Here is a 244,172-nt window from a genome sequence, read left to right as displayed (position 1 = left end):
TTTAGTATAAATATGTCCTATGCGTTGCATGGGACATACTTATACTTAAAAAGTTATTTTTTTGTTTATCCAAAATCCAGATTTAAGCAGGTGCTCTATACCCTCCCTCATCTCCATCTCAAATGGCTGAAGAGCCTATAGGCTCAGTTCTGGAGATCATCTAGTCCCAGACTCTCATGACCAAGAAAAGGAAGTAGAAAATCTCCCAAATCCCCTCAGCTGAGCTCCCTGGGTTCTTTGTGATACTCTTGGAGTTAACTGTCCACTGGGTGCAGTGGGTTTCTATGCATTTGCAAGGGACAGGCAAAGTTTTCCCCTTGAACGTGGAATGCAACCTACTTAGAAGCTAATTGAAACCCGGGCTGATTCTACTTCACATCACAATCTACCCTGGGAGGCAAACAGTGGATAGCCTAGCAGCGTCTCAGTGGGACATAACAGTCACCCTTGCTCAACGGCTCTCCATAACCACTGTGGGCAAACAAAACAAAGCAAAAATCCCACGAGAATGAGGAAATATGAGCATCCTCATCAGCTGAGGACTTAGATTAAATGACCGCTAAGGTCCCCTTCCCCACTGAGGGCCCCTTCCTTTCAGATCCCATGACTTTACAGTTTCCACTGTGGGCTGTGGACAAGGGCTGTCCTGTGTGAGGGCAGTGACAACCCCCCGGGTACTGGACAGTCATCACTGGAAATGGTAAAGGAGAGAGAAAACAGAGAAAGGAGGGTTGGTCCTTTTTAGGTGAGACAGGGAATAAAAGCCTATCTGAAAAGGAGGGAAAATTTAAATATCTAAATGGCAAGAAGGAGTCAGCCATGAAAAGATGAAGCAAGAGCATTCCAGAAAGAGGGGACAGCTCGTGCAAAGGCCTTTGGCAGAACAATAGAACATGCTCACTCTGGGAACCCTGGGATCTCTGGCTCAGGAGATTTCGTACAAAAATTGGGATGGATACAAGTCCCTGGTGTCAACAGATTTGGAGAGAGCAACTTCAACCTGAACTTCAGGGTTATGCCCGGTAACTCCCAGAGAGTCCCAGTGGGGAGAGCTAGTGTACCAAGAAGGATGCAGCTCCGGGCTGAGAAGTGCAGGGTTTGCACTAAGCTGGACGTGACGAGTAGCCTGGGCCCCTGGTGATCGGCAGCAAGGCCACAGGGGAGGGACGCGCCCACCTGCGTCTCAGGGCGAAGTGAAGCTCCCAGGTCTCCCTCTGGTCCTCTGGTGATGTGAGCTGACCCGGGGTCTCGAGTGAGCTCTGGCATCCCTCCAGGATGGAGACCGCATGCAGCTGGCATCTCCACCTCCCCCAGGGGAGGGTACAGGACCAGACCCCACACTCTGGGGACACTACGACCTGCCTGGAGGCATACTCTCTAGCGTGCTAGCTTTGTGACGATCTGGAGTCTTGATCTTTCGTGGGCATCTCTTTGAGTCTTTGAGTTGTTTGCAGCTTCTGAGGTGCCCTGTCCTTCCAGAGTTACATGCCCAGGGTGTGGCTTCTTCAAACAAGGGTTCCCTGGGAACCTCGCCTGAAAATCCTACCACATCCTTCTTCCTGGAAGCCCCCCAGATGTTCCTTCTGGCTGGGCTCCTAGTCTCCATCCTTGGACTGGCTGTGGGCCTCAGGGTCCACCCCAGAGCCAGCCCAAGCCAGGCCCGCCCCCACCTTTACACTTCCTAGTGACTTCCTTTTCTTCCCTGCCGGTGGAGCCCTAAGCTAACAGCAGGAACTCTAGAATCCAAACTGCCTGCACTCCATCTCTGTGTGTGACCTGCACACCACAAACCTCTGAAAGCCCCAGTGCACGCATCTAAAAACAAACAAACAAAAAAAGTGCTGATAGTTCACTGTGAGAGTTAGAGGAGATAATGCGTACAAAATGCTTGGTACAGTGTCAGGCACAGAACATGCTCGGCCACAGCAGGGTGAACTGTTCTGCAAGGCTGCCCAGCTGCTACCCTTTGCCCAGCTCAGATGGCACTGCCCTTGCCTGTCACTGCCCCCGCCCAGTCACTGCCCCCAGCCCAACCCAGCCTGGGGGTTAGAAATTGCACTTTGATGGCCCCTGAGGTTCTCCGCTGCCACCTAGTGGGCCTCGGCCCCCTTGCACCCCAGGCCCACCTCACCAGGGGGCCAGAGATGCCTGTGTGGTCCTTCTGAAACCCTCCTGTTTGCAGGGCGCAGGGCGCAGAATCCTCCTTACTCATCCTCCTTGGGACTTGGGACCTTCTTCAGTGCTCCCCGCAAGGCCGGGCTTTCGCTCGCTCTCACTCACGCCCCAAAGGCATATGGGGGTTTGGCGCTGCCGGCAGCCCTTTTGTAGGAGAAGCTGAACAAACAGAACCGGCCCTGCAGAAGGCAGAGAAGGCAAGGAGACGCCTCCGTAGTGACTGCGGCAGGCTGCGGACAGCACTCCGTTCCTACGCCTCTCGGGAGCCTTCCAGCCTGCTCTTATCGTTACGTGTGGCCTTGGGCGAGTTACTGAACCTCTCTGAGCTTCAGTGTCCTCGTCTGCAAAATGGGAATAAGGAATAATGACAAAGTTGCTGTGAGAGTTAAATGAGATAATATATGTAAAATCGGCTAGTGCAGTGCCTGGCAGGCCACCCAAGCTGGACAAAGGCTGGTGCCCCTGGGAATTTCCTGGGAACGGACAAACAGCCGGTGAGGGATGGCAGGGGACGCCTGTGAACTGACACCTCTGCGAAGTGTTCATCAGCTAACACGGTGCCCGCTGCGGAGGACAGCGAGGGACAGCCGTGAGCTAAGAAGGGAACGGAACGAAGGAGTGGCCGGGCGGGGGCTGCCAGGAGGCCTCCCTCCGCCCTCGGACACCCCGGAGTGAGCTGCTGCTCTCATGCTGGACTCGAGTTTGGCGGGAGGACCCCAGCAGTCCCCCACTCCATGAGGAGAGTTGCTCCAGGTGAACCAGCGTCGGCTCAACATGCGCACAGAATTGGCTCAAGCTGTGAGAACGTGGCCCAGTGATTCCCAAGGCGACTCAGGTGAGCAGAGAGGAGGCCAGTACGTGGGAAACGTGTTGATCCCACAGCAGCTCGGGCCTAGTCACTGCCAAGGAGGATGGGGTTGCAGGACTGGATCGCAATGACCTGTGGGTGGAAAAAGTACCGAGGGGTCAACCACAACATTCACTACGATATCACCCCAGGTTCTTGTCCGGGCTACAGCGGGATATTGGTTCTACTTGGGAGTGGAAGGTACTGGAAAGGTTCGGGAGGAAGATGGGCTGCGTTTGGGTCTGCAAAGGTAAGGAGGGGTTCACAGTCACAGCGTGGGGTGAGGGTGCGCAGGCGACTTCCAGGTGGAGGGAGGACTCGGGGGCCTGGAACGGCCTGGTGGGTTTGGGGAACCGTGAGTAGTTCCTCATGGCTGGAACTCCAAGTACAAGAAAGGGGGTGGCAGGCCTGAGGCCCAGGTCCCAAGCCTCAGAGGGTCTAGAGCCCAGGGGTCCTCAAACTTTTTAAACAGGGGGCCAGTTCACTGTCCCTCAGACCGTTGGAGAGTGCGCACTGTGGGCCCGGGAAGAGTTGGCTGCTAAGCAGGACAGGCAGCGGTGGCAGGCCGGATAAATGTCCTAGGCTGGCGGCATGTGGCCTGCGGGCTGTAGTTTGAGGACGCCTGGCTCTAGACCACCTCGCTGAGGCTTTCAGAATGGCCTGGCAGGCTGTGTTGAGTCACAGAAAGTTTTTTTTTTTTTAATTTCAGCATATTATGGGGGTACAAATGTTAAGGTTACGTATATTGCTCATGCCTCCCCTTCCCCCTCAAGTCAGAGCTTCAAGTGTGACCATCCCCCAGACGTTGCACATCTCACTCATTGTGTTTGTATGTACCCGTCCCCTCCTCCCCCCTCCCACCTGCCCGACACCCAAAGGTTTTGAGCAGGGAAAAAAGTGGGCTGACCAGACTGACGGGCAATCTACTTTCTTATGCTGTGAAGATATCTACCTCCCAGGCGGCCTTGAGGAGAGCCTGTGTTGCTGTTTGTGAAAACATTTTGTAAGCTGTAAGTCATGGTGATGTGAGAGCTGGAAGCTTGTCCTTGAACGGCAGGGCATTGGGCTGGTGACATGAAGGGATGAGTAGGAGAGAGCTGTGGGTTCTCATTCTGATTCAAACGCTTGCTCCAGCCTTGACTGGTGGTGTGTCCTTGGTGTATAAGACTGTCAGCATCCGTCTCTCCATCTGCAAGATGGGAACTTAATCTCTCTTGGGAAGGTTGGAAGGTGAGCCCTAGTGTGCCTAGCAGGGAGTACACTCTTGTATCAGTCCAGGGTGTTGATCGGGAGCAACAGAAACTCGACTCTGGCTACCTACAGAAATGAGGACATTAATGGGAGGTTAAGAAGGTGTCCCATAGAACTAGAGAAAAGTCTGAGCAAACCAGGCCTTAAGAAGAAATAGGATGAAGTTGTTCTGTGAATACAGGTAGCAAGAATGAATGGTTGCCACCACTGGAATGAAATCAGCTGCAGCTACGTTCATCTTTGTGTACAAGATTCAGGTCCTTTGGAGAATGTTGTGTCAAACTAAATAACAAACAGAGGGAGGCTCTCTAAAAGAAAAGATGGGCTAGGCATGGTGTCTCACATCTGTAATACCAGCACTTTGGGAGGCTGAGGTGGGAGGATTGCTTGAGGTCAGGAGTTTGAGACCAATCTGTGCAACACAGTGAGATCCAATCTCTACAAAAAAAAAAAAAAAAAAAAAAGAGGTGGGCGTGGTGGTGCACACCTCTAGTCCTAGCTACTGGGGAGGTTCACTTGAGTCCAAGAGTTCAAAGGTTGTAGTGAGCTATGATCAGTCCATTGCACTCCAGCCTGGGAAACAGTGAGACCCTGCCTCTAAAAAAAATAATAAATAAAGATAAGAGAAAAGATGTTTATTTGGGAATAGAGCATTGCAATGGGAATACACATGTCATAATAAACTATGTGCATATTCGGGGAGGTAAAGGAAGACAAAAGTTTTTAAAGGAAAAGTGAGGAGGATTACACAATTGTTTTGAAATAATTGTTCTGGGCTACAAAGATCAATAACAAGGGTGACTCCAGTACCAGGTTGGACAGGCAGTTGTTGGGCAGGCAGTTGTCCTTGTAGAAATATTTTATGTGTAAGGTTGTGATGGCCTTTGTGCAAGATTATGGTTTTTGCAGTCTTTTTTGGATAGGTATTGTTATCAGGCGCATAAGCATGAGAACCTTATCTTCGTGGTCTTCCCTGGCTGTATTTGTCAGGGTTTTCTTAACATCAGTGACTCCATTTGATTCTGACAACTTTCACACTTGTCCGGCTAGCTTGGGTCTTATGCCCAATCCTTGCCCAGGCATGAACTGGCTTCCAGTAGGGGAGGGGGTTTGTCTGATGTCTCATCAAGGCTGAAGCAACAGGGAAGGAGAAATTCTTCAGAAGGAACCTAGGTTGCTGTTAAGAAACTATGAAGGAAAGGATGCAAGAGAGACAAAAGCAGAGCTGCCCTCTACAGCACTGGACAAATGGTGACCGTTACAGTTAAACACAGTTGGGTTCACTGAGCTCTGATTTGTCCCTGAGAAGTCTTCCATTCTTTACTGTTTCCTAGTAAGCACTGTGAGACGAACGGGGTTGTATATCCAGAAATCCTGCAGGAAACTATGGAAGGCTTCCGGGAGCTCTCGGTTCATACTCTTATCTCACCACTTACTGCATGACCTTGATGTTGTCTGTTCGTGTCTCATGCACCCCCCAGTTCCCGGGTTCCAGGAGGGCAGGAGTTACATCTCTCTGTGCCTCTGTTGCCCAGCACAGAGCCTGGCACGTGGTGGAACCTCGGTGAACTACACTGCGGCTCAGATCTCATCTCCAGTGACTTTGTAAGAAGTAGCACTATCAGAGAAAACAGGATGATGTTGCAGTCCTAAGGACAACAATTGTCTGCATCAGTATATTTTTCTGTGTTTTATTTTGAAAGAAATCCCCCTTTCCCTACCCAACCACCCTCACCCAAAGTGTGATACCTTCCTTGGCAGGTATTGCCAAGACTTGGTGGAGGTCGAATGATGGGAAAGGGCTCCATGGCTGCTCACGGCCTGTGCTATCTCCCACCCAGCACAGCATTCAGAGGGCAGAAGGGCTCCTGAGTGCAGCCCTGATGGTTACTTGGGTTCTGACACCACCGGGGGCACAGCCATGGCCTCCAAGCCTCCCTCTTTCCCCTTCAGCATCAAAGAACTAAAGGGCTTAGGAAACATTTTGCGTGTCAGGATGCTGACCTCCCCTGTATCTCTGGAGGCAGTTTTCCCAGCCTTCCCTCCATAGCAACCCAATCTACAGTCCCATGAGGCCTGGTTTCTTAGAGCTGACAGTTTGGGATTCTTGCAGTTTGTATTTAGGGAAAGTGGCCATGTATAACTAGGCCGTGGACTCTGTTTCAGTAAGAGAAGAGCATTTGGCTTTCCCATAAATCCCGCTCGGTTCTGCCTTCCTGCTGGTACCCAAAAATACCTTGAAACAGCTTCCAGACCTTAAATAGATGAAAACATTAACTATCTCTAGGATTAAAAAAAAAAAAAGTTTCTACGTGTGTGTGTGTGTGTGTGTGTGTGTGTGTGTGTGTAAGGAACAAACAGACCCTTCCACAGAACTCCTTGTCCCTGCCATGGGGAGCCAGGCGATGGCCTCCATCATGGGTGAGATCTTGTGATTTCAAGAGTAATGCTGGGGGAAAGACAAAGAGGTAGAAATTGGAACTGCCCAGTGTATGAGTCATGTTTTATAATTTCTTCCTGAACATGCCTGTGTGGGGTGGGGGGAATATGTTGGTTAAGTCAGACTTTTTAAGAGTTAAAGAATGCAACTCCAGTGTTTTTTGTTTTTTTTTAAAAGAAACTTCCAGATAGCATTTTTATTTTTATTATGTTAAAAAATACCCAGTCAACTTGACTTATTATCTGATGGGAAGATCCCAGTTATGGGCTTTTTTAGAATTATAGTCATGGGTTGGATAAATCCATCATCTCTAACATTCTGCGAGTAAACAAGCTGAAAGAGAGGCTGACCATGTGAGTCAGATTATCTGGTTGCCTTATCTCTGTATTTCCTTCCTGTGAGTTATCCCTGAGCTTATTTAACTGGTCCAGCCCAGCATCTGCTTGTCAGTTAATTAAGAGAAGCTTGATGGGCCCAGCTTGATGTCCCGTCTTGCAGAGCCAGTGGAGGCCCCCCAAGACCAGTGTGGAAGATCAAAGGGAAGGTTCCTTTGGAAGACCAGCTTCAGAGCTGCTGGCTTTGAAAATTAGGGTTGGGTTTGACCAAGAAAACTAGCAGATTTTCTTTTACCAGTCACTGTTTCTATAGATTTGTGCCAGCCCTTCGGGGATAAGAAGGAGGCAGCCAGCCAGCGTCTCGAGTGGACAATGCACAAGAGCAGCTGCCTATGGTGGGAACGGAATCACATCAGGCTGTTGTGTTTCCTGATGTATGTAGCCTTGTATTTTTCTGGAATTCCCTCTGGTGTTTCATAGTCTTTGTAATATTTCAGCTAGTATCAGATCTATGAGGAAGCAAAGAGTTTTGTTTTTTTCTTTTTTTTATTATTATTTTTTCATTTCATCATATTATGGGGGCACAAATATTGTTAAGGTTATATTTATGCCCTTGCCACCCCTCCCCTCCCAAAGAAAAGAGGTTTTGTTTTTTTTTTTTGTTTTTTTTTTGAGACAGAGTCTCGCTTAATTGCCCAGGCTAGAGTGAGTGCCCTGGCGTCAGCCTCACTCACAGCAACCCCAAACTCCTGGGCCCAAGCAATCCTCCTGCCTCAGCCTCCCCAGCAGCCGGGACTACAGGCATGTGCCACCACGCCCAGCTAATTTTTTCTATATATATCAGATGGCCAATTAATTTCTTTCTATTTATAGTAGAGACAGGGTCTCACTCTTGCTCAGGGTGGTTCCGAACAGCAAAGAGTTTTAATGAGACGTCAGAACAACCCTAGAAGTCGATAGATGGCAACAGCAGAAAGTAACGTGCAAGAACTCTAAGGCAGTGGTCCCCAAACCTTTTTGGCACCAGGGATTGGTTTCATGGAAGACAATTTTTCCATGGACTGGAGTTGAGGCCTGTGGGGCAGAGTTAAGGCAGCCTGGTTCCTAACAAACCAAGGACTGGTAGGGGTTCGTGGCCTGGGGATTGGAGATTGCGCACAGCTCTAAGGGGAAGGAGGAACCCACAGGAGAGACGGGAACTCTGGAATTAACCATCTCTTTCTGCCCAGTCTCCTTCAAAGTCTAACTTTCAGGAGTTTGGGGTTTTCACGAGTATATTATTGATCCAATAAGACTAGAAAACACTGAACTAAGTAAAGTTAAACAGATTTCTTCAACAACTCTTCTAACATCTTTAATATACTAATGTAAATTATGAATCTTCAAGAGAAGGAAATTGCCAGCAGAGTTTCTCAAAACTATTTTATTATGAGGAAAGATCTTGCTGGCCTTGATGTTCCAAGGGACACTCTCTGGGCCACACCACTACAAAGCGTCATTAGATGTCCTACTTCTTGTGTTTGGCCTGTTCCTTCAAGTATTTAACAAAGAGCCTAAAATGCAATCCCTTTCCATAAGGAATTCAGTCCATAAATATGTAATAAATGTATATGTTCTTACTGAGTGCCAGAAACTGAACAAAGTGATTATTAAAATGAATTACTGTATTTCCTTCTTGAAGCCGTGCAGCAGCACTGTCAGGCGAGTGTAATTGTTACCCCCACTTTACAGAGGAGGAGACCGAGGCTCATGAATGTTAGATAACTCACTCAAGATCACATAGGTAGTAACTGGCAAAGAGCCAAACTCCCATTCTTAAACATGGTGCCTCCTCCCAGCAATTAAACACAGACCAGCATAAGACATCTTTTAAATCTGGTTATTCTTCCCCAAGCTCAATTATTTATTTAGCAACACTTGTTCCAGGGACACTTCGTTTCGATTATTCCTTGATTTTCTCATGGGCAGGGGCTATGTCCCATTTACCTTTCCATTCTCAGTTGTGGGCCCATAGTAAGGACTTAGCTGTTTCTTGAATGAATAATAACAAATGAATGAAGAGAGGGATTTATAACTGGTCTTGGTCATAAATAATTCCTAACAGAAGCACTGCCCAAATGCTTCCAACTTCTTTATAGTCCATAAACATTTGTTGGGCACCTAGGATATCCCGAGGACTGAATTCAGTAGTCACCAAAGCGTGTGGAGTTGCTTTTGCCCTTTCTGAACCTCTAATGTTCTATGTCACATGAGAACATGTTTTCTAAAGTATGCCCTCCTCAGACTACACAAACTGGCCAAACTTCAGCATAAATCCCTTTCCTGCATGAATTCCTCTAGAGTAAAAGTCATATTGGCTGCTTAGGGAAGGGGGACCTGCGTTAGTGGTTAAGGGTTGGAAAGATAACTCCTCAAATTAAAGAACTGCATGAACCCATTAACACTCAAAGGCTGGGAAACAGAAGGTACTTAATAAATGTTTATTGGATGAATGCATGCAGACAGGCTTGAGGCACATATGTGGCAAATTCCAGCCCCCAAAGACAGAGAGGGAACAGTTGCCTTCTTGGCAGTTTGTCAAGGTCACTAACTGCTGGGTGTCCTGCCTGGGCCTGTGGTGTGGCCATTTTGCACTCTGCAGGGGACACAGACTGAAATGTGGGATGCTGACAACAGAACCCACCTCACCCCAAGATTCTCTGCTCGGGTTTTCCCCGTGAGAGATACTATGAATACAGCGGTAAAATAGAAGCCAGGGGTTTGGGACCTATCTCTGCATTTATTAGCTACGTGACCCTCCTGGGTAAGTTCCCTAACCTTTCTGAGCCTCAGTTTGCTCAACGGAGAAATGAGGATAGCAATTTCTTATTTAGGATTGCTCTTGTTTGTTTAAATCCTTCCAGGCTGCAAAGAAGAGAGGAGCTCAAGTGGTCTCAGTTGAGGCGGAGAAGTGAATCTTTAGGAAGAATAGGACATTTCCAGAGCTGCTTCCTGGGTTGAGCCACATCTGCATTAAGGAGACACTGCAGCTGTAGTGACATTTCAGGAAAGGGTGCCCACCGCTCCTCTGAGACTTCTTGTCACCTCCTATCACTCTTACATAGGTGAAGGATTCCAGAACAGAATACCCCCCTCGGGCAGTGGTTCTGCACCGGGTCACCTCCTGTCCATAGCTCTCTGTGGTTCAGGAAGGGCTCCCTGGGCCTTCCAGCTGGAGTCAAGTCACTTGAGGAATAAATAGCAAAGTCATCTGGAGAGAACAGCCCAAGGCCAGTCTGGCTTTGAAGGTGTACTTGTTTCCTGGGGTTCCTATTCATATGACAAAGTAACATAAACTGGGTAGCTTAAAACAACAGAAATGTATTGTCTCACAGCTCTGGAGGCCGGAAGTCCAAATCAAGGTGTCAGCAGGGCCATGCTCCGTCTGAAACCTGTAGGGGAGAATCCTTCCTCCTCTCTTCTAGCTTCTGGGGTTCGCTGGCTGTCCTGGGTATCGCCTGGCTTGTAGATGCGTCGCTCCAACTTCTGCCTCCATAGTCGCATGGCTGTTTCCTCCCTGGGTGTCTCTGTCTTCACACGGTGTTCTTCCTCTCTGCGTGTCTGTGTCGTCTTATGAGGATACCAGTCATGTCAGATTAAGGGCCTACCTGACCCTAACAGGACCTCATCTTAGGCAATTACACCTACAGCTACCCTGTTTCCAAATAAGGTCACATTCTGAAGTACTGGGGATTCGGGCATCAACTTATTTGGGGAGGGACACAATTCAACCCATAACAGAGAGTTTCGCAGACCGCCCAGCGTCTACCCAGCAGCATTGTGAGTGTTCCCTAAGATGACGTACATACACCGCCTTCCATGGTGTCACATAAAATAAAACCGATCTTCCTGTAGCTCAGTGGTTCTCAAAGCGTCGTTCTTGACGAGCAGCAGAAACAGCCCCTGGGGACTGGTTAGAGAAACACCCTCTCAGGCCCCACCCCAGACCTCCTGAACCGGACACGCTGCGGATGGGGCCCAGCCATCCGCATCTCCACAAGCCCTCCAGGTAACTCCAACACAGGCTGAAGTGTGAGAACCATCAGCTTTATTCCGTCTCTGGCCTGGACAGAGGTGCAAGGTGATGGGGAAAAGCCCCTAAAAAGCCGGATGGGGAGCCCACCCACAGCTTCCCAGCAAAGCCACCCGAAAGATCCCACGCCCGGGCCTTGTGATCCCTGTTAGGTCTGGAGCCGAGAGAGAGACACACACACGAAGCCTCATCAAGGCCTAAATCTCCCTAAGGTTATAACGAAAAACTGTAAAAAGGGCTATGGGAGTTAGGAATCAGAAACATGGATGAAAAATCACACTTATCTATATCATTTTCCTTCTTTCTGAACAACTTCCTTAACATTTTTTATAAGGCAGGTCTGCTGGTGAAAAATTCCCTCAATTTTTGTTTATTTGAGAAAGTCCTTATTTCTCCTTCACTTTTGAGGGATATTTTCACAGGTTACAGAATTCTAGGTTGGCAGGTTTTTTTCCTGTCAACACTTGAAATATTTCACTCCATTCTCTTCTTAATTGCATGGTTTCTGAAGAGATGTCAGATGCAATTCTTATCTTTGCTCCTCTATGTGGTAAGGTGGTTTTTTCAGTGGGTTTTTGGGTTTTGGTTTGTTTTGTTTTTTTAACCTCTGGCTTCTTTCAAGATTTTGATTTTCTAAAGTTTAGGTGTGGAGTTTTTTGGCATTTATCTTGCTTGATGTTCTCTGAGCTTCCTGGATCTGTGGTTTAGTGTCTGATATTAATTTGAGGAAATTCTCAGTCATTATTGTTTTAAATATTTCTTCTGTTCCTTTCTCTCTTTCCTTTCCTTCTGGTATTCCCTATAAATGTATGCTACACTTTTTGTACTTGTCCCACAGTTCCTCAATATTCTGTTCTTCTTCTTTTTTTTTTGTTTTCAGTCCTTTTTCTCCTTGCTTTTCAGGTTTTAGAGTTTATATGGCCACATTCTCAAGCCCAGAGGAAAGATCCTCAGCCATCTCTAGTTCATCAAAACCATTCTTCACTTCTGTTTTGATCTCTAGCATTTCTTTTTGAGTCTGTCTTAGGATTTTTTTCATAGCACCCTTCTGTTCCTGCATGTTGTCTACTTTTTCCATTAGAGTTCTTAGCATATTAATCATAGTTGTTTTAAATTCTTGGTCTGATAATTCCAACATTTTTGCCATATCTGAATTTGGTTCTGATGTTTGCTCTTTGTCTTCAAACTGTGTTTTTGTCTTTTATTATGCCTTGTAATTTCTTTTGAAAAGCAGACATGATGTACTAGCTAAAAGGAACTGCTGTGAACAGGCCTTTAGTGATGTGGTGGTAAGGTGTTGTGGGGCGGGAAATGATCTATAGCATTCTAGAGTCCTGTGATTGGGTGTCCGTGTTTTAGTGAGTCTGTGCCCCTGGGCTGTGAACACTAGGGCTTCTCAATTTCCCCTCCGCCCTTATGTGGGACAGGATGGTAAAATGGGCTGGAGCTGGATATTCCCCTTCCCCCACCCCCACCCCCGTGTCAGTTAAGCTTGGGTAAAACCCCAACAGGTGAGACTCTGGTGAAATAGTTTCTCTTGGAGGCAGGCCTTGTTATGACCAGAATGCTCTGGCATATCTCAAAATGGTTCCTTTTCACTCCAGAAACATAAAGCGCTTTCCCTCAGTCTTCACTGTGAGAACCCAGAGAACTCCTGAAGGTAAAACTCACAAAAGTGTGTAGACACCCCTATCCCTGGGCCCCTAGGAGTTGTCAACTCTCAGACTTGTCAGTACTGAGCCTCCAGCAATTCATCAGTTAGAGCACAAGGTTTTCCTATTCTGGCACTGCTTCCCGCAAAGGTTTCTCCTCATGAGTTTCTGCTCCAGTAAATTGTGATTCTCTGTATCCACTTGTCTCTCTGATTTGGGGGGGCAGCAGTTTTCCTGTGACCCGACATCTCTGAGAGATCTAGGAAGAGTTGCTACTTTTCCACTTTGTTTAGTTTTTTTACTTATTGTTAGGATGAAGCAATGACTTCAAGTTCCTTACATGCCAGACTGAAAAATGGAAGTCTCTCCTTTACTTTTGAAAGATAATTTCATTAGGTACAAGATTTTAGGTTTTTATTTTGTTTTGTTATGTTTTGAGATAGATTGTCAGTCACCCAAACTAAAATGCAGTGTTGTCATCATAGCTCATGCAATCCTAGCCATTTCTTACCTAAAAAGCAAGGACTATTTTTAAAAATGGTATAAGAACTTTGTATAGAAGGAAGTAATATGATATTTTGTCAAGCAGCATGGTATGATTGTCATATTTGATTGACTGATTCTAAGGAGAACTCTACCCCATACAGAACATTGGCAGGTTATTTGGAGCTGATTGAGATGGTGCTAGTCTGTGGTTACTGGTGTGAGCCTGTCACATTCCCTCACAGTGTACTGCCACGCACACCATGCTGTTGCTCAGGAAGGTCATGGTAGGAGCACTGCAATGACGTATCCATCCACATTTGACAGTCTTCAGAAAATGGATCCCAACCCTGAAAAAGTGGAAAGCCTACAACCTGAATGCTCATACCTGTGCTCAAGAAGGCAACTTCAATGGGAACAAAAAGCACAGCACAGCAAAGTTTTCCAAAGAATCCCTTCTGAATTCTACACCACCTGAAAATATTCCATTCCCCTAGCAATTTCTTAAAAAAAAAAAAAAAGCAAGAACTATTTTTAACACATTGACTGCCACACTAGAAAAAAATATTTTTTCCCCTGGAACCATTGTGTTTTATTGAAACAAAATGATCCTTTCTAATTTGTTATTTTTTATTGTTTTCAGTGTGTGAGTTATATGCAATGCAATCCATGTTTTTAGAATTAAATTGTCAATATCAGTTGTAACAATAAGAGAATATACAAGTAAGATTTTCATGAACCAACTGCACGGTTTTGCTTCATGAAGCCCCGGGATTAAAAGTAGCCTGAGTTAAATACAACTCACATGGCAGTCAATGTGTTAAAAATGGCATGAGAACTTTGCATAGAAGGAAGTAATATGATATTTTGTCAAGCAGCATGGTATGATTGTTATTTGGAGCTGATTGAGATGGTGCTTTGTCCAGGATTGGCAAGAGCCCAAGAACCCCCTGGTTTGTACTCTCTTGCTACCAGAATGTTAACTGGTCCTGTTTTTTTGTTTTTTGTTTTTTGTTTTTTTTGTAGATAGGACCTCCCTCTGTCATCCAGGCTAGCATGCAGTGGCATGATCATAGCTTACTGTAGCCTGGAACTCCCAGGTCCAAGTGATCCTCCTGCCTCAGCTTCCCAAGTAGTTGGGCTAACAGGCGATTGCCACTGCAGCTAATTTTTTTATTTTTTGTAGAGACAGGATTTCACTATGTTGCCCAGGCTGGTCTGGAACTCCTGAGCTCAAGCAGTCCTTCCACCTCGGCCTTGCAAATCCAAAGTGCTGGGTTACAGGCATGAACCACCATGCCTGGTCCAATTTTTAAGGGAGCAATTTGACAATGTGTCTCGAAAACCCTAAAAATGTGCTTCCATATTGGTTAGTGATAAAGAGATGGACAGATATTTGGCCAGGGCTCCTAGTCCTCACATCCTCAGCCTTCTCCCACAGGTATAGGAGGGAGATATGCACTGGGGACACTCTTGGCAAAAGCATTTGCTATTGATGAGTTTCTCGCCTCATATCCCCCTTCTGTGAAGGCTCCAGACCTGTCGAGCTGGGCTGCACCACATGCGATCCCAGAGTGCTAATTTTACACCTTTGAGTGGAGGCTTAGACCCTCTGCTGGCTGCCTTCACTCCTATCCCCCCGAGGCCCACACCCTGTCCTTGTCCTAGAGGACCCATCACCCTGAAAGCAGGAAGAAACAGGAAAAGATAATCCAAAAGCAAAGAAAATGTTCCTCCCTAGGGCCTCAAGCAAAATTGGAACTACGCCTTCTACTTCTAGAGTTTTCCAGGGCATGAGCAGGTAGCACCCAAAGTGGGAGGCAGCTCCAGATCCATCTTGCTGCCTCAGCTTCTTAGAAGATGAGACCCCAAACCCATTACTCTTCTCTTTCTCCAGGAAATAGCATTCCTTTTATCTGAGAACCCCCTTCTCAACTCCTTGAAGTCAGTGGAGTTTTTACATTCTTATAGAACCTGCTCTCCTCCTGGGTTGGTTGGTTGGTTGGTTAGTTGGTTGGTTAGTTGGTTGGTTGGTTGGTTAGTTCAGGGCTTCCCCTAAGGCCCAGCTATATCCCTGCCCTCCTCATGGTTTTATTACACGCCCTTCTTTTGATAAATGAAGATACTTCAGCATTCTTGCAATTGGCTCCCTCTTTTGCATAACATCATTGTAGATGGGGTTCTGATATGGAAGATCAGGAGCTTGGAGAACAGAATCTCCAAAAGTACTGTAGGAGCCTAGAGAGAGAGGCCCCCACGTGGACACCACAGTTTTCAAGCTATGGTCACTGAGAGCCTTACCTACTTGCACTGTGTCCTCATAATGATTTTTCCTAGATCTGTTCTGTTGTCCCTCCTCCTACCCCTCCTCATAACCAAGGGGCCTTTGAGTTTTCCCTGATGGCAGGAGAAGCAGAACCTCAGTAGCTGGTCCATGTCAGGATTGCAGCCCCAGCACATAAGCAGCAGTGTGCACACATATTGAACTACAAAAGATCTAGGGCTGCGTTGCTATAGCTATGAAACGATGGGAAATTACCTAAATGTCTAATAATAGTTCAAAGAATTATGGTCTAGCCATCCAATAGGATGTTTTGCAACTATTAAAAATGATATTTTAAAGAATACTTAATGACATGGGAAAATACTCATGATATATGTGAAAAATCAGGATATACAATTTCATGTACTTTACAACCTAAATTATATCAAGTTATGTAAAATTATATATATATATACATAATCAAATGGCCAAAAAGAACCACACAGAAATGATCATTTTATTTTCTTCATTATGTTTTCTATCTTTTCTAAATTGTTTATGATGAGTGTGTTTTACTTTTTCATTTTGGTATTATGTTTTGGCACACAATTTTATATTAAATAATGATATTTAAAAGATCATCGGGGCCAGATGCAGTGGTTCATGCCTATAATCCTAGCACTCTGGGAGGCTGAGGCAGGATGATCCCTTAAAGTCAGGAGTTCGAGACCAGCCTGAGCAAGAGCGAGACCCTGTTTCTATTAAAAATATAGAAAGAAATTAGCTGGATGACTAAAAATATATATAGAAAAAACTAGCCAGGCATGGTGGTGCATGCCTGTAGTTCCAGCTACTTGAGAGGCTGAGGCAGAAGGATCCCTTGAGCCCAGAAGTTTGAGGTTGCTGTGAGCTATGATGATACCACTGCACTCTAGCCTGGGTGACAGAGTGAGACTCTGTCTCAAAAAAAAAAAAAAAAAAATCATCGGGAGGCTAAGACAGGAGAATCGCTTGAGCCCAGGAGTTGGAGGTTGCAGTGAGCTATGATGATGCCACTGCACTCTAGCCCAGGTGACAGAGTGAGACCGTGTTATAAAAAAAGTAAAAAATTAAAAAAGAAAAAAAGATCAGGACTGTATTAGAACATTTTTTTCCTATAGAAAAATCAGATTTCTGTCTCTGCTATTTGCTCCCAGCCTTTTCCAGACAGTTGCATGACCAGCAGTGACTGTGAGGCCCTGTTTTCTGCTATGATTGTCCCTCCAGAGCACGTGCTCTCAGGCTGCCTGCATCCCTGGAATGCCGGGCCTGGCTGGCTCAGGCTGGCGGGGTGGGGGGCTGCTGCCATTCCAACCCCCAGGGCAGGGTTGTTTCTCTAGCTGGCTGATGGCTTTTGGCACCAAACTTATAACCGGCCTTTCACATGGAGCTTATTTTCAGGCCCAAAACTACCTGAGGTAACTCTGCTGCTCCTAATATCTGCTTTCTTGCAGGCTTTTCTCCAGCCAAGTTAGGGAGCCTGCAGATTCCTGGGGTCCCACAGATGCGACATAGCAATTAGGGAGCTGGTGCCCGATACCCAGGACATACTTTTACCTGAATTCACGAGCATGACTACGCAGGGAGCACAGAGGACCAAGGGTCGAGGGGCCAGGGCTCTCGGCCTCCCTGCTGCTGTCTGACTACGTGGGCTTGGATGAGCCTCTCTTGGAAGCGCTCTGCCATCTGTCCACAAGCGTGAACCGTGATTCAGGCGAAACGTGCAACCTCAGATACCGTTTCTGACCGAAACTGTTCTGTTCATTCCACAGAATGTGCCTAACAGTAAGAGCAAACCCTGGCCTGTGCCTGACACAGTTTTTATCACACATTTGAGTGGCGACAAGAGGGTCAGGCCTGAGGAAACTGAGGCATGGGGAGACTAAGTAACAAGTGCACACAGCTGGGCTGCGGTGGGCCAGGGATTCAAACCCAGCTGAACTGGCTCGTGAATCTAGGCCCTTAACCAGTCTGCTCTCCTGCCTCTCTGGGATGTGAACTTCGGCTCACTCTATCTTTATTTCAAACTGGCCACAGGAGGTCAGTTGACCGCAGTGACTCACTGGAAAAATGCCAAGGGGGTGAAGCCCACCTCTCCTGTACTCCAGCTGCCCAGAGTCAGCCTCTGGGGCCACATGTCTACAACTCTCCCCCTTCCCAACGAGGCAAGGACCACATAGTCTCCCCAAGAGAAGTCAAAGGGCAGTGGGCTTCCCCATCCTCTTGGCCCCATATTCTGAAGTGAGAAAGCACTATTTTCCTGGTTTTTGAGAAAATAAAAAAAAAAATGCAATACTCATCACTGAATGAACACACAATGTACATATACACATATGTAAATTAACTCATTTGGTTTTCAAACCACTCATGTCTAGTCCCATTTTACAGGTGAGGCCAATAACGCTTAGGGAGATTCTGGGACTTGCCTAAGGGCCCCCAGCTGGAAAAGGAACAGGAGACACAGCACAAATGTGCACAACTTGCTCTCCCGCCATCTCCACCTTCTCTCCCACGTCTGGTCATCTCAGAGCCTGACCCTCTTGTCCTCATTCAAATTTGTGAAAAAACTTTAAGAACACTATTAATTCAAATCAAGGCTTCTTTTCAAATTTGATTGCAGGTTTCCTTGATTTTCCATGCCTCCAGTTCTGTGAAATTACAAGTTCAACCGTCCCTGACCTAAATCAGTCTTTTAGAGTGGTTGAGAGAGGTGAGATAATCTGTATACAAGTGATTTCAGATGCATCAGATGAGCTACCCATTCCGGGCTGTTACTCTGTCGTCCTCTTTATTATTAATAATAGTGTTCTCACACAGCCTCCGGGCCGTGTGGAGGAGAAGCTCTGTGAAGCACAGGAACAGAACCCAAATCATCCAAACCTAATATGTTCTATTCAATCCAGAAATCAAAAAGGGACTGGGCGCAGTGGCTCATACTTGTAGTCCCAGCTACTCGGGAGGCTGAGGCAGGAGGATCGCTTGAGCCCAAGAGTGGGAGGATGCAGTGAGCTGTGATGATGACACTGTACTCTAGACTGGGCAACAGAGCAAGAGCCTGTCTCAAAAAAACAAAAAAGGGAAAACTCAAGGTAACTGAGAAGAGTTCTACAAACAATATAATCCCAACACTAATGCAAACTGATGTAAAAGAAAGGCTCACTCACCCCAAAACTGAAGAGTTTTCATTTCCATGAGCTCCTTTAGAGTCTTTGCCATATGTGATGAATATCCATATGTGTAGTACCTGGCTACGTGTTTGAAATCTGCTTTTATTCATTTATACTCTATAATATAATCACATAATTATAAAACTGTTCATAATTTCTTTGATTAAAAGTTATTCTAAAAGTAATACATACTTATTGCCCAAAACTTGGAAAATGCAAAAAAATAAAGAAAATTTAAATCACTATTAATTTCAGAACCCAGACATAATCCCTGCTAACTATCTGTTGTATTTGCTTCTAAACTCACTTGCGTATGCATTTTAAAGTATAATTTGGCATCATTTTACGTATATACATATATATGTATATTATTTTACTTAATTATATAAAGGAATATTTTCCTATGTCCAGGTGACCCTTTTTAATGACTGCATAATTTTTAATCTAGTAGATGTACTGTAATTGACTACCCCATTTCTGGATGTTTGGCCAGTTGTGTTGCAACAAACATCTCGTAAACACAGGGGTTTTTTCTCATAGTAATTTTTTTCCTTTAAAACAACTCTCAGAAGAAATATTGAGTCAAAGGTTAGTATCTCCTGTTATATCTGAAGCAGGCTGATATCTTGCAGAAATTATTCATTTTAGCGCTTACTCATTTCAATATCACATTACTTACTACACTGGACTTCACTGTCCATTCACACATTAGGGACTGTAGTTACAGGGAACTCTGAAGGACACCTTCTACCTGAAGTTCAGAACCAAGCCTCAGGGGGCAGAGAGGTTAATACTGAAGGACAAGTCTCCTGTCCAATGATCACCTTCTTCTAGCAGGCCAGCCTACCTCCTGGTAAGGAGGGTGCTAGAATTCTTATAAAATCTGGAAAGGCCAGCTTCTTCCACCCCAAACATCTCTGCTATCCCTTGGCGAAGGCCTTTCGTTTTGACAGCTTTGTTCCTAAAGCTTAAGACTTTAGAAGTGGTAAATACACCTGGGAAAGTAGTTCAGCAAAACTGCTATCAATCACTCCTACTCTAGCATAAAGGAGCTTTCAGTTCTTTCTTGACAGTAGATTTTGCTGGGTGAGAGAGGGGGTGCTGGTGTCTGATGTGGGAGAATGGGATTCTAGTGAGGAATTCTGTTTGCTTTATAGTGTTTCTTTAGGTTGGCCCCTTCCTGGACTGAGTAAACAGCACACAGGCTATTAGTGAGTAAGTGTTAGTGAAGGCAAGAGGAACAGAACAGTTCTCACGCGGAGACACGGTTCCTTCTGAAAAAGGCCTCAGGCGACAAGTCTATGAGTAAACTGTTCGACCTCATTGGTCAGTGAAATATAAATTAAAACAATAGTCAGTCACCAATTGCCAACAATAAAATTGGCATACCACTTCACTCCAAGTGAAAATACACAATCCTGAAGGTCAATTTGACGAACTATCTATCAAAAACTTTTTTTTAATGGTCATAGACAACAGAACTATATTTTACAAGGCTGTCTACTGCAGTGTTGCTTATAGAAGTGAAAAATTAAAAATGATCTAAATACCTAATAAAAGATTTCAAATAAAATACATTACTACTGGGCCATTACTCAGTCACTAAATATGATGTAGGTAAATATTTGTTGACACCAAAATATGCCCATACTGTATTAATTGAAAGAAGCAACTTACAAAATAGGATGATCCTATTTTTATTAATAATAATGATAATAATAAGGCATTTATATATCTGGAAAGATATAACTAGTGCTAAGTTTGGGTGATGAAAATGTATGGCTTCTGTGATAAGCAAATTATATTTTGCAATTATTTTTTGAAGGCTCCAGGGAGCTCTGCCTGGCTTCACAAGGGCAGGCATGCTTTTGACCTTCCCTCCCTCTGGTCCTTAGAGCATGTGTCAACAATGAAACTTGTTGATATGCAGCTGCACCCAGCCAGGGAAGGACCTGTGCCAGCTGCAAAGAAGGTCATCTGGGCACTCTGCCCTCGCCCCAGCCGGACACAACCTCATTATTATCACCACTCATAGAGCAGGCTTTGCCCTGTGGTTCTCATCACTTTCACTTTCTTACCTCAGTAAACACAACAGTAGTCTGAATGCAAGGAGTGTAAATGGGAAACCGGCCTTTCTATGGTCTGCTCATAAAAATGTTGTGGTGATGGAAAGGCAATCCTTGGAATTTGCCAGCTCCTGGGTTACAGTGTAGTATATTTTAAAGTCATTGGCAACATTTGCAGAGAGGCCTGCTTTAAAGTATTACCTTTAAAGTCCACTGCACCTGCAGTAAAGTGCAAATGCACCAAAGCTACCCAGCTTCAGGGATGTGATATTTCTGACATTACTCATCTAATGAAGCCTTTAAACCGGCATTAGATTAAGACAGCAGGGTCTTGGTCCTCTGCCCAAGGAGACTGGCTTTCTCGCCGCCATAGTTATGGGATACCGGGGTTGTTTCCATTGCCCCAGGACCTTGGTTTCCAAACTCAAAGCAGAAATTGGCTTAAAAGAGCCCTCCTCTGAATCTTTGTGCTACCAGAAACGGATGTTTTCCTCTCTTCCTCTTGTACACAAACCTCTGCTCCATTAACTGCCACGTTTAAGGGAGACAATCAGATTCTGGCTTTCCTATTGCATTTCACTGGATTGTCACACACTGTTTTGGTTGGGGTGCCTGGGACAAGTCCCTTTATGAGGCCTGAGAACCAACCCATGGCCTCAATAAGTAAACGCCCCTTTGTAATGAGAACTTGCTTTGGTGACCACCCTGTGACCCTAAAGCTGAGGGCCTTAGGGATTAAGCTGGATAATCGAGGATAACCCTTGAGTATAATACAAGAGTTTCGGTTTAGGCAACAATGTTACATGCGAAATGAAAAATGTGATTATTTTTTAACCCTACATTTTTAAAGGATTGCTGGTTGGATTGTGTCTAGGTGGGCAGCCCCTGAACACCTGGCCACTGGTGATAACAGGAATAACTACGCATACTGGTCCCACAAAAAGAAGAGCCAGGAGCCATCTCCCCAGGGTGGCCCGGAAAACAGAATGAGCAGGTCCCACACCTGGAGCTGCTGTTGCACCTGCTGAGGTCCTTTGACCTTGGACTGCTGCTCCTCTGGGCAGACCAGAAGGGACCTTTCCCCCTTCTCCAGGGTCAACACTCAAGCTCTGCCTACACTGGGGAGAGAGAGTAACCCCTGGGTCCCTTACTGGCTCAGAACCTCCTACCTCCTCCTCCCACTAGGGTCTCCAGACGCCCTGCCTTGTGGGTCTGGGTCTCCGGTTAACTGTGGGAAAGGAATCTGCTTTTAGTGCCATCTCTGGAACTAGACAAAGAGGTCTTTAATCCAGACTGATGCACATGGCTCCCACGTCCTCCTCATTGAAGGTGGTGCTGAATGACTTAATAAAAAAGTTAAAAATCAGCAAGTATGATTTTGAAAACTCAACCATGTACCTTGAGTAGAAAGAAGCTAGAATATGTTTCCCTAAATCTTACCTTTTTTAACTCAAATTCAGCACAGCCTAAGCCTAATGTTGATATCCTGGGATGATACTTTGTGTTATTAACTAATATATTTTTCCTTCTTGGTGCTTTACTTTTTATTGGCTTTTACACACACGCGTGTGTACACATGTGCACACACACACACATTGCAGGCCATTGTGTGTTCGTTGCCTCTCCAAAATGCAGAATCATCTTGACAGAGAGCATAGCTTCTTCCCTAAGCCCCTGTCTTGGTCTACTTTGCGCTGCTATAACAAAATACCACAGACTGAGTGATTTATAATGAGCAGAAATGTATTGGCTCACAGTTCTGGAGGCTGGGAAGACTAATATCGAAGTGCTGGCATCTGGTTAGGGCCTTCTTGCTGCATAATCACATGGCAAAAGGAGAAAGGGCAAGAAAGAGAGGGAGAGAGTGAGAGAGAGAGGAACTCACCCTTTAATTAATATAATAAAACCACTCCCCTGAAAACAGTATTGATTCATTCATGAGGGAAGATCCTGCATGGCCTAATCACCTCTTACTACTGTCACAATGGCAATTAAAGTTCAACATGCATTTGGGAGAGGACAAACTTTCAAAACATAGCAGCCCCTGCTGTCCCCCAAACTGGAAAAGATTCCCTGACCTAAAATGGGGGAAGATGACAGAAGGGAAGTTGGTTGTTTCCAGACAGGGCCCTGGGCTCTGCTTCCCTGGCGAGACCTCAGAGAGGTGACCATTGTGGAGCTAGTTCAGGCAGCCAGCACCTTCCGTGACTTCCCAGAGACACCAGAAAGCAGGACTCCTGTACCTCCAGCTTGGCCGACTGGGAGCAGAAATATCCCCAGTTGAAGCTGCCAGGAAGGTGAGAACCCAAACATCTCAGCAGTGGTTGGCAAAGACACACAACAGCAGGACCCTGACTGATCCCCCCATTTACTGAGGTTTATTTCTTGTACTCCTGGGAACTGGGCACTTGAAACAAATTGAGTTGAGAAACTGAACAATAAAGCCAGTGACATTTCTTGCTTCCTGAGTCAGTGCCTGACACGCCTCACACCACACTGGCTGTTCCCCCCATGTGAGCCGTTCATCCTAGGGTCACAGGCAGGCCTGGCGGGGGCCTGAAGAAAGAGTGGCACTCGAATGAAGACCAAGTCTGGTGTTATGCAGGCTTCCCATGTGCGCGATTTGGGGATGCTCCTCCTCCTATTGCTCATGCCAAGCAAAACGCATGCTTTGCAATCAGTATCTCAGGCAAGACGGTTCTCTACTCCACCGAGCACCCTGGCCTGCTTTAGAGAGCCCCACGCGCTCTCCCTCCCCTAGAGCAGAGGCACCATAACAAGTGGGGATCTGAACACAAAGAACACCTTGACCTTTGGCCTTGCTTTCGGCTATTTGCGTGCCGGTGTGTGTAACTTGCATGCACCCACACACAGACAGACGGAAAGCCGTCACCATTCATCATCTCCGAAGTCAAGAGTCCACATTGCGAACATGTTTTAAAAAATTGTGTATGGAAGGTGCAAGAATTGTCCTCGAAACCTTCATGGCCACTAGAGGGAGGACATGTAGCATGTAGCTGGTTAAATTATCAACAAATGTCCTCACCCCTATAATCCCAACACTTTGGGAGGCTGAGGCAAGAAGATCACTTGAGAAGTTCGAGACCAGCCTAGGCAATACAGTGAGAGCCTGTCTCTACAAAAAAATTTTAAAAAATTAGCCAGGTGTGGTGGCATGCACCTTGGGAAGTTGAGGCAGGAGGATCGCTTGAACTCAGGAATTCGTGGTTGCAGTGAGCTGTGATCGTGCCACTGTACTCCAGCCTGGGCAATAGAGTGAGACACTGTCTCTGGGAAAAAAAATTATCAGCAAGTGGCTCTCAGTTCTATTCATTCACTCACTCATTCATCCATCTTACATTAATGTACAGTTGGCCAGACATAGGAGACAAAAAGATGAATGGAACAGAGCTCCTACTGCCCTCACCATGCTCACCGGCAGTAAGCTTCATGCCTAAAATAATGACAGTGTATTTATCCCATATATAAATGCTGTCTTTATAAACTTATTTTGAGCTTATTTGGCATCTAAGATTTCTTTATTAGGGTTTTAAAAATTCTGATACTGAGACTTGTGTATAAGATGGGTGTGTTTTTCCGAGGCATATCTAAGGCTGTGTTTAAATGTAGCTAAATCTAAATAGTTATGATCAACTTGAATGGCTTTTCATGTAACTGTGTACTGGCACCATGCCTGATAAGTAGTAGTCACTCTGTAAATTATAGTGCCTCTCTGCACTGAGCATCAACTATGTACCAGGCCTTGCTTATAAAAGAATTAACAAAATTCTTTATTAAGGTAAGAAACAACATAAGGCAGATGTCCTCAAACTACAGCCCACGGGCCACATTGCAGGTGTTTTTGCCCATTTGTTTTTTTACTCCAAAATAAGATATGTGCAGTGTGCATAGGAATTTGTTCATAGTTTTTTTAAACTGTAGTCCAGCACTCCAATGGTCTGAGGGACAGTGAACTGGCCCCCTGTTTAAAAAGTTTGAGGACCCCTGACATAAGGTTTTGAAATAGTTATAGTAAGTTGGGACAGGAAATACCAAGCACATGTGCTTCCCTTTTCCTCTCTTTCCCCACTCACAGCAGACACTGCTAACTGATCACAAGCCTTGCCCTTTGAGCCTGAACTTTGCCTCAGATTCTTTCTCGAAGTAAAAGGTGTAACCCATTTGCCAAGAGATTCTTTTTTTTTTTTTAACATTTTGCCTCAAGAGCAGCCTGCATGACTTTCAGATAAGTCATTCAATTCCTCTAAGCCTGTGTTTGCTCATTTGCGAAATGGGGTCATAACTTCACCTGAGTATCCTACCTGCCGAGGTTTCAATATCATGCAGGCTGGGAAGTGCTTTGAAAGGTTCAAAGAGCAAGGCACGCCCAAGAGGGTAGCAAGAGCTCCCGTAATTCACAAACATGAAAGTATCTTTGCCAAGGAGAGAGTTCTGTGAAGGCCTGTTTAGAGCATGGAAGGTCCTTCAAAAGGACTTCCTTCTTACTAGCAAGGAAAAGGGAAAGAAAAGAGGAAGCAAATGGAAAAGGAACAAAGAAAGGAGGAGGATGTGACATGAGTCAGAGGTGTTAGATCCAAATCTGTTCTGCCTTTCGCTGGTCAAGGAGTTTGGAATGGGTTACTAAGCTCCTCTGGGCCTCACATTCCTCACCCATTAAGTGGAGCAAACAAAGTCACCTCTCAAGGTTACTGGAAGTATGGGCTGGGGCTACGGCAGAGCCAGGCACATAGACAGCAGCAGGGACTCGAGAACTCCCAGCCTCAGTGAGTGAAAGGAGCCAGCGCAGCCCACACAGTGGAGAGGATTAGGTTTTGCTGTGTTCCGTCCATCCGTAGTCCCTCCATCCTTCCAGCCTCTGCTGAGCGTGGCCACTTGGTGCTGAGCAGGGCGAGGGTGTGCATTGCTGTTGAGCACTTCTGCAATCTCGGGGCCACCCTGAGGGCAAAGCGGGCCATTGTGCATGATATGATTTGAGCAGCTTCCCAAAATCCCACTTGCCTCCCACAATTTTACCCCCATTAAGCCTTTGAGTCTCTCTTTAGGGAACTTGTGCTTACAACTCCAACTCTTGAGCTCCAGACGGGAAGGTGGGCCTTCCGGGCAGTTAAAGGCAGCTGTGGGCTAGAAGAATGCAGGCCACTGATGGAGGTGTGGGGGGCACTGCGTGCGTGTGGTGCACTGGGCACAGCACAGCGGCTGGGGAGGGATGACAGGAACCCCAGTGCTTTAGGAAGTTATTGAAGTGAGCCAGGAGCTCTGGAATGTCTTGCGTCACTACTCTCTGAATGCCTGAGTCCTGCTCATCCTTGTAGCACCAGTCCAACGTGATCTTTACCCTCCTTTGAGCTCCTGCAGATCTCTATCTATCCCTCTCTTTAGCACTTCTCACCATTGAGACTTGCAATATAGTTTGCGCACAGACACGCCTTCGTCTCTGGCCATTCTTACTTCCCCAGTCTGGGCTTCAGGCACTGACTCAGAGCCCTTCAGACAGACCACACTCTTTCCTGCCTTTAGAAAGCTCTTGCTGACTAGCTCATGGTCACCCTCCCTGCCCTAATTCTCCCCCAGTGAGCAGGTGCTCCTACAAGAGCATTTACCATCCAGCAGCGAGGTCCTTCACTCCCGTGCCTTTCTTCTGCTCTGGTCTATAAGTTCTGCCAGGGCAAAGGCTTGTCTTGGGCATCTAAAACAGAGTCTGGGCCGGGCGCAGTGGCTCACGCCTGTAATCCTAGCACTCTGGGAAGCCGAGGCGGGCGGATTGCTCGAGGTCAGGAGTTCAAAACCAGCCTGAGCAAGAGTGAGACCCCATCTCTACTAAAAATAGAAAGAAATTAATTGGTCAACTAAAAAATACATAGAAAAAATTAGCTGAGCATAGTGGCACATGCCTGTAGTCCCAGCTACTCTGGAGGCTGAGGCAGAAGGATTGCTCGCTTGAGCCCAGGAGTTTGAGGTTGCTGTGAGCTAGGCTGACGCCATGGCCCTCTAGCCTGGGCAACACAGTGAGACTCTGCCTCAAAAATAAATAAAATAAAACAAAACAGAGTCTGGAATATAGGAGGTGCTCAAATATCTGTCAATTGACTATCAGCTCTCCTTTCTGAACCATTAGCTCCTAAAGAATTGGAGCTGTATCTTCTAACATTTTCAAGCCTCTACTACACATATCCAGTGTATAGCCTAGTGCAGGTGCTCGATAAATGCTTGATGAATGAATGAGTGAATGAGTATCTTTTAAAATAAGCAGATTGCCTAAGGATCTCAGTCAAGGCTACAAATAACAACTAATGATTGCTGAATATTTTCTAGATCCCCCTCCATACCCATTCTCTACCCTTGCTCACTCTGTTCAGCACTCAGGAAGTTACCTTGATAAGGCTGAATCTACAGGGTCTTTTGCCCTCTGGTTGGGATCAGTCAATGGGAGGCACCAGTAGATTAGAGGAAGGGAGAAGAGTGATGTCTAGGTACAGTGGATCCTCATCATTTTTGGATTCTGTATTTATGAAAATTTCCACTTACTAAACTCTATTTATAACCCTAAAATCAATGCTCAGGGCCCTTTCCTGGTCATTCACAGACATGCACAGGGTGGAGAAAAATTCAAGTTACCCAATGTTCACATTCCCAGCTGACGTCAAGCAAGGTGACACTCTGCCTTCTTGTTTCAGCTCTCATACTGAAAAAATTTCACAGTCTGATCAGTGTCACGTTTTTCACATTTTGTGCCTTCACTGGTAATTTCAATGTTTCAAATGTCCCCCAAGAGTAGTACTAAAATTACTGGAATATTCCTAAGCCCCAAAAGTACATGATGTACCTTACAAAGAAAATACGTGTGTGAGAGAACATTTGTTCAGGCATGAGTTGTAGTGCTGTTGTCCGTAAGTCCAAAGTTAATGAATCAACAGTATATATTAAATGAAGTGTCTTAAAAACAGAAACACACATGAAACAAAGTCATGTATTGATTAGTGAAAATGTTGTGACCAGAAACGTGCTGGAACCCAACCCTGTATTTCCTCTAGGAGCAATGGGTTAGTATTTGCTAATTCAGCATTTGCAGTGACTTTATAGAACATAACCACTGTGAATAATGAGAATTGACTGTCCTCATTCCCCAGGCAGGGTTTTACCTAATGGGTTGACATGGAGTTGACTCCATCTATCTACCAAAAGCCACAGCTCCTATCCAGGTGGCTTCTCTGGAGCTACAGCCATTGTCTCGGTATTCTAGTAGCAACTTTCTCTCCTTGTCCCTTTTGGCCTGGGGATAGTAATGGGGTCCCCCTGTTGTTAGCCTGGGTGTTTCACCATCCCCTGTGGGTTACTCTGCATCCTGCCCACACCTTTGTAAACAATCCCTTTATTAAACCCCTTTCTGACCCCATTTAAGTACCTCATCTGTTTCTAGCCAGAATCCTGACTAATACTGACAGTTTACAGAAAGTCTCAGGTATTTTCTTCCTAGCACCTAGGTACAGACACGAGCACGGCCCTCTCTCCTCCCACCAGTCCTCTGTGAGTCTTCCCCCTGGACACAGAAAGCAGCTCCTTTCTCCCCACTGTCAGCCTGACTGAAGGAGGGATGGTCCTAACTCCAGGGCTAATGCTACTCAGGGTGGTCCCCTGACCAGCAAGGGGCAATGTCACACACTGGCAGCTCGTTCGAAATGCAAATTGCTGGATATTCTAGATCTACTAAATCTGAATCTGGGGACAAAGCCCTGGAATCTGTTTTTATAAGCCCTCCAGGTGATCTTTACATACTCTCAAATTTCAGAACCACTTTCTGGGGAGCTGGGTACAGGGGAATAGCGGGATGGACACAGAGCAGTTGTTCAGGACCGTGCCAGGGCCTCTCACTCCCCTCTGCTTTTCTGTGGTTTCCCGGTGCCTTGTTTTTCAAAGCCGAACCACATTTAGGAACACACAGGATCTGGAATGCAGAATCCTTTGGATCCTCTTGAGGTAGCTGTTTCTGAACCAGCACAGCACAATTCCTTACGGAACAAGTACAGCTATTCTGGGAGATCAGGCCCGCAGCCCCTGGTGTCCTGAGCACAGCCACAGGGCATGAGGGAAGACAAGTGACATGGTAAAGGGGATCAGGATATGCTTCCCCAAACTGTGCCACTTTTTTTTTTTTTTTTTTTTTTTTTTGAGACAGAGTCTCACTTTGTTGTCCAGGCTAGAGTGAGTGCCGTGGCGTCAGCCTAGCTCACAGCAACCTCAAACTCCTGGGCTCGAGTGATCCTTCTGCCTCAGCCTCCCGAGCAGCTGGGACTACAGGCATGCGCCACCATGCCCGGCTAATTTTTTACATATATATATCAGTTGGCCAATTAATTTCTTTCTATTTATAGTAGAGACGGGGTCTCGCTCTTGCTCAGGCTGGTTTTGAACTCCTGACCTTGAGCAATCCGCCCGCCTCGGCCTCCCAAGAGCTAGGATTACAGGCGTGTGCCACTTTTGCCTATTGATTATTTTGAGCTGAAAGCAACTGAGAAACAGCAGATGTAAGAAGAGCTCTGTGCCCTCTCCCTCTCTACTTAAAGCAGGACATAAAGTTCTCGCCATGAAGGTGGAATAAGTCCCTACTCTTCTCCTGCGCTAGGATGAAGAAAGTGACACATCACCAGAGATGGGAAGCTGGCACTGAGACGAGTCTGCATAAAGAGACCTTTCTATAATAACTCTTCTCTCCCATTAGTTTCCCCATAAATTTCCTAGTCACTTTTCTACAATTTATCACCCCTAGAAGCCCCAAACCCCTTTCCTTTGTCTAGTCATCTCTCCACAAGTTATCACCCTTGGTTAAAATGATATATAAGCTCCCAAGTCTAACCAACTTCTTTGGGTTTTCACTTTTGTGTGAAGCCCCCCACCCCAAGTATGTAAAAATATTAACATCCACAAAATGGATGCCTCTTCTCTCATTAATGTCTTTTGTCTATTTAATTTTTAGGCCCCAGCCACTGAATCTAACAGGGTAGAGGAAAAGGTGTTTCTTCCCCTCCTCTATAGCGGAAAGAACTGATGTATGGGACGGCCCTGTGGCTTTAAAAGAGAAAAGAATTTTCTTTCCATTTCCAAATGCATGTCTCAATGTGGTGAATGGAACCCTTTATGTTGCTGTTATTAATTTTTCTATGTCTTCCCTTATTTGAAGAAATGTGCGGCAGCTGATTAAGATACATACAAGGTTAAAAAATAAATAGATAGTCCTAGGATTTGCAAGTTGTTCACTTGAAACAGTCTTAAAATGGTTGGCTTCTTTGCTGATTTGGTAGTAACCACAGATTCCACTGTTTGAACACATAAAAGACTCTGCTACTTACCTATACTAGGAATACTATCCACAGTGAAAACTTAAGAAAAACTTAGTGACTACTGGATTGTCTTTAGGATTCTGCATTCTCTAAATTGTTCTTTGTACTTAAAAAAAAAAGCATGTTTGTCACAGAAACTTAACTACCATCTGACAGACAAACATATATGATATTGCTTAGATAAATGTAATTATTGTAAACATCTACATAACCTGGGGTTTCGTTTTTACTTTGAAATGGGAGCTTTTTAAAATAAAGTTATAAAAAACTAAGTGTTTCTGTTAAGAAATGAGAAATTTTTAAACAACACAATAAAACGACTGGCTGATTCATCGTGGAATCAGAATCTCCCCAATTTGTTAATAAACTACTTCAAGCCATTTGCTAAAGAATAGCCCTTTGTAAATAATTTTAGATTTAGTATTATAACCTTTTCTCAATTTTTTTTTGTTTTAAAATAAGTTTTATGGAGACAGAGGGTGTGTGTGTGTAAAGGGGAAAGACAGTCTTTCATTTTTCTTTCTTTAATGACTCACAGTGACAATACCTAGTATAGCAACTGCCAGGCCTTGGTTTGGCAACTCCTGCAGCAGACTTAACAGCTGGACTGATTTTGCATAAGAAAAAAGTGTTTGACTCCAGAAGGAAGTTTCTTTAAAATCCTTGTGAAATGGCTACAAGTGAATTGCCCAATTGCATTGGAAAACATCACCCTGTGTAAGGTTCACATGGTCATGGTCCCTCCCTCGCCTCCCCTCACTTCTAGAGATTATCTGTGGGAGAAGGCAGCTGAGGAATCCAAACATTTAACAAGTTCCTCAGTGACTCTGACATACAGGCAAGTCAAGCAGCCTGCACTGCTTCTCTCAATCTTATTTGTGTGCTTTTTTTCTTTTTCTCCTTGTAAGCCAAGAGAAAGAAAAATGTATTAATGAAAACTCTTCAAATAGTAATTGATTCACTTATAGCATGTCAGAATAAATTAAAAGAGCATTTGTTGGGAAAAAAATAAACAGAACCAAATACAAGAAAAGCTATGGTAGGAAAATAAGATGTGGCTAAGGGGTAGGATCATGGAAAATGTATGCAGTAGGTGCTATCTGTGTAAGTGCTAAAGGCGAGCCTCAGATTTGGCTCTGAGCTTCACAGTGGACACACAGCAAAGAGGAGAACTAGTCAGTTACAAGATGCACTGTGTCCACACACGAGAAACACCCCAAAGGCTTTGCTTGATAGCAGCACAGCAGGAGATGCCTGAGACATGTCCAGAGGGACCTAAAAGAGGGAACATGAAGTGGGACCTTTGGGAATAAGTCGCTGGGGGTACTTCAGGGTTTGGATGGTTCCCTTCTGATTGATTTGTGGACGAGGTTGCTCATACAAAGCTCTGGAGTTCTCAGGGGATGCTACCTCGTTCCTCATTCATTCTCCCCTCTCCTAAGCCCTGCACTACCTCCTCAGGGCCCGCAGGCTGGGACACAGCCAGAAGGAAAGGGTTCACTTACTTGGGGCGGTGGGCGGTGCGCTGATTTGGGGGTATTGTATTCGGTACCACTGTTCACAATGGCCAGGGATTTCCAATCTGACTGCACATTAGAATCAACTGGGCAATTTTCCAAAATTATAAACTTGCCTGGGCACCATGCAGATTAACTGAATATAGGCCACTGGGATTGGGCTAAGGAATTTTTTTTTTTAATGCTCCATCTAATTCTTATGAACAGTGGAGTAGAGAACCACTGACAACCGGGTGTACTCAGCGGGTCCCAAACTTGACTGTACATCAGAGTCACCTGAGGAACTTGTTAAATGTCAGATTCCTTAGCCACATTCTCCCTCCCAGGCCCCCACCTTACCACCCGAGAAGGCCAGAGAATTCTATATTTTTGACAGCAACGCCAGCTGATCTGTTGCAGATTATCCACAGAATCACACTAGTCTACACAGTTTAAAGGGGAGAGACCTGGGCTCCTATCTGCTCTGGCAACAGCAGGCTGTGAGGCCTTTTGAGCCTATTACCGGTTGTGTTTCCTCATTGGTAAAATGGTTAGAGAAATAATCTGATTTGTCTGCATCTCAGGTTGTTGTAAAGATTTCCAATCTACTCCTTGAAGAACTAGAACTAACAGGGGAGCTCCATCAGGTCAGAGCCCAGGTCCTATTATTTTGTGTGTGAGGCCCCAGCACCTAGATCAGTGCCTGGTGCATGGGAGATGCTCAAGTAAATTGCAAATGAGGTCATATTTCGGAAAGCAGATTTAGAAAGGGTTAATTAAGTACATCTGTGGACACAAGGTTTGCATTTTTATGTGGAGTGTGTGCGTGTGCACGCGCATGCATGCATGCACACAGGAACGCACACCGTGGCAGGATTGAAACCCACAATCCCATCATGGATATCCTGGGTTTCTGGGTTCATTAATTTCAAGTCTGCTTGCTGAGAGCAATGATGCGTGGTGAGCTTGGGGCCTGAGTGGCAGGGTGCCCTTTGACCTGGTTTCTACTATCTTGTGGCAGAATGAGGGCAGATTTATACATGATCCAACTAGCAGCTGGTTAAACTTACCACTGCCAGCATAGGTACTTCTAGAAGAACCTAACGTGCCAAAAATGTGCTAAAACAGAATAATTTGTTTTTATAACACGTGCGTCTCTGAAATAAACTTGTTGCACCAGCATGGGTTTTGTTAGCCAAGAATAATAGGACAGTTTATTGAAGCGTGGATATCACCTGGTCATCTGAGAGTCTACAAACTTCACCTTCCAAACAATGACCGAACCATGACCTTGTTTATGTGAAACGTCCAATTAGTGTACACAAAACCACACCAGATGCCGAGATGAGGGAAGTGGGCAGAGCAGGGGACTGGGGCCAGGGTCTGGGTCTGGGCTCTAGTCCTGGCCGAGGACTCACTGTGCACCTTGGCCAAGTCACTTACTCTCCCTGGGACCAGGCTGTTCATCTGTAACATGAGGGGACTGAGTGAGTGTCTCCAGGGTCCCTTCTCCCCCTGGCAGGCTGTGAACATCAGATTGTAAAACTGAAGCATGGAATGGCTTCTCCACACAGTCTCTTCTGCTAGGGCAGAACCTCCATCTGATCATAGTGAGCCACACAGGGCCCTTATGCTCCTCTGACACCTGCCTGCACGCAAACTGACACCCCTGGGAACCTGTCTTTGCCTGCTCACTCTTGTAGCAAGGTGACATTCAACTAGCCTCATTAATTATTTCCAGTACAAATTAACTTTGTAGTCTTTACGTTGCAGTCCCTGTCAAACCAGAATTCTAGCTATAAACAACTACCTTCAAACAACAATTTTTGAGGGTGGAGGTGGACTAAGGCCATTCAGCTCAGTGGTTAAGAGTTCCCTGTAATTAAAAAATAATTACTGTTCCCTAAATCCTCACGGAAAACCAGAAATGCCTAATAACAGCCTATGTATCAGTCGTTGACAAAACCATTGAGACTTTTTTCTTTCTGCTACTTTTATCAGGATGTGTGTTAGTTTCCTATGGCTGCTCTAAGAAATCACCACAAACTTAATGGCCTAAAACAATACAAATGTATTATCAGACAGTTCTGGAGGTCAGAAGTCCAAAATGGCTGGGCAGACCTGCGTTCTTCCTGGAGGTTTTAGGGGAGAATCTATTTCCTTGCCTTTTCTAGGATGCTCTGGATGCTTTCTGCCTTCCCTGGCTTGTGGCCCTGCATCACCTGGACCTCTGCTGCCATCATCTTGTCTCCTCTCACTCTCCTACCTCCTCTTTTCCCTCAAAAGAATCCATATTTTTTGCAGTGGGCCCACTAGGATGATCTGGGCTAGGCACAATCTCCCCCATCTCGGGGCCCTTAAATTAATCACATCTGAAAGTCCTTTTTGCCAAGGAAGGTCACACATTGAGAGGTTCAGCTGTGGACATCTTTAGGGAGCCACTGTCCTGCCTAATTCACACTGACTTATTTTCAAATCCCACTTCAGCCACTTACTGGCTGTGTGACCTTCAGTAGATGATAATCCTTTCTCTGAGACTTAGTTTTTCATTAATAAAACTGGGATAAAAACAAGTCCATTTTATGGGGCTTATTTTTTTCTGCTTTGTTTTGTTTGAGGATTTAATAAGGTAAACACTACCTGCCTGGTACATGGCACTCACTCAGTATACGTTATTCCAAAGAGAAGGAAGAAAATTGCGGTTTTAGTTAAAAACCAATCTGGGGCCTGTCTGTAGTCATCCACATCTCAGCATCACTGTGTAATCCGTGGTGATGTTCAGAATGATAAGTCATGTAATGCAAAATTCTCATCTTTAAAAAACATTAAATAATTGTTCAGGATGTTGTCCTAATGAAGGTGGCACTTGGGAGAGCAATGTTTTAGAGAGATCTTTTAATTCTAAGAATTGGAAAAACAAAACTCGTATTTTCTTGATATAAAAGTGGGTTCGACGGCAAATTTAGTTTTCCAGAATCCCTACCCTCTATCCTCTGGGTGCTCTTGTCAGGTGAGGACTGCCTACGGATCCCTGCGAGCCGGTGCTGAGCAGATGCAGGAGAGATTGTACTGAGTCTGGCGGGAGGAGGGAGGCCATCACACACCTCTGTGGAAAACCTGAAGAAAAATTGGTGCTGTTTTCACATGATTGTACCAGCCAACCAATTTGGAGTTTCCTAAATAAAGGGCCTCTCATTTCATGTCAAACAGGAAAATCAACTATTCTGCCCAAGAGTGTAGGCGAAATGTGATATAGCTCAAAATGGGAAACAGGAGTTTCCATCCACACAAACAAGTCTTTTATCCCTTCAGGGAGAAATAACCATCCTATAAAACAAGTGAAGTGATAATTAATGTTGAACCACAAGGATAACAAAGGGCCTGGGATGTGGAGTCAAGGCTTTGAAGGATGAGGAAATAAATACAAGTTCTTCCTCTCTACACCCACGGAAGTAAGTGCTCACCCAGTCCTCTGGGAGGTGCAGTTAGATGTGGCCATTACTCACATATGGGTGAAATGTCACCAGGTTACCAGGAAGAATCTATTGGATATAATCACAGGTTACATTGGCAAAGTACTTTGGCAGCTATAAAGAACTTCCTCATATTTATTTCATTAAATTTTCAGGATAACCCTGGTAAATGGCCAAGGTAGGTTTCATTATCTCTGTTTTTACAGATGAGGAAACTGAGGCTCAGAGAGATGACAAGACTTCCTTAAGTTTACACAGCCAATAAGAGGCAGAGCCAGAATTTGATCCCAGATCTATCTGCTGTGGGGGGCTCTGGTTCTACTTCTGGCTGCCTCCCTGGAGATTGTACATCTGTTTGTTGTAGCCTCACTGGTGACACGGATGCAGACTGCTTTTGTCTGCTCTCTCCTGCCCTTCGCCTCACCTTGCCTTGAAGCTGTCCCTAGCTCCCAAATACTCCACCGTTTTGCTCCACCATGTGTGGTTAACTAGTGTGGCAAGGTAGCAGCACGGAATCATCAGGGAGTCTGTTAGAAATGGAGTCTCTTTCCCGCCCCAGACCTGCAGACTCAGATCCCTGGACAGCTGTGAGGCACAACCAAGCTCAAGAAGCCCTGACAGACCACATTTGCGGGTCCAGGCCTGCCCGATACTCCAAAATGGCTTCTTCTCTTCCCTTCTCCATGACCAGAGCCCACGAGGGCCTGAACAGCAGAATTGCACTTATTTCCTCTCTTCACCTGGCACTTCCCCCTATGCCTGTCAGTGGTTCTACAGCCTCCAAAGACCTCTCAGGCCTACTCAGTCCTCCTCATTGTCCCTTAGGACCCCGCACCTTGGGGTCCTGCTCACTCTAGCAGGGAGTCCACTCATGGAAGTCTCCTCACAAAAGAGCCCTCGGCAAGGCGTGCTCTCCTAAGAAGTGACCCCCACCGTCTGCTCTGAGAGGGTTCCCTACAACTCCAGCATAATCAAGAGAACCAATTGGAGGGCTTTCCCCCCCTCCACTAAGAGAATCTCTGACAGAAATAACAAAAGACACAGGCAGCAAAGAGAAGGGAAAGATGAGAACTGTCATTAACCCATAGTCTGGAAGAACTTGGATAATCAATGAATCAACCAATCAATTGGGAGTTAGCTTTGTGAGAGAAAAGAGATAACTTGGAAATCACTCTCTCACTCTTGCTTTTTCTCTGTCCTTCTCCCCACTCCTCCAAACTTTAAGAAACTTCCTTTTTAAGAGCTCAGGTAATTGTCAAATCCTCTCAGGGTCACATGTCAGGGGCATAAAAAGTTTAAAAATAGGCCGGGCTTGGTGGCTCACACCTGTAATCCTAGCACTCTGGGAGGCTGAGGAGGGAGGATCGCTCAATGTCAGGAGTTCGAAACCAGCCTGAGCAAGAATAAGACCCCAGACTCTACTAAAAATAGAAAGAAATTAATTGGCTAACTAAAAGTATATACAAAAAATTAGCTGGGCATGGTGGCGCATGCCTGTAGTCCCAGCTACTTGGGAAGCTAAGGCAGAAGGAATGCTTGAGCCCAGGAATTTGAAGTTGCTGTGAGCTAGGCTGATACCACGGCACTCTGGCCCAGGTAATGGTGTGAGACTCTGTCTCAAAAAAAAAAAAAAAAAAAAAGTTTAAAAATAAACAATAATTTTAACAATTTTTTTTAAAAACCATAACAAAAAGGAATACTGGAGCTTGCCTGATAGAAACAGAAACAAGTAAAACTCTGAGATACAGGTTTTATGCTCGACAAGTGTGATTTTAAGTTTCAAAGGTCCTACGCTGTTCTAAGAAAGGGGCTGGCTGGGAGCAAGAGGGACATTTCCCCCCGTTCACGTTAGCAGGAAACTGACCTAAACCACCTGTGGGGCCAGGACACGTCCTGTGCTCTGGAGAAAACCACAAAACTGGCATTCTCAAACTGGCCCTAATTTATGGTAGACCAGTTGAGAAGAACGAGTTATTTGTTGATGTTTGTTTCTGTAGTGGACGGTGTCTCTGGAAGAGCTGGGGTTGACACAACCAGAAACACATGTGTCAACTGGAAATGTATTTACGGTTTCCTGCCAGGCTGATAAAGTTGAAAAATCCAGCCATGTATAAACAAAGAGAGGGCGAAGAGGGGTGCAGGTTAAGTCCAGGCTTCTTTCAGAGGATTTCCTCCTAGTCTGACCAAGTGGCTCCTTAACAGGTCTTGGCACATTTGACAGAAAACTCGGCAGAGCTTTCTCTTTAGCTCTCGCAAAGACTGGATTTAATCTCCCTTGCCGGGCAGTCTGTGGCTACTTGGCCACTTCTATCTGAGCCTGGGCGGAAAGAGCTGGAAGACTGCAGGAAGGAGGCCTCAGGATTTAGCATGTCAGTGTTTTCCCAGGAGAGGGTGTCTAATTTTAAGAAGAAAGCTTTTCCTTTACCGTCGGTAAGGAAATGTATGTTTGTCGGTAGGTTTGATTGACTGCCCCTTAAAATTAAGAGTCTGTGCTATTCTTGTTGGCCAGGGGGTGGAGGAGGACTCATTATTTTCCCTAGCCGTGGGCTTTATTGAAGGACCATGTGCTCTGCTCTGCTCTTCCTTCCTCCCTACAGGACACACAAGAAGAATAAATACAGCTGCGTATCCCCAGGCTCGATCTGAAATCTAGGAGGGTGGGACAGGGCTGTAGCTCTGCGTGGTGGTCAACACTGTCTATGTGACAGGCGGGGTAGGGACCGAGAGAGAAGAATCCATTTCAGAACATTTGTCGAGGCCAGAAATCTTCAGCATCAGCAAAAATTTCAGAAAGGGTTCTCCTTCTTATGCATTGTTCGTGCAACATAAACAGAGCAGTGGCTAGAAGTGGGGAGGGGTGGGGGGTGGGGTGGCATTTGGCAATGTGGCAAAACTAACCTCCCACCTAACAGGGAGAGAAGAAAGAGACCTGGTTAGCTATATCTGATACACTCTAGCTACTGCACACTTTCCCCCAAATCTAGAGATAAGAATTCCCTGTATAACCTGATTTCCACTTGGGGAAATATTTTATCTTTAGCAAGTGTGTCCCTGAGGGCTTAAAGGTGAGGGCACAGAGGTTTCAGGCTGGCAGCCGGTGGGTGGGATCCAGTTTGCAGACCTGTTTTGTTTGGCACGCACAAAGGTCTTCTCTTTTCAAATTCGTTTCCAACACTAACAGAGCAGAAGGTTTCACATAAATATCTGAATTTCTGCCATTTATTGAAAATACAGCAGATCTGGCTAGGCTGAGCCCCAGATTCTGTACAGCACTGGTCGGCCGTTACTGATTTAGGAGTGGCCAGGGTTGCAGTTCAACCCAGAACTCACCACTCCTTGTAACCTTAACCTGACCTATTTTATTCTCTCACTTTATCTGCCCACACCGGGAAATGGTTTGTAAATGCTCTGTTCTGTCCCCTATATAAGTCACAACTACCTTGCTGACATAATAGCACTTGTGAATAACAGAAGTCTATTTGTCACTTGGGTTTTTATTTCTGAATCTCTCAATGTGGGCTCCCAGCCTTGCAGGAGCTCCTTATAGATTAGTCTTACCTCTAGCTAGGCTATCAGAATCATGAAGGAATCTCAAGGAAAACGGTTTTTTAAACTTTAGGCTGTGAATTAATCTATATCCTTTGCCTTTTCCTAAGAATCGGTATCTCTGCTACAGATCTGTTTATTGATTTTTCTTTAAAAAAACAGAGAGCAGAAATCCTAATTTAGAACTTTGAAGTGCTTAGACGTTAGAGGCTACTGAAATCCGAGGCACTTACTATTATCATTGCAATTTATAACAATAGCAACAGAGTAGCAAATTGCTTACTGAAAGCAAACTTGGGCAGGCATTTGTCTCTGGAACTAAGAATTCTTTCTGGTTTTTGTTTTGTTTTGTTTTGTTTTTTTTGAAACAGAGTCTCACTCAGTTGCCCTGAGTAGAGTGCCGTGTGTCAGCCTAGCTCACAGCAACCTCAAACTCCTGGGCTCAAGCAATCCTTCTGCCTCAGCCTCCCAAGTAGCTGGGACTACAGGCGCACACCACCATGCCTGGCTAAATTTTTTCTATTTTTAGTAGAGACAGGGTCTTGCTCTTGCTCAGGCTGGTCTCTAACTCCTGACCTCAAGTGATCCTCCTAATTCGGCCTCCCAGAGTACTGGGATTATAGGCATGAGCCACCTTGCCAGGCCAAGAAACTAAGAATTCTTTTAAAATTCTGCTTGCTACAGTCAGCTATGAACAATATATAATGAATGAGTTCGCATTTTATGGAGGTGAAATTCACATAATATAAAATTATTATAAAAGTGAACAATATAGTGGCATTTAGTGCAATACAATGTTGTGTAAGCCACCACTATCAAAACATTTTCATCACCCCAAAAGGAACCCTATATACCTCTTAAGTAGTTGATTCCATTCTCCTCCATTTTCTCTCTGTCCTTGGTAACCACCAACTTGTGTTCTGTCTCCATGGATTTACTTATTCTGGATATTTCATATGAACAGAATCAGACAATATGTGACCTTTTGTGTCTAGCTTCTTTCACTTCGCATAATGTTTTTGAGGCTCATCCCCATTGTAGTATATATCAGTACTTCATCCCTTTTTATGGCTGAATCATATTGTAAACAAGTTTTCATTATTTAAAAAAAAAATAAAGAACCTATTCGTGGTACTTTTGGCTTTCTGTACATTCATTGCTAATGTACAAAGGGGAACTAAGACTTGAGATGGGAAAATAGGTTTTGTACAAGATCTCTCACCAAGAAGGTAGTAGGAAAGAGACACGTACCTGTAGATAAGAATGCTATATTTCTAGGGGTAGAGAAAGCAAAGAGCAGAGTAGTTACATTTAATTCAACAGTTACCCTTTAAGTGAAGATATAAATCAAGTTTCCCTCAAGCTTATGTCTTAAGTTGCCTTTCAGCAACTTTAAATTAGATTGGTATAAAAGAATTTAGCCAAGTACTCTCCATTTCTTTTCGCTCACCTAGCCAACTACAGAGAAGTGATTGGAGGTTTTGGAAGATGTTATCTCCCCAGCTTCCTAATGCCATGCAGATGAAGGTTCCAACCACAGAATAATAGCAACAGCAGACACATCTTGAGCTCTTACTCTCGCTGGTATAGAGCCTCATGACAGCCCTATTGGTCCCACTTCTCAGATGGGAAAACTGAGGCCTAATGAGAGTAAGTAATTCACTGGCAGTTCCACAGCAGGTGAGTGGTTGAGCAGCACATACTGAGAGGTTTGAGTGCAGCACCATGTGCTGAACCACTGCATTGGACTGCATCTTGCATCCTTGTTTTTCCACACGGTGTGGCAAGGTACTACATAGTTCTTCTGGCCATGGCGGGGGGGTGAGGAGGTTGGGTGGGCATGGGCAGTGAGGAAGAAGATGACAACGCAGAGCTGACATGCATAAAGCGGAAGGAGGGGCAATCTGGCCCAGATTCCATCACAATTGGCCTATATGCCTTCTTGGACGTGTGGACCAGACACAGAAGATCCTCAGCTACGCCATGGTTTACCATTTTAGCTTATGTAGGAATCACAGGTTACAGGATCCTACTTCTAGAGCAGCTGATGCAGTAGGTGGATAGGACACAGAAAGATGATTTTTTTAGCAGGTCCCCAGGTGATTCTGATGTTATGTGGTCCTCAGACCACACTTTGAGAGGTATTTGCCATGTTCATACAAGATTTTTGAGAGAGATTTGTCGTTTTCATACCAGATCCACTGTTGTCTCTTTTCTCCTTTGGGCATCTTGGAAAAGCAGCAGCTGCTGGGGCTATTTTAGGCTAGCAAGGACCCGAAGAAGGTCACACAGCCTGAAGGCCAAGTGGAACGGGTCTAGGACACAGAGCCTGTGTGAGGGGATCATGGGGCTGTAGGAGACAGCTACTTAGAGAGGAGCTTCAGGAAGAGATGGGGTCTCTGGGTGCGCACTCCTAGATGTGCTGGGTTCTGGCAATGCACACACTCATTAATATTTCAGTAGTCTAAAACAACCCAGTTTCAGCATGGAACAAATTCACATGAGTCAGCTTCACCCAGCCCCCAAACTGCTGAGTCATTCCCTCTGTCCTAACTCACCTGCTCCTGCAGCTCAGTGGAGAAATGCAAACAAAGCCTTGGGTGTGCATAAGCCTCCACTAAATCCCTAGAGACTTCCAGGTTCCTGGGTTCTTCCCCTTTAATCAAGGAATGCGCTATGAAGGAGGGAAAAGAAAATTCAAAATCCAAAGCCATTTAAATGTATTTCCACCAATTCGTCTCCCATGCCACAGGCTGAATTTAAAGAACGATAATTAAGTGAAAATTCTCTTGATTGTTTTTTATTGGTTCAGCCATTGCTCAATTACTGAATCTTTACTAAACATTTTAGTCTAGGGACGTGCTTGAGGAGCAGGGGCCAGAGATTAGCTTTTTGACATTGCATTCCCCTGTTGGATCACATCCACGCTGGAATCAATTTATAAACTGCCTTCCTAAGGATTAAATGACGATGCTCCACAGACAAGTGCTTCCCAGGCACGACCTCGGGCTCGTGGCTCTTAAAGGGAATGCTGAACTCGTGGTTAAAAAAGGTCAAAAATAGAGAAATCAATACAGACGGGGGAAGATCACTCTGAGATAATCACCATTATTGCTTCAGTCTTCAGTGTATTTCCTTTCACATATTTACTATCACTAGTATACTCTTGTCTGTCTAATTTTGTATCTTTATTTTTTTCTTCCTCTTAATATTTATAATGTGAGCATTTCCCCCACATTATTAAAGAGACTGTGTTAATAATATATTTAATACCACATGATGTTCCAAACTCTGTACCATAATTTATTTAATTTTTGCTTTATTTTTATATGCTGAATGAAGTCACTTCCACATATTTGATTTTTAGAGATAAGGCATCCTTTTACATTTCTCTCTCTTTTAAATCCCATCTTTGATACATTCCTACATGTGAAATTACTCCATCAAAAATGGTGAATTTTTTTAAGGTTCCTTGTACATCTTGCATAATTGCTTTCCAGAAAGATCTTTCCAATGTGTATCCCACCTACATAATACAAAAGTGCCTATTAATTAAATTTTTGCCAACAGTGCATATTATAAAGTGACAAACTTTTCAATGTGATAAATTAAAAATGGTCTCTATTTTCACATGCATTCCTTTGATATTAAGGGTGAATGGTTTACATATTTTTCTATTGAGGCATTGGTATTTTTTTTACCAATTTTTATATACACATGCATACTCATATACACCCATACATATATAGAGAGAATGAAGTACATTATCCTCTTGTTTTAAATTTGTTGAACATCATGTCCCCAGTTTGTCATTTGACTTTTCATTATTTTTGATGACTATTTTTGTTTGTTTGCTTGCTTGTTTGTTTGAGATAGAGTCTCTCTGTTGCTCAGACTAGAGTACAGTGGCTGGATCATATCTCACTGTAGCCTTGAACTCCTGGGCTTGAGCAGCCCACCTACCTCAGCCTTCTGAGTAGCTGAGACCACAGGCATGCACCACTGCACCCGGCTAATTTTTGTATTTTTTGTAGAGACAGAGTCTTGCTATGTTGCCCAGGCTATTCTCAAACTTCTGGGTTCAGTAGATCCTCCCACCTCAGCCTCCCAAAGTGCTAGGATTATAGGTATGAGTCACCACACCCAGCTCTTTTGATGACTGTTTTTGATGTATAGAAGTTTTTTCAATTTTGTGTAGCCATGTTGTATTTCCCTTTATGATATTTTCTATTTCTTTTTTGATTAGAGTCCTTATCTATTTTGAATCTTAATTATTACAATTATTTAATTATATTCACCTTATTTTTGAAGTAGTCAAAAGTTTTTTATGCTTGATTCTGAATTCTACTTGATTTTGATATTGATTTTTTTTTTGGTGTGTAATATGGTATAAAGTTTCAATTTGGTTATTGAAACAATTGAAAGAACCACCCCACCAATGAACGAATTGGTGGGGTGCAGTGGTGCATGCCTGTAGTCTAAGCTACTCAGGAGGCTGTGGGATGATTGCTTGAGCCCAGGGGTTTAAGTCCAAGTCCAGCCTGGGCAACATAGTGAGACACCCATCTCTAAAAAAAAAAAAAAAAAAAGAAGGAATGAACCAATATTGTCTCAATTCCATTTATTTCCAAAAGTCTTGGAATCTCTTTTCTAATTGGCCACAGTAAAAGGTGATGACCTGGTAGCTTCAGCTAGCAATGCAGCTAGACTTGTTTTCTCACTCTTCTGTGTCCATCTAGTTACAGGGAACTAGATAGCAGGGGGTATCAACTTGGGGTTTGAGGGGGAGGGAAGAGGGGAGCACCATTACCCTCTCCCTAAGCTCTTAGGACACCTCAGCTCATGAGGGCAGAAAAGCTCTGAAAAAAGGCGGGTTTACAGATCTGGGCTATGTGCTTTTTGGGATGCCCTTTCCTGCCAGCACTGCTACCTCCAGGCTGCCTGGCTTGTTGGAGGTGTTCCCTGCAGCTGACCATTGTTATCAGCTCCTGAATGTTCCATTTCAGAGCTTCATAGTTAGAAAGACTGATTGTCCAGCAGCACCCAGAGGCTCCAGCTTCAGCCATAAGGGAGCTAAACAAAAAAAAAACAAAACAAAAAACTAATGGTGTCTCCTGAACCTGGACATGAGTTCCATGCCTAGTCCTTTAAACACAGCTGGCCCACATTCATACTCCTCTGTGAGCACAAAAAACCTGGCTGTCAGCAAAAGTACCTGTCTGCAATATTTATCTGAGATCTCTTTTTGAAATCCCTGTTCTTGGTTTTTTTTTTTTTTTTTTTTTTTTGAGACAGAGTCTCACTTTGTTGCCCAGGCTAGAGTGAGTGCCGTGGCATCAGCCTGGCTCACAGCAACCTCAATCTCCGGGGCTCAGCAATCCTACTGCCTCAGCCTCCCAAGTAGTTGGGACTACAGGCATGCGCCACCATGCCTGGCTAATTTTTTGTATATATATTTTAGTTGGTCAATTAATTTATTTCTATTTTTGGTAGAGACGGGGTCTCGCTCAGGCTGGTTTTGAACTCCTGACCTTGAGCAATCCGCCCGCCTCGGCCTCCCAAAGTGCTAGGATTACAGGCGTGAGCCACCACGCCCGGCCTCTTGTTCTTGGTTTTGCAATCTTTTGACTTCCTCTGCCTGTCAGGTTTTGACATCTTCCTTCTTTTGCAGCTGGTTTGGATTTTCTTCATACCTCTTGACTTGGCACCTCACTTGATTTGAAAGTCACTGTAACATAAGGTAAAAGGCATCCTTCTGCCAATCTCAGTGCCAGAGAACTTTATCAAGTGCCCGAGTAGCCCCTCTTCCATGGAAGGAGCCACACAGAGCATGGTTTTCTTCTAAGGCACATTGGTGATGGAATGATGGGAAACAGAAACTGGCAATTCATGGGAATCCTGACAGCTCACATGCCCTTCTGCTCACCTTGACCTAGTTACTAGGAAATATTGGAGAGACGGCAAGATAAAACGGACATGGGACAGACATCTCTATGCCTGTTGGTCAGTCTACCCCCTCACTTTGCCATAAAGGTACACACAAGAAAAATATAATTGCCTGCCAAGAAAACCGTAATTGACTCAAGTCCGGTGATCAACAGCTCACCAGATGGGGCTGCCAAAGCCTTTGATGTTCATCTCAGCCTCATGAGCAAGTTGATATGTGGGAACTACAGTACCTTTCAGTTCACTATTTTCTACTTTGCACACAAATAAAATTACAGATCAAAGTGGCTTCAAACACTTCAAAGGCCAAACATTACCAAAGTCTTTGATTAGCTTATATGATTTAGATGTGGTCATTGTGCTGCTCTGCTCAGCATTGAGACACTGGGTGACAGATAAGCACATAAGAACTCTGTTAGATTGTAACTCCTATAAAAGATCATGTGGAGCATGACCTTTCACTGTGTAAAACCACCCTAAGTCCTTGCTGTGACCAGGAGGTCCTCCTTGAGCTGACCTCTGCCTACTGTTCTCACCTTGCCTATATGAGGCTCTAGGTGCATGCTTTAGCTGCATGCTTTACTCCAGGTTGCTTCTGAATATCCCAGCTCATTTCCCTCTGCCTGGAGGGAACATTCTCTCCCCAGTCTTATGTGGCCCTGTTGCTCACTTCATTCAGGTCACCTCAGATGTCATCTCCTCAGAGAGATCTTCCCTGATCACTCTAATAAAACAGCAGCCTCTTGTCACTCTCAACTCCCTGCTTTATTTTTCCTCATAGCACCTAACTCTTTTGACATTTTATTCACACGCACATGTGCTTGTCTCCTCATTAGAGTGTAAGCTCTGTGAAGGCAGAAATATTGGACTGTTCTCTCTGTTTCTCCATCTTGATCAGTATCTGACACAGAGTAGATATCTGTGCAACATCTGGTAGCTTTAAAATATTAAAATGTGAATCCCATAGTTTACACAGTCTAGAGAAAAACTGCCTTCTAAGAACTCTATGATAATAAGTTCTACCACCTAGGGCTTTTAATCTAATCTGCAAAGGATTGTTTAAGAAGGAAAATTCTGGAAAATAGTTTTTAATGAGAACTTGTATGAGGAGCTTTGACACATATTAGTTGATTAATCCTCACTGAAGCCCTTTAAGGCAGGCATTATCTCCATTATCACAGATAAGCACACAAGAACTGTGTTAGATTGTAACTTGAATAATGCCATGTATATTGAAGGTACCAGATTCAGGAATTCAGATCTACCTGACCCCAACAGCCAGGCATTTTTTCATTGCAGTACACTGAAGTACACTGCTTCTCATGGGATGTTGTCAGAAATGCTTAATATACATTATCCATTTGGAAAAAGAGAGCTCAAGTGAATTACTTGGTACCATACTCTTGACAGCTGCCATTTGTCCCTAGGTTTTCTGACACCCAACCAGCCCAACAAGTGACAGCACAAAATAAGCCAGGAAAGACCATGAAACCTTTGTGCCCTTCTCCTAGGAACTAGAAACCTCCACATCTTCTCAGACAGTAGTAGACACAGAGTCAATCAGAGTCGATTCAGAGGTCTTCTCAAGGCGATGGAAGGTCAAGGGTTTTGGGTGTAAGAGAATAGTAAAATAGTTGATTCTTTTCAAAGACAATATATATTCATTCTCTCATTCAATAAATAGGTATTGGGTTATGATCATGGTCTGGGCATAGAGCTAAGCAATATGGATACAGTGATGAATAAATAAGATAGACATTGTCTTTGGTCTCATGGAGCTTACAGATTAGAAAAGATCTTATAGAGCTAAAATTATACTGCCGCCACCATAAAGTTGTTATGTCTTCATTTATTCATTCCAGAAATATTTATTGACTACATACTATGTGTTAAGAGCTGGTAATAAAATGGTGAGCAAAACCAGACATGATTCCTGCTTTCACCAAGCTTTATAGTCTAATGAAGGAGATAGTAAATAATCACATGCATACATGTTGCTACCAGAGCCTACAAATAGGAGAAACAGGCTTAATTAGGTTAGGAGACTCTTGCTTGAAGAAGTGCCATTTGCACCGAGATTTGCAGGATGAATAGGAGTTAACTAGGCAATGAGGGGAGGGAAGAACATTCCAGGTAATTCACACATCATGTTAGAGGATCCATTGTAAAAGAAAAGATGGTGTGCAGGAAATCTTTGAAAGAGGCCAGTGTGGCTGGAGAGCCAGAAATGAGCATCCTGGTGTCAGATGAGCCTGAAAGGTAGGCAGGAGCAGACTCACAGGGCATTGTATGAAATCTGACATATGTGCTAAGTGAAAATCCCGCAGTGTGCTTTCCCAGTTGGTCTCTACACTAAATCCTTGCTGGGGACACAGAACCTTAGAGCAGAGAGACTCATTGTACCAGCAAAGGAGGAAGATGACTAATCACAAGGATCTGCACTCAAACCAAGGGTCTGCTTTTTAACCACCCGGATGATGTTGAGGGAAGAATAGCTTTTCTGAACCTTTGGTTCCAGAGAGCCATAGTAGCAGTGGAACAGAATGCTGTTTTTAGGAGCCCATGAAATTATATTTAAATTCTTCATCAGTTACCTCTAGGATCTTCAGCTATTAAATGGGAATATAAACACTTTCTTTTCAGGGTTTGTATGGGAAATAAATGAGACAGTGTATTAAAGCGCTTAGGACAGTGCTTGGCTCATAGCAGGTATTCAATAAATAATAGCTATTATTTTTCTTTATCTGTTAAATGGAGACAGTAATATCGCTAGTTATCTTACAGGGTTACGATCTGATTAGATTATGTATATGAAAGCAATAGGCTGGGCCTCCTCTGCGTAGTCCTATTTCTAATTGTAACTGCCAAGAGCCCACTTTTTAAAAACGCCTGTTCTAATGTTCCTTTCTAAAGTTGGGCCATTGCATTTTTCATCTGTCTGGTGCACCACAAAAGTCACGTGCATTTTTTTACAAAAGTGATCTCTCTCTTTTCTCCTGTTTTGGGCTGCACGTTTCTAGGTTTATGAGTGTCTTCCCAGTTGGAAATCTCTATCCCACACCAGGCTGGGAAAGCCCTGCAGGAGACGGCACACCCACCGCGCCCAGCCTGGGTCCGTCCTGCCGCGGTGCCAGCCCCGCGGTCTGCCTAGAGGCACCGGGTCGCGACGAGACGGGAACGGGCCAATCAGAAGAAGTTTGGCCCTCTGCAGTTTCCGTCCGCTCACTAGGAGGCGCTGCGGCGGCGGCGGCGGCGGCGGCTGCCGGGGCTGTCGCGGGCTGGGGCGGTTGGGCTGGCGGCTGAGGCTGGTGGCCATGGAGTGGGGTTACGAGTCGGCTGCTGTGAGGCGGCACCGCGTCGGAGGGGAGCGTCGGGAGGGACCCGCGGACGCGCCGCCGCCGGAGAGGGAGGCCCCGGAGCAGGAGCCCCTGGTGGATGCGTGCGGCGGCAGGGGCGGCGCGAGGACGCGGAAGAGGAGCCCGGGGGGTAGCGGCGGCGCGAGCCGGGGCGCGGGGACCGGGCTGTCTGAGGCGCGCGCCGCGCTGGGGCTCGCGCTCTACCTGCTCGCTCTGCGGACGCTCGTGCAGCTGTCGCTGCAGCAGCTCGTGCTGCGCGGGGCCACTGGCCGCCACGGGGAGTTCGACGCGCGCCAAGCCAGGTACCCGCCGCTCCCTCCTCGCATGGCCCGCGCGCCCCTTTGCGGCCCCTGCCCAGGTGCCGGGGCACCGCACCTGTGTGCACCCGCCCCTGCGGGACAGCTGGGGCTCGCCGGCCCCTCCCGGGCTGCACGTGGCGGGGGTGGCCTTGCACGTCCTTATCTAGGGTCTGAATTGCTGGGACTCGGCGTTTGCCTGGCCCCTTGTTAAACTCGTGGTGCAGCTTAGGGGTGGCTAGTTGAATTGAGCATGCTTTTTCACCCACTGTGTGGAGATGCTTGGTTAGAAGTCGTCCACTCTTCTTCTGGGGCAACTTCCATTTTTACCTTGGTTTGCGCTCCTGCTTTTCCACATGAAATGGAGAGTGAAATTTGTGTACCTAAATCGTTTTGTAAATTGGTTTGGGGTGGGGGGCGCTGGAAGCGCCTAGTGCAGTATTCTAATTTTCTGAGGGTCACAATTCCCAAATTAGTAAGCTGTGGAGGCTCTCCTTGGAACACCGCTCAATCAAAATTTTGCATGAAGTTTGAAAAGTTCTTAGATCCCTGCAGTTTGTCTTTGGGCCTCCGGATTAGTGACTGTAAGGTTTGACTTTTTTTTTTTTTTTTTAATAAAGACCTTTAAGTATGCTAGGACAGGTGATTGTCAAAGGTATTGTAACCCAAGTGTGTGAAAGCTCATAAAATCATAAGCTAGTAGGAAGTTTTCGACAGCCACTGTATTTAAAAACTTTTTCTTTGACCACAAAGTGCTGAAAGCTTATTTTCTTAAGGACTTTCTGGGACACCCCTATCAGCCCCTTTTCTCCACTTGGAAGGCAGTTAAATGACAAAAAAAGAAATTTGTTTTCATTAGGGGTAGAGTTGGTTTTGGCCTAAATTACTAGGGGGGCTGGGTCCATTCCTAATCATCAGAAATTTTTTCTTTTGCTTATTTAACCCCTTGACTTGATTGACTTTGCATTGATTTCTACTACTAGAAGTAGTGACCCAGAATTAATAACCCCAGGAATATGGGGGGTTAGCACAATGAAGTTATGTTCTGTCTTGCCTAGCCTTTGGCTGTCACACAGTGTTTGAATACAATTCTTAGCCTTTGTATTGATTTAATACAGGGGAAGTTGAGAGTGTGGTGAGTAGAGAAAACAAGGGATCAACTCATGGGAGGCAAAATAAAATGATGGAACTTTGCAAGTGATTTTCACAACATGTCTGAAATAATAAAAGGCAGTCTTTTAAAATGAGACATCAAAGAACTTTTTGCGGGGAGGAAGGGGAGTGTAGTAGGACATTTGCTCTGTGCTAAGTGTTATTTTTAAGCCTATAAACCTTTGTCGTCATCATTCTTTTGGTTGCTTCCAGGGATTATCTTGAACACATAACATCTATTGGCCCCAGGACTACAGGAAGTCCAGAAAATGAAATTCTGACAGTGCACTACCTTTTGGAACAGATTAAACTGATTGAAGTGCAAAGCAACAGCCGTCACAAGATTTCAGTAGATGTACAACGGCCTACAGGTTCTTTTAGCATTGACTTTTTGGGAGGTTTTACAAGCTACTATGACAACATCACCAATGTTGTGGTAAAGCTGGAACCCAGAGAGGGAGCCCAGCATGCTATCCTGGCTAACTGTCATTTTGACTCAGTGGCAAACTCACCAGGTATGTTCCTATTTTTTTTTTTTTTTTTTTTTTTTGTCATTTTGAAGTCACAGTCCAGAAAGTTTATTAACACAACCTCAAGCTGCTTGGACAATTGTGGGGACCATTGTTTTTTGGCAAACCTTTTTTTATTGTGATGAAAGATGGGATAATTAGACTTGTATCATTTAGTTAAGGATCTGATCTTTCAGTAGTCTCTTAAGTGCTTTATTATTATTATTTTAACATTAATACCAGCAGCCCAATGACAGTACTTGGAGTGTTTCTGGTAGACTGAAGCAGCCTTGTCAGTATTACCAGACTGCATGTGTCTCTATGTCTTCGAGTTGAGTTCTGCCACTTCAGGTGTTACTCAGCTGGGTGTTGTACTAGGCTTTAGGGATACTGGATCAAGGACAGTTCCTGTCTTCAGCGATGCATGGTTTGGAGGATATCTTCTCTAATAGTTTCTGTTGACCTGTAAGTGAGAATTTTGGTCCATGGAGGGTGCCATACTGTTAGAGTACCTAAAATAATCCATAAATCTTGCTCTGAAAATACTTTGGCAAAATAGAATACTTGATGTTATGACAGTGCCTGACAAATAAATATTTGTCAAATGAATGAGAATCCCTTAAATTGAACTTCCATTTATTACAATATTCCACAGAAATATTTTTTCAGTAGTTAAAGAGATTATAAGAAGTGAAGAATAGAAAAGCATTTTACAATGGTATCGTAGCATTTTAGTGGTAGATAAGATCTGAGATGGCAGCTGGCTCAACCCCCTCATTTGACACACGGATAAATTTAGCTGATCACTGCTGATCAGAGACAACTGGGATGAGATGCTGAGTTTCCTGGCCAGTCAGTTCTTTCAGCTACATTTGAAAGGAAGGAGAGTATTAGAGTGTAATTAATGCTCCCTTTGGCAACTTGCTTAACCTCTTCTTTTCTCAGTTTCTCCTTTGTGAAATGGAGAAAATAATAATACTTTGCTTGGAGGATTAAATATAAGTCAAACATAAGAACAGCACCTGGCATGGAAATTTTTTTTTGCTATTAACTGTTATTGAGTATTAATACTTCTGGATTGCTTAAACTTATAGCAGACTCAATATGAACATGTAGAGTTACTGCATTTAGAATGTAATTTGCTTTATAAAAAAATCAGTATACACACATTTGTTATGTAAAGGCAGAAATACCTTTGTGTGTGCTGGGGAAACCAGTGGTCTTATGTTCATGTCAAAGCAGTCATAAGTGTCGCCCTATGCCCACAATTATGATGTTTAAATTTTAGGAGTGGGCAAATAAACATCATGGTGCTTAAGAACATTATATAAGAAAGATGTATGTACAAGAATCAGAAACAAATATAGGGAAAGAAAAATAGTTTTCCCTTAACCCTTTGTAGTTTTTAGCTGAGATGGACCCTTGTAACAAAAGACAGGTTAACAAGAGAAAAACAAACAGAAGTTTATTAACATGTATACCTCGTGTATACATGGGAGATACCCAGGGAAAATGAGTAAATCTCAAAGAGTTGGGTTAGAAATCTGGCATCTTTAACAAAGAACAGTATGTTTTTGGTGAAGTGACAAGACAAAGGAAAAGGACCTTGAGTCTTTAGAGGTGGCAAATTGTAGGAAGGCAAATAAATGGTAGATAAAGGTTATTAAAGTTTGTTATGTAGATTCCTCTGGTGCTGTTACCAGGTTGACAAAAATATAAAGTCTTTGGTGATCAACCTTTTTGGTAGAGAGGGGAGGTGGGACACCTTTGTAAATTTATGCCCTGCTTATAGGCAAATGGGGGAGAGCAGAGGGATTTTTTTTTTTGTTCAATATCTACTTCTCAGTTGCTTTCAGCTCAAAATAATCCTTATGCCAAAGTGGGATATTTTGGGGTGGCACATACTGCTACCCTTCACAAACGTAGGTGCCATATATTACAATTTGCATACATGGAGTCTAATACTTAAAGGATGGCATTTTTATGAGCCATTAGAATCCATTTTTAACTAAAATTTTATGATAATATCCATACCAGCAATCTCAAGGAAATTTCTGTCAATAATAAGTTGTTAAAAATAGTGTTTTACACATTCATCAAATATATTAGTGGTTGGACTAATTGAAGCATGGGTTTTTTGTTGTTGTTTTTTTTTAATTCTTAGAGTATCTGGGACTCAGGAACTGATACCAATTAGTGGTAATGTTATCCACATAAAGCCCTTAATTATCTTGAGTCTGATGTGTAGTTCCAGGTCGTTGTTAGAAGAGACATTAAGTTATTTTGAGGGTGGCTTCAATTTCAAGGTTAATTCTAAACGGAAAGGGATGTTGGTTAATCACCCAGCCCTTGCAGATACTGTGTTCTTACTTTCCTTCACTTTCTTAGAGATATTTGACCTGTCTTTATTTCTCTTCTAAGACAACATACCATTTAAAGAACGAGAAGATAAATGGACAGTTTAACTTTTTAAGCAACTCTACATAGATACATACCTTTCAATTTCTTTTTCTCTTACTTTCAATAAAGAAAAATTTTATGGTTTGCTTTTTATTTTAAAGTAACAGTCTCAAAGTAAAAAAGTTTATTTCATTTGATTCCTGAAAGGTAGCACTATATACTATAGTAACATATACTTCCTACTTGATAGTAATTAGATAAATATTACTTGGTTTCACTTTGATTAAAATACAATCCAATAATCACCACTGAGACAAGTATAGTTAATAAGTAGTTTCTTCTTGAGTAGGAATTGGTTCTGAAATTTAACAGAACCCAAACAAGCGTTTTCCCCGGCTACAGAGGCTTCCTAAGTTTGCAAAGAGAAGGAAGAGCTAACGTTTATTGCTTGCCAGGTGTCAGGTGCTGTGCATTATCTTGTGTAATTCTCAAAACAAACCTGTAAGGTATCATTAGCCTGCTCTCTAGACCAGAAAATAGTGGAGTAAAGCCAAGGAGCTAAAATTTACTTCCAGCTCTTTCTTGCTCTAAAATCCACACTAAACTCTTTAGCACCCTGCCTCCCAGTGCATAAAAAACCAGAAATGTTATTGCCTAGGTTATTATAGTGCCTATTTACTTTGATTACTCATTAAATGTTTTATTATGGAAAATTTCAAACATATACAAAACTAGAATTGTTTAGTTAGTGAACCCCAGTGTACCTGTCACCCAGCTTCAACAATGCTATCTTATTTCCTTCCTACTTCTACTGCTCCCCCCAACTCCTTGATTATTTTGAAGTAGATCTTAGCTATATCAGTTCCCCTGAAGTATTTCAGTTTAAATTGCTGAAAGATAAGGACCCTTTTTGATACAGTCATAATACCAAGAATTGCCTCGCCAAAAAAACCTGACTGTAATTCCTTGGTATCATCAAATATCCAGTCAAGTTCATTTACCTGCCTCTTTCAGTGCTTTAAAAAAGCAAGGCACTAAAGTCATCTTTATAGTTACTTTTAATTAACATATAAAGTTTCTGAATCAAGAAGACCATTAAGAGATTTGACTAAGTTTTCTACTTTATCAGTGCTGGGACCAAGGATACTACTCAGGTGCTTAGTGTCCTTTCCTGTGTTTTACTAGATTAGGTGACTTCTTTGTACTTTTCCATCACATCATCTCTTTGGAGAAACCTTAAAAAAATGTTAACACCATCCAAACTGACCCCTCGAATGATCTTTAGTTTTTATGATATTGGCAGGAAAACAAGCAGGAAAGGAGTGGGTGGCAGTGGGAGATGATGGAGTGAGCTGTGAGCACTAGAAGTGAGACCAATACAGAGGATGTGGAATATAGATAAAGAATGGAAAATCTCCTTGGGTTGGTGAGAATGCCAGTTTTCAGTATGATTTTAGGTACCATCTGGTTGATTTAGTCAGTAGATACTAATTGATTGTTGTGGGCCAGGCATGGTTCCAGGGATTGAAAGTCAGTGAGTAAACCAGAGATCCCTTCCCTCATGGAGCTACTGCCAGTGGGTGTCATCAGGCAGAGTTAGGCTTCTGGTAAGGGGAGAAAACACCATTTCTAACCATAATGGTTTATACTGTAAAGGTTTTAAAATCTGAGAAGCAAATCTGTTTTTCTGATTTGAAGGTGCCAGTGATGATGCAGTTAGCTGTTCAGTGATGCTGGAAGTCCTTCGCGTCTTGTCAACATCTTCAGAAGCCTTACATCATGCCATCGTGTTTCTCTTTAATGGTGCTGAGGAAAATGTCTTGCAAGTGAGATTTTACTGTTTTAAATACTAGGCTCGCATAATGATGACGATAGTAATAGCTAAAACTGATGCATTTTTGTTATTCATGTGAGCAGTGTCATAAAATGATACATGAAAGAAATACTGTACTAGGCAGGCCTTTAAAAAATTCACAACCAGGCCGGGCGTGATGGCTCACGCCTGTAATCCTAGCACTCTGGGAGGCCGAGGTGGGCGGATTGCTCGAGGTCAGGAGTTCAAAACCAGCCTCAGCAAGAGCGAGACCCCATCTCTACTAAAAATAGAAAGAAATTAATTGGCCAACTAATATATATAGAAAAAATTAGCTGGGCATGGTGGCACATGCCTGTAGTCCCACCTACTCGGGAGGCTGAGGCAGCAGGATTGCTTAAGCCCAGGAGTTTGAGGTTGCTGTGAGCTAGGCTGATGCCACGGCACTCACTCTAGCCTGGGCAACAAAGCGAGACTTTGTCTCAAAAAAAAAAAAAAATTTCACAACCATTTATGTAGATATGTTCAATATTTGGAAAACTCAACTCAGAGCAGATCATCTTGGCAATGTTTGATTTATAAAAGGGCTCTTTGATGGCATGGTTACTTTCCTCAGGTTTTCTTTGACATTGGAGTTTCAGAGATGTTTTGAGGCAGACACACAGCGTGAATGCCAGCCACATGGATCGTCTCTTCTCTTCTCCCTTTCTCCTTGCCCTTTCTTTTGCACTTACCAAGGACATTGTTTGGCACCACTCATGGTAATCATGCTGCCTTCTGTGAATGGTAACTTTCCATACCCATAATGTGCACACCCATTATGCATAGAAAGAGAAGCAGAAAATGTCTTTAGATACTGCCTTTGAAAGATGATTATTTTGTTTTCATCTTTCTCACCTCATCAAGATAGCCTTTCTGTCCTTAAAATAAGCAAAATAAAGACTTTGATAACTTAAGATTGTTTAACTAATGTTTATTTCCTTTCCTTCTCATTAAGGCCAGTCATGGTTTTATTACTCAGCACCCCTGGGCCAGCTTGATTCGTGCATTTATTAACTTGGAGGCAGCGGGTGTAGGAGGGAAAGAACTTGTATTCCAAACAGGTATGTGAGGCTGTGCATTATATGTTTTAATGCCATTCTAGTTTTGTTTTTTTTTAAAGGTTTCAGATGTACTTTATTTCTTCAGTAATGCCATATTTTAATGGGTACACAGTGATTTTACTTGGCATCAATTATGAGTTGGTTTTTAAACAATTCAGTATTACATCAGCTGGGATGATTACTCCTCTCTCCATTCCTTTGGGGTGACTCTGCCAACAGGGGACAGGTTCCATTGTATTCCAATGTGTGTTGCCACATATGTCCATACAGCAGTACAGAAAGGGGCTCCAGTAGCTAATACAGCGTTACCATATTTGTCATGAAAATCAGGTGTTCGTTTCTGGTGGCTCTGCCTTGCCATTGTTTGCTGCATGTTTCAAACTTGGAGACGGCTTAGTGTGTTTTTGGCCAAGGGAAGCATCGTGAAGCTGAAGATGGAACTGTGACAACTCTAGCTGCTGCTTGGGTGCAAATCCACTCCAAGTACCCTTGCAAAAAACTCTGAAAAACACCATTCTAGTTTTTTATAAATGAGGAAAGTTTTTGAATTTAAGTAATTTCTTTAATGACCCATCTCTTGAATGAGCATTCTTTTTTTTGAGACAGAGTCTCACTCTGTTGCCTGGGCTAGAGTGCCATGGTGTCAGCCTAGCTCACAGCAACTTCAAACTCCTGGGCTCAAGCAATCTTGCTACCTCAGCCTCCCGAGTAGCTGGGGGACTATAGGCATGTGCTACCATGCCCGGCTAATTTTTTCTGTATATTTTTAGTTGGCCAATTAATTTCTTTCTATTTTTAGTAGAGATATGGGGTCTTGCTCTTGCTCAGACTGGTCTCGAACTCCTGAGCTCAAGCAGTCTTCCCTCCTCGGCCTTCCAGAGTGCTAGGATTACAGGCGTGAGCCACTGTGCCCGGCCTGAGCATTCTTTTTAAAGCTTGAGCTAGTGTTAGCTTGTCTTTGTTAAAATTTTTTATTTTATAATAATGTAATAGTAAGATAATATTAATAGCATCTATTATATAGTGCTGATCATATGTCACATGCTCTAAGCATTTTAGCATATTAAGTCATTTACTCTTCAAAACAACATGAGGAATAAATACCATTATTACTTCCATTTTAGAGATAAAACTGAGGCAGAAGAGATTATAACCTGCCCAGGGTTTCATAGTTGGTTAATGGCAGAGTGGGATTTGAACCTAGATGGTCCAGGTTCAGAGCCTTTGTTCTTAACCATTAATCAGATTGTCATATAGCTGGTGAACTTTCTTTTAATATGGATATATAAATAATTTTAAATGTTAATCATTTCATGAATTAAAATGAGAACATTTACCTGTACTTTAGAGGTTTAAATTTATCATTGAATTAATTGAAAGTCAAAAAATTCAGTAATATTTAATCAGCTAGAGAAATGCTTTTAATTTTATGATTAAACTTTTCTAAGGATAGCAAGATAAAGTTGATGAGTATCAATTTATTTGCCATCTTTAATAGAATTCTTTGAATTCTTTAATAGAATTCAAAGCTCACAGATTTGTTCAGTTAGGGTGTACTAAAATTTGATGTTGAGAGTTCTGTGCCATTTTCTTTTCCTGTTGGAAATTTGGGTGATGTATCTTATCTAGAGATGTAGCATTTTCTAGATGTTTTAGTATTGAGTAGGGCATTGGGTGAGATGGGCTAGGGAAAAGTGAGTAAGGTAATATGGAAACTTGTTTTGTAGCACCCTTTTAAGACCTGGTGTTGTTTAAGTTACAAAGCTATGTTAAGTGGTAAATATGTTTTCACAACCTAAATAATACCCTATTTTAATATTCTTCATTGAACTTATTTTAAACTTTTACCCTTCAAAATGGATGTATATTTTACTTCAGTTAAACCTTTGAGAGTCTTACGGTCATGAGGTTAGAAGCAGCAAGGTTCTACTTTCCAACTCTCAAACCTTTCTACTGTACTATTAACACTTCATCTAGCTGATGAGAAGAAGCTGGGGTCTAAAATCTACAGGAGTAAGTAGATGCTACACTATTATCCATTTCCCTCTATTTCTTGAATGTCACTAAGGATAGGAGGAACACATATAACAACCATAGGTCAAGAAGTAGGAATACAAAATTCTGTAAGCAAACAGGACAATGGGTCTTTCTTTCCTATTGTGAAAATCTCAAGAGTTCCACATAGCTAGGAGTGTGTCTGTATATTTTCCCTGTTGAAAGTGTGCTATCTGTTAAGTCCCTTCATACCTATGCTTTTAATTTATTAGCACGGCATTTTGTCCCTATACTCTACTACACAGAGGAAAACCAGTCTTATGATTTAGTCTTTACCTTTCCTGGATTTTTTCTATGAGCATATATATCAATGTATACATATTTTATGCACATATACTGATATATTTTACATATCTGTAGTCCAAGCGGTTAGAACATACTTTCCTAAGGCTATTCAGTTCGTTTACTTATTTACATTTTTTTTTCAATTTTCAGTATTTTACTAGATACAGTGTGACTTTTTTTTCTTTTTCTTTTTTTTAATTTCTTTCAGCATATTATGGGGGTACAAATGTTTAGGTTACGTGTGTTGCCTTCCCTCCTTCCCCTCCGGACTTTACTTATTTACATTTTTTAAGCACTTACTTTTGCTAGGCTGACTAGTCCAAAGTCCTTAGTCTTTTCAGTAAATGTATATAGTTTTAGGTAAAAAATTCTACAGCTGCGTGATGCCGTAGAAGGCTATAAACCATTAATAATGGTCACAGCTAGATGGTGGGTATTCACTGGTAGAACTAGGGTGGGTGTGACTGTAGTGGAGAATAGGCTAAATGTGAAAAAACAGTTTGAGATTTCCATTGCTTCATGAATTTAGACCAGAATTGACTGTTATTACTGCATTACTCATACTCTTTATAGTCTTCTTTATTGTTTAAACTTTTGTAATGCATATGACTAATAATGAAGCAAAAAACATGATTCATTAGCAGTATATGTATAATTTAAATGTTTCACTCATTCTAAAATAAAATCCCTATATTTCAAAGTTAATTTTTTTCTGGAAGGGTATCCTGTAAAAGATGTGGAAAGACTGTCTACCTCCTGCCTCTGAATTTTTACATGATTTTTTCCTCTAGGTTTTGGAGCTTATTGTTGTGTCTAAACTGCATACCCAAAAGCTTTCTGGGTGTTTTCTGACGTTCCAGTGATTTTCCTGGTATCTCTCACTCTGATGCCTCTGCCTACTAAAGATAAGTTATCTTGTGGGCATGGCTTTCAAAAAGCTAGTTAGCCAGCCTGGGCAACATAGTGAGACCCCATCTCTACAAAAAAATATTAGTGAGTGGTGGCACACACTTTGTAGTCTAGCTACTGGGGGAGGCTGAGGCAGGAGTGTTGCTTGAGCCCAGGAGTTGGAGGCTGCAGTGATCTGTGATCCCACCACTTCACTCTAGCCAGGGCAACAGAACCAGACCTTGTCTAATTAATGTTGTTTCCATGTTTGACTAAAAGAGGATAAAGACTTTGGATTTGAAGTTGTGCTTGAGAATGTATACCAGATCATGCTTCCTCAACTTTTTTTTTAACAGACCTGCTTTTTCTTTTTTCTTTATTTATTTTTGTTTTTTAAAAATTTTTAATTATTATGGATATATAATATATATGTTTATAGGGTATGTGTAATGTTTTGATACATGCATACAATGTGAATTAATCAAATCAGGGTAATTGGGATATCCATCACCTGAGGCATTTATTATTTCTTCATGTTAGGAAAATTCCACTTCTACTCTTTTAGTTATTTTGAAGTATACCCTAACTTGTTGATTATACTCACTTTGTTTTGCTATCAAATATTGTTTATTCTGTCTGTCTAACTATTTTTGTACCTATTAACCATCCCCACTTTTTCTCTCCCTCCCTGCTCCCTTCCCAGCTTCTTGTAGCCATCATTCTACTCTCTGTCTCCATGAGATCAATTGTTTTTGAATATTTAGCTCCCACATATGAATGAAAGCATGCAAGATTTGTCTTTCTGTGCTTGGCTTATTTCACTTAACATAGTGTTCTCCAGTTCCATCTATGTTGTTGCAAATGGTAGGATTTCATTCATTTTTTTTTTTTCCTATTTTCTTTTATTCTTTTGAAGCCCAGCTATTTGAAGGATTTCATTCTTTTTTTGCGGCTATATAATGTTCCATTGTGTATATGTACCACAGCTTCTTTATCCATTCATCCATTCATTAGGTTGATTCCAAATCTTGGCTACTATAATAGTGTTGTAATGAACATGGGAGTGCAGATATATTTTTCACATACTAAATTCCCCTCCTTTGGATATATACCCAGCAGTGGGATTGCTGGGTATATGGTAGTTTTATTTTTAGTTTTTTGAGGAACCTCCATACTGTTCTCCATAGTGGTTGCACTAATTTACATTTCCCCAACAGTGTACGGGGAAAAGTTCCCCCTTTTCTACATCCTCATCCGGAATTTGTTATTGCCTGTCTTTTTGATAAAAGCCATTTTAACTGGGGTGAGATTATATCTCATTGTAGTTTTGATTTGCATTTCTCTGATGACTAATGATGAGCATTTTTTCATACGCCTGTCGGCCACTTGTATGTCTTCTTTTGAGAAATGTCTATTCAGATCCTTTGCCCATTTTTAATTGGATTATTTGATTTTCTCCTATCGAGTTGTTGGAACTCCTTATATTTTCTAGTTATTAATCTCTTGTCAGATGTGTAGTTTGCAAATATTTTCTCCCATTCTGTGGCTTGTCTCTTCCCTTTGTTGATTACTTCCTTTGCTGTGCAGAAGATTTTTAGCTTGACATGATTCCATTTGTCCAATTTTGCTTTGGTTGCCATTCTTTGGGGTATTATTCAAGAAGTCCTTCAGGCCCACTTTTTCTGTGCAGTATTACTTATCCTGTCCTGGAAACTTTTTGGTTAAAATAGTTTGTACTCTCTAGAATGCCATTGTTATCTCTTTTTAGAGAGAGACATTCATTTGGGGAGTTTTTAGTGACTATAATAATCATTACTACCTAATTTTTAAGGAGAGCAGAAAGAATTACTTCATTTATCAGACCAGTAATTTCATTTCATGAGTCAGAGAGGCCTTATTTAATCATTTTAAAGGTGTGCTATAAGATCCATCCTTTAAAAATTTAAACAGATTAAGCCAGTAATATGTAGTCTTTGTAAAAATTCAGATAACTGCCTACCTTGAATGCAAGAAAACCCATAAGTAAAAGAGTGACAGAATCTTTTCTCTTGTGAAAATATCCATAATCCTCCTATCCAGAGCAAATCAGTGTTATGGGTTAGTCTGTACACTTCTGCAATTTTTTTCTAAGTGTATATGTTAATATCTATGTTAACATATATCTGTATATATATTAATATGTGTATATATTCCTTACAAAAATGGGATCATATTCTATCATTTTAGAAACTTCTTTAGAATGAATTCTTATTTTTTTGGTTAAGCTTGATTGAGATATAATTCACATATCCTACAATTAATTTAAAATGTAAAATTTAGTGTCTTTTTAGGCATCTTCATAGAGTTGTGCAATCATCATCATAATCAATTTTAGAACATTTTTTATTGCCACGAGAAGAAAACCCTGTACTTATTAGCAGTCACTCCCATTTTGCCCCAACTCCAGGCAACCACCTGTCTACTTTCTGTCTTTATAGATTTGCCTATTCTAGACATTTCATATAAATAAATAGAAGAAATATTTAGAATATGCAAATTCATACAATATGGGGTCTTTTGTGTCTGGCTTATTATTTTCCTTAGCATAATGTATTTGAGGTTGTCTGAGATAGAGAGAGAATGTAGAAGAAAATGGTATTTATTTCAGAATGGGCATTGCAATGGCAATACATGAGCCATAGTAAACTATATATGTATGTAGGGTAGAAAAGAGAGACTAAGGTTTTTAAAGGAAAAATGAAGAGGATTACAGACCTTCGTGGCCTTCCCTGGCTCTTTTTGTCAGGGGTTTTAACACAATTGACTCTATTTTGCTTCTGATAGCTTTCACAAGGTTCACTCATGTTGTAGCATGTAGCCATACTTCATTTTTCATAATGGCTGAATAAACCCATTGTATAGATATACCACATTTTGTTTATCCAAATTGGATAAACAAATCCAAATCCAATTTGGATTATTTCTGCTTTTAAACTTTTATGAGTAATGCTGCTGTGAGCGTTGATGTGTAAGTCTTTGTGTGAACATATATTTTCATTTCTTTTGGGTAGATACCTAGGAATGGAATTCCTGGGACATATGGTAAATTTATGCATAACTTTAAAAGAAACTGCCAAACTAAACAATTAAGTTTTATTCGGGAAGAAATACAAATTCATATAACAGAAAGAACTTTTTATATTAGTTTGGCAAAAGGTAAGTAAAATGATAATGACTGGTGCCGATTGAGTATAGACAAACAGGCGTTTCCATATACTGTTGGTGGAAATGTAGATCGATGCATTTTGGCAGTATGTATTACTTTTAAAATGTGCAGGCCCTTCAGTTTAGCAGGCCTATTTCTGGGAATTTATCCTGTAGAAATAGTTGACATTGATACGTTGATCTAAGTAATGTATAGTCATCTTAGCTTTTTTCATAAGAGTAAATTGAAAATATCTTCAGCATCCATGAGTGGTTATATAAATGGTGACTTAAATCTTTTTTTTTTTTTTTTATCTCTTCCATCATTTGTTTTCCTTCTCTTTGGCATCATTCCATCAGCACACAAATATGCCTTTTCTCCTATCTTAAAGAAAACCACTTTTACCCCCACCCCCAACTAATGCCTTATTTCTGTGACCCTCTACTGAAAAATTTCTCAAAAGAATGGTCTGTACTACAGCAATATCTTGAATGCCTTTGTTTCTATTCTTGAACCTGTTCAGGACAGCTTTAGCCTCTCCACTCCACCTCAACTGCTCTTGTAAACGTCACATTTGCAAATTCATTGGCCAGTCTTCAGGCCTATCTTACTTGGCTTCTATAATAATATTCACCACTCCTCCTCAGTCTTCTTTATTCCTGCTTTTTTGTTTCTTCCGTGTGTTGATGCCACCAACTAAAGATGGAAGGAAGTAGAGCAGCAGGAATGATGCTGTGGGTCTGCTAAGTTGGGTCTGCTTTTCCTGGATGGCTTTTGGCACTGGCATCTGCCTCCCCTCAACATTACACATGCCCGTGTCCTTTGCATTAAGAAAGATGAAGCTTATTCTTTAAGAAGTGAATTGCCTCTGAGGTAGGTTGAGGGAAAGAAAAGAAGAAGAAATGAACATACAAGAAACTGGAAGCATCATAGAATTTAGATGATGGCAGGAGAAAGAATGCAAATTGAAAATGTTTCCAAATCTGTCAGCCACCTCTCTCTATAAGATAAGTAAGATAAAAGCTTTCTGGGGGAGGTAAGATAGGGTGGTGATTAAGATCAAACCTCAAAACCTCAGCTGTAGCAATACACGTGGAGCTTTGGACAAGTCATGTAGCCACTCCAAACATCAGTTCTTCATCTGTAAAATTGTAATTATTATTATTGCCTGCTCGATTAATAATCATGGAGTAAAATTTTTATGTCTGCAGTCTCTCATCTAACGGGCTCCCTTTGCTGTGTTTATATCGTGGAGAGTATCTTACTCAGGAGCTGATCCGTCTCCCCAGCTGCCCTTTATATACCAATAAGACCTTTTCACAACCTGTAGGCTTCTTCTGATGATCTCCCCTGCAGCGGTGCAATCTGTAAGGGTAAAGGCCAGGTAGCAGATATTTAAAGCTATAGATCCCTTTCCCAGTAATGTGTTTTATATTTTTCTCAAGTATTTCTTGTGATATAATGCATAAAAGCAATTTTAAATATTATCTTTAGGTATCTTTATTTAATCTTTTATTGTAATGCAAGTGCACAGCACTTAATGTTCAGCTTAATAGATTTTAATAAATGGAATATAATCATGTAACCACCACCTAGATCAAGGTAGAGGATGTGAGCAGTACCCAGAAGCGTCTTTCGTGGCCCTTCCAGTTATTCTTCCCCTAAAAGGTTAGCACTGTACTAAATTATATCTTGGTAGACTTAATTTTTGCCTGTATTTGAACTTTATATAAATTGAATCATACACATGTTTTCTTTTGTGTATGGCTTTTTTCACTCAGCTTTATGTCTGTGAGACTCATCTGTGTTGTGTTTAGCAGTAGTTCATTCTTTTTCATTGCTGAATAACATTCCATTGTATAATTTATCCTTTCTACTGGTGATGTTAGGTTGCCCCTAGGTTTTTGTTCTATGAATAGTGCTGCTGTGAACATTCTCATAGATGTCTTTTGGTACACATGTATGTGTGTGCAGATTTCTGAGTGGAATTGCTGAGTCATAGCTGTGCATATGTTCAGCTTCAGTAGTTAATTGTCATAGATAATACCAAACTTAGATGGAAAAATCCTAAATAGAGTATTAGGAAACTGAATCCAACACACGCAGACAGAGACACACAGAAGATTAAATACTTTCCAACCAAGTTGAGCAACAAGATGGTTTAATATTTGAAAATCAATCTATGTAATTCACACATCACCAGAATAAAAGAGAAAAATCACATCAATAAATAATCTCAGTATAATCATTTAAGTAGATAAAGAACAGAGATATGCTCCTCTATAACAGTACATTTATCGGCCGAGTGTGCTGGCTCACACCTGTAATCCTAGCACTCTGGGAGGCTGAGGTGGGAGGATCGCTCGAGGTCAGGAGTTTAAGACCAGCCTGAGCAAGAGTAAGACCTCATCTCTACTAAAAATAGAAAGAAATTAGCTGGACAAAAATACATAGAAAAAATTAGCCAGGCATAGTGGCCTATGCCTGTAGTCCCGGCTACTCAGGAGGCTGAGGCAGGAGGATTGCTTGAGCCCAGGAGTTTGAAGTTGCTGTGAGCTAGCCTAATGCTACGGCACTGTAGCCCAGGCAACAGAGCAAGACATTGTCTCAAAAAAAAAAAAAATAAATAAAAGAAATAAACAGTACATTTATCAAACTCAAGAAATATATAACATTGATATAAAACTATGATCTAATAAACAATGTATATTCAGATTTCCCTAATTGTTCCGTTGACATCCTAGATGTTTTCGTTTTGTCTTTTTCATCTGAGTTTCTATCCAGCATCAAACATAGCATTTATCATGTATTATTAAATAATAATGTATCACAATCATTATATAGCATACATATCAAAAAAAGTATAATAAAACTTGTTATTTTAAGGTGAAAACCCTTCTAACCCAATCTCATGAAAGAGGGTAGACTCTTGCCATACCCTCCAGAAGTTTTTCACATGTTTCTTCTCAAATACAACTCTTTCCTTTCTGAGAGGAACTACTGCTGATTTTTAAGATAATCATTGTATTTATAGTTTAGTTTTACCTGTTTTTCAATATGGTTTTAATAATATTTTAAGAGTATAATTTTAATTGTTGATGTCTAATTATATTAATATTCTAATAGCATTTTAATATGACATAGTCTTATCTATATATTTTTCCATCATCAGTTTTGCTTTTTGTATTGTTTCTGTGTCCTTAGTGCATCACATCAGGAGGCATATAATATCTATTTGTCTCATTATTGATACTAACTTTTCATCATTTGAATTAATCCATTAAATAAAAGTTATTTGCCAGATATATATTTTTTTAACTATTTTTCCCTTTGTGCAGTTTACTATTTTCTCCTTTGCACTAGGTACTTTGAGACTATGTAAATATACTCTTTCTTGTCAAACTTTGATCCTAGTTAGGCAATCATTGATGATTCTTACCCTAAATCATTTTTATTGTAATGTTTGACAGATGCTGAATTTCTAGCTCTATCATTCTGTCTATAGTTAATAGTTGGAATTCTGCTAGAAGGAAGGCTTTTCATTTTTCTTTTTTTGTGTATTTCAGTATTTTATATATTTTCATTTTATTCTATGTAGTATATATTCTGTTACTATCATTATTTATTGCATTGTATGAATTGTTTCAGTTTAGATCAGTGGGATGCCCTTCAAACTGGTGCCAGAGTCCTTTTGACATGTCTCTGAGCACTTTCTTACTTTCTGGAACACGATATTTCAACTTACCTTGTATTTTTCTAGTCCCAGACCTGGAATCAGCCATTTCCTTAAAGAGACTTGGTTCCTTTTAGTGAGTAATGGTATTCAAAAGCAAAGATCTTGGTGCTAGTTTTTTCTTTATATTTACCCTGTATGGGGTTTGTAGAGCTTTTTGAGTTCATGGTTTGATGTTGTCTGTGAGCTTTGAAAAATTCTTGGCCATAACATCTTTAAACATTGCTTCTGCTCCATTCTATCTCCTGTTCCTTCTCTAGGACTCCAATTACTCATGTTAGACTTTTCACTATATATCACATGTCTCTTAAACACATTTTTGTATTTTCTGTCCTTTTTTTTTTCAGTGCTTTAATTCTATTGATCTATAATCCTTTTTTTCTGCTGTGTTTAATCTTGTATTAAACCCATTTATTAACATTTTCAATGTAAAGTCTGATGTTTTTCAGTTCTAGGATTTCCATTTGACTTTTTTAAAAAATAGATTGCACTTATCTGGTGAAATTCTTGATATCCTCATTTGTGTTTTTAAAACATAGTAATCATAATTGCTTTAAAATCTGTGTCTGATTAACTCCAGTATCTGGATCTCCTGTGTGTCTTATTTCTCTAGTCCCCGCTGCCTGACCCCTGACATACTATAGAACATTTTTTTAAAATGTTGGATGGTGTTTGATAATCTGTAAGGTTATAAAAGCAATATTCTTAGATTCCCTGAAATAACAATTACTTTTTTTTTTTTTTTTTTGAGACAGAGTCTCGAGTTGTTGCTCAGGCTAGAGTGAGTGCTGTGGCATCAGCCTAGCTCACAGCAACCTCAAACTCCTGGGCTCAAGCAATCCTGCTGCCTCAGCCTCCCGAGTAGCTGGGACTACAGGCATGCGCCACCATGCCCAGCTAATTATTTCTCTATATGTTAGTTGGCCAATTAATTTCTTTCTATTTATAATAGAGACGGGGGTCTCACTCTTGCTCAGGTTGGTTTCGAACTCCTGACCTCGAGCAATCCGCCCACCTCGGCCTCCCAGAATGCTAGGATTACAGGCATGAGTCACCGCGCCCGGCCAGAAATAACAATTACTTGATCTGTTTACATCAATGGATTGCTAAGTTGTGTTGTAACAACCCCTAATTCTCAGGGGTTTACAACAGAACGGGCTCATTTCTTTCTCATGTCACATTTTTGGTTCTGAATGACGTGGTTATTATGTTCCATGTGTCTTATTCATTCTGGGATCCAGGCTGAAGGAGAAGCCCCCATCAGGGATGTATTGACCTCATGGCCAAAGTAAAAGATAAGTGTGAATGATGTAATGGCTTTTAAAAGTCTGCTTGATTGAGGGTCATGTCATTCCTGCTCACCATCTCTTGGCCAGAGCAAGTCATATAACCAAGTCCACAGTTTAGATGGTGCAGAGGAGTATGTACTAATTCTACAGGGAGGCAGTAAAAGTTACATGTCAAGAGTAGGAATGTATAATCCTTTTTCAGGGAGAGAAGAGTGAATACTTTGGAACAATAATAGAATTTATCCCACTATTCTAAAGGAAAAACTCTCAATTTTGAAAAAGCTGTATATGTATGAAGGTGTGAACAGAAAATTATTAATAATGATAAATTATAAACAGTAGTAAGGAACTTTATGGTATATTCAATGAAATGTTAAACAGCTATTAAAATGATCATTGTAATACAGTTTGAGCATCCTTAATCTGCAAGTCCAAAATATTCCAAAATTTGAAACATTTTGAGAACCAACATGATGCTCAAAGGAAATGCTCATTGGAACATTTCAGATTTTGGATTTTTGGATTAGGGATGTTTAGTATAATGCAGACATTCCAAAATCTGAAAAATATCCAAGATCTAAAACATTTCTGGTCCCAAGTATTTCAGAAAAGGTATACTCAAGCTGTATCTAGCAACATAGGAAAATGCATTTAATATAATGTTAAGTGAAAGAGCTATGTACAAAGTATATGTACCTGTTGAGTATAGCTGTATACACACAATCATATATTAGTAAGAAAATTGAAGCTGTAAAGTTGATAATAGTCATTTTAGGATGATAGACTTATGAATGATTTTTCATCTTTTGACTTAAACTTGTAGTGCTGTTATTTTAGAATTTAAAATTATTTTTATAAAAGTTATTTTTTATTCTAAAAGTCATGCACATACATATCAGAGCAATGTTTGAAAATATAGAAAAAAGGATTAAAAGGTAAATTCTGGAAATATGTCCCCAAACCATCACTGTTACTATTTTCAGTGTGTTAAAAAAATTAGTATGTTTAAAAAAATGACCAGATTAACTTTATATTGTCTTGTCACATTTCATTTCAGGTCCTGAAAATCCTTGGTTGGTTCAAGCTTATGTTTCAGCAGCTAAACACCCTTTTGCTTCTGTGGTGGCTCAGGAGGTTTTTCAGAGTGGAATCATTCCTTCAGATACTGACTTCCGTATCTATAGGGATTTTGGGAACATTCCAGGTATTTTGTCCATGGTTATGGGCTCTTGTGCAACATTAATTCATCAAAAGCAAGTTTACTTCTTAAAAGTTTGAGTCAACAACATTTTCTGAGAGTAAATTCTTTATGGGAGAGCTACACATTCTGACTCACTGAAAAAGAGTTCCTAATGCGTTCCTTTTTTAAACTCCATAGTAATTTAAATGCTTGCCTCTTCTAGAATATGTCATCTTGCCCCACAGTGAGACAGAAGAACAGGGAGAACTGTTTAGTACTTCATTCCCAAAAGATGGTACTAGATCCTTCAGGGATCTTTGACTTTCATTGTTTTGCTTTGCCAGCTCCCTTGGTGACTTGTACTTACAGCTTATTTGAAGTTAAAATTTGGCTCTGGCCTGGCAAGGATGTAGATGACAAAGTTTTGATGACCTCCCAAACTCAATATTCCTATCCCTTGCTGTTGTGATTTATAATGCTTCCTTGTGGAGTAGTATACTTCTGCAATCATTATGTATTGAATTATGTACCATAGCTATAGATTCTGTAAGAATTTGGAAGAGAATTTATGTCATTCATTCATAAATGTGACAGAACAATCATACCACTGCTCTGAAATTTTGTCTTAGGAATTTAATACATTAAACAAATAGGCCTAAAGCAAGATTGATATTTAAAGCAAAATGACTTTTTTTTTGTCTGTCTTAGGAATAGACTTAGCTTTTATTGAGAATGGATACATTTATCACACCAAGTATGACACAGCGGACAGAATTCTAACAGATTCCATTCAGAGAGCAGGTTGGTATTCTAATTTAGACTTTTGATATACAGTAGGATGAACTATTAGGGATGACATATAAACCTATAAATAAAATACTCTGTGGCCTCTGCATTAGAGAGGCAGTCTGCAGTGTGAATGAGCTAGGGCTTTGGAGTTGGAGAGGTGAAGTCTTGAATTTTAGTCTTGCAGTCTGTTTTAGCAATTTAGGATAGGGATATTAATTGTGAGGAAATGAAAAGAGAGCTGACCCAGGGTTATGGTAGGATTGCTGAGTGATAAGAATGTAGCCAGAGTGAAAGCTATACCTTGGAGGTGGCACCGAGACACATGTTTGGGCAGGTTGCCTCGGTATAGAAAACAGGAACATTGATCCTACAGTTGGTGGTAAGGGCAGGTGAGAGGTTTATAGGACTGATGTCAGAGCAGGGCATAGGGGCAAGGGAGTTAAAGTGCTTTCTCGGGAGATTTGAAGTAGTCAGAGGCGATGAGTCTGATTGATACTGAGCCTTAAAAAGTTGGTAAGACTTGGCCTGTGGAGAAAAGAGGACATGCCAAGTAAGCACGGCATGAGTAGGCTGTGTTTGTGTGTGGGAGGCTGTTGGGGAGTAGACTGTCATACTAGAATGGAAGTAGTATTTTCAGAATCAGAGAAATAAGGTGGAAGTGTATGGGGTGGAGAAAATTATAGAACGCTTTAAAAATCGGCGAGAAGATGCTGTAGTGATAAGGAATCATTGAAGGCTTCAGTCTATGAATGAACTCATTGAGATGATTTTCTGTGCTTTTGTCTGGTGATGTGGTATGGAGCAGATGGTGAGGGGGAGAGCCAGGAGTCAGGGTTATTTGGACAGTAATTTAAGTATTGGAAAATCAGGACCTGGACTGTGGTATTGACCAAAGATAGAAACAAAAGGGGGAGGGATGGAAAATTAGACACATTTTGAATGTAAATTTTAGAAGACTTGGCAGGTTAGATACAAGGGATGGATCAGATGGGTGGCAGCAAAAATGATAGCAAAGTGTGGAACCTAGCTGGCTGGGGAAAGAGGATGCCATTGACCATGATGGGAAGGAGGGAAGGTGACCCTTATCCAGAGAGACAGTGGAGAGGGGAAGGACACTAGGAGTTCTGCCAGACCCGTAAGGCGGAGGGGTCTGTGAACCAACCTCATGAAAACAGATACAGTGTTAGAGCTCTTGGCAGACCTGGGTATTTGGGTTTGGGAATTAAAGGCATAGAGAAAACAACATGAGTATGAAGAATGGAATTTTTTTGTGAAGAGTGAGGCAGAGGTGGAGGACTAAGATTGAGCTTTGGGGGAAAAAATAAAGTGATGAGATAAGCAGCAAGAAGAATCACAAATCATTCATGGCTTCTTACTGCTCTTGCATTGAAGTTTAAACTCATTCATTCATTCATTGGTGTAACAGATATTTATTATAGACCTTTGATGTGCCAGGTTTTGCCTGATAAGACTGTCTCTGCTTCTCTAGCTTCATTGCTGAATACTCTCCTCGTTCAGGACTTTTTCTATATTTGGAACTTTTCCTTTCAGGGCCTTCATCTCCACAGTTCTCTCAGTCTAGACAATCTCCCCCATTGTATCTATTTATTTTTATTTTTATTTTTGAGACAGAGTCTCACTTTGTTGCCTAGGCTAGAGTGAGTGCCATGGCATCAGCCTAGCTCACAGCAACCTCAATCTCCTGGCCTCAAGTGATCCTTCTGCCTCAGCCTCCCGAGTAGCTGGGACTACAGGCATGCACCACCATGCCCGGCTAATTTTTTGTATATGTAGTTTTAGTTGGTCAGTTGATTTCTTTCTGTTTTTAGTAGAGATGGAGTCTCACTCAGGCTGGTTTCGAACTTCTCACCTCGAGCAATCCTCCCGCCTCGGCCTCCCAGAGTGCTAGGATTACAGGCGTGAGCCACCACGCCTGGCCTTCCCCATTGTATCTAGCTCCTATTCATTCTTTAGCTGTAAATATCACTTCCTCAAGGATGCTTCCCTGACTTCCAGAAACTTCATTAGTTTCCCATAATATGTTCCTCTGAGACTCTACTTCCTGTCCTTATTAATTTTTAACATATTTGTAACAGCTTGTTCAGTATCTATGAGCTTCATGAGAGGCCTTTGTCTCTTGGTTCACTGCTGAGTTTCTGGTATCTAGAAGAGTGTTTGGTGCAGTTAATATGTAGTTAATGAATGGGAGCTAAGAAATAGCTATTGGGTTTGTCAACAGTGAAGGTACAATTAGAACTAATCATAGAGACTAGTTCTGCTAGAAGGGAAAGGACAAAGGCCAGTTGGCTGAGCTTCTAAGTGGAGAGGAAATGAGGCAGTGGGCATGGACCGTATTTGAGAAATTTAGTAAGAAAAGTGAGAGAGGACGGTAGATAGGATGGTGAAAGTTATTTCCATTCACATTCTTTTTTTTTTTTAAGTTAAATCATATGACTTTTATTTTGATTTAGAAACATTACTATAAACTAATACTTTATTTTTCTCTTTCTTAAAAAATATGTATTTTCTAGTTATTTTCACTGAGTAGATATAGAAGAAATGAAAACTTAATAGCAATGAATACTTTTAATGTCTAGATTGTGGTCACTAAATATTATTTACCATGACATAAACTAAGGCTTTTTAGTTAGGAATGGCTAATTTCAGATCTGTGCAGGAAATAATGCAGTAGAAGCTTGAGAATACCATTGTACCTAAAAGCAATGAAGCTGTTACATATGAAAGACATAGGAACTAACTTAAAATCCAAAGGTAAAATATTAATAATTTGAGCATAAAAAAGAGTAATAAGTATAATGGATTGAAACACATCAAATATGTAAAATATCAATGAGTTTATAATGATACTCCCCTTTGTTGATTGTTAAGGCACCAACTCATTATTTTAAAAATTGATGAATTAAGGAAAGAAGCATTTATCATGCTCTTCCATTATAGACCATAATCAATGTATGCAAGTAGTTGGTCTGGGAAATTTCTTTGTTTTGGCAAAATTACTTCCTACATAATATTATGTATTTCTTATTCTATCATGTCAGAAGACTGAATGATGTCTGGCTGTCCCATTTTTTGTGTATGTGATGCTAAAATTAATCAGTGATTTCAAGTGTCATCAGCTTGATTCATCCACTGTAATATCTGCCTTCACAGTGTCACATGATTCCTCTATTATAAGGGTCCACTTCAAACTTTCAACTAATGGTTCTAATAGCCAGCCATGGATGAACAGGGTCTCATTATTTCCTGAGGTGTGGCAAAATGGTAACTCTATTATTTCTTCTGCATTTAATAGTTATGATAAATTATTGATGAAAATTTTCAGACCAACTTCTTGGATATAAAATAAGAAATTTCCATTCACATTCTTTCTAGCTATTTCAACAGCAGATGTTTTATTTCTGTTTTAAATAGTTATATATGTAAATCACAAATAGTTTATTAACTTTTTCTTTTTTTTTATTAATAGGTGATAACATATTAGCAGTTCTTAAATATCTAGCTACGTCTGATATATTGGCTTCTTCTTCTAAGTATCAGCATGGAAACATGGTCTTCTTTGATGTGCTTGGTTTGTTTGTCATTGCCTACCCCTCTCGTATTGGCTCAATAATAAACTACATGGTGGTAATGGCTGTTGTTTTGTACCTGGGCAAAAAATTGTTGCAGCCCAAACATAACAGTAAGTATTTTCCTGTAAAACTGCAAAGCATCTGGCACGTGTGTAGGATTTTCTCAGAGTTTTTTAGTTGGTTTGCTTATATTTTCCCAAGAAGTTAAAAATCTTAAGAAAATAAAATTTGCTTAATATTTTAAGAAATTTCTAAATAAATATTAAATTAATATGTGCTTATTATACTTTTTATCTTGGTGAAGCAGTTTTTATGTATTTAGGCACTCCATAGAAGTAACACATAAAAGATATTGAAAATAGTTCGTAAAGATTGACTTTGAATGAAAGATCCCATTAAAAAGTCTTATCCATACTACAGACCAATAACTGGTGTTCTAAAGTATGAATGAACTGCCTTGATTCCTTCTATTTGAAATGTTTCTACTTGAAGTGTTTCACAGTCTGAGTTGTTATGTGCTATTACAAGATAAAATAGCAGCAATTTAAATAATCCTTATCACCACTTATTTTTCCCATGCTCCTTATTTTCTTATGCTAGTTTCTTTTAAGCAAGATCTTACATGGAACTTTGCCTTCCTTTCTTGCTAATATTTTGATATACAAAGCATCCCAAAGGTGATAAAGATTATGACTACCCTTTTCCCTAGGAAGGAATATATCTGTGTTATTTCTAGAAGACTTATCTTTTTGAGTCTTTGGTATCTGTAGACTCTCAATAAATGCTACTTGAATATTATTCTTTGACACCTCCCCTGTTCTAGTGTTTAGCAAAACTGAACACTAGGACATTTCAGTTCTTTTTAATTATAATGGTGAATTTTTTTGTTTTAACATTTGCCTGTTTAGCTCTACTGACTGGTTATGTAATTGATTTGATCAAGATGGTGATCTCTGCTTTTTTGTTTTCTCTTCATTAGCTGATAACTACAGGAAGGACTTCTTGTGTGGACTTGGCATCACTCTGATTAGCTGGTTCACCAGCCTTGTTACCGTTCTCATTATAGCCGTGTTCATCTCTCTTATTGGACAGTCTCTGTCATGGTATAACCACTTTTATGTCTCCGTTTGTTTGTATGGAAGTGCAGCTGTAGCCAAAATAATATTTATACATACCCTTGCAAAAAGATTTTATTACATGGTAAGTGTTAGGCATATTTATTGATTTATTTCTGCTGCTTTTAAAAATTGAAAACAAACTCAAGTGGATTCATTGTATTTGGCCTGTTGAGCTATCAAAAATTGTTCACCGTGGTTATAGAAAATGCTTCCACACTGTGTTAATTTTCTGGAAGCTTTCTTATTCTGATTGTTACAGAATCCAAATGAGGTTATAAACCTGGGCTGTTGATAGGTGGTGGTGACAGCAAGGTTTGTTAGCACAGCCCTCTGTCTCTACTGAATTTGCTGCAGTTTTTATAAATATGCTCTTGTATTTCCCAACCCTCCCTGGGCTCACTCAGTTATTTATGTGGTTTGAATATCTCTGTTCTCCATTGGAATGTATGCTTCTTGAGGGCAAGGATAATTTTATTCATTGCTATATCCTCTGTGCTTAGGCAGTGTTTGATACACAGCACTAACACACAGTAAATATTTGTTGCCTAAAAGAATGCTGCACTTAAAATTTTCTCTTTAGTTTTTCCCCTCACTTTTTTTTTTCTTTTAACTATATGATGATGCAGATTCTGATAGCGTGCATGTATGGTATCGGGGTTAAAAACACCTTGCTGAGGAAAAAAGAAGGAAAGGAAATAGAATTCCAGATGATTTATAATGATTTTTAGAGAATATTGTCATAATGTTATAGTTTCAGATATATAAATTTGGTAAAAATAAAATTAGAAATTAGGGCTATAAAATAATAGTACTAAAAATTACAGTGAAAGAGAGAGTTATGGTTTCTGAGTGAATTAAAAGGGAACTCTTTCTTAGCTCCATTGTTTTCAAGACAGCCAGTGTAGACCTGCTTTTTAAAATTTGTCCTGAAAGGGATTAGAATGGAGACCTGGAAGACTATAACCCAGCGTCCTTCCACAAGGATGTCTTTGGTATCTGAACTTTGGTCTCAGTTTCAGTTAATATTGGGATGTGGTCTGAGGAACCCTTCCATGTTAGCAGGCCCTATTGAAGAAAGGTTCTTTGAGGTTAGCCATCTGTTTATGGTTGAGCTTATACTTTTATCTCAGTGGCTTCAGTTTCTAAAAGAATTATACCATGGGGTTCAATTTCACATGCTTATTCTTAGTGCAAATGTATGTAACCAGAATGTGGCTGGCTGTTGTTGATTGGGGCAGGGGCAGGGGCAGGATAGAAATGCTTATTAAAATTCCATTTACTTTCACTAATTTCAGTTGTCTAATAATAACACTTTGGGCTGAAAGCACAATGGAAAGAGTAATGTGTTTCATTTTCATTTCTTTAAACACCCAGTGGGCATGGTGCCACGCTAAGGCCTGGTGGTGCAGAGATTCATAAGAATGTGATCTCTTTCTTTGAGGAGCTCACCATTTTGTTTGGAGAAATATGGGAACTACAATAATTTCAGTACACTGTGGGATGAAATGAGAGTGACATATACACAGTGCTACAGGAATACAGGGGAAGAAAAGATGAATTTTGCATGAAGTCAGGAAGGCTTCATGAAGGAGGTGATATTTGAATGAGGTTTTTGGAGCATAAGTCGAAGTTTACCAGGTAGAGAACAGGTTGATGAGCAGTCCAAGGTGGGAATGTACAAAATGCATTTGCATCACAGTTAGTAAAAAGTCCAGTGCAGTGAAGACAAGGTGACAGCACAATTAACTGGGAAAGTAGGCCAGGGTGAAATTAGAGCATGACCCTTAAAATCGATGTGACCACCATTAACATTTTCTGAGCAGGTTAGTGAGTGAGAGAATTTGTGATTTAGTAAGAAAATTGGTAACAGTGTATAGAATGACATGGAATAGGACAGGGGTGGGAGGGATAATAGAGGGAATAGATTTGAGGGATGTTTGTTTTATCTTTGATACAATTTGGGCACTTAATGACATATTTTTCCATTATTTCAGTTTTTATTGCTGAGATCTTTGTTTTTAAATACCAGAGTGGCATTCAGCTCCAAATTGAATCCCAAGAATTACATTGCAAAGACCAAGCCTCTTGATCCACACTATGTTGAACATCTAAATATTTAGCAACTATAGTCTGTCTTTCATTATCCAAGGGGGAGGGTGTGTTGTCAAATGAATTTTGACTTATTTTGAAAACATGTAACAGAAACTCTCGAGCTCTTAAAGTAGGGTCCTTTATAACAAACATCAGGACTACAAAATGGGGGAAAGGTACAGTACAAGACCAGCTGTAGATAGAAAAGACTGAGGAGGATCATGCCAAGCCCCATATGGCATTGCATTAAACACCCTGCAGTTTTCCAGGTGTGCTGTTGGTGGTGCTGCAGCAGTTTGTAATGTTCCTTCACAGGTCATTTTTCTAGTGTGCTTGAAACAGTCTTTGGAAGTTGCGTAAACCAGAAAGCTTACAGAGATGAATGGTTTTAGGGGACTCCTTTCTTTTATTTTGGAACATTTCCAAAAATTATTTATATTCTGGTGGAAGAAAAGCACAGATTAAATACAAGTAATGGTATCACTTTTACTCCATCTTGTTAAATATTGCCCTTTCCTGTGTAGCAATTTGAATTTGTTACTTCATGATAGGATGTAGCTTTGTTAGTGTTTACTTTGTCAGTTTAAAGGGTAGACCTTGTTTTAAACAAAATGTAGCTATCCTGGGGGATAGAAATTGTATTGCAGTAAAAGATATCTATGAATGACCCATGAACGAGACTACTTGTATGTTTTTCTTTCTTTCAGAATGCCAGTGACCAGTATCTGGGAGAAGTATTTTTTGACATCTCGCTATTTGTCCATTGTGGTTTTCTTGTAACTCTCACTTACCAAGGACTTTGCTCAGCGTTTATTAGTGCTGTCTGGGTGGCATTTCCATTGCTCACAAAGCTTTGCGTGCACAAGGACTTTAAGCTGCATGGTAGGGTATTTTTGATTTTGATACAAATGGGAAAATGATTTAAAATATATAAGATAAGGCTTCTAGGGACTGTTTCTTTTTCTTATTTCATTGACTAGGCTTTCTAAATTATTACTGTTTGTTTTTTAAAATTTTCATACCACGCAGGTTATGTTATACTCTATACTCCTTCCCATTCTTATGTTTACGAACACATGCTAATATATTATTTGTGTATTTTGTTTAGTTCTTAGTCATATTTTATCTTCTCTGAGTGAAAGTATCTTATTGCACTAGATAACATGTACCCTAAAAAGGCAAGTTACATCTAACCTAATTTCTGTTAGGTGCTAAGCTACCTCAGTACTATACAAATCTGTATCTCTCTGTAGAATTCCATAGATGTGTGTTTTCTTTCTCTTTTTTCTTAGGTGCCCAAGGAAAATTTATTGCTGTTTACCTTTTGGGGATGTTTATTCCTTATCTTTATGCATTGTACCTCATCTGGGCGGTATTTGAGATGTTTACCCCTATCCTTGGGAGAAGTGGTTCAGAAATCCCACCTGATGTTGTGCTGGCATCCATTTTGGCTGGTTGTACGATGATTCTCTCTTCCTATTTTGTAAGGAAAAACACATTTTTAAAAAATTTTGTTTCTTTTTTCGTCTTTACATGAATGTGTGATGAGTTTAGCCATGCTAGATTCTATGAAATAATCTAATTATTGAGAAAGTCTTAAGCATATGGTGAATGGCTATACATCTTGTGGGTTTGTTATGGTAAGAAAATGTAGAATGGGATTTTTGTTGTTGTTGTGTTTTAAAGTTTTGCCTGCCCATCCTCCCAAATCTGCTCATTATACCTCTTTTCACATAGCCTTTCAAACTACCTGAATGTGAATTTGTAGAGTATATACCAGGTGAGAATTGTGAGAGATTGCCTGGTGTTGAACTTTTAGAGTGATTCCTACTAGTGTGTTTTGAAATTACTAATTAGAGGCAAATGTAAATAATTGCATAGTAGTTTTATTAGTCCTACTAGAGCTAGTGAAGGAAGACTAATTCTAATGAGGCTTTTTCATTATCGTTCCACTGCATTGTTGCTAGCACATCAAAGTTCATTGAGTCTGTCTGCTTGGGGGATACACACTTATGACATCCAAACATGCCTTCATTTACCAAGTAATGAAAGAGAATCACAGCCCATGTCAGCACCCATTTTGCTTTATCAGTGTCCTGCCCTCGTAGGGAGGGTTCTATTTTTGCTGTCTCTCCTTCTCTTCCCTTGGGACTTGCCAGAGGGAAGAAAAGACAGTTATACAGAGTTTAAGACCAGATCCCCCCTTTGGTAGATGAAGAAGCTCCAGGCAGAGTTTTGCTGTTTGGTGTCTACAACTCCAGGACTCAGGTTGGACCCCTCTAGAGAAGGCAGGTCTCTGTTTTGTGGCTCTTTTGATTGAAATTCCTAAGACGTACTTATTGAATACCTGTAGGGACACTTTGGGATTTGAGGCTAGGGGAACAAATAGAAAAAGGAGTTATGACTTTATTATAATTGTTTTTTCCATGGAGATGATAGTGAGCTTTTTCATACTGATACAGGGCATTTCTTTGGAAGTTAGGTTCTAAAAACAGCAGGTAAGAATAATACCACACACCTGGTCAGCATCATCCATGAAAGTCCCTTAAATAGCCAATAAAACTCCGTATAAGTGGCTATATATATATATATATCTGTAGAATGATTCTTGTGCACATTATTGTTTAAAGTTGGCTATACTAGCCTTAAAAGAAATCTGAGCATTCCAGTGATTTTACATTTAAAATAATGTTTAAGTCTTTAATGGTATTTATAAGGATTGATGAAAGTTCTAAAATGTTCTTTGTTGTCTACAGGGTTTCTTTTGGTTTTAATATTAACCCTTATATCCTCTGTACTTGTTAATAGATAGGTTTGCTGTTGTGAGGATTAAAAGACATGGTGGAGTCTTGTAATCTGTAGATTAAGTTCTAATATAAAGTCAGCTCATTTATGAACTGAACCCTACTCCCTAGTGTATTTATTAGATTTCAGTCAATGAATGGAAGCTATTGATACCCATAAAAGATGACCCAAATGTGGGACATTTGAATACTGTTCCATTGATCATATGGAAGGGGGCAAAATGAACCCTAGAAACTTTCACTGTGAATTGAAAATGTCCCCAAAGCATGAAAATCTTGGAAACCAGAAGAAAGAGGATTAAAACATGCTATCTTTAAATTATATTTTATTGAGAAAGCTTTTTTTTTTAAGAGATGAGTTCTTGCTCTGTTGCCCAGACTGGAGTACAGTGGTGTGCTCATAGCTCATTGCAGCCTCGAACTCCTGGGCTCAAGTGATCTTTCCACATCAGCCTCCCGAGTAGCTGGGACTATAGGCATGTACCACCATGCCTAGCTAATTTTTAAATTTTTGTAGAGACGGGGTCTCACTATGTTGCCCAGGCTGGTCTTGAAGGAGTGGCCTTAAGTGACCCTCCTGCTTCGGCCTCCCAAAGTGCAGGGAACACAGGCATGAGCCACAGCACACAGCCTGGAACTGCTTTTGGAGAGAAGATTGCCTCTTGGAATACTTAAAAAAAAAAACCAAAAAAAAACTCATTTAATTTTTGTTACAGTGTGAAATAGTTCTGCTGTACTTCTTGATGCCTTGGGTTATCGTTCTCTTCATTGTTTTCTTGTTTATGTGTAGCAATGATAATAACAGTGGTGTATTAATAGTGTGAGACTATTTTCTTTGGGTAATGGAGGATTGAACCACAGTGCATATTTCAGAGAGCTTTTATTTCTGTCCTTGGGGATTTATTAACTATATCTGCTAGAAAGCAATTAAGTTCTGTAAAGTGATCAGTTAATAGGTGTCCTGGGGTTATTCTCTGCTGGGCCATCGTGGTTATACCTGTATTGAGTGAACGAGAGCTGAAATGAGACTGCTAATGCGAGTGGGATCAGATTTCAGTCGGAGGAGACTCGAGAGAGCTCAGAGTCTTCAGCACATATTGGACATTTCAGAGTCCCTTATTTTGCGTGCATTTCAGAACCTAGAATGACAGAGGGTGCAATATTTAAAACAGAAATAGAACTGTAAAGGTCATTAACAGTGGGATCAAAATACATCGTCACTTTATGGCTATTTCCTCTTCCTCCGTCATTCTGTGATTGCCATTTCATTTATTACCATTACCAAACCTCTTCTAGAAGACACGAGGAAGAGGTGGAAGATGAGCCTCGTGATTTTGAGAAGAGGGAATGTGGATGTTGAAACTATAGCTTAAAGTGAGGTTTTAGAACAACTTTGGGTATGAGCTGGCTTGAGAAAGGTAGGGACCACAGCATTATGACAGGGAGGTTTTTGTGTGTTTTTTGACCTAAAAGACTTTCTATACCTAAACTTACCAGCCTTCCAGTGGAGGGAAACTCATTACTTGGCAGGATATTTGAAATTGTTCTAAAGAGCCACATTTTAATATTGTGACTATTTAGGAGAAAGAGGGGAAGACAGGGTGACAGATTGTGTTTTGCTAACTCACAGCCTTGAGTCCTCAGGTACTTTGTCTTATTTCTGTGCTTGCAGTATACAAATGTAAGATCTTTGGCCTAAGACCACTATTTTGTTGGAGATAACTCTAGATGGGATATTGGTACACTATAGGTCTGAAAATTCCTTAACTTTACATAGTAGAATAGATGGTAGGCTATGAATATTTGCTTAATTTTTCATTTTCATCTCAATAAAAATATTTTCACATTCATGTTCTTAACTTCTCTACTTACTGGCCCTAACTAAGGGTTGGGCAATAAGGTAAAGAAGGCAAAGGGGAAAGATGGGTTTAGATTATTGTTTCTCCAGGGGTAGCTTCTTCAGACCCCCAAGGGATCTGTGAACATATTCTGTTAGTCATGTGTGTCCTTTACAGTTTTTAATTCAGTAATTTAATTACAATTAAAAAGCTTGAGTATATTTTTAAGATTTTCTGTATGCCAACCTTGAGACCAAGCCATTCACTTTTACTGCCCAAGTTCAGATTTGTTTTGATTACATTGACATTGGTTAACTTCTCACCTAAAGGGACAGTAGTACTCTGTAATGCAGTTTTTCCTCATATTCAGGTCCACAGGCAAAGTCTTGAAGGTGCATCTCAATGCTAGTTTAGATCAGTGCTACTTTAGATGAATTCAACACTTTGGCACAATATAAAAGTGTTATGGGTGGAATTTGAGTTCTGTTAGGGTAGATCTGCTAAAGCTTAAAAAGCTTATCTCTGGTTATTTGGTGAAAGCCTTGATGTCATAATGTTTGGTACGCTGAAATGATGTCTGATGTGCAGATTTACTATCACAAGGCATTGATAGAATAAGAAATAAAGTAATGGTTTGGCTGGTGATGGATCTACATCTCTATTCTCTTTGCTGATTGAACACAGGGACACTGTGCTCAATTTCCTTTTCCCTTTTGCTCTCTGGCTGCCTGTCACAAGGCACCATCGTGGCACATTGGTGGCATCTATCATTTTCTAGGCTCTGACTTATAACGGAAGCCCCGTAGAATTAGTGCTTTGTTTTCTAGGTGTTGGAGTATGTTGGCATCTGCTGATAAATTTTCTTCATTGTCTGTTAGATTAATACCTGTTAGAAAATAAAGTCAGTTAAAAACAACTCTTGCCACTGGTATGAATTTATAACTTTTCTATTTGTGTGTTTTGTGTTTTAGATTAACTTCATCTACCTTGCCAAAAGCACAAAAAAAACCATGCTAACTTTAACTTTGATGTGTACAATTACATTCCTCCTTGTTTGCAGTGGAACTTTTTTCCCATACAGCTCCAGTCCTGCTAATCCAAAGCCAAAGAGAGTGTTTCTTCAGGTAAGAACAGTTTTGCATGAGTTATTTGAGATTCTGGAGAGAAAAAGCCCTGTGTATTTTGAGCTTTATGGTGCACAGGAAACTCAACTGACTTTTCTGCTATTGACCTATTTAGTTGTACGCACCTTTTTTGTGTGTAAAGTAGTAAGGAGAAGAATGACCATTAAGAGGCATTTTTACCAGCTAGACATACTTCTCCCAAGAGACTGAATTGGAAATGTTTGCTTGCTGTTTTTATTACTGTTCAAATTATAAAATTTTAAGTACTTGGAAAAACAAGAGCAAATATGTATAATGAAGTAATGAGATTTTTAGAAATACAGATTGTAAAAATGTCTGCAGTAAAAATCTAAACTATCAACTGGCAAAATAAACTAGATATTTTGCTAGAAGAATTAATCTTAAGTAAGCATTCAAAGTAATCTGTGATAATGAAAATATAATAATTTAAAAAGAGAGCAATAGGATCAGATTTAACTTTCTTTGGGTTTTTCTCCCAGATGTTTTAGAGCTGGTACTATAAAGCCATAAGCCTCATTTCCAGTTGTCTCTGTTAGAGGTGGTCGAGTAGCCAAACAGAAACGCCAAAGGAGAAGTCAGGCACAGTGGCTCACGCCTGTAATCCTAGCACTCTGGGAGGCTGAGGCAGGAGGATTCCTTGAGCTCAGGAGTTGGAGACCAGCCTCAGAAAGAGGGAGACCCCATCTCTACTAAAAATAGAAAAACCAGCTGGGCACAGTGGTATGTGCCTGTAGTCCTCGCTACTCAGGAGGGCGAGGCAGGAGGATGACTTGAGCCCAGGAGTTTGAGGTTGCTGTGAGCTACAATGATGCCACTGTACTCTGGCCAGGGTGATAGAGTGTCTCGAAAAAAAAAGAAAAAAGAAATGCCAAAGGAGTTATAACCTAATTATTCAAGGACTTGAAAAATTAAAAATACTTGAACTTAGGAGATTTTGCAAAGGGGCCAAATATTCCTTGTTAATAGTCCTAAAAGACACAGTGTTAAATTTTATGTAACAAATTTTACAGCTTATAAAAAGCCTTTATTGAATAACAGATAGTTTTTAGGAGGTTCAGTGTGTTTTCAGTGATACACTAATTTTTAGAGTAGTAGTATTTAGGAAAAACCAGATATTTATTTTTTTAAAGAACTTTTTAAAGTCCTTTTCTGATTTGTTTTGGGGTTCTCTTCTTCCGTTGTGCCAGAAGTTGGCAAACTTTTCCTGTAACGGGTAATATAATAAATATTTGTCAGATATACAGTCTCTCTTATAGCTGCTCTCTTTTACAGAGCAAAAGCAGCAGTAGACTATAGCTAAAAGAATGAGTGTGGCGTGTTCCAATAAAACTTTATTTCTAAAAACAGCCAGTGAGGAAATTTGCCTGTTGGCTGCAGTTTGCCAACCCCTGCCCTATGCAATCCTTCTTTCCTGTTTGATATTCTTCAGGCTGGTTTCTGCTGTTCATAAAGCTATTCCAAATAGAGCATGATGTCCTTTCAGAGACTTCTATTAGGCACAAGTCTGTCATCTAGTGGTGAGCTGTGATTCCTGTTTTTCTTTGCACATGGATTAGTTTCAGTGTGACACACTGAAAGGGAAATGTGTTTGTGTGTATATATGTGCTTAAGATGTATTTGTTTTAAATCCTTATCTAAAAAGAGCTCTAACATTCTGTCTTTAAAATCTGAAATAGTAGGTTTTCAGAAAATTTTATATGAAACTTAAATATATAAATATATTTGTAAGCTACAGTAAGCAGTCATCCTGCAGTTTAAGAGAAAGAATGCTAGCAATACCTTAGAAACCTGGAGTATCCCCTTTCTCTTGTTACATATTCACATCCACATCATTTATTAACATTGTCAAACTTACTCATTTTTGTAATGTGGGGTGGGAATGTAAGTGCACTAGTTGAAACAGTAGTTTTCTCATTAGTTTTGTTCTTTTCAGCACATGACTAGAACATTTCATGACGTGGAAGGAAACGTAGTTAAACGGGACTCTGGAATATGGATCAATGGGTTTGATTATACGGGAATGTCTCACGTAACACCTCACATTCCTGAGATCAATGATAGCATCCGAGCTCACTGTGAGGAGAATGCACCCCTTTGTGGTTTCCCATGGTATCTTCCAGTGCACTTTCTGATCAGGTTGGTTCATTACTTTTCTGCTTAAGTTGGGAGTTAGTTTGTTTTCAAGTGCTATCACTGTATCAGTAGTCTGTTATTTAAACTGTTATCCTTAACACATAAGTCAAATGCCATTTCTATCACTACAAAACTTCTGATTCATCAGTGGGATAAAGCACTTAGAAGAATGCTGGGCTTTCTGTAATCCTAGCACTCTGGGAGGCCAAGGCAGGAGGATTGCTTGAAGCCAGGAGTTTGAGACTAACCTGAGCAAGACAAGATCATAGCTCTATAAAATATAGAAAAAATCAACCAGATGCAATGGTGTGTGCCTGTAGTCACAGATACTTGGGAAGCTGAGGCAGGAGGATCGCTTGAGCCCAGGAGTTTGAGGTTGCTGAGAGCAATAATGACGCCACTGTACTCTAGCTTGTGTGACAGACAGAGCGAGACTCTATCTCAAAATAAATAAATAAATCACTTAAGAGTAGTTTTGCTTCTTCAAATTTAAAAAGTCTTTCCTCTAGAAAACTGACTAGTTAGAAAGGGCGGCCCTCCTAACTAATATAAATAATAATAGTTAAATATCAATCTTGAATTTTCTTATTTCTGGGAAGATTTTGTGGTTTGGTGGTGAAGGATTGGATGAGAAGAAATAGGATGGGAAGTGGAATCAAGATCATGTAGGTAACTCCTTTGTTCTTAATGGGAAGGCTTTATTATACAATAGCCTGAGAGCTTTAGAGGAGCTGGCATTGTTTATCATATCTACCAGAGTTTATTTTCATACTCCCAAATGTGGTCATATTTGCTGAATATATCCATGAGTTATAGATTGCTGTCAATTCATAAAGCATCCTAAAATATTGAAGCTATCTTTCCAAATAGGAAAAACTGGTATCTTCCTGCTCCAGAAGTTTCTCCAAGAAATCCTGCTCATTTCAGACTTATATCCAAAGAACAGACACCTTGGGATTCTACAAAGTTGACCTTTGAAGCAACAGGCAAGTCATACGACAATTTTTTCTTCTCTCCTTCACTTCTTAAACTTTTTGTTAAATGGCATGTATGTTGTTTCCTTAGATATAGCACAGTGACCAGCAACTTAGGAAGAGCTTACAGTATTTCTAAAACCAATTGAAGCTGTTTATGATCTCTTAACAAAAATTTAATAGCTTTTATTTTTTAAAGCAGTTTTAGGTTTACAGAAAAATTGGGCAGAAAGTACAGAATTCCCACATCCTTTCATACTCCCACCCATGTTCCTTTATTAACATCTTACACTAGAATAGTACATTTGTTACACCTAATGAGCCAATATTGATACGTTACTATTAACTAAAGTCTATAGTTTCATTAGGGTTCACTTTTTGTCTTGTGTCATTCTATGGGTATTGAAAAATTCATGATGTCATGTGTTTACCATTATAATGTCATACAGAATAGATTCACCACCCTAAACATGCTCTGTGCTCCACCTATTAAGCCCTCCCTTCCTTCCTACTCTCGCTAGCAACCCCTGATCTTCTCACCTTCTCTATGGCTTTGCCTTTTCCACATGTCATATAGCTGGAATCATACAGTATGTAGCTTTTCAGTTGAGTTCTTTCACTTAGCAATATGCATTTAAAGGATGCTGTATATATTTTTGTGGCTTAATAGCTCATTCCTTTTTTTATAAGTTTTTTTTGTCAACTTTATTTGTTTTTTTTCCTTTTATTTTATTTTAGTAGATTTAGGCAAGTTAAATCCCGTTACATGCATTTTTGTATAGTGGGGAGGACTCGGTTTTTGGTGTACCCACTACCTGAGTAGTGTACATTGTACTCCATAGGTAATTTCATTCCTCATTTCTTTTTATTACTGAATAATCCACTGTATAGATGTACCACAGTTTTCCATACTACAGTTAACCATATTTTTTGAATAAAGCTACTGTAAACATTCCTGTGCAGGTTTTTGTATAGATAGAAGTTTCAATTCATTTGTGTAAATACTTAGGAGCACAATTGCTGGATTTCATGGTAAGCCTATATTTAGCTTAGTAAGAAGCTGCCAAACTGTCTTCCAAAGTGGTTGTACCATTTTGATTCACTAACAGTGACTGAAAGTTCTACATACAGGGGTCCTCAAACTTTTTAAACAGGGGCCAGTTCACTGTCCCTCAGACTGTTGAAGGGCTGTTGGAGAGTGCGGCGCACATTCCACACATGTGCACTGTGGGGCTGGGACAAGTCGGCTGCTAAGCAGGACAGGCAGCGGCGGCAAAAACACCCAGCTGGCCGGATAAATGTCCTCAGTGGGCTGCATGTGGCCTGCGGGCTGCAGTTTGAGGGCCCCTGTATCTATATCCTCACCAGCATTTGGTGCTGTGCCAGTGTTTTGGGTTTATTCTAATAGGTGTGTACTGGTATCTTATTGTTTTAATTTGCAATTCCGTAGTGACATAAGATGTTGAACATCTTTTCATATGCTTATTTGCCATTCATATATCTTTGGTTATGTGTCTGTATTGGGTTTTCTTGTCCATTTATTAATTGGATTTTTGGTTTTTTTTTTTATTTCGGGGATTTTTGCTTTCTTGTTGATTTTTAAGAGTTCTTTGTATATTTGTATATAAGTCCTTTATCAATATGTCTTTTGTAAATATTTTCTCCTAGTCTGGTTTGTCTTTTCATTCTCTTAACAATGTATTTTGCAGAGCAGAAGCTTTAAAATTTAATGAACTCTAACAAACAATTTTTTCTTTTGTGGATCTTGTCTTTGATGTTGTATCTAAAAGTTATTGCCAAACCCAAGGTCCCAAGATTTTCTCCTATGTCATATTTTAGAAATGGTTTATTTTTGCATTTTATACTTAGGTCTGTGATCCATTTTGAGTTAATTTCTGTAGAAGGCATAAGGTCTTTGTTTAGCTTCATTTTTTTTTTTCATGTGGATGTTCACTGGTTCATGTATCATTTGTTAAAAAGACTATTCTGTCTCTCTCGAACTGTCTTTACTTCATTGTCAAAGATCACTTGACTGTATATTAGTATGAGTCTGTTTCTGGGTTCTCTATTTTATTGATTAATTTCTCTTTTATTTTGCCATTACCCCACTGTCATGATCACTATAGCCATATAGTAAGTCTTGGGTAATATCAGTCTTCCAACTTTGTTCTTCTCCAGTATTGTGTTTTGTCTTTCCATGTAAACTCTAGAATCAGTTTGTTAATATTCATAAAATAACTTGCTGAGGTTTTGATTGGGATTGCATTGAATCACTATAGGTCAAGTTGGGAAGAAATGACATCTTAACAATATTGACTTTTCCCGTCCTTGTCATGGACTATCTCTCCATTTATTTGTATCTTGTTGGATTTCTTTCATCAGAGTTTTGTAGTTTTCCTTATATAGATCTTGTATATGTTTTGTTAGATTTATTCCTAGGTAGTTTATTTTGTGGGGTGTTAATGTAAATGGTATTGTTCATTGATCATATACATATATATAGGAAAGCAGTCAACTTTCATATATTAACCTTGTCTTCTGTAACTTGGCTATAATCCCTAGGAAGGTTTTTTTTTGGTCAGTTCTTTCAGATTTTCTAAATAGACAATTAATTACATAATCTGCAGACAGTTCTATTTCTTCCATCCCAATCTATATGCCTTTTATTTCCATTTCTTTCCCCATCCCCCCCCGCCCCCGCCCTGTCTCAGTCTTGATACACATCCAATTGGTTCTGTTTCTATGAAGAACCCCCTAATACAGGAAGTTTACTTTTAAAAGTTCCCACCACTGTTACCGCTGTATGTTCTTTTTTGAGTACTACTCACATAGTAGACGGCTGTCTGGGACATTCATGAATGAAAAACATTTTCAAACATAACTTTTCTTCTTGCTTTATTTATTTGCATATTTTTTTCAAGGCCTGTTTTGCATACAGTGAAATGTAAAGATCTTACACAGTTACATTAGTTTTGGTAAAAGCATACATAAACGCATGTAACCTTCATCTTTATCAAGATACACATAAAACATTTCCATCACTGCACTAAGTTCCTTTATGCATGTTTTCAGTCAGTCTCCTTGAACCCCAGAAGCAACCACTCTTGAGATTTATACATTCATAGATTAGTTTGACCTTTTCTTGAACTTCATATAAATGGAATCATCCAGTATAGTCAGCCATCCATACATGCAGCTTCCAAACCAACTGCAGATTGAAAATACTTGAAAACAAACAATAAAAAATAACACAATAAAAAAATACAAATAAAAATACAGTATAGTAACTAAAGTTTACATAGCATTTACATTGTGTTAGGTTTTATAAGTAATCTAGAGATGATTTAAAATGTATGGTAGGATATGTATAGGTCATATGCAACTACTATGCTATTTCATGGAAGGGACTTGTACACCTATGGATTTTGGTATCTGAGGTAGGGGTGGGGTGTCCTGGAACCAATTCCCTGTGGATACCAAGGGATGATTGTAATTTTCTGGATCTGGTTTTTTGAGATTCAGCTATGTTGCTTTGAATATCAGTAGTTTGTTCCTTTCTTTTGGTGAGTAGTGCTCATTGTATGAACATATCACAGTTTATCATTTTCTTGTTGATGGGCGCTTGGGCTGTTTCCAGTTTTAGGTTAGTATGAATACAGCTGTTATGAACATTCTTGTACAAGGCTTTTTAGGAACGTATTTTCTATTTCTTTTGGATAAATACATAGGAGTGGAATTGTTGGGTTATTAGGGTTGACTGATGTTTAAGTTTTAAAAATTGTTTGTTCTATTTTTAAGCCCTACTAGTAATGAAAATTCCAGTTGCTCCACATTCTATTTGCTGTAGTTGGTCCTTTTCATTTTATCATTTCTAGTGGGTGTTTAGTAGTATCTCTTGCATTTCTTTAATAATTAATGATGTGGAACAGTTTTTCAGGTGCTTATTGGCTATTCATATATTTTACTTTGTTTCTGCATGTCTTTTCCCTTTTTTAAAACTCAGGTTTCTTATTGATATGTGTGAGTTTATATGTTCCAGATAAAAATCCTTCATCAGATATATATGTTGTGAAGATTTTCTTATGCATTTTCTTAATGATCTCTTTTGATATGCAGTTTAAAATTTTTATGAACTTGAATTATTCACGGGTTTTCAGGACTGGTGCTGTTTATGTTTTCTAAAAAAATTTTTCCCTACCCAGTTGTCACAAAGATGGGCCCTTAAAGTTTTCTCCTAGAAGCTTTATAGCTTTACCTTTTGTGTTTAGGCCTATGATCTGCTTTGAATTAATTTTTGTGGCTGGTGTGAGTTGTAGGGATCAAGGCTCTTTTTCTCTTTATGCATAATCCAGTTGTCCTAGCACCATTTGTTGAAAAAGAATTTCCCCATGAAATTGCTTTGGGACCCTTGTCAGAAACCATTTGTATACATGTGGGTCTGTTTGTGTACCAGTTACCACAATTTTACTTATAGAAGCTTTATAGTTTAATGGTTGATACAGTGAAGCTCTTTTGTGTGTTTTGTTTTTCAGCACTTTCTTTGCCATTTTTGCTTGTTTTTGTTTCCCTTGCTATTTTTTATTCGTTTTTCCATATGAAATTTAGTAATAACTCATCTAACTTTAGAGCTAATTATTTATTGGTGTTTTTTGAGTATCATAATAAATTTACAAATAAACTTCAGGAGCACTAACATCATATTGTTGAATTACCCTATTGAAGAAGTGGGAATGAATCTTCCATTGTTCAAGTCTATTTTTATGTCTCTGAGGAGTGTTAATGAATTTTCCTATCTAGATTTTGTTGCTATTTTAATTGGGGGATTTCTCTACCATTATGTTCTCTAACTGATTATTTTTTGTATGTCTGAAGGCAGTTGACTTCTGTATGTCAGTGTTATGTCCTGGTACCTCACTGAAGCTTTTATTTTCTATTAGTTTAATCATTAATACTCTTGGATTCTTCAGGTATACCAGGGATTGCTGAACTTTTCCTCTACAGGGACAGACAGTAAATATTTTAGGCTTTTCTTTCTTTCCTTTCTTTTTGTTAATTAACCTTTAAAAATATAAAAACCATTTTTAGTCTGAGGGCTATGCAAATATAGATCTTAGGAATGATTTATTGACTACTGCATATTGTTTGCAAATGTAGTTTTATTTCTTTTGTATCAATTCTTATGTCTCTAATTTATTGTCTAATTGGCTAATAATTCTTGCACAGTATCGAACAGTTATATAGTGAGCATCCTTGTCATGTTCCTGGTATTAGTACAAAGGTCTCTAGTGTTTTCTCATATGTATCTTACATATCTGATATCTTACATATCTTACATAAAAAAGATATATATTTTTTATCATGTTCAACAAGCACTCACCAATTGTCATTTCTTGAATTCTAAAAATAAGGAAGGGGTGTTTAATTTTGTGAAAGGTTTTTTGTGTTTTTTTTTTTTTCCCCAGCATCTACAAAGGTAATCATAGGATTATTCTTCATAGTATCTCTTTTTGTAGCCTATTATTTTCTCAATGTGATCTTGGATTTTGTTTGCTAATGTTTTTGAGAAATTTTACATCAATACTTAGGGATGATAATGGTGTTTTTTCTTTGTTCTTCCTCAGATTTAGGTGTTTATGTTATACTTCATAAAAAACAAATAATTAGTTTTCCTTCCTTTTCACTGCCTTGGGACAATTTATGGAATATTGGAACTATTTTGGTTGAAAAGTTGGTTTGAATTCTGCTATGAAGTCCACTGGGGCCTGGAGTCTTTTTTGGTGGGGTAGTTCCTTAATAACTTTTTCTAGGGAAATTGGTCTGTTTAAACTTTATATCTGTAATGTGTTCAGTTTTGGTAATATGTAGTTTCCTAGAAAATTACTGATTTCGTTTTTCAAATTTATTGGTATATAGAGGCCTGCAAAGTAATCATGTGATTTAAAAAATTTTTGTTTAAATAATTTTGTTATCTTTTTATATACTTGTGTTTTCTCTGCTCTACTCCCCTTCCCCCATCCCCTTTTTAATGAACTTAAATTATAGACTTTTTAAAAAGATACTATTAGATAAATGAAAGCAGTGATAACAGGATAATTCATAACAGTTTTTTTTCAGTAAAGTAAAATTCTAAAAAATGACTTAAATTTGTACTTCCTCTTTCACAGATGAATCTTTAGTAGAAGACCTTTTAATTTCTAGATGGAAGCTGTTATTAATAACTTCAGATTTCATTAAATTATGATCAGTGTTGATAATATTTCAATTTTATATAACTTTCTGGTATTTCCTGTATGACCCAATATTTGATTTTATGAATGTTTCATGTTCACTTGAGAAAGGTATTATCAGTACATAAAGTTTGATATATACAAGTTGAACATCCCTATTCTGAAAATCCAAAATCCTGAATGCTATAAATTGAAAGTTTTTGAGTACTGATATGACACTACAAATGGAAAGTTTCAGACTTGACCTCATATGACAGGTAGCAGTCTAAACACAGTAGCACAAGACATGGTTTATTCAGCATTCTTAGGGGGAAAAGGCCCTCCCAATCTCCTTCAGCTGCTGTATGTCTTTTCCTTGCACACACAGATTCCTCCATGCAAGCACGCCCATAAAAGGTATAAACGGCGCACGTGCAGCCCAGATGCACGAATGGCAGGTCCCCCATGATGCCTCACATGGGGCTTAGACTTGTGTGCATTACTCACTGTGTTTTTTTGCTTATTCTCTGCTCTGTGGTATAGATATTATTGAGAATGTAAAAAAGGACTGCATGATACCCATTGGGTAAATGCAAATATTCCAAAAAACTCCAAAATATGAATCATACTTCTAGTCTCAAGCATTTTGGATATGGAATTCTCAACCTGTATATATCTATATGATCTACTTCGTTGATCATTATGTTTAGGTCTTTTATCTCATTATTTATATTTTGTTCAATTTATGTGTCTTATACTGAGTGGAATATTGAAATCTCTTATTGGTGTGTCTCAGTATATGTATTCTTCTTGTATCTCCTGTAGTTTTCTCTATAAAGTAGTTGCTATATTATTTCATGCATAGATATTCAGAATTTTAGTGGGTAAGTTAGATCTGTTTACATTTATTTTTTTGACTGAGACATTTGGTCTCAACTGTCACAATATTTTATAATTACATATGTTTATTTGCTATATGTAATTTTCTATGACATTTCTTCTTTGTTCTTTAAAAGATTTATTTTCCAGTATTTATGAATGTTTATATTTGTTTTAATCTCCTATTTAACTTTTTACTGTTAGTTTTAAATGGTATTCTTTTAACTTGCACCAATTAGCCTTTACAACTGTTTGCTTATTCTACTTTCCTGTTTTCCTTTCTCATTTCCTCCCAACTTTTGTTACAACATGTAGTATTTGTACATTTGTCTTCCATCCTCACCACAAAATTTGTTTCAGTAATACGTATACTAAAGTCCTCACTATAACAAGTTCTTTTGCTGAAAATTTTGCAGTTATTTCTTGGTTGGATGAAGCTTATCCTCTAGACCAGCGGTCCCCAAACTTTTTGGCACTGGGGAGTGGTTTCATAGAAGACAGTTTTTCCATGGCTGGGGGGGATGGTTTCGAAATGATTCAAGTGCATTATATTTACTGTGCAGTCAAACCTCTCTGATAATGATAATCTGCATTAGCTGCCACTCCCCAGCACCAGCATCACCACCTCAGCTCATCAGGCATTAGATTCTCATAAGGAGGGCACAACCTCTATCCCTCTCGCATGTACAGCTTACAGTAGGGTTTGTGCTCCTATGAGAATCTAATGCCGCTGCTGATCTGACAGGCGGAGCTTATGTGGTGATGTGAGTGACGGGGAGCAGCTGTAAATACAGATGACGCTTCTTTGGCTCACCTCTTGCTATGCGGCCCAGTTTCTAACAGGCCATGGACTGGTACCAGTCTGTGGCCCAGGAGTTGGGGACTGCAGCTCTAGACTTCTGAAGAAGGGCTTATGAGTGCTATGTTTTTGTATGTTTAAAATTGTTTTTCTATAGCCTTGACACTTGAAGGACAAGCTGGTGGGCACAAAAATCTTTGGCTTACAATTTCCAGTGAGTTTTTCAAAAATCACTGTTCCATTGTTACCTTGTTTTATATATCATTTTTATATAGTCTGATACCAGTGTTAATTCTTTTGCCCCATGAAGTATTTGAGATTTTTTTCCTTTGAAATCTAATAGTTTTACTAGGTTATTTCTTGAAGTCGTTTGTTCTCGGTTAATCTTCTAAGGTTGAGGTCCCCAACCCCTGGACCACGTCACCACCTGAGTTCTACATCTCCCCCCACCCCTATACATGGAAAAATTATCATCCATGAAACTTGGGAACCAGGTTGCATGGCAGGAGGTGAGCAGCGCAAGGGAGCTTCATCTGTATTTACAGTGCTCACCATTGCTGGCATCACCGCCCGAGCTCCGCCTCCCTCTCACCGGCACCAACAAGGTTGCGGACCGCTATTCTAAGGTGCCCAGTATGCTCTTTCAATGTGTAGATTCAGGTCTCCTTTTGTATCTTGAAAGTTTTCTTGGAATATAATTTTAAATATTAGTTCTATTTCATTGTTTTGTTTTTCTTCTTCTGGGATGCAAATTAAGTGAATGTTATTTCTTTTTGACTTGCCTTCCATTTTTACCTCTCTCTGACCTTTTTATTAAGGTCTTTTTCTAATTTTTATTTTCCCTGCTTCTCTTTAATGCCCATTATTAAATTTTCATTTGAATCTATCCTGCCTTGGGCATCTTATAATTTAGCCTTCATTTCTAAGGTAATTTTGCCTTTTTCTTCTGTTTCATTCCTGAGTTCAATCAGTCCTTTTAATCTCTCCTGGTAGTATGTCTACTTTAAGGTTTAGAATTTCCGATTCCTGGTAGGGATTTTTGTATCTTCAAATGTTTGTGGGAGTGTATTTAATTTAGCTTGGAGGGTTGCCTTAGAGTTTTCTTCTGTTTCATGGTCCCTACCCACACCCCCTGCAGAATTTTCTTCAGTTGAGATGTTTTGATTCTCATTTTCTGATGTTTTTTTTTTAACTGTATGGATCTTTCTATCCTTTCTTCCTCATTTTTGTGGTATTGGGTATTTTGTAAGATTCCCAGCCAATGGCTTGCTTTTCTGTCAGTATAACAAACTCTGGATTCTTTAATATTTACTTCGATGTGGGTAAATTACACATCATATTTTTTTTTGTTTTGCTTTTGTCTTTCAGGACCCTTAAGTTTTCCCCTTTTGCTTCTTTCACCTTCACTACCCAAATGCCCAAGGATGCCCCTCCTTCCCTTTATTTGTCCCCTAGAAGCCACTTTTGAAGACTGACACCTCAAACAGTGTATACTTAAGTCTCTTTCATGTAAATCTTGTTCTAACTGGACACAGTATTTTCAGATTCAGGGTGGATTTACTTTGCCACAAAGCCTTGCAGCATGAGCAAGGTGGGCACAAGCATGGGAGATTGTTTCCTGAGATTTTTAAATTTATGGTTGATTGACATTTGGGTATGTTTTGTCTTCAAGTTAGGCTGAGGATCTTGTTTTTATATAGTTTTATTTATTTAATTTTTTAGAGATGGGGATCTCACTATGTCACTCAGGCTGTTCTTGAACTCCTGGCCTCAAGCGACCTTCCTGCCTCAGCCTCCCGAGTAGTTCTGACTATAGGTGTGAGCCTCTGTTGCCTGGCTCTTTATTCTAATTTTGGTTTGACTGCCACTGTTGTCAGTTTCCTTGGAAATCCATGGTGATGATTAAATTGTCAGAACTGAGCTGATGTTTCATCTTCCTGCTTAAAGGGAAAAACTAGTAAAAAATATTTTAGGGGTTACATATCAACTATCTGAAAATTACAACTCTATTCATAATATTAATCCTATTCAGTACTATAATAGCATGTTGCAGTTTCTCAACACTTTCACATGCTTCTTCTAATGATCCCCCAAAAGAGATTAAATAAATTCCTAATGTTGTGCAGCAACTGAGTGATAGGCCCACGACTTAACACAGGCCTTCTCATTTAGATTCTGTGCCTTTTCTGCTGTGCTTCATTGCTTAACTTTGATACACACTGGATGTCCAAACTGGTGAACCTCCATTAGGTTTATAATGAGTATATTTAAAAGTGATACAAGGCATGAATGTTCATACTATGGTTTGGGTGGTGGGTTAATTGCTGTTTTCTATTGATGCATTTTAAAAGATTGATTTAACTGTTCTTTCTTCTTCTTATCTTACAGGACCAAGCCATATGTCATTCTATGTTCGAGCCCACAAAGGCTCAACACTTTCTCAGTGGTCTCTTGGCAATGGCACTCCAGTCACAAGTAAAGGAGGGGACTACTTCGTATTTTACTCCCATGGACTCCAGGCCTCTGCATGGCAGTTCTGGATAGAAGTACAGGTGTGCATTTCCCAGCATTGCTTGTTTCATTGATCAGGTTCCCAGGTGGTATTTAGCAAGAACCTTGGCTTCAGAACTAGAGAACTAACTGATTCTCTTTGGCAGGTCTCAGAGGAACATCCTGAAGGAATGGTCACTGTGGCCATTGCTGCACACTATCTATCTGGGGATGACAAGAGATCCTCCCAACTGGATGCTCTGAAGGAGAAGTTCCCAGATTGGACATTTCCCTCTGCTTGGGTGTGCACCTACAATCTCTTTGTGTTTTAATCTTGTGGACGAGCTCTAAGTACATGCCCATTGGATCCTCCACGTGACAGTTTCTCCTTACGTTACGTGGATGATTGTAATGTAAGTCAATGAATTTTAATGAGCATATGTTCAAAGAGCTTTTTGGGTTAACACTCTTCAGGGCCAAGCACTATTAGGGTTAAGCTGTGGAATAATGATGCATGGCCTTTTGACACTTGAAAATGCCAGTTTTCTGGCACTTAAGCACATGTGGGTACTGCCACTACACACATCATTTTTTGTGATTTTAAGGACAAAAGCCAACAAACCACTCAATAGCTATCCCTCTAGGATCATGAAAGATGTCAACTGTCAGAGCATTGTTAATGAGCAAAACCATTTGTTGTGTCAGTGGATGGTGAGGAAAATATTGTTCACTGGGGTAATGATTCCCCTTGAGATCTACCTCTGTGTAGGTCATTGGCAAATGATTGCCATAACGATTGAGGAAGCAGCTTTGGAGTGTGGTTGTGTCCCTGTACTGAAGCCTGGGCCCCTGATGTGGACCCCTGTGCTGAGCTGGTGAGTCACTGTCCTGAGGATCCATCTCATGGTCGCTGAGATCCATCGCTGTGCTGCTTTCCCGAGGTGGTTTTTCAATGCCTGTTCTCTGAAACTTGTCTGTTCCACCTCTCCACTCTCCCAATTTGAAGAGGAACATTTGGCCACATTTCCTGCTAGGCTTTCATAGGTTCTTTTGGTTCAGAGTATTGTTTGTGCAAGTGTATGTCCTTAACTTCCTTCCTCAGAGCACTGAGTTGCCACTTTGGCTATTCTGGGGTTGAAGGAGGGTTGGGAGTAAATATTTATTCTCCTTGCTTTATTCATACAGGGTTAATCCTTTATGACATAATTTTATTGATGCACTGGGTTCTCCTCCTCTTTGTTTTCCATCCAGTTGAATAGTTTCTTAGTAACTTACTGTCCAGAGGGGCTGGCATTCCTGAGAGTTGAGGGTGTGGCTTGTACTGGAATGAGATGGTGTTCAGATCCTGCATAATGGCAGCACGAGGACTTAAAGGTGGTTTTCATTTTGAAGATGGGCATGTAGCTTGTGAGGTGTACCATAGCAGCACCTCATGTGGCTTCTTGGTTCCAGCAGTGAGAGGGTTTGGAGAGACCAGCAGTAAACTATGCTAAGATTTTTTTGTTCCATTAGGAAATGTAAAAAGTTCAACAAATTGAGTTTAACAAGCATAGGCAAAAAACAGGTAAAAGAAAAGCAATAGTAAAAAAGTTAGCTAGACTTCTTGAGTGAATGGAATGAGGAATGCTTCTTGAAAAGTGGCCCTTGGATCTGTCTGAACAGAAGGAGCACAGTAAGTATGTATTGCAGGAGGAAACTTTCTTGAAGCTGCTTGTGCAGTGTGTATGATGTGCTTTCTTAATCATGCTCCTCATATATTACCTAATTTGAGATTCCCTAAAAACTAACTGGGCCCATGCAGACAGCAGGGCCTCAGCCAGAGGTGAATGATAATATGCTGGCTGTCATGTGCATCGACAATGCACACTGGAGTCATTGCTTTTCCTAGACTTTGTAGAAATCAGTCTCAAGTGTATGTTATCTGCTTCAAGTGTCTGGCTCCTGCTACATTTATCTGTCAGGTAGTACATAAGGTATGCAGGGTTTATATCTTGTATAGAATCACAGTTGTGGAGAAAAAGTTAACAGTAGTCATTTCTCAATGAATTTTAAAATACAGGTGTATTTTCTGTCCCAGTGGTTAATCTGAAATACAGTACTAGAAGTTACAGAAAAAGCAGCAAAATGTTGGAGACGTATACAAAACACATTGTTCCCTGTGATTCCCTCCCTCCCCCTTTCAAGGAAGGATGCTGTGACTCCTTTTTAGTAGTAGTAATCATTTTCCTTTTGCCCTTGGATTATTTCCTCATTTCCTTATGCAAACCATTTTGTTTTGGTTTTCTTTAGCCTTATGAAGCTTTGATGTTGTACAAGGTCAGAAACAAGATGCCTGCTTAATATTTTGGGAGGTTGTTTTAATGCCAGAAATGGTCAAATAATTACACACAGTATTCATGGCTCTATTAATAACACATACTCTATCAGTTGCCTCTGAGATTAAACTTGTTAGTTTTTTTTTTTTTAGAAAAGGATATCTGATTATTTGAATAACTCATTTCTAAAAGGTCTTTTCCAGCTCAAACAAATGCATTATTTTCTACAGAATTTAAGTAGCAAATACAGTACTGCATATTCAGGGAAAGTGTGAAGAATTGTGATTTCAAAGTAGTTTGTTCTTTGTTTGACCTAAGAATGACTGTTGCATGAAGTTTTTGTTGCCACAACTTAACAGATGTAAACAAGCATGATTGGATTCCTTAAGATGTTACCACCAAGGGGGCCACAAGCCAGCCTGCTGACTCAGGAAGCTGTAGGAAGAATGATTATGTCTGTCCCTTTTCTTTCACTGGTTTACCGATGTGTTGACGATTAATTGTTGCCTTACAATGTTACTGAAATAAACTTTTTAACATACTGGTTTGTATCTTTTTAACACAAAACAGATCTATGTTCTCCCATATCCCCCATATTTCAAGGGTTATTTTATGTGCACGAGCCTTTTAACCACTTCAGTACGGTGCTCACCGGCCGCGAAACCTTGCCCATGGCCGGCACTCACAGTCCGCACGGTAGTTTGTGCTGTGCATTGACGACGAATCTGTTTTGCTCTTGTGGGATGAGGAAAGCTTGAAAGCACTGAAAGCTTGTTTTACTTTACAGGCAGCTTTCCTTGTAATGTAAATCAGAATAGGTAACATATACATATATTTTTATTACGTTATTTTTAAATGTTCACAGTTTTATTTTGATAAATGAAAAATTAGAAAAGTCATATCACGGCTGTTGGCTAAAGTCACTGTGCGTGTTCATCTGTGGCTATCAACTATAGTTGAGGCTGGTACCGAAGTGGTTAATTGCTGTTAAAGATGGCTCATGTGGGTGTAATGGCTATTTTAATGGGAGGTAGTTTAACTTCAGTTGGAATCCTTTTTTTACCTTGGAATGAAATGGTGCATCTAAATTTCATAGAAATTAGTGGCCTATTATTTGGTAAATGTTGAGCTTCAGCATATTTAGGGGTTTTTAAAACATCTCCATTGGGAAATAAAAAATTCACCAAAGGACTAATGAAGGGTGGGCATCCTTTTACTGTGGAGAAGGGGCAGGAGGGAGAGTAGAAATTGCCTTTAAGCCAGAGCAGCGCCCACTGCTTAGTCTAATCTCCACAGAAGGAAAAGGTACCACCACTCACCAAAATAGAGCATCCACTTCAGAGTTCAAAAATCTGCAATTTATTTAGCTTTCTGATTGAATTTGCTCAGAACAGTTCACTATAAGGTAAAACAGCTGAATAAATTCTATACCTAATACCTCTCCCTCCTCTTTTAGGGCCAGTAAAACCAAGATGCAGTTATGCCTCTTAAACTGTCTTCAGTTGAAATACTTATGAAATTTTGCAGTACATCAATGTGTTTTTTGCCACCACTACTTCCATATTTGAGTTGTAAAAAATATATGTTGACAATTTCTTTTCTCCAATTTGGCCCTACATCATGACCAAGTGGGACAATCCAAAAATGAAGTTAAGAATTCCAATCTTAGGGATGGGATGAGCATTTTGGAGGGGGAGGGCATAACTCTAACCCTTCTTAGGGAGAGGCAAAGAAATACAATGTAACCAAAATGTTAAAAAAAAACCCAAAACTTATTATCGGGTGGTGGGCAGGCGGGAGTGGGGAGGAGGAAAGGGTACTGTATGCTTCCATAACGTGTGTGATGCACACCACCAGGTGATTGGACATACCGGGGGGAGGGAGGGGGCAGGGGCAATATTTGTAACCCTAACAATATTTGTACCTCCATAATATGATGAAATAAAAGAAAAAAAAAAGAATTCCGTTTACAGTAGCATCAGAAGAATACTTAGGGATAAGTTTCACATAAGTACAAGACATATACTGAAAATGACAAAACATTGCTAAAAGACATTAAAGACGACCTAAATAAGTGGAAAGACATTTCCTGTTCATGGATTGGAAGGCTTAATATTAAGATGGCAATATTCTCCAAATTGATTTACATTTGAATACAACCCCTATCAAAATCCCACCTACCTTTTCTTTTGTGCAGAGATTGACAAGCCAGTCCTAAAAATCATGGGAATTGCAAGGCACCCATAATAGCCAAAACAGCCTTGAAAAACAAACTTAAGACTCCCACTTTCAAAGTTTCCTACAAAGCAACAGTAATCAACAGTGTAATACTGGCCTAAGGACAGACAATAAATTATTGTCATACAATTGACAGTCCAGAAATAAACCTATATACCTATAGTGAATTGATTTTTGACAATTAAATGGCAAAAAGTTTTCAATAAATAGTGCTCAACTGAATACCCACACATGAAAGAACAAAGTTAGACCCCTACTTCATATTTTATACAAAAATTAACTTAAAATGCATTGAATATTGACTGTAGGAGCTAAAACTATAAAACTTTTAGAAGAAAACTTAGGCATAAATATTCATGACTTGGATTAGGCAGTGGTTTCTTATCTGTGATGCCAAAAGCACAAGCAACCAAAGAAAGAAATTGTACTTAAAATGAAAAATTTTGGTGTTTCAAAGGACACTATCAAGAAAGTGAAAAGAATAAGGAAATATTTGAAAATCATATATCTGATAAGGGTCTACCATCCAGAATATATAAAGAACTCTTATAATCAACAAAAAGATAAATGACTTAATTGAAAAACAGGCAAAAGATGTGATTGACATTTTTCTTCAAAGATGTACATGAGCCATTAATGATATTCCACTTCATACACAACTTGGGTGGCTACAACAAAAAGACAACATGTTTTGGTGGTAGAAACTGGAACTTTCACATCTACCACTACTGGTAATAGAAAATGGTGCGGGTGCTTTGGAATGTGATTTGGCATTTCCTGAAAAAATTAACCAGTTACCCTATGACCCAGTAGCTGTACTCCTAGAGAAAACTGAAAACATATGTCCACACAGAGAAACGTGTACATTAATGTTAACAGCAGTGTTATTCAAAATAGCAAAAAAGTGGGAAAACACCCAAATGACCCTCAACTACTCAATGGATAAACAAATGTATTCACACAATTAAATAATAATTAAATTATTCACATAACAGAATATTACTCAACCTCAAAGGAAGGAAGTGGTACTATTTAAGAATAAACTTTGAAAACATCATGCCAAATAAAAGACAGAAAAGTCCACATATATGTTTCCACTTATATAGAATGTCCAGAATAGGAAAATCCATGGAGACTGCATTATTTAGGAATACAGGAAAAAGTCACAATCATTTTTAATACCACTTATTAAAAGATGATGCCTAGTCTCCTAATACACTTTTTGTTTGGTGGATACAATATGGTATACATAATTTTCTGTAATTTCATTATATTGTGAACATTTTCCATGTCATCAACATGGATTGTTTCTTCCAATATTCGATTTTCAGGCATCTCGGATGCTGCCAACCCTTAATGTTCCCACTCTAAAGCTACACATAAAGATAGATTTTAAATAAATTTGTATTTCTACTTATTTCACAAGGAAAATTCTAAGAGGTGGAATTACAATGAAAAGAGTATTTCTATGGCTTTTACTATATGTACTTTTTGCTGTTAACCCGAGATGATCAATAAACAAAAGTTTGTGTAATAGTTTTATTGCCCTTTACCAAGTTAAAATACACATCACAGAAGTAGCAGCAACTTTAATTACAAGCAAAAGTTGATTCCCACCCACCTTCAATGACTTCTTGTTTTGGTATCAGCAAATAATTTCAATGTATCCGTAAACTTCAAATAGTTATACTGAATATTTACATTCACTGGTTAAAATGATGGCTTAAACAGTTGATATGTGAACCAAAGAACATGGCAAAATAAAAATGGAGTTTTAAAAATTAAAGTTTATAAAAAATAAAAATGAATTACCAAAGAGAAATTTTCTGTAAACTTGCCAAATTTCATGCCTTGGGGCCTTCTATTTCTGTTAGTTGAAAAACAAATACTTTATGGAAGTAAAGTGGAAGAAAACATTCATTCATTCATTCATTCATGGCCTAAACACCACAGGAATACAGTTAACTTACTGGTGCCCTACTTTTAAGAATGTGAGATCAACTCATCAGCACAGTGTTTTATTTAAGATATATGAAAAAAATCACAGCTCTTTATATTGGTACATCATTTTTATTGATTGAATATTCACACCAAACACAAAAGTAATGCTGGTTCTTCTCCCTAATGGACTAGGACAGGAGAAGAAAGTTCGGTTTAGTTTCTTGCTGGGCTGCATGTACTCACATGCAAAACATGATCTTAAGATTCAGGGACAGGTAGTTTGAAACAAAGTCTTAAATAAAAATAGCACCAGAAGGACTAGGTACTCATAATCACATACTCCACCCATTTAGGAGTTTTATTATGTAAAATTATTGCACTTGTAATGTAAAAAGTAAATTACCCAACTCAGTAATTTTAGATAGTTTGATAAAGTTTGAACTAAGCTATTTCAAAATGGTACTGAGTTTCCCTTCAAAGGAAACCTGGCTAAGACAACTGAATCTAGCCATTTACTTTAAAAAGCAAGGATAGAGGACCATGTTTTGTTTCCAAACTATAATTGCACTATGGGAAGAGAGCCTATTTTACATAGTGGTATGAATTTGGTCCACATCAAATACACCATTATAAAAATAAACAAGTTTGTTTTTGTAAAAAATAACATTGCATTCCTTGTTCAAATTGCACAGTACAAACAAGCTATCTAAATTAATACTGTTATAAGGTAATTAGAATTACATACAGTGGACATGTGTTTAGTCCAAAGCAATTAAGGAGTATGCAGTTCTATTTTCATAATGTATGAAAACTAAGTCATATCTAGAAATACATAAAATATTTTAAAAGTTTACAATGAAGAATGCATTCTTTACACACTCATTTTTAGTAGCTGTGATAATACAGGATTCAGCAGTCTATTTATATAAAAGTCCATTTTTATTCAATTTACAAAAGCAATAAATAAGAAACTACATTAATTTGCACAAAACCTATTCCACTTCCTTCATGATCAGTGTGACCATTTCTGTTACTTTATGACCATACTGATAAACCTGTCTTCCTTTATGAAGACTGCTCATTTTTGGAAAGAAGAGCAAGTCCTGTTTTTGTATCTATAGTCATGCAGAATCCAGCATAAAACCTTACAAATTATAATACAAGCCCTAAAAATATGAACAGTGACTTTGAGTATATTTACATAAGAGTATTCACAAAAAGATACAGTTCTTTGATACAAAATAGTTTAGTGGTATCTAACAGCATAATTGATGAGAACCCATCAGACATCTGCCCACACTGATCTAGTAGGAATCAAGCTTGCTAAACAGGTACATTAACTCACAGGTAAATTGCTTCCATCAATTCAGGACTGGGATTTAACAGGCTAGTAGAGCCAAGGAGAATGCCTCCATTACACTGGCACCTATTACGCCAGTGTAGGCATCTACTCACGAGGACCAATCAGAGTCCAGCAAGCTCTATTCAAAAGAGCAAACAGGTAGCTCATAGTACCTGATAAGCTACAGCAAGCACCTTAGCATTTATTTTTTGAAAAGCTGTCTGGACACACACTAAACCAGAAAACATGTTAGGAAGCTTTAAGTAGTGAAAAAGAAAGCTCACCTGGGGCAAAACAATCCCTATGGTTTAAGACCTACCAATCTTTTAATAAAACCAAAATATTCTCATGTACATCTGTACAATATTCTTTATTACTTTCTACTCCAGCTTAAAAATATTTTTTATAAAAGTTGCTTTATTCAATATCACATTTTTATGGCATCAAAGAGATTTCTTGGAGGAGAAATAGTTAAAATTTAATAATACTTGACCAAAGAGTCTCTGAGCTGAGTTCTCTCTCCCATTAAATTATCCAACTAAGTTGCAGTGTAGTCTGTTGTACACTGCTGCTAATTAATACTGCCCGTCGTGATGGTACTTCAGTGTTAGGACACAGAACAGTCGTAAGTCCCATCCTGAAAAGGTTCCTCCTCCTCTGCTTGGGCTGTGTCCTCCTCTTTCCGGCTGACCATACTGTTAACCCCAACCTCGCCCTGGGGAATGCCTCCATGGCTGGAGGAGCCCCTGCTCTCCTCTGTCCTGGGGTTAGTCTGCTCAGGAGTCTTACCCATAGTTACTGGCTGGAAGGCATCAGGTTGGACCTGCTCTTCTGTTACTTCACTGAGCTTCTGCAGTTGTGGCTTAATGATGTTTAAGAATGGCTTATATCCAGGGCTAAGTAAAGGAAAAAAACATTAGCTCTAATCTGCCATAATTAAAAAGGCTTGGTAGACTATGTTATGGATAAACTACTAAACACTGATTCGATAAGAGCAATGAGAGATTATAGGGAGAGGAGGTTGGAAGGAAAGCCTTAGGTGCCCTGCCCAGCACAGAGAGAGCTGCGCATAGAATAAGCCTGAGCCTTAAATTTCTGAGCACTAGAAGCAAAGACTGACATTTTAAAAGCAGTATTACAACAAAATATATCTTACAATCGAAAGACCAATAGGATTTTAAACTTGAAAAAAGACCTTCAGACATTTAACCTACATGCACTTGGCAATTAAGGAAAACCAGATCCAATTAAGGCAAGTAACTAGCCCCCAATCCACACATAACTGGTAATAAAGACAGGGCTAGAACCCAAGGCTCTTAACTCCCATGTATAACTCTTAATTTGGATTTGCTAGTAAATGCCATGGAATGTTAAAATCACATAGATCTTAACTTTATATCTTTTCTTTTCAAGTAGACATTTTTAGGTTATAACTTTCAATCCCACAGGACTAAAAAATCTTACATTCTCAGTCAAATTCTAAGTTCATCTGTACTGCATCAATCTTAAATCAGTGACATGCATTCACATTATGAACTGACCAATGCTCTAACTGTATTCAGTGGATAGTACTCATTTAAATAGTCGGGCATAGAATCATTACTAAAGAAGTATCCTTAAAAATGAATGCAGAAAAGCATTTATATTTCTACTAACCTAATATATCCAAAATAAAGGAACTATAACTAAGCCTCAATGCACAAGGACAGGATTCACCAAAGGATACAAGCCTATGGAAACCAAGACTTACCAATCTGTAGAGGCCCATCGGTCCACCGCATGTAGCCCTGTCTTTATGTTCTGTAACATCTCTCCATCTACCTCTGAAGATTGTATAATAACCAAAATCTGATTGATTATTGAAGATTCTCTAAGAATCAGGCCTATAACAATGCACCAGTCCAGGCATCCTGCCTCCATGAAAATGTGTAGCAAATACCTAAATATAAGCAGAAACAAAATGATTTAGGTAGAAACAGAAAGATGTCAAGAAGGGCAATGAATATTAGGAAAGTAACCCCTGTAACTCTATTTGTCCAGATACCCAGAGTAGGCATTCTGTGCTTCCAAATAGCTGAGAAACTCACCGAAGCTGGACCTGGGATTTATGAGGCCCTTTACTCGCCAACTCCATGGAGATGTGCTCTAGCTCTGACTGAGTTAAACTGAGTGTGGAGAAATTTTCATCCACCATTGTCCAGTCACCATCCACCATGGAGCTACTTTCAGTTAAGTCCGTGGCTGAACCAATACTGCATTCATCACCTAATGAAGAATTGCCAAAAGTTATAAACCAGCTTTATGGAGAAAATGTATTTTCCTTTAATTTTAATTATTACCTGCTTCTCAGATATTGAATTCACCTTCGGATTTTGAGACCAAAGCATTAAGTCCATTGCTAAAATTGCCATGTGAACAATAGCAGATGATTTTTAAAAAGTCATTAGACAGATACCGGACATTATGTACCTTCGGATGGAAAAACCTACCACCTATGAAGTAGTCTTTCCTGCCTTCCCTCAAAAAACCTAGCTAGAATTTGATCAAGTTTTTAGATTCAGCTATCAATTTACCGGAAATACATAGGAATCTATTAAACTAAATCATAAAGATGGAATCAGCTGAGCCCATATTGTGAGAAAATCTACAAAAGCAAGTTTTTTCCTTATTGAAGGTAAATAAATTTCATGGTTGAGGCTGAGGAGGAATGGGAGAGTAGAGAACATTCACTTAAAAAGAGAATTAACACTATCACAATGTGCGAACCTTATTTGGATCTCGACTCAAACTACAAAAAATTTTATGATGTGTATCAAACAACTGGAAATCTGAATACTTACTGGGAATTATCAAATTTTTTAAGGGATGATAATCGTCCTATGGTTATATTTTTTTAAAAAAGAATCCTTGTAGGAAAAATACTGAAATTTTTACAGATAAAATATATCATGTCTTAGATTTTCTTCAATTAATATAGGAGTAGGGACAGGGACGAAACATATTTGGCCATTAGTTGATAAGAATGGAAGCTGGGTGATGGAAAAATGGAGGGAAGGAGTCCACTATACTATTATCTCTATTTTTTATATTTGTTTGAAATTATCTCTTTAAAAAAGTTTTCTAAAAGTAGTAATGGCACTACCTCACAACCATTATGATGACTACTATCAAAAACCAGAAAATAAGTGTTTGCAAGGATATGGAGTATTTAGAACTCTTATCATTATTGGTGGGAAAGTAAAATGGTAGTTGCTATGGAAAAAAGTATGACAATCCTCAAAAACTTATAAATAGAATTACTAAATGATTCAGCAATCCCATTTCTGGATATATACCCAAAAGAAATGAAAGCAGTCTCTCAAAGGGACTACGTTTATAGCAGCCAAAAGGTAAAAGCAACCCAAGTGTCCCTTAATGGATGAATGGATAAACAAAAGGTGGTCTATCCATACAATGGAATATCATTCAGCCTTAAAAAGGAAGGAAATTCTGACATTGTGCTACAATGTGGATGAAGTTGGGGACATTATACTATAAGTCAAATAAATTGGCCACAAAAAGGCAAATACTATATGATTCCCTTATGTGAAGTACCTAGAGTAGTCAAATTCAGAGACAGAAAATAGAATGGCAGTTGCCAATACCTGGAGGGGAAGGAGGAATGGAGAATTGTTATTAAATAACAGATATAGAATATTAGTTTTCCAAGATGAAAAATATTCTGGAGGTTGACTGCACAAGAAGGTGGATGTAACTACTGAATTATTTGCTTAAAAATGGTTAAGAAAGTAAACACTACTGAACCATTTGCTTAAAAATGGTTGAGACAGTAAATTTTATGTGTGTGTACTCTATCACAATTTTAAAAAAATGGCAGCTATGAGACTTCCCACACAGCAGCTCAGGTAACAGTAAAGACAGACTGATAAACATTAGATGAATGCCTGGCCATTAAGAAATCTGCAAAAAAGCAGACCAATTGCTGTTTAAGCTCCTAAAGTTTATGACCCTATACTGACATAAATTGCTTCAAAACTTCTTCAGTTTGTACTTCACTCATAGAACAGAGGCGGTGTACATTTTTTGTAAAGGGCCAGATAGTAAATATTTTAGATTTTGAAGGCCAAGAGGCAAAATGAAGGATATTATGTAGAAACTTGTTGTGTAACAAGAAAAAAAGCAAATTTGCACAAATTTTTTGATGAAATAAAAAATATAAGAATAGTAACAGAGTAAAATTTTTATGACCCAAGTCTAGTTATGATAAGAAAGAAATTATATGGGAATAACATTTTGCTTACTTGGGGCTCAAAGTTAGTGTTTCCTTATCATCAAAATTGAGTGCAAAGATTAATTTATTAATGCTGATCCATACTGAGATTTTACCTATTTTATCTATCTAAAATATTTATGGCAAAATATAGTCAAGGCCAATTTGCCCTTGTTTTAGTAACTGCCCACCGCTCTAGCAGATAGTAATGGCTAATGCTCCAGGATGTTGAAGGAAGAGAGTAAAGCCTTTTCTCTGAAGTGCTATAAACTTCAGAGCATATAAACTTTCTTCAAAGGAACGGAAGGAGAGCTAGGACTTAAAATGACATTTACCTTTATTAGATAAAGGTGACAGGAAGGCATCTTGCATTTGTGGTCCATGGGATGAAGCTGTGTCTATCTCATGATGGGTGGGGCCAACGTTGCTGAGCCAGCTCTGACTTCGCTGGATGTTGGAGATGCCAATGTCCATCTCAAGATTTAAAAAAGGGTCAGCCGACTGAGACTTTAACAGCTGCTCTCCCACTGCAGGGTAAACCCAAAACCAGAAAATGGGGGGAGAAATTCAAGACGCACACACTGTCACTTCCAATTCAGCTGTTAGCCTCCCCAACCTGTCCACCCAATACTAATAATTCAAAGCCAACTACTGTCCTACACTATCATCCACCCAAAAACTAGAGATGTGGGACTGTAACACAACAGATTGACCATATAATGCCATCTAAGAGTCATATCATCATCTGTTACTGGAAGTAGGTAAAACTTTATTCTGTTGATCTTCTAAGTGATTTGCCTTGGTTCTTAGATGACGTGAAGTTTCCAAATGCCTAAATAGTTTGTTTAAAATTTTCATAAATAATAATTAGAACAGTTTTATAAAAAGATCAAAATTGAAAAACTTTATCTTTTAATTTTTCTTTCACCAAAGAATACAGTTTCACTTTGTCCTCTCCTAGTTTAGAAGATGGCCCAAGTTTTCAAAGATGCATTTTTTACTAATGCTCTGGAATAAGTCCTGTCAAGTAAGCCACAATTTAGGTTATTTTGAGGTTCATGTCTAACTAACTGGTTCCAAAACTCCATCATGCAGTAAAATAAGCATAAGTAGCTCTTATATTCAGCCAGTTCTCAACTTGTTTATAATCTAAAATAACAATGATTAGATTTATGAATTAGACTTCAAGGTTTCAAGACATAGAGACACAGGTAAGTCTTCTACTTTATTTACATCCTTGATCAAATGGTGGATGTTCCAACTAAGGTACAAAGAGTTGGCTTTTATCTGCATCTGAGTTTGGAATGAAAAGACTTCCTTGAGCATCAACTAATAGCAAAATGTCTAAATACTTGGAGTAAAATACAATTTTCCTTGTGTAAGTGACAGAAAGTCTACGTTACCTATTCGGTATTTTCCATTTTTGAAAGGAGAACTGATAGACGAGGCTGGGATGATGGGAAATGGCCACAGGAAATCTTTGTGGAGTCTCTTCAAGGCTATTACAAAGTTGTCTACTCGGGCAGCTCGAGTACGTTCCTTGCATAGCCAAGTAATTAGTTCAAAGCCCAGCTGGGCTGCAAAGCAGCCAAGGTCTTTTAACCGCACATCTTCTAAGAGGCGCCGAGCGTGTCTCCAGAGCATCATGTCAATGTACATGTTCTCAGCACAGTCGCTATCTTTGCTCCACCTGTAAGTAGAAACATTAAGAAAGCTACGGAATAGTCTCTACTGGGGGATTTCACATACTTTTACACAGTAGCACTGACAAAGCTGACAAGGAGGTAAGAGATCCAGGATCTAATTCTGACTGAAGAGGATGATAAAGCCTCTGTGTGATACCATGACCTGCTGAACACTTGGAACACAGTAGGCCCTTAAGAAGTATTTGTAGAATGAATACATGGAATAGGAAAAAAAGGGGAACAAAAGAACCAGAGCAGGAAGAGGGTGGTGAGTGGTTGAAGCCCATTCTTAAATTCAGGTATGCCTAAGAAGATAGTGTTTTACTGGCAATGGTTTACATTTTACTTGTAGACAGCCCATAATAGTGTGTGTGCACATGCACACACTCATGTGCTGGGTGGTGGTGTTAATGGCCAATGATAAGAGAAAGCAGTAAAACATCACAATAAAAAATGTTCAGTAAACTTTCACTATGTGCCAGATACTGTAGTAAGAATACAAACCTGTAACCCTAGCACTCTGGGAGGCTGAGGCGGGCAGATTGCTTGAGGTCAGGAGTTCAAAACCAGCCTGAGCGAGACCCCATCTCTACTATAAATAGAAATTAATTGGCCAACTAATATATATAGAAAAAATAAGCCGGGCATGGTGGCGCATGCCTGTAGTCCCAGCTACTTGGGAGGCTGAGGCAGAAGGATCGCTTGAGCCCAAGAGATTGAGGTTGCTGTGAGCTAGGCTGATGCCATGGCACTCACTCTAGCCTGAGCAACAAAGCGGGACTCTATCTCAAAAAAAAAATTACAAACAATTTAAAAGAAAGGATTTGGTAAGAGAAAAAACAAAAGACAAGAACATGTAACAACATAGGAAGGAATACGTCACAAGCTAGAGAAAATTTTAATGTCTTTATAATATTTAGTGTGAGTTCACAGTTATCTCTCAGACGACAATAACCAATCTATGAGTGATAGAGGTTTTTGGTCTCCAGAATACAATTCCTTCAGGCTCTGCCACTGTTTGATGACTTCTCTAATAAAAAGGACACAGGAAAGTTTAATGCATGAGCACTAACTTTTATATTTTGTCAGAGGTATTGTTGGAAAGAAGGGTAAAACTATTGACTTTAAGAACACTTTTGGATTATCCATAAATTTATCTAGTTTCCTTTTTAATATGGTTCTCTATCATCAGAGGTAATTTAAAGTTAGTTGCACTCAGAACAGGTACATCAAAAGATCTACTCTAGAAAAAAGGGCAGAAACTATACAAAGTATATAGAAAGAAGTGAACTTAGGAGGAAGAAAAAAGGGAGATCTTTTGTGTGGTCGTATGGCTTTTAGGAATGGAAAAAGGTATTGCAATTGGATTAAATAGTTGTTTCCATACAACCCAATTTTATAAAGCATTGAAATGGACTGTGTCACAGATACCAAAAAACCAGGAATGGTTCTTCATTCTTTTACCTTTTTCCAGAAGGACCAGACGGCATACTTAGTGTTTTCTGTAAGCTGAATTTACTAGGAAGAACATTTTCAGCTGACTGGGATAAACTGATGCTTCGATTCCTGAAGAACTCAAATCCACCACTTGAACTGGGTTCCTATGATTACATACAATGTACAGTACAGTTAGAGAAAGACGCCATGTAGGTGTATGGCCTACAGAAGTTGCACAATTTTGTAACTAACCTGAGCTGTGGGTGTGGATGGAGGTGTCTCAGATTCTCCAGAGCCAATGGCTTTAAGAAATCGAATCATGTGTCGACATAGGTCCCACTTGCCTTGTTCTAGTGCTGTGTTGAACAGAAGGGTGGCATGTTGCCTACTTACTGCTGGGACTTCCATATTCTACAACCAAGAAGACAGCATTCCTATTATACTATATTATGAGCAATTCTTTATCTCCACAGTTCTCTAACCGCAAGGAAAGTAGCCACAACACTGGATTAGTTTAACAGTAAGAGTAAAAAAGAAACATTAAAAAGTACCATACAAGGAAAAATGAACCAAGTACTCTTCTGGTATAATATAAACTATGATTTATTGAACTCCCACTACACACGATACCATACATACACCTTACATACATTATTTCATTTATTTCTCCCAAGGACTCTATAAAATAGATATATCATTCATGTTTTACAGATGAGGAAACTGAGTTAAGTAAATTGTTGAAGATCAGCAGAAAAGCAAAAATAAAAATCTAGGTTTGCTTGACCCCCAAAAAGGTCAGCTCTGTCTCCTGTTGCAGAGTTTTCTGAGGCTGTGACTAAAACTCTTTGTTTTGGGCAATAGCAAGTAGTAAGTACCACTATACATTCAGAATCCTCAATAGTTCTTTCACAAATTTAAACTTACTATCTTGTCCTTCATGAAAAGGTGCCTAATAGACAATTTTAACTGTAATTATTATTTGCCAGTCCATAGCAATTTAGGAATTTTGCTGGAGAAAAAGTTTCTAATTCCATTGCAAGGGAGATCACTGAAGGTCTAAGAAGGGATCCAGAACAACAAATAGCTGCATTTATTTTGATTCTATTTTTATAATTCTATGGCTTTTTTTATGGGCTGGCCATGGAATCACAGACTCTCACAGCCACCCAGCCTCTGCTTGAATATTTCCTCTGGTTTTAGTCAGTTGGCATGAAGTAAAGTTAGCTGATAGGAAATGTGCTTCAAGCAGAGATTCAAACCAGGTTTATGGTTAGATTCCTGTATCAGTGCAAACAACTTTGCAGTAATTTGAAAGAACCTTTACGTGTAGCCTATCAAATCCATATCAGACTTAAAGTAATAACAAACTGTCAAGCCCTTTTGTCAAATATATAATGAAACAAATTTTCACAAGTCTCAAAAAACCCATTATTTTGAGAAAAATCATGTACTGTGAGGGTCATTTCTGTGGCAGACCTGAGCCGCCATCTCAACTTGCTTTGGGGAACCTAGTATAAGGTGCTCTGTTATGACCCAAGCTTTAATTAGTGTCCCCTCAGCAATTCTACACCACAAGGGAACAAATCTATTATTGTGAGGAGCTCAGACAAACACATTAATATGCAAAATAATACCGTCTTCGCTATGTTTCAATAATGTTATGTAATGTTTCTTATATAATATGTTCATTATTATATGTACTGCAATACTTATAATAAATTTCTTCAATAATATTCAAAATAATACTCTGAACTCTAATCTGTTTTAGGCCTATTTATGGCCAAATAGGATAAAATACCCCTGTAATGTTACTTTATGACATTCTAAGAAATCTGTGGTCCTTTACAATTTGAGTTCTTCAAAATGAAAGACAAATTAATTCCTTAAACACAATTAGGTCTTTTCCCCCCTAAGTTTAAGCTCATTAATTCTGTCCTTTTATAAGAAGAGAGCTGTTACCTGTAAGATAATAAGGTAAGAGGCAGCTGTGTCCAAATCCTGAGCCATCAAACATTCCTCAAACAAGTCCTTGGGGTTTCCAACAGCTGCAAAAAGGTAATTCCAAAGGGCATATTCAGTCTTCCTGGCACAATGGACAACTGTCTGCAGGAAGAGGGGGAACTCAGTGATAAATTTTGCTACAGTGGGAAGGAGAGGGTCGGGAATGGGCTCCCGAGAGGTAGCTTCTTCTTCAAGCACTTCATGGAGCATGAGCTCCAGCACGTGAGGGAAGTAAGGTAATGCGGCACAGGACTGGGCCAAGAGCAAGGCTTGCTCCCCAAGGTTTCTGACCAGAAGCTGACGTAGAATGTGGTGGAGGTAGATCTGAGAAGTTCTCTCCACAACACAGAAAGGGAAGAGCACCTCTAGCTGTTCCCTAGCATTGTTCCGAGTATACAAAGAATCATAGAGTAAAGTGTCATTGACAGCACCAAGGACTAATGCATCTTCAAACAGAACAGCCAGCGGGTAAATATTGATGTGGAATGGCAGCATGATCCGCTGGGACAAGAAGGAATGAGGCTTGCGGTGATCCCTAGGGAAGAGAGGGAGCCAAACTTTCATCCCTGCTCCACCACAGCTCAGCCAGAGGGCCTCCAGAAGGTGACGTTTTTGTTTATTTGCTCGACATGTAGTCCAGACATTTTCAACAGACTGGGCGAGTACAACAGGAGGACAGAATGGCAGCTAGAGAAGGAGAGACAAGAATCAGGTTTTTCTCCTATTAAAGTAGGTTCTTAAGTTCCTGGGTACTAGTTTACAAAGTCTTTCAAAATGATAACACACTTTTGGGGAAAAGCCAGGAGATCTATATAAAATTAGCGTTAATAACAATACCCTGCCCTTCAAAGTACATACTATTTAAATCTAAAAACAAAACCAAAAATCCCATAAACTTTACCAGTCTATCTTTTTTTCCCTGTTAGAATTTGCAACTAATGCCTAATCAATAACATCTGGAATACAGAAGATCTGATTACCATTTCAGGACCTTATCAAATAGTCTTATAATCTTATCAAATAGTCTTATAATCAGAGGCTAAAAACTAATTTCATGTACTTTCTCAGTTTCCAAATCACAAGACAATATTATCCTCTTAAATTTTTTTATTCATTCATCCTAATCCCATACCTTCTTAATATTCAGAATGACTTGCACTTTACTCACAAGTTTCCTCTGGTTAGGGTTACTGTCCTTCTCCCGGATCTGAGGGCCTGACCTGTCCCTCTGCATCATGATGAGCTGTCCTGCAAGGTTTAGCATAATGCTCTCTGCATCACGAGCCTAAAATTCAAGAAAAAGAAATGAGATTTATACTAATGCATAGGTATATTTTCAGCATTTCCCCCCAATTCATAAGGTTAACAGGTTAAACAATATTTATTGAAGTTATACTAGGTGCAGCCATTCCACTAGGCTCTGTGGGAACACAAGGAGCTTTCTGGCTACAGTGATAACAAGCTTAACACATAATGTGATCAATGGATAAATGAACAATACCAGTGACATAAAATTGAGAGCAGAATTGAAATATCCTGGAAAAACTGAGTGAACTTTAGAAGTTCATAAAAATGAGATATCATGTTAGTGATCTTGCTGGCAAAGCTAGAAAAAGTTGAAAAGGATGATGTAGAACTTAAAAGATGAGGAAGAGAGGCATCATGGGTAGAAGAGTAAGGGTTGGTTGAAGCATGAAATGTAAACAAAGACATGCAGCGAGGACATAAGAGTTCTATTAGGAAAGTGAGAACAATGTGGCTAGACTACAGATACTGTGAGAACAAAGCTGGATGGTAACAGACCTTCAAGGAGGACTTGGAAAGCCAGGTAAAAGAACAGCGGAGAATAAGCCACTATTTATGGTTCTTGAATAAGAAAGTTATTAAAAAATCAGAATTAATCATGATGGATTACTGAGGAGAGGAAGACTTCATGGGTATTGATTTTAGGAATGAGGAAATAGTCTATCTTTTTATTATGGAAAATTTCAATCAAACCCCAAAGAACCTACTATAACGATTTCCTATTAAACGCTATTACTCAGCTTAAACAATTGTGGACATTAAAGTTTGAGAAGCACTGTGTTAAAGTGAATCTCAGATATCAAGTCATTTTCACCTGGAAAGAGGAAGATCATTTTGATTAAAAAAAAAAAAAGAATTTACTGCTATTCTAGACATGAAAGGTAGAAAAAGAAACTAAACCAAAGACAATTAAGGCATTGAATTTAGGTGAGGTGCTACAGAAGTTAGGGTTATCACTGATAGAAGTTAGGAAGAGGAATTAGGGAAGGGAAAAACCAGACTTCCTTTTATTTCCTATTTAATTTGAAAAAACAGTAAGACTTTCAAGTAAAAATGACCAGGGATGAATATGCCAGCATCAGGGCATAAAGGTGAGGTTGATAAACTGAAGGAAACAGATAGGTTTTCTGAGGCACAGTAGACATAAGGGAAAGAACAGAGGGTCATCACCTGAGCTTTTGAAGGGAAGAGGAGAAATGGGAAAGCACAATACAACATAAACCAAAAATGGAAAGAATTTCAGGAAGGACAGGATTACTATTCAGAAGCTGTGGGACTGTGTCCCAGGCTTTGATGCTTGCTGGCTGAATTTAAGCTGCCAATATCACTTAGGGTCCAGTCAAGAAAATAACAACCACCCTATACATTTTAGCTGTGAAATAGCGATACAAAATGTTCTTGCTTACTGCTTTCAGATTCTAGAAGGGATTGTGTATAGACAAATAACAAAACTACGAATGTGGATATCTCTCCATAACATATGAAAATAGCCAGTATCTTGGGGGTGTGAAAAGGAAAAATGGAATTTAAAAGGTGTATGGGAACTGTATCAGGCATCCAGATAACAGTAAATGTAGCTACACAGCAGTGGAAAAAGAAACACAAGCATGCAAACACATGAATCAAAATGGTATGACTGGGGACTGGCACAGGGACAAACTCCTCAAACATCTCAAACATCTTTAAAAGCACTTACTGCAATTCACCACGACATGACTAATGACCACCTTAAGTTTTAAGATGGTGGATTTTAGCACTACATTTCAAACTACATTAAAAAAAAACACTTCTCTTTTCTTCAATGAGTGGATATTATTGTTAACTACTCATTCAACATTTTCTACTGATAATATTACAAATGACTGCAATATCAGTCTCAGGCAACTTTAATGAAGTGTTCAAGAAAAGCAGGGGCTATCTGTATGCTCGAAATCCTAAATCTGAAGGAACCCCAAACACTATCCTCTTACCCTAAAAAAATCCCTGGCAGATGATTCTCCGTGGGAGTTTTAGGAATAAGGAGCTCACTCTCTCATGGAGAGGCTATTCCGCTGTTGAGCAGTTCTGTTATCACTATTTTTAAAAATCTTTAATATTAAATCAAAACTTGCTTTGCTGTAGCATTCTTGGTTTTCCCTCTACAGCAGATGTAATTTTATTTCCTATTTTATCTCAATTTACTTCTTCATCTGCTCTTCACCAAGTTAACCACCTCCTCTTTGTGAAAGGCCCTCTCAAAATGGGGTACCCGGTACCACTGATGCCAGTGACTGCTTACTCCATCTGGGACATACAAAGAATCCCTTTTTTCCTAATATGAAAACATCAAACATGACCAAAATATGAAGAATAGTATAATGAAGTCTCATATTCCCATTATCTAGATTCACGATTATCAAGAGTTTGCCATATTTGCTCCATCTATCCCTTGTTTCTTTTTTTAAATTTTGCCAAAGCATTTTAAAACAAGATATCCTGCCATTTTACCTCTGTATGTTTAATATGCACTCCTAAATATATGGACATTTGCATATATAACCACAATGCCAGTATCACATCTAATAAAATTTATAGTTATTTCTTGGTGTTATCTCTCAATTCATATTTAAATTTTCCAATTGTTACAACAGTGTCTTTTTATAGCTGGTTTGAATGAGGATACAAATGAGCTTACAGCTTGGTTCTGTAGCACAGCAATTCTCACATTCACCCCTCAAATGAGCCTATCTATCACATTTGGTTGTTACGGCTTTAAAATCTTATTTAATCTAGAACAGTCTCTCCTTCCCTCCCCTCCCCACCTAATTGACTTGTGGCTGTACTATAGAATGCCCTGTATTCTGCTTCCTTGTGGTGCAAATTAGACTAAATATCTATCTATATTTCCTTTGAATGGAAGATGACTCTATCTAGACAATTTGATTCAGGTTCAATGTTTTTGGCAATAGTTCTTCATGTGAACTTCTTTTATATCACCTAAGAAAGAATACCACATCTGGTTTTCCCACTTTGAGTGATGCTAACTAATATTTATTAATAAAGCTTGGGTATGACAACCTGATCCCTTCATTGTTAAGTTTCATCCAATGATGAGCACTTTCTAAATCAGCTATTTCCTCAGGGCTCCAAAATAGTGATTTTTAAATTCTCACATTTCTTTCACATCTTTTAGCTAGAATTCTTCTGTAAAAGAGAACTTTTCCTTATCATCTAGGACCATCTGGTTATCATGAAATATAATTTTCAGAGAAAATAGGGGCTATATTTTAAAGGAAAAAGAAAATTACAAGTTTATCTACAGAAGGGAGACCAAGATGGATGGTTAAGGGATCTAGAAAGAATATCACATGAGACAGTTGGAGATACAGGAATATTTAACATGCAGATGAAAAGACACAGAGAAAAATCTGAGGAGAGAAGGGGAAGCCAAGGAATAACTGTCTATAAATACTTTAGGTTATCATGTGGAAAAGGGAACAGCTTTTATTATTTCTTATTCCAAAAAGTGAGAAAATTAGGACTATTACAAATCAGATGTTAGAACCATATAGATAATAGCTCATAACAATTACAACAGTATAGGAAGAGGCTCTCTTAAGAAGTAACTGAATTCCCAATAACTGCATAGTCTAGTGCATTGTTTTCTAACTACTGTATGGAGTTGTTTAGGTTCAATGGAAGTGCCTCAATAGGAAGTAAAAGACAGACTGGGCAGACAGAGATGACAAATAATCTGCACAGAATTTTCCTCTGACAATGGATTCCCAGTTGACATTAAGTTTGGAAACTACTGGTATAATGGAAGGGACTCTGAAACAGAAGTTATGTAACCTGAGTCATGGTGGCACTACTACATACCCAGAAACTACTTTCTCTTTCCACATAATTAATTGATCACGGAATCCTCTATATTTTCTATTTGTTCCACTTCTTTCCATGTTCTTTTTCACTGCCCAAGTTCAGGCCACTAAGTCCATTCATCTAGATCATTACAATGTCCTCCCAGCTGCTCTCCCTACATGCAGTTTCATTCTACTTCAGTTAGTTCATTGTCCTCCTTACAGTCAGAGTAAACATAATAAAGCTTAGATGTGATACATACCTTAAAACACTTTAGACTTGAAGTTGAAGTCTAAAGTTATTAATATTATCTGTAAGACTCATATCCTCTCTCACATTCCACCTTCCAGTCACTCTAAAATTCTTCCAATTGCCTGAGTTTGTCATGTTCTCTCTGATCTATGGGCTTTTGCGCTACTGTTCCCTCTACCTGAAATTCTCCCTCTTTACTTAGATTATCTCTACTTGTTCTCCAGTTTTCAACCTAAAGGGTACAGAAATCTGATTGTTCAGACTATAACAGGTTTTTGTTATATGCTCTCACAGTAACCTGTGATACTACTTTTTGGTACATATATCACAAAAACAATTAATTATATAGGTAATTATTTGTTTAATGTCTGAGCATAAACCATGTCTATTTAGTCTGCTATCACCACCCAGTATCTTCAAAGTAGATACGTTCTACACACTTAGTATTTATTGGCTGAACAGATAAATAGTTCCTAAAATCAACTTAAAACACTAAAAACTGAGATTTAAACTCCAAAGAACCCTAACAATGGAATGGTACCTGCTGTGGCATTTTCAGGGTAATTCCATTCTCTGTACTCACTGATGTCAGAGTAACAGATACTACCAGAAAAGGGTGAGGAATGTAGCGTGACATGGAGACCTCCTGAAGAACTTGAATACCAGCAGTAGTATTCGGACTGTGAAAACAAAAGAAACCCACATATTTCAACAACAATGCTAACAAGATTTTTTTTTCTTTTCCTGCTATTGACAATATTAGATTTCATGCTTATGAAAGATACAATGTGTTCTACCCATTGTTCTCTCCTCCCCAAATAACCTTTCATCAGGAGATTGGCAAGGTTGAGAGACTCTAAAGAACATATATGAGGATGAGAGAGAAAGAAATGGAATAAAATGTGGGAGGGAAGGAAAAAACTAGGAAAGAAGCTATAATAGAAATATTTAAGGGGAAAAAACTAGTTGCTTGAGAAAGGATGAGGGTTCAATCACTGAGGCTGGTAAGATCTCTTAATTTTTATCTTTGCATTACTCCCTAATCACTGTACTATGTCAGCAAATACATACTTCATGGCTATTTAAACAAAATAAAACTCAAGTGTGGTCTAAATGCTGCAAGTTGACCAGATGCCAGGAAGAATACAACACAACATGTACCAGCAACAAGATTGCTTATTTTTCCTGCCCAGACTACAGCCATCTAGCTCAGTGGAAATAGAAGTTAGTCTGCAAAGGACATGCTTCCTAAGATCTTAAACCTATAGAACTACTTAAAATTTCCCCAAGTATCTGGAACACTAGGATAGTCAATAACCACTTATTTTCAAGGTTGTCAAAAAAAATTTAGTATCTACTAGTTTACCTCATCCCAAAGTAGATTTTTTTTCAGATGAATCCAAGAAGATTAGCAGAAATAGTTCATTTAGGCTATTTCTTTTTTCACAGCTATTATATGAATATTACTAATTTAAATTCTGTTTCTTTCACTTAAAAAAATGAAACTAAATATAAAGGTGAAATAACTTCTAAGAAAACAGAAACTACAGAGAAGAAACATGATAAATAGAATCAAAAAGTGACTTCTCATAAGCTATATACTTACCCATCAGATTTTTTTTCAATACTGTAAAGGCATATTGAACAGTCTGCTCTAAATACTATTACCATGTCCCGGAAGACACTAAGCAGTAATGTTTCTGCTTGTGTTTTGGTGACATGAGCAAAGGCATTGTCCAGATTTGATGTTCGCAAATATACTCTGAGCTGAAGAAAAAAAAAATAAAGACAATTATAAAAATGAAATGACTACTAGGGATGATCTAATACTTTAGATATGCCCCCCCCCCCCCCGCTCTTTGAGACAGGGTCTTGTTCTGTGACCTAAGCTAGAGTGCAGTAGGGCAATCACAGCTCACTGTAACCTTGACCTCATAAGCTCAAGTGATCCCCTCAGATCAGCCTCCCAAGCAGCTGGGACTACAGGTGTGTACCACCATGCTTGACTAATTTTTAAATTTTTTTGAAGAGACTGAGCCTCACCAGCCTGGAACTTCTGGCCCCAAGTGATGCTCCCCCCTCAGCCTCCCAAAGTTCTGGGATTACAGGCATGATTCACCATACACAGACAACATGCTATTTTTTTAATCTACTGACTTTTCCTCCCAAGTAATAGGAGTTAAAAGACCCATTTAAGCTTTAACAATAAATGGATTATATTTTTACTTTGGTAAATGAGGCTCATTCTACAAATAAACAAAAATTGAAGTGATCAAAACTGAATGCACTATTATGAGATACTCCTTTGAGACCTGCATAATTAGAACTGATATAATGAGATCAGCAGTTTTCCAGGACAAACAAAAAAAACCATATCCAATAGTTCTGCCTTATCCATGGTTCTGCTTTTCAAGGTTTCAGTTACCTGTTGTCAACCACTGTCCAAAAATAGTGAGTACAATACAGTATTTTGAGAGAGACCACATTCATATATAGTTATTGTTGTTAATGTCTTATGGTGCCTAACTTCAAATTAAACTTTACTATAGGTATAAATGTATACGAAAAAACAGTATATAGAAGGTTCAGTACTGTCCTTAGTATTAGGCATCCACTGAAAGTCTTGGAACATATTCCCTGTGGATAAGGGGGGATTACTCTAAATCAATACATTAATAAATTTATCTCTAAGGACAGCCAGTCTTATAAACTTTTTTGCTTTTAACTTTCTTTATTGTCAAACTTTACAGAGAATGTCTAACAGCTAAAGCCCTTAGAAAAGGTTATCTTGGAAGTCCCAACTGTCACTCCAAAAATTAAAAAAAAAAAGTAATAATCTGAAAAGAAAATCCTATTAGCTAAAAAAATGCTAAATTCTTGATTAAAAAAATAAAATGTTTTGTTCAATTTTCAATAGACTATTTTCTATATAAAACAAAATGTTTTTAATAGCTTTAAGAATCTATTATTTCTGAGAGGAAAAAAACTTACCTCTTCTTGACGGTCATTTATGTTATAACATGCAAGGACCATAAAATCATTCCACCAAGCTAAGCCACCTGTCACAATCATATTTTGCTCCTTAAGAAAATAAAAAAAATGTATTTATCTTAATTCTATTATCAGAAATTATAAGAAAGTAATAAATTTATGAAATATTTTTAGGCAGACAATGAGAGCTCAAATTATTTCTGCTCTACTCGTTCACCCTCAATTATTACTCTAGGGTCTTTATTAATAATAATTCATATCCTATTTTTAAAAATAAATATTTCTATAAGGAACCAAATACTTCATTCAAAATAATTGGGTATTATAAAGCATCGTCATTCCCACATGCGATAGACCTTTATTTACATTCTGGGCTTTATCATTTGTCAGACGAATGACTCTGGATCCTAGTTTTTCTTTGATCAATTGGTAACAATAGTGCCATCACTGGGTTGTTATGAAGATGAATGAGATGATATACATGAAAACAACTTAAAGTACTTGGTACAAAATAGGCACTATTAAGTGTGAATTTCCTTATTTTCCTTCTATTTGATTCTTACAAAATCCAACTGCATGCAAGCATACATACATACACATATATGTGTACTACCCAAATATATATATATCACATACAGACAAGCAAGGAGTGATCTCAAATTTTGTGGAAATTTATTCTGATCACATTTGACAAACTACCCTGGAATGTAAGGGTAAATCCTTAAGCTAAAGAATTATAGTTACTGATCTTAATAAAAATTAAAAACAAACCAATTATTAAACACAGATACTTTATCAAACATCAAGTACTTTATCACAATTGACTTTCGGACATTATCCACTATGACTTTTTATATTTGATTTTATTTTTTATAAGTAACCAACGGTTTACTTTATAGTTAACTTCACACTGTATTTCTCTTATACTTTAAGAAGGAAGTTATCAATGTAAAAAAAGACTAACCTGGGTGATATTTCCAAAAAGTTTCCATTTTTTGGTGAGTAATGAATAATGTGCGAAACCAAACTTGCCAACCACAGCAATGTTCTGTCCAAGCTTATCAATAGCTGAAAACTGTTAAAATAAACAAACAAAAAAATTAGGAATTCTTCCTTGCAAACATATACACTTTATTAAGTATAAAGAGCTTGGTATAATGTCAGGCAAATAGACTATTGATAAATGTTTCCTAAGTGAATTAAATATAAGATGCTAAATTTAAAAATCTAAATATTTATACAGTTATATTTGACAAAATTGTAAATGTTAACGTACTAATAATGCATAATGGATCAAATACTAAAATTTTACTCTTATCAATTACAACCATTGAGGGGCTCTCCCCCAAATGCCTCTTGCTGTAAATGCTATCCAATGAAAGTTAACACTCAACAAAATAACAACTCACCCGTATAGGCCAATTGCTCTCTAGATAGGTGCTGGAAATCTATGTAGAAAACAACATCAGTTTAGTAAGACTTATGAAATGTATTTAAGCATTAACTTATCACAATATAAGATTCAACTTCCTGTACAATGTTTAAGGCACCCTCAAACAATGGGTATTAGCAGCAGAGCACTTGGAATTTACCGTTTTTGTATGAGCCAATATTTCACATCTTTCCATTTCAAGTTTCTAGACAGCAGGCTTTCCTCTTTTTTCCCCCATAATGTTGTTTGTTTGTTTTAAATATTGAACTAATGTAGACTGATAGATTTTTAGAGAAGCACCCATGAGGGCAGCCACGGATTATACAGATGAACAGTTTACGTTTGTTGATGTGACCATCCCAAAATAACCTTACCTAATAAAATTACATGCTCAGCAAAACTTTTGGTTTTTAATGGAATTATTTTTATTACTTTTAAGTTTTTCTCCTAAAAAGCAATGCTTATAAAATTATATAAAAATGTAAAAATTACAAATAAAATTTTCTCTTGTTCAGGGACAATCACTGGTTGGCTTTTTATTCTGTAAACAAACATGCATAAACATGGAAGAGTGTGTGTAAGCTATTATTTTTCTATTGGGGTGTTCAACTTATTCATCTACAAGAACTCTTAATATATCAAGAGACAATAACTCTTCATCTACAACATAAGTGGTAAATGTATCTTCCCATGTTATCTGTTTTACATCTTTGTATATCTTTGTATTACCCTAACAAAACCTTTAAGCTTAAAGAATCCTCTATGGGATATCAATGTAAATTAAGTAAATTCTAGCTTTATTGAGACTGATCTCTCTAGCCCACTGATTAAACAGTTTTCATAAGCACATGGTGAAAGCGGGTTAAGAATTAATAGAACTGAACAAAGAAAGAGTCTTCTGTTCCTGGAATAAGAAAAGCTTCAATTTATTCAAACTAAATAGATTACAAAACACAATTTATTTAATTTTACTCTAAGAAAAGTTGTCACATATTTAAAAAAAGAAAACAAATTAAAAAGCCACGTAAAGTGTAATAAAAGCCAATAAAATTGTTTGTGTAATGTGAAGATACAACAAAAATCAAATAAAAGCAACATGCTGAAAACATCTGTATTAACCTTGATAAATTTAACTCTTTGTTATAGTTCACTTATTAACTAGAAAGTCAACTTAAAATCCAACTAAATCAATAGCTTTCAGTACATTAGAAGTTCTTAACCTTAATAGTGGTTTAGGAAAGACTACTTTACAGAATTAAAGATAACAGTGTCATGGTATATGCATGAAGAATGTTTAGCTTGAATCCTAAGAGATGTACTGTACTGTTCAGACCAATTAATTAAATGCATTATGAAAGATAAAATGAGTTTGGAATAATGGTAACCTCGAGGTAATGATTGGGTGGTGAAATTAAAGTTAAAAGCAATTTTCTAGGAGCCTGGAAGTGAAATTCTTTTTGTTGGATTAAGAAAAGAAAAATAGATCTTGCAGCCCAAGGAAGACCTGACCTTGGCGTGAGGCTGAGTTCTACAGAGGGGAAGGCTACAAGAACCTAGTTTGGAGCCTCATTGCCTCTCCAGTTATGTGAAGAAAACTGATGATTTTATGAATAAGCATTATATGGCAGACTAGAAACATTTCATGCACACCTAATCCACCTAGAAGAACCAAAATAGTGTGTTGACAATCACACTCTGAATACATTTTCCAAGAGAGAACATGAGAGTTCCACAGAAAAGCAAAAAGAAAACACCAAATACTAGGAAGGAGAAAGATTACAGGCAACCTGCTTGGCCAGAACTTGCTGGGAACTAGGGTAATTCCTCAATATGAGGAGAGGGTTAGAGTGTTTCTGTGGTCCACTTTCACACTGGAGAGTACCTTCACTCTCCCAATCCCAAATCTAACTTAGAGAATGACTGAGAAATTGTAAGAAGGAACTGCTCCAGGGAGAGAACTGGCCATTGGTCCCATGCTCTTTCTGAAACCTAAACATCTACAGCAAGACACTACTTTTGATCACAGCTTCTAACAGGCTCCATGCTATCCCTGGGATCTAGATGTGCCAGTCCTAAGTGTTACAGAAATGTGAGCTGTTGACTGAAGAATGGGTTTGAATGGTAGGGTGGGTTCCTGTAGCCAAAGCTGAGAAGTGAGAGTGGTATGGGCTGTGGCCACAGGTACTGGGAAGTAGGCATTGCCCTCAGGAGTTGAGTGGGATGTGAGCTGCTGCAGAGGGTTAGTCTTGAGCTGGGTGGAGGATCCTATGGCTCAGGGCTGAGTTACAGATTAAACATGAATTACTAGATTTTATTAGTCAGCTGGGATGGCTGTGACAGCTGGGACTGGGGAGTGACCCTCACTGAGACTGTGGTGTGAGAAGGACATGTGTCCCCCGCCTGCTAGCCAAGGCTGTGGCTGGCCCCACCCTCCCTGTAGCAGGACCCCAGCATGGTGGCTGCTGCCCCTAACCTGAATATTCTGCCAGGGGTCTGACGATTACCTCAGCCCCACCCATCATAGTTGGTACATGCATTGGCCATTAAGGGACTTGAGTGCCTGCCTGGTCTGACTCCACTTGGCTTCAACCTCCTACTTCCCAAGATAGACATGACAGAGTGCACCTGGGACACCTGAGCACTCTTCTGGGGGACTGAGATTAGGCCTAAACATCTTACCACTATCACCTCTGCTGGCTCCTACCTGCAAGCACCACCTGCTGGCCCAGAGGCCAGCATGCACAGCCCATTGCAACCACTAAAAGCACACGACAATTAGGACCCAGATAAGCATCATATCACTGCTACCACCATCACCCATGCCACGCCAGGGGCTTGAGAGCCTGCTTACCTGCCTAGTCTACTGCTACAACCACCAACCTTATATTAAGCCAACCCAGAGGCCCAAGATTCAGCCAGCCTATTTCTACCAACATAGATCCCAGTGTATGCTGCCCTAGCTACTCAGGAGGCTGAGGCAGGAGGACTGCTTGAGCCCAAGAGTTTGAGGTTGCTGGGAGCTAGGCTGACACCACAGTCCTCTAGCCTGGGCAACAGAGTGAGACGAGACTCTGCCTCAAAAAAAAAAAAAAAAACCCAAAACAATAACTTAACCGCAAAACTATAAAAATACTAGAAGACAACCTAGGGAAAACTCTTCTAGGCAAAAAATTTTACGACTAAGACCTTAAAAGTACAGGCATCAAAAACAAAAATAGACAAATGGGATTTAATTAAACTAAAAAGCTTCTATACAACAAAAGAAATAATCAACAGAGTCAGAGACAATCTATTGAATGGGAAAAAATATTTGCAATCTACTCATTTAAGAGAGGACTACTATCCTGAATATACAATGAACTAAAACATCTCAACAATAACAAAAAACCAAATAATCCCATTAAGAAGTGGGCAAAGGACATGAACATTTTTAAAAAGACATAAATAGCCAACAGCTGTTTGAAACAGCGCTCAACATCACTAACCATCAGAGAAATGTAAATTAAAGCCACAAAGAGATCAACTTACCTGAGTCAGAATGGCTATTATTAAAAAGACAAAAAATAATGGATGTTGGTAAGGGTGTGAAGGAATGGCAACTCTTAGTGGGAAGGTAGTATAGCTTTTACGGGAAATAGTATGGAAATTTCTCAAAAAACTAAAAATAAGATCTACCATTCAATCCAGCAACCCCACTACTGGGTATCTACCCATAGGAAACAAAAACATTATATCAAAAAAATATCTGCACTTGTGTGCTTATTACTGCAGCACTATTCACACTATCACAGTTATAGAATCAACCTAAGTGTCCATCTAGGAAAATGTGGTATATATGCCCAATGGAATTCCATTTAGCTATAAAAAAGAATGAAATCATGTTTTCTGCAGTGACATGGATGGAACTGGAGGTCATTATCTTAAGTGAGATAAGCCAGGCACAGAAAGACAAATATTGTATGTTCTTACTCATAAGGCGGCACTAATAAAAGGTGTTCACATATAAGTAGAGAGTAGAATGATAGATAATGAACACTTGGAAGAGTGAGAGGGTGGGAGCATGATGAGAAATTGATTAATGGGTACAATGCATGTTGTACCTAAACATCACTGGGTGATGGATACCCTAAAAGCCTTCACTTGACTATTATGTAATCTATGCATGTAACAAAACTGCACATGCACCCCATAAATTTGTACAAAAGAGACAAAAAGAAAAAAAATACTCACTTAAGGAAGGATGTAGCTGAGTATAATTGTGCCAGTTACCTATGACACTAAAAGGAATCCTCACTTCCCCTAAACCTTGGTGTTTCATTAGTACTTATGAAATGTGTGAGTGGTATCGTGAGAGCTAAGATGTCACTGAAAAAGTAGATTCCAACACTGAAGAGTTTCTAATCATGGAAACCCCAAAGTTAAATTTTATTCAAATGATCACACTGTGATGAATCTATAAGAGAAAACAATTTATTCTTTTAACCCATAAGTCTATGAAGTGCCACAAATTGAAAATTGCTTATTTTTAAAAGTCAAGGTTTAATTTTAAAATAAAGGTTTATTTTTCATGCAGTTTTGTGTCTGAAGATGTTACAAAATACAGACTAAAACAAAAACTTGTATTTTCCCCAGTACATTACTTTTATTGATCTATGTGTCATCTGAACTCTGAGTTCTACTGGTAATACTGACAACAGGAAATGGCAGAAGGAAAGAGGCAGCTAATGTGTAATGAAGTAACTCAGGTCATGAATGCATACCCAGGGCACAAAAGTCATGCCACATCACTGGAAAACTGAGTGCTAAGGTACAGAATCTCTATCTTTCTTATCTCAAGATTTTTCAGTTTCTCTTAAAGAACCTGAATCTATTTTCCTTTTTTTTTTTTAAAGTCATTCTGCTAAAATCCTGTCTTCTGCCTAGAATAGTTTTATCTGTAACTAATGAGACTGTGAGAGCTATCCTACTAGAAGATTTGATCTGTACCAAATACCACACTTGGTATACCTGATATACATTGGTGGATTAGAGAAAATAGCCAGGTTAACTATCAAACCGACACTCTCAAAACACTGAATAATCGATTTATGCACCTTCCAGGAATAAATGCTTACATTATGCAAAATACTGAGCTTTAAAATAATGCAGTCTGAGAAGGAACATAGCTTAAACCAGAAACTTTTAATTTAAAAAAAAATTCATATTATTTATGCTGTCAACAAACTACTTTCAAAATTTAAAAAGTTCACAGATGGGAAAATTTTTTAGCAAAGTACCATCTTTACCACCAGCTACTAATCATGCTTCTGACAAGTATATATCTGTTTTGTTTTAGTTACAGGAAGAACAATTAACATACAATCTTCTGATCTGAAAGCTAAGGAGTATATGGTAGCAGACTCAAACAAACAAAAAATCCAGTACACTAGATAAGCAACAGAAAGAGCAGAGGAATTAGTTGAAGCTCATTAGATGAACTCTAAGCTATACAAGAAACACACAAAGTATAAATCACGGAAACAAATCAACTTTGTTGGAGGATGTGGTAATGTATACTGGAAAAGTGGATATTTTGAAGGGAGAATTAAAGCAGGTACCTAAGTTTCTTCTGAGTCATCATTAATGGCTAAAATGCCTGTAAGGCAAAGCTGTAGCATTATATAGACAATGTAAACTACCCTACTACCATACAACATTGAATCATGTGGCTGTGGTGCCAGCAAAATACAAAGTGACTACAAGTAAAAACAATCTCAAATAGGCAAATTCTAAGTTTTAGCTCAAGGTCAGTAGTATATAATTCAATAAAACCTAGGACCTAGGTTTTAAAATACATTAGAGACTTTAACATAAATCATGGGAAAGATAGGTCTGCCATTACTCTGCTGTATGACCTTTGGCAGGTCATATAACTTCCCTGAGCAGCCTCAATTTCTTCATGTATCAAATCCAGTTGGACCATATGATCTCTAAGGTTCTTCGAGCTCTAACAATTCTGAGTCTACTATAATTTGTTTTGACAGTATAACTGTGGCATTTTTTCTTTGAGACAGGGTCTTACTCTGTTACTCAGGCTAGAGGGCAGTGGCATCATCATAGCTCACTGTAACCCCAAATGCCTGGGCTCAAGAGATCTCTTGCCTTAGCCTCGTGACTAGCTGGGACTACAGGTGTACACCACTATGACTGGCTAATTTTTTTTTTAATATATTTTGTAGAGACGAGGTCTTGCTTTGTGACATCATTTTTAAGGAAACTGAAAAACTTAAGGCCATCTTTTAAAATATCTTTTGCTATCCAGAAAATAGAATGACAGAAGAATCTAGCTAGCACCTAAGTCCTAAAATCAGTGTTTCTGCTTCTTATATAGGATGCTTCATAGATGGCTAAAAAATCACAGAATCACTAAATTTTTGAGCTGGAAGGAAATTCAATTTTTGTTATTGCCTGATGGATTTTTGAGTTCCAGACCTACCTTCTTTGATCCTCTGCTCTACTTGGCTCTCTGGTAACACAGACCTGGCTAGGCAGAACTGGCATTGATGCTAGGTCAGTGTAGAATGAATAGTTCAAAGTATGGGGAAATGAAAATAGCAGAGAAATGGCTATAGGAGAGAAGGGAGCAGTGGAAAATTTTAGTCAAGGAAGTAGCTGATGCAGTTTTATTTAAAAATTGTTACTAATTATAAAATGGTATGTACATTGTTTGATTCATGAATTTATCAATGTAAGATAAATACATTTTCTTTTAGTGTATACCACATGTCAATGTAGGAGATATTCCTCCTTCAACCTTTCACATGATCATTTTTCTGTCTCTCATTATCTTTACTCAAAGTCAACTGAAAATAACATGTGAGCTGAATTAAGCTAGTAAGGTAAAACTATAGAGAGTAGAAGTAAGGCAAAGAATCGTGAACATAGAAACTGACTGAAACTAATACAAGAGTAGGCTCTCATGTACCTAGAACATTTGGTATCAAAGGGGAAAAGAAAATACTCAGAACTTTCAAATTATGTGTGCAAGTTTCTTTTAAGAAATTTCAATTTATTGACTTCCCCAAATTATTTTTAATTGGTATCAAAATTCAGAATTAATCTCCATGTTAAATGCCAACTTATCAGAATTGCTAAAAGAAACTGATAATGTAAAAGTGGTATCAGAATAAATAATTTAGAGTAAGATTAAATAAAATTATTAATAAAGTTCTCTACTAACCACAAATCTGTAATCTGGGTCCAAAGTCAGGTGATTAACCTCAATGTGGTCCCATTAGGACTATAATGTCAGCTGCACAGGTTACTAATTGATATTGCCACTTTCCATGAAATTACTATACTTTTATGCCTATGCAAATCCATAGAACTAGATTTATACAAAAAAGGTGCTGAAAGTAAAATAAACAGTTATCCTCAATTAGAGAGCAAAACATAAACTTCTAGTTTCTGACACTACTAATGGACTTAGAGTAGGTGAGGACATATTCTACATCAAGTGGAAAGAAAGGAAGACAACAGGAAAAGAACACAGAAGAGAGACATGACAGTCAAAAAGGTTAAAATGAATCTGTTTCCTGAAGTAACAGATGAAATATTTAATAATCTGTCCCAGGTATCTCTTACCAAGGACTAAGTCACTAGTAATCAGTAATTGAAGATTTACCTGCACAACATGCCAATGCCGATGTCCAAGTAAAGTGCTTAACCCCTGAGACTCTAACCCTCCATCTGCAAATGGGCTCTTTTCTCGACCAGGCTTATGCTCAGAGTGTGTTGAAGAACTCCTGGTATTCTGGGTTTGTGAAGCCTCTCCACAGTTCAAATATAACCGATCCTCCCCCTGAAGCAACACCTGTTCTTGGTTACTCTTGAAGATGGAAAAGATGAACAAGTGGGGCAAAAGAGAAAAGCAAATAAAAATATTAGGTAGGGGAAAGTTTTACTACAGGAAAAGTACCATATATCTCAACGTTAATTTTCTTCATAGAGAACAAAGACTACATAACAATCCTAGGTACTGCTATACTAGGCATTAAATATGAAATGACCAATTTCTAATCAAAAGTTTATTATATCTCAAACAAGAACCAGTACAATCAAAGTACCTGCCTAAACTATTGACACAGTTTTGCCATCTTAACAGTAGCTTGCTTATGCCAGCAGCATAGAAGCCTAGAGTGTGAATGGTGATGAAATCGTGAAAGGCATTTTCCACAGCTTGTTGAGAATTGACTACTTTTCCTTACAAGAAGAGGTCCAAAGCTTGGAAGAAATGATAGTCAGTTGGTGCAAGGCCTGGTGAATACAGTGGATGACAGAGAGTGTCCAAGTCCAGCTTCTGTAGTTTGAGCAGTGTTGTTTTTTGTGACATGTGGCTTTGCAAGAGGATTGGCCTGTTTCTATTGACCAATTTCAGCTGCTTACTTGAAAGCATCCTCATCATTTCGTCCAGTTGGTTGCAGTAGACATCTGCTGTAATCGACTGACCAGGTTTCATGAAGGTGTAGTGGATGATACCAGCGCTGGACCACCAAATAGACACCACTAGCTTTTTTATGATGAATATTCGGTTTTGGACTGTGTTTTGGCACTTCATCTTTACCCAACCATTGTGTTGAATGCTTGTGACTGTCAAAAAGAATTCATTTTTGATCACACGTAACAATACAGTGTAGAAATGGTTCGCCTTTATGTCGTGACAGCAAAGAAAGGCAAGCTTTGAGATTTCTCTTCTGATGCTTGCTTAATTCATGTGGTACCCCATCTATTCTGCTTCTATACCGTGTTCACTTGTTTCAAAGGGTCCAGTATTGTTGGGATAGTAATGTCAAACCTTGCTGCTAATTCACATGCAGGTTGAGATGGATTTGTTTCCACTACAGCTTTCAGCTCATCATCATCTACTTTGGTCTCAGGTCACCTATGTGGCTCACCAGAACGGAACTTCTCAAACCACCAAAGTACTGTGTGTTCTTTAGGCACATCCTTCCCAAACACTTTGTTGATATCTCAAGTTGTCTGCACTGCACTGGTTCCCACGATGGAACTTATATTAAAAAATAACAAATTTTTGATTTTTCCTTGGTTTTGCAAAAAATGCTCTAAAAAATAATTTGAAAGATAATCAAGCCAAAGTGTGCATTTGAAAGAATATACTGTCACCAAAAACACCCCCGCCCCGACGAAGTGTCCAAGTGAAATGTCAGAGATAATCAACTGTCAAACTTAGTACTTAAGGAAATCAGACATTCCATACTTAATAACCTAATATTTAGAAAGAATAGTGCTCTTAGTGATTATAGGTTTTCAACTAGAGATCTAGTGTTCTCAAAGGTAGGCAGACTCTTTATTAACTATTCAAATCACACAGAGCAGTACCCTACCCCGTCACCTTTCCATTTTAGTCCAAACACTATCTTGACATAAAACTCAGGGGTGCTTTTAAATTATCATTTGGGATGGGAAAGGGGAGAAAGAAATACTCTATTGTTTTTTCTGTGGATCCTTAATCTTCAACTGCAGTAATGGGATCTGTGATCCAGGCTATTTTCACATTCTTTCTCAATATAAATTTTAATTAAAAATTTGTTGCACCAAATAGCCATCAAAAAGCCATTGATGGTAGGTATTAAGATATGTATCTCTAACATGTAATATTTATTTTTATATACTTGTAATATATAATAATATCAATACACATTATTTCAGAAAATGATATACATGAGTTTGTAATTTGGGGCAGTGTTTCCCAAAGCAGGTTCCTAAACATATTTTCTTCAAGGTGTTCCATAAAAATTCATAGCTTAGTAATATGGCTTTTTATATACCAATTCCTGGATTTTCATGATGCACATCAGCATATGTAAGACTCTGGGCCAGGCTTGGTGGCTCATGCCTGTAATCCTAGCACTCTGGGAGGCTGAGGCGGGAGGATCGCTCAATGTCAGGAGTTCGAAACCAGCCTGAGCAAGAGTGAGACCCTCTCTACTAAAAATAGAAAATTAATTGGCCAACTAAAAAAAATATGTAGAAAAAATTAGCCGGGCAAGGTGGCACATACCTGTAGTCCCAGCTACTCAGGAGGCTGAGGCAGAAGGATTGATTGAGCCCAGGAGTTTGAGGTTGCTGTGAGCTGTGAGCTAGGCTGATGCCACAGCACTCTAGCCCGGGCAAGAGAGTAAGACTGTCTCAAAAATAAAAAAGACTCTGGAGCCCTATAATAAAGAAATTTACACTTGCGTGAAAACCAAACATTTTTTAATGCTGTGGAACTGCTACTAATCTCTCTCATAAATAGTGCTACTGGAACACACCTTGGGAAATGCTATTAAAGACCAAATTTTTCAAGTTATTCAAGGAAATACATAAACATTGCTTTCCCTCACATTTCTTGTGACCCTTTTAAAAAATAAACAACAAAAAGACCAAAAAAACCAAAACCTGTTCAGAAATAAAATTTTGATATAAACTTAATATAAATTTTAAAAAAGAATTACAGAAAATACACAAAAGATCATATGCCAATTTTAGGAGTATACTTAACATGTGTGTCATAATGAATTCTATGAAATTCTAACATGAAAGACACTATAGAAATCACAGTTTTAAATATACTTACCATACAAGGGTTTACAGTGAGTACACTCTTGATAAACTGAAATAGCAAAATGCTGGGCTGTTTAACTATACTCCTGAGGTCAGACTCAATTTCAGTGTTTTGAGAACCAAATCCGCTGATTACCCATAGATGATAGCCTTCTGCACCCCAGCTCTTGGAGGGAGGAGGAGGGAGAAAAAAGTCAAAACAATAAAGATTTTTTAAATTCATTTCTGTCTTCAAATATTCAAATTCTGAAATAATCAATGACAGCATCATAATGACTTCTGAAGGTTGGAGAGAAACAATGCCAAACAACTCAGACAAGAATTACACCATCTTAGAATTACACCTCTTAGCTATCTCCAGAGGGAATCACTAATTTCATGATTGCAAACCTAAGAAAAATCTACTGTGCTCTTTAACTTTTCCATTTAATTTAGCGGCCTCTCAAATACAAAGAAATTTCTTACAAAAGGTGACCCAGGTTACTTAGCAGAAGCATGGCAAAGAAGCACCTATAACAGATAGAGTTTTGTATAGATCAAAGCACACTGGATGGGAAGCTGTGGGACTAGAGTTTTCATTATAGCTTGGCTTTTTGTTATATAGTACCTTGGCCAAGCTGTCTGGTTCCTCAGGGTGTAAGTTTCTTCCTGTGTAAAATGAGAAGGTTCATATAAACTTCTCTAGACCCATTCAGTTTTAATATTCTATAACTAGGTTCCATGATAGTATTTTTTAAGATTAGTGATTCCTAATCTTTGAGCCAAGGAAATGTTAACGGACTGGGGGCAGGGGGGAATCCATGAATTGTTGCAAAATTTCAAAAGCTTAATAGATGTTTTATGTTTTCCTTTGGTGAAGTTGAAAAAAATGCTTAGCTTCTTTTTTTAAGAGACAGGATCTCACTCTATCGCCAAGGCTGGAGTGCAGTGGCACAATCATAACTCACTGTATCCTTGAACTCCTGGGCTCATAAAATGCTTAGATTGTGGCTAAAATATCAACTTAGTGAGGCTGATAACACTGACTGTTGCATGCTATTTAGAAGCACGATTGGCGGTTATAGAAATGTTATTTGGCTGAAAACTTAAACTATGGAGGTGGGGGTAGACATCAAAAGGGGTGGTTGGTGGTGAAAGGCTGGGAACTACTATTTAAGGCAACTATAGTGGTTTTAATTCTTGAAGAAATCAAAGATCAGAAAATGCCTTCCTGTGTGAAGCAAGACAAAGGAAGCGATAAGCCTCAGAGTTACAAATTTCAGGATGGTACACAGAAGGGCTATTGTAATAAAATATTTTTTATGTAAAAATAGGGGTTATATCTCATTGTTTTCTACAGAAACTCTTGAAAATAGGTAAAAATAAAAATATGATTGAGCATCCCTAATCTGAAAATCCGAACTCTTTTGAGTGCTGACGTGATATCATACTAGAAAATTCCATACCTGACCTCATGTGATAGGCTGTAGTCAAAATTTTGTTTCATGAACAAAACTATTTTAAATATTATATTAAAATACCTTCAGTCTATGTGTATATGAAACATATATGCATTTTGTGTTTAGACTTGGGTCCTATCCCCAAGATAACTCATTATATTATATATATATGCAAATATTCTAAAATTTGAAAAATTCAGAAATCTGAAACACTTCTGGCCTTAAGTATTTTGGATAAGGGATACTCAACAATATGTATTGTTACAACAGTGACTAAAATTCTCTTGACAGACATCTATGGAAAGTTTTAAAAATATGCTCAATACATAAGTGCATGTCCTCCAGGAAAAATGACCAAGCATTTTACTTCATGTTAAAAGAAAGCAGGTCATGAGAAGTCATGCCAGTGAGTCATACAAGCAATGCCTCATCTGGACAGTCATTACTGTCACAAAGATGACGAGGGCTTGCTGGACACATCTAAAAAAACCCTCAAAATTGGAAAATCAGGTAGCCTCTCAATTAAAAAAAATATAATCAAAGCAAGAAGTATATAAGGATAAGTCTGCTGAAACTAAAATACCTTTGTGATTTTATCAGACTATCGTGAGAGAACAAAGGAAGAAAATCCAAGTTTTTAATACTATGCCAATTTTTTAACAGTAAGTGCTTACCATAGAGTTAATCTTAAGAGGATCTTTTTTGGTACCATCAGACCTATAACTGAAACAGAATAGTAACTACATTTAATAGAGCCTTCCAATTATATATAATGCATATAATATTTAGCTTTAGTTTTTTAAAAATCAAATTGATTTCACTCCTTCAAAATAGAAATACATAGTAATAAATGAAATACAAAACTGCACCCTAATATACCTAAGTATCACTTAGCCATATTTTTCCAGGTCAGGCAAGTTTCTGCCGGAATCATATAGTTTGGAAAGGTGTCCTCATTTCATCAGGACTGAGGGTCAGGGTAGTATATAAAGTGGACAGAGATATCAACACACTCCTATTAACCATTGGGCTAATGTACATTAACCAATGAGATAATATAACTTTCTACTTCCTACTATTATTTATGTACATGGCTTACTGCACATGTTAGATGATTAGCTACCTCAAGGCAGAACTATGTCTGATTCAGCCAGAGTCTTACATGCTGTCATTCATACAACAGGAATTCAATAAATAAAGACATTTTTACTGAATGAACTATAAGTTTTAAGAAAATGGATATTCAGAGAATGAATGTAATCAGAACATATTAATTCTGAACCTTACAAATTTGGAGGGGGATAAGAGTCAAATATAGCAAAAAGGGTAGCTCCATGATACAAGGTTTCTGTAAGCATGTATTATCTAAGAGAGGAGTTATTTTATCTAAAAATTATCTTTATGGACTTACGCAAAATCTCCTCCAAGTGTACAAATCAGTTGTGCTCCAAACACACTCCATAAAGAAAGGCCTCCATATTCCCAGGTCACTATTACAACACTATTGTCCGGAGACCATCTGATCAACTTAACAGCTCCTGTTTTGTTCCAAATGTCTGTTAAGAAATAGTTGAGAATAGTTAAAAATAAATGATTGCTTCAAAAATACTTAGTATTGTTTACAATCTGTATCTTCAAATCTAAATGAACAGAAAGGCATGACTGTTTCAAATAAAGAGATGAATCCGCTCATTAAGGCTATTTAAATGTAGTAAGACCATTAGTTTTGGCCTGATCTATGCAGAACAAATTCAGTGCACAGGTGACTTATAAGAAGCAAAAGCTGTTTCTGGCTGCTATTAGCTTGAATAACTTAATTGCATAATCTTAAAAGTCTTTGCCTTTGTACAAATCAGTCTCTGTTAAAATGGGGATAAGGTTACAGCAAAACTGTCATTAAGAGAAAAATATATGCAGGCCTTTAAAAAGGCTACACAGTAAGATCGATAAAAAATAAAGGAGCAAATTTCTATTTTTGGTGGTATAGCCTGAATGACTCTACACACTGAAACAACTAAGGTATTGAACAGAATACTTAAATATCTCAAAACAACCAAAAAATACTGAGATAAAATGCTTTTTCTCTGAATTTTTTCTGTTAAACCCTAGAGATTGTGACTTCTACCTCTGAAGATTCACAGCATGTTAGGGACAAGAGATAAATTTCAGAGCTTGCCCAAGGCAGGCAATCTAATAAAAGATATCTATGTGAAGCTGAGACTACAAAGAGCTATATCCATGGTATGGTCACTAGTATCAGCTTAAAAAGATTGATTCATTCATCACATCTCTACTATGTGCCTCTCACTAAGCTGAACTAGCTTGGTATAAAGAGATGGGTAACATCCTACACTCAAGGCTTACAGTCTAGGAGGGGAAAAAGACCTGTAACATAGTTAAGTTCAATAAAGTATTATAGATGCTAAGAAAAAGGTTATATGCAGGGCATGATGAAGCACAGGAGGGAATAGTATCTACCTACTTCATAAAAAGAGATTTCCCTTGAGCTGTGTCTTAAAAAAGTAAATACATACCCTTTATCTAGAAATATGGGACATTTCAGATAAAGAGAATAGTGGGAGAGTCAAAGGTATCAAACAGCATGGAGATAGTTATGAATGTGCAGGTAGTCTGGTGAAGTTGAGTAAATCTTAAGACTACAGTTCCTAGCCTGTGTGCCAAGGTATACCAGAGTTGTGCAGAGAACTTACACGGGTGCCATGAGATGATTTTTAAGAGACACACAGTGATACATAGCATCTGTTAGACACAATGTAAACTACTAGCTACAGGTAGTTCATAGCTGCAGTTCATTTGATGTTACATCTTTGTGAAGATGAGTTTTCAGGAGTTGCTATGATAAAAATTAAGTGCTCTGTAAAAATCAGTATGGAACAGGAAATGTGGGTAGTTGTGCCCAGTTTGAATCTTAATGTTTGAGAAACTGCGGTAGCCAACGGACACACACATTCCATTAGTAAAAAATTATGTTTAAGAATGAAATGAAATCATTATATTCTTTCCATTTATGGATACTTTTAAAAAACTGTTACTAGGTTGCTACCACATACATACTTACTAAGTTGTTTAGATCTAACTACTAAATAAATAGAACTTTTGGCATTTCTTTTAGCCTAAGGGTACTGTAAAAATTAGAGACACCAAGTGTGGACTGAACCAAGGAACAATGCCAGAAAGATGTGGCAGAAGGCCTTATATATCACATGTAGACACTGTTGGCTGGTTAATCTAACACCTATTCCCATCTTTCTTCTCCCCTGCTCTCTCTGCCGTAAACAGGCTTGAAAAAGCTAACACTTACTTTCCAAGTTTTCCTTGAAGCCTAAGGTAGCCAGGTGACACATTTATGGCCAATTAGATGTAAGTGGAAGATAGCTGGAGGAGGCAAGAGGTGGGGATGCTTCTGGGGAAAGTTTTGCTTTCCTGATCAAAAAATCAGATATGCTCTGCTTCCTCCTTTCTTCGATTCGATTGCAGAAGTAATGACTGGAGCTCAGGAGCTAACTTGTGACCATGGAAAAAAGGTCAAACAAAGGTCAGTAGCAGCTTACCTTTGGATTTCTTACTATTTGAGAAAATAAAATTCTATTTGTTTAATACATAATAAGTTGGGTTTTCTGTTAATTTCAGTCAAAAGCATTTCTAATGACACAAAGAGTTAAGCCATAATCCTATGGATAGTGAAGATTCACTAAAGGGTTCAAAAAGAGACTTTTGTTTTATTTACTACTGTGTACCCAGCATTTAGAACAGTGTCTAGCATATAGTATGTACTCAGTATTTGTTGAATGAATAAACTGAATTGGAAGGCAATAAATAAGAGGCAATGAAATCAAGTAAGAGACTATAGCAAAGTCTAGACAAGAAATATAGGGCTAAAACTAAGGAGAGAAAAGACTAAATGAAGGGATAAAAGAATATCCCAGGAACGCCTCTAGTTACATAGAAATCCTTGGTCATGTAGAATATTGTTATATGTTCTAGTATTTGACCAGTAAGTAGCATGACATGTATTGTTTAATTTAAATTAGCACTCACTACACTTAGAATTACCAGTACATTAACATTAAAATGTTTTTGAAAAACTCACCAGGATACTGTTTTGCTGTTAGCTCTAATTTATGAGACAGCAGCATGGCTCCAGTAGTGCTATCTATTGTATAAACCTGCACGGAACCACTGTGAAAACAAAAAAGCTTTTAGCGAAGACAGACAAATACAAATAGAAAAAAACATTATTATGGGAACTCTTATGTTCTACTGGTAAGAGTATAAACTTGAACAAAACCATTTTGTAAATAATTTGCAGTCATCACAACATTTGAACAAATGCATATGCTTTCTAATCTAGCAATTTCACTTCTAGATATATCCCAGAAATTCTTGTCTAATCTTTATTAGAAGATATGTACAATGTTCACTGTATTATTGTGTTTAATTGCAAAAAAAAAAAAAATTGGCAACACCCTGAATGGCCAGCAACGTGAGAAAGGAAAAATAAATTGGTATAGTAGTCTTATTAGAGTACTATACCATGTATCACTGAAAACGAATGAACTTCAGCCACATGCATTAACATGGATGGCAAATGCAGACGACCCTTGAATAACATAAGTTTGAAATGTCTGTGTTCACTTATACACAAATCTTCTACCTCTGCCACCCGAGACAGCAAGACCAACTCCTCTTCTTCCTCAGCCTACTCAATATGAAGATGATGAAAATCTTTATGATTCACTTTCACTAAATGAATACTAAATATATTTTCTTTTCCTGATGATTTTCTTAATGTTTTCTTTTCTCTAGCTTACTTTAATATTATATATATATTAAAATAAAACAAACAAAATATATGTCAGTCAGCTGTTTATGTTAACAGTAAGACTTCTACTCAACAGTAGGCTATCAGTAGTTAAAAAACTTGGGGGGGATCAAAAGTTATATGCAGATTTTCAGCTGTGTGGGCAGCCAATGCCCCTAATTCCTGTGTTGTTCAAGGGTCAACTTTATATATATATATATTTGTTCTCTCTCTACATATGTATATTTTCTATATACAATATATTTGATATATATACACACACTAGTTAAATATATAATAAATATATCTGTGGTAGAAATATAACAAAGAACTCATGTACACAAATTTCAGATTAGTGACTGCTCTAATAGTACATGCCTTACAAAAGGTATCAAAGAAGGGTAAATAGGAGGCTTCGTCAGGACTGGTAATGTGCTATTTCTTAGCCTAGGTGGTAATTTATAAAGATTTTCACACCATTTTTTATATTTAGATATATAGTGTATGTGGTATTTTGTGTATACGGTGTATGTAATTACTTCATTTAAAAATCTTTACAAGGGCTGGCTGGCCATGGTGATTCATGTCTGTAATCCCAGCATTTTGGGAGACCAAGGCAGGAGCATTGCTTGAAGCCAGGAGTTCAAGACTAGCCTGGGCAACATAGCAAGAGCCTATCTTTACACAAAAAATTAAAAAATTAGCTGGGCATGGTGGTGCATGCCTGTAGTCCCATCTACTTGGGAGGCTGAGATGGGAGGATCTCTTGGGCTCAGGAGTTGGAATCTACAGTGAACTATGATAACACCATTGCACTCCAATCTGGGAGACAGAGTGAGATCTTGCCTCAAAAACAAATACATCTTTACAAGGGTCAAATCTATGAGGGGTCTGAAACCAAAACTAAAATCTCTGTATTACTTCTAAGCTACATTTCAAAATTGAACTACAATGACCATTAAAAAATTCCATTTCTGCTTATGGAGCAAAAAATTAATACACATTCAGCATTTGAAAATAAGATGCCTACTTTAGTTACATTACTCACACAACATTTACTATAATGAAAAAGAGAAACAAATGTTGTTTTTAAAATATTTTTAGTCCAAGACTGCGTTTGTACACATAGGATGACAGTTATTTATGACTGCCAGAATGTTCTGGCACCTTCACATGTTCTTTTGCAGTAAAAAAATCAGATGGTTTCCTCATGCCAACTTTGCTCTATTCCCAGCCAGGATCTACCTCTTCTCAAGGATTGGGACTAGAACTAAGTAAAAATACCTATAATGGTAGGCTGCTTGAAGCTGTCTCACAGTTCACTGACACTGTTTTTGTTAATAATATTGTTTTTCTCTGTTTTATTTTGGATAATTTCTCTTGTTATGTTTTACTTTTGTTTCCACGTACTCAGGTTCTATCTCCCCATCCCTGTGTTGCACCCTGGAAACACTCTCAAAGTAATAAAAGCTGGGGCAGTTGTAGAGCTCATTTTGTTTCTCATCTTTCACAGATTATTGTGTTTTGTTCCCTTATGCCTCACGTCTTGAATTCAAAACAGTTGTTTCATATTTTTGTCCATTTTCTTGGTTGTTTCAGTTGGGAGAGTATTTCATCTTAGAAGCTAAATACCTGGAAAAAATGTCCAGACTACCTGCCCAAATAGATTATTTCTTGCTGAGAGATAACACAAAGTACATAGCAGGCATATTTGTTTATTTTTGCTTTATATCTGACAACTGTCAACTGCTGTTAAACCCTGGGTTGCTGAGCTTTAACAAGTCAGGAAGGAGTCTAAATATTTATAAGAAAGAAGTGCTAAGTCACTACTTATAAAAGACTGACAATCTTTTAAGCATCCTATAGTGCCTATATTTTAAAAAATATTTTTCTTTCCATTTCTCATCAGCCCATTATAAAAGAAAAATATATTTTCATTAAAAAATACTACTTAATAATCCCAAAGCCAAAAACATCTTTATAATAGAGATATGGCTATTGTCAACATAAATAATCAAAATATTATGGCACCATTAATACTGGGACAACTCAACATTATTGCTCAGTGATACCATAGGAAGTACACATCATGACCTATGATAAAAATGTGTAACCAGATTCTAATCAAACCTTTAAATCTAAAAAAAGAGTTAGGTTGTTCAAGACCGAGCCTCTGCAAACTGGCATCCTAAAAGAAAGCTGGCTTCTCATAGAACCCTAAGGACACCAGCTACAGCCTACTGTTCAAGGCAATTAGTCATGGTTAAGGGCTAGCAGATCAGGGTTAGAAGCTACTGGTTTGTTATATCACACAGCTACAATAAAAAAACTTCAACCCTAACCCAGGATAATGCCAGAGGAAGGGCCTGTAGTCTCCTAAATGATGAAAACAGTTGACTGAAAGGCTGTAAGCCAAGACTCCCTGGCGAAAGGGTTAGTACTTCCTAGTCACATCGCTTATAAGCCAAGAGGGTTGGAGTACCTCTTCTGGATTCTAATATGCCTTGGTAGACTCCTAGGTACTAGCCCTGAATGCATGTAATATGGGAAGTCCACACTTGCCACTGCTTCTGTGAGTTTTTTCTAAATGCTCTCCAAGCCTGACATGTGAGCTTTCCAGTTATTTGACTATATTTGCTCAAGAAGAACCAGCTTCCAGGTTATTACAGATGTCACAGAAACTAATTGTCATAATGAGGAAATAATGAAGTAAATCTAGAATGTAAAACATTCTATAAAGAATTGACCTGACATTTAAAAACAGTCAACACCATGAAAATGAGAAAAAAAGGTATAAGGATTGTAATAGGTAAAAGGTGACCAAAGAGAAACAATAACGAAATATAATTAATGTACCTTGATTGAGTCTGGTTAGAACAAAAGAGCTATAAAAGCTATTTTGGAGACAATTGGGTTAATTTGAATATGAAGTGGGTATTAGATTCTATTAGGGACTTAGCATTATCTCATGTGTTATAAAGATATTGACTGGGTTTATGTAAGAGAATTTACTTTTGTTTGGAAACCAAGAGATAATGCAAATGTCCATCAACAGCAAAGTGATACATTATTATATTAATATATTCATAAACTGGAACACTATTTATAAATCAATTTAAAAAATGATTACAGCTACTGGCGAACAACATGGATGAATCTCACAATGTTGACTGAAAGAGATAAAACATAAAATATGATTCTATTCATATAAAGTACAAAATCTAATAAAACTACGCTCTTCAGGAATGTACATGGGTGGTAAAATTATATTTCAAAAAAGATCATAATACAACAGACAGAAAATTGGTTACTAAGTGAGTCAGGGAGCAGATAGGAGCTGTGATTAGGAAGTAGTAGAGGGAGCTTATGATAGAAGCAATGTTCTATTTCTTGACTCAGCTGTGAATGGACTGAGGGTCTGTATTACAATTATTTGTTAAACTAAATATCTGGATTACATACTGTTTTATACCTGTTTTTATTTCACAGTATTAAAGTTAAAACGGTATATGAACTATAACGTATGTCAATAAATTTTGACAGCATATGTGAAAGAAACCCATTCCTAGAAATATTCAACTTGCCAAAATGACTTGGGAAGAGATAGAAAATATAATTTTTTGTTGTTGTTTGTTTGTTTTGAGACAGAGTCTCGCTTTGTTGCCCAGGCTAGAATGAGTGCTGTGGCATCAGCCTAGCTCATAGCAACCTCAAACTCCTGGGCTCAAGCAATCCTCCTGCCTCAGCCTCCCAAGTAGCTGGGACTACAGGCATGTGCCACCATGCCCGGCTAATTTTTTCTATATGTATTAGTTGGCTAATGAATTTCTTTCTATTTTTATAGTAGAGACGGGGTCTCACTTTTGCTCAGGCTGGTTTCAAACTCCTGACCTCGAGCAATTCACCTGTCTGGGCCTCCCAGAGAGCTAGGATTACAGGTGTGAGCCACCGTGCCCGGCAATATAAATCTTCTTAAATCTATTTTTAAAACTGAATTTGGTCAGCAGTCCGAAAAAGTCCCAAGAAGAAGATTCCAGGTCCAGATGGTTTCACTGGCAGATTCTACCATACATTCAAAGATGAATAGAGAAGATAAAGAGAGGAGCCCTTCCTCAACTTGTTTCATGAGATAAGCACAGCTTGGTTAGCCGGGAAAGTAAAAAAAAGGAAAATTATAGGCAAAATGTAATCACGAATATAGCTTTAAAATTTCTAAGCAAAATGTCAATCAAATCCATGAATATAAAAAAAAAATATGCTTTTCCTTCTTTCTTGTACTAAGTTAAACTTTTTTTTTTTTTTTTGAGACAGTCTCACTTTGTTGCCCTAGCTAGAGTGCTGTAGCATCAGCCTGGCTCACAGCAACCTCAAACTCCTGGGTTCAAGCAATCCTTCTGCCTCAGCCTCCTGAGTAGCTGGGACTACAGGCATGTACCACCATGCCTAGCTAATTTTTTCTATTTTTGGTAGAGACAGGGTCTTGCTCTTGCTCAGGCTGGTCTCGAACTCCTGAGCTCAAACAATCTGCCCGCTGTGGCCTCACAGAGTGCTAGGATTACAGGCGTGAGCCACTGTGCCCGGCCTGTACTAAGTTAAACTTACATGTATCTTCACATTTAACCGCTCAGTGAGAAGCAGTGTGTTCAGAACAAGTTGAAGTCAAGGATAAGGATTCCCCCACTTTCCAAAGAGGTTTTTTAGAGTGTAATGAAGGTGATTCATAATATGTGGATTACCTGTACTAATAAAAAAATCTTTGATATTTAACTTAGGTAGAAATGATGTGGCTGGAGACTACACTAGATTTATGTTCTATAGAACAACCAAGTCTTATTTTGAAGGCAAAATGGAATTTTATATTTAAGAAAGAGTTCGAAAAAAGGCATTACTATAACTAATATAATCTTTTTATTCAAACTAACATAAAAGCTCAACAAAGTCAGGTATCTTTGTTTTCTAATGTATCCCAAATGCATAGAACTGTGCCTAGTAATGATAGAGACATAGACATTTGATGAATAAATAATTTTATTCAATTTGATTTCTAAAATCTCCCTTAGATGAATTAAAGCAAGAAACTGACTTTATGTATGTGAGCTTTATTTTTTTTTCTTTCTTTTTTTTAATTTTTTTTTATTTTGGCATATTATGGGGGTACAGATTTTAAGGTTTCAATAAATGCCCATTTCCCCCCCTCCCCTCACAAGTGTATGTGAGCTTTAAATATGCAATTCAATGTCAACACCGATGTCTTAAAGGAGTTAAAAAAGGAAAAATATCTTTTAGATTCTCTTTTAAACAATAAAGAACCTAGGTTTTAGCTGTTTATTCTTTTAACTTGTACCTTGATTTTCTACCACTAAAGAAAAGCTCACTTTTATAATACAAATTAAAATTTTCTACCTCCAAAATCTGCCCTTTACTTGTTTGCTTCAATCTAATAAAACGCTTTTATATTTCATAGTAAGGCTGATTCATAAATGATGATGGTCATAAGATTTATAAGTATATTAATATCTTATGTTTAAAAAACATTATTTTGGGCAATAATCCTTAAAAATTCAAAAGTTTCTATCAATTACCTTGCACAACCAAATGCCATCAGTCGATACTTGTTATTTACTGCTACACATGTTCCATCAACAACATCTTGTGGCCAAACTCCATGAAGCTGCTATTAAAAAAAAAAAAAAAACCAAAACAGATAAGGCTTAAAAAAGCATTCTCTCAAATTTACTATAGTCAACATAATTCTCCTTTAATAAACATACAGTTTCATGAGTCTTTACTTGGTTCATCTACATAGGAAAATATCCCATCAAGATGATCATCTAAATACTCTCCCTTAAAACTTCAACCTTTTCCTTAATTTACTCAATAAACATTGAGGCTCAATCCAGTGCTAGTTAATTTATAAAACACTAAAAAAATGGAAATTCAATCTCTAAATTCAAATTAAATAAACTTCTTGTTAGACTGTAAATTTCTTGAGAGCAAAAATAGCTTCCTAACTCGCCCACTATTATTATTTTCACCACCTAACATCCAGTGTTTAACTTCCTGGTCAGTGGAAAATAGTAAATTTTACTTAGTTTATCCTTTAGAAGCAACTCATGATTTGTCATTTGTTTACCACTTTCTATTATTCCCTTGCTTTACAATATAAATGGTTAATAGCATGGTATCTGACAACCTGGCATAACAGCTCAGGTCTATGTTCACTCCCTAAAATGATTATTTGACCTTTCCAAGCTTCAGTTTCCTTATCTGTAAATTACTTACCTCTCAGGGTACTGCAAAGATTAAAGCAGAACATACATATAAACTATCTAGTACAATCCCTACAATTCAACAAATTAAACATTCAATAAATGACTGACATGATTAAGCTTATATCTACTTAATTCTGTATACAGATACAGAATAGATTCAGCTTAATTATCTGTTCTTATTTGCCAAATTATGAACATTTTCTGTTACAAATTCCAAGGCAAAGGTCCTTATTATTAGTTTAGTAAGCACAAAAAGTAGCACACTATAATGCAGCACTTTATTTTTTCCTGTTTTCATTTAGCCCCTTCTATTCTAGGATATAGCACACTTTACATACTTTATTTTTGAATGATCCCAACAGTAAACATTAGAAGATGTAATAATATAATCACAACCCTTTGAACTATACATTGAATCTACTGTCTAAATATGGAATATCTGGGTTTTTAGTATGAATTTTATTTTTTAATTTTAATAATAAAACTAGACATTTTATGTAACAAAAATGGTAAAGATAGCATTGAGTATTATTTCTTTGGATCACTGGTTAGACTGAAATTCATTCCTATAACAAATATATTTCCCAGGTGCCTACTATTCACCAGGCACTGCTCTAGATATTGAGGATACATACAGCAGGCATTCGAACACACCAAAATCCCTATTTGTATCCCTGTATTTGTGTTAGAAGACAGACAAAATATTATTATAGTATATTAGAGGTTGGTAAATGCTATTAAAAAATAAAGCAATTATGGTGAAGAGGGAATATGGGGGAAGGGTATAATATTAAACAAATTTCCTTATAAAAGTGCCTTTTGAGGAAAGTCCTGAAAGAAAGCAAGTGCAAAGACCCTATTGTAGTAGCATTTCTATTATGTTCAAAGAACAGCAAAGGGGCCTATGTGGACTGGACAGGGGGAAGGAAAGTAGTACATGAGTTAAGAGATGTAATAAGAGGACAAATAGGGCTTTGAAGGCAACTGTAAGAATTTTGGCTTTTTCTCCAGGTGATATATGGCAGTCACTAGAGTATTTTTTAAAAAAATTTAACCTTTTCTATTATGAATTACAATACATTAAAGAATACACAAAACAAAAATGTACATCTCAATAATATCACAAAGGGAACCCTTGTGGAATTACCACTCAGGCTAAGATTTATCAATACCCAAAAGTCCCCCAATAGTGTCGTTCACCATCACTGTACTCTCATACCCCTACCACAAAAGGAACCAATATCCAGACTAACACAGTAATCACTTCCTCCTTTTCCTTTAAACCATTACCCTTTAAATATGCATCCATATATACTCTAATTTAAAACTGCTTATGTTTTATTTTTCCTTTAATTTTACATAAAATGGAAACACAGCATGTATTCTTTTGTGTTTAATCGCTTTCACTCAACATGTTTGTGAGGTCTATCTATGTTGCTGCATAAAGCCTAGTTTGTTCATGTTCACTACAGACTCAAATACTGGAGTCTCTAGCCTCCTTTAGCCTGGTTATTCTTGACTGTCTTGTTAGCTCTCCAAAGCCACTCCAACAGAAAACTGGATATTTTTCTTTGGAAAAACAAAAACTTCAGAGTGTGTGAGTGAGTAAAAAAACAAAAAGAAAAACAAAAACCTCACAGGTTTATATACCACACTGAAAACAGGGATAGAAAGCAAAGGTTCACACTTGGATTTTGATCCTCTAGCCTAACTCTTCTGTAATTCAAATCCCAGAATATTGGAGTAATCAGGTATATTTTCCAAAGAACACTGAAGACAGAAGGGAGGGGAGGGAAAAAGAAGGGAAATGGAAAGGGAAGGGAATGATTCTAAAGATAGAGGCTTCTCCAAAGAAATAACTCATACAGCTCATCCTATGGTAAAGATGACAAACAAACCCATCAAAACTTCAAAGAGCTTTCAATGAATTCAATTGTATTCTGGGTCTCTGTCCCACAAGCAAAATCCATACATTTTAAATTAAACATTACATATCAATGGATCCCATAAAAATAAGAGTAAAGGGTATCCTCAGGATGATGATGGAAAGCCAAAGAATACAGCTGTGTGACGGGTATATAGTAAGTGACCAGTCAGTCCAGTTTAGAGCAGAACAGAAGGCACCAAGAGAAATTTCTTCAAGAAGATGAAATGCACAGATAATGTAATGCATTTGAAAAAATTGAGAGAGTATTTACACAACTGACAGTGTTAGGTTGAGTAAGTGGTAAATACATAAAAACTAAGCAAATGTAAAGAACAAAACAATTATATATTAATTCCCAGTGGGAGGAATAATCTGCAGGAAAAGAAAAATAACCCTAACATATTACATGGCACAGGTACAAACAACAGAGCTTACATATTGATAAAAATATAACAATGAATAGTAACTTAATCAAAATCACAATAACTATATTTGGAATATGGGAAGAAGAATATGCTAGTGTGGTGGGAATAGGGAAGAGGAAAGTAAATGGTCATTTTCCATAGTAGGAAGTTAATAAACACAGCCTAAAACCTAAAAATTAAAGGAAATAATCAGTAGGTGTTGATAAATATCAAAATAACTAGTAGGGAAATAAAAAAGGCAGTTGTCTTTGAAAATGGGAAATTAGCATGTGGAGAGTGAGGAAGAGAGAAAGAATTATTTTTCTAAATCACGTCTAACTGGCTGGGCACCGTGGTTCATGCCTGTTATCCTAGCATTTTGGGAGACTGAGGTGGAAGGATCGCTTGAGCTCAGGAATTCAAGACCAGCCTGAGCAAAAGCAAGACCCCATCTCTACAAAAAACAGAAAAAATTAGCCAGGGGTGGTGGTATGCGCCTGTAATTCCACCTACTTAGGAGGCTAAGACAGGAGAATCGCTTGAGCTTAGGAGTTTAAGGTTGCTGTGAGCTAGGCTGACACCACAGGACTCTAGCCCAGGTGACAGAGCAAGACTCTATCTCAAAATAAATAAATAAATAATAAATAAATAAACAAATAATAAATAAATAAAATAAACCATGTCGAATAGAATTTTGTCTACTTACACCATTTGTATGTATAGTTGGTTAAAAATTTAACAATCTCTAAAATCTTATATGAATACAGAAAACAGGGAGGAATTTAATAACAAAGTAAAATTAATAAATGTAAAATAAAAAAAATAAACATTCCAAGTAAGTAAGCCATACCTCTGCAGTAAATCTACTTGACACTGGAGTAATAAATCCAACTTTACCATCATTAAACACAACAGCAAACCCATCAAGTGTGGCACAGTATTCCATGTCTCTGATGTGTACATCTGCAAAGCCCAGGAATGAACCTACTGATGAAAAAAACAAGCACATAAATAGGATAACAAATATAGTAAATTATTCTCTCATATTTTGCTTGCAAATCTTGTAAGGTTAAAAAGGCAAAACTAACGGACCTAATAACCCTAAACAATTTTTTTTTGAGACAGATTCTCATTCTGTTGCCGGGGCTAGAGTGCATTGGCAGCAGCCTAGCTCACAGCAACCTCAAACTCCTGGGCTCAAGCAATCCTTCTGCCTCAGCCTTCCGAGTAGCTGGGACTACAGGCATGCGCCACTATGCCCAGCTAATTTTTTTTTATATATTTTTAGTTGTCCAGCTAATTTCTTTCTTTCTTTTTTTTTTTTTAGTAGAGACCAGGTCTTACTCTAGCTCAGGCTGGTGTTGAACTCCTGAGCACAAATGATCCGCCCACCTCCTCCTCCCACAGCGCTAAGATTACAGGCATAAGCCACCATGACCAGCCAATCCTAAACAATTAAACTATCTTTTCCTACTGAATGACTGTCTCCCCCTCTTTCGCTCATACTCACTCTCTTACTCCCTCTCTCCCTCCTCTTGCATAATTAATTCCAAAGGATAAAAACCAATGGTCATCTATAGAAGTTATCTAACTAGATATCAAACATTAAACAACTGGTTCTACTTCATATAGAAAGTATAACTACCTCTAGATGACTGCAGGTCTACTGAAAAGGGTACTGTGCAAAGATTAATAGCTTTCCTTCCATTTGTCATTCCTTCCCAGTGAATAAGATGAAGAAGTCCATCAGAAGTAGCAACCAGGAGATCTTCCAGCACAGACTGCAAACTGTAGGAAGAATAAATTAACTGTTAAGAGAGCATACTGGGAAAGCAATGAGTATGAATATAACTGCTTTAGAAAATACTCATGCAAAAAAATCATGAAAGCATTTACAAAAAAATTCTCCATTTATCAGCAAGTTAGCTATGCATCACTTTACCAATGTATAATTGAATGTAGAATCAGAAAATCTGAAAGAATTGAAAGACTATGGGCAGCCAGAGTCACAAACTTGATCAACTGGGTTAAAAACTAGAAATACTGAAACAGCAAATTAAAAGATGGAAGCATGAGTGGTACCTAACAAGAAAGGAAACGAGCCAGAGAAATCATAAAATGAACAGACACAACTAATGACAGGATGACATAGTACCATGGAATAGAGAGGTTAACAATTCTCTGGCACTGTCTAATAAACCTTTCAATAATGATATGAATGTTCTATACCTTTACTACCTGAAAATGGTAGCCACTAGCCACATGTGGTGAATGTACCCTTGAAATATGTCTAGTACAACTAAATAACTTTAGTTAAAAATAGAGTTTTTAGTTAACTTTAGTAAAAATAGTTTTTAATTCTATCTACTTTTTATTAATTTAAATTGAAATAACTTCTTGTGATAGTGGCTACTACACTGGAAAGCATACTTCTAGACAATATATTTTTCAGGCATCACAACATTTATTGAGCTCATGCTCCTTGACAGGTGCTATATTCTGTGTTAGATGTTCAAGGGCAAATAAAGTATAGCCTCTCTTGGGAGGACCTCTCAGTCAAGAATTGAAAAATAATTATAGCAGGATCTCAACTTACAATATTTGCACAGATATTTAACATTTACTTACTGGGGAAATAAAAACCTTGCTTTGCTTAGCTCTGTATGCCCAGCCCCTTGGGCAATGCTAGAATGTATTAAATACATGGCACTAAATGTTTGTAGAAAGGAGGAAAGAGAGAAAGGGGTAGAGGAAAGGGGAACCCATAAAAGATACTGCAAAGATACTGGCAAAGAGAACAAGGGAAATCAGTAGAAACTGATAACAAGAAAGGCAAAGGAATAAGATGAATTTTAAATAGTCAAGAGTAACAAATGCTATAAAAAATTTAAACACTGTATAAGAATGAAAAATGTATGTATATAATATATACTCTATTAAATTTCCTTTCATATTTAAGGAAAGAGTGTCCTTTCCTTAAATATGATAAAAATATTTTAATCCATAGTGATGGAAAAAATGTTAATATTTTAATTCTTAAACTAATCCTTCAATTCTTTGGAAAGTTGATTTTAATGACTCATTCTCCAAACATTTCAGTTAATGAAGAATTTGATGTATTTTCTTCCCAAATATAAGAGCACTGAGAAAGATTAGAAACAGATGTTCCTTTACCCACCCCCATTTCTTGAACTTCACAGCATTTGAAATCAGTTAAAATTCCCAGTTAACCCATTTTAAAGCATTATATATTCTTTCATTTCAAATATATATTTCAGTGGTAAAATTTACATATAGCTTTACTGAGCAGCGTATAAAAACTTTATGTTTTAGATCTATTAATATATCAAGAGATGCAATTTAGCAGAGTAGTCATTGATTTACCAGTGATATTCATTCTTCAAACTACACTCTCCCTCTCCCCTATGCCTATTTCCCTAGAAGAATCACTGCATATGACAGGAACAAGATCAAGATTATCCTCTGCTAGGCAAAACTCAACAATCTTCTGACAAAACTAAAAGTAATAATCTCTACAACATTATAATCAACAATGCTCCAACAACAAAAATGATCTACTAGATACGTGAATAAGAAAATATGACCCAGAGTCAAGAGAAAAATCCATCAATATAAATAGAATAATTGATAATTCTAATGTTGGAATTAGCAGATAATGACTTTAAAATAACTGTGATAAACATTATATAGAATCTGTATCTCATTTAACAGAAAGTAAACACAGTTGTTAAAACAAAGGCTGATGTCAGTTGTTAAAATACTGAACATTTCCATAAAGGTTGACAAACAGGCCTTGCCCCAAGCCACCCAAGTGCCTGTTTACCACGGACTCCAAGGATTAATTATTGGTATAGTAGGGGTATGTCAGAACCCTATATTAATAGCCAATTAACTCATGTCTTCTTATGCTGTACTGGCTCTTAAGTATTTTGAATATCATCACTGGTCATAAGTACATGCAAAATACATGTAAATATACTCTAAGTTATGACCTCAGAGAACCTCTTTAATCACTGACTTTATGAGCTTTACATGAGCCTGCTGGTATCCCAGGGTGTGTGTGGGTGGGTGGGTGGGTGGGTGGGTGGGTGTGTGTGTGTGTGTGTGTGATTAAATTTAGGATTCTGACTGGGTTCTAAGGGATTTAGTATGGTTAGAAAGCAATATGCTGAATGTATCATTTGTTGCCATATATACATTGAAATAGAACAGTGTTTCTGATCAAATATTCCTAATAAGGAATTATATAGTTCTTAAATTACCAATTCTCAAAATGTAAACATATTTAATATTTAATATTAAACACTATATATAACATAGTGCTTTCCAAAGTGCCCAGGATGAAGATGAAATAAACTGTGGTATTTGAAAATTAGAAATAGAATATATTATTAAAATTACAAATTTTATATTATAAATTTTTACCTTCTAAACATTATCTTCAATTAATAACAAAAGTTTGATGTTTACACTCAATCATATTTTTTCTTCAATCAAAAATAAAAGATGACAATATTCTTGCTACTATAAGCAACAGCATAACCATTACCCCTAACCTTATCTGACTTACATTTGCAGTGATAGGAGGGAAAATAGTTGGCTATAAAGCCTAAGTTTTATATCTTTTCACTCAATTCAAAATCATATCGGAATTCTCCAATCAAATTTCTAGCAAGTATGCATTTCAGGTGCTAATAACATTGCTCTAATAGGCAATTATTTCACTGAAGTTGTGAAAGCAAGCTTAGAGATTTCCAACCACTTAAATGTGTATATTAAAAGCTAGCATCTGACAGGTTAAACTTGCACAAGATGGCAGAAACAAAAATTTTTTTTCAAAGGCTCTTTTTCTATTCTATGTCCACATGCCATACAGTTTACCACCAGGTGGAGGTCTACCTTGCTTTGTACCCATTCAAAATTCCTTATGCATCAAGTTACTTTCTGGAAAAGGATTTACACGCTGAAATAAAATGTGAAGTGATAAGTAATCTTTTGATACAGGTGATGAGTAAGTTGAACAAGCTATAAAGATGGACCAAAGAAGGCAAGACCCACTTGCATACAATTTTATTTAGTATGTTACAGTGTCATTCTGTACAGTATTCTAACAAGAGAAATTGTGAAAAAAATATTTAATCAGAATTGAGGCTCTTTTAAAAAAAATTAAGTATTACCTTCATAAAGTCCAATATTTAAAGAGCATCCAGTAAAGAGTCTTTTCCCCAAACCTATCGCCTAGTCACTCATTTCTTATGCCCAGTTTCTTACACATTCCTCCAGAACACATATTCTAATACTACTAATTTTAAAACAGTAGCATTATATACACCTTGTTTTCTTCACCCAAAAACACATCTGGAAAATCTTTTTCAGTAAAGAACGCCCTCATTGTTCTCACAGCTGCATACTGTTTAAGTACATTTTCTTACATCTACACAATGGAAACAATATGCAGCTAAACTAAGTGACAATTAAAATATCAACTGTGAAGTAGTTACAGAAATAAGGTCAAATTACAGGTAAGATCACTTATTTTTTCTACCGATGGATGTAAAGGAGATTTTTGGTATTCTGGTATTTCTGGCCATCTTGTCAAAAAACCTTTATTCACACTTGGACCAAAATGCTTATTAACTTTCTTCCAAGTGTACGTAAACTTCCCAGAAACGTATGCCAACTTGGGAAACAAAGGCACTTTCTCTTTTCTTCAACTTGTGTGATTTTTTTTTTTTTTTTTTTTTTTTTTTTTTGAGACAGAGTCTCACTTTGTTGTCCAGGCTAGAGTGAGTGCCATGGCGTCAGCCTAGCTCACAGCAACCTCAAACTCCTGGGCTCAAGCGATCCTCCTGCCTCAGCCTCCCGAGTAGCTGGGACTACAGGCATGCGCCACCATGCCCGGCTAATTTTTTTTATATATATATCAGTTGGCCAATTAATTTCTTTCTATTTATAGTAGAGACGGGGTCTCGCTCTTGCTCAGGCTGGTTTTGAACTCCTGACCTTGAGCAATCCGCCCGCCTCGGCCTCCCAAGAGCTAGGATTACAGGCGTGAGCCACAGCGCCCGGCCTGATTTTTTTATCAGTATTGTTTTGAGAAATATGGACTGTTATCATCAGCCAAACAATTCTAGACCTTATCAAAAATATAAATTTCAAAATAAAATTATAGTTGGTATATTCAATTTATGGGCTATATTATGATAATTTAAGCATAATGTGCCATCTATAAAACTTCAAATGTCTTATAAGGGGTAATGAAGCATTTCTAGAGCTAAAACCTTACCTTCAATCAAAAAAATGAAATCAATTTTCCTGTTACGTGATTAACCAATACATTGTCTATTGTCATCACAAAATGCCAAATTTATCCAGAGTACTATACCTCATGATGGGTGCTTGCAAATCCAATATTTTCCTCATCTCTAAATTTAATGCTGGAGCACACTGTTCTTCCTTAAAATGAGGTGTCCCCTTCATTTGTGGACTTCCTCTAAAAAAAAACACATAAGGTTAAAGAGAAAGATACTGAATTTGCCACTATGTGGCTAATACCTGATCAAATAAAGTAAATGAAATCAAACTTACAAATCAGGTATTCATTCTTTAGATTCTCAAATGAAAAACAGACTTAAATTCTGTTTATAGCAGACATTATCTGTTCACCAATTGGAAATAAGTCAGTTTGACCAATGTGACTTGTATTGGGGGTGTGGGAAGGAGAAAAGCAGAGAATCTGAGAAACAAAACCACTTAAAATAAAAGTGAAATCTCATGAGAACCAACAGACATTTGTTTAAAATGATTGAGGGTGAGCTGGGTGCAATGGCACCCACCTATAGTCATAGCTACTTGGGAGGCTGAGGTGGGAGGATGTCTTGAGCCCAGGAGTTCAAATCCCAAATCCAGGCCTGGGAACATAGCAAGACCCTGTCTCTTTAAAAAAAAAAAAAAAAGATTTGAGACCTTTTTGTGAGTTGGCAAAAATATGTGTCGTTCTATACAGTGTATGCCCCAACCAGGCCAAATCGTAACTTATCTTACTCCACACCTCATTACTGATTCCTATTCTTTGGGTATGTATCAGAATTAAGGTTAGATTCAGGGATGCAATTTAGGAGATGTTTCACAAATTACCTGGCAATAAGTAAAAAAACAGCTCAATTTTTAAAATCCATGGCATTAAATAGATACACTAGAATGGCTAGGTCAATGCCAACATAATTGACCTATCACATACAACCCCTCAAAAGAACTATAGAACTGTTTTAGATTCTTTATCTCCACATGGCACAGGAGTAGACTACTATTTATTAGACTTCAATTCTTCTTCAGTGCTTTTGTTGGAATCTAATAGCTATTTGTCTCTATCGCCTATCCCTTGACAATTAGACTGCCAACATCATATCTCCCTTTCTAGTCACCTATAATCCTGTAAATCAGTGTCAATACTATTAAAAGTATATGCAAATAGTCAAACAAGTCCAATAGCCTTTAAGGTTCCTGGCCTTGTGAAAAATTTTTTGATGCTTAGGAACCTTTCTTGTTTACTTTTTAGTTCTAAACTTATTTTTTAAACTGATTTTCCTCTCACTTTTATTTCTTTTATTTTTATTTCAGAATTTTATGGGGGTACACGTTTTGGTTACATAATTTGCTTTGTACAGTTTGAGCCAAAGTTATAAGTGTGCCCTTCAGCCAGTTAGTGGGCATTGTACCCGTCATATGTGAATTTACCCATCCATTTTCCCCTCCCACCTAACTCAATGTCCCTTGAGTTTTACTTCCATAAGTACACATAAGTGTTGACTGATTATTTCCAATTTAGTAGTGAGTACATATGGTGTTTGTTTTTCAATTCTTGCGATACTTCACTAAGAATGGCCTCTAGTTCTGTCAAGGTTGTTACAAATCGTACATACTAGATCACCATTTTTTTTTTTATAGCTCAACAGTGCTCCATGGTATACACATACCACATTTTATTAATCCACTCATGTATTCATGGGCACTTGGGTTGATTCCAAATCTTTGCAATTGTGGATTGTGCTGCTATAAACATTAGAGTACAAGTATCTTTTTTACAAAATGTCTTTTTTTCCTTTGGGTAAATATCTAGTAGTGAGACTGCTGGATCATATGGTAGGTCTACTTTTAGCTCTTTGCAATATCTCCAGACTACTTTCCATAGAGGATATACTAGTTTTGTAAAATTTCCAATAACAGTCAAGCTGAGAATCAAATCAAAGACACAATAACTTTCACAATAGCAACAAAGAAAATACTTAGGAATATAGCTAACTAAGGAGGTGAGAAACCTCTATAGGGAGAATGATGAAATATTGAAGAAAGAAACTGCAGAAGATGTAAACAGATGGAAAAACATAACATGCTCATGGATCGGCAGAATCAACATTATTAAAATGTCTATACTACCCAAAGTGATTTACAGATTCAATGCAATCCCCATTAAAATACCAACATTATTTTTTGCTGGACCTTGAAAAAACAGTTCTACACTTTGTGTGGAACCAGAAAAGGCCCCAAATAGCAAATGCAATCTTACATAATAAGAATAAATCAGGAGGCATCATGTTACCAGACTTCAAGCTAACTACAAAAGCTATAGTAACCAAAACAGAGACATAAGACCTATGGATTGGAAAAGAGAACACAGATATGAATCCATCCTCATATTGCCATCTGATCTTTGATAAAGCAGACAAATAAATACACTGGGTGAAAGAATCTCTATTCAATAAACGGTGCTAGGAAAATTAGATAGCCACATACAGAAGGCTTAAACAGGATCCATCTCTCACAAAAATTAATTCATGATAGATAACAGACTTAAACTTAAGGCATGAAACTATAAGAACTGTAGAAGAAAAAGCTGAAAAAACTCTTCTAGACATTGGCCTAAGCAAAAAATTTATGAAGAAGATTCCCAAAGCAATCACAGCAACAACAAAAATAAATAAATGGAACCTGATCAAATTAAAAAGCTTCTACACAGCCAGGGTCACAATCATTAGAGCAAATAGACAACAGAATAAGAGAAAATATTTACATGCTATACATCTGATAAAGGGCTGATAACCAGAATCTACAAAGAACTCAAGCAAATCAGCAAGAAAAATATCAAACAACTCCATTAAAAAGTGGGCAAAAGACATGAATAGAAAGTTTTCAAAAGAAGATAGAATAATGGCCAACAAACACATGAAAAAAATGCTCAACATCTCTAATCATCAAGGAAATGCAAATGAAAACCAAAATGAGACATCATTCAGCTCTGGTGAGAATGGCTTTTATCAAAATGTCCCAAAACAACAGATGCTGGTGAGGATGCGGACAGAAAGGTACATTTATACACTATTGGTGGGACTCCAAACTTGTACGACCTGTATGGAAAGTAGCATGGAGATACCTCAAAGAAGTAAAAGTAGATCTAAACAATTTTTCATATAAAAGTTTTGTGATGCTTTATTACCATTTGGTCCTGCTACTGTCATGACCAGGGATACTTGATTCCTTCTATGTCTGAATGACTAAGCTAGCCAGTGTTGAACGATATAGGTTCATGTTCAAGTGATATGTTGGACTGATGTGACAGCCCCTATAACACAAAATTAATTAATTTACAGGAGTCACATTTAAACTGCTAATCATACAATCTGTGATTAACTCCCTGAGATGGTCTCCAGGTATATATGGTTTTAAAGTTAATTTTTATTTTTTAAAATATCACATATACAGTACTTAAAATTCTAATAGTGCTATAAGGTTTATGACAAAGAAAACACAGTACAGTAATAGTCTCCTTTTAGTGGAAACCTAAGATGTATTTACCAAATGCAACAGATTTGAACAAGCCAACTCTTGAGTAATTAAGATGGAGAAAATTGAACATAAAGTATTTGCTATTAATAAATTGTTAATTTGGATGGGCGTAATACTGCAGTTTTGTTTCTTTAAAATGTTTACCTAGGGCAATGTATGTAACCCTAACATTTGTACCCCCATAATATGCTGAAATAAAAAAAAAAAAAAAGAACCAATCCTATGAGAAAAAAAAATGTTTACCTGTTACAGATAAAAATAAAGCATATAGGGGTGAAATGATACAATATCTGGAATTTGCTTTAATATTTAAAGTATGTATGGATGAGGAGAGGGTGGTATTGATAACTTTTCAATCTGGGAGATGAACACATTGGGCACATGGGTTTTCATTACATTCTCTAATTTATATTTAACAAATTCCATAACAAAAGCTCAAAGCAGCATTTCTCTCAGCATTTTAAAGGTTTTTTTTCCTCCAATGTCTTTCAGATTCTCACATATGGCTTTGGAGTTCACAGATATTCTTATTCACAGATTTTATTTATCTTTTCTTCCTATCTGGAAGTCCTCAGTAACTTCTTTTTATCTCCTGTGGGTTCTGAAATTACAGAATGATGCATTTTTTCTACAAGTATGTGAACCTATATCATTGTTTGCACTGAGCATTTGCTAAACCTGTTAAATCTGGTGATATCTTTAGTTTAGGTTTAGGAAATTTACATATTTTATTTCCTAATATATTAATAAGGTTCTTCATTTCCTGTTCTCTGTTTCTGGGACATCTCCTGAGGTTAGATATTAAACCTCATATTAACCTCTATATTTTCTTTTCTCTCTTATTTTTATCTTTTGCTCTATATCCAGGGAAAGTTCCTCAAATGTTTCTTTCAATGCTTTTACTGAATTTACTTTTGCTATCGTAGTTTTCATTCCAAGAACTTTCTCAACCACTCCCCTTGTTTTCTTAAAGCATTGTTTTGTTTCATTCTGTTTTGTTTTCATTAGTATTTGTCTAAGGTTGTGAATTATTTCCTTAAAGTGTTTTTGTTTCCTGCATTGTCTGTTTCTTTAAGTTCCTTTTTTTCTGTTATGTGTATCTCTTTCCCATCAGAAACTTTCCCAGCATGGCTAACAATCTTTTTAGCTGTTTGTTCCTCTTTAAGACATTAATAAAACGTTGGAGGTTTTTGTTTGTTTGTTTTATTTTGTTTTTTGAGGTCGTCTAATACTAGTAACTGTTGTGAAGTTTTTCTGGGGTGGTTCAATTTCTCCAGGAAGGATTCCCTCAATTCTGCCTGGGATACCTAAGCATGAAAGATAGGCGTTTGGAGCCAAGCAGGGGAACTTGACAACTTTTGCTTAACCCCTTTCTTTAGTTTAGCATCTCACTCCTGCCCCTTTCTGGTTTGGTTTAACCAGACAATATACTTTCTATTTCTTGTGAGGTGGCTCATCTCAAATGATGCAGAAAAAACATCTGACAAAATCCAATACTCTTTCATGATAAAAACCACCACCAACTAGGAATAGAAGGTAATTTCCTCAACATGATAAAGGACATACATGAAAAAGCATACATACAGCTTACATAACATCTTACTCAACAGTGAAAGCCTGAAAGCTTCCCTTCTAAGATCAGAAACAAGACAAGGATGCTGCTTTCACCACTTTTATTTAACCTCATACTGGAAATTCTAGACAACAGGCAAGAAAAAGAAATAAAAGGCATCCAATAGGAATAGAAGAAGTAGACCTATTCAAAGATACCATGACAGTATAATATATACAGATAATCCTAAAGAATCCACAGAAGAGTTATTAGCGCTAATAAATGAATTTAGCAAAGTTGCAGGGTGCAAGATCAACACAGAAATCTTATGTATTTCTCTACATTAGCAATAAAGAATTCAAAAAGGAAATTCAAAAAACAATTCCATTTACAATAGCATTGAAAAGAATAAAATATTTAGGAATAAATTTAACCAAGGAGGTGTAAATCTTGCATGCTGAAAGAAATGAAGGAAACCCTAAGAAAATGGAAAGAAACCCTGTGTTTATGCCTGGAAGACTAAATATTAAGATGGTGATACTTCCCAAAGAGAGTTACAGATTTAAGGTAATCTCTACCCAAATCCCAATGGTCTTTTTTTTTTTTTTTGCAAAAATGGAAAAGCCAACCCTGAAATTCGTATGAAAACGCAAGGGATCCTGAAGAGCCAAAATCTTGAAAAAGAACAAAGTTAAACAACTCACACTTCCTGACTGCAAATCTACAGTAACCAAAACAATGCAGTACTGACATAAGAGGACAGACATAGATCAATGGAACAGAATTAAGAGTCCAACAATAAACCCACAGATCTATGGTCAACTTATTATTGACAAAGGTGTCAAGAGAACTCAATGGAGGAAAGAATACTCTTTTTAACAAATGGTACTGGTACAACTGTACATCCATTTGTGAAACAATGAAGTTAGACCCTTATCTCACACAAGACTTTTGACTCTACATAATTAAAAAACAATTCAAAATGGATCAAAACCCAAAAACTATTCTTAGAAAATACGAGAAAATATAAGGGTAAATCATGGCCTTGGATTTGGCAATTGTTTCTTAGATATAATCCCCAAAGCACAAGGAACAAAAGAAAATATAAATTGGCCTTCAACAAAATTAAATATTTTTGTGCAAAATATACCTCAAGAAAATGAAAAGACAAGCGTAGGAATGAGAAAATATTTGAATATCACGTATCTTATAAGCGCCTAGTATCCAGAACATGTAAAGAACTCTTATAATTCAGGCAGTAGAGAAACAACTCAATTAAAAATAGGGAGAAGACAGGAATAGACATTTATCTAGAGAAGAAACACAAATGGCCAACAAGCAAATGAAAATAGGCTCAAGGTCATTAGTCATTAGGATCAAAATCATAATGAGACACAACTTCACATCCACTGGGATGGCTATAATAAAAAAAACATGGACAATAAAAACTGGCAAGGATGTGGAGAAACCAAACCCTCATACGTGGCTTGTGGGAAAATAGTCTGGCAGTTCCTCAAACAATTAAAGAGAGTTGCTGCATGACCTAGCAATTCCACTCCCAGGTATATAACCGAAATAACTGAAAACAGGTATTCAAACAAAAATTTACATAAACAATTCATGAACATGAACAGCACTATTCACAATAGCCAAAAGGTGGAAAGAATCTCAATGTCCATCAACTGATAAATGTATAAACACAATGTGGTATATCCATACAACAGAATATTTAGCCATAAAAGGAATGAAGTATTGATACATGCTAAAACATGGATTAGCCTTGAAAACATTATGATAAATTAAAGACACAAAAGGTCACATATTATACTATTCTATTTATATGAAGTATCCAAAATAGGCAAATCCAGAGAGACAGAAAACACATTCATGGTTCCAGGGGCTGGAAGCAGGGGATAACAAGGAGTGGCTGCCTAATGGGCCCAAAGTTTCTTTTTGGAGTGATATAAAAGTTCTGCAACTAAATAATGATGATTGTGCAAAACACTATAAATGCACTTAATGCCAGTGAACTGTACACTTTACAAGTAAAACAGACATAACATAAAAGATTATGTGAATCAATCTCTCCCTGTATCCTGTTATTATTTCTTATTATCACTTCTGTTAGGTTCCAACACTACTATAATGGTTGGTGTGACTTTCTGACTCATCCATTGAACTGGATGTTTCTCAAGGGCAGGGACTATGCCTAATTTATCTTTGTTGTTGTCTGTAATAAGAGTATAGGTATTTAAAAGGTATAATGTTTTTTAAAAGCCCCATTCCTGGCTACATTTTAAATTGTCACCCTTCTTTTCCTCTTCTTGTTCCTGCTATGAAGTCATGCTATTTCATAATCTATGTCCTTGCAAAATGTCCTTTTTGGTACAATCAGTACACAAAATATTCATCATTATATGCTACACAAAGCCTGGCATGGTATTTGATATGCAACTGTCGCTTAATAAAGGAGTGAAGCAAACAAACATGAATGGACATGAAGATAGCAAAAAAGTGGTGGGACCAATGAACTGGCAGTCTCAATGAGGTAGAGAAATTGTTGGGGTGGGAGTTCTAGATAAAGTGAATATGGATGTTTAAAATACATATAAATTTAAAGCTGATGCTGTTATTGGTGATGATAACATCCAGTCATGTATCATCTAAATGGATAGCTGAAATGAAGTGGGATGAAATGGTTTTTGAAGGTGTAGAGGTCAACTGGTTAACAGGCAAGGGGGAAGATAGAGTAGGGCATGATTAGGTTTGCCCCATGGCCAGTAACATCAATGAAAGAGATGAGTTGAAAGATAGTAAGCTTAGAATTTATTCTATAAACAAAGAGGAATGGTAGATGATATATAGCTGGTATCATCAGTATCAATCTTTAGCTCAAAAATCTTCACTAACTTCCTATTTTCTGTGGAACACAGCGCAACTTTGGCTGTCTGGCAATCAAGATTACTTAAAACCTGGCCCTGATCTACTTTTCCAATTCTTTATACTCCAGCCAATACAAATACTGGTTATAGTTATCTGTGCTTTTTTCTCTGTCTACACCATTACCTTTGTCTAGAAAGCCCCCCTCCATTCCTGTCTTTCCTAAAGTCACAAGCTCAGATGCTACTCACTTTATAAAGATTTCCTCAATAATACACTAAAAGTATACTCCTTTTCTAAATTCCTTCCCAAAGCTCTTTATCTGTAGTTTATTTGTAGCACTTATCACTTTTACAGTATACTTAATATTAACTGAATTTAGCTTTTTCCCTTAATTATAAGCTTCATATTGGGAAAAAAATCAACCCTAATTCATACTATCTGCCTTGCATATAGCCCATACCCAACAAATGTCTTGACTGAGCAAAGGACAAGGAACTTCATCTATGGCATTAATACATGTATTTTGGCTGCTTAGGGTGCCCTTGGAGGCCTTACTTCATGAGCCTTGGCTATTCCAGATAATTAATGATGCAAAATATGTGGTCCTCATTTAAGTGAGATATATTAGTGTATTTTTTTGACATTTTCAGTTTAGTAAATGTTAATATTCATTTTATTTTTGATTACAGTTATGTGCTTCAGAAACTGACCAGCTTTGATATTTAGATAACCTTTGCTTTCTCACTAAAAGCATAGATTGTTTGCAGAAACAGAAAATAAATTTTATATGTGCTACCTACTACATCCATAACAGAAACAGAAAATAAATTTTATATGTGCTACCTACTACATCCATAACCATTGTTACGGTGCAAACTCTACAGAACAAAAATTAAGTTAAACTATATGAGGTGAGGAAGATGGATATAAAACAAAAACCTAAATTTTCAAATGAAAATGTGACTGAATATTTATTTCTAAGCCATACTTTGTATTTAAATGAAAATACTCCAACTGATTACATACAGATGCCCCCCCTAAAGGTAAATAAATAGCTCCATCAGGAGTGCTGTGCTATGTACACATCCACTGATGAATAGAATAAAATGTGTAAAACCTTTCTATATGTCTCAAAAGAATAGGAAGAGCCAGTTAACTTTTTAGATGTGGTATAACAAATTCTTGTTTACTTGCACTAATGAAATAGAATGCAGCCCATTTAATTTACTGTGGTAGCTTGGATAAATTTTGAATAGAAAAAATTGAAGGGAAATGAAACACCATACTTTGACCCTACAATTGTGAGATAAATGTGAACTAAAAGTTAGATAAGCTAACTGGGGAAAAGACTGTGAAGAGTAGGGAAGCAGACAATTTGGCTTATTTAAAAAGAGATAACTTTTCAGATATGCTTTGAAGTTTAATCTTGGTAAACTGTCATCAATGCTGTATGTGAAATCCAATAACCTGATTTAGTCTCAGAATCAAAGAGGACATCAGAAACTGTTGAAAATCTCAGATTAGTGCAAAAGTCCAAGATGTGAAAAATCCAACAATTTCACTTTATTTACAAAAAGTGAGATACTAGGTTGCCCCTACCACTTGAGCGTAAAATTTATCTGTCTACAGTTTTCTAAAATGCCGCTTTTATATTTATATATGTATCATATAAACAAAATTTTATGCTACTATAAAAATTAATTTAAATTAGTAATATTAATAGTAAAAATAAGCAAATGATAATATAAAGAAGTGAATAGTGGTCAGCATAGTAAATCCTCACTTAACGTCACAATAAGTTCTTAGAAACTGTGACTTTAAGTGAAATAATGTACAACAAAACCAATTGATTTTATTAATTGATACAAAAAAATTAAGTTCTTAAGGCATATTTCTGGTCACAAAACATCACCACACTTCTAAATAAAGACCAAAACAGTTCTAATATTAAACATTGAAAAATAAATGTGAGCTATATATACATTTAAGAAAGACTAATAAAAACAAGTATGAAAATCATTTACCCACTTATTACAGTTCAGGGTTGCAGGTGGCCAGAGCCTATCCCCTGACAGCTAGAGCCAATGTGGAAACTGATCCTGAACAAGACACCATTCCATCATAAGGTGCACTCACACACATACCCACACTCCCTTACACTGAAACCACGTAGACATGCCAATTCACCTAATGTGTATACTTTTGGGATGTGGAAGGAAACCAGAGTACCCAGAAGAAAACCCATGCTAACATGGGGAGAATGTGCAAACTCCATGTAGACAGTGGCCTTAGCCAGGGATTGATTTTTTATTCTCATCATTATAATGAAATTACATTATTCAAGTATCTGCTATAGTAAGAGTTTATGACTACATTAATGCAGCTATCTTTGTAAACACTTGGAATTTTCAAGTATTCCATAAATGAATACTTGGCCAAAGTTCCCAAGAAGAGTCAAATCTGTTATTGCTTACATTTGATATGGGATTCAATGAGATCTGCTTCAAATTCTACTTCACTCTAAAACTGTAACTTAATGAGCTAGAATTGCCCTCTTTTCTGAACCCATATAAGTCGTCTTAAATATCCAGTGGAGCAGATTACGTTTAACAATTAAAAAGGCAACCAAGACAACAATGCCAGTTGCAACTTACTAAGACTCTAGTAATAACTAATTTTTCTCATTTTATAGATACACAGCACAGAAAGTAACTTAAAAAGTAGCTTTTCCAAAGTAATTCCTAGTAAAAAGTAGGATCTGAGCTGAAATCCAGGCCTCTGATTCCAAATGCCACACTCTTCTCCACATTTCTGAACTCTTGGATATTTATTTATTCAAGTTAGTACTATCAAGTCCAAGAAAAATATAAAGTAGGAAAAATGAAACTAAGCCAGTATGAGAGTTTTGTTTTACTAATGTATTCTGCATAAATTAAGAGTAAAGTTTCACAGCTTTCTATTCCAATGAATGATAAAACATTCATGTCAATGAGTGACCCGTAATGAGCAATGAAAAATGAAATGCTTCTACGCATGGTACAGGTCAACTGCTAGTCAAACTTCCCATATCGGTGAGGAGGAAGTAATTTCCCATCTAACTGACAACAAACAGAAATCAAACCATAGTACTCTCAAAAATACAATAAAAATTACACAGAAGTCTTAAAAGAAAAATAAGAAGACTCCCTTTAATGCATGTCATGTTCGCTTTGGAGGGCTAGACCAGGTGATACAGAAAACTCAATACAGAATTAAAATCAATAGGTATTTATTTGAGCAAAGTCTTTGTGCTAGCTAAAGAAAACATTGTGATAGATAACCTGATGGATATGAGGTCTGGGGAACAGAAACTTCAAAAGCGCAGTTAATTATACACTGGTTTTCTCTGCAACATAACTTACCTAAGGCCTAACTTTTCTTCCAAGAACAGAGCTCAAATCTCCTTATCTACAAAACTTACCCTGACAACTGAGCCCACTTAAAATACTATTACAGTATGACTTTCATGGCATTCATTCACTTGGCAATCTGTTACTTTACACTGCCATTAACTTTAAATATCTATTCATTAGTGTCTTTTTTTAACAGCTAGTGTCTCACAAATGATAGTAGGCATACAGTGTTTGATGATGATAAGGAAAATGACTTCCATACCAGATTTCCAAATCTTAAGATGGTTCTGAAATGTGCTAGGCTTGATCTAGGCCTAGGGAGTTCTGGTAGTCCCATGTGAACTCTAGGACTAAGAGGCTTTGTTTTTCCAACCATAATTGTAGAAAGGCTCAGAATGGTTTCTTTCCCAAGCTCTGTATCTCATATTTCATTATCTACAGATAATGCAATTGTTTATTGGAATGCCCATGATAATGAAAATATTTCTGGATCAAATAAAATAATGATGTCTTAGATGTGCTTAACTACATTCCAGTGAAAAAAGACTGAAATTGTTCAAGCTGACTGATGGACACATCTGTTGTCATTTTATTATTCTACTAATAGCATAACTGGCACCAAACTAGCCCTCCAAAATAAGAAAATTGGACAAAATATATGAAACAACCACATTCAGACATTAGGTAGCAGGCAGCATAGGACTGTTATCATGAATAAAGGGAAACAAACAAGGTTTTCTAGCAGAAGTCACTTTCCAGAGTACCATGTAGTGGGAGAACCCAAGCATACATAGTATGGCAGTCTCACTAAGTTGAGGAGAAAAAGAGTAAAGATTGGGGAAGCAGAAGCTGCTATTTATGGAGCAGAGTACCAATGACATATGAATTACACAGGGAAAGGTCTAGAAGCCTTCAGGGGTTCCGTTAAGTCTTGCTGAATATTAAGCCATGCATACATATGGTGATACTACATAACTCCAGGCGAGAATAACTACTAGGGTTTTTGGCTACTCACCTCACATAGGACTGGGAGACAGATAATCCAGTTCTGACTAGCCAGAGTGAAAAGACCTTGTTAAAAAGAGACCTAAGAAGGGCTAAGCCAGCCTAAAGGTTAAATCTACCCTAAAATATCTATACAAATAAGCCTGAAGAGGACCGAGAAGATCTCCAAGTAGTTTAACTGCTACCCAAAACAAACTTCAAATACTCTTTAAAGGAAAAGCACAAAAATCAGACAATCAATAATGTATTAATGATACAATGTCCAGCATTTAATCTAAAACTACTAGACATGTGATATGCCCCAGCAATTCTATTCCTAGGTATCCATTTACCCAAGAGATATAGGACAACTGGAGAGTAAAACAGGATTAGAATCTAAAAATGCAGATAAGGTTCACATTTTTACTTATTATCTTTATATCTCTCTCATTGTTTGATCTTTTAAATAAGAAGGTATTCATGGATTACCAGTGTAAATTTTTAAAAGTGTTATGGGAATGCATATGAGGGATTAATTATTTCTTGGGTATAAGGGAGAAAAGAAGAGTTGGGGGCAGAAGCTTTTTAGAGCAGACTAGATGTCTGACCTGAGCTTGAAAATCAAGTCAAGATGGCTTTCTTACAGAAAAAAATACATAGTGCAGGGGGCATAGAGTACAACAAATAACAACAGAACAGAAGATTTAAATTAAAAAGGAATTTTGGGTTTAATGTGCTTGAGATAGGGGAAAAATAGATTCTAAATGCCAGGCCAGAAAGCTTGGATTTTATTTTGTGGGAACTGGGTAGCAACAAAAGTTTATAACATAAGTATCACATCAATAGGTTTCTGTTTTGAAAAATAAATCTGGTATCAATGCAAAGGATGGATTTCAGTATGTAGGAGAAAGAGACTTGTGTAGAAGAGAAATAAGTTAATACCTAAGTTTTTTCAATAGCCAAAGGGAAGGCCTTGAAGCCCCTAAAATGACAGTGAGAGTAAAATAGAGATAAATAAATTCTAGAGACACAAGAAAGCTATAATCAATCAATACAACTTGATTACTGAACAAATATGGGAAGAAACAAAGAATCCAAGGTTTTCTACCTCATACAACTATATAAAAGATCATGGTAACTGAAGTTAATAAAGCAACAGCGTGTTTGGCTTGGTGGGGGAGCAATGAATGAAGCTGAGACATGATGAATTTGAGGCTGCCTATAGCAATATCTAAATGGATTTATTCTGGAAAGGTGGGCCTGAAGCTTAAGAAGGTGGTACTAAATTCAAGAAAAACTAGATGGCCCTGGTGGCTCACGCCTGTAATCCTAGCACTCTGGGAGGCCAAGGTGGGAAGATCTTTTGAGCTCAGGAGTTCGAGACCAGCCTGAGCAAGAGCAAGAGCAAGATCCCTTCTCTACTAAAAATAGAAGGAAATTAGCTGGACAACTAAAAATATATATAAAAAATTAGCCGGGCATAGTGGCGCATGCCTATAGTCCCAGCTACTTGGGAGGCTGAGGTAGAAGGATTGCTGGAGCCCAGGAGTTTGAGGTTGCTGTGAGCTAGGCTGATGCCATGGTACTCTAGCCTGGGCAATGGAGTGAGACTCTGTTTCAAAAAAAAAAAGCAGATCTGATCATCATCTATATATACCAAGTATTTAAAGCCAGGAAGAACATGTAGAATAGAACAAACCCTAGGGAATAGTAAAGCATTATTTTATGTACTACATAGTAATTTTGGGTGCTGATTTAAACCTAATGACAACTTTATAAAGTAGATGGCATTAACTCCGTTTTTCAGATGAAGCCCCCCAAAAGAAAGCAACATAACTAATGTGAAAAGCCACCGAAAAATTTTATGCAGGAAAATGGCAAGCAAATGTAACATTTGAAAAAAATCATTTAGGGGCAAACTGTAACAGACAGATTAAGAAGATATTACAAAAAATTGAGGAGAACAGTGACAAAACCCGAAGTAAAGTAGTGTTAGTGAAAATTACAAGGGGGGAAAAGAAATGACAGACAAGGTGGAATATACCGGACTTGAAACACACTGGCTATTGGTGTTAATAAGCAGGAAGAGTAAATAAACTCACTCAAGTATATGACGATGCCATTTACAGAAAAAAGGAATTGGCTTTAGAATTTCCCAGGATTAAGTTATTTGGAAGCATAGTATTTTCATTTTTATAGTTAATAAAAAAATCCATCCTTTCTTACTAATTATAAATTATTAGATAGAGCATAAAATTTATTCAAAATATCTTTCTTACCCGCTAAATCTCACCAATCCATAATGCTCTTTCCCTGGGTTTATGTTTTGTTACCTACCTCATCCTCTTTGAGATCCTTTTATATGTCATCTTCTTAGTTAAGACCCTGACCATTCTATTTCAAGTCGTGTCCCAAATTCTCTATTCTCTTACTCTTGCTTTATTTTTCTCCACAGAACCTATCACTTAACTTGTATTTTACTTCTTTACCACCCTCTACTAGAAGAACACAAGCACTACGAATAGGGCTTTTTGTTTTGTTTTCACTGCTCCATCTCTAGTATCCACAATAGTGCCTGGAGCCTGACTAAATCCAACACTTTTTAAATGGATAGAAGAATGGATGAACATAATTTTCAGAGGAGTTTTCTGAAAGATATAGTACCTTCATCACCAGACCTTTTATAAAACAACAAATAAACCCCCACATCCCCCAAAACTGCTTTTCATTTGTAATACATTATCATACATTCAGACAGCCTTCAGTCTGATAAGAACAATGTGCAGAGCTCTCTGAATTGAGCATATCTTTTAATAATTCTATCATTCTTTGGATCCAGGTGTCAACCTTGGAATTGTGGCCAAAAAGGGAGTAGTTTTCACTATCTAGAATTTATATAATAACACCGTTTCTAATCCTATCAATAAATGTTTGTGCAATTATGATACAAGCTAATGGATGCAGGGAATATGTGAAGTTCAATAACTAAAGGTCACACACGTACATTTACGAAACACATCTATTTGAAATCAAACTAGACATGACGTTTTGAGGGGTTCAAGGGAATAAAAAATGTTAACATCACTAATATACTTTGTCAAGCCCATGAATTGAATGTAGAAAAAAAAGGTATGTTATTAAAAATAAGGGGAAAAAAAGGAAAAGTTTACGCTCTAGAAAACACTCAGAACTTATTAGCAAAAAGAAATAAACATTAAGGGAAATTTTCACAAGTCTGTAACTAATTCAGACCTCTTTTCTCCTCTAAATGTAATGTGATTTAGTAGAAGGTACTGTCCCTTAATGTAGGTTTTTCCTGCAGAGAAACTGGATTTTTGAAGGGATAAGCTATGTTGAAGTTAGAAATTGCTAACCTCAGTTAGCTAGTCTCTTCTTCCTTTCCAGCTGGCACTAATTCATTTAATAGCTAGCTGGTAAGAAGTATCACAATCTGATAAACTATGTTGGGGGGGGGTGAGAAGTTTTAAGTTTTCATAGCAGTTATTTTGGAATAATTTTTTTAGCAAAGATGATATCTACGTCTTTACTATTTGATATTTAAGTGTACTGAATTTTAATACAATAACCTTTTTTTTAAGAACCTCAGCCTCAATAATCATGGTTTCTAACCAAAAAAGAGGTTAATAGTGGTAGAAAGACTGACAGAAGTGGGGAGAAATCTCTGCTCTCAATGAAGTATACATTATGATGACATATTTGTTGAAATGATTTTCATTATGATGAAATTAGATATGGTTTGCAATTTCTACTTTACTAAATTCATATTTAAACATAAGCACATGAACACATTTTAAAGCTAAACACAAATTATTTCTTATTTATTCCTGGCAGTTTCCCTCATTAATTTCACTGCAATTTCCAAGCCATAAAATAAAAAGCCAAGACAACCTCAACCAGTCTAGTCTGTCCACTGGTCTGCGTAACTAATATAAAGAGATACTTTATTATAGAATGGAATCTATAAAGATACAAAAGGTAGGCCAGGTGTGGTGGTTCATGCCTGTAATCCCAACACTTTGGGAGGCTGAGGCAAGAGAATTGCTTGGGGCCACGAGTTCTAGGCCAGCCTAGGAAACATTGCAAGACCCCCATCTCTACAAAAAAAGAAAAATTAGCCAGGTATAGCAGAGCGTGCCTATAGTGCCAGCTACTTGGGAGGCTGAGGCAGAAGGATCATTTGAGCCCAGGCGCTGGAGGCTACAGCAAGCTATGATCAAGCCACTGCACTCCAGCCTAGGCAACACGAGACCTCATCTCTTAAGAGGAAGAAGAAAAAAGATGCAAGAGATAAAGAAATGAAAAATTCATTCATCAAAGAATAAGTGATCCTTGAGGCATAAAGAATCATTTAATAAGACTGTCATTATTATTGAATACTGACTCCCAACATCTACAGGAAAGATGTTGAAACAACATTAGGTGGAAACTAGGAAAGATCATAGAGACATCTGACCCGTGTTCTCAGATGCAGCATAATGGAAAATGATATGCAGTCTGAGGTTAGATGCTGCCACATAATACAGGGATGCTGAGATACTCTAGAAAAACTCAGGTGATGAACTCAAAAGATTTAGAGAGGAGAAATAAGAGACAATAGTGTTTCTATAATTGAGGAGAGAATGATTAACTACTAGCCTTAATTGTGCTGCCTCTATATTATTCAGGACTATTATAAACCACTCCAGATCATTTCTCCTTTTTTTCATTCCTTGCTCCCCAACTAAGTCCCCAAGTAGTACATGGCTGGATGGGGCATAAACAGGGCTAAGGCAGTAAAATATTAGTAGTTAAGAGCTACAACACTTGTGTCTGAATCCTGGCTGTGCCACTCATTAACATGTGACTAAGGGTGAGTTACTTGCCTTCTCTGTGCAGCAGCTTGTATAATTATATGTAACTACCTCACAGGGTTATTACAGGGATTAAATCAGTATTAAAACAGAGTGCTTAGAACAGAGTCTTCAACTACATAAGTGTTTACAATGGCACAAATGACAATGAAGGTACCACTGTTGAAACCAAACTTTTATCTTTACCTTCCTCAAACTCTTAGATAATAACCACATTTTTCAAGTTTTAAAAACATGAACTCATATAATCCTCCTAACAATTGCAGAAAAAGTTATTTTTATTCCCATTTCATAAATGAGTTATGCAGAAAGATTGAAAACTTACCAGACTAAGTAACCCAACTAGAAAGTAGTCAGGTGCACAAATACATAACTGTCTGACTAATTTAATCTGTAAAACTATTTTTGTATAAGAGATTTTATTTGATTTTACGTAGCAGTTACTAGAAGTTAGACTCCGGCAAAGAAGTACATTATCAATTAAAAAATATTTATATATACTTTAAAAATCACTTGAAATCATAGAAATGTAGTAAAAATTTGGTGAAAAATATATTAGTGATAATAATAGTTGTCCTTTATTAATTTTCCCATAAACCAGGTACTTATCTAAGCATTAAACATGAATGACCTCATTTACTCCTATGAAATGATTACTACTGTTAGTCCATTCTACTGATGAGGAAACTGAGTTTTTGGTATTAAATAACTTGGAAAAAAAATCACACAGCTGAAAAGTGGCAGAGCTGACAATCAATTCCATGTCTATCTGATACCAAAGCCTATATCTTTAATCAGTATTCACAGTGCTGTAAGGCAATGTACATTTTTTGAACCTAGTCATTGAAACACAAAAGCTTAAATATAGTGAAAGAATGCTCAAATTAAAAAAAGACTAATGTTATTTTAATTCTCTAGCCTAACATATATAGTCAAACATAGCAAAATTCATGCATGATCAGAACTTCTTAATTAACTGGTATCCCTGCAGTCACAAGAAAGTGAGAAATTGCTTTTTAAAACTTCTGGAACACAAACAGTGGGTCTCAAATACTATTCTAAAACACTGCAAACATGTGTAATCATATTAGTGAACTGAAAGAACAAAAACAGTATTTTCACTATTTCAAGAGAAGTTATGTCTCTATCCTCATAGTACTACAAAATAACCAAGTTAAAGTCTGTTGTTTTAATTAGAAAAACAATTATTGCTTTTTATTTATAGGAACATGTCAAAATTAAGCTATTAAAAGGAATTATAGTAGTTCAAAATGTACAAGTAAATAAAATTTTAGTCACTGATTAAAACAGTTCTTCATAAGGATCATAAAAGTATGACTTAGAATGAAAAAAGCTTTGTATTACCCACAAAACTGAATTTAAAATTTCTAAATACATAAAAATGTCCATATCATTTTAAGCAGTACATTTATGTGTCAAAGGGTTTTTGCATTACAACTTTTTTTGAAAAATAACCAAATACCATCAAAAAATTTCTAAACTCTAAAAGACATTTCTAAAATTTAGCATCTCAATTAACACCATATTTGTTACAAAAACAAGTGGCTTATATCCAAATTAGAATCTATAATAAAAAGATCTGACCCATATTCCACATGGCCTAGGTTAGCTTTTCCTAAAGTGTATTTTCATGGATATTAACAAATGTTAAAGAAACAACTTTCATGGTGTCCCATTTTTGGAATCATGGGTATCTTTTTTAGATGATACCCAAATACAATGATATACTACGCATATATCAAAAATTTCTGGAAAAATTCAAGAGTTGAAAGAAGTAGAAAAATCTTTATAGTTCCCCCACTTAGGAGTAATTATTGTAAGTACTTGCATTACACTGTTCTGGATTTTTTCCTTTAGATGATTTTTGTTTTGTTTACATAGTGTGGTCATATTACATATATAATTTTGTGTAACTTGTTTCTTCACTAGGCATTAAATAAGGTCAGGTTCTTGAGTTTATAAATTTTTCTGAGACATTATATTTAGTGACTGTATATTACTTTAAGAGAACAATTCACCACAATTAACTGGCTAACCAGCTCCCTATTATCACACCTTTGTGTATCAGAGTGTGCAATACAAGTTTTATTATACCTCTACTAGCACTGAGTAATAATTTTTTAAAAACCCATGTTAATGTATTTTTTAAAAATTGTATTTAATGTTTTATTTTGTTCAGGTTACTACTGGGCCTGAACAGTTTCTCTTGAGTTTCCTGGTTACTATGTTTCCTTTTATAAGACTGCTTTTACCTATTTATTGGAATATCTTTGTGTATTTATTAGCAATTTATATGACTCCTTATAAAAATAGTAAGACTTGGCTGTATTTTCCGCAAGTATATTTCAAATTACTTGTTTTTTTAAAGTTCTTTTTTTCTGTCACTTTTCAAAAATTTAAACGTTTCATATAATGAAATGTTTTCCCTTTAATTTCCTATATACTTATTAAACTTCAGATGTTTCCCACCATCAAGAAATACAATAAATACTTTTTTACATTCTTATCCAGATTTATGGTTTGATCCTTTTTAAAAAAGATGTCATGCTTTAAATTTTTCTGTTCTTTTATTTCAAAAGTAAGGCCTATTATAAGGAAAAAAAAACAATGCAAAATATACATCACTACATAGATTAAAGAACAAAAGTCCATGTTCCCCCAAATTTTAACGCAGAGGTAACAACTGTCTGCGGTTCTTTTTTTACATGCATATACAAAAACATGGACAAAAATGCCTGTAACTTACTAATATTTCACCACTTCCCCTTCATGATCTCTTAGCTTCTCCCTAATAAGGACTGTAGAGTGCTAGACCTGGAGTATATTACCAGTAATTCTGAATGTCCAAGAAAGGATATAGTCTATTCATTGAGATTCCCAGACTTATTTAATTAATTTAAGAATTCTATGGCCGGGCGCTGTGGCTCACGCCTGTAATCCTAGCTCTTGGGAGGCCGAGGCGGGCGGATTGCTCAAGGTCAGGAGTTCAAAACCAGCCTGAGCAAGAGCGAGACCCCCATCTCTACTATAAATAGAAAGAAATTAATTGGCCAACTGATATATATATAAAAAAAAAAATTAGCCGGGCATGGTGGCGCATGCCTGTAGTCCCAGCTACTCGGGAGGCTGAGGCAGAAGGATCGCTCGAGCCCAGGAGTGTGAGGTTGCTGTGAGCTAGGCTGACGCCATGGCACTCACTCTAGCCTGGGCAACAAAGTGAGACTCTGTCTCAAAAAAAAAAAAAAAAAAAAGAATTCTAGACAGTTCAAAGACCTGGTAATTTTTAAAATACTATTTTTAAAATGCTGGCTTAGCTTTATTTTAATCACTTCAGACAACCAGAAACTGTAATGTTTTTCTGAATATAAAGCATTTAAATCAAATATTAAAAGAATGAAAGGCAACAAACTTACTTGGGATATACTGGTTCATAAAGGTACTTGTCCCCTCTTGTAGATGTAATATGAAAAAACAAGATGTAGCCATTTGCTGTCTGAAAGACAAATTTTATTGATCATGAATTAAAGAATAAAGCTATGACTTAAATCATGAATTTTAATTTTATACTTTCTTACTTTGCAAAAACTTTACTCTTAACCCTCCCTTGAAGAATTACAGTCTAATTATGCAAATAAAAATGACTTTTGTTTTAACATAACCCATCTTGAAAAAACAGACTTTTACAAATTTGAAAATATTTCATAAACATGTAATCGAAATCAATAGTTTATAAAATATTAGACATGAATATTTTCAAATAATTATACTATTACATATACTTTTGCAAAATATACAGAACTTTTTATACTCTGCACCAATATGTAAATAATTATTCTAAGTTTTTCAAGCAACAATGCTGCTTTATTGCATTACTATACCTTTATGATAAAATGTTTATTCAAAGCTTACACAGAATTAACTTCAACACTGCATATTTATATATTCCAAAATCAATCTTTTAGTCTCTGATTTACTACAAAATATAGCCTGAAATAGAGAAGTAAAACAGAACAACTTTTAATTTCCAAAATTTGAATGTCAGCTCTTTCATTTTTCTAAGTTAACAAAATATTTTTAAGATAGAAATTGTATTAAAAATAGTGCTGTTAGATGATCATGGCATATGTCTGTGGCTTGTGAAACAAATGACTATTTTATATTTTTATAAAATACTTTATTAAAATACTTTAATAAAAAGTATTTTATATAAAAATATAAAATACTCTTTATCCAGCTTTATGGCTTGATCTTTTTTTTAAAAGATGCCATGCTTTAAAATTTTATGTTCTTTTATTTCAAAAGGCAGGCTGCTATAAAACAATACAATATATATATATATATAACTACATAGTTTAAAGAACAAAAGTCCATGTTTCCCCAAATTTTAACCAGAGGTAACAATAATATTTAACTGTTTCTAACCAAATATTTTTAGCCATAAGAGAGTGAAATAGTAATGTTTGCCTAAACTACTTTATACTAATGCTGAATTCCTATCATTTTAGAGGCAGGTGGGTGCCTCTAAAGTAGAACTAAAGAAAACTAAAAAAATTATCCAAGGTTTCAAATTTTTTTCCAATACTGGCTTCCTGTTTTTCCACTTAAAGGAATGACAGAGGAAACAGTTTCTTCAGCAAAGCCAGTTTTTTTTTTAACTACAAACTTTACTTCTATTCTTTTTTAACTCTAAATTTTATAAGGTTCAAAAATTACCATTCAACATATTAGGAAACAAAAGAAAAAGGTTCATGAAGGAAGGTTTGTCAGATTAAGATCATCTTTCTAATTCTTCATGTGCAATTTTATGTTCTTGCAATATACAGAACATGGAGGCAAAGGGAAAATGGCTTCAAATCAAACCATAGCTAAAGTTTCTCATATATTACCCCTACACCGATTAATGACTTCAAAATGTTAAACTCTACTGTTACCTTACATGGGCTAGAAAAGTAAAACAATATGGTCTAATACTAAAGATGGATAATATTAACATACAAATGCTATCCAAAATATTAGCTACTCAAAGCCAAAAGTTCAACATGTCAAGAGTGTCTAATGCTATTAATATACTCTGAATTTTAACAAGTGCATAGAGGACTACAGGTCAGGGAGAAGATGTATCATTTTATACCAGCATTTAGAAATTTTATATACACAGCATACTAGATGAAATTACAAATAATGGTTTGATTTACTATTTTGGTATTCTATATGTCAATCATCTTTACTAAATATCTAAGGTTTTTTATGTATACTAAGTAATATGTACTTATTTCAGATTTCAACGACAGATTTCAACGACATTTATCATTGATATTTTCTAAGCAGTCCTGTCTTTTATGAATTTTAAAAGTTTTGGTAGTAAATGATTATCTTTAAAACAAGCAACATCTTAATGTTTCTATACTTAATCTGTTATTACACAGTGTTATAATGACCCTTCTCTTCACATCCCCAAAATAACACAAATACAACATATAACTGTTGCTTAATCTGTGGGGCAACAATCCCAATACTTTCTTCCTTTTTTTTTTAGTTTAGAGGCAGGATCTTGCTCTGTTGCCCAGGTTAGAGCTCAGCAGCACCATCATAGCTCACTGCAGATTCAAACACCTGGGCTGGCGTGATCCTCCAATCTCAGCTTCCCAAGTAGATGGAACAACAGGCATGTGCCACGATGCCCAGCTAATTTTTTTATTTTTTGTAGAAATAGGGTTTTCACTATGTTGTTCAGGCTGGTCTTGAACTCCTGGCCTCAAGCCATTCTTCTAGGCTTGGCCTCCCAAAGTGCTGGTATTACAGATGTGAGCCAGTGTGCCCAGCTTTAACACCTTCCTTTAACATGCATACATACACACATACACACACACCCTATAACTAAATTTTTCTAAGTAACTTAGTTCTTATTCCTGTTATCCCATATTTTACTTATTTTTTTCCTTCTCCAAAGCATACTACTATTGGATTATGTAGCTTTAATCACAGAAGCCCAACAATTTCTGTAGGAAACTTAAGTGATAAACCTCCCTTTTTCTGGTATACCCATGAATTAGTCATACATACATAGGGATAGAGAGACAAAATAAGGAAATTACCACTTAAAGTGAGGATGAAACACACTTGTCTCTATTAATACTACTTAGAATGAAAAGAACTAGAAACAAAAGTTCAAAATGACATTAACAATGCATCAAAAATTTAGTCAGAGAGGTACAAACATTAAAGTTTAACACAGAATTTTTTCAACTGTAAATCTAATAATGGTAGATTTGAAAACCATGCAAACTATCTCAGCTAATTCCATATTTTAGGAAGAATAATTTGAAACTTGAAGGTTGTGGTTGTTGATTATTTGTTCATTGTTGTTGCTTGTTTGCATTTTGCTTTGTTTGAGCATTTGCCAGGCTTTGTGGATTTGAATTCCAGTATTATCCATGTGATCTGAGGCACACAGTAGCCACGTAATCTTGGGCAGGTTACTATACCTCTCTGTACCCTAGTTCACTCAACTGTATGATGGGAATAATACAAGTACCTACTTTTAGAGGGTTGTCAGGAAGATTAAATTAATTTTAATACATGTAAAGCACTTACAACGGTGTCTAGCACATAGACACTCCCTCAAAATTTACTACTATAATAACTGAATCTTCAAGTAGTTAATTCATATTCAATACACTTCATGTAAGAGGCTAAGAAAATATGTAATATATTTGAGAAAAAGAATCATTAAAACTAGAACTTCAGAATCCCATTAAACCTTGGTTACCAAGAAGTTCACTTATCCAATACCCGTTTTATGATAATGTACAATCTCTTAACATAATTTTTAAAAACACCTTGATAGATTATCTTTTAGTATAAATGGCTAAAAGATAATCTATCCTCTGTCTAGAATAAATGTTTGCAAAGAAAATGTGAATGCCTTAATGAATAGATGATACAAAAATATTAGTGACTTTTCTAAATTATTACCAAATAACTCATGGTTCTCTATCTGTATTATCTTCATCATAATGAAAGGAATGAAAATAAAAAATAACCTTTTTTACAGGCAGAAGCCAAAAACAAAAATTTTGAACAACTGGTAGAAATTGTGTAAGTTAGTTTCTGAATTCCCGGAACCTAGATGGACTGAGCCCACATTCCTAACTTCTCTCTTCCTCTCAGGAGTATAGTTAACTACAGAAACATGTATTGAATGAGCCTGGAGGCTGTTTGGTCAGAGTCATCAAGATCTCTTGAGTTCTTCAGTGAATGAATAGGTAGGTAGGGTGGCAGAGGGAAAGGTCTGCTTTGCCATTCCTTGAGGGACTGGGACAATATCTGGGATTTCAGTTCTCTAAGTAAGCTTAAAAAGCAGACTCCTGTGGTTCTCACTCAGAAAACAGCTAAGGAAGAATAATTTGAAACTAAATGCATATGCTTCTGGAAACGGACATTGGAGGCCAGGCTTTCAACATAACTCTGCTGACTTCCACAGGCTTAGAGTAGAGGCTGTGCTGGAGAACTGAACTGTTGTCAGACCCCATGGTTTGAGGAAGCCTTTGGCTTTAAGGCCCTTCCACTAAGAGGCAACACCTGAGAGGAGACTCTCTCTAAGCCTCAACACAGGACTATGGTGTTTGGGCTTGTCTGCCTCTGCAAACTGCCATTTTATACAACATCTGCTGGTTTGTATTGCCAGAGACCCATATAAAAGCCAGAGCTCTACAGGTAGCTAATGGAACACAGCAAAGAAAAACCACTTATTAAGGGAGCTCATTAAGAATGGAAGACCCAACTAAACAAGTAAAATAAGTAACTCCTATTGATGAGGCACATGGATGAAACAGAAGAATGTTAAGTTAGTTAAAAAAAATTAAGAACTTTCAGGAGATGCGAAGAGAACATAAACAGGACAGGGCTAAAAATTTCTTAACAGAAAAATCCAACAGATGAATAAAGAAGAAACCCTTGTGAGATATTTCAGGACCAGTCTTCCAACTCCTTAGGAAAAAGGGAAGTTCAAGTCTGGAGGCTGAGTCATGCAATACCCCCTTTCCAAATGAATAGCTGTTACTAACATTATGCACTAGCCAGATCTCCACAGAAAGGCATCTATCTATATGGACTGCCCCAACAGATCATTCATGAAGAAATTCCTTGCTGACCTCCCATAAGTAAGGACATGCAAATTTTAACTTTGGGTCTGCAGACTAGCTCCTAAAACTAAAGTCTGATCCCACACTGATAATGCTGGTTATAAATTTTTTCTCCCAGGTGCAGAAAAGAGACAAGATAGAACCTACTTCCACCTACCCAGGGACATCTACATAACTGATGCTTCTTTAACTTTTTCTCTTCTAACATTCACCATATTGTATATAAAATATAGATCTCCTGAGCCTCACAAGAATGTAACCATTTGCCTCACTACCCACCTCCATCCTCTTTTCTTCCTGTATGTCCTATCCCCTTTAAAAACTGAGTTCTTAAATCCTGCTTTGGAAAAACAGGATTTTCCAAATGCTTTGGCTTAATAAACCTCCATGGATTGAGATTTTTGCCTCAGTCACTGATTTTGGGTTGTTGATTTATAGAAGGAGAGAAAAAAGAGAAAACAGGGAAGACCAAGTGTCAATTTAGGAATAACAGAAGAAACCTTCTTCCCTAGGTGCACAAACACTTAAGCGGTCAAACTGCAAAGGCTGACACTCAGATAGGTTGACTGGGGGCTGTGTGGAGATAATGTAATGAAAAAGATACATATCTAGAGATAATATGCAGAAATAACTGAATTTCAATTACCATGAGAAATATCATTCTGTAAAAAGAACAGATTGCCTACAAAGGAAAGAAAATAATATTAACACTACTCACCACTAACGCTAGAAACCAGAGGACATTAAAAAATATCTCACAGCTGAGAAAAAAGAATCACTAACAAACCTATACCTAGACAAGATATCCTTTATCTCAGTAAAATAATGGTTGTTCAGATATTTATTTCATTCAATACATGGGTGCTATCAGTTGTAGAAAATGCTCTTGGCATTGGATCTATGTGAACAGGACAAGCAAATAGACATAGTACTAATATTCCTAGGTTTGTGGAAGATAAACAATAAACAAGTTTAAACAAGAAAATGAAATGACGTGATGATCATACCAATATGTTAGGTATATGCAATACTTAGGGACAATTAGTATCTGCATTACTTAATATTTATATTAATAATATTAATAAAGACTTGCCACAGAAGACAATACTATTGAAAAATGGACAAACAGGCAACTTGCAGGAGAAGTATACAGAGAGCCAGTAAACATGAAAACATAAACATTACCAGCAAGGAAACAAATGGAGTACAGTGGCTCACACCTATAATCCTAGCACTTTGGGAGGTGAAGGTGGGAGATCAGCCTGAGCAACAGCAAGACTCTATCTCTACAAAAAATTTAAAAAATTAGCTGGGCATGGTGGTGTACATCTGTAGTGCTCAGGAGGCTGAGGCAGGAGGATTGCTTGAGCCCAGGAGTTTGAGGTTGCACTGAACTATGACGACACCACTGCATTCTAGCCTGAGTAAAAGAGGGACACCCTGCCTTCAAAAAAAAAAAAGAAAGAAAGAAACAAATGGAAATCAAAACAAGATCATTTTTCACCAATGTAATGCAGGCATAAACGTAGGAAAACAGGAATTCTAAGAACAATTAGAGTGATACTGGGAATTGATATAATTTTTTGATAAATAATTTGGCAATATTTATTAAAAACAAATATACACATTGTAAAGGAAAATTAAAAACTTAGGACCACCTTCTCAACTCCTATGCAAAAGGGAAAGTTAAGCCTGGAGGCTGAGTCACGTAACATCCCCTTCCAAATAAACAGCTGTTACTGACACACATTAGCCAGATCCCCACTTAAAGGTAAAAAAAAGGTCTCAGGCATCTACAAGGACTGCCTCTACAGATCATTCATAGAAAATTCTTTACTGTCCTCCCATAAACAAGAACATATAAATTGTAACTTTAGGTCTGAAGGCTAAATCTAGCTCCTAAAACTAAAGTCTGTTGGATTCCACACTAATAATGTTGATTAAAGTTTATCTTCCCAGGTGCAAAACAAAGACAAGATCATTCTCCCACATACTGAGGGACATCTATATAATTGATTCTTTCTTTACTCTCCTCTTTTCAACCATTCACCTTATCTTATGTAAAATGTAGATTTCCTGGACACTAACTAAAACCTCACAAGAATGGAACCATCTGCCTCACTGCCCACCTCCCTCTTCCTTTTTCTTTCTGCATGCCCTCTCCCCTTAATGTCCCTGAGACAGGTCACAGATGGTTCCGTGGTTTGTGCTTTCCCCAGGCACATCTTCAAACTTTGGCTTAACAAACTTCCAATGACTGAGATCTTTGCCTCAGCTACTTATTTTTGGTTGTTAATATACACACTTTCACCCAACAATCCTACTTAAGGTAAAGTACCCTAAAGAAATATGTGCACCAATACAGAAGGCTGTATGGATAAAAATATTTACTGTAGCACTGTCTGTAGTTGCCAAAGGTCCATCAAGAAAAGACCAGCACAGTAAATAAGAAACTTCTAAACTTTGGAATATTCTACAAATACTAGAAATAGTAATAAGTATATCCATTATTATGGGAAGAATGGTCATAAAATACTAAGTGAAAAAAATCAAACTGCAGAGTAATGTATAAATTAAGACCCCAATGTTGTGTGAATATGATGAAAACTCTGGATTTATCAATTTAAAAATCCACTCATCTGTGAGTTAGAATCCTATGCAGACATTTAAAATCAAATTCTAAAAAATTTTAAGGTGATAAAATGTTTGTGACATAGTAAGAAAAAGTTTATAAAACTGTATGATACTTTCAATAAGGAAAAAACTGTTTTAGATCATGAAACTCTACTTATGAAACTCACAGATATATCACATCAAGTCACATTAGCAGTCATTTATAGTAACATCATTTTGTATTTAAAAACAAATAGACTTCAGGCCAGGTGCAGTGGCTCAAGCCTGTAATCCTAGCTCTCTGGGAGGCCAAGGCGGATGGATCGTTTGAGCTCAGGAGTTCGAAAGCAACCTGAGCAAGAGCGAGACCCCATCTCTACTACAAATAGAAAGAAATTAATTGGCCAACTAACATACATAGAAAAAATTAGCCGGGCATGGTGGCGCATGCCTGTAGTCCCAGCTACTCAGGAGGCTGAGACAGAAGGATCACTTGAGCCCTGGAGTTTGGGTTGTTGTGAGCTAGGCTGACGCCATGGCACTCACTCTAGCCTGGGCAACAAAGTGAGACTCTGTCTCAAAAGAAAAAAAAAAAATGTAGATGAGAAGACTGAAATTTTTCTTCAGAGATTTGGACTCTATAAAAAAAGATCAAATGGATGATACAAAATTAAAACACATGGAAGCTCAAGTTAGTATCTTAGTGGAGCTCAGATTGTATATAGCAGATGATGGAGATTAGTGAATTGAGAGACCTATCAATAAAAAATAGCCATGATAATGCAAAGAAAAACTAAAGAGAGGGAGTAAAAAAGATACCATAAGAAACATGTAGGATATACACAAAAAGTCAAATTACTGTCCTAAATGACAGAATGGGACAGAAACTGTATAGAGGTAGTAGCTGGGATTTTTCCCCAATTGAAGAATATCAACTCACAGATTCAAGCAGCCTAGAGAAAGCAAGCAGAATCAGTACAAAGAAAACTACACCTTAGCACATCACAGCTAAATTCTGAAAACCAAAGACAAAGAGAAAATCTCAAAGGCAGTTTAAAAAAGTTAAAAAAAAAAAAAAGGTTATATTACTTTCGAAAGGCAAACAATCAACAATAAGACCATTCCCTGACTTCTCAATAGGAACAATAAAAAACATAAGGCCGAAAACAATGGAATCATCTTAAACAAATAACTGCCAGTCCGGAATTCTATATCTCTTGAAAATATGCTTCAGAAATGAATGCAACTTAAAGACGTCTTCAGACAAGCAAAATGGAACTCATTATATGGTTCGAGTAAATTTTTTTTATAACTTCATACTCATTGCTTAAACTGTCAAGTAAATGGTAGGGACCCCATAAGCCAAATAAATAGCAGAGACACCATCAATGTTGAAAGTCAATGCAAACCTTAGTATCTATACACAGCAAAAATATCCTTCAAAAAAATGAAGACAATCAAAGACATTCTTAGAGAAAATGGAAATCATACTACATGATTCAAGATAATTTTTTTTCCTCCAATTCATTCCTCACTGATTACATACTGTCTGGAATATATAAAGACTCTATAATGTTAAAGAAGTGAGAGAAGGAATGTGTATATTAATTGTTTTTCAAATCCACAAAACTTGTGACAGCAAATAATTTAAAACTAATACTTCAGATGTAACCCAGTTTATAATTTTTCTTTATGTAAATAAATACATAAAATGGTGGCAACTGTTAGTAACAGTATTGACCTTGGGATGTTTTTTGTTGTTGTTGTCTACTCAAACTTTGTTTAAAGAGATCCATGTTTCTCTAGTCTAACTCTCTTTAGCTCAGTCCTATGCTTCTTCCCTTCCCCATTTTTTTCATCTGTGACTGGATCTCACTTTGTTGCCCACATGGCATTATCATAGCTCACTGTACTTACAAACTCCTGGGCTTACTATAATATATTCTGATCCTCCTTCCTCAGCCTCTCAAAGTGCTAGGATTATGGGCATGAGCTACTGCGCCCAGCTTGCAGGTTCTAATTTCTACTTTTGATTGCTGAGGGGCTGGTACCCAGATGCTCAAGTGGTTTCTGGGCCAAGAGGTAATTTTAGAAACAGGATCTTTTTTTTCCTTCTCTCTTGGGACCAAGACATTTAAGGAAACTCTTAGGTGATTGGCTGACATCAGAGACAACAAAAGAGAAACTTCAAAGACTACATACAAGAATTAGTACACACTTTGCAAAAATAGTTTACTCTTCAGCAATTGAGAAGCAAAAACTAGCAGCCTCTGAGGGCCAGAAGAATTAGATTTCAAAGTCATCATAATATTCAGAAAGCCCAGTTCTCAAATAAAAATTACAAAACATAACTACAAACAGAATAGTATGGCCCATTCGCAGGAAATAAAAAGACATTTGAATTATTAATCAAAGATATTAAATTAACATTCTTAAATATGTTAAATGAGCTAAAGAAAAACATGCTCAAAAATCAGGAAAACAATGTCTACACAAAAAGAGAAAAATTAGAAAAAGGAACTAAACAAATTCTAGAAATAAAAAGTATAATAACTAAAATAAAAAATACACTAGAGAGATTCAACATATGTGAGCAAATCTGAGCACACAGAAAAAAGGATCAGTGAACTTAAAGACTTTTGAAATTATGCAGTCTAAGGAGCAAAAAGAAAAAAGAAGGAAAAAGTATGAAATGGGATTATTATTAGTGCTTAGTCTGGTAACATCAATTTATATTCTTTTGGTATAGCTGTAATATCACTGTATAATAAACACAATATGCTGCCATCGATTCAATAAAAATAATCCACACTGCAATATCCTTTAACATTGAAAGTCTATTTTTTTCTTCTTTTGTTCTTTGACATGAGTATATACTAGTAACAAAAAATAATATAAAATGTCACAGAATAGCAATATGTGTACACTTAAGAGGCTATGAAGTTATAACTGTGTTGCTATAATTTATAGTGTACTTAACAGAAGAGTAAAGCAATGAGGTCACCACATATGGATGTATCAGAACTACTCAACCTAATCTACTGTTGTGCCACAGATAATACACAAATAAGTGAGCACCTTCATGCCCCAATAAAACTTTATTTATAGAAACTGAAATTTAAATATGTCATTTCAAGTATAACAAAATATTATTATTCTTTGTTTTGATCATTTAAATATATAAAAAGTATTCTTATTTCATGGTCCATACATAAACAGGCAGCAGGGTAGATTTGGTATCTGATCTGTAGTCTGCTAATTCCTGCTATAGGAAATGCAGAACTACACAGTATTTTTGACCATGTGGAGCATTTTCAGATGATTAACCTAGTCAGAATTATATAACACAGACTAGAATGAGACTGAAAGCAGAGAGATAAGTTAGGCTAATTGTTAAGAACACTGAAAATGGAATCTGAGTAACTAAGTTATATCTTATCTCCCTAGTATACACTGTCTTTGTAACCTTAGATAAGACAATTTTTCAGATCCCAAATTTACTCATCTATTATGAAGGACAACAGTATCTACTTCAAAGCACTAACCTAAAAATGAAATGAGATGATCCATATAAACTGATCACAACAGTACTTACATTGCAAATGTTCAGTAAATGTTATAATATTATTGCTAAATACAAAGTAGCTGATAATGACAACCCTAGACAGTGATAAAACATGAATTGAAAAGGTGAAATTAACCATATCTAGGCACATATAGCAGAACAGAAGAGAAAGGCAGAAATAGATCCAAATGGATATAAGAATTCAGTGTGCATAAGCCAACAAAGTTTATTATTCTGTGGGATATCCTTTGGAACAAAGGTCAGGACTTAAAATATAAATTCAAGAATACCATGTGAGGCTTATGCCTGTGATCCTACCACTTTGGGAGGCCAACCTGGGCAAACTGCTTGAGGCCAGGAGTTCAAGACCAGTCTGGGCAACACAGTGAGACTCCATTTCTACAAAAACTAAAAAATAGTAGCCGGACATGGTGGCATGCACCAGTAGTCCCAGCTACTCAAGAGGCTGAGGCAGGAGGATCACTAAAAGCCCATGAGTTTGAGGTTGCAGTGAACTATGATCGCGCCACTGCACTGTAGCCCAGGCAATAGAGCAAGATCGTGTCTTTAACACATTAACTGTCATGTGAGTTGTATTTAACGCATGCTAGTTTTGAGCTTGGGGCTTTGTGAAGCACCTGTAACTCATACATCTCTTTACCTTGGGAGCCATGTGAACTATTTTTCAAGTTGCATACAACTCATACACAGAAAACAACAAAAAATACCAAGTTCTCCATTAAATTAGAAAGGATCATTTTGTTTTTGAATTTTTTATTCTATTTTCATAATAAAACACGATGGCTCCAAGGAAAAAAAATTTTTTTCTACTGTGGCAGTCAATGTATATATTTTTAAAAGAATACCATGTAAATATAGATGAAAGCTTTAAAGAACTGTATTAGACTTCAAGAATGAAACAGGAAAGTGAGACAAGCAAACAGAAAAGGATATAGGTGCTATTTTTAGGGATGGTAGTAGTAGAGTCAACAAGATTTAGTAGGAGTAACCTGCATAGAAGAATCAGTACAAGTCCTAGTACAGATAAATACAAGTACAGTACAAGATAAATGTTCATGAGTGTTAATGACCAAAGAAAGTCATCTAAGAGAATCAAATTTAAATGTAACATAATGATTTCTTATGAAAACATTATTAAGTAGAAAAATCTACTTACTGACACAGCTATCATGGTACTATCTGGCCTCCATTCAGCTTGCTTGTAGGATCCAAACTGAGCAGATGATTTTGCGGACTCCTTGTAGGTTACAATTAATACACTAGGCTGGAAGAAAACAGTTGTATTTGTATTAATATCTCATAAAAATATATACAAAGAAAATTTAAGGTAACTTACAGAGTACTCTAAAAGTATTTTAAAAGTACAATATAACCTGATTAGCTTTCAACATTCCAAGCAAATCAACCAAAAGAGCCAAAAAGACAGACCTATCTACTAAAATTAGTTCTGTATCTATTAAAGAAATTGAATCAATAATTAATAACTTTACAAAACAGAAAGAACCAGGACCAGATGTGTTCATGAGTATATTCTACCAACCATTTAAAGGAGAAATTATACCAACTCTCCACCTTCCAGAGTACAGTAACCTTCCAGAAGACAGTAGCAGAAAGAATACTCCCTAATTCATTTTATGAGTCCAGCATTACCCTAATACCAAAATCAGACAAAGATATTACATGAAAAGATCATTACAGATCAATATCTCTTTTGAACATAGGTACAACTACTCTCAACAAAATATTAACAAACCACACCCAACAGTGTATAAAAAGAATTATACACCACAACCTCGTAGGATATATCCCATATGTATGTACTAGGCTGGTTCAATGCTAGAAAATCAATTAATATAATCCATCACATAAACAGGTTGAAGGAAAAAAATAACACGATTATATCAATGAATACAGAAAAACCATTTGATAAAAACTCACTCATGATAAAAACTCTTAGCAAACTAGAAATAGAGAGGAACTTTCTTAACTTGATGAAGAATATCTACACAAAACCCACAGCTAACATTATACTTAATACTGAGAAACTCAAAGCTCCCCCACTAACATCAGAAACATGATGAGAATATCCCCACTCACCAATGCTTTTCAACACAGTAGTGGAAGTCCTAGCTAATTCAATAAGACAAGAAAAAGAAATAAACGGCATACAGTTTGGGAAGGAATAAGTAAAAAACTGTATTCACAGATAACATGACAAGCTTTACAGAAAATCTGAAAGAATTAGCAACAATAACAACAATAAAAAACTCCCAGAACTAATAAACTACTACAGCAAAGTTATAGGATACAAGGTTAATATACTAAAGGTCAGTCATGTTCTTATAAATCTGTAATAAAAAAGTGGAATTTATAATTAAAAACATATTTCCATCTACATTTGCTTCTCTAAAATGAAATACTTAGGCATAAATATAACAGAATATATAGATGAGGAAAATAACAAAACTCCCACGAAAGGCAATGAAAGGCCAGACGTGGTGGCTCATGCCTATAATTCTAGCGCTTTAGGAGGCTGAAGCAGGAGGATTGCTTGAAGCCAGGAGTTGGAGACCAACCCGGGCAACATAGTGAAAGCTTGTCTCTAAAAATAAAAACATTAGCTAGGCATGGTGGCACATTCATACGGTCCTAACTACTCAGGAGACTGAGGCGTGAGGATTGTTTAAGCCCACAAGTTTGAGGTACAGTGATCTATGATTGGGCTACTGTACTCCAGTCTGGGCAAAAGAGAGAGAGAGAGAGAGACCTGTCTCAAAATAAATAAAATAAAAGTTCAAGAAAGATATCAAGAAGGAACTAAATAAGTAGAGGCATATTCTGTGTTAATGGATAGAAATACTCACTATTGTTAAGATGTCAATTCTTCCCAACTTGATATTTAGATTTAATATAATATCAATAAAAATACCAGCAAGTTATTTTGTGGATGTCAGCAAACTGACTCTAGAATTTACACAGAGAGGCAAAAGACCAAGACTAAACCATAGAAGAGAAGACCCTGTTGAATGACTGACACAACCTGACTCCAAGACTTACTATAAAGCTAAAGCAGGGGTCCTCAAACTTTTTAAACAGGAGGCCAGTTCACTGTCCCTCAGACCGTTGGAGGGTAGGACAATTTTTAAAAAACTATGAACAAATTCCCATGCACACTGCACATATCTTATTTTGAAGTAAAAAAACAAATGGGCAAAAACACCCGCATGTGGCCCACGGGCCATAGTTTGAGGACGCCTGAGCTAAAGTAATCAAGAGTATGATAATGGTGAAAGAATAAACAAATCAATCAATGGAATAGAGAGCACAGAAATAGACACACATAAATATAATCAACTGATCTTTGACAAAGAAACAAAGGCACTACAAAGGAGAGAAGACAATCTTTTCAAACAGTGTTAGAACTGGACATCAACATTCACAAAAATGAACACCTGATGAACATAGATGCAAAAATCCTCAACCAAATACTAGCAAACCAAATTCAACAACACACAAGTTCTTGATCATCCGAATTCATAATGATCAAGTGGGAGTCATCTCAGGGATGCAGGGATGGTTCAACATACACAAATCAATAAATGTGATATAGCTCATGAACAGAATGAAGGATAAAAACCATATGATCATTTCAACAGATGCTGAAAATACATTTGACAAAATTCAACACCCCTTCATGATAAAAACTTTCAACAAACTAAGTATAGAAGAAATGTACCTCAACAAAATATAGGCCATGCATGGAAACTAATATACTGAATAGGGAAAAGTTGAAAGCTTTTCCTCTAAGTTCTGGAATAAGACAAGGACGCCCACTTTCACTTTTATTCAACATAGTACTGCAAGTCCTGGCCAGAGCAATTAGGCAAGAGAAAGGAATTAAAAATATTGAAATTAATTGTAAAGGAGAAAGACAAATTATCCCTACTTGCATATCTTATATACAGAAAACCCTAAAGACTTCAACAAAAAACTGTTAGAATAAAGAAATCCAGTAAAGATGAAGTCTACCACATCAACATACAAAAACCAGTAGTGTCTCTATACAAAATAGTGAACTGAAAAATAAATCACTGAGACAATCTCATTTACAATAGCTATTAAAAATGCCTAGGAATAAATTGAAGGCAGTGAAAGATCTCTACAATGAAAACTATAAAGCAGTAATGAAAGAAATTAAAGAAAACACAAATAAATGGATGTCCCATGTTCATGGACTGGAAGAATTAATATTTTTAGGGGCCTATATGATCTACATATTTTAAGTGCCCAAAATGATCTACAGAAATTAAATGCAATCTCTACCAAAATTCCTCACAGCAATTCTAAAATTCATATGGAACTGTTCAAGATCCTGAATAGCCAAAGCAATCTTGAGCAAAAAAGAACAAAGCTGGTGGTATCATACTACCTGACTGCAAAATATACTATAAAGCTATGGTAACCTAACCAACATGGTACTGGCATAAAAACAGACACATAAACCAATGGAACAGAACAAAGAGCTCCAAAAGAAATCTATGCACTAACAGCCAACTGATTTTCAACAAAGGTGCCAAGAATACACACTGGGGAAAGGACAGTCTATTTAATAAATGGTGCTGGAAAAACTGCATACCCACATGCAAAAGAATGCAAATTAGACCCTTATCCCTCACCATGTACAAAATTTAATGCAAAACAGATTAAAGACTTAAATGTAAGACCCCAAACTATGAAACTACTAAAGAAAGAAAGAAGAAAACACAGAGGAAATGATTCATCATGTTGGTATGGGCAAGGATTTTTTTTGGATAAGATCTCAAAAGCACAGTCGACAAAAACAAAACTAGAGGAGGGGTTTCAAGATGGCTGACTAGAGTCAACTGGTACTCACCTCCTCCACAAAGACCCAAAATAGGAAGTAGATGATCACATTTCAAATTGATGATCTCATTTCTCTCCTAAAAGAGAACACTGGAATTCAACAGAGAAGTGACAGGAAGCACCTAAGGCAAGAAAGAAGAATGAAGCGAGACAACCTGCCTGCTCAGTTGGGATTGGCTGGGAGCCAGGACTGGCCTGGAGCCAGGAAAGGCTCCCCAGAGCAAAGAAAGGGTAAATAAGAGAGCCCCAGCAGTGCACATTCTCACTGCAGACTCCGGTAATCTTAGCCAAAAGAGAATGGACTCAGAGTTTAACACAAGGCACTTTCTAGAGACTACATGACGACACTACTGGAGCACTCATGCTGGATCCTGCATCTCTCCCAGCCCCCAAGACAGAAGTAGCTACAGAATAGCACCATTTTGACAGCACATATCCCTCCAGACTGCATTCTGCCCTGGGGCCCAACATCAACTCCACATCCCTAGAACCCCTCTGACATCCCTCATGTTCACCCAGAGGACTGCACTGACATGATACAAGTTGAACCTAGCATAGCAGCAGGGCCCCCAGCACCTAAGCAACGAAGAGTCTTACACTTCAGAGAATGGACAGTACAATGCACCAGGAAAGCTGTCCCTGGGACAAAGGAAGCTGAAGTGTGTCCTCCCCAAAGCCTAAATCCTGCCAGCCTGGGGCTGCTGCCACTAACAGCAACCCCATCCCCTCCAGTAGCAGGGCTATAGTGCACTTCCACGTGCCCCAAAGATAGGCATCCTCTGCCCACTGCCACCATCACATGAGCACTCCTCTGGGGTCCTGGGATCACCCAACCTCTGCCCACCACCAGGGGGCTTGAGGACAGACCCTCCTGGCCTAGCACCGCAAACAAACCCCTTCCCAGAACCCAAGAACACTGCCTGGCGGCATAGAGATGGCCCTGTCTTGTCTAACACCATGGGCACCTGTGCACTTCTCCTGAGGGCCTGAGGACAGGCCCACCCAGCCTGCTACTACAACTACTGCCAGCACTCACACCAGACATGCTGTCCAGAGATCCTTGAGGGCACCCCTGCCACTGCCAGCACTGGAGCAAACTGCCTGAGGGCCGAAGAATTTGCCTGCTTGGATCCACTAAAATCAGTGCCTGCATATGTCACCCTATGGTGCGAGAACAGGCACACTCGACCTGTCACTGCCACCACTGGGGCCCAAGAACTGGCCCATTTGGTATCCCAGTCCCCAGCAAAACCTCACCTTAGCCTTCACTAACAACCATACCCATAACCATTGAGGAAATCACAAATACCACTGGTGCTAGGTGAAGAAATGATGCAGCAATTACACTACTGCATGCATCCAGAATCAAAACCAAAGGGCCCCACCCCTACCAACACTGTAGATACCCATGCAAGAAATGGTTTCCCCTACAAAATCCAACCAAATAATTGAAAGAAGCAACTATTATAGCAAATGCACAGGTATCAACCTAAGGACAGAGAAACATGAAAAAGCAAAGAAATATGACATCTCCAAAGGAATACAATAATTCTCTAGCAACAGACTCCAATAAAAATAAAACTTATGAAATGCCAGAAAAAGAATTCAAAATAATGATATTAAAGAAGCTCAGTGAGATTAAAAAAAAAAAAGAACACGGATAAACAATACAAAGAAATCAGAAAAACAATTCGGGATATGAATGAGAAATTTATAAGAAAAGAACCAAACAGAAATCCTAGCACTAAAGAATTCATTGAGTAAAATAAAAAATACATCTGAGAGTTTCAACAATAAGCAAAATCAAGCAAAAGAAAGGCTATCAGAACTTTAAGATAGGTGTTTTGAAATAACCCAGTCAGACAAAAAAAGAATAAATGAAAATGAACAAAGCCTTTGTGACATATGGGACACCATCAAGTGACCTGATATTCAAATTATTGGTGTTTCAGAGGGTGAGGAAAAAACCAAAGGGATAGAAAACCTATTTAACAAAATACATTAAAAGGCCACAGCATTGTATTGGCACAAAAACAGATATGTAGACCAATAGAACAGAGAACCCAGAAATAAATTCACGTATTTACAGCCAACTTATTTGCAACAAAGTCGCCAAGAACAAACATTAGAAAAGCACACTTTCTTCAATAAATGCTGCTAGGAAAACTGGTTATCCATATGTAGAAGAATGAAATGAAAAGAAGAATGATATCTCTCACCATATAAAAAAATCAACTCAATGGGTTAAAAGATTTTATGGCAAAGACTTTATGGCTAAGCTCTCAAAAGCACAGGCAACAAAAACAAAAATAGACATGAGATTATATTAAACTACAAGCCATCTGCTCAGCAAAGAAAACAAAAACAGACTTAAGAGACAACCTCTTGAATAGGAGAAAATATTTCCCCACGAACTATTCACCCAACAAAGGACTAATATCCATAATAAACAAAGAATTCAATAAACTCAACAGTAAATGAAAATAGCAAGTAATTCCACTAAAAAGTGGGCAAAGGATATGAATAGATATTTCTTAAAAGGAGAGTTACAAATGGACAACAGGTATACCAAAAAAAAAAAAAAAATGCTCACCATCACTAATCATCAGGGAAATGCAAATCAAAACCACAATGAGATATCAGTTTACCCCAGTGAGAATGGCAATTTTTTAAAAAAACAAACAACAACAAACAGGTTGGGCACAGTGGCTCACGCCTGTAATCTCAGCATGTTAGGAGGTGAGGGCAGTAAGACTCCTTGAAACCAGGAATTTGAGACCAGTCAGGGCAACACAGTAAGACCTTGTCTCTACAGTTTTTATATTTATTTTTGTAATTAGCTGGGCATGCGCCTGTAGTCTTAGCTACTAGGGAGGCTGAGGCAGGAGGAATGCTTGAGCTCAGATGTTTGAAATTGCACTGAACTGCACTCCAGCCTGGGTGACAGAGCAAGACCCTGTCTCAAAAAGACTTTTTTAAAAAATAACAGGTGCGAATGAGGATGTGGAAAAAGTAATACTTATACACTATTGGTGAGAATGTAAATTTGTATAGCCATTATTGAAAACAGTATGGGCATTTCTCATAAAACTAAAAACATAACTACAATAGGATCTAGCAATCCCACTATTGGGTATTTATCCTAAGGAAAGGAAATATGTATATCAAAGGGATGCCTGCACCCCCATGTTTACTGCTGCTCTATTCACAACAGCAGGATAAAGAATCAATCTAAGTTCATCAATAAATAACCATCTTAAGTGATTCAGAAAAAACATTTGACAAAATTCAATACCCTTTCATGATAAAAAAAAGTCAAGAAACCATTAATTAGACAAAACTACTTCAACATAACAAAGGCCATATATGAAAAGCCTATAATCAACATCATACTCAATGGTGAAAGACTGAGAGCTTTTCCTCTAGGTTCAGAAATAAGGATGACCACTCTCATCGCTTTTACCCAACACAGCAGTTAAAGTCCTAGACAGAGTAATTAGTAAGAAAAAAAAATAAAAGGCATCCAAATTGGAAATAAATATGTATAGCTGTTTGCAGAGAGCATGATCTTACATGTACAAATACTCTAAAAGATTTCACAAAACAAACTGCTATAATGAATGAATTCAGGAAAACAACAGGATACAAAATCAACACATGAAAATCAGCTGCATTTCTATGCCCTAATAACTGAACAATCCTAAAAGGATATTTAAAAAACAATTCCATGTACAATGGCATCAAAAAGAATAAAGTACTTAGGGCTAAACCAAGGAGACAAGACTTGCACAATGAAAATTGCAGAACATCCTGAATAAAATTAAAGATAACACCAATAATTAAAAAGACATCCCTTATTCATGAATTGGAAGATTTAATGCTGTTAAGATGTCAATACTACCCAAAGCAATCTGCAGAATCATTGCAAGTCCTGTCAAAATACTAATAGTATTTTTGGCAGAAACAACAAAGTCTATCCTAAAATTCATATGGATTCCCAAGAGTCTTCAAATAGCCAAAACAATCTTGAAAAAGAACAAAGTTGGACATCTCACATTTACTGATTTTAAAACTTACTACATGAAACCTTGACATCTGTACCCCCATAGTATGCCAAAATAAAAAAAAAAAAAAAAAAACTTACTACAAAGCTATAGCAATCAAAATATTGTGGTACTAGCATAAAGACAGACACACAGACCAAAAGAATAGAATGCAGAGTTCAGAAATAAACATATATATATAGTCAAGTGACTTTCCACAAGGGTGCCTAGACCATTCGAAAAGGAAAGTCTTTTCAACAAAGGACATTGGGAAAACTAGATATATACACACACAAAAATAAAATTGAATCCTTATCTTACACCATATATAAAAATTAATTCAAAATGATCAAAAACATTTTAAGCATAAGAGCTAATCCTATAAAATTCTAAGAAAACACAATGTAAAAACTTCCTAACATTGCCTTTGTAAATGACTTCTTAGATATGATACCAAAAGCAGAGGCAACAAAAGGAAAAACAGATAAGCTAGACTTCATCAAAATTAAAAACTTTTGTGCACCAAAGGCCACTACCAAAAGAATAAAAATGTAACCAACAGAATGGAAGGAAATACAGTCACGCATCACTTAATAACAGGGGATAAGTTCTGACAAATGTATCACTAGGCAACTTTATTATCATGTAACATCACAGAGTGTCCTTACGCAAACCTAGCCTAATATACACCTTGGCTCTATGGTATAACCTATTCCTCCTAGGCTACAAACCCATATAGCAGGTTACTATAGTGAATACTGTAAGCAACTGTACCACAATGGTAAGTAACAATGGCACTAGGTGATAGGAACTTTTTTAGCTCTATTATAATTTTATGGGACCACCAATGGAAACATCGTTATATAGTGTTTACAATCACACACCTGATAAGGGACTGATATTCAGAATATGTAAAGAACTTCTACAACTCAGCAACTTAACAACCCAATCAAAAAATAGGCAAAGACAGACATCTGCACCTGAATGTTTATGGCAGCACAATTCACTATTGCAAGGACATGGAAACAACTCAATTGCCTGTCAATCCATGAATGGATTATTAAAATTTGGTATATGTTTACAATGGAATATTACTCGATTTTAAGAAACGACAGTGAAATAGCACCGCTTATATTATTCTGGATTGAGCTGGAGCCCAATATCTGAAATGAGGTGACACAAGATCAGAAGAATGGGCTCCACATGTACTCACCATCAAATTGGTACTGATTATCACTATGGTGCTTAAATGGTGGTGGTGTTCACCAGGGATTCAGGGGTTCCCCCAACCCCTGAATCCCATATCTAAGGGATGCGGTGAGCATTGTGGAGGGGAAGGGCATACCTCTAACCCTTGCTAGGGAGAGGCAAAGATACAAAAAGCAACTAAAATGTTTGTACTCTTATATTTTCTTGAAATAAAAAAAAGGAAAACAATAGGAAAAGAATTTAGACATTCCTCTAAAGAAGACAAATGACTTATAAGCACATGAAAAGGCACTCAACATAAATTGTCATTAGAGAAATGTAAATCAAAACCAAGAGATACCACTCTGAATCCATCAAAATGGTTATCAAAACAACAGAAAACAGATGCTGGCAAAAATGTGGAGAAACTGGGACAATTGTGTATGCTGGATATAAAATAATGTAGCCCTGTTGAAAATAGCATATGGAAATTCTTTTATTTTTTTTTTTAAAAAAGCAATTTCTCAAAATAAACCCCATAAAATTACCAAAGAAAGCAATTCCTCCTCTGAGTACATACCCAAAAGACATAAAGCAGGGATTCAGATATGTGTATACCCATGTACACAGAAACATTTTTTGCAATAGCCAAAAGGTTGTAGCAACACAGGTGTCCATCGACAAATGAATAAAGAAAATGTGGTATATCATTCAACCCTAAGAAGAAAGGAAATTCTGACACCTGCTACAGCATGAATAAACCCTGAAGACACGTGCTAAGTGCAACAAACCAACCATAAAAGAACAAATATTGTAATTCCACTCGTATGAAGTACTTAACGTAGTCAAATTCATAAAGACAGAAAATAGAACGGTGGTTGCCAGGGGCTGAGGGGACAGGGAAATGGAGAATTATTGTTTACTGGGTATAGAATTTCAGTTTGGGAACATGAAAAAGTTCTGGATAATAGAGATGGTGTTAATGTGTTAATGGCTGCATGACAATGTGAATGTACTTAACATTGGAGAACTGCACATTTAAAAATGGCTAAAATGGTAACTTTTATGTTATGTACATTTTACCACATTAAACAATGAAAATAAGCTGGGAAAATCTGCTGTATTTTTATCAGAATTAAGCCTGTAAGCATACTGCAGTATGAAGCATATTGTAATCAAAAGAGCAATCATTAGTAAAATAACTCAAAAAGTAGAATTAAGAAATCAGAGGAGTTGAAGGAGTAATGTGTTAACAAAAGAAGACATAAAATATATAGAAAGGAAAACAGCAGATGTAAACCCAAACATATCAATTATCACATTAACTGTGAATGGACTAAACAAGCCAATAAAAAGGCAGAGATTGTCACACTAGATTGGAAAAAAATAGCAAGAGCCAAGTATATGCTTTCTATAAGAAATAGACTTCAGATTCAAAGTCATAGATAGTTTGAAAATAAAAGGATGGAAAAAGATATGTCACACAAGTAGTAACCAAAAAGGAACTATAGCAGCTATATTAATACAAGACAAAATATACTTTAAGAAATATTACTAGAGAAAATGAGTGGTATTTCATGATAAAGGAGGAAATACAAAAGGAAGATACAACATATATGTCTACAATTCCCCAAAACACATTAAGTAAAAACTGACAGGACTTAAAAAAACACAGTTTTGAACAATAAAATCGGATATTTCAATATTCAACTCTCAATAATGGATGGAACAACTAGACTGAATGTTAGCAAGGACACAGAAGACTTGAACAACCATGTCAAAAAATTTGACCTAACATTTAGGAAACACTCTACCAACAATAGCAGAATACACCTTCTTGATAAGCATACATGGACACTGTCTAACACAAACCATATGTGAACCCATAAAGCACATCTTAACCTTTAAAGAATAAAATCATTCAAAGCATAATTGTTTAACCACAATGAAATTAAATTAGAAATCAGTAACAAAGAAATTTGGGAAATCCTCAAGTATTTGAAAATTAAACTACACACTTTCTAAATAATCCATGATTCAAAGGAAGAATTACTAAATACATTTTTTAAATGGAATTGAATGAAAACAAAATTGGAACATAGCAAAAGTTATGGGATACTATAACAATGCTTAGGGGAAGTTTTATAATGTAAAATGCTTATACTATAAAAGAAATGTTAACCCAGGAGTTTAAGGTTACAGTGAGCTACAAAAGTACTCTAGCCAGGCAACAAAGTGAGACCCTGTCTCCAAAAAAAAAAAAAAGAGAAAGAAAAAATGTCTCAAATTAAAATACTAAGCTTCCAACCTTAAGAAAGTAAGAAGAGTAAATTAAACCCCAAGCAATCAAAAGAAACCAATCAAAGCAGAAACCACTAAGATTGAAAACAGAAAATTGATAAAACAATAGAATAAAAAGTTCACTCAAAAGATCTACAAAATTGATAAAAAAAATTTTAGCTAGGCTGACAGAGAGTTTCCTTAAGATTCCATATGAAATTTTAGAAAAGATTTTTATATTTCTGAAAAAAACACAACTGGGATTATGATAGGGACTACACTGACTCCACAGTCTTTGGGTAGTATTGATATCTTAACAATACTGTCTTTGAATCCATGAGCAGGGGATGTCTTTTCATTTGTGTCTTCTTTAACTTCTTCCAGCAACATTTTGCAGTTTTTAGCATACAAGTTTTTGGCCTGCTTGGTTAAATTTAGTCTTAAATATTTTAGTCTTATTCTACTGTAAACGAAATTTTCTTAATTTCCTTTTAGGACTCATTGTTAACATACAAAAACACAAGTGATTTTTACATGTTAATTTTGTGTCCAGCAACTTTGCGGAAGTTGTTAATTTGTTCTAACTACAAAAAAAACTACTAGAATAAAAAAGTTTAGCAAGCATAGGACAGCAATATACAATAATCAATTTTATATATACATACCAATAACATTCTGAACATGAAATTAAGAAAACTATTTTATTTACAACAGCATCATAAAAGATAAATAAAATAATTAGGAATACATTTAACAAAAAAGGCGAAAGACCCCTACACTGAAAACTATAAAATACTAAGAGAATTTTTTAAAAATCTATCATAAATGGAGAAACATTGCATGTTTATAGATTGGAGGATTCAATATTGTTAGGATGGCAATTCTCTTCCTACGGATCTACAGAGTTAAGGCAATCTCTGGAAAGCCCAGCAAGAATTTTTATAAAAATTGACAATATGACCTTAAAATCTATATGGAAATGCAAAGGAACTAATATAGGCAAAATAATTTTGAAAAACAAAAACAGTACATCTTTCAACACCAATTTCAAAACTTACTAAAAAGGTATAAGCTTTCAGTTATAAGATGAAAAAGTTCTAGAGATCTAATGTGCAGCTTGGTGACCACAGTTAGTAACAACATATTGTACACTTGAAATCTGCTAGGAGAGTAGATCTTAAGTGTTCTCAGCACACATAACAGAAAAAAGGTAACTGTGACGTGGTAGATAAATTAGCTTGATTGTGGTTATCAATTCACAGCATATATGTGTATCAAAATATCACACTGTCCACCTTAAATATATGCAATTTATATTTGTCAATTATACCTCAATAAAGCTAAAAGGCAAAAAATCAGTAGCTCAACAGAAAAATGAACACCTCTGGGTATGGTAGGTAAAGAAGGACTCAGAGAAAGAAAGATTTCAAGAGAAGCTAACCGATGGATAATATTCTGATAGGCATAGATGGAGCAATAGAGCATTTCAAGAGAGTGTCTCTGATATCAAATTCATACCTCATATACCTAATTTCTACAGCTTGGTTCTTTTGACATCTCATTGTTTTTTTCATTATCAGCACATAACAACAGGAACATATGCTTTTGCTCAAGATTACTGAAAGACACACAATGTATTTCACATGTCCGGTAATTATTTACCCATTTCAGCTTTTTATTAGCAACCTACAAACAGTGATAACTCACAAGATTTTCATTTATCACATTAACGCACTAACATTTTTGGACAGAATGTTTTTTACATAAAACATGCCTCTTAATCCCTTTATATATGCTGCCGATTTAGGCTATCTTAAAGTACTTCTGAAGGTATTTAAATATTTGAAATAGATGACCTGAAAATTGAGATGTGACTATCTAATTTAGAATGACAACATTCTAAGACATCATTTTGACATTCACATATCTAAACTTTCGTATTCACAGTTAAACGGTATATTAAAAGAAAAGTGCTGGGCTCCCTGGTACAGTACAAAATGTAATTCATCTCACACTACACCCATGTCAATCATAAATCATAACCTGCTTTATACAGCAGCTTCATCCTCAAAGCTGAAACTAGTCATTTTACAATACCCTTGGCAGAAATACATCAATTGCTCAATGAACTTACACCTCTACCACCCCAATCTGACATATACATACTGAACTTTTTCTTAACACGTTTTCTGGGGCTAAAATAATGGATGATCCCCATAGTAGGCTCTTGAGTAATTTTTAGAACTCCTAAGCAGAATCATAACTTAGAGAAAGCAAACTTACATCAACACATTACACTGAAAACAAAGCAATAAAACCTTCAAACTTTAATGATGAAGTAGGCTGTTTTAAAATCTCCATCAAAAAGCTAAGTGACTATCTATAGAAACTCTTTTGTTCATAAACAAATCTACTGTAGTCCTCAAATTTGGGGTAGGAAATAATTCTGAAGAGATATGACTCTATAACACCTAGATTCCAAAGAGCTCCTTAGGATATGTAATAGTAGTTAGAAGAGGTATACAAAAGTTCACTAGAGGCCAGGCACAGTGGCTCAAGCCTGTAATCCTAGCACTCTGGGAGACCGAGGCGGGGCCCCAAGGTTAGGAGTTAGTTCGAATCCAGCCTGAGCATGAGAGAGAGAGAGAGACCCTGTCTTTACTAAAAATAGAAAGAAATTAATTGGCCAACTAAAAATATATAGAAAAAAATTAGCCGGGCATGGTGGCACATACCTGTAGTCCCAGCTACTGGGTAGGCTGAGGCAGAAGGATTGCTTGAGCCCAGGAGTTTGAGGTTACTGTGAGCTAGGCTGATGCCATGGCACTCTAGCCCGGGCAACAGAGTGAGACTCTGTCTCAAAAAAAAAAAAAAAAAAAAAATTCACTAGAAGACCTATAAAAAGGTATACATTTAGTCTTAGAGACTTTATTGTAATGTTTCCATAGTTTCATGGATGATCACCATTGTAAACAAACAATTTACACAACTCTTTTGGACATTAAAACAAGCAGCTTAAAGTATTAAATGCATGTTTCTTCCATAAGGCTAGTTTTCTTTTTTAAAAAAATGCATCAATCCTGAGCAAGTCTAATTTACTAAGTGAACCCTAACAAAATTTCAAGTAAGCAAATCTTGTTCTATCTTCTCATCTCTTTGAGCATGTCTCTCCCTGCCTCCAAATGCCCTCTGTAAAACCATTTAGATCTTCAAAATTCACTTTATTCTATAAAATTACCTACACCTACAACCTCTCCAAAATCAGAGCTTTAATTAAAGTGCAAGCATTTGAAACCAATTCACTCTAAAATACATGAGTATAACTAAGAGTCCCTTAGTTTACCTAAAGGCATTTTCACTTTTAAAAGAAGTTTAACCTAAATTTATTTTAACTTACATAGTTTCAGGAAGTTTAGAAATCAAAATGAAAACTTTCATATAGAGTAACAAAAGGTATATCCTAAAAAAAGAAGGCTGGGAGCTGAAATCTGAAATCTGGCACCTACTCCCCACTCGCCTAGTGATAAAATCACAGGCCTTAGAATCATATGGTTCTACCAATACTTTTTTTTGAGACAGAGTCTCTCTTTGTTGCCCAGGCTAGAGTAAGTGCCCTGGCGTTAGCCTAGCTCACAGCAACCTCAAACTCCTGGGCTCAAGCAATCCTTCTGCCTCAGCCTCCCAAGTAGCTGGGACTACAGGCATGTGCCACCATGCCCGGCTAATTTTTTCTATATATATTAGTTGGCCAATTAATTTCTTTCTATTTATAGTAGAGACAGGGTCTCACTCTTGCTCAGGCTGGTTTCGAACTCCTGACCTCGAGCAATCCGCCCCCCCTCGGCCTCCCAGAGAGCTAGGATTACAGGCGTGAGCCACCGCGCCTGGCCCCAATACATGATTTTTTAAGAGACAAAGCTGATGCCCAGAGACCAACTTTAACCACTATGCAAACTCATTTAACCTACAGTACAAAATGCGGCCTCCCCTAAGGTATTTTTTGCATTTCACTGTACTCCATACCTCTGAACTCATCGATTCCTTACAACCTAACTTTTGCACACTGAATCTTATTAGTAGTGGTCCCTGGACTTCTGTGAAAAAAAGGAACTATGTGTGGGATGGGAGTTTGAAGTAAAGGAGTACAAGTAGTTCAAAATTCTAAGACTGCTTTAGATTTATATATGTAGTATCTAATTCCAAAACCAAACAAGAGATATTAAGAAAATTCACAATTTTAAGAAAGTTGAGGCACATTTTTATGTTAATTTTAAGGGAGAATAAAGTGGCTTATAGGCTTCTGGTCTACTCATAGCTCATGTTAACTTTACATGTGTCTAAAATTAAGTTAGGTCTGACTTTTTAAAGGTAAGAAAAGTTAAATTTTAGGCTTTACAAACAATTTGTTACATTCAAGTGGAGTTATGTACTAAATTCAGAAAACAATTTAAAATTCAAGTTCACATTATTTTTTATGGATGTAAAGTTACATAAACCTAAACATATTAAAAATTATTCAACTGACACATACACTATGAATATCTCACTTAGGAACCAAATAATATACAGTATACATATTCAAAAATGCAATCAAGCACCAGACAGAATGAATAGTCATATTACTGGTATTAGCATTTTATAACCGACTATTTTGTTCTGATATGTATTTGGAAATTAGATAAGCCAAAACTTAATGGCAAACAAGTCTGATTTACAGTCCAATTATGATAGTCAGATAAAGGAGATAGAAGAATGACCTAAATTCCATCACCAGTTTTACCAGGGCGGTCTGTGAGGACAGTCAAGGGCATCACAGGCACTCAAATGGTAACATAAAGAGATTTGGGGATTTTAACCGACCTAACTAAAACCTATAGAGCTAAGAAGAGCAAGGTCACAACCTATCTCCACAAAGTCGAATTAACTATGAAAAGAGAAAAACGTCACTCAGACATAGATTAGTATTGCTTTCTTGCGGGGGCAGATTTTTCTACTCTGAATTCTGCTGTTTTTATAGACAGACCTATAGCAGTATTTGCAGAGAGTCAGGAATATCCCATCCACCACTTATTTTTCAAGGTATTTCTCTTATCTACTGGGTAATTAGATACAAGAAAGAAAAGATAACCAGGACTCAAAGTAAAAACAGAACTCAGTTCCACGCTCCTCCCAAGTCTTATTATTTCCAGGTGCTGTAACTTGCAGTAGCGCGGACAGATTTGAGTTCTACTTCCGCTCCTCCTTATCCCCCTACATTTTTCTGAAGAGTCCAGGAACGGCAGAGGAAAGGACTAACTCAAAAGTGGAGGAGGGATGTCGGGGATGAGGCTGGGAATTAAATAACCAGACCTTTAGTCAACAATAAAGAACTCTGGATATAGTTTCTAGTAATAAGTTATTATAGGCCTGTAAAGTCGGCACTGGATAAAGCCCAACAGGCTTTCCCTAATTCCAAAATAACGACCTTTAAAGCAAGGGAGGGTTGGGACACCACAGAGGCCGGCTTTCTAACTGTGGAAAGTTTAAACAAATTTGGTCCTCGGGGAATGGGGGAAGGGAGGGAAGGACAAGTCTGGGCTCGGCCGAGGGAGCGCGCTGAGTGTGCACCCTGCGCAGCCGTCGGTCCAACGCGGGGAGGCGCAGGAATTTTCGGCAGCAGCGATTTCACCCACCCGGGATCCCCGGCTAGAGGACGTGCCCGGAGCCGGCTGGTATGAGGGGGCAAGTACGTGGACCGAGGACGCCGACTGGGAGGGCGAGCCGGTCTGGCAAGAAGGGGAAGGGTCTGGGGCTCGGGGTGGAAGTTGGGGGCGGGACGGAGCCGGGACGCCGGGGAGGGAGCGGCGAAAGGCGGCGGGCGGCTCTACTTACTCGACTGTACCAGATGCTGAGGCGGGCCGGGGCCAGCACCGCGAAGAAAGCTCTCTGCGGGTCGGACTGGACGTGGAGAGGCGCCTCGGCCGGGCTCCCCAGAGGGCAGAGCAGCCTCTTGGGCCAGCCGCTCAGGAAATACATGGTCCGCGCGAAGCCACCGTCACCGAGGCGCCCGGCGGCCCCTGGCCCCGTCCGTCACACTCAGCGGCCCCGGGCTGGTCTCCTGTCTCCCACACTGCCACCAGCCGAGTCGGCGGCGGTGGCGGCGGCGGCAGCTCGGGGCATCTGCCCGCTGGCCTGGCCTGGCCGGGCCGGGCCGACGCGAGGCTACGCGACGAAAGCACCCCCGCGTTGACGGGGCCGAGTGTGGGGGAGGGACGGGGAGGGCGAGTCTGCACGGAGGGAGGGCGGGAGGAGCGCGGAGGCCCGCCCCGGCCCCGCCCCTTCCTCAACCGCGCGGGCGTCACCACGCCGCGCCGCGCCGCGTGGGTCGGGACGGGGAGGTCTGGCGCGCGCGCGCGCTCGGGAGATTCCCTCCCTCCCTCCCTGTTTTCTGAAACTCCGCCCTAATCTTCACGGGGCGGCCGCGCTGCGTCGGCTACGCATGCGCTCTGGCCCTGCCCAGGCTCTGCACCTCCCACTTGCAATTTGTAGCGTACAGATAGTGGGATTTAGTTGACTGGAGACTCCGAGGCAAGTGTGTTGAATTCTTTGCGGTCGCGAGGCGACTGAGTCCCCGGAACACACCCCTCACCTGGGCTGGCCAAATTTGACTCCCCTTCGGATTGGTGGGGGCCTCCGGCGGGGCCGGCGCTGCAACGCGTGTGGGTGGGTGGAGGGGAGCTCGAGTCACGTGACGCTCCCTGCTCGGATGCCCCCTCCGGATTGCCAGCCACGGCGTCTGTGGTGGGCTGTGGGGGCTTTTGCCGAGTGAGCGCCGTTTGTGTGCCAGGGTTTGCAGGGAGGAGCGCTGGTGATGAATTTATTGTCCTTAGGAGCTTATGTCCTAAAGGGAGGCTTAATTCAATCAGTAAATAAACCACCTACCGTGAAAGGGTTTGAGTCCTGTCTCCTGCCCTTCAGGAATTCTAAATCTAATATATATTTTTAAAATACAGTTTGCATTCATGTGTCCCTTTACCAACCATAATGTTAGATTAGTCGAGGCTGTCTCTTTGGCACGGTAAAATATGTGCTGCAAAAGAAATGGATTTCTACTAAAAATAAAAAGAAATTAATTGGCCAACTAAAAATATACAGAAAAAATGGGCTGGGCTTGGTCGCGCATGCCTGTAGTCCCAGCTAGGGAGGCTGAGACAGGAGGATCGCTTGAGCCCAGGAATTTGAGGTTGCTGTGAGCTAGGCTGACGCCAGGGCACTCACTCTATCTAGCCTGGGGAGCAGAGTGAGACTCTTTTTTAAAAAAAAGAAGAAGAAGAAGAAGAAGAAGAAGAAGTGGATTTAATTTTAGAGCTGTAACGGACTGAAGTTCGGTATTTGTCTTTCGGACCCCAGAGATCACCTCAACAATAACTTATTTTTAAAGGATTGATGTAATGATAAGCTTTTTAGTAGGAGGCGTGGGGTCGGGGGAATATGATCTGGGGTAGGGGAAAGGGGTACTGGAATAGAAGAAAGACTTGCTACCTTTTTTTTTACAGTTTGAATTTTTCTGGAGTTTGAAGTTTTCAGTTAAAGGGATTTAAGAGTTAGCCCAGATTTTTAAAAAAATGTTACCCCCATAAAAAGTAGCAACATAAACAGCAAAAAGGACACAAAGTAACTTAATCCATATCAAATGTAGCATTGTAGGTGGTACTCATAACAAATATGTAACCTACCTTAGTTTTTCTAAACATTCATTGCATTCCCTAGAAAGTGGTCAAAGAACCCAGGATTCCTCAAATCAAAGTTGAAACTGCCTCACCAACTCACCAGCCTCTTGTAAGCAGACCGTATCTCCTTAGTGTCCACCCTTCCCACACCCAGGACGGCAACTTGGAACATAGTAAGCATAGTAAACTCTGAAATATTTGTCAGATGAAACACTGGATGAAACAAACGCTGTTCCAGCTGAACTATACCGTTAGACAAAGAGGCCCAGAGAGGTTTTTTGACTTGCCAATATAAAATTGTAGAAGAATAACAAACGCTGCATCATGTTTTCATCTTTCTCAGTTATGCACTTGGCAGAAAGAGAGAGGAAATGAAAATGTTCTAGTGCACCAGTTCCACTGGCAATTTAACTGAGAGTGTGTTTGTCCCAGCTATTTTTCAGACAGTGTTTGTTTTCATGTGCCTCTTAAATGTATCATTCTGCACTCATGGGCAATTTAAGGAACTTCTAAGTTATTTTTATTGCATTCAATTTTAACCTTACCTGCTGACTTTAGAATCTAATTCCCCTGCCACACTCCGTTGTAGCGTCTAAGGTTCATAAAATAATTTCAAATGCATGACTTAATCCACAGTAAACCTTCAAGATAGGTACCATTGGTGTGATGTTATTCTCACTTTCTTAATTAGGAAACGACTAGAGTTGTAGATGTACCTAAAGTCACATAGCCTGGAAAGAACTGTTCTTCTTTCTACAGAACCAGTTCCCTTTATTTTTTTTATTTATTTTTTTATTTTTTTATTTTTTTATTTTGGCATATTATGGGGGTACAGATTTTAAGGTTTCAATAAATGCCCATTTCCTCCCTCCCCCCAAAAGTCTGAGTCTCCATCATGACCATCCCCCAGATGGTGCACATCTCACTCATTATGTATGTATATACCCACCCCCCTCCCCCCTCCCCCCTCCCACCTGCCCAATACCCTATTACTGTAGTACCTATGTGTCCACTTAGGTGCTAGTCAGTTAATAACAGTTTTCTGGAGAATATATCTGGTGCTTGTTTTTCCATTCTTGGGATCCAGTTCCCTTTAGATTGGATTGAACTGAATAGTGGTAGTTGCTCTGGGCAGTGAAAGGGGGAGGGGGAGAACCTCTGGATCTTTCTCCCCAAAGAAAAAAAAAGGAAATTTCCCACTCTCCAAACCTCTTACTTGAGAATTCCCCCATTGTGGCAGAAACTTTACAGATTAGATTTCTAAAGTTTCAAATGTACAGCTTTCAAATATAATAACTTTATTTCCTAAAACACGCTAATAATTCCCATGTCCCGGGCTTGCCTTCTCCTCCTTCCTCTACCCTCTCCACCCCCCAATCTCTAACCAAAGTTATTGGACTCTATTCTGAGATAAGATTAAGTTGATAAAAGTTATTAAATGAATATTTTCATCTATCAAAAAGACTTTTCTTATTATAAGAAATAATGTTGGTTAAGTACACAGAAACAGGTACATTTGTACACTGTTGGTGAGAATATAATTTGGAGAAATTGTTCTCAAAGATAGTTGGCATTATATATAAAAATGAGATCTTAAAAATGTGCACACGGCCTGGCTAAGTGACTCATGCCTGTAATCCTAGCACTCTGGGAGGCCAAGGTGGGAGGATTGCTTGAGCTTAGGAGTTCAAGAGCAGCCTGAGCAAGAGCCAGACCCCATCTCTACAAAAAATAGAAAAATTAGCAGAGAGCAGTGGCCCCCACCTGTAGTCCTACTAACTTGGGAGGCTAAGGCTCCTTGCTTGAGTCCAGGAGTTTGAGGTTGCAGTGAGCCATGATGATGCTACTGCACTCTAGCTGTAGCCACAGTGGGAGACTCTGTCTCAGAAAGATAAATAATTTTTAAAAGTATGCACATGGTGGGACCCAACTAAAGGCCCTCATTTTATTGTACTTTGATTTATTGCATTTTTTAAAATTTGAAAGTTTGTGGCAACCTGCATCAAGCAAGTCTATTAGTGCTATTTTTCCAACAGCATGTGCTTACTTTGTGTCTCTGTGTCACCTTTTGGTAATTCTAACAATAGTTCACATTTTCATTGTTGTTATATCTGCTACAGTGATTTGTGATCAGTGATCTTTGAAGTTACTGTTGTAATTGTTGGGGTGCTATGAACCACATCCATGTAAGACAGATTTTCAATGTAGATGAAACAGCCTCCTATTGGAAGAAGGTACTATCTAGGGCTTTCAGACCTAGAGAGAAGTCAATACCTGGCTTCAAAGAACAGGCTGACTCTCTTGCTAGAGGATAATGCCGGTGACGATTTTAAGTTGAAGCCACTGCTTATTACCATTCCAAAAATCCCAGGGCCCTTAAGATAGATGTTAAATCTACTCTGCCTGTATTCTTTAAGTGGAACAACAAAGCAAGGGTAACAGCACATCTGTTTATAGCATGGTTTACTGAACGTTTTAAGCCCAGTGTTGAGACCTACTGCTCAAAGAAAAAAAGATTTCTTTCAAAACATTACTGCTCATTGACAATTCACCTGGTCACCTAAGAGCAGCAATGGAGATATACAAGGAAATTAATGTTGTTTTCATACCTGCTAACACAATATTTATTCTGCAGCCCATGGATCAAGGAGTAATTTCAACTTTCAAGTCTTCCTGTTTAAGAAATACATTTTGTAAGGCTAGAGCTGCCATAGATAGTGATTCTCCTGATGGATCAGTGCAGATGAATTGGAAAACAGCTGAAAAGGATTCACCATCCTAGATGCCATTGAGAACATTGTAATTCATGGGAGGAGGTAAAAATATCAACACTAACAGGAGCTTAGAAGAAATTGATTTCAACCCTCACGGATGACTTGGAGAAGTTCAAGACTTCAGTGGAGGAAATAACTGCAGATGTGGTGAAAATAGCAAGAAAACTCCATCAGAAGTGGAGTCTGAAGATATAACTGAATTGCTGCAATCTCATGATAAAATGTTAAAGGATGAGGAGTTGCTTCTTACGGATGAGCAAAGAAAGTGGTTTCTTGAGACGGAATTTACTCCTAGTGAAGATGCTATGAATATTGTTGAAATGACAATAAAGGATTTAGGATATTACGTAAACTAGGTTGATAAAGCAGAGGTATGGTGTGAGAGGATTGGCTCCAATTTTGAATGAAGTTCTGTGGGTAAAAATAGTATCAAACAGCATCACATGCTACAGAGGAATCTTTCATGAAAGGAAGAGCCCATCAATGCAACAAACTTCATTGTTGTCTTATTTTAAGAAATTGCCACAGCCACCCCAACCTTCAGCAACCACCACCCTGATCAGTAAGTAGCCATTAATGTCAAGGCAAGACCTCTACTAGGAAAAAGATTACTACTTGCCTACAGTGCAGATGATCATTAACAAACACTTTTTAGCAATCAAGTATTTTTTAATTAAGGTATGTACAGTATTTTTTAGCTAGAATGCTATTGCACCCTTAATAGACCACAGTATTGTATAAACATAACTTTTGTATGTGCTGGGAAACCAAAAAGTTTGTGTGACTTATTTTATTTTGATATTTGCTTTATTGGGGTGGTCTGGAACTGAACCTGCAATATCTCTGAGGTTTGCCTATGTTTCTTTTCCTGTGAATATTTTCTAAGGAAATAAACACTAATATGTACAGAGTTTTAGCTTTAGGAATGTAACCCACAATGGTGTACCTAAGAGGAAATAATCTAAATGTCCCCCAACAACATTAATTATTGTCTTTCCTTACAAGGAAGTATTTTGCAAAAATAAAAAATTATGTTGGGGAAGAATATTTAATCATATAGAAGTATGTTCATGATATATTATGAAATAATGAAAACAGATTAAAGACAGTATATAAAATAGGATCCCAAGTTTATAAAATATATATATATATATATATATATCTCTAGCAAAAAAAAAAAAGAAGAAAATACACTAAAATTTTGGTGTTTAGAAAGCACCTTGATTATTGGTGCTTTGATGTATTTTCCAAATTGTGTACAATGAATTCATGTTATTTTTGGGATGAGGAAAACGTTATTTAAAACTGTATTAATTTCTAATGATTGATCATATCCTACTTGTTCTGCTTTAAGTAGGGCCTTGCAATGGTAGCAAAGCAAAGGGAGTAATGTAATGTGTAGTTTCAGGCACAGTCCCAAGATTAGTGAGAGAAAGATTAGGAGGAAAGGAACCCTGAGTCACCAGATAAACGTAGGCCCTTTGTCCTTCTGTACACATTCACAGGCTTCTGATGATGGAGCTGTGGCTGGATTTTGGTTCTAAGCATACTACCTGCAATGTTTGGGGACCTCCATAATATCCCACTGAAAAATGAAACTGCTTTCATTTATGACCGTTTTAGTGTGCTTTTAACATGCAACCTTATTATAGTTTTATCATGTGTACTGACTTATTTGTTTCTGAGCTAGGCTCTTGAGTATCATTTGTCCCTTCTAAAAATCGGTGATGAATAGCTCAGCTGAATTGATATGGTGTCTGGGCTTTGCTGCAAAATAATCTGGAGGTAAGTGAAGTATATATGAAACAAGATCAAAAGTTGATCACCTTTGAAGCTGAGTGACAAGTACAGTCATGCACCATGTAATGATGTTTCGGTCAACCACAGCCTGCACATATGACAGTGATCCCATAAGATTATAATGGAGCTGGAAAATTCCTATTGCCTGGTGATGTCATAGCCATCACAATGTATTACTCACGTGTTTGTGGTGATGCTGGTGTAAACAAAACAACTGTGCTGCCAGTCATATGAAAGTATAGTACACACAATTATTTACAATGCATAATTTGTGATAATAAGTGACTATGTCATTGGTTTATGTATTTACTATATCATTGTTTTAGGAGTGTACTCTTTCTATAATACTTATTTCAAAAAGTTAACCGTGAAATAGCCTCAGTGAGGTCCTTCAGGAGGTACTCTAAAAGAAGGCATTGTTATCTTAGGAGATGACATTTCCATGCATGTTACTGCCCCCGAAGACTTTGAAGACTTTCTAGTGGGACAAGATGTGGAAGTGGAAGACAGTGATATTGATGATCCTGGTCCTGTGTAGGCCCAGTCTAATGTGTGTGTTTGTGTCTTAGTTTTTACTTAAAAAGTTTGAAAAGTAAAAAAAAAAATTAAAAATTTTAAATATAGAAGAAAGCTTACAGAATAAGTTTATAAAGACAGAAAATATTTTTGAACAGCTATACAACGTGTTTGTGTGTTTTAAGCTATTATTACAAGAGTTGAAAGGTTAAAATTTTTTAAAGTTTATAAAGTAGTTACTGTAAGCCCAAGGTTAATTTATTATTGAAGAAAGTAATTTTAAAAATAAATTCAGTGTAGCCTAAGTGTACCGTATTTATAAAGTCTATATAGTATACAGTAATGTCCTAGGCCTTCACATTCACTCACCACTCACTCACTGACTCACCCAGAGCAATGTCCAGTCCTGTGGCAGCATTCTTAGTAAGAGCCCTATATAGGTATACCTTTTTAAAATCTTTTATACTGTATTTTTACTGTACCTTTTCTATATTTAGATGTTATTTTTACTGTACCTTTTCTATATTTAGATATGTTTAAATGCACAAATACTTAGCAGTGTGTTACAGTTGCCTGAAATATTCAGTACAGCAACATGCTGTACAGGTTTGTGGCCTAGAAACAATAGGCTATACCATATAGCCTAGGTGTGTAGTAGGCTACACCATCTTGGTTTGCGTAAGTACACTCTACCGTGTTCACACAATAACAGAATTGCCCAACAATGCATTTGTCAGAATGTATCCTTGTCATTAAGCAACACATGACTATATTTGGGAGTTCACTGTGTTATTCTCTCCATTTTAGTACATGGTTGAAATTTTCAGTGATAAAAAGTGTAAACATTTAAATTAAAAATAATATCTCAGTAACTCTGATCATATGTGACTAACTAATTTACCGTATCCACAATTTTCCGCACAGTTCACAGTGTCAAATAATTTACTTGGAATCATTTAACTAACCAGAAAGGCAGTATGGCTTATTGTTAATAAGCCTTAATAGATCCAGATGAGACTTTTTGGGCAGGAGCATAAACACAATGTCAAAGATAAAATGAAGAAGCCTGTTGGTCCTAACCAAGTAAAATGGAAAAAGAGTCAGTATTTTTTCCCTTCATTTTAATCTTTTTAGAAATGAAAACCTAGTTGGGAATGGAATTGATTTCACTCAAATGAGCCAACAATAAAAATTGTTATGTTTGGCCATGTCCTGATCCTTCTCCAGCATAAAAAATGTCATACTTGCGCTGGGTGCAGTGGCCTGTACTTGTAATCCCAGCTACTTGGGAGGCTGAGGTGGGAGGATTGCTTGGGCACAGGAGTTCAAGACCAACCTGGGCAACATAGTGAGACCTTGTCTCTCTTTAAAAACAAAACAAAATGTTTTTTTAAACCTGAAAAAAAAGTCATACCTAAATTTTCTCTGTGCATTTTTTATTAAACTAGTAAGAGAAGTTGGAAAAAGACAGTTTTTAACTGTATAATTCTGAGATACTTTTCTCTCTCTCTCTCTCTCTCTCTCTCTCTCTCTCTGTCTCTCCCTCTCCCTCTTCTGCACTTTTCTTTCCCTCTCCCCCTCTATTTTTCTCTTTCTCTCACCCACTCTCTATTCAGACAAATACACCTTCAATAATTTGGCCAAAATTTCATATTCATTGTGTATTTCTGTATCTCCTGTATTTATCAGTGAACTTAGAGTCAAATTAGTGCCTGATTCCAACCATTCTGGTGTGTAATAGTTTCGGAATATGTCCTATTCTTATCCATTATTACTATGTTTTCCACGAGGTTTAATCTAGTAAATTCAAGAAGTATAAACCCCAAGTGAATACAATTCTAGAATAACAATTTGCCTGAAATTTTATTTTATCAAACCAAACCTTAACATTAACTACGTAACCATATGTTTTGTAACAATCCAAAATGTTATAAAATGGCATCAGTATTCTTTTTGTTATTACCATTTTTTTTTATTTTTTCTTTTTTTAGTGCTTTCGTAGCTGAGCTATGTTATTACCATTTTTAAGTGTACAGTTCAGTAATGTAAGTGTATTCACACTTTTGTAAAAGAGGTTTCCTGAACTTTTTTTTCTTGCAAAACTGAAACTCTCTACCCATTAAACATTAACTTCCTCTTTCCCCCTCCCTCCCCCCAGACAACCATCATTCTACTTTCTGTTTCTATGAATTTGACTAATTTAGCTATCTCATGTAAGTGGAATTTTGTAACTGGTTTACTTCACTTAGCATAATGATCTCAAGGTCTATGAATGTTGTAGCATGTGACAGGATATCCTTCCTTTTTAACACTGAATAATAGTTCATTGTACGTATATACGACATTTTGTTAATACATTCACCTGTCCATGGGCATTTGAGTTACTTCTACCTTTTGGCTATTATGAATAGTGCTACTGTGAACATGGGTGTGCAGATATCTCTTTGAGACCTTACTTTCAATTCTTTTGGATATGTAAACAGAAGTGAGATTGCTGGATCATATGATACTTCTATTTTTAATTTCTTTTTAGGAACTTACATACTGTTTTCCATAGTGGTTGCACCATTTTACAATCCCACCAACAGTACACAAGGGTTCCAATTTTTCTACATCCTTTATAACACTTGTTATTTTCAGTTGTTTGTTTTTTTAATAGTAGCAGTCCTAATGGGTATGAGGTGGTATCTCATTGTGGGTTTGATTTGCATTTCTCTGATGATTAGTGATACTGAGTATCTTTTCATATGCTTCTTGGCTATTTGTATGTAAATCACCTTTGGGGAAATGTTACTGTTGCCTTTGATACACTGTCACATCAGGAGGTCTGCACAAAAAATCAAAGGTCAAGGCCAGAGGAGGCAGAAGGATCACTTGAGGTCTAGAGTTCAAGACCAGCCTCAGCAAGAGTGTGACTCATCTCTACTAAAAATAGAAAGAAATTAGATGGGTAACTAAAAATAGAAAAAAAAAATAGATGGGTGTTGTGGTGCACACCTGTAGTCCCAGCTACACAGGAGACTGAGTCAGGTTAGCTTGAGCCCAGGAGTTTGAGGTTGCTGTGAGCTAGGCTGACGCCAGGGCACTCTAGCCCAGGCAACAGAGCAAGACTCTGTCTTAAAGAAAGAAAAAAAAAAGTCAAAGCTCAAGAGCAAATCTTTGAGTTTAAGTTTTGGAGGATAGGGAGGAGGGGATGGGTATATACACACCTAATGGGTGCAGTGCACACTGTCAGGGGAATGGACATGCTTGAAGCTCTGACTCAGGTGGGGCAAAGGCAATATATGTAACCTAAACATTTGTACCCCTGTAATATGCTGAAATAAAATAAAATAAAAGTTTTGGAGGATATAATTTTAAATTCTCTATCAAATTTGAATGTTGTTATTTCTTATACATGAAGAGTTATAAGAATCGTACAAGTATGGCATCTTAGAATGGGCCTTAAATATCATATAGTCCAATCTCTTAACCCAAAAGGAATGTAAGTGAATTTCATAGCATAAATTTACACATATTTTAGACATAGAAATAATTTATAAAAGCCATTAACAGTTGGCATAAAAGAAATCTTTTTTTTATATCTATGAAACTGATTATTCCCTTGATTATAAGTACTTGAAAGGAGATATGGAAAAATGTCTGCCAAATGTCCCCCAATGATATTAATTATTGTCCTTCATTTTAAAAAAAGAGATGAGAGAGACAACTATCAAAATATTTACAGTCATCTCTAGAAAATGTAATTTTGATTAGTTTTTATTTTCTTTTTTATTCTTAGTACTTTCTAATTTTCCTTTTATAATCAGAAAAATATTAAATTTTTTTGTTGTTGTTTGTTTTTGAGACACAGTCTCGCTTTGTCGCCCAGGCTAGAGTGAGTGCCATGGCATCAGCCTAGCTCCCAGCAACCTCAAACTCCTGGGCTCAAGCTATCCTGCTGCCTCAGCCTCCTGAGTAGCTGGGACTACAGGCATGTGCCACCATGCCCGGCTAATTATTTCTATATAAATTAGTTGGTCAATTAATTTCTTTCTATTTATAGCAGAGATGGGGTCTCGCTCTTGCTCAGGCTGGTTTCGAACTCCTGACCTCGAGCAATCCGCCTGCCTCGGCCTCCCAGAGTGCTAGGATTACAGGCGTGAGCCACTGCGCCCAGTCTAAATGTTATTTTTAAAATTATGTTACTTTCTCATCAGGAGATCAGGTTTTCCAAAGTGTGGTTACTCAATCACCTGCTTCAGAATTACCTAGAGATACATTTAAAATGCAGATTCAAGCCGAGCGAGGTGGCTCTCGCCTGTAATCCTAGCACTCTGGGAGGCTGAGGCGGGTGGATTGCTCAAGGTCAGGAGTTCGAAACCAGCCTGAGCAAGAGCGAGACCCCATCTCTACTATAAATAGAAAGAAATTAATTGGCCAACTAATATATATAGAAAAAAACTTAGCCGGGCATGGTGGCGCATGCCTGTAGTCCCAGCTACTAGGGAGGCTGAGGCAGGAGGATTGCTTGAGCCCAGGAGTTTGAGGTTGCTGTGAGCTAGGCTGACGCCATGGCACTCACTCTAGCCTGGGAAAACAAAACGAGACTCTGTCTCAAAAAAAATAAAAATAAATAAATAAATAAAATGCAGATTCATTGGCTAAGTCTCAGGCTTCCTGAATCAGAATTCCTTGATGGTATGGCCAAGAATTAGCAATTTTAACAAATACTCAGGAGATTTTCATGCATATTATAAATTTGATTAAGAGTTCATTAGGAGTAAAAGGAAAGTGTCCCTGTTATACTTTCCTTGTGTATGGTCTAGGATCTCTGTTCTCAGTCTCCTAACTCTCCTATCAGAATTTAAACAAGTCAGAAAGTGCACTGGATTCCTGGAAGGTGTGAGCCTGATCCCTTCTCCAGCAAATCTGAATTTTCTTGATTTCCTAATGAAAGAGTTATGTGAAGGATGTTACTACTCTGCTATGGAAACCAGATAAGGTCAAGTGGTTGACGTGACCCTGGTCATTCAGTAAGTAACAACTACCATGGGTAAGTTGATCCTGGCTACCTGCGCCTAGCTGATCACCCTGCTAGCCCTCTAAGCTACCCTTAACAGTTTTTTACCTATAAAGTGGAGATGATAAAAATAGCTATTTTACCAGGTTGTTGTTTTTTTAAAAATGCTAGCAACCAGAAGCTCAGATTAATCTGTGCCTTTAGCAATATATTGTGGATTAGTTCCAGGTAAGAAGTTTGTGCCTAATGATTGATGCTACCACATAAATAATAATAGCTAGCATTTATTTAGTTATTATTATGTGATAGATACTGCTCTAAGTACTTTACATTATTTAATTTTTATCCTTTCAACAATTATATGAGGTAGATATTATTCTCCTCATATGAGGAAAAACACATAGGTTTAGATCAGCCATGCATGTGGGTTAGAAAAGGAAGTTGGCCATTACCTATATATCCTTTGTCATTAAGCCCATGTCCTTCCATGATTGTCAGATAAAAAAAAAAACCAGTGTACCTGTTTGTTACAAACAGTGAGGACTGTTCTGTCCCAAATCTCTGGTGAAAACACTCTTTGGCTAAAAGTTGGTGAACATATTGGGAATCTTCAAGACTCAAGGAATGGGGATTGGGTACTAAAATCCTATAAAGATTATCTCAAAATATGCTATTATTGCTCATACAGTTCCCTCTTGTGGCTGAAGTATTCAGTCTACTTATGTGTTTATTACTCCCTCTGAATCTACAGATTTTATTTTAAAAAATGGGCATTTTAAAGTTGGTATATCACAAATGCACCAATAACAATACCCCCAAGCTAAAGTTTGAAAAACCAACTTATTTCAGATTATTATATTAATAACAACCATATAATATATTTTAAATATGATATCTAGTCCCAGGCAAAACTCAGTTAATACAGATATGAAGTTGAATATATAAAATCAAAGGCATTCAAGAATTAAAATGTATAAATGCAATAGTTAATACTTTACAATATAATTAACCCTAACAAGGCAAGATTTTTCCCATGCCCATGTTATTTCCTGAAAATATATTAGGCACCACTGGAAGTCCAGTTCATCAGCAAAGACCATAGAGTCACAAGTTAAGAAATAATCCTTTAAGTGTAGTAAAATTGGTATAAAAGAGCCTTAGAGTTTAAGTTAGTATGAAATATGGTATATAGTATTACATTCAGGCCATATGGATAAGTTTTATATCCTCCAAAATTATATATATACTTTTTGTCTTTCATTTACTTATGACTGTTTCCTCAATGTTCTACATATAACTTGTTGGCATTTCCCTTGTTTCATTATTCCAGTTATTAATGGTTGCATTTCCTGGGATCTCTTACTTCTTGTTAGACTTTGAGCAAATACAGTATAAATCTAAAAAGAATAGAGCAAAGAGAACTTCTGAAAGAATCTCTACCCAATCAAGCAAAGAACCATCCACTATGTCAGTATTCAATAATCTTCCAAAACTTTTCTCTCCTGCCTCATGACACTGTCACCTTCAAGAACAGAAAACCATCTGTCAGAAACTGCTTCCCAGAGACTGCAACCCCATGCCCTCCTTCCACACTGCGGCATCTCCTGCTTCATAGCAAGGTCTGCTTTTCCTTTACTCTTTGTCTCAGTTTTGGTTCCCCCAGAAGCGGACCCTGAGAGAAGAATACATATGCAAGTAGCTTATTTGGGTGGTGATCCCAGAAAATGGGGACAAGGAAAGTAAGACAAGGAGAGAAGGCAACCAATAAAGGGAGTGTTTTCAAGCACGTTAGTACTGTGGGCAACAGGGATTAAGAATTCTCCTTAATCCCTCTGGAGAATTCTGGGTATCAGTGCAGAAACCATGCCCCTGAGTTATTCTACCAGAGAAACAAAGGTGCTGGAGTATTTATACACCAACTCTTTTTTTTTTTTTTTTGAGACAGAGTCTCACTTTGTTGCCCAGGCTAGAGTGAGTGCCATGGTGTCCGCCTAGCTCACAGCAACCTCAAACTCCGGGGCTCAAGCGATCCTACTGCCTGAGCCTCCCGAGTAGCTGGGACTACAGGCATGCACCACCATTCCCGGCTAATTTTTTCTATATGTATTAGTCGGCCAATTAATTTCTTTCTATTTTTATAGTAGAGATGGGGTCTCTCTCTTGCTCAGGCTGGTTTCGAAATCCTGATCTTGATCGATCAGCCCGCCTTGGCCTCCCAGAGTGCTAGGATTACAGGCGTGAGCCACGGCACCCTGCCTATACACCAACTCTTATCAATCATTAAAGGCCGCCCTTTACTGAAGGCATTACATACGCATGCTCACAATTGGAGCTCTAGCCCCATAGAAAGCCATTAGGCAAGGTGGTGCAGCTGCTGGCAGTTGATAAAGGAGACATGGGCAAGGCACCAGCAATATCTGCTACACTGGTATCTAGGATCTTGATCTGGTACACTAAAACCCATTATCAAAAGCCAGGACTCACAAAATAGGCAAGGAGATCAAAGGCTCTGGAGACAGACTGATTGGTTTCAAAGCATAGGTTCTTAACCTCTCTAAGCCTCAAAATTCCACAGAGGATTGTTGTGGGGATTGAATGATGTAATCCAAGTAAAAGTATCTAGTATTGTGGCTGGCACATAGTGCATATTCCCCAACATGCTAGCTATTATTAACACCCGATTCCTTCACAGAGACATAAAGCTGAACAGGACCTAACATGTTCTCTGCTTGGACAGGTTGCCCAGCAGAGACTCAGGCACTCAGGTGCCTGTGTTTGCCTAATCGTCAAGGAAGAAGGTGTAATCAGTGTCAACCAGGTAAGAGAAATGTGTGATATTTTCAAAGCACAATGGCTTTCCTTTTGTTATCCCATAACAGATGATTTCTCCCTGTTTCTGGTTTGTGGCTGCTAAAAAATTTATCTTTCAGCATCATTATCATATTTATATCATCGTCCAACACACATGTAACTATTAACTTGTCCAAAATTATATGACATGTTGTGTTGCTATTTTGGGGGAGATATTTTAGATGAACTCCAGCCAGTTGAACTTATTTCATAATTGACACTTAATTTCTCAACTTCAAGGCAATCCTCTTTTAACAATTGAAAAAAATCAAATTAAAAAAAGCAAGAATAATTTTCATTTTCTAGAAAAGGAAAATTTGAGTTGGTTATCTGTACCATGCCAGATGTTCAGATGATGAACCAAATTGTCTAAATAAAGCTGGCCAAATGTTTTTACTGAAGAGGCTATAGGTTCTGTAGTTGTATAGAAACATCTAGAATTATTTTTGAATGCCATCAAGTTAATAAAATAGGCTACTGTTTAATCTCAAAAAAAAAAAAAAAAGTCTTCCAGTCTTGCTGTTAGCACAGCATATACACTGGCGTCAGTAAGCTGACCTTACGAAACTTCTGGGTCTCAGTTCCAATAGTCTTGAAGACATGGCCAGATGGAGCCCTGAATTGTCATCAGTGGAAGAGGGGGTTGCCTCAAGCTGCATGGGGCTCTATAGAGCCCAGAATAGGTAGATCTCCCTAGGAAGGAGTAGGTTGTAGGGCAGCCCACCTGGTGGTCCAGGTACCCTCTTCCCACTATTTTCCTACCCAGCCACTCAGACAGTCTTTAAATTTTTTTTTTATGTTTATGTGAAGAAATAAAGGAGAAAAGAACTAATACTTATCCTTCTCCATAACAAGTTCCAACACAAAAACATAACTGCCCTTTCAATAAGCAAAAGTATTTTTGGAATTCCGTAGTTCAAATGAAATTACATGGTTCACATGCTCAAGGCATTTTTTGCCAACTGGTTTTCATTCCCAGTCAGTGAAGAGCAGACTTCTGGAAAAACTTAAACTTTCATTAAAGCTTAGCCATGAGAATATAAAAGCTGGGTGGCTCCACTTAGATTTTGCTTTGTTGCTAAACATCTCTACTTAACTGACAGCAAGAACAGATTTGGGAAGAGAATGCAAAGGGCATGGAGATTCCCGTGAAGCCACACAAAAACTACAACAAAATAAAACTTTGGGAAGAAAATTTATCATATTTTCCAAAAAGCAAAAAAATAAACACAAAACCCCCCCCACTAATTTTTCAATACTTAATATAGTATCTGAAATAAATATATAATTTATTTCAGTACAATATGATATTTTCTAAATCGATCACTGATCGTGAAGCTTATAATTGAGATTCCAAATTTTAAAAAATATTTAGCCACTAATATTTATAGACCCCTAATAAAAATGTTGCCTTTCTTAATAAAAAGAAACACTTCTCCTCCAAAATCAGCACTGGAAGGAGAATCTCCACATGAGGAGAAATAGCCAGAGGTTATATCCCTTTCATTTTCTCTTCCAATGGCACTGCTCCTCTCTTTACTATTGGCCCAAGCCAAGTCAGTAGACTGGTTTGATCACAAGAACATTCCCTAATAAACTTCCCTCACCCCAGTCTCTGCCTCAGACTTGCTTACTTTAGAACCCAATTTGTGGCAGCTTTCCACAGCCAAGATACACATACCTTGACACCTTAAATCCTCAAGTCTAGACCCAAAAGAGTAAGAGCAGGAAAAAGTCAAAGCAGCCTATTGTCTGTATGCAGAATTGTCTTTGCTCAGTTGATTGGTGGTATTAATGGTCACTCCTTTGCAGAAGGAAGTTTGCCTATCCCTCTTTTGAAGTTTCTGCATAATAGCCATATCAGAATGTAACCCAATAAATAGGATGTTCATAATATTGTAGACCGTGGGGTCATTTTGTTGTAAACCATCTTAGAGTCAAAATCAGTAAAAAAGAAAAGGAGGAGTGACTTCATATTCTCAGATACAAATGAAAGAAGTCCTGATACATCTCACCTTGTAAAAAACACATTCCTGAAAAAGTTGGCAATGAATCATATTTTTGTATTAAATCATATTTTAAAATCAGTAGTGAAACTGATTTTTATGGCAAATAGTTTTACAGAAAAATAATTGCAAATTTAAATCACTACCCTCCAACTTGTTATTTTATAAAACTAGATTTTCACTCACTAAAATGATTTAAAATAAAGTAACTAGTATTAAAAATCTAAAAACCACAGCAAAATGCCTAATATAAAATTGCATTCAATGTTAATCAATTACTCTTGGCCCAATGTTTTTAGATGGTGAAAAAGAAAATCACTTCAAGTTACATATTGCTGTAATGTTCTTGACATTAGCCAAATTCATTCTCAGTACTGGAACTTTGTTGTATTATTTTATTGCTCAAAATAAATGCATTGGCAAAGATTTATCATTCTCTCCTTAAAATAATTTTAATTCCAATGCTACATTTTGGTAATGGATTTAACACTCATCCTGTGTGAGTAGCCAAGAACAGAGAAATGAAAATAGGAATTTCCCTATCCTCTTCTGCCAAAGAATGTTTCCTTTTCCCCCCAAATTAGCAGTAACAGAGTAACTGTGGATTATGGTTACCAAATTGGTACCAAATTTGGATAGGGCATTGAGAACTTGGCCTTAGCTCAAACCCAACAATTCACATTTAAATAAAATGAACATTTGGATGCTGTGCTCAAATTTAGGTTAAGATTATATTATAATGATTCTGGGAAAAGTCAATCTTAAGATCATAACTATTTGCAATGGAATGAAGAATTTCCTTTGGAGAATAATAAGTTAGAACTGTTATTGCAAAGCTATCCTCTTATATGTTATTATTAATATTAGAAGCAGCAGGCCCAAGTACAGGAGTCAGGAATATTCCTTGAAGAGGAAGCATAGCCTACACCTGGATCCAAAATACTAACATGCACTCTCTCAAGAAGAGTTTCAGATGCATAGGATTTAAAAAAAAAAAAAAAGGCTTCTCAGTTACAAGTCACTTCACTTCTCTGAGCCTCTTTTAGATTTTTCATGTGAGAATAGACCACATGGACTGCAAGAGACATTTTGTGCCTGATTTGGAAGATGGAAGTGATGGAGTGGCCATATTTTCTAACACTCAGGTAGTATGGGGAGGGCCCATAGCTCCTCCAACTCCTTCTAGATCTTCTGCTTCAGCCTCTTCCACTCTGTATCCTGACTGCCTGTCCTGTGGACTTTAGCTCCAGCACCAGACACAGAGACAAAAGCCTGATGTAGATAGTATAATCAACTCCCACAATTGCATACAGTCAAATAATATAAGGAAAATCTCTTCTGATGTCTTTCTCTTCGTGGTTCTAGTTCTCTGAACAAACCCTGACCAACCCATGTGGGTGGTTTTTCTTGAACAAAGAGTGCTATTCTAAATATTCATATTCATGTTTTCTGGTGTTCTTGTGCACGGATTCCTCTACAGAATATACCTGAGAGTGCATGTTGCTGGATTGTAGGACATACAAATGTTCAATATTGTAAGATAATGCCAAATTGCATTCCAAGGTGGTTATGCCACCAGCATAGCTTAAGAGTTCTCCTGGATCCATGCCTTTGTAAATACTTAAGGTAGTAATATTTCTTTTTTTTAATTTTTAAATTTTTTTAAGAGATGGGGGATCTCACTGTGTTGCCTAGGCTGGACTCAAACTCCTGGGCTCAAGTAATACTCTTGTCTCAGCCTCTTAAGTAGCTGGGGCTACTGGCATGTACCACTGTGAGTGGCAGTGATACCTCTTAATTTTAGTTTATCTGAACAGTATAATATGGTTTCTTGTTATAATCTTAATTTATGTTTATCTTCATATTTTCATCATATTTTTCTCTTTTGCAAAATGACTATTCAATGCCTTTGACCCATTTTCGAGGCTTTGTTTAATTTTTGATATACTGAAAGAATTATTTATATATTTGGAAATCCTTTAGAGATATATGCAGTGGTGTGCTGGAGCTGGCTTGTATAGTCTCACCAGAGAGATTTTGTGTCTGTCTTCCTAACTCTGTGTTTAGCAACATCATGTTGGTGGCTTGAAATAATAGGCCTTTCCACTATGGAACGCCATCAAACCCAACCAATCATGGTTCCTCCCCCACCCTGAAAGCTAGTTTTTATAACATTTACCAGTGGTGTACCTCTGGTTACATATGTTGCAAATATCTACCATGGTTTGCGGCTTGTCCAAAAATTCTTTTGTGGAATATTTTGAAGAACAGAAATTCTTAATGTTAATATGGTCCAACTTGTTAATCTTTTCAGTTTTAGATAAGCTTTTTTCAAATGTCTTGTGTGTTTTCTGTTCTAAATTAGGTTTTTTGTGCCTTCTTCTCTACACTGAGAACATAAATACATCACCCTATATTTTCTTCTAGACATTTAAAATACCAGCTTCCACATGGAAGGCTAGAGTACATCTAGAATTGACTTCTTATGTATTGTGTGAGCTAGGAATCCAATTTCATCTTTCCCCATGTTGTCCCTGCAGCACTTACTGACTAATTTTTCCTTCCTACAATATGTACAGTACCACAGTTGTTATACATTATGTCTATATATGTGGGGATCTGTTTCCAGAATCTCTACTATTCCATTAATCCATTTGTCTATTGCAGCATCAATACCACACTCTTCATTATTTTAACTTTATAATTAAAGTCTTCAAATATGATATGGCAACACTTCTCCAAAGTAGTCTTTGTTATACTTTTGACCTTTGTTCATCCATACAAGTTTTAGAATCAGCTTGTCAGTTTCTTGGGGAAAAAGGCAGTGGGGTTTGGAATTAAATTTCACTGAATCTACACATCAAGTTGAGAAGAACCGGTAACTTTACAATAAAAGTCTTCCTATTGAAGATTCTTCTTTTATTTATTTCTGTAATCTTATTTGATGTTTATCAAGTAGAGTTTTAGAAATTATTTCGTATAGGTCTTGTATAACTTCATTAAATGCAACTTACGCTTTTTTGCTGTTATGATAAATGACATTTGTTTTTTCAAAATTATATTTTCAAACTGTTGCTGATGCTTAGAAATATATTTGGTGTGTACATTGGTCTTCTATTCATCCACGTTGTTAAGTTCTGATATTATTAATAATTTGGCTATAGATTCTTCAGGACTTTCTATGTAGACAATTATAAATTATATCTTTATGAATAAAGACTATTCCAATACTTCTACATTTTACTCCTTTTTCCAATCTTTGTACTTTGTTATTTCTTTTTCTTAATGCAATTTTTAGAAAATCCATTATAATGTTCAGTAGAAGTAAGTAGGACTTCTTTGTTTTGTTCCTGATTTGAAAGGTCTGCTTCTCATTATTTGCTGCATTTATTGAGATTATCATATATTTTTCCCCTTTGATCTCTTAATGTAGTAAATTATATTTATATTAACTGATCTGGAATTTCTGGATAAACTCAACTTGTTTCTGACATATTTTTGAAACAAACTATTTGAAATAAACTTCTAAGTTTGTTTTATTAGTATTTTATTTGAATTTGCAGCTATATTTATGATTGAGATTGGTCCACAAAGTTTCTTTGTTGTACTGTTTTTCTTTGGTTTTGATATCAAATTTATAGTAATATCATAGAATAAATTATGTCCATGTCACTCTTTTTCTGTTTTCTGAGACAATTTTAAAGATTGGAATGATTTCTTCCTTGAAAGCCTGGTTTAAGTCATTTGTAAAACTATCTGAACTAAATATTTTCTTTGTGGGAAGATTTAAATATATTGATTGAATTTATTTAGTACTTATAAGACAATTCAGGTTCTCTATTTTTGAGTATGTTTTTGTAAGTTATATTTTTCTAGGAATTTGTTCATTTCACCTAAGTTTTCAAATGTTTGGCCTAAATTAATTCAAAGTAGCTCATTTTTAAAAACACCTTGCCTCGTCTTTGATTATGTCCCTTTTAATCCTAATATTGCTTATTTGTGCTTTCTTTCTCTCTCTTTTTTTTTTCTTGCTCAATCTCAGAAAACTTTTAATTATGTGGATTCTCTCTTTTGTATATTTGTTTACTTTTTCCTGAACTTCTGCTTTTATCTGCTTCTGCTTCCTTCTACTTTGGTTTTCTTTCTTTCCTTTTTTTTTTTTTTCTATTGGTTCTTTTCTCCTAATTTCTTAAATGGAACACATAGCTCACTAATTTTCAACTTGTTTTCTTGTCCAAAATGAGCATTTAAATTAATATTAATAAATTGCCCTTAAAGAACCACTTTAACTTCATCTTATAGAAAATGGTAGGTAGTATTTTCATTATCATTCAGTTTTTAGTATTTTTAAATTTCCACTATCATATTTTTCCTTTTCTTTTCTTTTCTTTTTTTTTTTTTTTGAGACAAGAGTCTTGCTCTGTCACCCAGCCTACAGTGCAATGGCATCATCATGGCTCACTGCAACCTCAAATTCTTGGGCTCAAGTGACCCTCCTGCCTCAGCCTCCTGAATAACTGGGACTATAGGCACATGCCACCACACCACCCAGCTAATTTTTCTATTTTTCATAGAGACATGGTCTTGCTCTTGCTCAGGCTGGTCTTGAACTCCTGGCCTCAAGCAATCCTCCCATCTCAGGCTCCCAGAGTGTTAGGATTACAGGTGTGAGCCACCGCACCTGACCCATTTTTTCTTTTACACATAAATTATTTATAAGTGTGTTCCCATATTTTCAGATACATAGGGACTTTGTTATTGCCCTCCAACTTAATTACTTCATGGACAAGGAACGAGGACTGTATAGTAATTTGTTATAATTTGTTGAGACTTGGTTTATGGCCTAATAAATGGACAATTTTGATAATTGCTCCATGAATATTTGAGAAAAATAAGTGCATTCTCAAACTGTTGGATGTAGGATTTTTTATCTGTCCATTTAATTGTGTTATTAATTGTGCAGTTCAAATCTTCTATATTTTTAATATTTTTTCTCTGAATGGTCTATCAGTAATTGAGAGAGATATATAGAAATCTCTCATTTCAGTATTTAGAGTTCACAGTTTCTCATGTGGTTAAATAAATATTTGTTTTACATATTTATAACTATTTTACTAGATGTAAAACTTTGAAATTATTATGTCTCTGACAAAGGAACCTATTTTTATTAAGCAGTGGCCCCTCTCTATTTCTAATGATAATTATTATCTTAAAATCTATTCTGTGTGATGCTTAGTATACACTCCAGATGTTTTTTGGTTAGTATTAATATTTGCCTGTTATATCTTTCAACCTTTTCATGTCTTATGTTTAAGTTTTTCTTTTGAAAGAACATGCAGTTGGGGGCAGTTTTGCTTGCAAGCAGTTTTGCTTGTTTTTTTCCAATCTGTCTTTTAACTATAAAGTGTAGTCCATTTATATTTATTATAATTATTAATAGATCTCGACTTTTTCTACCATCCTACTTTAAATTTCTATTTGTCTTACTTTTATTATGCTTCTTTTTTCTCCTTTCTTGCTCTCTTTTCAATAAGTTATGGTGAGTTTTTGTTTGTTTGTTTCCCTTTTCCATCTTTGTCTCTTCTAGTTTAGAAGTTATTTAAACTTTTATTATCTGAAAATTGAATATAACAACTTATAAAAAGTTTTCACAAGATTTCCTATCTAAATAAAAAGCCTGCTATACTGAATTTATGTTCTTGTGCTAGCAAAGGCATTTAAATTTCATATAAGCTCAGGTGAGAAGACGTAGACTCCACTGCAGTCATATCTTAGCTATTCTCTAACAAGCTCACATCTTGTGCTCCCATCATTTAAATAGGTGTGGATTTGTACTTTTCACATTATTAAAATGAAAAAGCTTCTTAGCAGAAAATTTCATGGAGAAAGTAAGTGACCATAAAAGATTCAGACATTCATGAACACCAGACATTTACCATTGTACTCACTCCTTTACCAGCTCACTCTTTCCTAATATAATGCAACCATCCCTCACCAAATGAAAACACACCAACCTTCCCACCAAAAGAAGATCCAAAGTCCCCTTATTTATCTTCAGGTGATCTTCATTTCTCTTTTGGTTTAGTCACATTCACCTTTTGATATCCTATAACTGAAATATTTAGATATAAGGTTAATTCTGTGAACACATAATCATACAGAGAAATATATAGCAGTGAAAATGAAGTACGACATGCAACAATATTGGTATATCTTACAATGTTAAGTAAAAAATATAATCTACAAGTGGATATGTACAGTACAATTCCATTTATGTAAGCCTAAAAGCACACAAGGGTAGAAGCAGGTCATGTAATACAGCCCATGTTCTGTTTGCCAAGCAATGAGCCCTGGTTTTGGGTTGTATCCAACCCAAATGACGGGAGCTTTTTTCTAATTTGCACAGAGGCTCTGAATGGGATAGCTATGATTTGGGGTAGATGTAAAGGTATCCGGAGTGTTCTAATTCTTACATTTGGTGATGGGTTCACAATTTTTAATTTTATAATTCTGCCACCCCAGACCTGTCATCTGTAATTTGCTTCCCTAGAGTCGTCAGTGATTGTTAACAATTGCTTGTATATCCTTCCAAAGATGTTCAATGCTTTGCAAGCATAGATAAATGTATATTTATTCTTTTGTATAAAACACAATGGAAGCATTCTATAATATTACATTGGATCTTTTTTGCTACTTAACTATATATCTTAGAATTGTTCTATTGTCACAAATATAGATATGCCCCATTTTTAAAGTCACTGCTCAGGATTCCATTTTATGTTGTGTGTCATAATCTATTTAACCAGTCCTCTATTAATGAGACATTTCAGTTATTTCTCATATTTTGCTTTTATGAATAATGCTGCAGTGAGCATTCCTTTACAGGCATTTTTGCCCACATGTGTGGTTATGTGCGTAGGATAAATTCCTAGGAGTGTAATCTCACAGCCAAACGGAATGTATTTTGACACATATTTGCAGATTATCCTTAAATGTCATCACACCAATTCGTACCCTCGTTAATACAGGGAGTGCTCATTTTGTTCTACAGAAATATCATACTTTTTGATTATTGTTAATTTGATAAGTTAAAAGGAATTTTCTATCATTGCATTAATTTTCTCTTAAGAAAAGAAGATCAAAAAGTTATTTTAAAAATCTCCAGGGGTTCAAAGGAAGAGGAAACATCTGTTTGGGAATAAGGAAATTCTCAGAGGAGGTAGCCCTTAAGCAGGCGCTGGAGTAGGAGGTAGAACTATGACAACTGAGATGGAAGCAGGGAGCAAGCGTTTAAGGCAGAGAGTGTGGCATGAGCGAGGGCACAGAGGGTGGAAAATTGCTTTATAAGTAACCTAGTTTGTCTAAAGCAGAGCAAGCACATCCTGCGCAGTGAGGGAACTGTGCCTAATGGTTTAAGCAGGGGCTCTAGCCCTCACTCCCCATTGCAACCACTAGGGAGCTTTAAAAACTGTATCGATCCAAGTCCCTCCTCAGACCAATTAAATTAGAGTCTCCAGTGGGAACTTTCTCCCCAGGGGATATTATTTTGTATCCAGGCTTGAGAATCACTGCATTAAGGACAAATGAACAGGGGAGTGACAAGCCCAAAAGTCAGTTTACAGAAGATTTACAGTCCTAGATCACATGCTATTTACTTCTAACTTATTTAACAGTTTGAAATATGGAAAAAAGTTTCTTAATTACTTAGTTCAAAAATGAATTTTGGCAAATTTCCACTGGTGTTTAAAACGATAACAAATATTCTATGCCTCAAAATAATTTTCTTTTGCTTTTAAGGGATAAGGTCATTCACCAAGTGGGTATAATTCACGGCTAAAACTGCTTACACACCAGTGATCTGAGATAGAGGCAGCCTGACTGGCCCAGAATTCCCCTAGAATGAGGTGGTACTCAGAACTCGGTGAACGCATCGCCTTGACACTAGATGGAGCCATGGATTGTGATTTGGTGCAAAACTTCGAAGCAATGTAGGTAGAATTTGAAGAGGGGTAGAGACTCAGAAAATAAGTATTCTAATCTCTCATTTATGTTTTATTTTTTTAATTTCTTTTTTGTGTGTGCAAAATTGCCTAATTTTTTAAATAAGTTATTTATTCAAATAGTTCTAAATTTACAAAGTGAAAGGCTTTGCAGTCTGTGCAGTGGATATTCTCTGTGCACCTTCCAGATCCACTCTCCACTCTGCCTTGGTTCCAAGAGGCTCATCTCTAAGGATTCACTGACAATGTCCTCTGCCCGTGGGTTTCTAGCAGGGTTTGCCCACCAGGCGGCACTGGCAAGAGATCCAAAGCCAGAAAGAGAATTGGGTCAGGGTATTTATTTCCCTGGCTCCTTCTTTGCTGGGTTGTGGGTCAACAGCGGCTAGGTTGGACAGGTTAGAAGGTTATGCCTTCTGTCCATTAGCCCCTTCTATACCTACAACTTTCTCTGGGTTCAGGTAACCATTTACCCCTTATTCCTTAGGGCCCAGGTATGGCAATGATTCCGCTCTGTAGCTTGCCCAGCTGCCAATGTCACTATCCTTTGTTGGGTGTCTCTGCCCTGCCCACACTTTTGTAAATAATTCTGTCATTAAACTCTCCTCAACTCTGCCATTTGATCATACATGTGTTTCTTGCTTGGATCTTAACTGGTACAGTCTCCATCCTCACTTCTGTTCCATACCCTCTCAGTTTTCCTCCTGAAGCAATCAATTCTAGAGGTTTCCTATATTTAGGCACATATGAGCATAAAGGAATGTACATATTCCTATTATCCTTATATACTCAAAGTATAGCCTATTATATGCCTAGTTCTGCACTGTGGTTTTATTTTTATGTATAACAATATGTCCTAGAGACCACTCTATAGCAGTATATAGAGATCTTCCATATTCCATTTTAAAGCTGCATTACATTACATTCTATTGTATAATTGTATTTATACAATTGTTTTTTAGCCAGCCTCCTATCAGTAGATATTTAGGTTGTTTCTAGTCATTTGCTATTACAAACATTGCTATAAGGAATAACCTTGTATGTAGGTCATTTCTCATTATTTTATGAGGAAAATGAAACATAAAGGGATTAAGTAAATTGTGTAAGGTTCATTCTTGGCAGAGCCCTGTCATCATAGTCATCAATTAGTAGGATGAGACTGGAGTGACCTGTGCAGTCATCAATTATGGGACGGGCGTGATCTGAATCTTGCTGAGCCCGCCTCCCCCAATTTACTGCATATTTCCACTCTTCTCGAATTTCCATTCCTATGCATTCATTCCCAGCTTAATAGTTGCTATGATGACTCTAGAGCCACAAAGCTAAATTGTGTTGCCCACTCCGTTACTTATTAGCTGTGTGATCTTGCGTAAGTCATAGCCTCTCGGTGCCTCAGTTGCCTCATCCATAAAATGATTTCTACCTCATGGTGTTGCTGAGAGCACGAGATGCTCTTGAAACAGTGCCTCGCATGTATTAAGGACCTTATAAATACTGGCTCTTAATATTAGTGTTATTATCATTTCTTTGGCTTGAGGCTGTGCTCCTCTGTTAGCATTCAAACACAACATGGGAGAGCTAACTGGTGTCTCATCAATAGTTTACTTTTTATGTAAGTAAGATTATCAGATCATTTCTTTTATTATTTCAAAATATTAAGGGGGTACAGATGTTTTAGATTGCATGGATTGCTTTTGTAATGCTTGAGTCCCGGTTATAGGTGTGCCCATTACCCAAATAGTGTTCATTATACCCATCAGGTAGGTTTTTGTCTCTCCTCTCCTCTCCTCTCCCTGCCCCCTTGTTGATTTGCACGGAGTTTCACTTCTCTCTGTACACATGTGTACTTATCATTTAGTTCCAATTTAATAATGAGTACATGTGGTGTTTGTTTTTCCATTCCTTTTTTTTTTTTTTTTTTTTTAAGACAGAGTCTCGCTTTGTTGCCTAGGCTAGAGTGAGTGCCGTAGCATCAGCCTAGCTCACAGCAACCTCAAACTCCTAGGCTCAAGCGATCCTTCTGTCTCAGCCTCCCAAGTAGCTGGGGCTACAGGCATGTGCCACCATGCCCGGCTAATTTTTTCTGTATATATATTAGTTGGCCAATTAGTTTCTTTCTATTTATAGTAGAGACGGGGTCTCGCTCTTGCTCAGGCTGGTTTCAAACTCCCGACCTCGAGCAATCCGCCTGCCTCGGCCTCCCAGAGAGCTAGGATTACAGGCGTGAGCCATCGCGCCCGCCTGTTTTTCCATTCTTGAGATACTTCACATAGGATAACAGTCTCCAGTTCCATCCAGATTGTTGCAAAAGGTATTAATTCATATTTTCTTTTTAATGGCTGAGTGTACTCCATGGTATACATATACTACATTTTATTAATCCACTCATGTATTGATAGGCACTTGGGTTGTTTCCACATCTTTGCAATTGTGAATTGTGCTGCAATAAACATTAAAGTGCAGCTGTCTTTTTGTTGCAAAGTCTTCTTTTCCTTTGGGTAGATACCCAATAGTGGGATTGCTGGATCAAATTGTAGGTCTACTTTTAGTTCTTTGAGGAACCTCCATACTGTTTTCTACAGGGGATGTACTAATTTGCAGCTCCACCAACAGTGTATAATTGTTCCTTTCTTTTCTGCATCCATGCCAGCATCTATTAATTTTGGAATTTTTAATAAAATCCATTATACTAGGGTAAGGTGATATCTCGTTGTGGTTTTAATTTGCATTTCCCTGACAATTAGTGATGTTGGGCATTTTTTCATTTGTTTATTGGCCATTTGTCTTAAGCAAAAAGAACAAATGTGGAGGCATCATATTGTCAGACTTCAAACTATGCTAAAAGACGATAGTAACCAAAACAGCATTGTATTGGTAAAAAAATAGAGACGTAGACCAATGGAACAGAACAAAGAACCCAGATATAAAACCATCTACCTACAACTAACTGATCTTTGACAAAACAGACAACAACGTACACTGGGGAAAAAAAAGACCTATTCAATAAATGGTGCTGGGAAAATTGGATAGCCACATTCAGAAGAATGAAACAGGACCCCTACCACTCACAAAGATTAATTAAAGATGGATAAAAGACTTAAATCTAAGGCAATAAAAATCTAAATAAGAATTCTAGAGGAAAATCTAGGAAAAACTCTTCTAGATATGAGCCTAGGCAAAGAATTTATGACTAAGACCCAATAGCAATCATGGCAACGACAAAAACTAATAAATGGGATTTGATTAAACTAAAAACCTTCTGCACAGCTAAGAAAATAATCAACAAGAGTAAATAGAAAACCTACAGAATGGGAGACAATATTTACATGCTATATGTCTGATAAAGAGCTAATATCCAGAATTTACAAAGAACTCAAGCAAATCAGCAAGAAAAAGAATAAACAACCATATTTTAAAAATGGGCAAAAGACATCAACATAAGCTGCTTCACAGATAACTTCTTGAGAGCAAATTAGGTCAGAAAATTAGGGAACTGAATACTTGAAATGAGTCCTAACTGAAAAGGGAGTTTCTAAAGATAACTTTATCCACTTCACAATTTTATTTTGATTTTCTTGTTCATATGCACTTAAAATAGTCAGACTTACAAATCCATCTGTCTTCGGGACACCCTCCCCAGATATCTTACAGTTCCCAAATCGGACTCACTGTCCACCATCACCTACCACAAAACCAAACCCTGTCTTCCTCTCACAGGTCCACATTACATTCAAGTGGATCATAATATGGTATATGTATACCATGGAATAGTATTCGGCCACAAAAAACAATGGTGAACTAATACCTCTTGTATTATCCTGGATGGAGCTGGAGCCCATCTACTAATTGAAGTATCACAAGAATGGAAAAACAAGCACCACATGTATTTGCCATCAAATTGCTACTAAACGATCAACACTAAGGTGCTCACATGGTAGTCATGTTCACTGAGTGCTGGTCAGGTGGGAGGGGGGTGGTAGGGGTGGGTAAACTCACAACTAATGGGTGCGGAGCACACTGTATAGGGAAAGGGCACGCTTATAGCCCTGGCTTGAGCAAGGCAAAGGCATTATATGCAACCAAAATGTTTGTACTCCCATAATATTCTGAAATTAAAAAAAAAACAAACAAAATAAGACCAATGGTATATGCACCAAGGTGTTCATTACACTGTTACTGTTAATAATAAAATGTGGACAATCTAAGTGTTCATTGTCAGAGGACTGTTTTAATGAACCATGGTAAATCAACAGTTGAATTATTATGCAGCCAATAAAATATAACTTGTGAAGAAAAAAATATCAAAGAATTATCCTTGACTGGCCTCTTCCATATCCTTCATACCAAACTTGTTATCAAGAGCTATAAACTACTTCTTCCTAATAGTTTTCAACTTCATCCTAATCCCTTTTTCTTTCCTCTGAGACTACCTTAAATCAGACTCTAGTTATTTCTTTGGGCCATTGCAGAACTTTAGTCATTTCCCACTCTCCCTCCCTCCCAGGCTCTCTTGCTTCCTTCTCGCTATACATACGTATTGAATGACTATAATTTATGAGGCCTTGAGCTGGCACAGGGATGCAAAAGTGAATAATGCAGAAGGATCCTAAATCTAACTCTACTCTCAACCCAATTCCAATCCTCAATTCATGAAAATTTTTACTCCAGAAAGAGAGAGAGACATTAAACATACAGTTATACGCATAATTAGTTTAGGGTAATAGGAATCTTGTTTACCGCTATAGGCTCTGACAGAAAGAGATCATAAACTCTGACTTTGTGTCTGGGCAGTGAGGGCTCCCTAGCCTCAGGGATGCGTTACAACCTTTGCTTTATAAAGTCTCTGGAATGATAAGAACTGGAGTTTTGGAGGGGAAGAGGAAAGGAAGTGGCCTGACCTAAGGAGAAAGAGAATGCCTGAGACTCGGCATAGGTAGGGAGTTGGGATCTGGTTGTACAGTTCTCCAAAGAGGATGAGACTTCTGGTGGGGGAGGCATAAGTAGATACCTTGGTGGCCTGGTCTGAGTGCATTGTCTCTAAGAGCAGAGGCAAGAATTCCTTGTGGAATATGACGACAGGGTCTTTGTGAAGCAGTTCTGCAGTCTGTCGAGGTCAATGGGACCTAATAGATGCTGAAGGACCAGCCAGTGACAGATAGCAGTATAATAGCTAAGGACCAAAGACAGGCAGTCCTGAGTACTTAAAAATAATATACATTTGGGGCCAGGTGTGGTGGCTCATGCCTGTAATCCTAGCACTTTGGGAGACTGAGGCTGGAGGATCACTTGAGGCTAGGAGTTTGAGACCAGCCTGGGCAGTGTTGTGAGACCCAGTCTCACAGGAAAAAAAAATTAGCTGGGCTTGGTGGCTTGTGCCTGTAGTTCCAGCTACTGGGGAGACTGAATTGGGTGGAGTATTGAGCCGAGGAGTTTGAGGCTGCAGTGAGCTATGATCGGGCTACTACTCTGTATCTAGCCTGGGTGACAGAGCAAGACCCTGTCTCTTAAAAAATAATAATACATTGAGGCACTTAAAAATGCAATAAAGTATAAAGAAATTCAGGCGACATAAAAGCAGAAAACATTGCAAGTTTCCATAACCCAAAGACACTGATTCTAGGCATTTTCATGTTTTTACTTCTATTTTTCTAGAGAAAGGAGGTGTGGCAGGTATATCAAAAACATTTTCAATAGAACGTGAATGATATGGTAAGTGTGTTTTTATATTTTACTATTTTTTTTTACTATTTTGTATTATATAGAAAGCATTTCCCTACTTCATTATTGCTCAGAAATAGAATTTCAATGGGGACATGTAGTCTGTTGAATATAAGTTCCAGTTTTTCCCCTGTTGTATCAGTCAGAGTAGACTAGGTCATGCCACAATAACAAACAACTCCAATATAATAAAGAAAGGTTTATTTTTGCCCATGTTCCATGTACATTGAGGGTTAAGCAGGGGGCTCTGTAAATGTTAGTTACTCAGAGACCAAGACTGATGTAGAAATCACTACCTAGAATGTTACTGGTTAACATGCCAGATGGATAAAGAAAACATGGCAAAGCACACGCTAGCTCTTACAACTTCCACCCAGAACTAACACACATCACTTATTCTTACATTTAATTGACCAAACCAAGTTACATGACCACACCTAACTACAAAGTAATTGCAGAGAAGTGCAATCCTAACATGCACACCAAGGCAGAAGATCCCAGAAATGGTGAAACAACACTAATGACCCCCACATCCCCCCTGGTACTGTGTAAGCCCCAGGGCCCTGGAGTGACCCACTGGGTAGGTGTGGGGTGAGTGATTGCAGTTTCCTCTGTGTAAGCCAATAAAAAATGCTGACTTCACATGAGTCTTGTTCCTTAAGCTATTTTCTATAAGGGCAGTCTAGTTAATTTCTGTTCTTTTCTTTTTAAAAAACAATAAGCCAAAAAGGAATTATTTTTTTTAAAGTCACGAGTTAGTCGTGTTATCATGAGCACCACACATTCTGGGTCATGGTCTCCTTATCTGTAACATGTGGGGGATGACATTGAGTTTCTGTCCCAGCTCTACTATTTCAAGGTTTTACGTTGTTCCATCCAAAGAGCAGAACTGTTGATAGGATGGCTTGGGAGTTTCTTGGCTTTGACCATGTCAGTTGCACTCCCAGCAGAGAAAGTGAAAGCTGATGAGGTCTTTCTACATCACCACGTAGCAGAGTCTTTATAATTCATGCTGATTTCTGTAAACTCCTCCTGTAGATGAAACATTCACTTAGCAGTAAAACCAAGGCGAGAAATGCCTTGTTGGGAGCACATGACTTGTCTTTGTTTGAGGCAGATCATGTGAAATTGACACCCAGAAAGAGTTCTCACCTGTGCCTGGTGGCAGTGGAGGAAGGAGGAGGAAACCCTTCAGCTACCTGCAAGACTCTCCATGCCAAATGAGCAGGAAAACGCCCCCCCTTCCTCCCTCTAGTAACGTGGACAGAATGTTAGTTTCCACCAGGCCCCTTCCGATGGGGACTGAACAAGGCTTTGTTGACAGCTCCTCCCATGAGCCTTGGGTAAGGGAGTTGTTAGAGAATACGCTTTATTGAATTTGGCATGCAATTGCTGAAGTTGATCTACTGAGGGAGAAGCGTGGGTAATGTAATTTTTCAACTGGGGAAATAGATTGGTAGATGAGACAGTCAAGTATATTAGAGGCATGGACTCTGGAGACAGACTGCCAAGTTCTTATCATGGCTTTGCTACTTCCTATCTCTGTGACTTTGGGCAAATTGCTTTCTGTACCTCATATCTAAAACGGGTACCACAATGATATCTAGCTCATAGGAGGATTAGTTATGAAGTTTAAGTGAGTTAATATTTGTAAAGCACATAGAATGGTGCCTGATGCATGATCAGAACTTTATAAAAAAATGTTAGTTATTGCAGTTATTTTTACAAGCCAAGGCACACATATTGACTTGAACATTTTTAATGCTTAAAATCAAGCTTCAGAACTCAGCTTCAGAACAGTTCCATGCCATACAGTAAAGAAGTTCAGCAGCTTATTATGTGGTCATCAGAAAGAGTTAGATCACTTCAGCTCTATTCTGAGAACCAGGTAAAGAAGTTAAGAAAGAGAAGCTATGTAAGGAGGAAAGTGTTATGGGCAGTCAGAAGAAATGTCTTATAATGTCTCATGACTGATATTATAAATAACAAACTTTCCATTTAATCTTTTTCAAAAGAACAAAACCAAGTTGCATGATCAATAATGTTCTGGGGTTTCTCTGACTTTCCTGAATGGATTTGTATATGTGTGTGTGCCCACCGGTATCTGAGAATGCCCACTGGTATCTGAGAAGGCTCTTTCAGCTTTCCCCCAAGGCAGAGAAACAGCAAACAAGTGTGTCAAAACCTTTTCAACCTGTTTGAAAAAACAAATCATATGACAGATCATGAAATTTGAACTCTCATCCATGGAAAATAATTATCAATATTCACATATTTTCTTCATTTTATATTTGGACATGTAAGATTTCTGGATTATTTTATTTATATCATTCCACCGATCCTCAGAATGTAAGAGTATGGACTACATTTGGTTCACTTATGAATATATGAACACAGCTTTTCATGTGCTGATTTTCTCTATAACTTGAAAAGTTACAGCAAGATATTTGTAAGGTTGTGACTAGTTGGCAGCATTTGGAAGGATCTTCTTTTTAGAAATCTCTTATGCTTTCTAAGTTTTTCTAAAATGAACATGCATTTTAAATAATTGAAACCTTTTAAAAATTAATATATGCAATTTGGCTTATTTTCCTAAATAAAAAAAGAAATTAACTAGCTTGACCGGCCTTCTAAAAATGACCCACGGAATAAGTACACAAAATTAATACTTTTTATTGTCTTAAAAAGAAGAAACCTTGCATTTACCCAATTCTTGACTCCAACACTGGTTCTTGGGTCATCCATCATCAGTGTTAAATTTCATGATGGGAATGTATCAGAAACACCTTATCTCTACTGTTTTCAGTAATGATTCTACATCACTCTGATCACAAGTCTGGTCTGAGATAAGTAGACTAGAAAATCCCTTAGATGAAAAGATCCAAGACAGCAGGTCCAAAGTCTGTCAAACAGCTTCCCATTTTTGCTGCACTGGCCCTGAGGCTATGGAGATCTGGGATTAAACTCTGGAAAGAGACAAATGGAAATTTGGATATTTTACAATACTTTCCTTTCTTGGCTTGTCAATGTGTCAACTTAGGTTTTGTTTTGTCTCTGTGTGGGAATGTGCTTGATTTAGGTTTTGTTTTGCATAATCTTTTATCCTGAAGTCACATGATAACATACAGTATTTAAGAGTCTCAATTCCCCTTACTGCAGAACGACAGTTGTGCCTTCAGAAATGACCGCAAGGAGAACAAGATGATGTAAGAAGGCAAAGCCCAGGCTGGGGTTTTGCGAGATATTAACACATTTCTCAGAGAGATCTCTTTCACAAAGTGAAATTCTGGATATTTTGGCCAAGGATTATTAGCCCTATGCACTTCCTTATTTTATCAACGTCACTGACAGCTGTAAACTCCCTGCAAATCCAGTAACTATTGCGTTTCACAGAGCATTTCACAGTCCCAGGAAGATACAAGTGTCTAAATCTTCGTCCCAACTTCTGAAAGCCTACAATCTTGTCATAGAGACACTGACATGGAAACCACTGGGGAACTCTTGCAAAGCTGATCAAATAAGTCCCATTTAAAAGATTGGATCAGCCGGGCACAGTGGCTCACGCCTGTAATCTTAGCATGTCGGGAGGCCGACGTGGGAGGATCTCTTAAGGTCAGGAGTTTGAGACTAGCCTCAGCAAGAGCAAGACCCCATCTCTACTAAAAATAGAAAAATTAGCCGGGTAATGGTGGAACACACCTGTAGTCTCAGCTACTCAGGAGGCTAAGGCAGAAGGATCGCTTGAGCCCAGGAGTTTGAGGCTGCAGTAAGCTATGAAGAGGCCACTATACTCTAGCTGGGACAACAGAGTGAGACCCTGTCTCAAAATAGAATAAAATAAAAGATTGTATCAAGGTGCTTATTCATCTGGGCTGTGCCTCTCTCTACAAAGCCAAGGATTTTAGCAGTTGAGGAACTTGATTTATCATAATCCAACACGTTCTCTGTGTTGTCTTCAAATTCAGTCTAAAAGAAACACTGTCTTACTCTACGCACACTTCTGACGCCAAATGTGTGGTGTTTTTCCATGCCAACAACCAATTCTCCAACTGTCCAGACACCAACTAGGTACCTACCACTCAGTTCGCTTCTAACATTATCCACCTGGGATTGGCATCAAACCTCACAGGTTAAGGGCTCAGTTCCACAAGACTGCCCCCATGTCAGATGTCAATCACAAATAGTGAGTTCCCATGTTACCCACACGTAAGTCCAACTTGGCTATCAGGGTTTCCAGGGACCCCCTCTAATGTTCAGTAATTTTCTATAATGGCTTACAGAACTCAGGCAAATACTTCCCTTACATTTACTGGTTTATTGTAATATAAAGGTTATTATAAAGGATACAGATGAACAGGTATGTAGCATAAGGTTTGGACATGTCCCAAGCGCAGGAGATTTTTGTTCCTGTGGAGTTGGGATGTGTCACCCTCCTGGCATGTGGGTGTCTTCACCAACTCAGAAGCTGTCCAAGCCCCATAGTGTAGGGATTTTTATGGAGACTTTATCACATAGGCAAGATAGATTCCTAACGCAGTCTCCAGCCCTCTCCCTTCCTCAGAGGTTGGGGGTGGGACTGAAAGTTCAAGCTTCTAATCATGGCTGAGTCTTTCTGGTGACCAAGTCCTATCCTGAAACTATCCAGGAGCTTACAAAGAGTCGCCTCATTAGAACAAAAGCTGCTCCTATACTCAGGAAATTATAAGGGATTTAGGAGTTCTGTGTAAGACGCTCATATAATTTCTAACATTCAGGAAATTACAAGGGTTTTAGGAACTCTGCCTCAGGAACTTAGGGGTAGAAACCAAACATATATTTCTTACTATGGCACACAGTTCCTCTAGATAAATTCATGGTTTTGTCTTCACCACCTCTTCTTGCTCCTTGTTCTCAGGATATTTTTGCTATAGAATTCCTGCTTTCAGTACCCTCTAAATCCTGTGACCAAAATAATATCCTTAGAGTCTCTTTCATCTTCTCCTAGATCTGAAGAGACATGAAAATTTGGTGTCAGTTCTGTTCTGCGTGTGTCTGTGCTGGTTCTGAGTCTTCCAAAGATGCTGAACTGTAGCCTTTACACTTCTTTTCACTAGTACTCATTACAATTCTTTTAACAAAATAGGGTTGTCGGGATTTTGCTTTTTCAGCAGTACATCAGCTGATCCCCGATTGTTTGCTTACAGTTCACTTGATCTTTCTTAAGCCCAAATGAAATTATTTTCTGTGTATTCCTCTTAGTATCTATTTCCTTCTCTTATCATTTATTCATTGAACAAACATTTCATTGACTACTTCATCATGACAGGCACTGTACTAGGAGATAGAAATGTAAAAATGAACGGGACTTGATTTCTTCCTCAAAGACCTCACATCTGGTTGAAAAGACAGCGAACTGGCCCATATGGTACATTTGTGTGAATTGGAAAAACTCACCCTTCCTCCTGGTGCGGGCAGCTCTGCACCAGGGCTCAGGTGTGGTAAGTGGAGAGCAGGATGGATTTCAGCCCCTTCTTGCTTCCTTGGCCAGGGACCCTTGTGTAGGGCATAACCTGAGCAACCCTATGCCATGGCCTTGGACATGCAAACAGCATGTTAGGGTACACTGGGGTGAGCACAGAAGAGAGGGAACCTGACTGCCTGGTAGGATGGAGAGCCAGGGGAGGTTTCATAGCAGAGGTTACACATGAGCTGAGACATGAAGGAGCTCGCCCGGTGAAGGGGAAAGGGGAGTGAAGGGCAGAGGGAAAACATACAAAGCCACGCATATGTGAAAGAGCATGGATTGTTTGGGGCTTTGCAAGTCACTGGTGATGGCCAGAGTGCCATCCCCAGAGTGGAGGGATGAGGGTGGGAGCAACATGGCAAGAATTGAAGCTGGAAGACTCTATAGCAGTGATTTAGGACATAGACTCTAGGTCCTGTCTACTCAAAGTGTCATCCTCCTCAGGACAGCTTCTGCATCACGAAGCAACTTCTTAGAATTACAGAATCTTGAGCCTCGACTCAAGACCTACTGATCTCAGCACCTATTCTTTTAATAAGATCTGTGGGTGATTCGTGTACATATCAAGGCACTGGTTTAGATGACAGCTCATAAGAACCAAAGGTTTCCTTTAACACATAATCTTTAGAAATTGCCAATTGCCACATTTCCCTTTATGCTTTCATAGTTCTATCATCAGCAGATTACCTTCCGGGTGCATTAGTGATATTAAATATAATTCCCACTTATGAAAAGCAGAGAAATGAAGAATTCAATTTGCCCATAACACCAGCAAATTAAAACAGAAGGAAGAGGGCACAGACTCCTCTACTTTCCTTTTCTCTCTTTTTTCTTATTACCCAGGCTCACCCTGAATGTCCACCTGGGAGGTGTAGCACCCTAGTCTAACAATCACTAAGGATAGGAGGAGGAATGATCAAGAAGCCTTTAGCCTGGAGGTGGTGTCTGGTAATCACCTTGTGGCAGCTGGAGAAAAAAATGGAAACAACCTTAATAAAGACCTGAGAAAGAAAGAAAGCTGAATGTCATCTCTACTCAGCCTGGCTTCGCTCTCATCTCTTATGCTCTTTTTCTTTTGTCCATTTATTCACCCAGCCATTCAGTTATATAATGTATATATTAAACATCTACTATTTGTCAGGCATTGATATCTGCATTTTTCTAGTAACTAAGGGGGTTCCTATGCACTTTCTTATCTTCTAAGAAACCTTGGCCCTTTCCAAAAACCCCTATAAGCCACTATCTTTCCTATGCTAGATCTTCTCCCTCCCTGGCCCCAGGGGGCTCATCAGAACATTAGGAGCAATTGGCACTGCTAGGCTCAAGAGTTTCTGTTCTTTCCTCAGCCCTCTGCATATGGGCTTCTTTGAGTCTTTTTCTCCAAGCAGAATACTAAGGGAGAAAAAAATTTCAGGTTCAAGTGGAGCTTTAGCACCTGTGGAAGACCGTTATTGGACTTGACTGAGTGAAGGACTGGCTCTGATTTTGGTAGGTCACTGAGGTCAGAGCTCAGCTGTGTCCCTACAAACCATTGACCAATTCCCCTCAAAGAAGATTAGGTTGAAGAATAAGTTTGAGGTGCACAGAGGAGACCTTTGGGGGAGAGGAAGCAAAAGAGAAATAACACTATTACCAGTTTCTGGGAAATCAGCATAGAAAACCTATGAGGTTGTAATTGTATCATTTATTGAAGATAGAAAATCATGTTACTGCATATGAAAGGAAATGTATACAGGGGAGATATGGTCATGTCTGGTTTTGTTTTTAAATCAAACTCTACAATAAAACTACACAAAAAACAATTTGAATGCTTACCACAACTTGGTAGCTGTGCTTACATGTTCTCTCTACTTCTTTCCTACTAGTATTGGTTCTTCATACGAGGTCAGGGAAAGGGGAAAATTAGGGAAGAAACATGCAAACACTGAGGTTTACCCTAGTGCCGTCAGAGGCAATTTTAATCTTTGAGCTGATAAAAAAAAGTAACAGTCTTACTCAGAGTTAAATAGCAATCATGGGAAAGAAATATAATCTAGATCTCCAAATCTCTCTTATTTCCTTTGGAAAGTCTTCAGTAATTAAAAATAGCTTTAAGCAGTCTTGTGGATTACTTGAGTTAAAAAAAAAAAAGAAAGAGGAAAGAAAGAAATAATTTGTAATTAATTGATAAGTGGAGATCACATTGAGGTTCAAATGATTAAGTTGACCTCAGAAGGAACTCGTGGTAATGCTGTTGTAACTGAAAGTGAAGCGATGTCCGTGTTTGTCAAAGTGTGATCTGTGCATTTGTGCCCCTCCACAAACTGTTACTGGTCTGCAAAGGTGATATGTCTAGGAACTGAGAGTGTTTGGAAACTTTTAGAGCCATTTAACAGGATAATTTTATGTCTATTGAATTTAATGATTCAAAAGATTGAGGCTTCTATTTGATATGTCTTTTTTTTTTTTTTTTCTGAGACAGAGTCTCACTTTGTTGTCCAGGCTAGAGTGAGTGCCGTGGCGTCAGCCTAGCTCACAGCAACCTCAAACTCCTGGGCTCAAGTGATCCTTGTGCCTCAGCCTCCCGAGTAGCTGGGACTACAGGCATGCGCCACCATGCCCGGCTAATTTTTTATATATATATCAGTTGGCCAATTAATTTCTTTCTATTTATAGTAGAGATGGGGTCTCGCTTTTGCTCAGGCTGGTTTTGAACTCCTGACCTTGAGCAATCCGCCCACCTCGGCCTCCCAGAGAGCTAGGATTATAGGCGTGAGCCACCGCGCCCGGCCTGATATGTCTTTACTTCATTTTTTTCTGCTAAGTTATTTTTATTGTAACTTATAAAAGTATTAGTCTGTGTGGGATTGGAGATTGGAAAACAAAACAGCGACAGTTCTTTGCCACAGTCTGTTTCAGAAGCGCCGGTGTAGCTTGTGCCTGTGTCAGTGGTTGCTCTCAGGGCTGTGTCACTGCACAACACTGAGGGGGCTCCATCTGGGTGGGTGACTCCTTACCATGGCCGATGCTTCGCAAAAGGGCTGTGAGTTACCCAGCTGTGGGCCACAGCTGTGCCTTTGTATGTAAGCATGATTTTGGACGAGTGGGGGCTATTTTGTAGGCTTAAACTGTTGGGTCCAGTTGTAAAAAACAAGTTGTGTTTGAAACCTCAGATATGTGTTAAACCTTCTAGGCAACTTTTTGGTTCCCCAGGACAAATAGATATTGCCCCTTCTACTCCTATCATCCAAGAAGGTTTAGCTGGTTTTGCCAAGATTTGGCTAAAATTGCCTTTCCCTGTGGCTTCCTTTTCCTTTGTGGAAGTTTGTGTAAGTCAAGAGTAAGTGTCTAAATGTGAGCTCCTGGAAGCTCCGGTTTCAGTTACAGATGGAGGTTGGAGCCCGCCGATAGGCAATCACTTAATGGGTGCTTAGAAACAGTAAGCATTTCTCCCAATATATTTTCCTTCTTAATTATGTTTTTGCTTAGAAGAATCCTAAAATACATTTTCTTTGTGGTAGGGTGTAAGGAACTTTGGAGTTAGATAAACCTTTGTTTGGAGGCCAGGACTCGTACCTATTTTCTCATTGTGTTATTTCAGAGATAGGACTCTCAGCTTTCATGTCTCATCAGTGAAACGGGGATAATCCTACCTATCTTGCCTAGTTGTTGTAAGGGGTGGAGTGAAATAATTTATGCAGAACACCCCACACTGTATTTACCATGCCACACTTCCACAAATGTTAATGTCTTCCTCACTGTTGTTTGGGAATCGGGGCCCAAGAGAGCGTTAGAGAAAGATGCATGGCAAATAGGGAAGGCAAAGAGAGGAATGAAAGGACGTAGCCTGGGGTTGGCAATCTGAAGTCTGTTCAAGTCAGCTGATTCAGGACACTGTGCTCCATGTGTGACAGGGGTGTCCAGATTTCTCCAGCCTCCAAGAGACAACACTTCTAATTAATGACCGAATAACTCTGAGCCTCATCCCTTTATTTCAGCTGCAAAGTCAGGCTCTGATTTCTCCTTCCCAAGAATTTCTGGAAATTCCCAGGAATTCTTACCACCAACTGCCTGGGACTCCATTAAGGGTCCATCTTGTAATTTCCCAAAGCAGACAACAGATTGTAACATTTAACAAAATTTTATTGAAGGAGATGTGGGAATAAAGGGAAGAAATAACAATGCAGACAACAAAAATACCAAACCGGGCTCTCCAGAGCATCCCCTACCCTCACCTCGTAGGAGGAGTACTTCCCCTTCAGGCAGGATTTTCACTGTTGCATAAAGGCTGGCTGAGCAGACTCTGCTGTCCCACAATATAGTTTTTAAAACAAATTATTATACTAGTAGCTAATTGTTCATTATAATCTGGCTATATAGCTATAAACTAACTGTGATAGTTTCTTTAGTTCATTCTTTAGTCCTGTCAATAATGCTGCCAGGTAAGATTTATTATTTTATTTTATTTATTTTTTTCTTTTTTGAGACAGAGTCTCACTCTGTTGCCTGGGCTAGAGTGCCGTGGAGTCAGCCTAGCTCACGGCAACCTCAAACTCCTGATCTCAAGCGATCCTTCTGCCTCAGCCTCCCGAGTAACTGGAACTACAGATATGCACCACCATGCCTGGCTATATATATATATGTATATATGTATGTATATATATTAGTTGGTCAATTAATTTCTTTCTTTCTTTTTTTTTTAAGTAGAGATGGGGTCTCTCTCTTGACTCAGGCTGGTTTCGAACTCCTGACCTCAAGCGATCCGCCCGCCTCAGCCTCCCAGAGAGCT

The 244,172-nt window shown here is 38.0% G+C and overlaps 2 protein-coding genes and 1 pseudogene across 5 annotated transcripts; 1 reads left to right on the top strand and 2 right to left on the bottom strand.

The window, feature by feature from the left end:
• Window positions 1–47,834: 47,834 nt before the first annotated feature.
• On the top strand, window positions 47,835–97,562 carry ERMP1 (endoplasmic reticulum metallopeptidase 1). Its single transcript, XM_012738067.2, has 15 exons — window positions 47,835–48,265; window positions 49,625–49,926; window positions 54,019–54,146; window positions 55,131–55,236; window positions 67,728–67,874; window positions 68,559–68,651; window positions 72,127–72,339; window positions 73,209–73,429; window positions 76,146–76,320; window positions 76,731–76,921; window positions 81,052–81,204; window positions 83,159–83,361; window positions 84,229–84,344; window positions 94,605–94,768; window positions 94,874–97,562. Exons 1-15 carry the CDS (start codon window positions 47,922–47,924, stop codon window positions 95,036–95,038), a joined length of 2,721 nt encoding a protein of 906 aa, XP_012593521.1. The 5' UTR covers window positions 47,835–47,921; the 3' UTR covers window positions 95,039–97,562.
• LOC109731162 (cytochrome c oxidase subunit 7B, mitochondrial pseudogene) lies at window positions 55,415–55,666 on the bottom strand (annotated as a pseudogene).
• Window positions 97,563–100,784: 3,222 nt separating the features above from the next.
• On the bottom strand, window positions 100,785–203,771 carry RIC1 (RIC1 partner of RAB6A GEF complex). Of its 4 annotated transcripts, none has more exons than XM_012738007.2 (26): window positions 203,401–203,771; window positions 186,291–186,398; window positions 174,205–174,284; window positions 153,631–153,738; window positions 148,870–149,012; window positions 148,075–148,211; window positions 144,204–144,295; window positions 137,911–137,999; window positions 135,211–135,355; window positions 134,474–134,522; window positions 132,374–132,526; window positions 129,419–129,622; window positions 121,733–121,771; window positions 121,288–121,398; window positions 120,324–120,413; window positions 118,939–119,099; window positions 117,874–118,012; window positions 113,104–113,220; window positions 111,894–112,622; window positions 110,187–110,345; window positions 109,962–110,098; window positions 108,216–108,502; window positions 107,148–107,339; window positions 104,630–104,807; window positions 104,293–104,481; window positions 100,785–103,438 (listed from the first exon to the last, which is right to left on the bottom strand). In XM_012738007.2, the coding sequence occupies exons 1-26, from the start codon at window positions 203,542–203,544 to the stop codon at window positions 103,150–103,152; spliced, it is 4,269 nt and encodes a 1,422-aa protein (XP_012593461.1). In that variant the 5' UTR covers window positions 203,545–203,771; the 3' UTR covers window positions 100,785–103,149. The 4 variants fall into 4 exon arrangements, with proteins under 4 accessions (XP_012593461.1, XP_020144857.1, XP_012593466.1 ...); XM_020289268.2 differs by having other exon boundaries at window positions 144,204–144,292; window positions 203,401–203,770; XM_012738012.2 differs by having other exon boundaries at window positions 148,075–148,208; window positions 203,401–203,770.
• Between the last annotated feature and the right edge of the window lie 40,401 nt (window positions 203,772–244,172).

This window comes from Microcebus murinus, chromosome 12 (assembly GCF_040939455.1).
Source record: "Microcebus murinus isolate Inina chromosome 12, M.murinus_Inina_mat1.0, whole genome shotgun sequence".
Lineage (NCBI taxonomy): Eukaryota > Metazoa > Chordata > Mammalia > Primates > Cheirogaleidae > Microcebus > Microcebus murinus.
The sequence above is the reverse complement of the archived record's forward strand: the minus strand, read 5'-3'. Positions and strand labels throughout refer to the sequence as shown.

Bases quoted from the DNA above. Each gene is read 5' to 3' on its own strand.
- RIC1 (XM_012738007.2), bottom strand. From the start codon at position 203,544: ATGTATTTCCTGAGCGGCTGGCCCAAGAGGCTGCTCTGCCCTCTGGGG. The intron at 135,356-137,910 runs GTGAGTTTTTCA...ATTTCTTAACAG, and splicing joins AACAGCAAAACAGTATCCTG to ACATTTGGAACAAAACAGGA. The intron at 132,527-134,473 runs GTAAGCACTTAC...CCTCCCTCCAAG, and splicing joins CTCTTAAGATTAACTCTATG to AGCTGGGGTGCAGAAGGCTA.
- ERMP1 (XM_012738067.2), top strand. From the start codon at position 47,922: ATGGAGTGGGGTTACGAGTCGGCTGCTGTGAGGCGGCACCGCGTCGGA. The intron at 68,652-72,126 runs GTTGGTATTCTA...TTTTATTAATAG, and splicing joins AGATTCCATTCAGAGAGCAG to GTGATAACATATTAGCAGTT. The intron at 81,205-83,158 runs GTAAGAACAGTT...TGTTCTTTTCAG, and splicing joins CAAAGAGAGTGTTTCTTCAG to CACATGACTAGAACATTTCA.